This window comes from Dasypus novemcinctus, chromosome 7 (assembly GCF_030445035.2).
Source record: "Dasypus novemcinctus isolate mDasNov1 chromosome 7, mDasNov1.1.hap2, whole genome shotgun sequence".
NCBI classification, from domain to species: domain Eukaryota; kingdom Metazoa; phylum Chordata; class Mammalia; order Cingulata; family Dasypodidae; genus Dasypus; species Dasypus novemcinctus.
In genome coordinates this window covers 9,919,090-10,181,799 of record NC_080679.1, presented here as the reverse complement: position 1 = coordinate 10,181,799, position 262,710 = coordinate 9,919,090, and the positions used below count along the sequence as shown (strand labels likewise).

At 45.4% G+C, this 262,710-nt stretch overlaps 5 protein-coding genes, 1 long non-coding RNA gene, 1 other non-coding gene and 5 pseudogenes across 12 annotated transcripts; 6 read left to right on the top strand and 6 right to left on the bottom strand.

Annotated features, from left to right (window-relative positions):
* Window positions 1–2,039: 2,039 nt before the first annotated feature.
* Window positions 2,040–14,971, bottom strand: USP40 (ubiquitin specific peptidase 40). Of its 3 annotated transcripts, none has more exons than XM_058299869.2 (6): window positions 14,841–14,971; window positions 13,562–13,781; window positions 11,705–11,772; window positions 8,412–8,525; window positions 5,683–5,847; window positions 2,040–3,977 (listed from the first exon to the last, which is right to left on the bottom strand). In XM_058299869.2, exons 2-6 carry the CDS (start codon window positions 13,758–13,760, stop codon window positions 3,789–3,791), a joined length of 735 nt encoding a protein of 244 aa, XP_058155852.1. In that variant the 5' UTR covers window positions 13,761–13,781; window positions 14,841–14,971; the 3' UTR covers window positions 2,040–3,788. The 3 variants fall into 3 exon arrangements, with proteins under 3 accessions (XP_058155852.1, XP_058155851.1, XP_058155853.1); XM_058299868.2 differs by having other exon boundaries at window positions 3,774–3,977; window positions 14,766–14,874; XM_058299870.2 differs by lacking the exon at window positions 5,683–5,847 and having other exon boundaries at window positions 3,774–3,977.
* Window positions 14,972–27,406: 12,435 nt separating this feature from the next.
* Window positions 27,407–134,822, top strand: LOC101436400 (UDP-glucuronosyltransferase 1A10). 3 transcript variants are annotated; one of them, XM_012530196.4, is made up of 5 exons: window positions 27,407–28,328; window positions 127,876–128,007; window positions 128,564–128,651; window positions 131,595–131,814; window positions 133,791–134,822. In XM_012530196.4, exons 1-5 carry the CDS (start codon window positions 27,471–27,473, stop codon window positions 134,086–134,088), a joined length of 1,596 nt encoding a protein of 531 aa, XP_012385650.1. In that variant the 5' UTR covers window positions 27,407–27,470; the 3' UTR covers window positions 134,089–134,822. The 3 variants fall into 3 exon arrangements, with proteins under 3 accessions (XP_012385650.1, XP_012385649.1, XP_004471524.1); XM_012530195.4 differs by lacking the exon at window positions 27,407–28,328 and adding an exon at window positions 37,028–38,008; XM_004471467.5 differs by lacking the exon at window positions 27,407–28,328 and adding an exon at window positions 92,545–93,472.
* On the top strand, window positions 52,765–57,926 carry LOC131279101 (UDP-glucuronosyltransferase 1A3 pseudogene; annotated as a pseudogene).
* LOC131279099 (UDP-glucuronosyltransferase 1A3 pseudogene) lies at window positions 62,582–64,874 on the top strand (annotated as a pseudogene).
* LOC131279100 (UDP-glucuronosyltransferase 1A3 pseudogene) lies at window positions 71,853–74,327 on the top strand (annotated as a pseudogene).
* Window positions 84,714–86,601, top strand: LOC139439293 (UDP-glucuronosyltransferase 1A3 pseudogene; annotated as a pseudogene).
* LOC105747386 (dnaJ homolog subfamily B member 3) lies at window positions 107,888–108,955 on the bottom strand. The gene has a single exon (XM_012530197.4). The coding sequence runs from the start codon at window positions 108,830–108,832 to the stop codon at window positions 108,116–108,118; it is 717 nt and encodes a 238-aa protein (XP_012385651.3). The 5' UTR covers window positions 108,833–108,955; the 3' UTR covers window positions 107,888–108,115.
* A 4,003-nt stretch (window positions 134,823–138,825) lies between the features above and the next one.
* MROH2A (maestro heat like repeat family member 2A) lies at window positions 138,826–189,786 on the top strand. Its single transcript, XM_058299864.1, has 42 exons — window positions 138,826–138,998; window positions 139,806–139,901; window positions 140,139–140,320; window positions 142,589–142,720; window positions 142,944–143,106; window positions 150,386–150,484; window positions 151,090–151,241; window positions 151,721–151,864; window positions 152,440–152,532; window positions 152,655–152,733; window positions 152,861–152,974; window positions 155,865–155,941; window positions 156,784–156,903; window positions 157,235–157,345; window positions 158,827–158,965; window positions 160,341–160,381; window positions 160,976–161,117; window positions 161,365–161,417; window positions 161,850–161,957; window positions 166,504–166,623; window positions 166,796–166,918; window positions 168,257–168,409; window positions 168,961–169,083; window positions 169,964–170,043; window positions 170,627–170,735; window positions 171,504–171,599; window positions 173,684–173,788; window positions 175,202–175,325; window positions 175,813–175,931; window positions 176,553–176,705; window positions 177,063–177,217; window positions 180,102–180,261; window positions 180,338–180,531; window positions 180,897–181,034; window positions 181,370–181,496; window positions 184,594–184,740; window positions 184,850–185,032; window positions 185,382–185,537; window positions 186,705–186,833; window positions 187,417–187,519; window positions 187,837–187,902; window positions 188,358–189,786. Exons 2-42 carry the CDS (start codon window positions 139,820–139,822, stop codon window positions 188,477–188,479), a joined length of 5,016 nt encoding a protein of 1,671 aa, XP_058155847.1. The 5' UTR covers window positions 138,826–138,998; window positions 139,806–139,819; the 3' UTR covers window positions 188,480–189,786.
* A 1,683-nt stretch (window positions 189,787–191,469) lies between these two features.
* On the bottom strand, window positions 191,470–209,635 carry HJURP (Holliday junction recognition protein). Of its 2 annotated transcripts, none has more exons than XM_058299862.2 (8): window positions 209,450–209,635; window positions 209,179–209,245; window positions 206,887–206,942; window positions 204,073–204,130; window positions 200,028–200,092; window positions 197,158–197,236; window positions 194,729–196,272; window positions 191,470–191,661 (listed from the first exon to the last, which is right to left on the bottom strand). In XM_058299862.2, the coding sequence occupies exons 1-8, from the start codon at window positions 209,579–209,581 to the stop codon at window positions 191,620–191,622; spliced, it is 2,043 nt and encodes a 680-aa protein (XP_058155845.1). In that variant the 5' UTR covers window positions 209,582–209,635; the 3' UTR covers window positions 191,470–191,619. The 2 variants fall into 2 exon arrangements, with proteins under 2 accessions (XP_058155845.1, XP_058155844.1); XM_058299861.1 differs by lacking the exon at window positions 191,470–191,661 and adding an exon at window positions 193,557–193,717 and having other exon boundaries at window positions 209,450–209,602.
* An 11,168-nt stretch (window positions 209,636–220,803) lies between these two features.
* LOC111767353 (U1 spliceosomal RNA) lies at window positions 220,804–220,963 on the bottom strand. The gene has a single exon (XR_002799195.2). It is a non-coding gene; the product is annotated as a U1 spliceosomal RNA (small nuclear RNA).
* Window positions 220,964–235,129: 14,166 nt separating this feature from the next.
* LOC139439292 (uncharacterized) lies at window positions 235,130–237,121 on the bottom strand. The gene is made up of 2 exons (XR_011649179.1): window positions 237,032–237,121; window positions 235,130–235,587 (listed from the first exon to the last, which is right to left on the bottom strand). It is a non-coding gene; the product is annotated as an uncharacterized lncRNA (long non-coding RNA).
* A 14,823-nt stretch (window positions 237,122–251,944) lies between these two features.
* LOC101447365 (mitofusin-1 pseudogene) lies at window positions 251,945–254,691 on the bottom strand (annotated as a pseudogene).
* Between the last annotated feature and the right edge of the window lie 8,019 nt (window positions 254,692–262,710).

The window sequence follows — 262,710 nt, the reverse complement described above, 5'->3', positions numbered from 1 at the left end:
CAAGACAAGTCTGCCCACTGTCACTGTTATTCAACATTGTACTAGAAGTTCTTGCCATAGCAATTAGACAAAAAGAAAAAAAGACGCAAAACTTTCCCTATCTGCAGATAATATAACCTTATATACAGAAAATCCTAAAAAATCCCTAACGAAGCTCCTAGAACTAATAAATGAACTTAGCAAAGTGGCAGGGTATAAGATCAACATCCAAAAATTAGTAGTGTTTCCATACACAAGCAATGAACAATGAGAAGAACAGAAATAAAGAAAAAAAATTCCATTTAAAATAGCAACTAAAATAATCAAATATCTAGGAATAAATCTAACCAAGGGTGTAAAGGACTCATACATAGAAAACTATAAAACATTGCTAAAAGAAATCCAAGATGACTGACTGTAGCAGTTTGATATAGTTATGAATTCCAAAAGTAGATATTGGATTATGTTTGTAAACTGGTCTGTACCTGGGTGTGATTAAATTATGATTAGGGCTTTGATTGGGCCACATCAGGAGGGTGTTGAGTCCCAACCGTTGGTGGGTGGGGACTCACAGATAAAAGGATGATGAAGGAGGGTTTTTTTGTGTGTGTTTTTTAAAAAATTTATTTATTTATTTCTCTCCCCTTCCCCCCCACCCCCACCCCAGTTGTCTGTTCTGTGTGTCTCTTTGCTGCGTCTTCTTTGTCTGCTTCTGTTGTTGTCAGCGGCATGGGAATCTGTGTTTCTTTTTGTTGTGTCATCTTGTTGTGTCAGCTCTCCGCGTGTGCAGTGCCATTCCTGGGCAGGCGGCACTTTCTTTCGTGCTGGGTGGCTCTCCTTATGGGCACACTCCTTGCACGTGGGGCTCCCCTACGCGGGGACACCCCTACGTGGCATGGCACTCCTTGCGCGTATCAGCACTGCGCACATGCCAGCTCCACACAGGTCAAGGAGGTCCGGGGTTTGAACCGCGGGCCTCCCATGTGGTAGATGGATGCCCTAACCAGTGAGCCAAGTCCGCCACCCACGAAGGAGGGTTTTTAATGTTGAAGTTTTGATGTTGGAGTTTGATGCTGAAGTCTTAAGCTGGAGCCCCAGGAAGTAAGCACACAGAAGAAAGAGAAGCAAGCCCCCAGAAGAGAGGAACCCTGAGCCTGGAAAGAAGCAAGCTGTGGAAAGAGAGGAACCCTGAGCTCAGAGAGAAGCAAGACCTGGGACGAGAGGAACCCAAGAAGCCTGAACCATGGCAGGTGTCAGCAGCCATCTTGCTCCAACATGTGGAAACAGACTTTGGTAAGGGAAGTAACTTATGCTTTATGGCCTGGTATCTGTAAGCTCCTACTCCCAAAAAATACCCTGTATAAAAACCAACCGATTTCCAGTATTTTGCATCAGCACCCCTTTGGCTGACTAATACAATGACCTAAATAAACAGAAGGGCATTCTGTGTTTATGGAATGGAAAATTAAATATCATTAAGATGTCAATCCTACCCCCAATAATATACAGATTCAATGCAATCCCAATCAAAATTCCAATAACCTTCTTTGTAGAAATGGAGAAGTCAATCATTAAATTTATATGGAAGGGTAAGGGGACCTGAATAGCTAAAGCTACCTTGAAAAAAGCAAAATAAAATTGGATGATTCGGACTTCCTGATCTTAAAACTTATTACAAAGCCACAGTAATCCAAACAGCATGGTACTGGCACAAGGACAAATACCAGTGGAACTGAACTGAGAACTCTGAAATCAGCCTTCACATTTGTGGCCAAGTGAATTTTGACAGATCTAGTCAACTGGGAAAGAACAGTCTCTTCAACAATTGGTGCTGGGAAAACTGGATTTCCACTTTTAAAAAGGGGGAAGACCCTACCTCACAACATATATAAAAATCAACTCAAAATGGATCAAAGACCCAACCATAAGACCTAGAACTATCAAACTCCTAGAATAAAACGTAGGGAAGTATCTCTAGGACTCTGTGGAAGGCAACGGTTTCTTAGGCTTTACACCCAGAGCACAAGTAATGAAAAGAAAGAGATATATGGGACCTCATCAAAATTAAGAACTTTTATTAATCAAAGGACTTTATCAGGAAAGTAAAAAGAAAACTACAGAATGGAAATAATATTTGTAAACCACATATCCAATAAGAGTTTCACATCCAAAATATAAAAAGAAATTCTACAAGTCAACAACAAAAAGACAAACAACTCAATTAAAAAATGGGCAAAAGAGGGAAGCGGCTGTGGCTCAACAGACAGAGTATCTGCCTACCATACAGAGGGTCCAGGGTTCTATACCCAGGGCCTTCTGACCTGTGTGGTGAGGTGGCCCACGCGCAGTACTGCCGCACAAGGAGTGCGCCCCATAAGGAGAGCCGCCCCACATGAAAAAAGCACAGCCTGCCCAGGAGTGGCACCACACATATGGAAAGCTGACCCAGTAAGATGATAGCAACAAAAAAGCAACAGCTTCTCAGTCCCACATGACAAGAATGCAAACAGACACAGAAGAAGACACAGTGAATGGACATGAGCAGACAACGGTGGGGGGGGAAGGGGAGAGAGATAAAAAATTAATTTTTAAAAAAAGGGCAAAAGACATTTCTCCAAAGAAAATATACAAGTGGCCAAAAAGCAGATGAAAATCAAAACTGCAAGCAGATATCATTTCACACCTTAATAATTGCTACTATAAAAAAAAAAAACAGAAAATTATGTGTATTGGAGAGGATGTAGAGAAAAAGAAACACACACTCACTGTTGGTGGGAATGTAAAATGGTGCAGCTGCTATGGACAATAATTTGGCAGTTCCTCAGAAAGTTAATTATAGAATTACTATACGACGTGACAATCCCACTTCTAGATATATACTCAAAAGAAATGAAAATAGGGACTCAAAGAGATATTTGCACACAAATGTTCATAGCAGCATTATTCATGACTGCCAAATATGGAAGCAACCCACGTGTCCATCAATGGATGAATGGGATAAATAAAATGTAGTATATACATACAATGTAATATTATTCAGCTATAAAAAGGAGTGAAGTTCAAATACACACAACATGGATGAACCTTGAAAACAACAATGTTGGTGAAATAAGCCAGGCATAAAAGGACAAATATTGTATAACCTGACTGATAGGAAATAATTAGAATAAGCAAACTCACAGAGCCAGATTCTACAATAAAGGCTACCAGGGGCTGGACCAGGGATAGAGAATGAAGATTTAATGCTTAAATTATACAGAATTTCTACTTGGGTTAAACTCAGAGTCAGAAATTCGAATATAGGTTACCAGGGGTCAGATGAGGTAGAAAATGGGGAGTTAATGCTTAAATTAAAGTTTCTATTTGGAGCGATGGAACAGTTTTGATGATGGTGGTCACAACAGCAAAATATTGTGAACATAATTAACAGCTTTGAAATATATATTTGAATGTAGTTAAAATGGAAATTTTTAGACTGTATATCTATGTTAAAATAAATTTTTTGAAAAAACAACATAGGATTATACAATACAAACAATGAACCCTAATGTAAACCATGGACTATAGTTCATAGTACAATTATTAATATTCTTTCATCAATTGTAACAAATATATCACACAAATGAATGGTGCTAACAATAGCCAGGGTACATGGAAACTCTTTTCGGCATGCTCTTTTCCTGTAAACCTACAACTTCTCTAATTAAAAAAGAAAAAATCAAATGAAAGTACAGACACTTAAAACATAAATGTCTTTTCAATCGTCATAGTTAATCATTGTCAATGAAAGATCTTTCCGCTATGAAGTACTAGGTGAGCAGTCTGGGAAAAGGCAGAGCATTTATCTTTACCTTTACTGCTTTAACCAGTCTGTCACAAGTTCTACAGTGGTACAAGTTGTCATAGTCAAAAACTTCCTCTTCTACATACATGTTCCAGAGTGCATCTTCCAAACTAGACATATTTTTGACTGCTACTGTTAGATCTAAGAAGTCTTCCTGAAACATAAATGAAAATAATTTTGAAAAAACAAATGATTTCATGGAGTTCACAACTCATAAATGGACTAATCAGATATTTTTTTCTGTAAAACACATACATATTGGGAGATGCGGGTTTCCCAAACAGACACTGGAAAATTCTTAACACTAAATTATCCTTCTTCCTAAATCAAAAACTGTAATTTAGCTTAAGATATATCACAAGAATTCTTAAAGAAACAAGTTTAACAATTTGCTGTAAATATAATAAAACTTATCAGGAAACAAAACAGACCACTGAACACATATCTGAATTCAGAAGTGTAGATTTGCAAGGCTCATCAGTTATTATTTTGGAATGCAAGAGCAAGGGCAGGGTTGAATTTTCTAATGTAAATTCTATTTCCTCATCTTCTCAGGCTAGATGGTTTAAAATATTGAGAAACTTACAGGTAAAAAATTATTTTGAGCCAGGATAAAAAGGTATTTCTATAAAAATTAAGAGGAGGAGATTTTGTAAAAAGAGAACTTATCAGTTCTATTATAACTACATTTGTACTACAATACATTTTTAGTAATAAACACTTACTATCGACAAGTTTAAATCATATAGTTTTCTGTGTGTGCTCAGTAGCATTTATTTTAAGTTATTATGGGAACTGTAAACTAATAGGACACTAGGTAGTTCATGATGGAAATCTTAATAATAATAACATATATAGATTATAATATATATGTAAAAAGCTAATGTCTATAATTTATCATTGCTTTTATATATTTTTTGAAGTTACTTTGCAAATTATTATAGTTAAGTCAATCACACAGTAATTCATAGTAAGTCAAATCATACAGTAATTCAAAGACACATACAACATCTTAATGATTTCTAAACTATGCTGACCAAAGTCCAGGTAGTAAGGACCCAGAAGTATTTTTATTCCCAAATCTTTCTTTAAAAAAATAAAAAAGTATACACACACACATTCCAAAAAAGGAATTAATTCAACGTTTGGACAATGGCATTTAATTAATATTTTATTCATACAGTCAAAAACATAAAGTTTCTATAACTCTTGCTGTAACACAAGGAGATTTGTATTAAAGGATGGCTGCTTGGTAATAACCCTGTCTGCTGTATAAGATTCGTGGTGCAGACAGAGATTATTATATGTACATGAGCAAACTTCCAATTTCTAATTCCAATTAGATCAAATGGACAATCTATGTCATTACAAAGAATTGGAGATTATACTAGTGAAAACAGGATTATAATAGCTCACATAAGAATGCATGTACAAATGAAATTTCTGAAGGACATTTATAAACTAAATCCAATATTTAATTATAAATGTCAATTTAAACACTCCTCAGTATTCTCTACTTCTGTTACTTCCCTAATTAATTTTCTTTATAATATTCCAACCACCCAACCATGATATTGGCTTCTCTCATGAGGTCAGTCTTTTATTTGTAAACACTACCCCCATATCTTCTTCCACACATTAGATTACTGAATAAAAGATTTGTACAGATTTGAGATATTTGCTTTGGCTTATATGAATAAATACAAATTATAAACTGATGAGAAGCAGAAAGTGAGTAAAAAAATTATAAAAGTATTACTAGTAATACTTTATCCTTATGTGGTATTATTGGTTATAGATTTAATTACAAATTGTAATTTGTGATAAAATTTACTACTAAAACACCCTTACATATTCACCTGATTTTCACTGATATTCCCACATTCTTTACAAACAACCTGGTTAACAATGGTTCCATGATACAGACGATTAATGAGGTCATGGCCAGAGGTCCCAACTAAAGAAGTTTCCAAAGCACTGAATAGAATTCGAGTCAGTTCTTGCACATCATGTTGTCTCACTTCCTATAAGACAGGTAACTTTTAAATGCAGTTTCGTCCTTCCAATTTTTAAAAACAGATTAAAAAATAATGCTAAAAAAATACAAGATTTATCAAGCAATCCAAAGGTAAGCTTTGATCAGAGAGAATGACTTTTCAAAACCAGCTGAGAGCAGGTTAATACTTGAGCTCACTATTTTTATCAATACTATAAGAAAACATTACTAGTGTGTACATATAACTCATCTTACTTTAAAACAAGAAAGTGCATTTATTCTTGTGGGGAATTACACATGAGGCAGTGCCCTGGAAAGAAGAAAGGAACCCAACAAGCATAAACCTGTTTATGCGGGCAGTGTGCGCACAAAGAAACTGCACTCAGATCACACAATCAGTTAACAGTCTAAATGAGCACATTTAAAAAGAATTGGAATTTACTGCTTTGAACTGTAGACCAACTGAAAGAAGAGTAACACAGTGATACTGAGGAATATTCCTGATGGAACTTGCCTTAATCTGTTGAGTCATGTAGCTGTGTTTAAAGAGACTGAACTACTCCTTTAGAATATTTTATAAATCAAAGCCGAGAGGCATGTCAACATTGGAAGTGGAGAAGAAGAGGAAGACAAGTAAAGGAACACAAGGAAAAGGAGCTGGAGAGAACCATGGGAGTGCGAAGTCATGTGAACCACAAAGAGACAGTACTTTAGGAGGGGGTGGTGAATGCTACTGAAAGCTCATGAAGCTGAGAATAGAGAAGCATCTCCTGGACTTGGCACCACAATGTCATTAATGACTTCGACAAGAAAGGTAGAGACCAGGTAGAACAATTACAAGATGTAGAAATAAAGGCAGTGAGAAAAGACAATTTAAAAAATAAGTGCTGTATGAAGAGAAACAGATAAGGTGGATGAAAGTTGGATCAAGATGTGGGACTCAGGATCTTTTTCTTCTAGCATATGAGATGTGTCCCATTATCACTGGCTCTGACAGTATAGAAAATCTTCAGTTTTAAAGTTCTATTTCTAAACAATCCTAAATTTTGCAAAGGTGCCTCAGAGACTCTGTTGTACCATTGTAGCTCCATTCCTAGATGTTTCCTGAAATATTTTGCTTAATAAAAAAGGTTTTCACACCTTTAATATCCATGAAACCAGAAACGTACTGGAAGCTCTAATAAAAACAAAGGGAAATCCATCATCTGATGATGAATAAATAAAATATAGTCTATCCATATCATGAATATTATTCAGCCATAAGAAGGAATGAAGTTCTGATACATGCTACAACATGAATGAACCTTGAAAACATCAGCTAAGTAAAAGAAGCCAGTCGCAAAATAGCACATATTGTATGATTCCATTTACATGAAATGTCCAGAATACGCAAACCACATAAAGAGAAAGTACATTTGTGGTTTCTAGAGACTGTGAGAGGAGGGAATGGGGAGTGACTACTAAAAGGTGTGAAGTTTCCTTCTGGGGTAGAGAAAATATTCTAAAATTGATTGTGGAAATGGTTGTGCAATTCTATGAAAATACTAAAAAACACTGAATTATAGACTTTAAAGGAATGAATTTTATGATTTGTGAATTATATCTCAAAAATGCACTTATTTTAAAAAGGGGTGGGGGTGGGGTGGGCGAGAAAAGAATTAACCCTAAGCACCAGAAACTTAGCACATACTGCTTAGGGACTGTATTATCACCCCGTTCTACTTCAAGCCTGTGCCCTATCTCTTTAACCATAGGCATCCCATTGTTAAGGAGTGTTCCAGATTAGAAGACCAGAGTTCAGAGCTTATTCTTGAAGCAATACGGCTTTGCTCCCATCAATGCCTCTCTGTATTCTGTGATAGTTTCAATACCTCTGTCTTTGCAGAAATATATGTATTCCATAAAATGCAGTCTACTTGGTTTTTGTTTGGTTTTGATCACTGATATTAAAAATGAGCACCTCTACTCATTGCTGACAAATATTTATTATTTGTATAAATAGAAAATCTTTCAGGAACTCAAACAAAAAAACGAGAGAATGATCACATATTAAAGAACGTCAAGAAAAAGTCAGGGCAGGAAAAATGAAAAGTCCTGCTGAGAATGGTTTCACTGTTTTCCTTGAAGCAAATGTTCAAGTTAGAACACCCAGACTCAAACACAAAAGTACCTCACAACGGCAGACAGAATTTTTTCATTTCATTTACTTGTCATTTCATTTATTCATTGCTAGTCAAAGACTAAAAGGCTGATCAGCAGTCTGTTACATAAATGGTAAGAAATTTCCATGCAATATATGTTGTATCTCATCTAGACTACAAAGATTTTCAGGGCAAAAAATGAAAAAACGAGCTCTTATACTTTTCCTGTACCCACCACCTTTTCCCCACCCCAAAATCATAGCTACTCATAAAGTCCTGCGTACAACAAGTAGTTAAAATACATTTCTGGCTTACAATTTTTTAAAGTGAGGCAGAAACAAACAGTATCTTGAGACCCTAAGGAAAAAGTAGAGGTAATTAGATAACATATTAAATCAGTGTTTGCTCTTTATCACTAGTAGATTTTCCTTAGAGAAGCTAACCTTCGTACCTCATTGCAGGTCCACCCAAAACTGTCAGTGAGGTCTGTTGTGGATGCAGCTTCCTGATCTAACAGCAGAAGCTGAGCAAACAACCGCTGCAGCTGTAAAGGTATGATTCGCACCTGAAGGAGAAACAAATGCATTTCTAAATTAAGTCTTATAAATGTAGTTTAGAGCTTTTAAAAAAGAGCTTCACACTATTAGGTTGGTGCAAAAGGAACTGTGATTTTGGACCATATGTTTTAAATCATAAAAGTAGGCTCACAACGCGCAGTACTGATGTGTGCAAGGAGCGCTGTGCGACACAGGGGTGTCCCCTGTGTAGGGGAGCCCCACGCACAAGGAGTGCGCCCTGTAAGGAGAGCCGCCCAGCACACATGGAGAGCTGACACAGCAAGATGACGCAACAAAAAGAGACGCAGATTCCCGGTGCCGCTGACAAGAATATAATTGGACACAGAAGAACACACAGTGAATGAACACAGACAGCAAACAACTGGGTGGGGGGAAGGTGGGGAAAGGGAGAGAAATAAATAAAAAAAATACTACTACTAATAAAAAATCTTTTTAAAAAAAGTAGGCTCAAACACATCTTTATTAATCAAAATAGGAATCATTACAACAACACATTTTTGCCAGCAAGAAATAAGTTTGTTTATTCCTGAAGTATAAAAATCCATGGTTCAGGATTCAACAAACTCTTGGAAAGCATTATCTGCATCCTGCTGGTTGTGGAGTGCTTTCTCTGCAAAAAGTTGTTGAGATGTTTGAAGAAGTGGTAGTTGGTTTGTGAGAGGTCAGCTGGAGATGGTGGACGAGGCAAAACTTCATAGCCCAGTTCGTTCAACTGTTTAAACAGTTGTGCAACGTGCAGTCAGGCATTGTCGTGGGAAGAATTGGGCCTTTTCTGTTGATGAATGCCAGCGGCAGGCGTTGCAGTTTTCAGTGCATCTCACTGATTTGCTGAGCATACTTCTCAGATAAAATGGTTTTGCCAGGATTCAGAAAGCTATAGTGGATCAGACCAGCAGGAGACCACCAAACAGTGACCATGACCTTTCTTTGGTACAAGTTTGGCTTTAGGAAGTGCTTTGGAGCTTCCTCTTGGTCCAAGCACTGAACTGGTCATCGCCGGTTGTCATACAAAATCCACTTTTTATCGCACATCACAATCCAATCGAGAAATGCTTCGCTATTGTGTAGAATAAGAGAAGACAACACTTCAAAATGATGATTTTTAAAATTTTCAGTCAGCTCACCTTTCCAATTTGCTTCAAATGTCGAATGACCATAGAATGGTCAACACTGAGTTCTTCGGCAATTTCTCGTGTAGTTGTAAGATCAGCTTCAATGATTGCTCTCAACTGGTCTTTGTCAACTTCCAATGGCTAGCTACTATGCTCCTCATCTTCAAGGCTCTCATCTCCTCTGCAAAACTTCTTGAACCCACCACTGCACTGTACATTTATTTGCAGATCCTGGCCAAATGCACTGTTGATGGTGCAAGTTATCTCTGCTGTTTTATGACCCATTTTTAACTCAAATAAGAAAATCACTCGAATTTGCTTTTTGCCTAACATCATTTCCACAGTCTAAAATAAATATACATAGCAAATAAATCATTAACGAAAAAGAGAGAAATGCACATTAAAATGAGGTATAACAAAACCATATTTATTTAAGAATGCATGTCAATATCAAATGGCAAATTTCAACAATGCAAAACTGCAATTACTTTTGCACCAGCCTAACAGTCTCCTCGTATCTTCTACAATTAGTTTGAGGTCAGAATTGACTCAGTTCACTCAGGAAGAAGCTTATATAAATATCCTATTATAGAGGATGTATAAATTAAGATTCAGTTTTTCAGGGAAGTGGATGTGGCTCAAGCAATTGGGTGCCCGCCTACCACACGGGCAGTCCCAGGTTCAGTTCCCGATGCAACAAGATGTCCTCGGAGCAAGATGTTGCAATGAGGAGACACAACAAGGAAACACTATGAGAGACACAATAAGCAGGGAGTGGAGGAGGCTCAAGCAACTGGGTGCCTCTCTCCCAAATGGGAGGCCCCAGGTTCAGTTTCTGCTGCCTCCTAAAAAGAAGACAGACAGAAAGAGCAGACAGCAAGCACAAATAACTACGGAGGGGGAGAAATAAATAAATAAATAAATAGATAAAATCTTAAAAAAAAAAAAGATTTCGTTTTTCTTTGAAAATTCTAATTCAATCCAAAAAGTTTTATCTGGAATTTTTTTTTTTAACCACAGCATAGTTCAGATCAATATTAAAACTCCAGTTATCTTAATAAACCACCCAAATGATTACAGACTCACAGTAATTAAAATCTCTAAAATAGTTCATTCTTTCTCCAAATTATGTCAGATACAGATATACTCCCTAGGTAGGCATTTCCAGTCACAAATATCTCACTTTGAAGCTCTGACATTTAGTAGGCTGAATGTACCTTGCCTCACTTTCTTTCTGCTACTCCAAGCCCGTTCCTGCCTTAGAGGCTTTGGTGAGGGCCAAGGGTATAAAGCAAGATAGAAAAGTGGCATGTGGACAGACTGAACAGGGCCACTTAGGGACAGATTCAATGTGGTTCAAGAACCAGACTATGAAATAAATTCTGGAATGATGATACCCATTTAGAAACTTATGGCAATATGACCTTGCCAAGGCATTTAAAAAATATTTTACAAAAGTAATGCACCACAAAAGGTTGAAAATTAAAACACACATACACACATGCACATAAAAACTGGTCCTTTGCCACACAGGTGTTTGAGAAGCGCTGAGATGGATCATGAAAGAAGTTTTCCCAAAAACAATTAGGAACTTATGAATGATTTTTAAGCAGGAGAAGACCACAATTAGATCTTCATTTTAAATAAAATTTCACCACAGTAGCATGCAGAATAAATCAAAACCATACTCAACTTATTTCCAGAATACCAATACTAATGTCTATTTATTTTTTATTACAAGTAAGTGCATTTAATAGGTTTTATGGTAGACTAGTATGAATGAGTTATAAGTATCTCCTTCACCAGAAGAAAGAATAAACACAATGGAGAGTGAGGCATGTTTATAAAGCAGCAGTAGCATTATATTTGAAAAAGTAATTTTTTGGAAGGAAAACTCCATTGCCAATAAGGTATAGGTCAATTTGTTTTTTGAAAAGGAAAACCACATTTGATAATTTAAAAAATGATTGTTTTCTGTGAATATGGAACTTAATTCCTCCCTTGAAAAATATTTCCTCAATATTCCCAAAGCCTTCTGTAAATCAGATTAATACCTTTGCATCCTGCTTTTCCTTATCCTCCAGAGAACCAAGCTCTTCTGGACCAAGAGAAAATAAAGCTTCTAAACATAAAGGAGAATCACAGATGTAAATAACGTTATTTCATTTTAGAAAGCCAAAATAACAACAGAAGCGGACAAAGAAGACATAGCAAATAGACACAGAGAACAGACAATCAGGGTGGGGGGGGAGGGGAGAGAAATAAATAGATAAATAAATCTTTTAAAAAAAAAGCCAAAATACCATTAAATAACATCAGTTCAAGATTCAGAAATATAATTGTATCAGTACTTATACCATTAATCTACACATTTTACTTTTGTATAACATTATTTTACCCTGTACATACTCTATGTAAGGCTGCCAACCGCTCTTTGCTAGAAAGTAAAACATTCCCCAAGTTCATGCTCTTTCTCTTTTTTTCGTGTTAAAATGAAAATGTCTTTTTTGTTGAGGGTAATAGCAGACAGTAGTCAACTTACTTGGAAAAATAAAAAGTTGGCAACCCAGTAATAGTCTCAAGAAAATTTTCACCCAAGATCTAGGATTCCACCCAATGGGGCATATCTGAATCTTTTGGGAAGTTTGTTCCAAACCTAGATAGAACTCCTACTGAGAAACTTTGAGATACTTCAGGGAGAGAAGGGATGGAGTTGGTATTACCTTCTCATTGAAAACTACTGCTTTACTGAGTTACTGTTATAATGTATGTTATTTTCCTCCTGGGTGATGGAACCAGGGAGGGCAGAAATGGGAATTATAAACCACAAAGCCATACAAGGACTTTCACAATCATCTCCCCCTACTTTCAGCTACACTGTACTCAGAGTTCAATCTACTAACCCTGCCCCTTAAAATATTATTCCAGAAAGTCCCAAAATTATTTTCCTCCAGTTTTCTGTCAGTCCTTACCCCTTTCAAATTAAACCTCCCCCTCAAGCAGCATTAGGACTCATGCCAAACCTTAAGGAGGAGGGCACAAACCACACTAAGATGCTAAACCATGTGGGTGGCTGGCAATTTCCTTTGCTGAAGAGGAAAATGGCCTGTGTCTGGTTTCCTTTAGTTGGTTTCTGGGAGATTCTCCTACATTTTAAAAATAAACTCCTCTTTAATTGAGCTAATTTAAGTGGGTTTCTGTTCCTTGCATAAATCCCTTATCTATAATCCTTGGGGCTTTGGAATTCAAAATTCCAATTTTACAAAGGTATTATGAAGGATTATATATATTACATTGCATGCCCAGCAGGGTCTGCACTAGTCAGTATCCATTAATCCCACAGATTAGTATTCCTTTAATAAATGTAAGAGTATTCACCCAAATGAGATAAGGACTATAAATAGCCCCACATCAAGACAAGTTCTGAGATCAAGATTTCGAAACTGGAGATAAACAATTGTGGATCTGTATAAATAATGTGATAACTTTCCCTGCTCCAAAAAGCAGGATGTAATTGTTTGGGTAACACTGGCTTAAGTGGTTGTTACATTAGTGAAGTTTTAAAACTTAAAAATATAACTAATGGAAAAATAATAAAAGCTGGCATCAAGACAAGTATCTTGTACTTTATGTTGTACTTTATGGGAATTCTAAAAGAAATACATTGCCTTATTTTTTTGCTCTTATTACTAAATATTACTGTGCTCACACAGAATATATATAAGATCATTTAAGGAGGTTCACATTCCTCTGCAAAGAGAATTACCAAAGTTTACATTTTACATTTCTAACAATAAACACATACTGTGGTATATACCTTTAAGATATGTTGTCTAATTGCGACTTTGCATAATTAATTGCATGTAAAGATGACTACATATTACTAAGCAAACGCATATCCTATACCGTACCTCTAAATTCAGGTGTGAAATGAAGAGTCTGAAGAAGAGAATTAAGGTAACACGTTCCACCCTGATTTCTGATTCCACTTAAATTGGTGAATTCTCTAGGTGCGGGTGGCTCCAAAGATTTAGTCTTTAATTTTGTCCCTTTTCCATACTGACTATTTGACACACTGGAATAATCCTCATCAAATAGGTCCCCAAACATTGTGGAACTATAATACTATCCCTAAAAAACAAAACAAAACAATAAACATGTTATATATATGCTTTTATTTTTAAAACACATTGTCCCTAAACCTCCCTACCTTATACTTGGAATAACTATTTTAAGCTTTTCGTTAGAAGTTTGGACTTTGGACTTTTTTTTTTTTTTTTAAATCCCTGTCTGGCTCCTACTTACCTGGGCCACACGGGGGGCTTCACCTATTTTCTTGTATGTAAAACAGGATACCACTAACCACGCAAGGTCATTTCAGTTAAATGACATAATGAAAGGGTGTGACCCATAGTAAATGACAATTGACTTTTAAAAGGCATATTCGCATCACTAAAAAACGCCTCACAGCTAACCCACTGCGAGGATGGCAACCAGCACAGAATCGCCAATCCTAGATTCTGCGACTTGACAGGAGCCTTGGGTCCACCAATCGCTTCCTATAAACTCTGCTTCTCACACTCTTCAGTGCTTTTACCAGATTAGGGCAAAAAAAGATAAATGACTCTTTTTTTCAAAGAGCAGTCTAGTGTTGGAGAGCCAGGGCAAGGTCCCTGATAAGAAAGGCTTTAAAATGATAGACCTAAAAAGCCCTACAATACGTATCCGTGATCCAAGCGTCACCCTTGCGTACCTAGGTGACCTGCTCAAGGTCTCACATTGGATGTGACAATGAGTCATTCGGGGATGAGGGCTGCTAAGAGCCCAAGCCAGTGTCTAAATGACAGGAAACGCTCCGGAATGCAATGATTTTCCTTTCCCACCCTCCTCAAAAGAAAAGCAGAAATGGAATTCGGAAGTCTGGCTTTGAGCTCGCGGCCTGGATTCCTGTTCCCCCCACTCCAAGGCCGAAACCCGGGTCCTTCGTCCTTCCAAGACACCAGGAAACTGGGAGGCGCGACTACGCAGACGCCCCCGCGAGCAGGTACAGCGGACCGGCCGCCAGGGCAGCGCCGCGTCCCGGGGCAGGCCCGAGCTGCTACCCGCCTCGCTCACCTCAGACTGTGCCGCCAACGCAGTCCCTGGCCTCCCACGTCCCTCCCGCGCTTCCCTGCCGTCGGCCCCACTTACTGACTGCCTAAAGCCCAAATCCCCGCCCCGGGTCAGACTCGAAGCGAACGAACACGCCCAGGCCGAGCGCCACCACGTTGGCGAGGGCGGATCTCCCGTGGCGAGGCGCGGGCGAGATTTATAGGACGCGCGGACTAGGCCTCCCAGGATGCCCCGCGGGAGCGCCGGCCTTTCGCGCGCGGCCTTATGGGCAATGTGGTTCTTTGGCCCGGAGAGTTTGGTCGCAGGGGACGAAAGGGCAGGACTTGCCTTACCCTCCTCTGGTGGGTTCGCGAGTCGAGCTACGGTGTGGTATATAAAGAGCCCTTGTCTTTTACCACGGCCAATTCCCTAGTTGTCTATTCATGGGAGAGTTGGGTAGGGCTTCAGGGTTGCGAAGTACCCTCAACAACTCTGGAAAATGCTCCACATTCCCCTCAGCCTTTATAACCCCCTCAACGTTTATTTTGACTCCACCAACAGTAAGTAGCATACATAGAAGTACATTCAAAATATTTCAAAATTATCCCCTCCTGCCTGCTTTCCCACCTTCAGTGAACTGTTTCAATAGCCTGTTGGGGCTCAGCTTCTGGTAAATCTAGCGTCCATCCAGGAATGAATGAAAGACCCAGGGAGAAAATTGTTGACTTCAACTAAAGACTTGAGAACAGCAACAGTAATAGATACAGTTGGAAGGGCGGGAGTCAAAGTGGATGCCAACCTGAGGAATTTGTATTTGGAACATTCGCATGGAAGATTTGCATGGCTGGAATGTTCAGGAAGTGTAGATAGTGAATGGACTGGTGGTTGGACCAGCTGGGAGGCAAAAGGACTACTCTAGGAGATCATCATGGGAATAGTCTGTTCTTAGCAGCAGCCTCCTACTTTCTCACTGTCCTCCCTCATTTCCATGGTGTTCTATTCCACTGCTTCTCTTTCTGCCCTTTTGACTACTTATCTTTTGCCTGATGTGCTTCATCCACTCTGGTCCTAGGAGTGGGCATTCTGAAAGCTGCCCTTCCCTGACCAAGAATCACTCCCAGAAGGTAAGCTCGTCAAGGACACGGCTTTACCTTGTTTATAGCTGTATCCCTAGCAAGCTCAACAGTCTGGCTCATAGCAGTATCTTAATATTAATAAATACTTGTCAAATGAATGAAGGGCTTCTTAGAACCACTGTTCTTCCCCTTTTCCAGAATCAGTCTTGGAGCTATCTTTGAAACTTTGTCTTTTGTCCATGAATCCACCATGCAACTAAAAGTATTGCCTGGATAATGCTTCCTCTATTTCTCTGGCTCACTCTCTTCTCATTGGACCCTAATTGTTTCATGTGCATTAGGACGACAACCTTTTAAATGGACTCTCATTTTATCCAACCCCTCCTACAATGCTTCCAAGCTGCACTTTGAGCTCACACTTCCCTGCCAAAGAACCTTCAATGATTCTCCATGGCTATGGTAGAAACCTTCATTGTGACATTCTTACTCCACCATAATATGGTCCCAACACTCTTTTCATAATGTATTTCTCACTGCTCACCAGTTATCAAGTCAATATTTCCAAATGTGTCATATACTTTTTTGTATCTGTGATTTAGTTCATGTTGTCCCCTCTGCAAGGCATGTCTGTCCTTCCACATCCAGTCTTCAGTCCTATTAAGCATAAAAGCCCATCTCAAACTCATCCATAAAAAATAGTCCAGATCTCTCTAAAGAAGATACAATCTTTTTTTTCTTTAGGCCTTCAGGATAACATGAACATCTCTTGTAGGTAGCACATATTTCTGGCATAGTCAGATCTGATCACTTTGTTAGTATCTCCAAGTCAGGAGCTGTGCTTTATTTGCTCTTACAGCTCTCGTATTAGTTAATACTAATAAATATTTGTTATATAATCATTAATAATTCCAACATATGACTTTGTTATTAATAGTGAAATTTTAAATTCTTTATTTCATTTGTTCCACAGAAAATTAGAAGTGAACCTATAAAGCTGTCCCAGACTGAGCTCTTGATGGTTTCACCCAAGTAGTCCCACTGTCTGAGTGCTACACAAGAATGATTATTCATCTTCATTATTTAAATTAATTACATTTTTAAAATGGTTGATCTTTGTTAATTAAATCAGTCAAAAGATTGTTAATCCTTGTTAATTAAGCCAATTAATTTAATTAACACTTTAAAAACCAGTTGTAAGTATATACTGGGCTCTAAGCAGATGCAGAGGCTTTCCAAGTACTACCTTACTTAATTCTCATAACAATCCCATGAGGTGGGAACTGTTATCATTCCCATTTTGAGAGATGAAGAAACCAAAGTACTAGGAAATAGTTTTCCCTAGGTTACACAAGTGACCAAAGATCCAAACCCTGGTGGTCTGGCTTCAGGGCCTGGGCTCTTACCCCTCAATTTTATCCCACCTCTCTAAAGCCAAGCAACGGCTCAAGTGCCTGTCATCCTTCAACTCTTCTTCCTTCCCTTCCTTTTTCTTTCTCCAGATATGTTTTAGCACCTCTCACGTGTCTGGCATTGGGAACAGTAAAATAAGTGAGCCAGAGACTGTGGTAGACCCTGCTACCCACCTACCTGATCTGTGTTCTCTCTTTCCCAATCTTGCAGGGGGTAAATCTCCCTTTCAACTTGGGGTGATTAGGTGACACAGTTCTAGCCCATGGATCGTAACGATGGCTAACACATAACATCGACGGGGTGCCAGGTACTGTTGTAAGTCTTTTGACATACATGAACTCACATAATTAAAAGTCCACATCCACTGTGTGAGGTGGGTGCCATTAAAGCAGAAGCTATTGGGTGGGGCTTCTGGGAAAGTTCTTTAAAAGGAGCTGGTAGTCCTTTTGCTCTTTGTCACTCCTTCTTTTCCCCCTGAGATGAAGACATGATCACTGGATCTCTGGCAGCCTTTAGGAGAATGAGGATGCAAATCTCACCATAGAGACAGAAGAGTCCTAGATTCCTGATGACATTGTAGGACCACCATTCCAGCCCTGGAGTTCTGCCTCTCAGCTTCTTTCTGCAAAAGGAAAAGTATTCCTTAATTTATGCCACTCTTTGGCAGGGTCTTTGTTGTCTGTAGCTGAATACAATTCTTAACGGGGACACTAGCACTGCTCTTGAGAAGCTCAAAGTTGATAGAGAAAAGAGAGAGAAAACCTCAACCACTTGTTCACATTGCACCAGAGTCACAACCCATTTATGCTGTCTTTATACAGTGTGAACCAGGGGTTGCCATGGTGGGAAGGACAAGACAATATTTAGGAATGTTAGAATAAAATAAAACTTGCACTGCTATTAACTAATTAACAAAGCTTTATGGAGTTAAATTGGCATATGGTAAAGTGCCCATATGTGAAGTGTACAATATGATAGATTTTGACATATGTCAACTCCAGTGAAACCATGATCACCATGGTTTGTAGTGCCCCCATCCTGCCCTCCCCATCACATTTCCCTCCTCACCTCTGCTGCCTTCTCCCCAGGCAACCACTGATCTGTTTTTATAGATTAGTTTGCAGTTCCTGGAATTATTATCTAGATTTAAGGGGAATTATGCAGTATGGACTCTGTCTTGGTTTGCCACAGGGCTTCTGATGCAAAGTACCAGAAATAGGTTGGCTTTTATAACAGGAATTTTATTTAGGGGAAAAGCTTATGGTTCTGGGGCAGTGAAATGTCTAGATCAAAGCACCACCCGAGATGCTTTCTCACCAAAGGCAGCTACTGGTGATCCCGGCGTCCTGCCACATGGCAATCAGACATATGGCATGGCTTCTCTCATCAGCCTTTTTAAAAAAAAAATCTAACATACATTCTTTTTTTTTTTTTAAAGATTTATTTATTTATTTCTCTCCCCTGCCCCCCATTGTCTGCTCTGTGTCCTTTTGCTGTGGGTTCTTCTGTGTCCACTTGCATTGTCAGGCGCACTGGGAAACTGTGTCTCTTTTTGTTGTGTCATCTTGCTGCGTCAGCTCTCCGTGTATGCGGCACCACTCCTGGGCAGGCTGTGCTTTTCATGCGGAGCGGCTCTCCTTGCTGGGCGCACTCCTTGCACATGGGGCACACCTACATGGGGGCGCCTCTGTGTGGCATGGCACTCCTTGTGCACAGCAGCACTGCACATGGGCCAGCCCACCACACAGGTGGAACCCTGGACCCTCCATATCGTAGGTGGATACTCTTTTCAGTTGAGCCACATCCGCTTCCCTCTCTCATTAGCCTTGAGTTGCTCCATGGGCTTGGCCTCTTGGGGGCTTCCTGCTTAAGCTTTGGCTGCTAGTGATCTTCAAGTCCTCTCTCACGTGGCAGGGTCCAAAATGGCAGCTTCCTCTCCCTTTGTCTCTCTCTGTGTCTGGGTTTATATCAGACCCAGCAAGAAGGCTGAGACCCAAGCTGGCTCATGTCTCACCATGTCGTCCAATCAAAAGAGTCTCCCACCCACAGAAATGGCTTAGTTCAAAAACAATCTTTCTCTTGTGGAGATTCACCAAATTCAAACTGTCACAGACTCTTTTTGTGTCTGGCTTTTTTTTTTAAACAAGTCAATTTTTTTTTTGTGCTGGGCAGCTCTCCTTACAGGGCTCACTTCCTTGCGTGTGGGGCTCTCCTATGCAGGGGACACCCCTGTGTGGCATGGCACTCCTTGCACACATCAGCACTGCATATAGGCCAGCTCATCACATGGGTCAGGAGGCCCTGGATTTGAACCTTGGACCTCCCATGTGATAGGCAGACACCTTAACCATTGGGCCAAATCTACTTCCCCAAGTCAATTTTATTGACACATATTAATAAAGCATACACTCCATCCAAATTGTGCAATCATTGTTTTTGGTATAATCACATAGTTGTACAATTCATCATTTCAGTCATTATTACAGCATTTTCATTATTTCAATAATAATAATAAAAAACAAAAACTGGACAAAAAACAAACAAAATTCATCTCCTCTCAATCTCTCTATGCTTCCCCTGCTGAACATAGCTGCTGTTTCTGCCTATTTTTGCTTATTTATTTATTTTAAAGCAGTTTTAGTGAGATATAGTCACATGCCATACAATCTATCCAAAGTGTATAATCAGTGGCTTTCAGTATAATCACAATGTTTTGCCTTCATCACCACAAAAAAATTTAGACCAATTTCATGACTCCAAAAAGAAAAAAAATTCCACACCCCTTAGCAGTCCTTCCCCAGCCCTATATAGTCACTAAGCTAATTTCATCTTTATAAATTTATTTATATTTACATTTTATATCAATGGAAGCATACAATATGTAGTATTTTCTATTTGGTTTCTTTTTTTGTCTGGCATTAACATCTTGTATTAGCATACATTTGTTCAGTTGCAAAAAAAGATGTATGCAATTTTACCCATATTCATATTTTACATGCAGTCTTACTATGCTTTACAGTCTCATGTTATATTATTTAGCTTTCCTTTTAGTAATATACATGACCTTAGACATTCTCTCTTTTTTTGTTAAAGACTTATTTTATTTATTTATTTCTCCCCACCCCCTCATTGTTTAAGCTTGCTGTTTTGTTTGTTGTGTGCTCGTCTTCCTTTTAGGAGGCACTGGGAACTGAACCCAGGGCATCTCATGTGGGAGGGAGGTGACTAATCACTTGAGCCACCTCTGCTCCCTGATTTGTTGTGTGTCTCATTATATTTTCCTCCTTGTGTCTCTGTTGTGTCATCTTGTTGTGTCACCTTTTTGCATCATCTCACTGTGCCAGCTGTCTTGCTCATCTTCTTTGGAGGCACTGGAAATCGAACCCAGGACCTCACATGTGGTAGGCAGGAGCTCAATCGCTTGAGCCACCTTTGCTTCCCAGACTTTCCCTTTAAACTACTTTCATATCCATTTAATAGTCCTGTTAGTTACAAACATTATGTTGAGCTTTCACCTTGTCTATTCATTTCCAAAGATTAACACATATCCTTTTTACCAATTCTGTACAAGTTAACCCTCAGCTTTCCATTCTCTAACCTCATTCTATTTTCTGATGACCCATATTCAAGTTATTAACTCCATGAGATTACACAGTTTATTTAGATCATAGTAGCACAATCAAACCATATTTTTCCTTTTGTGTCTGGATTGCTTCACTCAACATAATGTCCTCCAGGCTTATACATGTTGTCATATACTTTACGACTTCATTTTTTCTTACAACTGCACAATATTCCATCATGTGACTACATGACAGTTTGTTTATCCATTCATTAGTTGATCGACACCTGGGTTGTTTCCAATTTTTGGAATCGGGAATAACACCTTTATGAGCATCAATTTGCAGATGATGTTTGTGTACTGCTCTCAGTTCTTCTGGGTATACACCCAGTAGTGGTATTGTTGGATCACATGACAAATCTATCTATATTCAACTTCTTCAGGAACTGCCAAACAGCCCTCCACAGTAGCTGTACCATTCTACACTCCCATCAACAGTGAATAAGTGTTGCTATCTCTCTGCATCCTCTTCAACACTTGTAGTCCTCTGTCTTTTTAATAGTGGTCATTCTAATAGATGTGAAATGATATTTAACTGTAGTTTTGATTTGCATTGACCTAATCACTATTGAAGTTGAATATTTTTTTCTTTTGCCATTTGTATTTCTTCTTTGGACAAATGTCTATTCCAGTGTTTGACCCATTTTTTAATTGGGTTGTTTGTCTTTTTATTGTTGAGTTGTAACATCTCTTTATATATCATGGATATTCTACTATGGAGCTATTGTGATTAGTAATGGAAGAAATTGTAGCATTGATGTGGAAAAAGTGGCCATGGTAGCTGCTGAGGGTAGGGAGAGGGTAGAAGAGATGTGATGTAGGGGCATTTTCAGGACTTGGAGTTGTCCTGGGTGGTACTGCAGGGACAGATGCTGGACATTGTATGTCCTTCCATGGCCCAGTTGTTGGACTGGGGGAGAGTGTAAACTACAATGTAAACCATTATCCATGTGGTACAGCAGTGCTCCAAAATATATTCACCAAATGCAATGAATGTGCCATAATGATGAAAGAGATTGTTGATGGAGGAGTGGGGTGAGGGGGGTAGGGAGTATATGGGGACCTCTTATATTTTTTGAATGGAGTCTTTAAAAAAAATAAAGAGAAAAAAAAACCTTTATCAGATATGTGATTCCTAAATATTTTCTCTCATTGAGTCAGCTGCCTTTTCACCCCTTTTGAGAAAGTCCTTTGAGGTGCAAAAGTATTAATTTTGAGGTTACATTTATCTATTTTGTTGTTGTTGCTCGTGCTTCGGGTATAAGGTCCAAGAAACCACTACCTCTCACAAGATCTTGAAGGTGTTTCCCTACATTTTCTTCTAGGAGTTTAATGGTCCTGACCTTTATATTTAGGTCTTTGATTAATTTGGAGTTGATTCTTGTATAGGGAGTGAGATAGGGGTCCTCTTTGTTTCTTTTTGTTATGGATATCCAGTTTTCCCAGCACCATTTGTTGAAGAGACTATTTTGTTCCCTTGACATGTCTTTGGTATGTTTGTCAAAAACCAGTTGGCTGTAGAGGTGAGAGTTTATTTCTGGGGTCTTAGTTCTAATCCACTGATTGATATGTCTATCTTCATGTCAATACCATGCTGTTTTGCCCACTGTAACTTTGTAATGTGTTTCAAGTTCAGGCAGTGCGATTCCTCCAACATCACTCATTTTTTTCAGAACGCTTTTTGGCTATTTGGCTGCACTTTCCCTTCCAGATAAATTTGGTAATTGCCTTTTCTATTTCCGTAAAGTAAGCTATTGGAATTTGATTGGTATTGCATTGAATCTATATGTCCTGTGTTGGAAACTGAGGCATAATGGTCTTTTGCAAAGGGAGATGTGCTGTTTCCATGGCTATGCTTTTAACATAGGAATGCAGCAATTAAGCCTTTTGAGTCAACGGGATGGAGCTGTCCTGGGCAGAGAGAAATACGAGCAAACACACTTTGTAGTTTGAAAGGAATACTGCATCTTTGTACTCTGAAATAAGTTCTTTAATTTATGAGTATTGTTAATGTGTATTTACACTGCTTGTTATCTCGATAGTTTGAGTATATATAATGCCACATGTAGAAAATAAAGTTGTCTGAGGAGTCATTACTCGCCGACCCCCTGATCCCAGCTCTCTCTCTTTCTTTCTCTCTTTGTTTCACTCTCTCTCTTTCTTTCATTCCTAATACCCTTTGGGTCCAAATCTCCAACAGTCCAGCTTATTTTATTCAACAAAATTGTTTTGAAACTCATCCTGTTACAACATGTGTCAATAATTTATTGCTTTTTATTGCTGAGGTGTATTCCATCAGATGGATAGACCACAATGTGTTTATCCATTCATCTGCTGATGGACATTTGGGCTGGTTCCAGATTTTTATATTACAAACAAAAATGTTATGAATATTTGTATGGAGGCATGCTTTCTTTTTCCTTGCATAAATACTTAGGTGTGGCATGGCTGGGTTACACAGCAGGTGCTTGCTGACCTTTTTAAGAAACTGCCAGACAATATCCCCAAAGTGGTGTTGCCATGGTATGGCCTCTTGGCAGCTTTTGAGAGGTCCAGCTATTCCACATGCTCTCCAGTGCTTGGGATGGGCAATCTTTTAAATTTTAGTCATTCTGATAGGAGTGTAATTTAAAGTATGGTTCAATTTGCAATTCCCAAATTAACAATGTTGAGCACCTTTTCATGTCTCTGTCACCTGTATGTCTTTTTTGGTGAAGTGCCTGTCCAAATCTTTGCCCATTTTTAATTGGGTGTTCTGCTTTCTCATATTTAGTTTTTTTAAAAAAGATACTTAGATTACATAAAATGTTACATAAAAAAATGTGAGGGATTCCCATATGCCCCACACCCCACACTTCCCACTTTTTCCCACATTAACAACTTCTTTTTTTTTTAAAGATTTATTTATTTATTTCTCTCTCCTTCTCCCCCCCGCCCCAGTTGTCTGTTCTTTGTCTGCTTCTGTTGTTGTCACCAGCACGGGAATCTGTGTTTCTTTTTGTTGCATCATCTTGCTGTGTCAGCTCTCCGTGTGGGTGGCGCCATTCTTAGGCAAGCTGTACTTTCTTTCATGCTGGGCAGCTCTCCTTACGGGGCGCACTCCTTGCGCATGGGATGGCAGCTCTCCTTATGGGGCACACTCCTTGCGCGTGGGGCTCCCCTACGCGGGGATACCCCTGAGTGGAAGGGCACTCCTTGCGCTCACCAGCACTGCGCATGGGCCAGTTCCACACGGCTCAAGGATGCCCAGGGTTTGAACTGCGGACCTCCTGTGTGGTAGACGGACGCCCTAACCACTGTGCCAAGTCCGCTTCCCACCAACTTATTTCATTAGTGTGGTACATTCATTGCAATTGATGAACACATTTTGGAGCATTGCCACTAAGCATGGATTATAGTTTACATTATAGTTCTCTCCCACTCAATTCTGTAGGTTATGGCAGAATATATAATGGCCTGTATCTGTTGTTGCGGTGTCATTCAGGACAATTCCAAGTCCTGAAAATGCCTCCATATTACACCTCTTTTTCCCTCTCCCTCACTTCAGCACCTCCAGTGCCCACTGTCTCAACATCAATGATATAATTTTTTCCATTGCTAGAATCACAGTAAGTCTATCGTAGAATACCAGTAAATCCACTCTAGTCCATATTTTATTCCCTAATCCTGAGGATTCTGGGATGGTGATGCTCACTCCACCTCTAATTGAGAGGGGGCTTCAATTCCATATGGCTGATGGATGGGACTCTCTTGCTTGCTGTTATAGATTCTCTCAGTTCCTTGTAACGGTGGTTGTCCATCCTCACCTCCTTGTTAGTTGTCCTGGGTGAGTCCAATGAACTGGACAGTAGATGTTGCAACTCTGCTGATGCTCAGGGCCCAGCTGGCACATGGACAGTCCAGAGATTCAAGTCTCTTGGACATGCACCTATGAACTCCAGCACCAACTATAGGTACAAATAAAAGGGACAGATGAAGCATGTGTAGAGAAGTCACATCCAAGTCCAACTCTGTCACACTCAGGAACACAAACTCCAAAGTAGGGCCCACTGGCAAGGCACCAAACTCCAGAGCTATCTGCCATGACCATAGGACTTGGGTGTCTCCAGAGCCCTCAGGAGCCCCACTATTTGGGGTAATATCTACTTTGGTAGTCTGTGAGATCCTGCTGAGTCATGCATAAGCATTACCTTTCTGATGACCTTCCGACTCACTTTGAAGTCTCTTAGCCATTTAATCTCATTTGTCTTTACCTTTTCCCCCTTACATTCAAGGTATTTTTCCAGTTGCATCACCAGCCGATGCTTGGTAGTAATCCCTCGTTGTCAGGGAGGCTCATCCCCAGGAGTCATGTCCCATTCTGGTAGGAAGGTAATACATTTATATTCTGAGTTTGGCTTAGAGAGAGGCCACATTTGAACAAGATGGAGGCCCTCAGGAGGTAACTTAGGCATACTACAAGACTAGGCTAAGTTGGAATTTCAAGAGAAAAAGCTCAGAAGCATAGTCATCAATATCAAGGGCTCATCAGTGGACCATCCTTCTTCACTAGTCATTGCTCCTGTATTTGGGGGATTGTTGCTGTTCCATTAGAGAATGTGGCAGAGCTCCCTGGGATGGGAATTCAATATTCTCTAAGTTATTTTGTGAATCTCTACCCACTGTGGCAATGCCCCATGAACATTTGAACATATATATGTGTGTGTCCAGGTGAACTTCCTCCCATGCATCCCCCATCACTGACACCCCACACCAAAGATCCTCCCCTGCCATAGTTGTAATCCTTCTGTGATCCAAAACTTCAAAAATGAAACCAAGAATATTGTCAAATAGGAAAATGAAATGATTGGTTTAAACGTAAGAAATAAAACATAATTCTCATATTGAGTTTTGAGAGTTCATTCTATATTCTGGATACAAAACCTTTATTTGATATAAACTTTGCAAATATTTTCTTCCAGTCCATGGCTTAAATTAAAAAAAAACAAAACTTTCTATTTTATAAGAGTTTTATATTGACAGCAAGGTTGCAAAAATAGTATGAAGAATTCCCTTACATCCCACATCTAGTTTTGCGTCATTGTTAAATTACCATGTATGGCAGTTTGAAGTTATTTTATGAATCCTCAAAAGAGAACTACTTTTTTTAAACTATTCCTGTGGGTGTGAGACAGATTTGACTGGATTATGTCAGTGGGCCCTGATTCATGTTGAGCCTTTGCCCTCTTGCTGGTTCTGATATAAAGGGAAACGGGCAATCCTTGGCTATCCTCCACCTGGCAAGACGCTTGGCAGCATCTGCTGGTCCCCGCCCCCGCCTTCTGGGTTTTGTTACTTTCAATTTCTTACTTCCATGGCTGGTTCTCTCTCTCTTTCTCCATTCCATTTATAAAGGACTCCAGTAATAGGATTGAGTTCCATCCTGAATGAGGTGGGTCACACCTTAACTGAAGTAGCCTAATCAAAAGATTCTACTTACAATGGTTGTACACTCAGGGATGGATTAGATTTGAGAACATGTTTTTCTAGGATAATTATAGCATCAAACCACCACAGGTACATTTGTCATAACTAATGAACCAATATTGCTTTTGCACCTTTGTTAAAAATCAGTTGTCGGTCTATCTGTGGATCTATTTCTCGACTTTCTAATCTGTTCCATTGACCTGCTTGTCAAGACCATACTGTCCTGATTACTGTAGCTTTATAGTAAGTATTGAAATGATGTAGTGTTAGCCCTCTAACCTTGTCTTTTTTTTCAAAGTTGTTTTGGCTAGTCTAGGTCTTTACATTTCCATATGAATTTTAGAATCATTTTGCCAAGTTCCTTAAAAAAAAAGACCTGCTGGGACTTTGGTTGGGACTGTGTTGAATCTATAACTCAATTACAGGAGAACTGACTTGTCAATATTGGGTCTTTTCATTTATGAACAGCAGAGGTCTAAACAAAGGGAGGTGGAAGCACAGAGGAGAGAGAGAGAAGCGTCTTAGCGGGTACTTTTGGCAGGCATGGGCAGATGGCCCGTCCCTTGTGTGCCCTACCTAGAGAAAGTGATTTTAAAAGATGACAGTCACATTCCACTGAATCCCTGAATGGCCCTTGAGGCTGTCAACCGTATTTTAGCATTTCAGAGGCCTCAGAGCTTTTGTAACCCAAAAGATGCTTATGAACAGCAATTCCACTGCCAGAGAGGACATCCCTGATAAGGGGCCTCAAGTCATTTCTTAGAACCTGGGAAGCCAATTCCCTTCTGCAAAAAAGTTTTTGCTTTGGGACAGATTCTAAAATTATATGCTTTATTTCAATTTACTTATCTTTTTGCATCTCGGGGTCCACTAAGATTGCCTCATTGTTCTGTTTCTAAACTCACGTTGCTGTGCCATGAATGATCTCTGTCCAAGGCAAAGATCAAAAGCTATTCTTATTTGCAAGACAAGCGATATCCTGGCAGATATGACTCGTTCATTATTTTTCTATGAGTAAATCATTAGCAATGAGTGTAATTCTTTTACGAATGTTGGATACACGCCCTCTGCCTGGGACAGGTTTTGTGCCCACATTTCTTCCAGTGAGGAGCTTAGAATCCAAGCAGCCAGATTGCTCTGGGTGACAGGTATCCGATGGCTCCTGCAGTTTGGGTCGGTCCCTTTCCCCTGTGTATGTGTCTCCTGCTGGTGTCTGGCTTTGCTGAAGCCGGCAAGTTGCTGGTCATCCCCTTCGATGGGAGCCACTGGTTCACCATGCGTTCAGTGTTGGAGAAACTCTCCCAAAGGGGACATGAGTTGGTTCTTGTCCAACCAGAGGTGAGTTGGCACCTGGAAACGTCACTCAACTATACAGTAAAGACTTACTCAACTTCCTACACGCTGGAGGATTTCAATCGTGAGTTCTTGGCTTTCTCCTACTCTCAATGGAAAACTAAGCCATTAGGTATATTTTCGCTGTTAATGAATACGCCCTCCAGCAATTCCTTTAAATACATTTTTTCACACTGTAGGAGTTTGTTTAATGACGCAAAATTGGTAGAATACTTAAAAGAGAGTTCTTTCGATGCGGTGTTTCTAGATCCTTTTGATATGTGCGGCTTCATCGTTGCCAAGTATTTTTCACTACCATCGGTGGTCTTCAGCAGGGGACTATTTTGTCATTATCTTGAAGAAGGGGCACAGAGTCCCAGTCCCACTTCTTATGTTCCCAGAAGTCTCTCAGGGCTCTCGGATGTCATGACGTTCAGAGACAGGGTATGGAACTATATCTTTCACTTGCAGGAGCATTTATTTTGCCACTATTTTATGAAAGATGCTTTAGAAATTGCCTCTGAGATTTTCCAGACTCCTGTCACAGCCTATGATCTCCACAGTGAAGCTTCAGTTTGGCTGTTACGGGCTGACTTTGTTTTTGACTATCCCAAACCGATCATGCCCAACATGATCTTCATTGGTGGCATCAACTGTCTCCCAGCGAAGCCCCTGCAGAAGGTAAGCTTACCTCTTCTTTAGCATTTTCAAAATAACTGGCTCAGACATTTAAAAAAAAAAAAAAAAGACTCCTTACCTGAACTGTGATTTGTCATTTCCACTCATCACATTTGTCATTTCCTTCTGGTTTAATGAATTATTTGGTGCCAATTCATTTAACTGTGGTTTCACAAATTTCAAAAATTGCCTTCTTTAATATGTATGTATATATAATTGATGGCTTTCTGGGTTGCTTTTTCTTAATGCTTTGATTTGAAAAGTACGGAAAAACACAGAAGTGAAATTTCTCTTTTTGCTAATCCTCTGCCAGCCCACCTCCCCCTATATGAAATAGCTCTTAATGGTTTTGCATGTATCTTTTTTAATTTTCTGAAATTATTTAATATATGTACACATACATATGATGTAAATTTCCCCCCCCTATATTCAAATAAAATCTAGAATCAAGCTGGACACATTGCTTTTTACTTTGTGCTTTCACTTGATGAGCTGAACTATAGTTGACTAATATGTAATTATGAAATAAATCATGGAAATCTTTTCATCAAAAATGTACAGAACTATTGCCTTCTTTTGAATTGTTGCATAGAATTCTTTACTTGGGACAGACCATAGTTTATTCAGCCTGTCAATGCTTATAGATATTTGGGCTTCTTCCACTTTTTTCCTCTTGTAAACAATACTGTATTAACAAATTTAAATCCTTTCTTTACATACATGTTTTTTCATATCTTGCTCTTAATTCAGTAGTCTAGAGTGCTAGATACAGGATCACTGGATCAAGTGGTATGTACCTATTATACCTCAATAAGTCAGACAAAATGCTTTCAAATCTTGAGCAACTTCACAATTTGATTAATGTATGAGAGGTCTACCTTCTCCACATCCTCTCCAGCTCTAGATAATGTCAACTGTTGGAGATTTGGATCTGAAGGTATCGGGAATGAAAGAAAAGAAAAGGGGAGAGGAAACAAAGAGAAAGAACTAACGAGCTGGGATTAGGGGGTCTGCGAGTAATGACTCCTCAGACAACTTTATTTTCTACATGTGGCATTATATATACTCAAACTATCGAGATAGCAAGCAGTGTTAACTGCACATTAACAATACTCGTAAATTAAAGAACTTATCTCAGAGTGCAAAGATTCAGTATTCCTTTCAAACTACAAAGTGTGTTTGCTCGTATTTCTCCCTGCCTGGAACAGCTCTATCCTTTTGACTCGAAAGGCTTAATTGCTGCATTCCTATGTTAAAAGCATAGCCATAGAAACAGCACGTCTCCCTTTGCGAGATCACTATGCCTCACTTTCCAACAGTCAACCTTCAATTGGGGGCAGTTTTCTGAACAAAAAAAAATTCTATGGAACTATTTCAATTTTCATTTCCTATTTTCAAAGATACATTGGCTATGTGCATTTCCTTTTTATGAATTATGTGGCCACATTAATCATTTTTTATAGAGTTGTGTGTCTTTTTACAATGAATTGGCATAAACATCGGGGGTATTAAAATTTATATGTGCTGCTAATATGTTTTTCTTGGGTGCTCTTCATTTTTTGCTATCTCTTATCACTTATACTTTTCACATCATTCTGAAGGTGCTATTGAATTGTACACTTTAAAATGGTTAAAATGGTGAATTTTGTATTACGTGCAATTTACCACAATTTAAAAAGAGAAAAAGAATGTCTTTTAACCGGTGAGACAAGCACGTTTCCCATGTTTTGTCATTTCTTCTAATCCTGTTAATCTCTAACAGTTCCCTTCCTTTATAAACATGCCCCTGACTTGTTGGAGAACTAGGTTATCTGATTGTCTGATTGTAGTGTTGTTCAACTTGTTCCTGTAAACTGGAAGTTAGCATAGGTTTGATGGTTTCAAGGTCAGCCTTTTTGATGAGAACACTTTATTGTGATCATGTTGGCTTCTTCGTGTTGCATCACACAGATGATACTCTATATTCGGCTGTTGTGCTTTCAGTGAAACTAGGATTGATCTGAATGTAGTATCATTGGCATGTGCCTTGCCTTGTCAGGCTTCCCAGAAGTCCTGATGGAATCAGGTTGAAGGTGACCACACATGGGGCATATAGGACATTTTAGACTAAGGTCTTTTTAGTATGTATTAGGGGAACCAAGAAACCCAGTTTACAAAGCTGCATGCAGCCCCTGCCTACCTCCAGCTTCATCCCTTTCCCTCTTTATGTTCCAGATACACCGCCTGGTTTCAGTTTCTCATACCATATGAGAAACCTGAGGGGCCTCCTAACTGCTGTTCCTCTCCCTGGAATCCTTTTTCTCCCGTTCACAGCTGAAATAGATTCACTTATCCTTTTAAATTTGCTCTAAATGGCAATTCCTTTGGGAAACTTTCCATGCTCCCCAGATAAGGTCACGCACGCAAGTTATAGGCTTGTCATGCCTGAAATCCAGCCCCCCCCCTTTTTTTTAGCATTATTACAACTGTAATTGCTATATTTGCTATACATTCCTGGCATGTAAACTCTATGAGACCAGGAACCATGTTTACTTTTCATTACTGTACCTCCAGCACCCAGCCTGCTGCCAGAAGCACATCTGCTAAAGGGATGGAAACATGGTTTGAGTAGTGTGGTATGCCAAAGAATTTTGGCCTCAGAAGGTTGTCTCATGAGGAACAAAATCACTGGCTTCATGCCAGTCTCCTCAGTCTACAGATTTGCACATCCCCAATATGAGCAGAAAAAGACTTGTGGGCCCAGTTGGATGGAAATGTTTGTCTATCACTGTATTTTTCACTCCCATCAGTGGTTTTCAGATTTTAGTCAAGTTGCTTCTCAAAATATTAAGCTAACGTATGTTGAATGCTTGCCATGTGCAGGTGTTATCCTGGGTGCTTTCACACAGGGAAGCACTATTATTGGCCTCATCTTGTAGATGATTAAACTGAGGCACAGAGAGGTTGGGTGTCTTGTCCCAGATCACACCCCTGGTCAGCAGAGGAGCCAGGATTTAGCCCAGGCATCCTTTTTAAAAAAATTAATATATACTTAAGATTCTATAAAATCCACCCTTTAAAAGTATACAATTCCAGGCTTTTTAGCCTATTCGCAAAGTGGTGCCACCATCCCAACTATCTAGTTCCAGAACATTTTCATCACCCCCAAAGGAAGCCCTGTACTAATCAAGCAATCACTCCCCACTTTCCCCCAGCCCCTAGCCCCCTGGCGCCACTAATCTCCTTTCTGTCTCTATGGATTCACCTCTTCCGGACATTCCATATAAACGGAATCATGTGTGGTCTTTGGAACTGGCTTCTTTCCTTTAGCATATGATATTTTCAAGGTTCATCCAATTTGTAGCATGAATCAGCCCCTCATTCCTTTCTATGACTGGAGAATATGCCACCATATGGGTAGACTACATTTTATTTATCCATTCATCAAGTGGTGGACAATTGGGCTGTTTCCACCTTTGGCCACTGTGAACAATGCCACTAATACACAATTGGCTCTTATTAAATTATTTCATCTTAGAATTCATCCATCAAATATTTGGGAGCCTTCCGTGTGCTCAGGGACATGATAGAGGCCATGGCCAGAAGCCAAGGGACACAGCTCTGCATTCCTGAGGCTTGAGTCTAATGGGGAGGCAGACATCGATCAACTACAAATAGTGATACACACTTGAAAAGAAAGTAAAGGGTGCAAAATGAGCTGACGGTAGGGACTTTGCAGGATGAGCAGGATCTTGGGAAGAGCTGGGGATGAATGTACAGAGCAGAGAAGACATCAGGAATAGCACGAATCAGAATATAACCCTCATGTTCTTTCCCCTCTCCCTTCCTCCTGAGTTTGAGGGTCTCTTTACTCTCCTAAATATGGTACATGGTAGTCCAATTTATTGGTCTTCTGAGTAGTCTGTCTGTCATTGCTCTTAAGTGGCCCCTGTTCCTCCCCATGGCTCCTGGGCTCCTGGGCCTCCCCTACATCACTGGAAGCCTTCTGGGAAGTAGTAGGTACAGGTGCCAGAGATGTGAGGCCTGGCACCCCCTTTCCCTCCACTGCTCTTTTCCTTCCATGGGCAATGCAGACTTGACCAAGCTGGGCCATTGACATGGGTCAAGACTTAGACCTAGACTTTGACTTCTGTAGCATCCCCCTTCCCACTGCCTATCAAATAGATTAAATTGCCCCCATATCCCACATCACATAAAATTTTTATTTACTTGATGAGCTGAACTATAGCTGACTAATTAATATAAAATTGTTTAATAGCTCTTTAATTAAAGTTATCAATTTGATTTTGCCGTTTTTGTATTCTGGAATTAGTCGATTTCTTTTTTTTCTAGCTTCAAACATTGTATATGTATATCTTGTAAGTACTGGCCTGGGTATTAAAGGATTGGGCTCAATTCCAGGGTGTTAGTACGGAAAAGGGGGTTTGACAGTCATTGACCAACCAGGACTTTCTCCATAGTGGATGAGGGAGGACCCAAGCAGTTCAGCTCTTCACAGGGTCAACCTTTCTAGCATCCCCCTGTTCCTAACATGAGATCACTCCCATGCACACCTTTTAGGTCTCCCCTGCCCTCAGTTGCCAGCTTTCCTCCATCACGTTTTGGGAAATCCTTTTTTTATCCATGGAGGTTGGTTTCATCCCAGGATCTCTTCCTTCACCCCACTGGTAGATGTCCCAAGCCTGAATCATTCTGTCTGCAATGGGGAGTGGGCGTGGCCTTTTCCTGGATACCCAAAGATAGCCAAGTCTTTTTATCACCCTCTGCCCTTGGGTACTGGGGGTGGCTGGACACACAACAGCCAACACTGGACAGATGAGAGTGACTGCCATTTATTAGCCACATAGATTCAGTCCAGGGAGGAGGTCATCCCATGCCATGCAGGACCACATGGGGCCACACTCAAGGACAGAGTAAGCAACCAAGAGCTCTGGGAGTCAACAGGGTGGGGTACCCCCTGGTTCCCAGGGGAGCATATGACTGGCTTGTTTGGATAATTCTGCTGGCTGGCAGGGAACTAAAACCCACTTCTCAGGGATAAGCAGACACCATGCCTGGTCCTTGTGAAAAGAAGGGGTTTGGCTGGGGGCCTTTGACTGCAGAAACAGAGGTGGGGAGGAACCTGCAGTTAGGTCATTTGAGGCCCTCCTGATTTCACCAGATGTCAAGGAACACATGATATGGGTCCTTGACTTTAGACCTCGTCCCACACTAAGGATACACCAAGTACTGCAGCAAGGTACAGGGCGGGGGGTGGTTCTCCAGGGAGGTTCCCCTTTAGTATCTCCCCATCATGTGACTGGCGGACATGCTAGGTTCTTCATCCTTTTGCCCCATGTAGAACCACATACACACACACACACACACACAGAGTCTTAGAAACAGAGTGCCTTCAAATTTCGCAAGGAGAAAGAGAAATATTTTCTTTCAATTGGCCATGTTAGGCAAAGTGGCACTGGTCCCTCTCCTTCATCTCCTGCCTCCAGTTTATGTCACTTTGGACCTGTGGGGATAAGAAGAGACCCCATGGCTAAGCCAGTTTTTTCCTGGTCTCTTGTTGGGCTACACAAAGGCCAGGGCAGGCAAAGGTCCACATCCGCATGGGGCCTGGCAGGAAGAATGGTAGGTTCATAGCACCTGTGGCTTCTCCTGCCCCCACAGGCCGGCTTGGGCTGGGCTCTCTCCTGATGCCCATCCTCAGCAGCCTGCCAGCCTCTCCTGCCCCTGAGGCTCCTCTGCGATCTTGCTGGGGTCTGGTTGCTAAGTACATGCACACCAACCAGGATGCTCTCACCATCCTGTCTCCGGTCCTTGTTAGTAGAAATCCCTGCCAGTGCCTGTCCTCCCAGGAAGGAGGCGCTGGGAAGCCGTCCCCTGCTTGGACTGAGCAGAGCCTTTGCAGGCCTTTGAACAAGGCGTTTGCATTCGGGTTGCCGTCCTGGGGCGAGCCCTGTGCTTGAATCGTCCTTTAACCCCATTCCTCAGGCTTCCTCTTCTTTTGCTGGTCCCATCATGCCTCCTGCTTGAATGCACAGGGAAGGGCCTTACGTGACAGTTGAGCTGTGCGTGACTAGCTCTGGGAAAGTCTGTTCAGAAATTCTAGGCACCACCTCTCACTTGTGCAGCCTGGCTTCCACATCCATCATCTCCTTGGACCTCCCTCAGTGAGCGATGACTGGGCAGAAAAACATTACCCTCCTGTCTGGTTGAGAAACCTGATGCTCAGGAGATGTGTCTCTCCCAGTGGCAATGAGGAGCAGGGCTGGAAGTCGAGCCTAGTGCAGGGTTCTCACCGCATGCTGGCTAGACTTGAATTTCTCAAATCTTAATTTCCTAAGGGCAACAAACACATTTACATATTAATAATATCATTGACCAGCTTCATCTCAAAAAAGAACAGGTGGCTCTTAAAATGTTCCAATTTCATGAATCATCACAACTTGAAAAAGCAATGAATAAAGGAAGAATAGGGAGGGAATAAAATGGATAGGCAAACCAAAACTTGCTTCATTCATTCAGCGGCAATTTATTGAGAGCCTACTATATACCAGGCATTGTCTAGACCCCAGGGAACCCGAGAAAACAGACCTTGTCCCTGTCCTGAAGGTGCCCCCATTCTAGTTGGGGAAGTCACATAATACACAACAATATGTCAGATGGTGGAGGAGGTGATGAATTAAAATAAGGGGCTCACATAGAGGGGCTGGGCTATGTGAGAATGTGTCAGTCGAAAAATGTCTCCTTGAGATGACACTGACCAGAACCTGGAATGACAAGAGAGAGAAGCCATGTGAACAGCTGGGGAAGGGTTGACAATTTTGGGTTTTCTAACCATCCAGGGCAGGAGTCTAAAAACTACAGCCCTTGGACCAAATCTAGCTCACTGCCTGTTTTTGTAAATAATGTTTTATTGGATCACAGCCAAGTCCATTTGCTTTGTACTGTCTCTGGTTGCTTTCCCGCTACCATGGCAGAGCTGAGTCATTGTCACAGAGACCATATGGCCTGCAAAGCCAAAAATATTTACCATCTGGGCCAACCCCTGATTAGAAGAATGATTCTCAAAGTCTGACCTAGGAACCCTGGAGATCCCTGAGTCCCTTTGGTTGGGGAGGGGGGCATGTCTGCGTAGTCTAACCATTTTCATAATAAGCCTTAGACATTATTTACCTTTTCCACTCTCATCCTATCACATGTGTACATTGGAGGTTTCCAGGGGCCACATGATGTGTGATATCACAACTAGCAGAATGTAACAGTAGAGGGAGAAGCCAGCTGCCTTCTATTAAAGCAGACATTAAAGGGACCTCCAAAAATGTAAAGTAATGTCACTCTTCTGCCTGATTATATGTTATTTATGTTAACTTGTAACATAAGTATGTTATTTATGTTAACTTGTAATGGGATTATTCTTGTTATGGTCAATCAATTAATAAGGACATATTTTTAACATGTATCAGTTTTCATTTCTAATATAGCTTGTATGGATAGACATAACCCACATATTCAAAAGCTTTTGGGGATCCTCCATCATAGTTAAGGGCATAAAGGATTCCTGAAACCAAAAAGTTTGAGAACAGCTGACCTGGAAACAACCAATTCTATTTTTCCTTCTGAAGCTACAGAAGTTACAAAAAAGTCCTTTTCTCGCCTGTAGAAGGATGAACCTGCCTGCATTCTAGGGCATTCTTCAGACTTACCCAGAGATGGGGACTGGGAGACTGGAAGTCAGAAAGCACTTGGCAGTGTCGGGCTAGTGCCATCTTCTTTTTGTTTCCACCGCTGGCTGGCCAAGTCACTACCCTCAACATCCTGCTGTTCTGCCTCCATCTATATTTCTATCATTTCTTCTCTTTTCTAGTTTTTCCACTCTTGTTTTCAGGAACTAGTTTTTGGCCACCAAGTGCCACTGGGTCCAAACTACATAGAACCTGCCTCGTCAGAGTCAGAGAGAGCCCCTGCCAAGGACCTGTCCTAGCACTCATGCCAGTGAACTCAGCGGGTTCTCATGCAACCCTGGAGGGTGGGTACTGATCCCGTTGTCTGGATGAGGAAATTCAGGCACAGAACAGTTAACTCACTCTGCTGAGAAGAGAAAGTCTGACTCCAGGATTCTTGCTCTTAACTGTCCTGAAAGTGGAAACTGTGGTCGTAGCGAGTATGTCTGCTAGGATTCGATTCACCTGCCAGTAATAGAAAACCCCCCAATAACAGTGGATGAAGAAGAGAGAAAAGTGTGGGGTGGGAGGTGGTATCCAACCCCTCCTGTGCCCGTTCTACATCCTTCAGCCCTCTATTTCATGCAACCATTGCCGAGGTGACCAGAATTCGGAAACAATGGCTGGCTCTCTTGTGTAGTTTTGAATTTTGACTGTCATCTCCCAAGTCGACTTTACCTTTCTGCTCTGAGAACGGTCAGTAGGAAAGTCTGTAAGCATGAACAACTCTTCATCCCAGACTTTGTTCATCATCAAGAATCGCCACACTCAGGAGAAGAGCTGCTACAGGTCTTCAGAGGCCTCTCCCAGCTGCCCACACACTGTCACTCTGCCTCGTTGGAGAGACAGAGGCAGCTTGCTGGCGACTAAGAGTAAACCCAGAAACTCAGGTGAAAGCTGATATAAAGTTTTGTTAGCCAAGCTTAGCTGTGTGCTTAGAGATGGTTAAATATTAATTTAAGTTCTTTCGATTACAGAGGGCAAAATTCAGAACAAGGGAGAAGTTGGTGAAGAGTACCAGTTTAGGAAAAAGATCAAGGAAGCCCATGGTTTAGGGAGTATAAACTATTTATTGGTACCATTCTTGCTTTAACTCGCTCTGGCATGGCTTGCCTTCTTCGTGCTTTGCAGAGCTTTTCTGCAGGAGTTTTCCTCTTAGCACTTGGGGACATGGTTGGAGGTGAGAAGATGCTGGTTGTTCCTCAGGATGGAAGCCACTGGCTTAGTATGAAGGAAGTGACTGAGCGTCTTGGTGAGAAGGGGCACGAGATTGTGGTGCTCGTACCCGAAGTTAATTTGCTGCTTAAAGAGTCCAAATACTATACAAGAAAAACCTACTCTGTGTCATACTCCCAGGAAGAGCTGAAGGATCGTTTCCGCTCCTTTGGAAACAGTCACTTTGCTGTGGAGTCTTTCCCTAGCACCTTTCTGACGGAGTACAAGAATACCGTGGTTATCCTGGACATGTTCTTCACCAACTGCAAGGACCTACTGAAGGACTCCAACACCCTGAGGTTCCTTAGGGAAAGCAAATTCGATGTCCTTTTCACAGACCCGGCCTTACCCTGTGGCGTAATCCTGGCCGAGTACCTCGGCCTGCCCTCCGTGTACCTCTTCAGGGGCTTCCCATGTGCCCTGGAGCATGCACTCAACAGAAGCCCCAACCCTGTATCCTACGTCCCCAGGTGCTACACTAAGTTCTCAGACCAGATGACGTTTCCCCAGCGGGTGACCAACTTCCTTGTGAATTTGTTGGAGACCACGTTATTTCAACTTCTGTACACAAAGTACCAAAACCTGGCATCGAATCTCCTCCAGAGAGATGTCCACCTACCCAACTTGTTTCGGAAGGGCTCCCTTTGGCTGCTAAGGTACGACTTTGTCCTAGAGTATCCCAGGCCATTCATGCCCAACATGGTCTTCATTGGAGGAACAAACTGCAAGGAGGCAGGAGACCTACCTCAGGTTGGTGGCTTTGGATTTTTTAATTAAAAAAATATATATTGTTCTGTGTCTGAGAAAGTGAGTAGAAATCATTCTTATATGCTCTGTCTTCCCTCACTCAATTGGCTTCACCTGCCAACTGTCACCTGGAAAGTATCCTACAGAAATATACCTTCCAGTGGAGGTGGAAAGGGCATGCCATTTTCGGGGTGAAAGGGTGTCCTAGCTCACTGGGGTTGCCATAACAAAGTATCACAAACAACAAAAATGTATTGTCTTATAGTTTTGGAGGCCAGAAGTCTAAATTAAGGTATTGGCAGGGCTGGGCTTCCTCTTAGGCTCCAGGGTTCTGGTGGTGGTTTGCTGGCAATCCATGGCATTACTTAACTTGAGGCATGTGTCTCTGTGTCTTCTCTGTTTGTCTCCTTTTGACTGTGTCTAAATTTCCTCTGCTTATAAGGACACCAGTCAAACTGGATTAGGACTCATCTTAATCCAATTTGACCTCCTCTTAACTAATAATATCTTCAAAGACCCTCTTTCCAAATAGGATCACATTCATGGGCCTGGGAGTTAGGACTTGAACATACCTTTTGGGGGACACACAATTCAACTCATAACAGGGGACTCATCTGAGATCCGAGGCTGACATGATGCAGAGGCATTTGGATGGTAATCTGGCATGTGCTGGGCCACAGCTGGAGATGTGTTTAGTGAGGTGGGGAGAGTCACAGAATCATAGACTGAGTCTTAGCAATGTTCCAGTCCAAAGCTTACACTTCCCTGTCAGGGAGTCAAGGGGTCCCAGAGCTGGGAGGACAGTCCAGGTGGAAATGCATTCTCCCACCTTTGCCCCATGGTTTCCTCCTAGACTCTAAGCCAGGGGTCAGCAAACTATAGCCGAATCTAGAGGCCTGTTCTATATGGCCCAGAGCTAAGGATGGTTTTTACATTTTTAAAGAGCTGTTAAAACAAAGAAACCAACAAAAGCAAAGAAAATGTGCTAGAAACACATGTGGTCTGCAAAGCTTACCCTTTAACCGAGTGGCCCTTGAGCTAAGGCAAGCATTTTCATATGCACTCCTGATGTAATGGAAGATGGGTCCAGATTACTCTGAAAAATAAAAATCTGTAATTTTTTTTTAACAAATAAGATCTTTGGTAGGTTTAGGTATTTTGTTTTTTGCTCTAATTTTATCTCTTTAAAAGTTCTTGTTAGATTTATTTATTTTTAAAATTATTTTTAGGCAGTACCATGGATTGAACCCTGGATCCTCAACCACTGGGCTATACCTGCTCCCTGTATTTTTTTTTTTTAAGTATTCCCACCTTTCTTTTTAAATAAAAATTTTTAAAATTTATTATTATTTTAAAATTTTTAAATTTAATTTTGTTTTATTTTGCTTTAATTTTTTAAAGAGATACTTAGATTACATAAATGTTACTTTAAAAATGTAGGGGATTCCCATATGCCCCATTCCTTACCCCTCCCACACTCGCCCGCATTAACAACTTTCTTCATTAGTGTGGTACATTTGTTACAATTGATGAGCACATACTAGAGCATTACCACTCGGTCAGTGCCACATTAGGTGTGGATTATAGTTTACCTTATAGTTTAAACTCTCTCCTGCACAATATTGTAAGTTATGACAAGATATATAATGGCCTGTATCTGTCATTGCAACATCACTCAGGACAATTCCAGTGTCCTGCACATGCCCCCATATTACACCTGTTTTACTTCCCCTTCCCCTCAGAACCTCCAGAGGCCACTGCCTCCACATCAATGATAAAAGTTCTTCTTCCTAGAATCATAATAAGTCTATAGCAGAATAATAGTAGGACTACTCTAGTCCATTGTTCACTCCCCAATCCTGGGGATTCTGGGATGGTGATGCTGTTCTGCCTCTAATTGAGAGGGGGCTTAGATCCCATGGGGCAGATGGATGGGACTATCTTGATTCCAGTTGTAGACTCTCTCTGTTCCTTGGGATAGTCGCTGTCCATCATTATTCCCTTGTCCTGGGTGAGTCCAATGAACTGGAGAGTAGGTGCTACAACTCTGTTGAGATTCAGGGCCTGACTGGCACATGGAAAGCCCAAAGATTTAAGTCTCTTGGACATAAACCTGTCGACTCTAGTACTAATCATAGGTTCAAATAGAAGGGGCAGAAGAGCCATGTATAGGGAAATCACAACTGAGTCCAACGCTGTCACACTGGGGAGCATAAATTCCAAAGTAGGGCCCACTGGCAGGGCACCAAATTCCTGAGCTGTCAGTGCTGCCTATAGTGTCTGGATGTCTCCAGAGCTCTCAGAAGCCCCACTGTTGGACACAATATTTACTGTGGCAGTCAATGGGATCCTGCAGAGATGTGCATAAATGTAACCTCTGGGATGACCTCCTTACTTACTTTGAAGTCTCTTAGCCACATAAACTAATTTGTCTTTACCCTTTCCCCCTTTTCACCAAGGTCTTTTCCCAGTTGCATTGCAAATTGGTACTTGGTTGTAATCCCTCAGTGCCAGGGAGGCTCATCCCTGGTAGTCATGTCCTATGCGGGGGGAGATAATGCATTTATATACTGCAGTTGGCTCAGAGAGAGGCCGCTTTTGAGCAACAGTGAGGCTCTCAGGAGGTAACTCTTAGGCAACATGTAATACTAGTCTAAGTTTCACTTTCAAAAGAAAAGATTCATTAGTACAGTCATCAATATCAAGGGCTCATCAATGGTCCATCCTCCTTCACTAGTCACTTCCCTTCTAATCAGGGGATTCTTGCTGTCCCATTAGAGAATATAGCAGAACTCCCCAGGATGAGAATAGGATATTTTTTTGATTATTGTGTGGATCTTCACCCACTGTGACTATGTCCAATTAACACCTGAACTCCTTCATATGCCTTATAGGTATGCCCTGGTTGAACTTCCTCCCATGCATCCCACATCACTGACACCCCACACCAATGATCCTCCCCTGCCATAACACTTCTGTGATCCAAAACTTCTTCAAAAATGAAGACAATACAATAGGCAAATACAATTAATAAGAATGGGAAATAATAATGATAGTTTTAAAAATGACGAATTACAAAAAAATTAAAAAGAATTTGAAATAATAAAAGAAATTATTAAAAAAATTTTAATTTGTCTTTTTGTCTTTCATGACTGTAAGATCTGTTGTCTTATAGGTACAAGGATATTTTCTTCCCTTTATTACCCCATTGTCTTACTTTTTTCATTTTATCTTCAAAGAAGCTTTAGGTTACATAAAAGTCACATACAGAATATAGGGGATTCCCATATACCCAACATCCTCCCCCTTTTCCCCTTTCCCCTATTAATAACATTTTACATGTGGATGGTATATTTGTATTTATTTTTAGGTGGTACCGGGAATTGAACCTGGAACTTCATACATAGGAAGCAGGTGCTGAACCACTGAGCTACACCCATTCCCTATTATTTTTAAAAAGTATTTCTACCTTTAAAAGGCTTCAGATCACTCCCTAACTCCTGTGCCAGAATTCTTTTTTTCTATGCATTTTTCATCAGAAAGATAAGTCTCAGCTACGTCCCAAGGGCCTTTCCCATCCTTCTTCAAGATCTTTTCATTTCTTTGTTAACAAGTTGGACGATTGACCATAGCTAATTGGAGAAGCAGGCCTTGCTGAGCACAACTGAACTGGTTCCAGGGAGCATAACGGCATGAAATAGAAACCTTGGATGTCAGGAGAGTTTAAAGAAATTAATATTCAGTCTCTGGGAAATACCAATATCCATTCTGTTTCTATAGATTTAGCTTTTCTGAGTATTTCATATGAATAGAAACATACAATATATGACCTTTTGTAACTGGCTTCTTTCATTTAGTATTTTTTTTTAAGATTTATTTATTTCTCCGCCCCCCCCCCCAGTTGTCTGCTCTCTATGTCCATTCGCTGTGTGTTCTTTTGTGTCTTCTTCTATTCTTGTCAGCGGCCTGGGAATATGTGTCTCTTTTTGTTGTGTCATCTTGTTGCGTCAGCTCTCTGTGTGCAGCGCCACTCCTGGGCAGGCTGGACCCTCTTTCGTGCTGGGCAGCTCTCCTTATGGGACACCCTCCCTGCACGTGGGGCTCCCCTATGTGGGGGACACCCCTGCATGGCACGGCACTCCTTGCGCACATCAGCACTGCAAATGGGCCAGCTCCACATGGTCAAGGAGATCCTGGGTTTGAACCGTGGACCTCCCATGTGGCAGGCAGATGCTCCACCCATTGAGCCAAGTCCGCTTCCCTCATTTAGTATTATGTTTTCAAAGTTTATACATGTTCTAGAATATTAAAACTAGCAAAAGTGTAATAGACAATTGACATAAGAAGAAAAAATATGGCTTTTGATAGCTTCGTACCAGCCATCTTGTTTTTGCAAAAAGTTACTTGATAATGAATGTCTTAAGAGACAAAAATCCCCGTTCTATCTTGTTAATTAAGAGAACAGGGGAGCAGGTATAGCTCAGTGGTTGAGCGCCTGCTTCACATGTACAAGGTCCTGGGTTCAATCCCTGGTACCTTCTTTAAAATATTAAAAAATTAAAAAAAGAGAACAAAGTAATCTTCAATCCCTTGTGAGATTCATCTGCCTATCTTTCTATCTATCTATCTATCTATCTGTCTATCTCTATCTTCCTATCTATCATTTATATCACTCTACATCTCTCATTCTTCTATATAAATATTTATCAATTGATCTATCTACCCATTGATCTATGAATGTAGTTAATCAGGGGTATTTAGTCATAGAAAACTAGACTACAGTGAATGTACTCTTCTTGACCTACATTTCCACCTCAACTGTCATCCCAGCATGTCACCATAGAGAGGAGTCTGTACTATGCTATGTAATCATCACATTATACTTCTAATTATTAGAAATCAAGCTTAATTGATCAAATAAACAATTGCAGCAGTTCTAAAGCAAAAACACCCACGTGCAAAGCCTTGGTGAGCCCCTCTTCTTGTGTGGGAGCCCACGGCACAATCGTGTCCCACTTAGGCTCGCCTTGGTGACTGACCATAGCCCAGCCTGCCTCCTGCCCAGGCCTGCACTTGCACCCTCCAGGGGTCCCCATTGTTCCTGGGAGCTCCTCCCACCCACAGAAGCTGGCACCAGTTCTCCCCTTCTGCCTCAGAAGTGCCTGAGAAAAGTCCCATGTCTAACAGGCTCTAGGTTTCCTCTTTGTGAACAGGGGCTGCCCCAGGTTTGAAACCACCTACCATGGCCCTAACCAGGGCCTCTTCTCCAGCCCCAGGTCTCTCACCAAACCCGGGGCCTCCTCTGCATTCCTGGCCTCCAGTTTGTCCCGGGGCCTCCTCTCCTTCACCAGAGCCTCCTCTCCACCTCAAGTCCTCTTCTCCATCACAGAGCCTCCTCTCCACCCCAAGGCCTCTTCTCCATCACAGGGCCTCCTCTCCACCCCAGGGCCTCCTCTCCCTCCCAGGGCCTTCTCTCCTTCCCGAGGACCTCCTCTCCCTCCCAGGATCTCCTCTCCACCTTGGGGCCTCCTCTCCACTCCAGGGCCTCCTCTCCCTTGCTGGGACCTCTTGTCCATCCCGGGGCTTCCTCTCCCTTCCCTGGGCCACCTCTCTTTCCCCTGAGCCTCCTCTCTCTCACCAGAGCCTTTTCTCCACCCAGGGTCTCCTCTTTACCCAGGGCCATCTCTCCCTCCCCAGGGCTTCCTCTCCCTCCCAAGACCTTCCTCTTCATTTCTGGGACCCTACCCCTCCCTGGGCTTCCTTCTATCCCAGGGCCTCTTATCCACCCCAGGGCCTCCTCTCCATCCTTGGAGCCTCCTTTCCCTCCCCAGGGTCTCCTTTACCTCCCCAGGGTCTCCTCTCCCTCCCCAGGGTCTCCTCTTTAGCCAGGGCCTCCTCTCTATCCTTGGAGCCTCCTCTCCCTCCCCACAGTCTCCTTTCCCTCCCCAGAGTCTCCTTTCCCTCCCCAGGGTCTTCTTTCTCTCCCCAGGGTCCCTCTCCCCCCTCCCCCCCCCCCCCCCGGGCTTCCATCTGTCCCAGGGCCTCCTATCCACCCCGGGGACTCCTCTCCCTCCTCGGAGCCTCCTTTCCCTCCCCAGGGTCTTCTCTCCCTCCTCAGGGTCTCTTCTCCCTCCCCAGGGCCTCCTCTCCATCCTGAGACCCTCCTCTCCATTCCTGGGCCTCTCTCCCTCCCCAGGGTCTCCTCTCCCTCCCCAGGGTCTCCTCTCCTTCCCCAGGGTCTCCTCTCCCTCCCGAGACCCTCCTCTTTATTCCTGGGACTCTCCCCCTTCCCCCCCCCCTCCGGGGTTCCATCTGTCCCAGGGCCTCCTATCCACCCCAGGGACTCCTCTCCCTCCTCGGAGCCTCCTTTCCCTCCCCAGGGTCTTCTCTCCCTCCCCAGGGTCTCTTCTCCCTCCCCAGGGCCTCCTCTCTCTTCCCAGGGTCTCCTCTCCTTCCCAAGGGCCTCCTCTCCATCCTGAGACCCTCCTCTCCATTCCTGGGCCTCTCTCCCTCCTCAGAGCCTCCTCTCCCTTCCCAGGGGCTCCTCTCCACCCATAGCCTCACACTGTCACCTGGCCCCAAGGCAGCTCTGCTAGTCCCAGGGCCTCTCCTCTCTGGTCTTCATGGCTCCAGGCCCTCAGGAAAACAGCCGTTATTATTTAGGTCCTTTCCCTCTTCCTAGCCAGGGCCTCCTGCATTAGTCCTCTTGCTTCTCAGCTGAGTCTGTCTTAGTCACCTTTTTCCTGTTGGCAGCCCCAGGTGTCAAACACTTCCACCTCAGAAGAGAGTTGAGCTTTACATTTCATTATTCACAGGGTCACTGGAGCATCATATCTTAGCACAAAGTAATTCAAGGTCAGTCGCCATCTCTCCGCCCGCAGTGCAGAGAGCTCGCCAGGGCTCTGAGAGGACAGGCTTGTGGCACTCCGGTGCCGAGGCCTGGGCGGCTCACAGCCTGTCCCTCTACCTAGCCTTCTGTGCCCGAGGGAACCGAGTCAGCGTTCAGGCCGCCCACTTCCCCTCTCCTGCTGGCCCCAGGACCCCCGCTTGCCTCCACGACGTTCTGAGAGCTAGAAGACTTGTGGCCTGGGCAAGTTGCTGGCCTCTGAGCACCCATGCCTCCCTGTGAAACCCGAGCACTCGAGCAGAGGGATCAACTCAGAACAGGGTCACGGAGGAGCTTGGAAAACTGTAAATGCGACAATGTGACACCGTTATTTCAGGGTAGAATAATGAGAGGGAGGCCCCTCAGATGTGATTTAATCCGACTCTTCCACTGAAGCGACCAAAGCGAGGCTTCTAGCAAGTTGAGGAACTGTCCAAAGCCACAGCTGCAGTCCCAGGCGGGGCAGATAAGGGCCCACGTGGGGCTCACGTGTTTGCCCTGCGTTCTCTTTCCTCATCAGGCAAGACTGGCCGACAGCAGCCATGCTGAGGGAGAGAAGGCTGAAGGAGGAGGGCACGGTGGCCCAGGCCCGGCCAGGCCTCAGGCCTCAGCCTGCTCCTCCGGAGAATGGGCTGGCACCACCACCCTGCCCACCCGCCCCTGGGGCTGTCCGAGTCTCACACCAGCCCTGGGCGGCGGGCCCAAGGGCTTTATGGCTGTTCTCCCACCCTCTCTTCCTGGGAGCCCAGCTCAAAACAGGCTGCCACTTTTCCCCTGCGAGCTGGGAGAACACCACAGTTTTCCTGCGGCATTCTTTGGGGAGCAGCTTCCTGGGAAACCAGATGGCAATTCCTCAAGAGTATCCTCTTCTCTTTCCGTTTCCTCTTCAGGTGTTCCAGAAACTTCTAGAGCCATGGTTCCCAAAAGGCACGATTTTGCCTCTCAGGGCACAATGTCCGGAGCTATCTTTGGTTTCCCAGTTGGGGGCACCACCGTTATTCTGTAGGTGGAGACCAAGTGTCTCCCAGGTCCCCCTCTTCTCAGCTGCCCCTCCCCCCACAAAGAATTATGGAGCCCAAAGGTCGAAAGTGCTTAAGTCGGAAAACGAGAAATGCTGATTTGAATAAATTCGAAATGATGCCAGTGACGGCTACCAAACAGGGCAGCCTGCTGTGTCGGGGCACCAGGGATGCTCTGCCCAGCTGCTGAGACTACCTTGTCTTCCTCCAGGGCCCTCTGATTTAGGCTGAAAGGTCAACGTTTAGTGATGGAGCTGAGGGCTGAATTGTGGGCAAGGCAGGGGAACAAACCCTCAAAATGCCAAGTCACCCTTGATAGGCACTTTTGAAAATGTGACATGAGTCAGTGTCTACAGTGTTTGCTTCTCTTTCAAAACCCTGTATTTATCTTTACGACTCGTTATCTGTGAGATTATCAGGCATTTTGGCATCAGTGTTTCTATGAATAAGTAATTATCTCAAAAGTGGCTGAATTTTAGAGAGAGTCAGTGTTTAAAAAAAAGCATTTGATATGAGTATCTAAAAATCTAGAAACTTGATTTTTAAAAAAATAATTTGGATAAACCTAGGAGAATAATCTTACGGGAAAAATTTTAAAACCAGTTTTATTGAGATTTAATTCACATACAATATGCCCTTTTAAAGTTTACAATTCACTGGTTTTTAGTATATTCATAGAGGTGTGCAACCATCATCATATCCATTTTAGGACATTTAAAATCATCCCAAAAAGAAACCCTGTCTGCATTAGTTACTCCCCATTCCCTCCTCCTTTCAGTCCCTGGCAGCACTAGTCTACTTTCTGTCTCTATGGATTTGCCTGTTCTGGACATTTCATAGAAATGTAACCATGTAATATATGCCTGGTTTTCTTCACATAGCATCATGTTTTAAAGGTTCATCCATGTTGAAGGATTACTCTTATTTTTTGAGGTAATGGGGGCCGGAGATTGAACCCAGGACCTCACATGTAGGAAGCTGGCGCTCAACCACTGAGCCACGTCAGCTCCCCTAAGTTGTTTTTTTGTCTCGCTTGTTAGTTGTTTTTTTTTTTTTTAGGTGGCACCAGGAACTGAACCTGGGACCTCCTGTGTGGGAAACAGGCACGCCACTGCTTGAGCCACATTACCTTTTATTGCTGAGTAATATCCTATTCTATGGATATATCACATTTTATGTATCTATTCATTATCTGATGGATATTTGTGTCCCCCCCCCCCCCCCACTTTTTGGCCATTATAAATAATGCTGCTATGAACTTTGGCATAAAATGTTTGTGAGGACATATGATTTCAATTCTCTTGGGTATATAACTAGGAGTGTGTTTTAGTTTCCTAGGCTGCCCAAAGCAGGTACCATGAAAGGGGTTTGGCTTAAACAATGGAAATGTCTTTGCTTATGGTTAGAGTCTGGGAAAATGTCTAAATCAAGGTGTGACCAAGGTGATGCATTCTTCCCCAAAGACTGGCTGACATGGCAAGGCACATGGTGGCATCTGCTGGGCTCTCCCTTCTTTTCTGGGTTGCTTTCAGCTTCTTTCTCCCATGGCTTTCTCTCTGCTCTGTGTATTCACTCTGTTTATAAAGGACTCAAGTAATAGGATTAAGACCCATCCTGAATGAGCTTGGTCACATTTACCTGAAGTAGCCTCATCAAAAGGTACTACTTACCATGGGTCCATACCCACAGAGATGGATTAACTTTAAGAACATGTTTTTTTCTGGGATCCATACAGCTTCTCACCAACACAGAGTGGAACTGTAGGATGTGTAATAACTATGTTTATTTTTTGAGGGACTTCTGGGCTGTTTTCCAAAGCGGCTTTACCATTTTATTTTATTATGGTAAGATACACATAATATAAAATTTACAATTTTAACCATCTTAAAGTGTGCAATTCAGTGGCATTTAGTGCATTCACCTGGTTGTGTACCATCACCATTATCTAGTTCCAGAACATGTTCTTTACCCCAAAAGGAAACCCTGTACCCTTTAGGCAGTCACTCCCCATTCCTCTTCTGCCCAGTCCCTGGCAACAAACAATCTGCTTTCTGCCTCTATGGATTTGCCTATTCTGGATATTTCATATAAATGGAATCTTACAATAGGTGGTCTTTTGTGTCTGGCTTCTTTCACTCAGCACGATGTTTTCATGGTTCATCCATATTGTAGCATGTATCAGAACGTCCTTCCTTCTTACAGCTGAATAATATTCCATTGCATGGATAGACCACATCTTGTTTTCATTCATCAGTTGATGGACATTTGGGGTGTTTCCACCTTTTAGCTATTGTGAATAGTACTGCTATGAATATTCACATATACAAGTTTGTGTTTGAATACCTGTTTTCAAGATGTGGCTTGGTACAGGGTCCAAACCATCTCATGTTGTGATTTTCATTTGCATTTCTCCAATGACCAATGATGCAGAACATCTTTTCACGTGCTTATTTGGCCATTTGTATATCTTCTTCAGAGAAATGTCTATTCAAGTCCTTTGCACACTTTAAAATTGAGTTATTTGTCATTTTGCTATTGACTTTTAGCTGTTCAGTATATATTCTGGAGAGTAATTCTTATCAGATAGATGATTAGCAATTATTTTATCCCATACTGTAGGTTGTCTTTTCACTTTCTTGATAATGTCCTTTGATGCATAAAAGCTTTTTGTTTTGATGAAATCTATTTTGTCTCATTTTTCTTTTGTTGCTCATGTTTTTGGTGTCATATCTAAGAAATCACTTTAAATCCTAGGTCATGAAGATTTCCCCCTAATTCCTAACTCCTTCTAAGAGTTTTATGGTTTTAGCTCCTGTGTTAAGATCCTTGACCATTTAGAGTTCATTTTTGTATAGGCTGTGAGGTGAGGTATCATTCTTTTGCATGTAGATACCCAGTTTTCCCGGCACCATTTGTTGAAGAGACTATTCTTTCCTCATTGATCAGCCTTGGCATTCTTGTAAAAAATCATCTGGCCATCAGTGTATGGTTTATTTCTGACTCTTAATTCTATTCCATTGATCTGTGTGTCTTTATGCCAGTATCATACTGTTTTGCTTTCTGTGTCTCTGGAATAAATTTTGTAATTGGGAAGTGTGACTTCCAACTTTGTTCTCAGAAGAAGTTGCTTTTAAGGTGGGTCATTAGAGATGAGAAAGCATTTTCCAGCAAAGAGAGGGAAACTGATGCTCAGAGAGGCTTTATGGCTTTCTTTTTTTTTTTCTTTTTCCAAATTCTACTCAATTTATTCATTTTTTAAAAAAGATATTACATTAAAAAAAAAATGAGGTCCCCATTCGCCCCCACCACCCCCACCCCACTACTCCCCCACAGTAACACTCTCCCCTTTATGGCTTTCCTTAGCTTCACATAGCCAATAAGGAGCAGAGCTCACATCCGTCCAACTTCCAAGTCCATCATCGTTCCTCTGCTTGGAGGGGGTGGGAAGTGAGTTCAGCGTGGTATCTGTGGTGCCTGGGGAACACCGGGTGACATCTAGTGGCCAGCTGAAAATACAGGTTGTTTTGTTCTTTTACTATTGCAGCTGAAACCCATTACCACACACTTAGTGCTTCGAACACCACAAATGTATTAATTTACAGTTCTGGCGTTCACAATCCAAATGACTCTCAGGAGGCTAAAAGTCGATGTGTCAATAGGACTGCTCCTTCCTGGAGGCTCAAGGGGGCATTCCGGCTTCTAGAGGTGATCTGTGAACCTTGGCTGGTGACCCCATCGCTCCAGTCTCTGTTTTGTCTTCGGACCAACTTCTCATTTCTCGCCCTGACGCTCCTGCCTCCCTCTTTTTCTTCTGAGGAACTTGTGATGACATTGGGTCCACCCAGCTAATCGAGAATGATCTCCTTATGTCAAGGTCAGCTGATGAAGCAGCCTTAATTCCCCCTGCCAAGTAAGATGACATAGTCCCTGGATTGAGGTATTAGGACATGGCATCTTTGGCTGGACAGTATTCAGCCTCCCACAGGTGTGAAGGCCAGGAGCCAGGAATGAGCTGGAAAGTTGAGGTTGGCAGCTGGGGACCACGACTCAGGGCTCCGGCTGGGGAGAGGCCTTTTTCTATCTCCGGATGTTTCTGGGGTGACCTCCCACCCCATGTCTTCCACCACCATCCTATGCCCAACAATCCCAAGTCTGTCTGTGCAGCCCAGATCCCTCCTCTACTCCAGATCCACAAAGCTGCTGCCTGGACCCCTCCTGGGGTCTCACAGGCCCCAGGAACTGTGAGTCCCCTCCGGTGGCCCCCCAGTCCTGCTTCTCCCAGGGCCCCATCTCAGGGGAGGCACCACCATCCTTGTGGGAGCTGAGCCAGAAACCTGGTTTTCTCCAGGGTCCCTGGGTCCAGACATACGTTCAAAAGTCGGATGACACCAACGTCTCAATCAAAGTGCCACTACATTAGTGAAAAAGGTGGGGGGGGGGGGGGGGAGCACTTTTAAGGTGACAAGAATCCTCCCCTGCTCTCTTCAGGCAGACTTGTAATTCCTACCCTCTGGTTTATTGCACTTATCCTGGCCAGCTAATAGGGAGGTGAAGAAGATCGACCACCACACCAGGGGGCCAAGAGTGCCCACAACTGCAAACAGGAGAATTGCATCCATCATCCATGTGGAATTTAAGTCCCCTCTTGATGTAGAGGGGGACTGGACTTAACCATCCCAGGGTCCGCAGGATGAAGGAATAGAGTATAGATTAGAGTGGACTTACTGGTGTTCTGCTGGGGAATTATTGTGATTAGTAAGGGAAGAAATTGTAATATTGATGTGGAGAAAGTGGCCACAGTAGCTGCTGAAGGTAGGAAAGGGAAGAAGAGATATGATATGGGCGCATTTTCAGGATTTGGAGTTGTCTAGGTGGTACTGCAGGGATAGGTGCTGGACATTGTGTGTCCTGCCATGGCCCACTGGATGGACTGGGGGAGAGTGTAGACTACAATGTAGACCGCTGTCCATGTGGTGCAGCAGTGCTCCAAAATATATTCACCAAATACAGTGACTGTGCCACGATGATGGAAGAGGTTGTTGATGTGGGAGGAGTGGGGTGAGGAGGGTGTGGGGTATATGGGGACCTCATATATTTTTAATGTAACATTTAAAAGAAAATAAAGAAGAAGAAAAAAAGAAAGGTTCTTGCCAGGCATAGGCATTTAAAGGGTTTGGGAGACTGCTTGAAGTGCTGAAATGTCTCCCCCAGAGCGTAGAACCCCTTTTTAGTGTCCCGTTTTCTCACAACTCCCAAATCCAGGCTGTGGTCCCCATATCTGCTCTGCAAACCTAGACACTCCCTGGGGGTGCTGGCTGTGCATGTGCGTGTTACTCCAGGGCTGTGAGCGCCCGCCTTGCAGGCACTTCTTCTTACTACCTCTCCGGGCCCTTGGGTCCCCTCCGCCTCTGGGGCTTCAATCAGGCAATCACCTCTGCACAAACGGCCTCCGAACTGGACAACCCAGTCCAGGCTGACACCCCCCAAATCATTCTCAACTCTTTAGCAAGAAGGTTACACCAGAAGTACAAACCTGCCTGTGAAACACACGCCCTAAGACCCTTGAACAGCCTTCAAGAGGAAACTGAGGCCTCACTTGGCTTCTGTTCTGGACTTGGGCCGGGAAATGACAGTGGAACAAAGCCTGAACATAAGCTCAATGTGTCAAAGGTCTGGAAGAGGAGTTCAGACCAGCGTCAGCTCCCTCCATCAGGCCGTAGATTAGTCCCTAGGGGACTTGGACAGCCTGCGCCCACAGGCTATTCTGCACATTCAGGCTTCAGAAAACTGGGACTTTTGTTCTATGGAGTGGAATATTGAATCCTCACCAAAGCCTTGTGTTGTCTTCATCAAGTCTTGAGTTCAGGATCCCTCCAGATATTACCATATTGGAAGGCGCTTGGACCACCAGGAGAGCTACTGGAGAGGATAATGACAGACCTAGAGAGGCAGCGCCCTGCCCTGCTTAGAGAAATCTGTTCCAGGAATGGCATGGTTTTCCTGGATGCTACCCATGAATGGGAAGAAGAGGGTCTTACTTTTTTATTTTATAAATAAAGGCTTGCCACTTTTATTTTCCTCTGCCACACTCCTGCCCTCCCCCCATCTACTGAATAAAAGAACTCAAGGCCAAATTCTTAAAAGTCACTCTGGTTTGAGAGGTTACTGAGAGTTCAATGGAGGCAAGTGCCCTTCAATTCCCAGAGTGCTGGATTAGTAAATTATTCGTTTTCTTTATTAAATATGTACTTGGGAGGCAGTGGGTAGAGCTCTGTGGTTGAAAGCCTGCTTCCCATGTACAAGGTCCCAGGTTGAAACCTTGGTACTGCTTAAAAACGAAATAAAATTAAAATAAAATATAAAAATAAACTAGTACTTGGATTTTTAAAAAGATCTCGTGCCTTTCTAAAACCTAAATAATTTGCACACCACTAAATCCTAAACTAGAAATTCAGTGAAGAAACTAACATTAACTTCCTAAAGAAGCTAAAGCATCAGAGTGGAAATTTAGACAAAATATTGCCAAGTACACCTAACATCTATTTCACTGCATTTGCACTTGTGTTGGTACTATTTTGGATGTCGTTATGATTCATTCAAATTCAATTCCCAGCAAGTGCAGCTGTTGGACAAAGAAAAAGGAGAATTAATACCAATAGCATTTCCTATTTTTAATGTCTCTAATTTGGTCCATTAAATTAAATTACAGATCTTCTCATTTCAGTTTATATATTCCTCTCATTTGATGTATGAGTATTATGTCATATCATCAGTAGTGACCATATATGCCATGAAAACAACTTTGTGTGTTGTACTTTCTAGTGTGGCCTGATCAACTTATAAGATGAAAATTTTACTGAGTAGACTTTTGTGGTTTTTTTGGTAAAGATTTATTTAAAAAATTTTTTTTTCTCTTCCTTCCCCCCGCCCCCAAGCTGTCTGCTTTCTGTGTCCATTCGCTGTGTGGTCTTCTGTGTCTGCTTGTATTCTTGTCAGCAGCACACGGAATCTGTGTCTTGTTTTTTGCGTCATCTTGCTGCATCAGCTCTCTGTGTGTTCGGTGCCACTCCTGGGCAGGCTGCACTTTTTTCGCGCCGGGTGGCTCTCCTTACGGGGCGCACTCCTTGCGCACGGGGCTCCCCTACGCAGGAGACACCCCTGCGTGGCAGGGCATTCCCTGCATGCATCGCACTGCGTGTGGGCCAGCTCATCACATGGGTCAGGAGGTCCTGGGTTTGAACCTCGGACCTCCCATGTGGTAGGCAGACACCCTATCCATTGGGCCAAATCCGCTTCCCCTGAGCAGGCTTTCTTAAAGCAATGTAATAGAATTTTAAGAGGCACGGAGGAAAGAGTTGCAAGAATGATGGGATGGTGTCATGGCCTGTAGAGAGTTTGTAGTTGAGGACGAGGCATCATGATCCCCTCAGAACTCAGTCACAACCTGAGAGACCATGGTTCAAGGGGGGAGTGGAGGGGAGGACATGAAATGAGTGTCCACGCTGATTGGGCAAGTGCATGAAAAATAAGAGTGGACAAGGACGTTAACAAATGAGACAGTGGACAAGGATATTATGTCATATCATATTAAAAAATAGTGGACAAGGACATTAATAAATAAGAGAGTGGACGAGGACGTGCACCCAGGAGGGTGGTGGGGCCAGGGGAGTTTCTTGAAGAGTGAAGACTGGCCTTATCCTGTGTGGAGACAGAAGGGTGCATCTCTGGGTGAAAGGGAGAAGTTTCTTCTATAATGATTAACTTAAGGAGGGTGTTCTGTCCTCCAATCACACTCCAGCTCGCTCAATGCCTCGGTGATAAGAGTAGGTGAAGAAACCAAGGTAGAGGGCACCGGTTGAGGGGAGAGCCAGCCGAGCCTGGATTCTACTGAGATGGCGACCGGCCTCCAGGTTCCCCGGTGGCTGCTCCCGGGGCTGCTGCTTTTCCTGGGCTTCGGGCCCTGGGCCCAGGGTGGGAAGGTGCTGGTGGTGCCCGTGGAGGGCAGCCACTGGCTCAGCATGCGGAAGGTCGTGCAGGAGCTCAGCGCCAGAGGCCACCAGGCCATGGTTCTCGCACCGGAGGTGAATATGCACATAAAAGGAGACGACTTTTTCACCCTGAAAACCTATGCCACGCCGTTCACCCAAGAAGAACAGGATCATATCATCATGAGCCATGGAGAGACAGCTTTTGAACAAGTACATTTTCTGAAGAAATTTTTAAAAAGTATAATATTGTTGAAAACTGGAGTTACACTCTTACAAAAGTCTTGTGCAGGGCTGCTGCAGAGCAAGGACCTTCTCAGGTCCCTGAATGCCAGCTCCTTTGATGTGGTTCTCACAGACCCCGTTTTCCCCTGTGGTTCATTGCTGGCTGAGTACCTGTCAGTTCCTGTGGTGTATTTTTTGCGCATGATTCCATGTGACTTAGATTTTGAGGGCACACAGTGTCCCAACCCGTCTTCCTATATTCCTAGGATGTTAACAATGAATTCAGACCACATGACTTTCCTGCAAAGGGTCAAGAACATGCTCTACCCTCTGGCCCTGAAATACATTTGCCATGTTTCTTTCAAGCCCTTTGCAAACCTCGCCTCTGAGCTCTTTCAGAGAGAGGTGTCTGTGGTGGAGATTTTCAGCTACGCTTCCGTGTGGCTCTTCAGAGGAGACTTTGTGCTGGACTACCCCAGGCCCATCATGCCCAACATGGTCTTCATTGGAGGCATAAACTGTGCCCACAGAAAGCCACTGTCTCAGGTGGGTATGAGTCCTTTTCCCGGTCAGGGTTCCACGGGGAACACATTTTTTTAAAAAACTTTCATTGGAGAACTTACTTCCCTTGCAATCTTTCTCACAATTTCTACTTCTCATTCTCTTGTAACAATCTTTGGGAAATACATGATTAAAGTGTCTACAGTAGTGTAGTTAAAGTTTGGCGTGGCCCCTGAGTGGAAGGAGAGGCAGGGGTGAAGGTCTGTAATTTGACTGACAAGAACAGTGTGGCTCAGTCAAGACTGTCCATTGGTAGAGGCACTGCCATCAAGGCTGTGTAGATTTCTTCTGCCCTGTGAGGGCAGCAAAACAGATCCAACTGGGGTACTGATCTCTCTGGGATTGTTGCTTGCAGGTGTTCAGTAGAAGGACAAAGGAACCAACAAATTGCATTTGTTAACAGGGTAGGGTTTGGAGGTCCTGTCTTGGAAGGTGTGGAGATGTGGTTACAAGAGGACCTCCCCAGTCCAAGGAAGAAGACGATTCAAAGAGGTTAAACAGATTAAGTGGAAGTGAGACAATCCCAAGGAGGAAGGGCTAGGGTTCATGATCTGGGAAAGCAAATGATGAAGTGCAGGTTTTCTGAGCTTTTCTGACAGGATGGTCCTTGACTGGGAGTTGGTCGGTGGAGTAGAAGGTATGACTGTTGCAGGGTTGGGATGGCATCATGAAAGTGCATGTCCAGTAGGTTTTCTACTTGGGACACTGAAATCATCAAAGGGTGGTGGTGGGGCCAGTGAGTTCAAACTAAGAACCCAGTGACGGGGGTGTTAGTGTGGATGAGTAATGATTCTAGTAGGTGAAGTGTTTTAGGATGAGCTGAGCACACCACTGAACCATACCGCACCACCCCAAGTTTCCTTGCTAGAAAGGGCTGCTTTACCAATAATTTTAGAGGCATCTTATATTAGCCCTCAGTATTTGGTTATTTGCTTGAAATAGGATTTTTAGGGACTGGATTTTGTTTCTTTTAATTTTTTTAAATTTATTTATTTCTCTCCATTCCTCCCCTCTCAGCCCCCCTCCCCCTTTGTCTTCTGTGTGTTCGTTCTTTTTGTGTTCTTCTGCATCCACTTGCATTATTTGGCGGCACAGGAAAACTGCGGTCTTTTTTGTTGCGTCATCTTGCTGTGTCAGCTCTCCGTGTGTGGCAACTCTCCTGGGTGGGCTGCTCTTTATTCACATGGGATGGCTTTCCTTGCAGGGTGCAGTCCTTGCACATGGGGCACCCCTACGCAGGGTCGCCCCTGCGTGGCACGGCACTCCTCACGCGCAGCAGACAGACTGTGCATGGGTCAGCTCACCAAACGGGTCAGGAGGCCCTGGGTATTGAACCATGGACCCTCCATATGGTAGGCGGACGCTCTATCAGTTGAGCCATGTTTGCTTCCTGGATTTGGTTTCTTAATCCACTGAGGAAACTACCACTTTTATAGGAAAATCAGCCCATGTACATCCTATTCACTGAATTTATTTTCTTATTTTTTATTTTTTATCTTGGCAAAGCAGATGTTATTGGGGCACCTGGGCCACTGACTGCTCCTGGCATGGCCAGGGGGCCGCCCCAGTCCATAGCCCGGCGCTCAGCCCGACCCTCCTTTCCTCCTCCCTGACCACCTCCCTCTGGGCTCCCAGGGCCACGCGGACCACTCATGGCTCCCAAAGTGGCAGCTGGAGTGGTGACACCTGCTCCCAAGTGTGGCCGGGGGACCCAGGTGGCAGGTTTTGTCGCAGTTGCACCATGGTGGGCAGGAACCATGTGACTCTGGGCAGCAGGAGGAGGCAGAGGTGGCAGTGGCAACAGCAGGGGCCCCGGCAGTGGTGCGCAAACTTTTTTTTTTAAAGATGTATTTATTTTATTTATACTCCTGCTTCCCCTCCTTCCACCCTGATTCACCGGGAGACCTCTGATGGGGAGAGAGGTTCCCTGTCAATTGTGTCACCTCAGTTTCTTCACTGTATTTATATAACTTTTTTTTTAAGATTTATTTTTTATTTATTCCCCCCCCCTACTGTTGTCTGCTCTCTGTGTCCATTCACTGTGTGTTCTTCTGTGACCGCTTCTATCCTTATCAGCGGCACCGGGAATCTGCGTTTCTTTTTGTTGTGTAAGATCTCCATGTGTGCGGCGCCATTCTTGGGCAGGTTGCACTTTCTTTCACACAGGGCAGCTCTTCTTACTCCTTGTGCATGGAGTTCCCCTACGCGGGGAAGACCCCTGTGTAGCAGGGCACTCCTTGCGCACATCAGCACTGCGCATGGGTCAGCTCCACATGGGTCAAGGAGGCCTGGGGTTTGAACTGCGGACCTCCCAAGTGGTAGGTGGCTGCCCTATCCATTGGGCCAAGTCTCCTTCCCATATATAACTTCTTTGATGTTAGGTCTTTTATAGTTGTGTTCTTCCTTCTTTATCTTAATGTATTATTATAAAGGACTCTAATCAGCATTCTTCTTAAAATATATTTTTATTGAAGTATATCATTCATACATGAACATACCTAAACAATAAGCATATAGGAAAGGCTGTGAACTAACAAAATAAACATGCAAAACATCATACAGGGGTCCCATACATCATCCCCTCCACGAACACATTGTGTTGTTGTGAAATATTTGTTACAAAATATGCAAGAGCATTGTCAATATGTTATTATTAGCTATAGCCCTATCTTACATTTGGTGTATTTTTTCCCCAACCTATTTTTTTAAAAGATATTTTTATTACAGAGTTTGTGAACTTAACAAAACTTTCCCCCTGCTTCTCCATATTCCCACAACCATGAAATAATGATGTATATCTGCTCTAGCTCACAGAAGGACACCCTTGCATCTGTACCATCACCCACAATTCTCATCTGTGTTATTCAGGGCCTAGATTATTCTCTAGCTTTCTTTCAATCAACACTTACTTCCCCAGACTACCCTTTTCAGTCACAATACCATTTGCAAACCAGCTGCTCTTAACTATAATGTGTGACCATTAACTCTATCCATTTCCACACTTTAACAGTCCAGTTAATTAACACTTCTACAGATATTAAGCATTAGTAGTTCTTCTCAACCCTCCTCTTTTCTCCTAATAACCATACTGCTGGGTTTAACTCCATGTGTTTATTCTTCATATTTAGGTCATGCTAATGAGAACATGCAATATTTGTCCTTTTGTGTCTGGCTTACTTAGCTTAGCATAATGTCTTCAAGATTCTTGCATGTTATATCACGTGTCCCAATTTCATTTTTTCTTACTGTAGCATAGTATTCCATCGTATGTATATACCTTGTTTTGTTTATCCATTCTTTGGTTGATGAACACTTGGTTTGTTTCCATCTTTTGGAATTATGAACAACACTGCTGTGAACATCGGTGTGCAGCTGTTTGTGTCACAGTTTTTAGTTCTTTTGAATATATTCCTTGTAGAGGAATTGCTAGATCAAATGACAGTTCTATACTTAGCTTCCTGAGGAACCACTAAGCTGTCTTCCATGGAGGATGCACCATTTTACAATCCCACCAACAGTGGGATTTCTCCACATGCTTTCCAGCACGTATTGTTGTCCTTTTATTTTTTTCTATAATAGCCATTCTATGCAGCGTTACATGATATCTCATTGTTGTTTTGATTTACATTTCCCTAAGAGCTAGTTGTATGAAACGTTATTTCCTGTGTTTTTTGGCTGTTGGTATTTCTTCTTTGGTAAAATGTCTGTTTAAATCATTTGCCCATTTTAAAATTGGATTGATTGCTCTTTTATTGTTGAGTTGCATGATCTTTTTATGTACAATGGAAATCAAACCCTTATTGGATATGTGGCTTCCAAATATTTTCTCCCATTGAGTGGGCTGCCTTTTCACCTTCTTGATGAAGTCCTATGATTCAGAGAAGTGTTAAAATTTGAGGAAGTCCCATTTATCCATTAATCTTTCATTGCTTATGCTTTCAGTATAAGGTTTAAGGATCCACCACCTATCACCAAGTCTCAAGATGTTTCTGTATATTTTCTTCTAGGAATTTTATGGTTCTTGCTTTTATATTTAGGGCTTTGATCCATTTTGAGTTAGTTTTTGTATAAGGTGTGAGATAGGAGTCTTCTTTCTTTCTTTTGGCTACAGATATCTAGCTCTCCCAACACCGTTTCTTGAATACTCTGTTCTGGACCTGCTGGGTGGGTTTGAATGGCTTGTCAAATATCCCTTGGTCATAAATGTGAGTTTCTGTTTCTGAACCATCAATTCGGTTAAAATTGGTCTACTTGCCTATCTTTATGCCAATATCCTGCTCTTTTTGCCACTGTAGCTAGGTCGTATGATTTCAAGTCTGGAAGGGAGAGTCCTCCAAACTCAGCTTTCCTTTTTAAGATGTTTTTGGCTATCGGGGGCCTCTTGCCCTTCCAGCTAAATTTGATAATTGTGTTTTCCATTTGTTTATAAATGCTGGTGAAATTTTTATTGGGATTGCATTGAATCTGTATATCAATTTGGTTAGAATTGACATTTTAATAGTATTTAGTCTTTCAATCCATGAGCATGGAATGTTCTTCCTATTATCTAGGTCCATTTTGATTTCTTTTAGCAATGCATTGTAGTTTTCTGAATGCAAGTACTTTATATCCTTGGTTGTTTATTCCTAAATATTTGATTCTTTTAGTTGCTATTGTAAATGGAATTTTTTCCCAGACTTCCTCCTCATATTGTGCATTATAATTGTATAGAAACACCACTAAATTTTGTGTATTGATCTTGTACCCTGACATTCTACTGAAATCATTTATTAGCTCTTGCTGCTTGGTTGTAGATTTTTCAGGATTTTCTAGATATAGGATCGTATCATTTTCAAATGGTGAAAGTTTTACTTCTTCCTTTCTGATTTCGATAGCTTTTATATCTTTTTCTTCCCTGATTGCTCTAGATAGAACTTTAGCACTATATTGAACATTATTGGTGACAGTGGGCATCCTTTTCTTTTCCCTAATTTCAATGGGAAAGCTTTCAGTCTTCCACCATTGAGTATAATGCTAGTTGTGGGTTTTTCTTACATGGCCTTTATCTTGTTAGAGAAAGTTTCCTTCAATTCCTATCTTTTGTAGTGTTTTAAAAAATATTTTTCTAGTATTTTTTATTAAGAAAGGATGGTGTATTTTCTTAAATGCCTTTTCTGCATCAATCAATAAGGTCATGTGATTTTTTCCTCTTTGATTTATTAATGTGATGAATTATGCTACTAATCAGTAGCTGAAGTTGGTGCCACACTATGCCTTCCACTCCCATTTTTGGGAAATAGGGTTTCCAACTCCAGGTACGGAATAACTCCTGAGGCAACTTGCCCTGCAGGCACCAGCCTCTGCATTGTGGAGTGCTCTATTCACAAATCTTCTCTGCAGATGGGCAGTTTCCTCCTTCCATACTTCTAGGGATGTTGCAAGATGCTCTTCTGGTCTCCTGGGGCACCCAAACAGTGCTTTAGATCACTCTGGGTGATTAACAGCCTAGTGGCAGGAGCTGACTCTAGGAGTGCCTTACTCTGCCACCATTTTGGCTTCCCTAATCTCCATTCTTTTTTCACCAAATCATGCAATATCTATTCTACTGGATTATTTTCCTTTATTGATGTATTTTTAAATTATAAATATATGCACCTTTTAGCTTTGTAAAAATGTTTAAAAGTAGAAAGACATTCAAAATGAATTGTTAGTCTTTTAGTTTGTTCATGTGAAAATGAGCAAACTAACTGCATTGGTTCAAATCTTCACTGCCATTTTCTTAGCTCAATGACCTTGATGCCAACCAGTACCTGATAAATAAATCACCCAATAAATATTATCAATTACCATTACCATTGCTACAGCTTAAATATTGCCCAGGTGGACAAAGTGTGTCCTCTGGAGACTTGCTGTCTGCCCCACTTAACCTTCAGGATCCATGAATCTCGTGGTCCTGTATCCATCTGGACTCATTGCAGTCTCAACAACTTAATCTCTGTAGTTATTTTCTTGTTCATCCTGGCATCCATATTTTTTGTAGACTCGTATTTATGGGTTAAGCTCTCCAAATACAAGTGTATTTATCAAAATGTCTGCATGTATTTCTGTTTTTCCTGTAGAAATGTTGGTGCCAATTTACTTGGTATATAAAATTTAATTTATTCAAAAATCTTCATAATGCTTATACATGATAGGTACAATATTTTCATCTCATTAAAATTTTTTTCAAAAAATGTTGAGATTGTCACCCGTACTCGTTTGGTTTATGCTTAGACTTCTTTTAGCAGCTTTTGTTGTTTTCTCTAAGATGAAAGATCAAAGTCTGTTTTTTCAATGTTTGCTCCAAAACATTTTTAACCTTGTATAAATTATTTCATTTATTCTTGTAAGTAGACCTTCATAATCAAAGTTGCCTTTTCACTGTGTTTTGTTAATGTGAAATTAAGTTTTGGTTATAAGCAAAAGCTGTTTTCATAGGGAACAATAATTGTACATTCGGTTTAACAGAAATAAAAGAATATTTGTCATAAAATGGAACATTGTTACATAGCTTCTTCACCATGCAAGTACATTCTAAAATTTTTTCAGATTCCAAAAGTCAAAATTACTTGTACTGTTTGAGCTTTAAGAGTGGACTGTTTAAGTGCAACATTATCAATATCAGCTCCTTAACAGAAAAAAGCAAAGTGACCTATGATGTCTCGCCTGGAAGAGGGAATTGAGACTTACACTTAACATGAAAATCATGTATTAGACTCCTGCAGGAAATTCTTCAGGATACCTTATCCAACTCTTCTTCACAGTCCTAACATATCGCTTTGAAGAGGCCTGATAAGTCTTTCTCCTTGGCAGACTCATTTTCCCAAATCATGGAAGTAGAAGTTTGCACATATGCATAACATGATGATAGAAAATAAGATCTAGTAAATTAGATTTTAAATTTCGGTTCTAAGTCTCCTCTTCGATACCAGTAGATAAGTATGCAGGCAGAAATGCTGCTCAAAGCGATGCAGAAGGCAACAAATACATTCAGTGGTTTTGGAGGTAGCTGAGGGAAACAAAAGCCCTGATCAGTGTTACCAGAAGCAGTAAAGATGATAAGCCTCCCACAACGAAATGGATGATTCGATCCTTGGCGGACGCCTCTCCGAACAGACGTCTGTCGCCCAGGCCACTGGTGCCATAGTTTCTGGCAGAAAAGCCCTCCACTTCTGGGTGTCTCCCCTCTCCCCCCGCCACTGGAAACCCAGCAACATTACCTCCCGTGGTCTCGCGCCGACAACTCCAAACGCCTCCCATTCACCGAGCACTCAGAGCCGGAACCGCAGGTCAAGTCGGGGAAGGTCCCCAGGGCGGGTGGGCGCTCAGGCGCGGGGCCGAGGCCGCTCCGCCCGAGCCCGGCTTGGTCCACGTCGGGAGCAGCCCCGCCTTCCCCGCCGCCCACGGGGGCGAGTCCTGGCCGCGCGGGCGTCCGGGCGCGCAGGGGCGCGGGCGAGAGGCGCGGGGAAGGCGGGGACCTTGGCGCGGGCGCAGGGCTGGCGTGCGGGCTGGACGCTGCGCCAAGGTCTTTCTTTCTTAAGCTAAGGGCTGACGACAGATTGAGTTATTTTATTGGTTTTCTCAAAGAAACACCTTTTGGATTTATTCCTTCTGCTCTTTTTTTTTTTTTTTTGGCTGTTTCATTAATTTCAGCTTAAAATTCAAAAATTATCTCCTCTTGCTTGGAAGCATTATCGTGTTGAAGGCTATAAATAAAACCTTTTCTATGCCCCTTAGGTTTGGGTGTGCATTTCTCTCCCTTTCATTGTTCTTAAAGAGAATTTTAATTTCAGTTTTTGATTTCCATTTTTATTCAGTGCATTGTCTAGGAGGCTGTTTCTTAATTTCCACAGAGTAGAGACTTTTGTCTTTTCCATTATTTTCCTCTAATCATTCTGGATTGCAATTAGAGAATTTTTAGGGGAGAAGTTACTGGTGTTAGACTTGTTGTGATTTTTTTTTAAGGTACCGGTGCCGAAATTGAACCTGGGACCTTGTATTTGGGAAGCCGGTGCTCAACCACTGAGCCACCGTTGGCTCCCCTGCATTCATGTTTTTGTTTTGTATGCTAGTTGCTTGTTTTTCTGTTTTTTGGTTTTTGTTTTTGTTATTTGGATGTACTGGGTACTGAACCTGGGACCTCCCGTGTGGGAAGCAGATGTTCAACTGCCTGAAGTATGAGTATTAAGTCATCTCATCAGCAATGATGACATGTGTCATCAAAACAGCTCTGTATTTTATACTTTGTAGTGTGGCCCTGATCAACTTTGAAGGGGAAAATTTTACTGAGTTGGCTTTCTTAAATCAGTGTAACAGTTTCAAGAGGCACAGAGGAAAGAGTTGTAAAGTGATGGGGTGGTGTCATGGCCAAGGGAGGGTTTGTTGTTGGAGACGAGGCATCATGATCCCCTCAGAACTCAGTCTCAACCTGAGAGACCGTGGTTCAAGGGGGGAGTGGAAGGGAGGAAATGAAATCAGTGTCCACACTGATTGGGCAAGTGGATGAAAAATAAGAGTGGACAAGGACGTTAACATATGAGACAGTGGACAAGCATGTTAGAAAATAGTGTTTAAGAATGTTTGAAAATGAGTGGACAAAAGAAAAAGGAGTGGACAAGGATGTTAACATGTAAGTAAGTGGACGAGGACGTGCGCCCGAGAGGGTGGTAGGGTCAGGGGAGTTCGTTGAAGAGGGAAGCCTGGCCTTGTACTGTGTGGAGACAGAAGGGTGTGCCCATGGGGAAAGGGAGTGTTTCTTCTATAATGATTAACTTAAGGAGAGCGTTCTGTCCTCCAATCACACTCCATCTTGCTCAATGCCTCGGTGATAAGAGTAGGTGAAGAAACCAAGGTAGAGGGCACAGGCTGAGTGGAGAGCCAGCCGAGCCCGGATTCTTCTGAGATGGCGACCGGCCTCCAGGTTCCCCGGTGGCTGCTCCCGGGGCTGCTGCTTTTCCTGGGCTTCGGGCCCTGGGCCCAGGGTGGGAAGGTGCTGGTGGTGCCCATGGATGGCAGCCACTGGCTCAGCATGCGGAAGGTCGTGCAGGAGCTCAGCGCCAGAGGCCACCAGGCCGTGGTTCTCGCACCGGAGGTGAATATGCACATAAAAGGAGACGACTTTTTCACCCTGAAAACCTATGCCACGCCGTTCACCCAAGAAGAACATGATCAACTCATCACGGTCCAGAATCAGATGATTTTTGAACGAGAACATTTTCTGAAGAGATTTTTTAAAAGTATGACAATGATGAAAAATGCAGTTACGCTCTTTCAAAGGTCTTGTGCAGCACTATTGCAGAGCAAGGACCTTCTCAGGTCCCTGAATGCCAGCTCCTTTGATGTGGTTCTCACAGACCCCGTTTTCCCCTGTGGGGCATTGCTGGCTAAGTACCTGTCAGTTCCTGTGGTGTATTTTTTGCGTGCGATTCCATGTGACTTTGATTTTGAGGGCACACAGTGTCCCAACCCGTCTTCCTATATTCCTAGGATGTTAACAATGAATTCAGACCACATGACTTTCCTGCAAAGGGTCAAGAACATGCTCTACCCTCTGGCCCTGAAATACATTTGCCATGTTTCTTTCACGCCCTTTGCAAGCCTCGTCTCTGAGCTCTTTCAGAGAGAGGTGTCCTTGGTGGAGATTTTCAGTCACGCTTCCGTGTGGCTCTTCAGAGGAGACTTTGTGCTGGACTACCCCAGGCCCATCATGCCCAACATGGTCTTCATTGGAGGCATAAACTGTGCCCACAGAAAGCCACTGTCTCAGGTGGGTATCAGCGCCTTTTCCCAGTCACGACTCCAGGGGGAACACATTTTTAAAAAACTTTCTGTCAAGACCTTACTTATCTAGCAAGCTTTCTCACGATTTCTCTTTCTCTTTGCAATAATCTTTGGGGAGATACATTAATAAAGTGTCTTCAGTAGTGTAGTTAAAGTTTGGCATGGTCCCTGAGAGGAAGGAGAGGCAGTGGTGAAGTTCTGTCATTTGACCGACAAGAACGGTGTGGCTCAGCCAAGACTGTCCATTTGCAGAGGCACTGCCATCGTGGCTGTGTAGATTTCTTCTGCCCTGTGAGAGCAGCAAAACGGATCCACTGGGGAACTGATCCCTCTGTGGAACGTTGATTTCAGGTGTTCAATAGAAGGAAGTAGGAGCCAGCAATCGCATTTGTTAACTGGGTAGGTTTTAGAGGTCCTGCCTTTGAAGGCATGGAGATGTGGTTTCAAGGCGACCTCAGCAGTCCAAGGAAGAAGATGTTTCAAAGAGGTTGAACAGGTTAGGTGGAAGTGAGATAATTCTAGACAGGAAAGACTGGGGTTCATGATCCAGGATGGCAACAATGAAGTGCAGCTTTTTTGAGCTTTTTAACAGGATTTTCCCTGACCTGGAGCTGGTGCCTGGAGTAGAACCTGGGGATGTCCCAGATCTGTGAAGGTGTAAAGAAAGTGCATGTCAAATGGGTTTTCTACTTGGGACACTGATATCATCAAAGGGTGGTGGTGGGGTCAGTGAACTCAAGTTAAGAACCCAGTGAAGAGGGTATCAGTGTGGTAGAGAAATGAGTCTAGTAAGCGAAGGGTTTTAGGAGGGGCTGAGCAAACCACCAAACTATCCCGCCCCACCCCAAGTTTCCTAGCTAGAAACGACTGCTTTATCAGTAATTTCAGAGGCATCTTTATTCGCCCTCAGTACTTGGGCTATTGGCTTGAAATAAGATAATTGGGGACTGGATTTTGTTTCTTAATCCACTGAGTAAACTACCACATTTTTAGGAAAATCAGCCCATGTACATCCTATTCACGAATTTATATAACTTCTTTGCTGTTGTCTTTTAAAGTTGTGTTCTTCCTTCTTTTTATTAAGGTGTCATTATAAAGACCTCTAATCAGCATTCTTTTTAAAATATATTTTTATTGAAGTATATCATTCATACATGAACATATGTAAACAATAAGTGTGTAGGAAAGGCTGTGAACTAACAAAATACACATGCGAAACATCATACAGGGGTACCATACATCATCCCCTCCATGAACACATTGCATTTTTGTGAAATATATCTTACAAAATATGTAAGAGCATTGTCAATATGTGCTGTATTTTTCTCCAAACCTATATTTTAAAAATATATATTTCAGAGTTTGTGAACTTACAAAACTTTCCCCCTTCTTCTCCATATTCCCACCACCACAAAATAGTGATGTATATCTGCTCTAGCTCACAGGACACCCTTGCATCTGTACCATCACCCACAATTCTCATCTGCCTCTGGGTTCACTGTGTTATTCAGGGCCTAGATTACTCTCTAGCTTTCTTTCAATCAACATTTACTTCTCCAGACTACCCTTTTCAGCCACAATACCATTTGCAAACCAGCTGCTCTTAACTGTAATGTGTTACCATTAACTATCCATTTCCACACTTTAATAGTCAAGTTAATTAAAACTTCTACAGACATTAAGCATCAGTCGTTCTTCTCAACCCTCCTCTTTTCTCCTAATAACCATACTCTAGGTTTTAACTCCATGTGTATATTATTCGTATTTAGTTCATACTAAGGACACCATGCAATATTTGTCCTTTTGTGTCTGGCTTACTTTGCTTAGCATAATGTCTTCAACTTTCATCCATGTTATTACATGTGTCCCAATTTCATTTTTTCTTACTGTAGCATAGTATTCCATTGTATGTATATACCTTGTTTTGTTTATCCATTCTTTGTTTGATGGACACTTGGGTTGTTTCCATCTTTTGGCAATTATGAACAATGTTGCTATGAACATCAGTGTGCAGCTGTCGGTGTCATAGTTTTAGTTCTTCTGGATATATTCCTAGCAGAGGAATTGCTGGATCATATGATAGTTCTGTACGTAGCTTCCTGAGGGACCGCTAAGCTGCCTTCCACGGAGGGTGCACCATTTTACAATCTAGCCAAAGTGAAGGAATGTTCCTATTTCTCCACATCCTTTCCAGCACTTATTGTTGTCTACTGTTTTTTCTTTTTCTATAATGGCCATTCTATGCAGTGTTAGATAATATCTCATTGTTGCTTTGATTTACATTTCCCTAAGAGCTAGGGATATGGGCCGTTTTTTCATGGTTTTTTTTTTTTTTTTACGTTTGTATTTCTTCTTTGGAAAAATGCGTTTAAATCTTTTGCCCATTTTTAAATTGGATTGATTGCTCTTTTATTGTTGAGTTGCATGATCTTTTTATGTACTATGGAAATCAAACCCTTATTGGCTATGTGGCTTCCAATATTTTCTCCCATTAAATGGGCTGCCTTTTCACCTTTTTGATGAAGTCCTTTGAATCAGAGAAGTGTTTAAATTTGAGGAAATCCCATTTATCCATTAATCTTTCATTGCTTGTGCTTTCAGTATAAGGTTTAAGAATCCACCACCTATCACCAAGTCTCAAAGATGTTTCCATACATTTTCTTCTAGGAGTTTTATGGTTCTTGCTTTTATATTTAGGTCTTTGTTCCATTTTGAGTTAGTTTTTGTATAAGGTGTGAGATAGGGGTCTTCCTTCCTCCCTCCCTCCCTCCCTCCCTTCCTTCCTTCCTTTCTTTCTTCTACGGATATCCAGGTCTCCCATCACCAGTTGTTGAATAGTCTGTTCTGGGTCATCTGGGTGGGTGTGATCGGCTTGTCAAATATCCCTTGGCCATAGATGTGAGGGTCTGTTTCTGAACCATCAATCTGGTTAAAATTGGTCTGTGTGTCTCTCTTTATGCCAATACCCTCCTTTTAGTCACTGTAGCTTGGTACTATGATTTCACGTCGGGAAGGGAGAGCCCTCCAACCTTACTTTTCCTTTTTAAGATGTTTTTGGCTATAGGGGGCCTCTAGCCCTTCCAGCTAAATTTGGTAATTGTTTTCCATTTGTTTATAAATGCTGGTGGAATTTTTATTGGGATTGAATTGAATCTGTATGTTAATTTGGTTAGAACTGACATCTTAATGGTATTTAGTCTTCCAATCCATGAGCATGGAATGTTCTTCCTATTATATAGGTCCATTTTGATTTCTTTTAGCAATGCATTGTAGTTTTCTGAATACAAGTGCTTAACATCCTTGGTTAAGTTTATTCCTTATTCTTTTAGTTGCTATTATGAATGAAATTTTTTTCCAGACTCCCTCCTCATATTGTGCTTTATAATTGTATAGAAACATCACTAATTTTTGCATATTGATCTTGTGTCCTGACACTCTAGTGAAATCATTTATTAGCTCTTTTTTTTTTTTTGAAAGACTTATTTATTTCTCTGCCCCCCCCCCCAGTTGTCTGTTTCCTGTATCTATTTGCTGCATCTTCTTTGTCCGCTTCTGTTGTTGTCAGCGGCACGGGAATCTGTGTTTCTTTTTGTTGCATCATCTTGGTGTGTCAGCTCTCCATGTGGGCAGCACCATTCCTGGGAAGGCTGCACTTTCTTTCGCACTGGGCGGCTCTCCTTATGGGCACACTCCTTGTGCGTGGGGCTCCCCTACACGGGGGCACCCCTGCGTGGCAGGGCACACCTTGTGTGCATCAGCACTGCGCATGGGCCAGCTTCACACGGGTCAAGGAAGCCTGGGGTTTGAACTGCGGACTGGGCCAGCTCCACAAGGGTCAAGGAGGCCCGGGGTTTGAACCACGGACCTCCCATGTGGTAGAAGGATGCCCTAACCACTGGGCCAAGTCGGCCGCCCCATTTATTAGCTCTTATAGCTTGGTTTTAGATTTTTCAGGACTTTCTAGATATAGGATCATATCATTTTCGAATTGTGAAAGTTTTACTTCTTCCTTTCTGATTTGGATGCCTTTTATTTCGTTTTCTTCCCTGATTGTTCTAGCTACAGCTTCTAGCTCTGTATTGAACATTATTGGTGACAGTGGGTATCCTTGCCTTTTCCCTAATTTCAACTGGGAAAGCTTTCAGTCTTTCACCTTTGAGTACAATGCTAATTGTGGCTTTTTCTTACAAGGGCTATATCTTAAAAGAAAGTTTCCTTCAATTCCTATCTTTTGCAGTGTTTTAAAAATATTTTTGTAGTATTTTTTATCAAGAAAGTATGTTTGTTAAATGCCATTTCTGCATCAATCAATAAGATCATGGGATTTATCCACTTTGATTTATTAACGTAGTGAATTAGGTTAATAATCAGTAGGTGAAGTCGCTGCCACACCTTGTCTTCCACTTCCGTTTTTGGAAATAGGGTTTCCAACTCCAGCGGCGGAATAACTCCTGAAGCAATTTGCCCTGCCGGCACTGGCCTCTGCGCTGTGGAGTGCTCTATTCACAGAACTTCTCTGCAGAGGGACAGTTTCCTCCTTCCATACTTCCAAGGATATTGCAGGATGCTCTTCTGGTCTCTTGCGGCACCCAAACAATGCTTTAGATAACTCTGGGTGATTGTTAACTGCACTGTAGCAGGAACAGACTCTAGGAGCGCCTTACTCTGCTGCTACCTTGGCTTCCCCTGATCTCCATTCTTTTTGACCAAGTCATGCAAATCTATTCTACTTGATCATTTTCCTTTATTCATGTATTTTAAAATTATAAATATACATGTCCCTGTTAGGTTTGTAAAAATGCTTAAAAGTAGAAAGGCATTCAGAATGAATTGCCGGTATTTTCTTTTAGTTTGGCCATGGAAAATGTTCTCTGGAGTTAACTGCATTGGTTCAAATCTTCACTGCCGTTTTCCTAGCTCCATAATCTTGATGACAATCAGTACCTGATAAATAAATCACCCAATAAATATTATCAATTACCATTATCATTAGTACAGTTTAAATATTGCCCAGTGGACAAGGTGTGTCCTCTGGAGACTTGCTGTCTGCCCCACTTAACCTTAAGGATCCATGAGCCTCGTGGTCCTGGATGCACCTGGACCCATTGCAGTCTCAACTACTCAATCTCTGCAGTTATTTTCTTGTTCATCCTGGCATCTGTTATTTCTTGTAGACTTTTATTTATAGGTTAAGCTCTTCAAATACAAGGTATTTATCAAAATGTCTGCACTTATTTCTGTTTTTCCTGTAGAAATGTTGGTGTCAATTTACTTAGTACATAAAATTTAATTTACTCAAAAACTTCATAATGAATTATACATGATAGGTACAATATTTTCATCTCATTAAAATTTTTTTCAAAAAATTTTGAGATTGTCACTGTACTCATTTGGTTTGGTTTATGCTTAGACTCCTTTCGCAGCTTTTGTTGTTCTCTCTAAGATGAAAGATGGAAGTCAGTCTTTCAATGTGTGCTCTATGTCTTTTTTTTTTTAATTTATTTATTTATTTCGCCCCACCCCCACCCCGGTTGTCTGTTCTCTGTGTCTATTTGCTGCGTCTTCTTTGTCCGCTTCTGTTGTTGTCAGTGGCACGGGAATCTGTATTTCTTTTTGTTGTGTCATCTTGTTGTGTCAGTTCTCCATGTGTGCGGCACCATTCCCGGGCAGGCTGCACTTTCTTTCGCACTGGGCGGCTCTCCTTATGGGGCGCACTCCTTGCATGTGGGGCTCCCTTACGCGGGGGACACCCCTGCGTGGCACGGCACTCCTTGTGCGCATCAGCACTGTGCATGGGCCAGCTCCACACGGGTCAAGGAGGCCCAGGGTTTGAACTGCGGACCTCCCATGTGGTAGACGGATGCCCTAACTACTGGGCCAAGTCCGCCACCTCTATGTCTTTTTTAACCTTGTATAAATTATTTCATTTACTCTTGTAATTAGACCTTCACAATCAAAGTTGTCTTTTCACTGTGTTTTGTTAGTGTGAAATAAAGTTGTAGTTATAAGCAAAAGCTGGTTGCTCAGGGAATGATAATTGTATATTGAGTTTAACAGAAATAAAAGAATATTTGTCTTAAAATGGAAGACTGTTATATAGCCTCTTCACCATGCAATTACATTGTAAAATTTTTTCAGATTTCAAAAGTCAAAATTACTTGTACTGTTTGAGCTTTAAGAGTGGACTGTTTAAGTGCAACATTATCAATATCAGCTCCTTAACAGAAAAAAGCAAAGTGACCTATGATGTCTCGCCTGGAAGAGGGAATTGAGACTTACACTTAACATGAAAATCATGTATTAGACTCCTGCAGGAAATTCTTCAGGATACCTTATCCAACTCTTCTTCACAGTCCTAACATATCGCTTTGAAGAGGCCTGATAAGTCTTTCTCCTTGGCAGACTCATTTTCCCAAATCATGGAAGTAGAAGTTTGCACATATGCATAACATGATGATAGAAAATAAGATCTAGTAAATTAGATTTTAAATTTCGGTTCTAAGTCTCCTCTTCGATACCAGTAGATAAGTATGCAGGCAGAAATGCTGCTCAAAGCGATGCAGAAGGCAACAAATACATTCAGTGGTTTTGGAGGTAGCTGAGGGAAACAAAAGCCCTGATCAGTGTTACCAGAAGCAGTAAAGATGATAAGCCTCCCACAACGAAATGGATGATTCGATCCTTGGCGGACGCCTCTCCGAACAGACGTCTGTCGCCCAGGCCACTGGTGCCATAGTTTCTGGCAGAAAAGCCCTCCACTTCTGGGTGTCTCCCCTCTCCCCCCGCCACTGGAAACCCAGCAACATTACCTCCCGTGGTCTCGCGCCGACAACTCCAAACGCCTCCCATTCACCGAGCACTCAGAGCCGGAACCGCAGGTCAAGTCGGGGAAGGTCCCCAGGGCGGGTGGGCGCTCAGGCGCGGGGCCGAGGCCGCTCCGCCCGAGCCCGGCTTGGTCCACGTCGGGAGCAGCCCCGCCTTCCCCGCCGCCCACGGGGGCGAGTCCTGGCCGCGCGGGCGTCCGGGCGCGCAGGGGCGCGGGCGAGAGGCGCGGGGAAGGCGGGGACCTTGGCGCGGGCGCAGGGCTGGCGTGCGGGCTGGACGCTGCGCCAAGGTCTTTCTTTCTTAAGCTAAGGGCTGACGACAGATTGAGTTATTTTATTGGTTTTCTCAAAGAAACACCTTTTGGATTTATTCCTTCTGCTCTTTTTTTTTTTTTTTTGGCTGTTTCATTAATTTCAGCTTAAAATTCAAAAATTATCTCCTCTTGCTTGGAAGCATTATCGTGTTGAAGGCTATAAATAAAACCTTTTCTATGCCCCTTAGGTTTGGGTGTGCATTTCTCTCCCTTTCACTATTCTTAAAGAGAATTTTAATTTCAGTTTTTGATTTCCATTTTTATTCAGTGCATTGTCTAGGAGGTATTTCTTAATATCCAGAGTAGAGACTTTTGTCTTTTCCATTATTTTCCCCTAATCATTCTGGATTGCAATTAGAGAATTTTTGGGGGAGAAGTTACTGGTGTTAGACTTGTGGTTTTTTTTTAAGGTACCGGTGCCGAAATTGAACCTGGGACCTTGTATTTGGGAAGCCGGCGCTCAGCCACTGAGCCACCGTTGGCTCCCTTGCGTTCATGTTTTTGTTTTGTTTGCTAGTTGCTTGTTTTTCTGTTTTTTGGTTTTTGTTTTTGTTATTTGGATGTACTGGGTACTGAACCTGGGACCTCCCGTGTGGCAAGCAGATGTTCAACTGCCTGAAGTATGAGTATTAAGTCATCTCATCAGCAATGATGACATGTGTCATCAAAACAGCTCTGTATTTTGTACTTTCTGGTGTGGCCCTGATCAACTTTGAAGGGGAAAATTTTACTGAGTTGGCTTTCTTAAATCAGTGTAACAGAGTTTCAAGAGGCACAGAGGAAAGAGTTGTAAAGTGATGGGGTGGTGTCATGGCCAAGGGAGGGTTTGTCATTGGAGACGAGGCATCATCATCCCCTCAGAACTCAGTCACAACCTGAGAGACCGTGGTTCAAGGGGGGAGTGGAAGGGAGGAAATGAAATCAGTGTCCACACTGATTGGGCAAGTGGATGAAAAATAAGAGTGGACAAGGACGTTAACATATGAGACAGTGGACAAGCATGTTAGAAAATAGTGTTTAAGAATGTTTGAAAATGAGTGGACAAAAGAAAAAAGAGTGGACAAGGATGTTAACATATAAGTAAGTGGATGAGGACATGCGCCCGAGAGGGTGGTAGGGTCAGGGGAGTTCGTTGAAGAGGGAAGCCTGGCCTTGTACTGTGTGGAGACAGAAGGGTGTGCCCATGGGGAAAGGGAGTGTTTCTTCTATAATGATTAACTTAAGGAGAGCGTTCTGTCCTCCAATCACACTCCATCTTGCTCAATGCCTCGGTGATAAGAGTAGGTGAAGAAACCAAGGTAGAGGGCACAGGCTGAGTGGAGAGCCAGCCGAGCCCGGATTCTTCTGAGATGGCGACCGGCCTCCAGGTTCCCCGGTGGCTGCTCCCGGGGCTGCTGCTTTTCCTGGGCTTCGGGCCCTGGGCCCAGGGTGGGAAGGTGCTGGTGGTGCCCATGGATGGCAGCCACTGGCTCAGCATGCGGAAGGTCGTGCAGGAGCTCAGCGCCAGAGGCCACCAGGCCGTGGTTCTCGCACCGGAGGTGAATATGCACATAAAAGAAGACGACTTTTTCACCCTGAAAACCTATGCCACGCCATTCACCCAGGAAGAACAGGATCATCTCATCACAGTCCAGAGTCAGTTCATTTTTGAACGAGAACATTTCCTAAAGAGAGTTTTTAAAAGTATGACAATGATGAAAAATGCAGTTAGGCTTTTTCAAAGGTCTTGTGCAGCACTACTGCAGAGCAAGGACCTTCTCAGGTCCCTGAATGCCAGCTCCTTTGATGTGGTTCTCACAGACCCCGTTTTCCCCTGTGGGGCATTGCTGGCTAAGTACCTGTCAGTTCCTGTGGTGCATTTTTTGCGCATGATTCCATGTGACTTTGATTTTGAGGGCACACAGTGTCCCAACCCGTCTTCCTATATTCCTAGGATGTTAACAATGAATTCAGACCACATGACTTTCCTGCAAAGGGTCAAGAACATGCTCTACCCTCTGGCTCTGAAATGTATTTGCCATATTACTTTCACGCCCTTTGCAAGCCTCGCCTCTGAGCTCTTTCAGAGAGAGGTGTCCTTGGTGGAGATTTTCAGCCACGCTTCCGTGTGGCTCTTCAGAGGAGACTTTGTGCTGGACTACCCCAGGCCCATCATGCCCAACATGGTCTTCATTGGAGGCATAAACTGTGCCCACAGAAAGCCACTGTCTCAGGTGGGTATCAGCGCCTTTTCCCAGTCACGACTCCAGGGGGAACACATTTTTAAAAAACTTTCTGTCAAGACCTTACTTATCTAGCAAGCTTTCTCACGATTTCTCTTTCTCTTTGCAATAATCTTTGGGGAGATACATTAATAAAGTGTCTTCAGTAGTGTAGTTAAGGTTTGGCATGGCCCCTGAGAGGAAGGAGAGGCAGTGGTGAAGTTCTGTCATTTGACCGACAAGAACGGTGTGGCTCAGCCAAGACGGTCCATTTGCAGAGGCACTGCCATCGTGGCTGTGTAGATTTCTTCTGTCCTGTGAGAGCAGCAAAACGGATCCATTGGGGAACTGATCCCTCTGTGGAACGTTGATTTCAGGTGTTCAATAGAAGGAAGTAGGAGCCAGCAATCGCATTTGTTAACTGGGTAGGTTTTAGAGGTCCTGCCTTTGAAAGCATGGAGATGTGGTTACAAGGGGACCTCGGCAGTCCAAAGGGAAGGCGTTTCAAAGAGGTTGAACATGTTAGGTGGAAGTGAGACAATTCTAGACAGGAAAGACTGGGGTTCATGATCCTGAATAGCAATAATGAAGTGCAACTTTTTTGAGCTTTTCTAACAGGGTTTTTTCCCTGACCTGGAGCTGGTGCCTGGAGTAGAACCTGGGGATGTTCCAGATCTATGAAGGCATAAAGAAAGTGCATGTCCAATAGATTTTTTTACTTGGGACACTGAAATCAGAGGGTGGTGGTGGGGTCAGTGAACTCAAGTTAAGAACCCAGTGAAGAGGGTATCAGTGTGGTAGAGAAATGAGTCTAGTAAGCGAAGGGTTTTAGGAGGGGCTGAGCAAACCACCAAACTATCCCACCCCACCCCAAGTTTCCTAGCTAGAAACGACTGCTTTATCAGTCATTTCAGAGGCATCTTTATTAGCCCTCAGTACTTGGGTTATTTGCTTGAAATAGGATTCTTGGGGACTGGATTTTGTTTCTTAATGTGCTGAATAAACTACCACTGTTATTGGAAAAGCAGCCCATTTACAACCTATTCATTGAATTTTTATTACTTTTTATGAGATTATGTCCTTCTTAGTTGTGCTTTTCCTTGTTTTTATTAATGTATTATTTTAAAGGACTCTAATCTGCATCCTTTTTAAAATACGTTTTTTTAAATTAGAAGATGTCATTCATACACAAACATGCATAAACAATAATTGTATAGTAAAAGTTGTGAACTTACAAAATAAACATGCATAACAACATACAGGGGTCCCATTTTTCACCCCACCACCACCACCTTGTGTTTTTGTGAATCATTTGTTATGAACTATACAAAAGCATTGTCAAAAAGTTACTATTAGCTATAGTCCCTAACTTACATTTGGTACATTTTCCCCCACAACGCAGCCTATTTTATAAAAATATGTCTTTATTACAGAGTTTGTGAACTTACAAAACAATTAAGCACTTGTGTCGAATTCGCATGCCACATTCCTTCATCAACACACCACACTATGGTTGAAAGTTACAGATTATGAGATAATATCATCAGACTATTACCATAAACCATGGTCCATAGGGTACATTTGGCATATTTTTTTCCATACCGTCCCCATTATCAGCATAGTACCTATTCCGCAATGATGCAAGAATATTATAGCAGTGCTGTTAAGTACAGTCCATAGGTCATACCAATTGTATTTTTCCCATGATGCTCCATATTCCCACTACCATGCAATAGTGATGTATACCCCCTCTAGCTCACAGAAGGACACTCTTGCATCTGTACCATCACCCGCAATTCTCATCCACCTCTGGGTTCACTGTGTTATTCAGTCCCTTGATTAGTCTCTTGCTTTCATTCAATTGACATTTACTTCTCCTGACTACCCTTTTCAACCATAATTCCATTTATAAACCAGCTGCTCTTAATTTTAATGTGCTACCATCAACTCTATCCATTTCCACACTTTTACAGTCAAGTTAATTAAAACTTCTACAGACATTAAGAACAAGTAGTTCTTCTTAACCCTCCTCTTATCCCCTAATAGCCATACTCTAGTTTTTAGCTCCATGTGTTTATTCTTCATATTTAGGTCATGCTAATGAGAACATGCCATATTTGTCCTTTTGTGTCTGGCTTATTTTGCTTAGCATAATGTCTTCAACTTTCATCCATGTTATCACATGCCCAATTTCCTTTTTTCTTACTGTAGCATAGTATTCCATCGTATGTATATACCTTGTTTTATTTATCCATTCTTTGGTTGATGGACACTTGGGTTGTTTCCATCTTTTGGCAATTATGAACAACACTGCTATGAACATCAGTGTGCAGCTGTCTGTTTGTGTCGTAGTTTTTAGTTCTTCTGGATATATTCCTAGTAGATGAATTGCTGGATCATATGGCAATTCTATACTCAGCTTCCTGAGGAACCACTAAGCTGCCTTCCACAGAGGCTGCACCATTTTACAGTCCCACCAACAGTGAAGGAGTGTTCCTATTTCTCCACATCCTTCCCAGCACTTATTGTTGTCTATTTTTTTTTCTTCTTTTAAATGGCCCTTCTATGCAGTGTTAGATGATAGCTCATTGTTGTTTTGATTTGCATTTCCCCAACAGCTAGTGTTATGGAACATATTTTTCATGTGCTTTTTGTCCATTTGTATTTCTTCTTTGGAGAAATGACTGTTTAAATCTTTTGCCCATTTTTAAATCGGATTGCTTGCCCTTTTATGGTCAAGTTGTATGATCTTTTATGTAGAATGGAAATCAAACCTTTATCGGGTATTGGTTTCCAAATATTTTCTCCCATTCAGTGGGCTGCCTTTTCACCTTCTTGATGAAGTCCTTTGAATCACAGAAGTGTTTAAGTTTGAGGAGGTCCCATTTATCAATGTTTTCCTTTGTTGCTTGTGCTTTTGGTATAAGGTTTAAGAAGCCACCACCTACCACCAAGTCTCAAAGATGTTTCCCTACATTTTCTTCTAGGATCTTTATGGTTCTTGCTTTTATATTTAGGCCTTTGATCCATTTTCAGTTAATTTTTGTATAAGGTATTAGATAGGGATCTTCTTTCTTTTGGCTATGGATATCCAGTTTTCCTTGTGTCATTTGTTGAATAGACTATTCTATCCCAGCTGGATGGGTTTGACCAGCTTGTCAAATATCACCTGGCCATAGGTGTGAAGGTCTATTTCTGAAACATTAATTCAGTTCCATTGATCTGTGTGTCTGTCTTTATGTCATTACCCTGCTCTTTTTTTTTTTTCCACCACTGTAAGTAGGTACTTTGATTTCAAGTCTGGAAGTGAGAGCCCTCCATCTTCACTTTTCCTTTTTAAGATGTTTTTGGCTTTGGATCCTCTTACCCTTCCAGCAATTTTGTAATTGTGTTTTCCATTTGTTTAAAAATGCTGGTGGAATTTTTATTGGGATTGCATTGAATCTGTATATAAATTTGGGTAAAATTGACATCTTAATGGTATTTAGTCTTTCAATCCTTGAGTATGAAAAGTTCTTCCAATTATTTAGGTCTTTTAAAAAGGTCTTTTAAAATTTCTTTTAGTAATGCATTATAATTTCCTGAATACTAGTGCTTTATATCCTGGGTTAAGTTTATTCCTAAATATTTGATTCTTTTAGTTGCTATTGTAAATGGAAATTTTTTTCCAGAATTCCTCTTCAGATTGTGCATTACAATCGTATAGAAACAACACTCATTTTCGCATGTAGATCTTGTATCCTGACACTACTGAAGTCTTTTATTAGCTCTAAGAGCTTGGTTGTAGATTTTTTGGGACTTTTTCGATATGGGATCATATCATCTGTGAATAGTGAAAGTGTGATTTTTCCTTTCTGATTTGGATTCCTTTTATTTCTTTTTCTTGCCCGATTGCTCTAGCTAGAGCTTCTAGCACTATATTGAACAACAGTGGTGACAGTGGGCATCCTTTTCTTTTCCCTAATTTCAGTGGGAAAGCTTTCAGTCTTTCACGATTGAGTACAATGCAAGCTGTGGGTTTTTCTTACATGGCCTTTATCATGTTAGAGAATCTTTCCTTCAATTCCTATCTTTTGGAATATTTTAAAAAATATTTTTGTAGTATTTTTTATCAAGAAAGGATGTTGTATTTTGTTAAATGCCTTTTTGCACCAGTCGATAAGATTGTGTGATTTTTCCTCTTTTATTTATTAATGTGGTAAATTATGCCGATTGATTTTTTTGTTGAAACATCCTTGCATATTTGGTATAAAAGCCACCTGATGATGATGAATAATTCTTTTAATGTGTGGGTGGATTCGATTACCAAGTATTTTATTGATGATTTTTGCACCCATGTTCACTAGGAAAATGGGTTTGTAATTTTCTTTTTTTCATAATATCTTTATCTGGTTTTGATATTCGGGTGAGATTGGCTTCAGAGAATGAGTTTGGTAGTATTCCTTGTTGTTCAAGGGTTTTTTTGAAGTGCTTGAGTAAGGTTGGTATTAAATTTTCTTTGAATACTTGGTAAAAATCACCTGCGAAGCCATCTGGTTCTGGGCTTTTCATTTTGGAGAGCTGTTTGATGACTTTTCAATCATTTACTTGTGATTGCTTTTTTGAGGCCTTCTCTTTCTTCTAGGGTCAGTGTAGTTTGTATGTACACCTATAAAAATTTTTCCATGTCATCTACATTGTCTATTTTTTTGGCGTAAAATTGTTCATTGTAGCCTCCTATGATCTCTTTTATTTCTGTGGGGCCAGTAGTAATGTTCCCGTTTTCATTTTTTATTGAATTTATTTGCATCTCCTCTCTTATTTTCTTGGTCAGTCTAGCTAATGATCTGTTGGTTTTGTTTATCTTCTCGAAGACACAACTTTTGGTTTGCTAATTCTATTTTTTTTTTGGTTGTTGTTCTAAATCTCATTTATTTCTGCTCTGATCTTTGTTATTTCATTCCTTCTACTTGCTTTGGGATTAGTTTGCTGTTCTTTCTCTAGTTCCTCCACCTATGTGGTTAGGTCATTGATTTTAGCGCTTTCATCTCTTTTAATGTAAGCACTCAGGGCTATAAATTTCCCTCTCAGCACTGCCTTTGCTGCATCCCTTAGATTCTGATATGTTTTGTCCTCATTGTCATTCATCTCAAGATATTTATTGATTTCTCTTGAAATTTCTTCTTTGACCTACTGATTATTTAAGAGTGTGTTGTTTAATCTCCATATGTAAGTGAATTTTTCCTTTCCTGCCTGTTGACTTCCAACTTTATTCTATTATGATCAGAGTAAGTGCTTTTCAACTTGTTGAATTTATTGAGATTGGCTTTGTGACCCAACATATGGTCTATTCTGGAGAAAGATCCATAAGCCCTTGAAAAAAATGTGTATCCTGATGTTTTAGGTTGCAGTGTTCTGTATATGCTTATTTGGTTTAGTCCATTTATCATATTATTCAAGCTCTCTGTTTCTTTATTGATCTGCTGCCATCCAGTGCTGAGAGTGGTATATTGAAGTGTCCAACTATTATTGTAGAGATGTCCATTTCTCCAGTTTTGCCAGTGTTTGCCTCATATATCTTGGAGCATCTTTATTAGGTGATTTACAATTATGATTGTTGTTCCTTCCTGGTGAATCATCCCTTTTATTAATATTTAATGTCCTTCCTTGTCTTTATTAAGAGTTTTGCATTTAAAGTTTATTTCATTTGATATGAGTATAGCTACCCCACTGTTTTTTTGGTTACTACATGTGTGGACATCTGTTTCCAACTTTCACTTTCAATCTTTTAGTGGTCTTGTGTCTAAGATGAGTCCTTGCAGACAGCATATAGGTGGCTCATAGCTTCTTATCCATTCATCAATCTGTGTGTTTTGATTAGGGAGTTTAATCTGTTAACAGTCAATGTTATTATTGCAAGGCAGTTCTTATTTCATCCATTCTGACCTTTGGGTTTTATCCGTCATTTTATTTTCACCACTCTTTGACACATTTAGATAGTGTTACAGATACGATCATCACTTCTAGACTTTCTTCCTAGCCTCTTTCTCCTGTCTTTTCTTTTCAGGCTGTAACACTCCCTTTAGTATTTCCTGCAAAACTTGTCTTTTTGTTATAATCTCTCTCAGTTTCTTTTTACCTGTGAATATTCTAAGCTATCCCTCACTTTTGAAAGATAACATTTCAGGATATAAAATTATTGGCTGGTAGTTTTTCTCTTGAAGTATCTTAAATAAAATATATTATACCTCTGACTTCTTGCCTCCATGGTTTCTGATGAAAAGTCAGCACTTCCTCTTATTGGGTATCCCTTATATGTTATGAGTTGCTTTTCTCTTGATGCTCTCACAAGTCTCTCTTTATCTTTGGCATTTGACATTCTGATTACTATGTGTCTTGGAGTTGGTCTATTTGGATTTATTCAGATGAGAGTATGGTGTGCTTCTTGGACATGGATATCTATGTCCTTCAATTGGGTTGGGTAATTTTCTACCATTATTTCTTCAAATATTCCTGATCCTTTTCCCTTCTCTTCTCCTTCTGGGACATCCCTGACATGTATGTTTGCACATCTCCTTCTGTCGTTTAATTCCCTGAGACCCTGTTCAATTTTTTTCCATTCTTTTCTCCATATGTTCTTTATTATGTTCACTTTCAGAGGCCATGCTTCAAACTCACCAGTCCTTTCTTCTACCTCCTAAAATCTCCTGTTATATGCCTCCAGGGTATTTTAAAATTTCATTTACTGCAACTTTTATTCCCATAAGATCTGCTATTTTTCTATGTATGCTTTCAAATTCTTCTTCGTGCTCACCCTACGTTGTCTTAATATTATTAATCTCTTGAGCCATCTCATTGGATTTATTAAGATTTGTTTGAACATCTATGATTATTTGTCTCAACTCCTTTATGTCATCTGCAGGCTTATTTTGTTCCTTTAACTGGGCCATATTTTCCTGTGTCTTGGTATGGATTGCAACTTTTTGTTGGTGTCTTTGCATCTGGCTTACTAGACATATTTTTTTCTGGGTGGAGTTTCTCCCTTTAGTTTAGGGCTTTCTTGTCTTTTCTTCCTTGCTGGTTGTGTAGTAGGAGCCAAGGATGTAATTGGTGTTGTAAACTATGGAGGCTTACTCTGCCTACATTGCCCCAGGAATTTATGAAGCTTCTACCTTTCTCCTCTGCCATGGGTAAGGAAGAGCTGCAGCAAGGTGTAATGATCCAAGCTGTGCAGGAAAAGTCTGTCTGTAATTGCCCAGAGAAACTGATGAAGCTTCACACCCCTTCCTTCCCTACCTGGGGCAGGGATGAAGATGCAGTTGTGGGTAGAAATTTATGCCATGTGGGTCCAAAATGACTACAGTTGCCCAGGTAAACTGACATAGTACCAGCTGTCTCCTGCCTACTGGGAGTGGGGATGGACCCTCTGGAGTGCCCAACAATCTAATCCGTGTGGTCAAATATGCTTGCAGTTGCCCTGAGATGTTGAGGGAGTACTATCCCTTTCACTCTTTAGGTGGTGGGAGCAGATCCACCAACACCCAACAGTTCAGTCCCTGTAGGCTAAAAGTACCCACCATTGCCTGGAGAGGCTGAGGAACACCAGCATCCTCCTATCCTATTGGGTGGTGGGGGTGGAACCATGAACACAGATTAGTTCAGTCCCTTTAGGCTGAGAGCACTTGCCATTGCCCAGAGAGGCTGAGGAAACACCAGCCTCCTTCTATCCTATTAGGGCATGGGTTTGGATCCATAGGCATCCAACAGTCTGGTCTGTGCAGGCTGAAAGTGCCTTCCATTGCCTGGAAAGTCTGAGGAAACACAAGCCCTCTCCCATATTACTGGGTGGTGGGGTGGATCCTCATGCATCCCACAATCTGGTCCATGCAGGCCGAAAGTGTCTGCCATTGCCCGGAAAGGCTATGGAAACATGAGCCCCTTCTTTCCTATTGGGGCTGGGGGTAGATCCACAAGTACCCATTAGTCCAGGCTGTGTGGGCCAAAAGCACCTGCAGTTACCCAGAGAAGCTGGGAAACACATTCCCTCTCTTGTCCTTTCGTGGGTGAGGGTGGAGCCACAAGTGTGTAACAGTCAAGTTTGTGCAGGCCAAAAGTGCCTGCAGTTGACTTGAGAGGCTGAGGGAATACTAGCCCTCTGCTTTTCTAAGGTGGGGAGGGGGCAGAGGTGGAGATGGAATTGAAGGCACTCAGCAAACCCATTTTGTGGGCTGAAAATGCCTGCAGTCACCTGGAGAGGCCGAGGAAACCCAGCTCCTCTCCTATCCTATTGGGATGCAGGGATGCAGCCCCTGTGTCCGACTATTCAGTCTGTGCTGGTCAAAAGCACCTGCAGTGGCCTGGAGAGCCTAGTGCAGGTCCCAACAGCTTCCTCTGCTGGAGGTGGTGCTGGAGCCTAGGCAGGGCAGCAGTTGGATCTTGGTGGAAAGGAGCCAGTCCCTTCATTATGATTTTCAGTCAGCCAGGCTTCCCCTCATGCCGAGGATGGAGTCAACATGGTGGCTACCGGCCTCTTTCCAACTTGGGCAGGTTCAAACTTTAGCTGTTCCTACGATTATACTTTAACCAGCCAAGTCCACTGATCGGTAGCTGAAGTTGTTGGTCAACTATCTCTTCCTTCCCTGTTTTTGGGAAATGGAGATTTCAACTCCAGCCACAGAACAGCTCCTGAGGTGGCTTGTGGCACTAAAGTAGGATGATCAGCCTCTGCTGTGTAGCTTGCAGTTTCCTAGAGAGGTGGTGCAGGTCGTCCCAGTTTCCTCCCTGCCGGAGGTAGGACTGGGGTTAGGCAAGAACTACAATCAGGTCTGGATGGAAAGAAGCTGGTCGCTACCAGCACTGTGATTTCCAATCAGCCGAGCTTCTCCTCATGCCAGGGGCGGAGCTAAAATGGCAGCTACCGGACTCTTTGTTACTTGGACAGGTTCAAACTTTAGCTGTTGTTATGATTATAGTTTAGTCTGCCAAATTTACTAATCAGTAGCTGAAGTCACTGCCATACTATGTTTTCCTCTCCCATGTTTGGTAAATGGAATTTCCACTTCCAGTCATGGAATAGCTCTCAAGGTGGCTTGTGCCACAGGCACCGGCCTCCGCAGCATGGAGTGCTCTACTCAGGAATCTTCTCTGTAGTCTCCTCCTTCTATACTTCCAAGGATGTTGCTGGATGCTCTTCTGGTCTCCTGGGGCCCACAAACAGTGCTTTAGATGGCTCTGAGTGATTACTAACTGCCCTGGAGGAGGAACTGAACTTTGGAGCTAGTTACTCTGCCATCTTGACTTTTCCTAATCTCCATTCTTTTTGATCAAATCATGCAGTATCTATTCTACTTGATTGTTTTCCTTTATTGATGTCTTTATAAATTATAAATATATATACACTTATTAGATTTGTAAAAATGTTTAAAAGTAGAAAGGCATTTAGAATAAATCATTGATATATTCTTGTAGTTTGCCCATGTGAAAATGTTGTCTGTAATTAACTGTATTGGTTCAAATCTACATTGCCTTTTTCCTAGCTTGATGACCTTGATGGCAATCAGTACCCAATAAATCACCCAATAAATATTATCAATTACCATTATTATTACTACAGTTTACATATTGCCCAGGTCAACAAGGTGTGTCCTCTGGAGACTGACTTTCTGCCCTACTTAACCGTAAGCCCCAAGAGCCTCATGGTCCTGGATCCAGCTGGACCCTTTGTAGCCTCAACAACTCAATCTTTTTTTTTTTTTTAAAGATTTATTTATTTATTATTTAATTTCCCCCCCTCCCCTGGTTGTCTGTTCTTGGTGTCTATTTGTTGCGTCTTGTTTCTTTGCCTGCTTTTGTTTCTTTGTCCGCTTCTGTTGTCGTCAGCGGCACAGGAAGTGTGGGCGGTGCCATTCCTGGGCAGGCTGCACTTTCTTTTCACGCTGGGGGCTTTCCTCACCGGCGCACTCCTTGCACGTGGGGGCTCCCCCACGCGGGGGACACCCTTGCGTGGCACGGCACTCCTTGCGCGCATCAGCACTGCGCATGGCCAGCTCCACACGGGTCGAGGAGGCCCGGGGTTTGAACCGCGGATCTCCCATATGGTAGACGGATGCCCTAACCACTAGGCCAAAGTCCGTTTCCCAACAACTCAATCTTGGTAGTTATTTTTTTGTTTATGTAGGCATCCATTTCATGTGCAGATTTATATTTGTGGGTTAAGATCTCCAAATACAAGTGTATTTATCAAAATGTTGCTATTTCTATTTTTCCTTTAGACATGTTGGTGCCAATTTACCAGGTGCATAAAAGATCATTTACTCAAAAATCTTCATAATGTATTATACATGATAGTTAAAATATTTCCATTGCATTGAAATTTAAAAAAATTTTTTGAGATTGTCACCCTTATTAATTTGGTTTGGTTATGCTTAGACTCCTATTAGTAGCTTTTGTTATTTTCTCTAAGATGAAAGATCAAAGTCTAAGTCTTTCATATCTTTGTTCCCTATCTTTCTTTCTTAATCTAAAGCTATATGAAAATTGAATTATTTTATTGGTCTTCTCAAAGAAATAACCTTTGGATTTTATTCTTTCTGCTCTTTTTTTCCTCTTTCATTAATTTTGGCTTAATTTTTGTTAATTATCTCATCTTGCATTGAAGCATTATAGTGTCAAAAGCTATAAATAAAACCTTTTCTATGCCTCTTAGCTTTTGACATACATCTCTCTCCCTTTCATCGTTCTTTAAGAGGATTTTAATTTCAGATTTTGATTTCCATTTTCATTTAAGAGGCTGTTTCTTAATTTACATAGAGTGGAGAAAAAGGGCTTTCCCTTTTTTTCTCTTAATTATTTTGGATTATAATTTGAGGTACTGAATTGAGGATTGATCCTGGGACCTCATATGTGGGAAGCTGGTGTTCAACCACTGAGCCACATTTGGCTCCCCTACTTCGTTCTTTTGTTTTGTTTGGTAGATCCTTGTGTTTGTTGTTGTTGTTGTTGTTGTTTGCATGTTTGTTCATATTCTGGATGCACTGGGGATGGGACCTGGGACCTCCCATGTGGGAAGCAGATGCTCAACTGCTTGAGCCACATCCACTCCCTGAAGTATGAGTGTTATGTCATCTCACCAATAATGATGACATGTATCATCAAAACATCTTTGCATTTTGTACTTTGTAGTGTGGCTCTGATCAAGTTTTAAGGTGAAATTCTACTCAGTAGGCTTTCTTAAATCAGTGTAATAGTGTTTTAAGAGTCACGAAGGAAAGTCCTGCAGGAGCGATGGGATGGTGTCCTGGCCCACAGAGAGTTTGTGGTTGAGGACGAATAATCATGATCCCCTCAGAACTCAGTCACAACCTTAGAGACTGTGGTTGAAGAGGGCAGTGGAGGGGAGGAAATGAAATCAGCATCCACACTGACTGGGCAAGTGGATGAAAAATAAGAGTGGACAAGAACATTAACAAATGAGACAGTGGACGAGGATGTTAAGAAATGAGAGAGTGGATGAGGATGTTAACTAATGACAGAGTGGACGAGGACATGGACCCAAGACTGTGGGGGTCAGGGAGTTTTATTGAAGAGGGAAGACTGTGTAGAGACGAAAGGGTGTGCCCATGGGGAACGGGAGTGTTTCTTCTATAATGATTAACTTAAGGAGGGCCTTCTGTCCTCCAATCACACCCCAGCTCGCTCAATGCCTCGGTGATAAGATACGTGAAGGTAGAGGGCACAGGCTGAGTGGAGAGCCAGCCGAGCCCGGATTCTGCTGAGATGGCGACCGGCCTCCAGGTTCCCCGGTGGCTGCTCCCAGGGCTGCTGCTTTTCCTGGGCTTCGGGCCCTGGGCCCAGGGTGGGAAGGTGCTGGTGGTGCCCATGGAGGGCAGCCACTGGCTCAGCATGCGGAAGGTCGTGCAGGAGCTCAGCGCCAGAGGCCACCAGGCCATCGTCCTCGCACCGGAGGTGAATATGCACATAAAAGGAGACGACTTTTTCACTCTGAAAACTTATCCCACGCCGTTCACCCAAGAAGAGTTTGATCATCTCATGAATAGCAACAGAGACACAGCTTTTGAACAAGTACATTTTCTGGAGACATTTTTTAAAAGTATAACAGTGCTGAAAAATATAGCTATACTCTTTCAAAGGTCTTGTGCAGCGCTACTGCAGAGCAGGGACCTTCTCAGGTCCCTGAATGCCAGCTCATTTGATGCGGTTCTCACAGACCCCGTTTTCCCCTGTGGGGCATTGCTGGCTGAGTACCTGTCAGTTCCTGTGGTGCATTTTTTGCGCATGATTCCATGTGACTTAGATTTTGAGGGCACACAGTGTCCCAACCCGTCTTCCTATATTCCTAGGATGTTAACAATGAATTCAGACCACATGACTTTCCTGCAAAGGGTCAAGAACATGCTCTACCCTATGGCTCTGAAATATATTTGCGATGTTTCTTTCAAGCCCTTTGCAAGCCTCGCCTCTGAGCTCTTTCAGAGAGAGGTGTCCGTGGTGGATATTTTCAGTTACGCTTCCGTGTGGCTCTTCAGAGGAGACTTTGTGCTGGACTACCCCAGGCCCATCATGCCCAACATGGTCTTCATTGGAGGCATAAACTGTGCCCACAGAAAGCCACTGTCTCAGGTGGGTATGAGTGCCTTTTCCTGGTCAGGTTTCCAGGTTGAGCACATTTTTAAAGAAATTCTCATTGAAGAGTTTACTTATCTAGCAATCTTTCTCACAATTTCTACTTCTCATTCTCTTGTAACAATCTTTGGGGAAATACATGATTAAAGTGTCTACAGTAGTGTAGTTAAGGTTTGGCGTGGTCCCTGAGTGGAAGGAGAGACCGGGGTGAGGGTCTGTAATATGACTGGCAAGAATGGTGTGGCTCACCAAGACTGTCCATTTGCGGATGCACTGTCATCATGGCTGTGTAGATTTCTTCTGCTCTGTGAGAGCAGCATAACAGATCCATCTGGGGAACTGATCTCTCTGAGGATTGTTGCTTGCAGGTGTTCAGTAGAAGGACAAAGGGAACCACCAAATTACACTTGGTAACAGGGTAGGCCTTGGAAGTCCTGTCTTGGAAGGCATGGAGATATGGTTACAAGGGGACTTCACCAGTCAAAGAAGTAGACATTTCAAAGAGGTTGAACGGGTTAGCTAGAAGGGAGACAATGGTAGAGAGGGAAGATTGGTGTTCATGATCTGGGAAAGCAATGATGACGTGCCACTTTCCTGAACTTTTTTTTTTTTTAATTAAAGTTAATAGATCACAAAGAGTGTTACATTAAAAAACATTAAAAAAACAAAAAACATAAGAAGTTCCCATATAGCCTGCTTCCCACCCCACCCCATCATTTTTGTAAATTGTATTTTTTTGAAGATATATACATCACACACAAAAAATGTTACATTAAAAGCTCCCATATACCCCCTCCCCCCCCACTCCTCCCACTCCAACAATCTCCTCCATCATTGTGGCACACTCATCGTACTCGGTGAACACATTCTGGAGCGCTGCTGCACCACATAGATAATAGTTTACCCTGTAGTTCACACTCGCCCCCAGTACATTCAGTAGGTTAAGGCAGGATATATAAAGTCCATAATCTGACATTGCAATATCATTTAGGACAACTCAAAGTCCCCAAAATGCCCCCACATCACATCTCTTCTTTCCTCTCCCTGCCCTCAGCAACTACTGTGGTCACTTTGTCCTCCTCAATGCTACAATTTCTTCTGTTACTAGTCACAGTAGTTTTACAGTAGAATATCAGTAAGTCCACTCTAACCCATATTTTATTCCTCCATTCTGTGGAGTTCTCCAAGGCATAGGGGACATAAAAATGTTTTGATATATGCTGGGTATTTTTATAGTAGTTACAGTTACAAACATCAACTGAGAGAGTACTGAGTTCCTACCCAGGGGAGCTCTGTCGTATTCCTCAATAGAACAACAATAATCCCCCAAGTGCAACGACAAAGACCAACAAGGAAGGATGGTCCAACAATGAGCCCTTGATGCTGGTGACTATGCTTATGAGCCTGTGTGCCTGAAATATGAATTAAGCCTAGAACTGCAGGGTGCCTCAGAGTTACCTCCTGAAAGTCTCTATGTTGCTCAAATGTGGCCACTCTCTAAGCCAAACTCAGCATGTAAATGCATTATCTTCCCCCCAGCGTGGGACCTGACTCCTGGGAAGAGGCTCCCTAGCGCCAAGGGATTACTACCAATCACTAAGAGTCAACTCAGGGCAGCAGAATATCTCAGCCTACATATTGGATCAAGTGTTAAAAACTGCTTTTTGTCATTGAATAAAAGGGGAAAATGGCAAAGACAAATGAGTTTATATGGCTGAGAGTCTTCCAAAAAGAGGAGGTCATCAGAGGGGCCACACTTACGCACATCTCAGCAAGACCCCAGAGAGAGCCAAAGTAGATACAACCCTAGGTGCTGGTTCTCCTGAAGCCTATGGGGATCCACAGGGTATATGGTCATAGCAGTTGGACTTGGAGTTCTGTGCCATGTCAGAGGGCCCTTTGGAATTTGTGCTCCTGAGTGTGATGAAGCTGGACTCAGACGTGACCTTCCTATACATGCCTCTTGTCACTTTTATTGAACCTGTGGTTTGTGCTAGGGAAGGTGCATACTCAGGGGACTTGAATCTCTGGACTGCCCGTGTGCCAGCTGGGTCCCGAGCCTCAGCAGAGTTGCAGCTCCTACTTTCTGGTTCACTGAACTTACCCAGGTCACCTAACAGGGAGATGAAAATGGTCAACCACCACACCAGGGAATCAAGAGTGCCAACAACTGCAAGCAGAGGAATTGCATCCATCATCCATGTGGAACCTAAGCCCCCTCCTGATCTAGAGGTAGAGTGGACAGCACCACCCCAGGGTTCTGAGCTTTTTGACAGGATGGTCCCTGACCTGGAGTTGGTCCCTGGCGTAGAACGTGGGGCTGTTCCAGAGTTGGGAAGGCATCATGAAAGTGCATGTCACATGGGTCTTCACTTGGGACACTGAAATCATCAAAGGATGGTGTTGAAGTCAGTGAGCTCAGATTAAGACCCCAGTGAAGGGGGGGTCAGTGTGGAAGAGAAATGAGTCTAGTAGGCAGAGGATCTGAGGAGGGGCTGAGCACACCACTGAACCATCCTGCCCACCCATGTTTTCTAGCTAGAAGTGACTGCTTTACCAATAATTTCAGAGGCATTTTATATTAGCCCTTACTATTGGGGCTCATCTGCTTGAAATATAGTTCTTGGGGACTGGATTTTGTTTCTTAATGCACGGAGTAAACTGTTGCCTTTATAGGGAAACCAGTCTATTTATGTCCTGTATACTGAATTTATATAACTTATATGATGTCAGGTCTTTTATAGTTGTGTTCTGCCTTCTTGTTGTTAATGCATTATTATGAACGACTCTAATCTGCATTTTTTTGGATCAGATCATGCAGTATATATATTCTATTGATTATTTTCCTTTATTTATGTATTTTTAAATTATAAATATATATGCACCTATTAGATTTATAAAAATGTTTAAAAGTAGAAAGGCATTTAAAATGAATTGTTGGTGTTTTCTTTTAGTTTGCTCATGTGAAAATGTTCTCTGGAGTTAACTGCATTTGTTCAAATCTTCACCACCTTTTTCCTAGCTCGATGTCATTGATGACAATCAGTACCTGATAAATAAATCACCCAATAAATATTATCATTATTATTACTACAGTTTAAATATTGCCCAGGTGGGCAAGGTGTGTCCTCTGGAGACTGGCTGTCTGCCCCACTTAACCTTAAGGTTCCATGAACCTTGTGATCCTGCATCTACCTAGAACCTTTGCAATCTCAACAAATCTACCTCAGCAGTTATTTTCTTGTTTATCCTGGCATCTGTATCTCTTGTAGACTTGTATTTGTGGGTTAAGCTCTCCAAATACAAGTGTATTTCTGTTTTTCCTTTAGACATGTTGGTGCCAATATACTTGGTTCATAAAAGATCATTTACTCAAAAATTTTCATAATGTATTATAGTTGATAGGTACAATATATATATTTTAAAGATTTATTTTTTATTTCTTTCTCTCCCCTTCCCCGCCCCCCCAAGTGGTCTGCTCTCTGTGTCCATTCACTGTGTGTTCTTCTGTGTCCGCTTGCATTCTTGTCAGTGGCACCGGGAATCAGTGTCTCTTTTTGTTGCATCATCTTGCTGCATCAGCTCTCTGTGTGTGTGATGCCACTCCTGGGCAGGCTACACTTTTTTCACACGGGGCGGCTCTCCATATGGGGTGCCCTCCTTGCGTGTGGGGCTCCCCTATGCGGGGGACACCCCTGTGTGGCACGCGCTCCTTGAGCACATCAGTACTGTGTGTGGGCCAGCTCACCACATAGGTCAGGAGGCCCTGTGTTTGAGCTCTGGACCTCCCATGTGGTAGGCGGATGCTCTATCCGTTGAGCCAAATCCGCTTCCCAGGTACAATTTCTTTTAAAATTATGAGATATTGCCACCTGTACTCATTTAGTTTGGTTTACGCTTAGACTCCTTTTAGTAGGTTTTGTTATTTTTCTGTAAGATGAAAGATCAAAGCCTATCATATGTTTGCTCCTTTTCTTACTATGTTAAGCTAACGACTTATGACAGACTGAATTATTTTATTGGTCTTCTCAAAGAAACAACTTTTGGAATTTATTCTTTCTGTTCTCTTTGTTTTTCCTTAATTTCAGCTTATTATTATTTTTTTTGTTAATCATCTCATCTTGCATTGAATCTTTATAGTGTTGAAGGCTATAAATAAAATTTTTTCTATGCCCCTTAGGTTTTGGTATACATTTCTCTCCCTTTCATCGTTCATAAAGAGAATTTCAATTCAGGTTTTGATTTCCATTTTTATTTAATGAGTATCTAAGGTGCTGTTTCTTAATTTACATATAGTTGAGAGTTTTGGCCTTTCCCTTTTTCCCCCCAATTATTTTGGGTTATAATTAGAGAAGTTTTTTGTGAAGTCACTGCTTTTTTGTTTGTCTGTTTGTTCTGAAGTACTGGACTGGTGATTGAACCTGGGACCTCCTATGTGGGAAGTCAGCACTCAGCCATATACCACCTCTGCTCTCCTGAGTTGGTTTTTTCATTTTGCTTGCTTGTTGCTTGTTTTTTGGTTTGTTTGTTTTTTGGATGCACGGGGAACCGAACACAGGACCATGCTTGTGGGAAGCACGCGATCAACTGCTTGAGCCTCATCTGTGCCCTGAAGTTGAATATTATATCATCTCATCAATAATGCCTTCTTGTGTCATCTTTTTTTTTAAAGACTTATTTTTATTTATTTTTAAAATTTATTTCTCTCCCTTTCCCTGTCCCCTCTCCCGCCCTCCCCCCATCTGTCTGCTCTCTGTCCATTCGCTGTGTGTTCTTCTGTGTCCGCTTGCATTCTTGTCAGCGGCACCCAAAATCCCATGTGGTAGGTGGATGCTCTATCCATTGAGCAACATCCATTTCCCAATACAATCCAAAGTACAAAGTACAAAGCTGTTTTGATGACACAAGAGGAAAGTGGATTTGGCCCAATGGGTACGGCATCCGCCTACAACATGGGAGGTCCAGGGTTCAAACCCAGGGCCTTCTGACCCATGTGGAGCTGGCCCGTGAGCAGTGCTGATACATGCAAGGAGTGCCCTGCCACACAGGAGTGTCCCCCGTGTAGGGGAGCCCCATGCACAAGGAGTGTGCCCCCTAAGGAGAGCCACTCCATGTGAAAAAATGCAGCCTTCCTAGGAGTGGCGCTGCACACACAGAGAGCTGACACAGCAAGATGACACAACAAAAAAGAGACGCAGATTCTGGGTGCCGCTGACAGAAATGCAAGCGGACACAGAGGATCACACAGTGAGTGGACACAGAGAGCAGACAACTGGGGGCAGTGGGGAGAGGGCGAGGAAGGGGAGAGAAATAAATAAAATAAATCTTTAAAAAAACCAGTTTCGTACTTTGAACTTTGTATTGTAACTCTCATCAACATTTATTTTTTATATTTTTAAGACAATTTTATTTGAAATTCTTCAAGGAAAAAACACCCACATTGTTTTCCTGGAAATAACATTAGATTACAAATTAGAAAACACCTAGTCAAATTGGCTCTGATCAACTTTTAAGGTGAAAATTTTACTGGGTAGGCTTTCTTAAATCAGTGCAATAGGTTTTTTTTTAATCTTTTTTTTTTAAGACACATGGATCACACAAAATATTACATTAAAAAATACGAGGTTCCCAGATACCCTCACTCCCCATTCCACCCCCGCTCCTCAGTGTAATAGATTTTAAGAGGTACAGAGGAAAGAGTTACAAGAGTGATAGGATGGTGTCACGGCCCACAGAGAATTCCTGGTTGGGAATGAGGCATCAGGAACTCCTCAGAACTCAGTCACAACCTGAGAGACCATGGTTCAAGAGGAGACTGGAGGGGAGGAAATGAAACCAATCCATGCAAATTGGGCAAGTAGATGAAAAATAAGAGTGGACAAGGATGTTTAAAAATACGAAAGTGGACGAGGACGTGGACCCGAGAGGGTGGAAGGCTCAGGGGAGTTTCTTAAAGAGGGAAGACTGGTCTTGTCCTTTGTGGAGAAAAAAGGGTGCATCCCTAGGTGAAAGGGAGAAGTTTCTTCTATAATGATTAACTTAAGGAGGGCGTTCTGTCCTCCAATCACACTCCATCTTGCTCAATGCCTCGGTGATAAGAGTAGGTGAAGAAACCAAGGTAGAGGGCACAGGTTGAGGGGAGAGCCAGCCGAGCCCGGATTCTACTGAGATGGCGACCGGCCTCCAGGTTCCCCGGTGGCTGCTCCCGGGGCTGCTGCTTTTCCTGGGCTTCGGGCCCTGGGCCCAGGGTGGGAAGGTGCTGGTGGTGCCCGTGGAGGGCAGCCACTGGCTCAGCATGCGGAAGGTCGTGCAGGAGCTCAGCGCCAGAGGCCACCAGGCCATCGTCCTCGCACCGGAGGTGAATATGCACATAAAAGGAGACGACTTTTTCACTCTGAAAACTTATCCCACGCCGTTCACCCAAGAAGAGTTTGATCATCTCATGAATAGCAACAGAGACACAGCTTTTGAACAAGTACATTTTCTGGAGACATTTTTTAAAAGTATAACAGTGCTGAAAAATATAGCTATACTCTTTCAAAGGTCTTGTGCAGCGCTACTGCAGAGCAGGGACCTTCTCAGGTCCCTGAATGCCAGCTCATTTGATGCGGTTCTCACAGACCCCGTTTTCCCCTGTGGGGCATTGCTGGCTGAGTACCTGTCAGTTCCTGTGGTGCATTTTTTGCGCATGATTCCATGTGACTTAGATTTTGAGGGCACACAGTGTCCCAACCCGTCTTCCTATATTCCTAGGATGTTAACAATGAATTCAGACCACATGACTTTCCTGCAAAGGGTCAAGAACATGCTCTACCCTATGGCTCTGAAATATATTTGCGATGTTTCTTTCAAGCCCTTTGCAAGCCTCGCCTCTGAGCTCTTTCAGAGAGAGGTGTCCGTGGTGGATATTTTCAGTTACGCTTCCGTGTGGCTCTTCAGAGGAGACTTTGTGCTGGACTACCCCAGGCCCATCATGCCCAACATGGTCTTCATTGGAGGCATAAACTGTGCCCACAGAAAGCCACTGTCTCAGGTGGGTATGAGTGCCTTTTCCTGGTCAGGGTTCCAGGGGGAGCACATTTTTTTTTTAAACTTTCATTGAAGAGCTTACTTATCTAGCAATCTTTCTCAAGATTTCTACCTCTCATTCCCCTTGCAACAATCTTTGGGGGAATAATGTATTAAAGTGTCTATAGTAGTGTAGTTAAGGTTTGGCATGGTCCCTGAGAGGAAGGAGAGGCAGGGGTGAAGGTCCATAATTTGACTGACACGAACGTTGTGGCTCAACCAAGACTGTCCAAAGGTAGAGGCACTGTCATCCTGGCTGCGCTGGGGGACTGATCTCTCTGGGGATTGTTGCTTGCAGGTGTTCAGTGAAGGAAAAAGGTACCAGGAAATTACACTTGTTAATAGGGTAGATTTGCAGGTCCTGCCTTGGAAGGCATGGAGATAAGGTTACCAGAGGACCTCAGCAGTCCAAGGAAGTAGATGATTCAAAGAGGTTGAACAGGTTAAAGTGGAAGTGAGATGATGCCAGAGAGGAAGGGCTGGGGTTTGTGACCTGGGAAAGCAATAATGAAGTGCAGGTTTTCTGAGGTTTCTGGCAGGTGGTCCCTGACCAGGAGGTGGTCCCTGGAGTAGAATGTGGGGCTCTTTCAGACTTGGGATGGCATTATGAAAGTACATGTCAAGTAGGTCTTCTAGTTGGGACACTGAAATCATCAAAGGATGGTGGTGGGATCAGTGAGTTCAAACTAAGAACCCAGTGAAGAGGGGGTCAGTGTGAAAGATAAATGAGTTTAGTAGGTGAAGGGTTTTTGGAGAGACTGAGCACACCACCAAACCATCCCACCCACCATCCCAAGATTTCTTGCTAGAAATGGCCGCTTTACATAATTTCTGAGTCATCTTATATTAGCCCTCAGTATTTGGGCTATTTGCTTGAAATAGGATTTTTGGGGACTGGATTTTTTTTCTTAATCCACTGAGTAAACTACCACTTTTATAGGGAAATCAGCCCATTTACATCCTACTCACTGAATTTATATATTTCTATGATGTTTGGTCTTTTATAGTTGTATTCTTCCTTCTTTTTATTAGTGTATTATTATAAAGGACCCTAATCTGCATTCTTTTTATAAATGTATTTTTATCGAACTATATTATTCATACATGAACATATATAAGCAATGTGTATAGTAAAGGTTGTGAACTTACAAAAATAAACATGCAAACATCATACAGGGGTCCCATATATCATCCCACCAACAACACCTTGAATTGGTGTGAAACATTTGTTAAAAAATACTCAAGAGCATCATCAGAATGCTGCCATTAGCTATAGTCCCTATCTTACATTTGATGTATTTTTCCCCCAACCCAACTTATTTTTTTAAAATATATTTTTATTACAGAGGTTTAGAAATTACAAAACAATCATGTGAAGAATTCCCATGCAACACTACTTCACCAACACATCACACCATAGTTGAATATCTGTTACAGATTATGAGATGATATGAGACTAATACCATCATCCATGGTCCATAAGGTATATTTGGCACACTTTTTCCATTCCTCCCCCTTGCCCCAATATCAGCATAATATCTCTTTGGTAGTGATGCAAGAATATTAATAGCATTGCTGTTAAGTACAGTCCATAGGTCATACCAGTTGTATTTTTCCCATGCTTCTCCATATTCTCACCACCCTGCAATAGTGATGTATATCTGCTCTAGCTCACAGAAGGACACTTTTGCAACTGTACCATCAACCACAATTATCCACCTCTGGGTTCACTGTGTTATTCAGTCCCTTGATTATTCTCTAGCTTTCTTTCAACTGACTTTTACGTCTCCAGACTACCCTTTTCAGCCACAATACCATTTGTAAACCAGCTGCTCTTAATTGTAATGTGTTGCCATCAACTCTATCCATTTCCACACTTTTACAGTCAAGTTAATTAAAACTTCTACAGACATTAAGCATCATTCTTCTCAACCTTCCTCTTATCTCCTAATAGCCATTCTCTAGGTTTTAACTCCATGTGTTAATTCTTTGCATTTAGTTCATACTAATGAGACCAGACAATATTTATCCTTTTGCATCTGGCTTATTTCACTTAGCATAATGTCTTCAAGATTCATCATGTTATCACATGTGTCCCAATTTCATTTTTTCTTACTGCAGCAGAGTATTTCATCATATGTATATACCTTGTTTTGTTTATCCATTCTTTGTTTGATGGACACTTGGGTTATTTCCATCTTTGGGCAATTATGATACTGCTGCTATGAATATCAGTGTGAAGCTGTTTGTGTCATAGTCTTTAGTTCTTCTGCATATATATCTAGTAGAGGAATTGCTGGATCATATGGCAATTCTATACTTAGCTTCCTGAGGAATCGCTAAACTGTCTTCCACAGAGGCTGCACTATTTTACAGTCCCACCAAAAGTGAAGGCATGTTCCTATTTCTCTACATCCTTTCCAGCACTCATTGTTGTCTGTTTTTTTAAATAATGACCATTCTATGCAGTGTAAGATGATAGCTCATTGTTGTTTTGATTTGCATTTTCCAAATAGCTAGTGTTATGGAACATTTTTTTTTCATGTTCTTTTGGGCCATTTGAATTTCTTCTTTGGAGAAACGTCTGTTTAAATATTTTTAAGTTGGATTGCTTGCCCTTTTATGATCGAGTTGTATGATCTTTTCATGTAGAATGGAAATCAAACCCTTATTGGTTATGTGGTTTCCAAATAATTCTCCCATTCAGTGGGCTGCCTTTTCACCTTCTTGGTGAAGTCCTTTGAATCACAGAAGTGTTTAAGTTTGAGGAGGTCCCATTTATCCATGTTTTCTTTTGTTGCTTGTGCTTTTGGTATAAAGTTTAAGAATCCACCACCTACTACCAAGTCTTGAAGATGTTTCCCTACATTTTCTTCTAGGATCTTTATGGTTCTTGCTTTTGTATTTTGGCTTTTGACCCATTTTGTGTTAATTTGTGTATAATGTGTGAGATAGGGGTCTTCTTTCTTTCTTTTGGCTATGAATATCCAGTACCAAGCACCATTTGTTGAATAGACTGCTCTGCCCCAGCTGGGTGAGTTTTACTGGCTTGACAAATATCACTTGGTCATAGATATGAGGGTCTGTTTCTGAACCATCAATTTGGTTCCATTGGTTTGTGTGTCTCTCTTTATGCCCTGCTGTTTTAGTCACTGTAGCTGAGTACTATGATTTCAAATCCGGGAGTGGGAGCCCTCCAACTTCACTTTACCTTTTTATGATGTTTCTGGCTATTTGGGCCCTCTTGCCCTTCTAGAAAAATTCAATTGTGTTTTCCATTTGCTTAAAAATGCTGGTGGAATTTTTATTGGGATTGCATCTCTATATAAATTTGGGTAGAATTAACATCTTTTTTTAAAAAAGATTTATTTATCTATTTATTTCTCTCCCCCCACCCCAGTTGTCTGTTCTCTGTTTCTATTTGCTGCGTCGTCTTTGTCTGCTTCTGTTGTTGTCAGAGGCACGGGAATCTGTGTTTCTTTTTGTTGCATCATCTTGTTGTGTCAGCTCTCCGTGTGTACAGTGCCATTCCTGGGCAGGCTGCACTTCCTTTCACGCTGGATAGCTCTCCTTACGGGGGCACACTCCTTGCGTGTGGGGCTCCCCTACACGGGGGACACTCCTGCATGGCAGGGCACTCCTTATGCGCATCAGCACTGCCCATGGGCCAGCTCCACACAGGTCAAAGAGGCCCCGGGGTTTGAATCGCAGACCTCCCATGTGGTAGACGGATGCCCTAACCACTGGGCCAAGTCTGCCACCTAGAATTAACATCTTAATGGTATTTCGTCTTCCAATCCATGAACATGGAATGTTCTTCCAATTATATAGGTCTTCTTAAAATTTCTTTTAGCAATGCATTGTAGTTTACTGAATACAAGTGCTCTACATCTTTGTTTAAGGTTATTTCTAAATATTTGATCCTTTTAGTTGCTATTGTCAAGGTTTTTTTTCCAGACTTCCTCCTCATATCGTGCATTATAATCATATCGAAACATCACCTAATTTTTGTGTATTGATCTTGTATCCTGACACTCTACTGAAATAGTTTATTAGCTCTTGCAGTTTGGTTATAGATTTTTCAGGACTTTCTAGATATAGGATCATATTATCTGTGAATAGTGAAAGTTTTACTTCTTCCTTTCCAATTTGGATGCCTTTATTTCTTTTTCTAGCCTGATTGCTCTAGCTAAAACCTTAACATTATATAGGACAATAGTTGTGACAGTGGGCTTCCTTGTCTTTTCCCTTATCTCAATGAGAAAGCTTTCAATCTTTCACCATTGAATACAATGCTAGCTGTGGGTTTTTTCTATATGGCCTTTATCTTGTTAGAGAAAGTTTCTTTCAGTTCTTTTCTTTTGTAGAAGTTTTTAAATATATATATTTTTTGGTAGTATTTTTATCAAGAAATAATGCTATATTTTGTCAAATGCCTTCTTTGCATCAATTGATAAGTTCATGTGATTTTTCATCTTTAATTTATTAATGTGGTGAGTTATGCTGGTTGATTTTCTTGTGTTGAACCACCCTTGCATGTGTGGTACAAAAGCCACTTGATCATGATGAATAATTCTTTTAATGTGTTGATCAGTTAGCAAGTATTTTATTGAGGTTTTTGCTTCCATATTCACAAGGAAAACAGGACTGTAATTTTCTTTTTTCATAATATCTTTATCTGGCTTTGGTATTTGGGTGCTATTGGCTTCAGAGAATGAGTTTGGTGGCATGCCTTCTTGTTCAATTTTTTTTTTTGGGAGAGCTTGAGTATGATTGTTATTAAATCTTCCTTGAATGCTTGGTAGAACCCACCTGTGAAACCATCTGGTCCTGGGTCTTTCATTTTTGGGGACTGTTTGATGACTGTTTCAATCTCTTTACTTGTGATTGGTTTGTTGAGGTCTTCTATTTTTTCTAGGCTCAGTGTAGGTTGTTTGTACATCCATAGGAATTTTTCCATTTTGTATACATTGTCTAGAGTTTTGGCATAATGTTGTTCAGAGTTATCTCTTAAGACTTCTCTCATTTCTGTAGGGTCATTAATAATGTTCCTGTTTTCATTTTTTATTTCATTTATTTTCACCTTCTCTCTTTTTTCTTAGTCTATTTCAGGATCTGTCAATTTTGGTAATCTTAAAGACACAATGTTTGCTTTTGCTAATTCTATTGGGGTTTTTTTGTTTGTTTGTTTTTTTGGTTTTGTTCTCAATTTCATTTATTCCTTCTCTGATCTTTGGTATTTCATTCTTTCTACTTGCTTTGGGATTAGCTTGTCATTCTTTTTCTAGTTCCTCCAGTTGCGTGGTTAGGCCACTGATTTTAGCTCTTCTTTTTTTAATGTAAGCATTGAGGGCTATAAATTTCTCTCTAAGCACTGCCTATGCTGCATCCCATAGTTTCTGATATGTTGTGCTCTCATTGTCATTCATCTCCAGATATTTATTGATTTCTCTTGAAATTTCTTCTTTGAGCCACCGATTATTTGAGTGTGTTGTTTAATCTCCATGTATATGTGAATTTTCCCTTTTTCTGCCACTTGTTGACTTCTAACTTCATTCCATTATGATCAGAGAAAGTAATTTGTATAATTTCAGTCTTTTTGAATTTACTGAGATCTGCTTTGTGACTCAACATATGGTCTATCCTGGAGAAAGATCCATGAGCACCTGAAAAGAATGTATACCTACATGTTTTGGGGCACAAAGTTCTGTATGAGTCTATTAGGTTTATTCCATTTATATTATTCAAACTCTGTTTCTTTATTGCTCCTCTGCCTGAATCTTCTATCCAATACTGACAGTGGTGTATTGAAATCTCCAGCCATTATTGTCAAGATGTCTATTTCTCCCTTCAGTTTTGCCAGTGTTTGCCTCATGTATCTTGGAGCATCCTGGTTAGGTGCCTTTACATTTATGATTGTTATTTCTTCCTGGTGAAGCATCCCTTTTATTAATATGTAATATCCTTCCTTGTGTCTAATAACAGTTTTGCATTTATTTTATTTTATTTTTTAAAAAGATTTATTTATTTATTTATTTATTTATTTCCCTTCCTCCCCCACCAGTTGTCTGTTCTCGGTGTCTATTTGCTGCGTCTTCTTCTTTGTCCACTTCTGTTGTTGTCAGCGGCACAGGAAACAGTTTTACATTTAAATTCTATTTCATCTGATATAAATATAGCTGCCCCAGCTTTTTTTTTTTTTTTCCTCCAACTCTTCACATTCAGTCTGTTAGTGTCCTTGTGTCTAAGATGGGTCTCTTGAAGACAGCAGATAGATGTCTCATATTTTCTCATGTATTTCACCAGTCTGTGTCTTTTGATTGGGGAGTTTAATCCATTAATAGTCAATGCTATTACTGTAAAAGCAGTTCTTATTTCATCCATTTTGACATTTGGGTTTTATTTATCATTTTCTTTTTACCACTCTTTTGACACTTTTAGTTACTGTTCCTGATACAATCACCATTTCTAGACTTTCTTCCAAACTTCTCTCTCCTGTCTTTTCTTTTCAGGTTGCAATACTCCCTTCAGTATTTCCTGCAAAGCTGGTCTTTTTGTTATACACTCTCTCAGTTTCTGTTCATCTGTGAATATTCTAAACTCGCCCTCTTTTTTGAAATATAATCTTGCAGGATCTAAAATTCTTGGCTGACCTTTTTTTTTCCTTGAAGTATTTAAATAAAATATATCATACCCCTGTCTTCTTGCCTCCATGGTTTCTGATGAGAAATCAGCACTTATTCTTTTTGGGTATCCATTATATATTATGCATTGCTTTTCTCTCACTGCACTCGGAAGTCTCTCTTTGCCTTTGTTATTTGATATTCTGATTAGTATGTGTCTAGATTGGTCTATTTAGATTTATTCAGATGGGATTATGATGTGCTTCTTGGGCATGGATATCTATGTCCTTCAATATGGTTGGGAAATATTCTACCATAATTTCTTCAAATATTCCTTCTGCCACTTTTCCTTTCTCTTCTCCTTCTGGGACACCCAGGACATGTATGTTCACACATCTCTTGCTGTCATTTATCTCCCTGAGACCCTGTTCAAATTTTTTCATTCTTTTCTCCATGTATTCTTTTGTATGTTCACTTTCAGAGGCCATGTCTTCCAGCTCAGTGATCCTTTCTTCTGCCTCCTCAAATAGCCTGTTATATGACTCCAGTGTTTTTTAAAATTTCATTTATTGCAACTTTTATTCCCATAAGATCTGCTATTTTTCTATGCATGGTTTCGAATTCTTCTTTGTGCTCACCCAGTGTCTTCTTTTTTTTTTTTTTAATATTTCTCTCCCCTTCCCCATCCCCCCCCCCCCCCCCCGGGTTGTCTGCTCTCTGTGTCCATTCACTGTGTGTACTTCTATGACCGCTTATATCCTTACCAGCGGCACTGGGAATCCGTGTTTCTTTTTGTTGCATCATCATCTTGTGTCAGCTCTCCTTGTGTGCGGCACCATTCCAGGCAGGCTGCACTTTCTTTCACACTGAGCAGCTCTCCTTATGGGACGCACTCCTTGCACGTGGGGCTCCCCTATGCGGGGGGCACCCCTGCGTGGCATGGCACTCCTTGTGTGCATCAGCACTGCGCATGGGCCAGCTCCACATGGGTCAAGGAGGTCCAGGGTTTGAACTGCGGACCTCCCATGTGGTAGGCAGACACCCTGTCCATTGGGCCACGTCCGCTTCCCCCAGTGTCTTCTTAATATCCTTAATCTCTTTAGTCATCTCACTGAATTTATTAAAGAGATTTATTTGAACACCTATGGTTAGTTGTCTCAACTCCTTTGTGTCATCTGCCGGCTTATCTTGTTGCTTTAACTGGGCCATATCTTCCTGTTTCTTGGTATGGACTGTAACATTTAGTTGGTGTCTGTGCATCTGGCTTATTAGGTGTATTTATTCTGGATGGAGTGTCTTCCTTTAGTTTAGGGTTTTCTTGTCTTTCCTTCCTTGCTGGTTGTACTGTAGGAGCCAAGGATGCAATTGGTGCTGTAAGCTATGGAGGCTGATGCTGCCCATGTTGCCCCAGGAATTGTTGAAGATTCTCCCACCTTTCTCTTCTGCCATAGGTAGGGGAAGAGTTGCAGCGGGGTGTAATAGTCCAAGTTGTCCATGAAAAGACTGTCTGAAATTGCCCAGAGAGACTGATGAAGCTTCACACCCTTATCTCCTCTACCTGGGGCAGGGATGGAGGTACAGTTGTGGGTACAAATCTATGCCATGTGGGTCCAAAATGACCACAGTTGCCCAGGAAAACTGACGTAGCACCAGTACCCCCTGCCTGCCTGCCTGCCTGGTGTGGGGATGGGCCCTCTCGAGTGCCTAACAATCTAATCTGTGTGGTCGAATATGCCTGCAGTTGTCCTGAGAGGCTGAGGGAGTACTGTACCTTCTGCCTTTTAGGCGGTAGTAACAGACCCACTAACACCCAACAGTTCAGTTCATGTAGGCTGAAAGTACCCACTATTGCCTGGAGAGGCTGAGGAAACACCAGCCCCCTGGAACACCAGCTATCCTTTTTGGTGGTGGGAGTGGATTCTTGGACACCCAATAGTTCAGTCCCTTTAGGCCAAGAGTACCTGCCAATTCCCAGAGAGGCTGGTAAAATACCAGTCATCTCCTATCCTATTAGGGCATGGGGTTAGAGCCACAGGCATCCAACAGTCCTGTCTGTGCAGGCCAAAAGTGCCTTCTGTTGCCTAGAGAGGTTGAGGAAACACAGGTCCCTTCCTATATACTGGGTGTTGGGGGTGGATCTTCAAGCCTCCTACAGTCCAGTTCATGCAGGCTGAAAGTGACTGCCAATGCCTGGAAGGCTGTGGAAATACCATCTCTCTCCTTCCCTATTGGGGGTTGAGAGTGGATCCACAATTACGTACCAGAACAGGCTGTGTGGGCCAAAAGCACCTACAGAGAGGTTGGGCAAAAACAGTCCCTCTCTTGTTCTGTTTGGGCAAGGTGGAGCCATGGTATCCAATGGTCAAGTTTTGTGCGGACCAAAAGCACCTGGAGTTGACCTGAGAGGGTGAGGGAACACTAGCCCCCTTCTATCCTATGGGGGGCAGAGGTGGAGATGCAACTGAAGGCATTCAGCAAACCAGTTTGTGTGGGCTGAAAATGCCTGCAGTTGCCTGGAGAGGCAGAAGAAAGCCAGCTCCTCTCTTCTCCTTTTGGGGTGCAGGAATGCAGCCCCAGGTTTCTGACTATTAAGTCTGTGCTGGTTGAAATCACCTGCAGTTGTCTAGAGAGCCTAGTGCAGGTCCCACCATCTTCCTCTCTGCTGGAGGTGGTGCTGGAGCCTAGGCTAGGGCTAGCACAGGCTTGGTGGAAAGAAGCCAGTCCCTAACTTCCCTGTGATTTTCAGTCAGCTAGGCTTCCCCTCATGCCAGGGATAGAGTTAAAATGGTATTGGCCTCTTTCCAACTTGGACAGGTTCAAACTTCAGCTGTTCTTAGGATTATACTTCAGCCAGTTGAATTTACTAATCCATAGCTGAAGTTGGTGCCACTCCATTTCTTCCTCCCCTGTTCTTGGGAAATTGGGTTTCCAACTCCAGCCAGAGAATAACTCCTGAGGCTGCTTGTGCTGCAGACACTGGCCTCTGTGGCATGGAGTGCTCTACTCAGAAATCTTCTATGCAGCTGGGCAGTCTCCTCCTTCCATACTTCCAAGGATGTTGCTGGATGCTCTTCTGGTCTCCTGAGGCCCACAAACAGTGCTTTAGATAGCTTGGGTGATTACTAACTGCCCCATAGGATGAGTTGACTCTTGGAGCCACTTACTCTTCACTGTCTTGGCTTCCTCTAATCTCCATTCTTTTTTATCAAATCATGCAGTATCTATTCGACTTGATTGTTTCCCTTTATTGATGTATTTTTAAATTATAAATATATATGCACCTGTTAGCTTTGTAAAAATGTTTGAAGGTAGAAAGGAATTTAAAATGAATTGTTGGTATTTTCTTTTAGTATTACCCATGTAAAAATGTTCTCTGGAGTTAACTGCATTGATTCAAATTTTCACCGCCTTTTTCGTAGTTTGATGATCTTGATGACAATCAGTACCCAATAAATAAATCACCCAATAAATATTATCTATTGCCATTATTATTACTACAGTTTAAATATTGCCCTGGTGGACAAGGTTTCTCCTCTGGAGATTTGTTGTCTGCCCCACTTACCCTTAAGGATCCACAAGCTTTGTAGTCCTGGAGCCACCTGGACCCTTTGCAGTCTCAACAACTCAATCTCAGTAGTTATTTTCCTGTTTATCTTGGCATCCTTATCTCTTGTAGACTTGTATTTGTAGGTTAAAGTCTCCAAATAAAATACTGTATATGAAAATGTCTGCATGTGTTTTTGCTTTTCCTATAGACATGTTGGTGTCAATTCACTTGGTGCATAAAAGATCATTTACTTGAAAATCTTAATTCATTTTACATGATAGTTACAGTATTTTTGTCCCATTAAACATTTTTTTTGAGATATTGTCACCCTTACTCATTTGATTTGGTTTACTGTAGACTCCTTTAAGTAGTTTTTGTTATTTTTCTCTATGATGAAAGACCTAAGTCTTCATATGTTTGGTACATATCTTTCTTTCTTAAGATAAAGACTTATGACAGATTGAATTATTTTATTGGTCTTCTCAAAGAAATAACATTTGGATTTGTTTATTCTTTCTGCTCTTTTTTTTTTCTGTTTCCTTAATTTTTTTTCTGTTGTTAATTATTATTCTTGCATTGAAACATTATAGTATTGAAGGCTATAAATAAAACATTTTCTATGCCCCTTAGGTTTTTTAAGATTTTATTTTTAAAATTTATTTCTCTTCTCTTCCCTACCCCGCCATCCCTGAGTTGTCTGCTCCCTGTGTCCATTCGCTGTGTGTTCTTCTGTGTCCGCTTGTATTCTTGTCAGCAGCACAGGAATCTGTGTCTCTTTTTGTTGCATCATCTGCTGTGTCAGTTCTCCGTGTGTGCCGCCCCACTCCTGGGCAAGCTGAACTTTTTTTCACATGGCAGCTCCTTACAGGGTGCACTCCTTGCGTATGGGGCCCCCTTATGTGTGGAATACTCCTGTATGGCACAGCACTCCTTGAGTGCATCAGCACAGTGCGTGGGCCAGCTTTACCACATGGGTCAGGAGGCCCTGGGTTTGAACCTTGGACCTCCCATGTGGTAGGCAGATGCTCTATCCGTTGAGCCAAATCCGCTTGCCTTCCCTTAGGTTTTGGCATACTTTTCTCTCTTTCATTGTTCTTAAAGAGAATTTAAATTTCATTTTTTAAATTTCCATTTTCATTTAATGGGTACCTAAGAGGGTGTTTCTTAATTTACATATAGTTGAGACTTTTGGCCTTTCCATTCTTTTTTCCTAATTATTTTGGATTATTATTAGAAAATCTTTTGAGTGTGAACTCACTGCTTTTGATAATATCTTAATTGGCCTTTTTTGTGGTCTAGTACAAAATTGTCCATGGAAATATATGCAAGCCACACATGTAATTTAAAATTTTCTAGTAGACATGTTTAAAAAAGGTAAAAAATGTTTAATAATTTTTCCAAATACATAAAATATTATCCAGACATCATATATTCAATATAAAAGTAGATATTCTACATTGTCTTTTCTTCATACTAAGTCTTCAAAATCTAGTACATATTTTACACTTACAGCATATCTCAATGTGGACTAATTCAATTGTTCAGTAGTAATATGTAGTTAGTGTCTAGAACATTGGGCACCATATGAACAACATTTGTAAATGTTCAGTGGATATATCTAAGATCTGCAATAGCACTAACCTAGGATTTATTAAAAATGAGTGCACTTGGGGAGCTAGTGTGGCTCAGTGGTTGAGTGCTGGCTTCCCATGTTCAAGGTCCTGCATTCAATCTCTGGTCCCAGTACCTCAAAAAAAAAAAAAAAAAAAAGAAAGAACGCTCTGTTAAATCTCAACTGTTATATGACTAGCCAGAGCTATTAAAGATACATGACCTGCTAGACCCTTACTGAAGCCAACTGAAGACCCTTTCCTGACCAATGAAGCTTGTGACTTATTTTAACCAACTCTATAGATGCAAATGTCCTTTATGCGTGATAATCTTCAACCCTTAATTAGCATAATCACCTACCACTTTAAAAACCCTCACACATACTCTCAACCCTGCCTGGCAAGTCAATAAACTCATATTTTAAAAGCTCTGGTAGTCTGATTTATTGTGATACTTCTAGCACAGTTAGTGCACAAAAAGCATCTGCCTAGGGAACTTAGAATCTCTTAATTTCAAGCAGTTTTAAAGGATTCCATGTGCCCCTGTAGGACAGCAGTGGCTGCATCTTTTTATGTGCCCACTGTGTATTTTTTGTGTGCCATTCCATGCAGCTTAGACTTTAAGCACACCGAAAAGGTATCCAAACCCAATCTCACATTTTTCTAGTTTGTTAACAAGGCATTTGGAGCACCTAACCTTTCTGCTAAAGAACAAGAACATGCTGCATTTGTTGTGTGTCCAGTTCCGTTGCTTGTTTTTATGTCTTAAACAAGTCTTTCCTTGGCGATGACCATGGTGGATGGGACACTTTGTCACTTAGTAGTGGATTATGCCAAGGCAGTCATACCCAAAAAGGTTTTCATTGGGGACATAAATTTTGCCAAAAGAACATTACTTTCTCAGATGTGTGTATGTTCCACTCTCAATTTTGCTGGTGAAACATATCTTAAAACACCTGGCTTTCAAATGCCAACTTAATTTGATGTGGGATACATCCCATGCATGGCAGTGGATTATCTCGTAGCCTTATGTGTTTTAGTCACACTTCCAGATTGACCCATAGTTGCAGAACTAAGTTGGGTATAGGCTAGCAATCTGATTTGCCTTAAGTTTTTGAGTCATCACCACCATTGATTTCTTACTGCTTTTAAGTCAGAACTGACTAGTCTTGAAAATGCCACTAACCAGCCATGAGGGATTCACTTAAGAATTTTGCCCCATTTTCCTCAACTCAAACAGTATTCTGGGCTAGAGCCTTGGAAGTTGCAATCAGTGGCATCAGGTGGTATAGGTCTGTGATTGTGGGTATGCGAGACCGGTAACAAATATATGAGTGCTGTCCAAGAGCCAAATCCGAAGTGAAGGGTATGCAATGATGATAGAGGGAGGTGGTTTAGAAGGTGAAACTCGGGGAAATCTGAGAGGCACTGGACGAGTCATTTTGTTGGATTATTTAACAGGGCGCCAGTACCCAAGTTTCTGACCTGAGCGGCTATTTATGAGTGCTGAGTCTGTTCAGCTGATTTTCATCTCAGCCTATATCTTAGTTTCATCCCTACTATTTCCTTTTTCAAGTTTCATACTCAAATATGTCTTTTCTAAAAATTTCTTGTTTCCTATAATATACTTCCTATTTGTAACCCCAAATCTTCAGGATGTTTATTTTCTTTTGTACTGCAGAAGTCTTCACAGGCCTTCAATGTTAATTTTTTTCTTAATGTTAGAATGTCTTTAGTCTCCATTTTCTCCTCTTTGGTATAGACTCCCAATCTCAGATTTTTCTTGAATGCACCAAATCCATGCATTTATTGCATATATTCATTTCCATGTGTTAGGCAAATGACAAAGACCCACTGTGGCAGGCTATTCCCCCCCCATCCCCCCCACCCCCACAGCCAATACCTACATCCTACTTCCTGGTATCTATAAATGCTATCTTACAGCAAAGAAGTCTTTGCAGATGTGGCTAAGGATTGAGAAACGGGGTGATTATCTTGGATTATCTGGGTGGGCCTCACTATAATCACAATTGTCCTCGTAAGAGGCAGAGATTTAACCAGAGAAGGCGGCAATGTAAAGACTAAACTAAGATGCTACATTAGTCCAGGAAGGGGGCAAGAGCCAAGGAACACAGCGCTAGAAGCTGGAAAATATAAGGGAGGCAGTGTAGCCCTGCAAATACTTTGGCTTCAACCTAATGAAATTAATTTCAAACTTGTGACTTCCAGAATTTTAAGACAATGTGTGTTGTTTTAAGTCACCAAGTTTGTGGTAATGTTACAGCAGACATAAGAAATTAATATACCCATTTTGCCAGATTTATCTTTAAAAACTCATGCTTAACATTAAACTGTCAATTTTTACTACGTTACCAATATTTGTGTGCAACTAAAAGTCGCCTTTATCTTAACCTAGAAGTATTATCACTAAGATATTCTTATTTTCACTACCAAGTACCAAAAAGTTGAACTAAAGCCATTCATCTTGGCAATATTAACTTCACAGCACATGAACTACCTGGCTTACATTTCAAACAAAATGAAAGGCAAGGTTTAGGCTGCTGTGAACATTTTGTCCTAGGAAATAATCACCAGCTGCCTCCGGATTAAGTTTAATAAACAGCAAAATGCCTACAGATATTTACAACAGTTTTAAAGATGAATAGGTCCTATTCATGTGGTCCCAACAATAACAAGAAACAGGGGCTTGCAAGAACTGTTTATAAATTCTTGAGTACACTTGTTCTGAAAGTAGAGCTCACTCCCAATCTTCAAAAAAATGTCCTGTTATTCCTCAAAATGTACCATAAACCAAATGGGAACTGGAACTACTTGGTGTCAAGGTGCAGCAATTGCTCTTGGCCATTTATTATCAGTGACTTTAATTCTCCATCTTCTTCCACTTCCACTCTTTCTTGACCATTCTCAACGACTCTCTTGGTGGTGATTTTTTTGCCATTTACTATTTCGGTGGAAGTCGACATGGATTTGAAGTTGCCCGTCCCACCGCTACCACTGGACATGGAGAAGGAAGAAAGGCCCCCATTTCCCGGGGAACCAAAGGAAGTAAATCCCGTATCAAAAGAAGAAAAACCACCCCCAAAAGCTGGAAATTCAGCGAAGGTAGAGAAAAGAGGTACGGATCCTCTACTGCTTCCTCGGGAACTTCTCCGATCCGCAAAAATGTTCTCGAGCGGGTCTCCAAAGAAGTCAAATGAAAATGCGTCCGTGCCACCGAAAAACTCCCGGAAGACCTCGGCCGGGTCACGGAAGGTGAAGACGTATTCGAAAGGGTCCTCGAAGGGCCCGCTACAGCCGCCAACATTCACTCCTGATTCACCGTATCGGTCGTAGACGTCCCGTTTCTTGGCGTCTGACAACACCTCATATGCCTCGGCCACTTGCTTGAATTTCTTCTCCGCTTCCTCCTTGTTCTCGGGATTTTTGTCGGGGTGCCACTTGAGCGCCAGCTTCCGGTACGCCTTTTTGATGGCCTCAGCAGAGGCCTGCCGGGCCACGCCCAGCACCTCGTAGTAGTCCACCATGATAGGCCTCCGGGCCAGCGCCTGGGCGCGGCAGCCCAGCGGGACCTCCTCCCGGTTCTTGCGGGACTGAGGCCACGGTCATGAAACCTAGCACAGCTGGCAGCCCCGGGTCTCGTGCCACACTGGGATGTGCGGCTAGGCCACCTTGGGAACGGCGCCCCCTGTGACGCAGCCCCATGTCATTGGCCGAGGCCATCTTCAGCCCCGCATCCCAGAATGCAGTGCTCCCAGGGCTGCTTCACGGCGCTCTGTGACGTCATTCGTTAGCGTAGGCGTGTTGGCCCCGCCCGCTTCAAGGAGCCATGGTCTTTCAAGGAGCCCAAGAACAGTTGTGGTTCCCAAATAGCCGTGGCTCTGGCTAAGTTGGAAAATGCTTTTTTAAAAAGTAGGTTTTAAGTCATGCTTTCCCCAGCAGCTTGGGGCAGGAGGAGGGTGACCGATTGTTTAAGCTGACTGAAGGAAAGGACAGTCATATCATTTGCCTGGGACAGCAGTTCTCACACGTTTCGGCGCGGGACCCGTTTGCTTTTGCTAATGTGGGTTATAGCTATCAGTACTTATCATATTAGAAAAATCATTAGTCAATTTAATAGCAATAAGACCATTACATGCTATCATAGATCATATTTTTTTCTTTTAGCAAAACCCTCTTTAGTATCTGGTTTAATAGAAGAGTTGGATTCTTATACCTGCTTCTGCATTCAATCCATTGCTGTAGTGTATGCCATGTGGCCTCAGGAAAACTGTATACTTACGAATGAGAGTGAAAAGTTCAAATAACTATTATGGAAATGTTTAGACTTCGCAAAAATTCCCCTGAAAAGTTCTTGGGAACCCCAGGGTGCCATGGGCCATACCCCGGGTCAAGCATATCAGATCATTAGAATGTACAGGCTATATTTATAGTGCTGGGACTAAACTTGGATATAGTGATTATTTCCACTGAAACTGCTACATCATTACCATGATTTTCTTTTGGCATTTCTTGGCATCTGACAAGATGGCCAGTATCTCAGCCACTTCCTCCTAATTCTGTCCTTGACACTTTATCCTTTGCTTTGATAAACTGAGACAATACCAATAAATGTTCCAAGAGGAATATGATTAACCAATGAGTTTTCTAACGTTCGTTTTAGAGGAGGAATGAGCTTAGGTGAGCTGGGGTCATTCCCCTAGAGTCCGGAAGACAGGGCTGAGGAGTCTGAACTTCATTCTAGGCCATAGGAAACTACTGACTGAGGCATCAGGGGTGGTGGTGGAATGGGGCAGGGCAGGGGGGCCACTGATGCTGTGAATTAGAAGATGGGGGTAGGTGCTGAGGTTCTGAAATAGAACCGTGGCAGCTGGGTCTGACAGGCATCTAATTTAGCACTTGCTTGGACATGAGGCCGAGAGCAAAGGAGATGGGAAGTCACACGCATGGAGAACTGATTACTGAGGGCCTGTAAGGTAAGGCAGTGGGACTGACACTTGGGTGATAAAGTGGTTCCAAAGCTGAAACCCTGCCCATAAGCTCTGCCTTACAGTCTAGGAGCAGAGAAAGTTATGCAAAGTGCTGACTAGGATACAAGATGGAATAAAATGAGGACTTGGTAAAAGTGGAAGCAAAATGCCATGGAGATTCAAGGAAGACAGCTTTGAATCCCCGCAGAGGGTCCCACAGATTAGCCAGAGGGTGAACTATGTGTCTCCTGCTGCCTTAGTTGAGTAACAAGCAGCTCCAACCTGATCCAAGGGGCTGGGGAAGTCCGGAGGGGAGGGCTATGAACTACTGGCATTGGTATGAAAAGAAAGCACTTCCCTAACTGGGTACTAGGAATGATCTCAACAACAACCTACTCTTCAGTAGCCCCAAAAGCAAAACTATGCAGTTGCCCTTCTCAGCGTTTCCTCAGCCACCTGTGCTTCCCCGGCCAGAGCACATTCCCCCTGCCTGTTTTTGAGTTTATCTCTGCTGACGAGACAGCTCCTTATAGGAGCCGTTTCTAACTTGGGTTTCTAGCTCCAGCTCCTAGCATAGTACCTGGCACACATTGAAAATTTGGCGAAAGAGGAAATTCACAGTGAATTTTAAGTGTCAGGTCTAATTAGGTCCCAGGGCAGAAGCAGGGCAGAAGCGCTATTGATTACTTAGCTCTTGGTCGTTCTTGTTGTGAGTGAATGTGGTAAACGACTTCCCTCTTCACAGGCAGAGTCCTGGGCCCAAACCTTCCAGGAGCACAGCAGCCTCCAAAAGTTCTGAGGCTCTGTGTGATGCAGGAAGGTCATAAAGTCATCCTAGTGGTGATGGGGTATGTTTACAGTCCCTTTATCCTGTGTAATCTACAGATGAACTCTTGTGACGTTGCCTTTCGAAGACTTGCCCGAGAATTTCAGAATTGCAGATAAGGGCATAACAAAGAGCAAAGGCATTGCAACATCTTTTTCGCTCACCCCAGAATCTACATCCTAGAGAATGGAGAGTGCTTGGGGGCAGGGAGGAGTTTCAGGGTGTGTGTGTGTGTGTGTGTGTGCATATGCATCCTCATATACAAGCACATACAAGGCCTGGAGGTAGGTTGCTCCAGGGAGAAGGCATTCCAAGTACCTACTCTAAGTACCAGCATGAAAAGACCCTGCTCACATGTCCCGGAGGACCACAAAGCTTTAAAGGTAGCAGTTTGTCTCGGGTCCTCCTAGCACGTCCCCAAATCTAAGTGTCCAGTCATGTCCATGGGTCAGAATGTTGGGAGCCGAGCTTTCATTCTGCAAAATCTACAGAACAGAAATGGATTCTAAAAGCAAAGAGAAATGCACAGACGTGCCTGCTGAGTAATAAGCGTATCCTACTTGGTTTCATGGTCCTGCCTTCTGCATTGTCTCCATTTGTTTTCGCTGAGTAATGACTATGGAGATTCCAACTTTACTTCTGACTTCTAACTGTGCCTACGTTTCCATCGCAGCCTCACAAACCATCATCTGGGTTCCACTAGAGTCACTGAGAAGTCGTGGTTAAGAGTAGGAGTTCCAGGGGTGGACACCAAGGGCCTGCATCTCAGCTCTGCCACTTACTATACACAGGACATGGACCAATCACTTTCCTCTCTGAGCCTGTGTCTTCATTTGTAAAATGAGAATAATAGTATCTGCCTTTACAGGGATTAAACACAATATGTTTGTAAAGTGCTCAGCACAATATCAGCAGATAGGACATGCTTAATAAATATAAATTATTAAGATTATTATTGATTCCTCCTCCCCTTTATCTTGAGCTTGGTCATCAGAATTTCCCAAAGTGTCTTTTCCCCCTGGACCTTGGATGGTTGTAATAGAATTTAACTTATTTAGTTTGCTTATCTATTTTGGTTTCTTATTTGCAAGGTGCTCACCTACTATTTCTCTGTATCAATAAGGAACCTCCAGAGAAACAGAGCCAACAGGGTATATGTATTACACTTCAGACATTTATTTTAAGGAGTTGGCACATAGCATGGTGGGGGCTGGCAAGTCCAAAATCTGTAGGGGAGGCCCAGGAGCTAGAAACTCAGAAACGAGTTGATGTTGTGGTCTTTTTATTTTTTTTTTAAGAGATGAAAAGTCTTTACTTTAGAGCTAGAAATACAAGCAATTGCAGATACAGGATCAGAAAGTTCTCTGTCACATGAGCTTAACACATGGAGTGTTAAGTCTGGGGGGTGGCCACCTGGGGACCCAGAAGCTTGGGCATGGACAACCCATAGGACAATGACGAAGCAGAGGGGCCTGGGCCAGGACTGACACTCTGTGAGGCAACACCAATAAAGGTCACTTAGTTCCAAGAGGAAAATGATTAACCCAGTGGACTTTCTAACATCCACCACAGAGGGTAGTAGATCCAAAGGTGTAGGGACGTTATCTCATCAGAACAAATGGCTGACTTTGTGTCACCTGGAGAGAAGGACAGTGAAGCCCTGGGCTTGACACTGGTAAATGCTCAATAAACCAGAGCAGGGAGTTGACCAGGAGTAGAGCCCAGTGGGAAAGTACAAAGCATGTTTGGGGAGGGGCAAGTGATCCACAATGGCTGGAGGATAAGGAGCAGTGGGAGGGAACCCAACAGAAGAGCTGGAGAGGAGGAATGAACTTGGACCAGGGAGCTGGGCTTCACTCCCTTGGAGTTCTGAAGGAGTCTGCACTTTATTCTAGGCCATAGGAAATTGTTGACTGAGGCTTCAGGGGTGGTGGTGGAATGAGGCGGGGCAGGGGGCCACTGATGCTGTGAATTAGAAGAGACAGAGGATGGGGGTAGGAGCTGAGGCTCTGAAATAGGACTGCGGCAGCTGGGTCTGGAAGTGATCTGATTTAGCTACTCCTGGCCAAGGTTTCATCAATATCCAAATGAGGAGTTGTCATTTAATACCAGAGTAAAGTTATGGTGACACCAGTACATTGTTTACAAAGGATGTTCTATATTAACTGATTGATAAATTACCCCTAAATCATTCTGTGGCATGGGTTTAGTGTTCTTTGGAGTGTTAATTATATAATTTTATACAATTATATAAATTTTTTAATTAGTGGGAGGGTGTTGTAGAAGTTGGGAGAAAGGATCATTCTGATCCTCTTCTTTTACCTCCAAATCCTTTTAAAAAAACTTTTACTTTGGAAATAATTTCAAACTTACAGGACAGCTATAAAAATAATACAAACCCCTTACAGAGAACTCCAACATACCTCCAACCCCAGACACCCAGAACTGCTAACACACACAGTTTTCTCCTTCCCTCCTGCCTCCCTGCTTCCCTCCCTGCCTCCCTCCCTTCCTTCCTTCTTTCTCTCTTTATATCTATTTATCTATTAAGATCTCTTTATCTATCTATCTATCTATCTATCTATCTATCTATCTATCTATCTATCTATCTATCTATCTATCATCTACCTACCTACCTTCTGAACTCGTGAGAGTAGGCTGCACACATCCTACTCCTTAGACACATAATATCTCTAGGCATATTTCCTCTGAACAAGGATGCCCATCTATGCAATCACTTTAAGTGCATTTAAGTCAGTTTAAGAAATTTAACATTGATATAAAGTTTAGATTCTATATTCCAATTTTTTCTTTTTCTCCTCCATTCCTAGATCCCATCTAGTGTCATGCATTGCATTTAATTGTCATTAGCTCTTTAGTTTCTTCTTTTTAATTATGAAAATATATGTACAACATATCTTCCCAGCCCAACCCTTCCCAAGCATAACATTCAGCGGGATTAATGACAGTCACAGTGTTGCAGTACGCTCACCACCATCCGTTACTGTAACTTTCCCTTCACCCCAAACAGAAACTCTGTATGTATTACATATTAATCCTCCATTGCCCCAGCCTCCTCTAGTAAACTGTACTCTACTTTCTGTCTCTATGGATTTACATGTTCTCCTTTTCTCCAACTCATCCTCCCTCCCCCACCCCCCACCCAAGATGGCTCCCTTGTCTGTTTGCTCATTGTTTTTGCTTGTTGTCTGCTTGTTTCTTTTTTAGGAGGCACCAGGAATTGAACCCAAGACCTCCCATGTTGGAGGTGGGCACTCAAACTACCAGAGCCACATCTGCTCCCCTTATTTGCTTAGAATACCAACTTAACTTCAATAGCATACATAAACTATGTTCCTTTACCTCTCTGTACTCCCACATTTAAGTAACACTTGTCACAAATTGCATATCTATACATCGTAAGTTCAAAACCATTGATTTAATATTACATTTTATGCATTTGCCTTTTTTTGACCCTATAGGAAGTAAAAAGTGGAGTTACACATCAAAAATACAATTGAACTGGTATTTATATTTACTCATGTCATTGTCATACTGGAGATCCTGATTTTTTCATGTGGTTTCAGTCCATTGTCTATTGTCATTTCAACCAGTAGAATTCCCTTTAGCATTTCTTGTAGGGCTGGTCTAGTGGTGGTGAAGTCCCTCAGCTTTTGTTTAGCTGGACATGGCTTAATCCCTCCCTCATTTTTGAAAGAGTTTTGCTGGATACAGATATTTTGGTTGGCGTTTTTTTTGCTCTCAGCCCTTTAAATATGTCTTCCCACTGCCTTCTTCCTCCATGGTTTCTGATGAGAAATTGGCATTTAATCTTATTGAGGCTCCCTTGTATGTAACATGTTGCTTTTCTCTTGTTGCTTTGAAATTCTCTATCTTTGACATACACCAGTTTGATTATAATATGGTGTGGTATGGATCTATTTGGGTTTATTCTGTTTGGAGTTTGTCCATTGTTGGAGAAAAATGGCGTTCACTGTGACACAGAGACTGATATGACCACAGACAGAGAATTTATTGAGAAGCTCTCCCAATGGAGGGGGTCTGAAGAACAGACTTCAGCTCCCCCATCACCATGGTGGAGGTCTGAAGAGAGACTTCAGCCCACTCCTGGAAGGGGGGACTTGAATTTATACAGAACTTTCCTAGGCAGGGAAATGATAGTTGGTGGGAGGGGGATGAGGGTCCGAGTGAGGGGCAGGTGCCATTTGGAAGCCCTAGAGGTGAAAATTTTCCCTGATATGGCTAGAGGGTAGTGGGTTAGGGAGTTATGGTTTCTTGGAATGCTGCAGGAAGAGATGTTTCTTTGATCTGTAGGGATTAAAGTGTTTCTTTATGTCCCTTTGATATGTAGATAGTGAAGGTTTCCCATCTCCCCCTGATATGCAAGTAGTAAAGATCTCCATCTCCCTCTGATATGTAAACAGTGAAGATCTCTATCTCCCTTTACTCTGTCTCTATGTGGTTTCTTTGTTTAACCTGTGGGAAAGTGCTATGCCCTCAGACACGGGGGTTAGCCTTTTTCCAATGCATAGCAGGGGAAACTGAGCTACAGCTTAATTGTTGCAAACCTCTAACATCCATCATCTTGGAAGTGTACATTCGTGTTTTTCTTTAAATTTGAGGAGTTTTCTACCATTATTTCTTTGAATATTCTCTCTGCTCCTTTTTCTCTTTCTTCTCCTTCTGGGACTACCACAATACATATATTGGTATGCCTGATGGTGTCCCACAGGTTCCTCAAGCTCTGTTCACTTTTCATTTGTTCTTCTTTCTGTTCCTCAGACTGGATGATTTCACTTGTCCTATTTTCAAGTTCGCTGATTCTTTCTTTTGCCATTCCAATCTGCTGAACTTCTCTAGGGGATTTTTAATTTCTGTTACTGTGGTTTTCAGCTCTGTTTTGTTCCTTTCCATATTTTCCTTTTCTCTATTGATATTCTCTTCATATTTATCTATTATTTTTCTGATTTCCTTAAGTTCTTTATCCATATTTTCCTGTAGCTCTTTGAGCACATTTAGGACCCATTTCTTAAAAAGACTTTTTCTGGAATGTCTCAGGCCTAATCTTCCTCATTGATAGTTTCTAATACTTTAATCTTCTCCTTTGCCTGGGCCGTCACTTCCTGTCTCTTTGTTTTATAATATTTTCTTGAAACTTGGGCATTTTGTGATTTCAGTGTAGTAGAGTTGGATTTTAGACTCTGATGTGCCTTGGGCTTATATACACCTAGTGTTATAACAGAGCTATGTCATATATGAGGAGCTAATAGCCAACCAACTGACCAACCAAACAAACAAACAAAAAATAGAAGAAAAAGAAAACACAATTCCCAGTCTTTGTACACTGACCTGTGTGAGTGCTCTCCTTCAGAAATTATCCACACAATAAATTTGGAGAAAAGGTTGGGGCCAAAGCATGGGAGCCTCTCTGATTTTTTTTGTGCATTCATCTTATCTTGGGCATGTGCTTATTGCCCTAGGAATCCCCCTATTTATGTGGTTCTGAATGTTCCCTTTCCCTAGGAACAGTTTTGTCATGGTCCTGAGCATTGCACTAGATGTTCTACAGCCAGCAATCCCTTGCCCTAGGTGGCAGGACTTGACTGCTCTCTCATAGCATTCTGTAGGGGAGTTCTGTGAGGTGCCTTCCGTATGCAGGGCAAGTTCTGGGTCAGGGGGTTCCTCAGGCTACTACCAGAGAGATTGAGACTGACACTCATGCTCCCAGTATGTGCATGAGGATGACCTTATGCCCTCTGGACCTGGGACCAGGGACCCTCACCAGGAGCACTGACCAGCTCAGTGCTGATGAGGGGCCAGCCAAGGTGTCATGAGATCCTACTGCTCTTAGTTTTCCTTTTTCTTGATTTGGCGCTCGCCCTGTTGCTACAGTTCTTTAGTTATTTTCTGGATCTTTTAGAAAAAGCTCATTGTTCAAAGCTTCTGTGGGAGGTTAGAGCCCTGAAACTTCTCACTCTACCATCTTGACTGGGGCCTGCTGCTGTAGTCTTGAGACACAATTTCTTCTTTTCATGGAAAACCTCAGTGTTTATTGATTGGAAGAGGCCCACCCAAATTACCAAGGGTATTCTCCTTTACCTACAGTCAGCTAATCATAGATGTTGACTACATCTACAAAATAACTTCATGCAACATCTAGTGTTTGATCAAATAGCTGGGCACTATAGTTTAGCAAAGTTGACATAAAATTAGCCATCACACTCCCAATGGATATGCATCAGTCCTCAGAGAGGCTGTTCATATCCATGTACCCAAGTGGGTTTCCTTTCCCATCAGACTGTACCCCAGTATCCCCTTGCTAGCTCTCCTGTTTATTTCCTTCCTAACAGTTATCAGAGTCTTGGATGTCTCTAGTTATCTCTTCAGTTTGTTTGTCCTTCTCTGTCTATGGATCCCAAGTTCTAGGAAAAGAGGAACCTGGTCGGTCCTGATCACTGCCATAGCCTCAAGGCCCCACAGTGTGGGCCTTTACTTAATAAGTATTTGTTGGATGAAAGATTAAAAAATCAATGCCAGTGGTAGGGCAGACTTCTGAATGAGCTCTTAAAGATTTCCATGAGCCATGTGATGGCAGTGTCGTGCTCTTTTCTTTCTAAAAGACATATTCTGCCTAGTGTTAAATTTCTGAAAAGGAAGTCTAATTTGCCACAAAATGGTCTTTTTTCTCAGGTCTCTTGGTGTATGGTAATACTAATTTAATGGATTCAAAGGTGCTGGAAATACTTTGCAATCTGTCATTCACTTAAGAATATGGTTGAAGCCTGATAAAGGAATGCCAGCCAATAAAGTGATTTTTACCTGTTAAGAAACTCAGTAAAGGCAATGACAATTAAATGCAATACATGATCTTGGATGGCTTCTACTAAGGGAGGAGAGAAGACTCAAAAGGACATTATTGGGACATAAGAGAAAATTGAAATATAGACTGTAGTTATATATCAGTGTTAAATTTCTTGAACTTACCTAATTGCCTTTAAGGTTATAGTAAGTGAATATCCTTGTTTTTAAGAAATGCACATGGCAGGATTAAGTATTCAAGGAGCACGATGTATACAACCTATATGCAACTGTTCATAAAATGGTTTGATAGATAGACCAACTGATAGATGGTTACTTAGATAGAATGATACAGAAATGTGGAAAAATGTTAAAATTGGTGGATCTGGGTATGTGAGGGGGGTTATGTTGGAGTTCTCTGCATGGAGTTTGTATTACTTTTGTAACTGTCCTGTAAGTTTGAGAGTCTTTCAAAGTAAAGAGTTAAAAGAAAAGCATGCAACAATTAACGTCACTCTATCTCTCAACGTGTAAACGTCCTGCTCTTTTTAGCCCACCAGCAGCCGTTGTCACGTGAGGCAAGCGATCATTATCTAGGTCCATAGATCCGTTCATGCAGCATGAAGTGGGAGAGGCTGAACCACTGACAGAGCAGCAGTCTCGGTAGCAAATGCTGGAACACCATAGCCCCAGGGTCGCAGAGTCCAAGTCCCCTCGTCCTGGCCCTGCTGCTGTGTGCTTTCGGACCCAGTGTGACCCAGGGAGGGAAGCTGTTGGTGGTCCCATGGACAGCAGCCAGTAGCTCAGCATGCAGGGGGTCATCCAGCAGCTGCAGCAGAGGGGACAGGAAGTCATGGTGCTAGTCCCCAACGCCTCTTTGCACATTACAGAAGGAGCCTTCTACACCTTGAAGAGATACCCTGTGCCATTCCAAAGGGAGGACTTGGAAGAGGTTTCTGTCAGTCTTGGGCATCATGTTTTCTAGAAAAATGGTTATTGGCAGCATGTGGTCAAAACACACAAGAGAGTGCAAGGGAACTCCACTCTGCTTTTTTCTGCCTGCTCCCATTTCCTGCACAACCAGGAGCTGCTGGCCTCTCTGGTGGCCAGCAACTTAGAGGCTGTGCTGATGGATGCTTTCCTCCCTGTTGCCCCTTCCTCGCCCAGTACCTGGCCCTGCCTGCATGTACTTCTTGACTGGGCTGCCATGCAGCTTGGACTTTGAGGGTACCCAGTGTCCCAAACCCTGTCCTATGAGCCCAGGCTTCTGTTGCTTAACTCAGATCACATGACCTTCCTGCAGCGGGTGAAAAACATGCTGATTGCCTTCTCAGAGTCCTTTATGTGTGGCATAGTTTATTCCTCATGTTCCTCGTTGGCCTCGGAGGTACTTCAGAGACCTGTGACTTTCCAGGACCTGATGATTTTTGCATCAGTCTGGTTGTTCAGAAGGGGCTTTGTAATGAATTACCCCAGGCCATTAATGCCCAATATGTTTTTCATTGGTGGGATCAACTGCGCGCACAGAAAACCACTATCCCAGGTGGGTATTTGAGTGGAAGCTCCGCCTACCTACATTCTTGCAAGTACTTTTGGAGATATGGGCTGAACAAGCATGCTGAGATAGTTTCAAATGCCCTATTTCGCTCATGTCTGTGTTGCAAATCTCTTACGTCTGAGCTGTAATTATTTCCTGTTTAGCATCATGCTCTGGGTTGCTCCTTTGCATTGGACTTTAGGAAACCGTACTTTGAGGGTTTTATTTCGTGTACTTTCGTGGATAGTAACCAATTCGATGCCACAGAGGACAAATGCCAGTGCAGACAGTGCTGCTTTCATAGCCCTGTGCAGAAAACAAGAACATGCGGCATGCGCCTCGCTCTGGGTCAGGCGTAGGAGAGTCCAGACTGATGAAACAGTTCTTTAATCTCTACAGACCCCAGTGGGGAAAGTGCCTCTATGCTCCGGGCTGGAACTCTGGTTTCTAGGTATCGGGATAGGAAGAGGGGTCCTGCAATCCTTCTCTTCTAATAACTGAGCAACCAGACAGTCCATTTCCAACACCAGGCAGAAGGGTCACGTATCATTCCCTGAAATGTTCATTGTTTTCCACTTGAGAATTTGAAGTGGGACTCACATGCCCCTCTGGCTCTCAATGAAGTGCTAGAGAATGGCAGGATGTGCTCTTCCCAAAGCAGGGCTAGGAAAGGACTCTAGGAGGAGGTGACATCTCGGGGACATTCACTTACCTCCTCTCAAAAGGCTGGCAGGCTAGGCACTTTCCAGGCACTGAACTGGCTCTTCCTAATGGCCTATTGTCACCCCCGGTGAGCTCTGTGTCTTAGTTTCCATCAAGGAAGGACTGTGGATGCCTCAAAGAACACCAGTGAGACACGAGTGTCAGGTTATGTGTCCACCACACTCCTGTTGACTTTCCCACCTCACCCCTCTGGGGCTCTGTGCATCCGGGAGGTTCTCAACAAATACGTGTTAAATGGATGAATGAAAACTAAAGGGTCGGGACAGAGGACCAGCCACCAGGGAGGTGGCATAATCCTAAAGTTCTTTATCCTCCCGCAGTTACATACAAACCTAGGTACACACATAGAATTCTGTGTGGTTGTTGCTTGTTTTACAAAATAGGATAATAATGTATGCTCATTGCTTTCTTCTGGCCCCATATCACTCCAGCTCTAAAGCTTTTATCTTATTGTTTTTTAGCGGCTACATAATATTCCAGGTTCTTTTTTTTCTTTTTTAAGATTTATTTTATTTATCTCTCTTCCCCCCCACCCCCCATTGTCTGCTCTCTGTGTTGATTCGCTGTGTATTCTTCTGTGTCCGCTTGTATTCTTGTCAGGCGGCACCAGGCATCTGTGTCTCTCTTTGTTGCATCATCTTGCTGCGTCAGCTCTCTGTGTGTGAGGTGCCACTCCTGGGCAGGCTGCACTTTCACGCAGGGTGGCTCTTCTTGTGGGGGAGCACTGCTTGTGTGTGGGGCTCTCCTACATGGGGGCATCCCTGCATGGCATGGCACTCCTTGCGTGTGGCAGCACTGTGTGGGCCAGCTCACCACATGGGTCAGGAGGCCCTGGGTATCAAACCCTGGACCTCCTATATGGTAGGTGGACACTCTATCACTTGAGCCTCATCCACTTCCCTCCAGGTTCTTACATACTACAAGTTACTCAGCCTGCCGTTTATCTCCTTGTGGAGGACATCCAATTTTTATTCCAGGGATTTTCTTTTTCTTCTTTTATTTGGTCCTGCAAACATTGCCTTAACTAAGATAAAATATCTTGTAGCTTTCTTCATGTTTGCGCTGCCCTTTCTTATTTATTTTTTCTTAAGTGCTCTAGTCTTTTGTTGCTTTCATTTCTTTTCTAGAAATGAAAGCCTACTTACTGTACACTCATCTCACCAAGGGATTTATGTTCCTAATTGTTTAAAACTTCTTGCAGCATTTTCATCTGTTGACAAAGGAAATTTGTTTCTTCTACCCTAAATTCCATCCCATTTATCACTTTCACTGAATTTACCAGAATCCCTAAAACCAGTTGAATAGTTTGTGCAATTGCAAGAATTCCTGCTGTTCTCCTGATTTTAATGTAAACTGATTTCATCTCACCATTTAGTGTTGTTTGCCTCCTTTTTTCCTCTTTTTTTTTTTTTAAAGAGCCCTTCCTTATTTAAGTGATAGCCTTCTTTCTCCTAGGTTGTTTAATGGGAGAGACTGCCAAGCCTTACCAACCGCTTCTCAGGCATTGATTGATGTAATCACAGGGAAATCTGTCAAAATAGAGAAGAGGACGGCTAGATTTAGTAAAGGAGGTTTTCACTCTACATGCTGGTTGATAACTTTTTTTTTGGTAAAAGTGGTTTAAGTGTGAATTTCTCCGTCAATTGTGCTGCTGGTAGCTCTCTTTTTCTTGTTTAATGTTCTAAATCCAAAATTCCATGTTTTTAATGTTAATGTCACTATTCCTGCATTATTTTTATTTACATTGTACTAGTACCCCTTTAGTATCCCTTCGCAGTCAAATGGGTTTTTCTTTCTTTTTAAAACAAGGTTGAGGTGATATTTCTAACCCAGTCAGATTGATTCCTTGGGAATTTAACCTGTTCAGACTTAATTTAAATATCAGTAGACTTGATTGTAGTTCTCCCAATTTGTTTTTTTTCTTGGTTATTTCCCCATTTCCTTATTTTTTGCCCTTTAAAAACGCTGCACTTCCATTCTTCTAGTGGTGCTTGTTTTGTTCCCAACACTCACATACACACATTTTTTTTTCCTATGATATAATACAGGATTCCTCCACCCTTAAACAAATGCCAGAGGCATAGGATGTCAGGGCTGCAAGTTCAGTTGGCTGTATTTCCAGAATCCTACCCCTTCCCCAGTAGCCCTCCCCCAAAGCAGGAAATTCTCAACATAACATTTTCCTTATAGAATTTAAAATCTCCAATAACAACCCCATACTTTTCTATATCTCAATCCAAACTTGATAAACTGTAAACTTTGCAAAGTCATCTTTCTGGAAGAATTCCCAACTGGGAATCTGGCAGCGTGAACACAGTTTCTGTGTACCTCATTCCCAACCTCCACCCCATCCCCCCATGCCAGCACATCCACACACACCTCCTCAAGACTGGAGGGTGCAGGTGAGGATCAGGTTTCCTTGAAGCAGAGCTTACAACAGAATTTCCTCCTCTCCCAAGAACAGATCCTGGGGGTCAGGGCAGAGAGCAGGGGTGAGAAACAGCTGGTTGCTCCCAGGACTACAGGGATACAAAACGTGCCTTGGTGCCTCTGCCCTGAAGCTGCCCGAGTGTGAAACGTGGCCAGCTCCAGCTGCTGAGAAGACCCACGAGCAAGAGTCTGGATGGAGACGGCCACCTGCCTTGCCTTGCCTCTGCTGAAGGTACCCCAGAATGGGTCCTGAACCCCAGAATGTGGAAGAAGAAAAAGGAAAAATAAGGGACTGCTAAGGAAACAGGAGCAAACAGATGTTGGTCAGCACGAAACACGGATTTGAGTACAGCAACAAAAAGGACTTTCTGAAATAAAAAAAAAAGCGTGCATGAGTAGATACATATGTAAATTAATTGGGGGAGAGAATGGCTTACAGTTGGGACCTGAGTTAATGGCCTAAGGAATCAAGTAGAATAAATAATCTGCAGCCTGGAACAAAAATTAAAGAGAGAAAAGGGTTAGAGAACAAAGTTCGAAGATCTAATACGTGAATAATAGGGATTTCAGAAGGGAAAAAAGGAACATATGGAGAAGAAGTGATAAATACCAATAGCAGAAAAAAATTTCCCTGAGCCGTATAAATAATTAAATCCACATATTGAAATGGCTCCCCGAATCCCAGGAAAGATCCCCCGCGCTTGACATATGTATGTTTAAACACACACACATGCAGGTATATATTTCATCTTTATACAAGATATACATACACAGCAGACAGTTTCACGACTTCACCAAACTCCTGAACGTCAAGATTAAAAAGTCCATGAAGAAAGTCCATAGAGAAAGAACAAGTCACTTACAAGGAAACCCAGTCAGCCTGGCACTGGACATCGCGTTGGCAGGCCTGAAAGCCAAAACATGGTAGAGTAATTTTGACAGAGAAGGAATGAAACTCAAGAATTCCAGGTGTCATTCCCTGCTCAGGGAGAGAGACCATCTTTGCGAATAGGTAGAATTTCAGAGATGGTGTCCACAAGTTTCATCTGAGGAAAACAGCCAGGCTACGCTGGGTGAGCAGAGTCTTCAAGAACCGGGAAAGATGGCAAGGAGAAGAAAGAGCAGTGAGCAGGGATGCTTGCAGTATTTATAGGCAACACTTAGTGAATAATGGTGAAGTGACTGGAAACTGGTCCCGTTAAATCTTAGGTTTATTGAAATACAAGACATTTGGAAGGACAAAACCCATAAAAGCTTGGGATGAAAAATGCTAACCTCTTAGCCAAATGCAGCTATGCTTTTAAAGGTCTCATCTTAGGAGGTGGGGGTAGCTCAGTGGTCGAGCGCCCGCTTCTCATGTTTGAGGTCCCAGGGTCAATCCCTTGTACTTCCAGAAAAAAAAAAAGACCTCATCTTAGGTGGGGAAATTCAAGAGTGGAGAAGAGACAGGTTTCTCTCTAGAGGTCTGTACTTTTGGGAAGTGGAGGGATTAAAGAAAATTTCAGTCAAGAAACTGCTCCACCCTTTCGGCCATTCGGGTGGAAACCTGGTGGCGATTTCGGGGCAGTGTTGCCAAGTGAGGGATCGACTCACCCTTGCTGAATCCGGCAAGGGCTGTCCCAGAGTTCGACATTGGCGTGATAACACAATCTCTGGAGTTTGACCTGCTCTGATTTGTGGATGAACCTTCGTGACATTTAAACTTTAGCTAAACCCTGCTATTGAACTTTGGACGTTTACGGACCAGTTTTTCCATGTTGTGATCATTCCGTCCTGCTGTTGTCAGAATGAATGTGGAAGGGTGTGCAAGGGGGTGAAATCAGACTTGGCCCTTTCCCAAGAAGGTGGCACTGCACGGTGGCTTTCATGAAGGAATGAAGGCCCTGGGAGATGTAAGTGCGCAGTATCCTGCTCAATAGAAAAAGTGGAAGGGAGCTTAGAGAGGGGCTGCTCTGCTGGGTAAGAACGATGGGGAAGGGGGAGGAGGGCTGGCAGGCAGAGCCTAGAGAGGGAGGCCCTCAGGATGCTCCTGCCACAGCCCAAAGCGCAGTGTGATGGGGGCAAGGACGACGCGTGCCTGCCCGGCTTCAAGGCCCCGGATGGAAAAGGCCAAGCGTCGGCGACCAGGCGCTAAAGCACTCGGTCGCGTCTCTGGGTGGCCCCCAGGGCAGGCTGGGCAGTGCGGGCCGCGCTTAGAACCCGGCCCACCTTGGTTGGAGGGTTTCCCATCCCACGTCTGGGCGACCAGCGGCCCTGTCCCGGGTTTACACCGGAAGGCCTGAGCTCTGGGAACCCCCTCGGTTTTGGGTTTCCCCTCTCGAGATAATCCGTGTCCTCAGCCCTTTGGCTGACCCTTGGGGTGGGGTGGGAGGAGCGGCCATCCTCACGCTGCCTCTGTTGCCTCCAGGCGGAATTGCCCCTCTGTGTGTGCGCACCCATGCGCGCGCGTGTGGTTCCTCCAGACGGAAGTACTCTGTGGAGTTGGCTTTGGAGGCTGAGCCAAGAGTCCTGCTGAGGGGTGACTCTAGCGGGGTCCTTACTCTCTTCTGGGGTCACACCAACCCCTCTTCCCTCCAGGTCCCCCTGTTTCAACACTGCAGCTAACACTACTGTTCCTCTGATTGGATTAGCCTTTTGTTGCCTCATTTCAGAGCTTTTGTTTGCTTGACTTACATCTCTAAAGCTTATTCCTTATTTCTTTAGCCTTTTGATAGGTTGTGATCTGTAATCCGTATTTTAATAATTGGGAATCCCTGCTATCAGTTTTGTTTTTTTAATAGTAGTAATTTCATCTTATTTTTTATTTATCTTTTTTTAAAGTGAGTAGATCACACAAAATGTTACATTGAAAAGCATAAGAGGTTCCTTACATGCCACTCCCCAACCCCCAACCCCATCACTTTTTTAATTGTATTTTTTTGAAGATTCCTAGATCACAAAAAGTGTTACATTAAAAAACTATGAGGTTCCCATATACCACCCAACCCCCTCACCTCACTCCTCCCACATCAGCCACCTCTTTCATCATTGTGGCACATTCATTGCATTTGGTGAATACGTTTTGGAGCACTGCTGCACCACGTGGGTTATAGTTTAAATTGTAGTTTACACCTGCTATCAGTTTTTCACCCCCTAACATGCAAAATCCCATCTTTCTGCTTCACCCAAGGGAACCACAATTTGCTCATATTCTGGTCCTTATAACCTTCATTATTAACTAGAAAATCAATCATAGCTTACAGTTCAAATATACCAAAGCTCACTTTATGAAAACAATCACTCTTTGATTAAAAAAAAAAAAAGACTTAAGGGCAGTTGTCATTGGCAATAAGAATGGCTTTGACCCAATTCTGCAGACCGTTCCCCCGTCTCCTGCCAGCGAAGCTGTTTAGACGCAGCAGGCGAACAGGTGTAATCTGCAGAGGTGTTACCACACACTGCTCTTCATTCCTTGTTCCCTGGGTCATCTGGCCCAGAAGGTTCTTCAGAAAGAAGCCCGCATGGCCTCATCTCCAGCTTCCTCCTTACACAGCCAAGGCTGTGATGCCCGCAGGTGGTCTTGCTGGAGGAATCCCGAGATTCCGTAAGGTTGACGTTCTTCCTTGCATGACGGCTGGGGCCATGTAGCTGTAAGGAGTGATCTTCTAGAACAAGACCGGAGCCTCTGTGTGAGGATCATGTGCGGAGTGGGTTGGGATTCAGTCCTGGTCAGATCACAGGGGCACCCTTGGAAAGAATTTCTCTCCCCTGTTTTGTATCATTCTCACTTAGGGAGGGATATTTCACTATTTATTGTACATCATGGAGCCTGCGAAGAAAGCTTCAAATATATTTCAATAAATTCTTGCTAAAGCAGAAACGCTGCTTCACCACACTTTAACAAAATCTTCAACAGGAAAGGTTAAACAATTCAAGGTTGATTGGTTACATTTCTGCATTGAGTTAACATGAATATTATTTTTAACCAACCAAAATTTATTGTCTGCCATGTAAATAGAAGACCCTGCTACAGGTTGCAGGGGAAAAGGAGTTGGTAAAGGTTGCCTTTGCTATTTGAGGTTTGAACTTCATTGTAAGCCCAATATTTAACATTCTCTGTTCTTTTTAACATAAAAGGAATGGCTTTACTTACAATAATAGCTGTGCTATTTGTCTAGTACCCTTTACACCAGATTAGAAGTGACATCTTGGAATCAAAAGCCTTGAAAAGTAATACAGATATTTACTGTAGATTTTTTTAAAAGGGGGCAGTGCAGGAGTTTTACAGAATGCTTCCCACAGATCTTCCTTAAAGTCCTCTTCCCCAATTTTTCCTCTCCCAGAAACTGTTAAAAATTCTTGTCCTCCTTCCATGATCTCCTTTACCTTCATGTGCTCCCTCCTTGTGCTTCCCTCACGTGCTCCCTCCTTTTACTTCCCTCCATTTGCTTCCTCTTTGCTCATTGTCTTCTCTCCCTCCTTCAGTCTCCTTTCTGAAAGTCTGCTTTCTCCTCAGGATCTTCCCAGATGCTTGTAGCACTGGGGAAGTGGATCTTAACTTGCCTTGGATTGCTTGCCTCTTAGAAAATTAGCCCTTTATCTGGATTCTGCATCTCTAAGGAGAACCGAAGGGATAACCCTATAGATAAGAAACCTCTGGGGAAACGGACTTTGGCCCAGTGGTTAGGGCATCCGTCTACCACATGGGAGGTCCGCGGTTCAAGCCCCGGGCCTCCTTGACCCGTGTGGAGCTGGCCCATGCGCAGTGCTGATGCACGCAAGGAGTGCCGTACTACACAGGGGTGTCCCCCGCGTAGGGGAGCCCCACGCGCAAGGAGTGCACCCATGAGGAGAGCCGCCCAGCGCGAAGGAGGGAGCAGCCTGCCGAGGACTGGCTCCGCCCACACTTCCCGTGCCGCTGAGGACAACAGAAGCGGACAAAGAAACAAGACGCAGCAAAAAGACACAGAAAACAGACAACCGGGGGAGGGGAGGGGAATTAAATAAATTAAAAAAATAAATCTTTAAAAAAAAAAAAAGAAAAAAAGAAACCTCTGTACTTAGGAAGGGAGGAAGGAAGAAGGAAATGCCATAAACAAAAAAATTGTTACCTATAAAATATTTATTATATACTAATATATAATAGAATAAAGTTATTAATTTATATACAGGTAGTACCTTTAAGCACATTTTTAAGAGGAAGGAGGTATCTGATGTATAGCTTAATGTATGTAATCACCAAAGAAAATGAGAAAAAGTTAATGGGAATATCTCTTCTGGTTCTAGGAATTCGAAGCCTATGTTAACGCTTCTGGAGAACATGGAATCGTGGTTTTCTCTTTGGGATCAATGGTCTCAGAGATTCCAGAGAAAAAAGCGATGGAAATTGCCGATGCTTTGGGCAAAATACCTCAGACAGTAAGAAGATTCTATACAACTCCTTTATACCTATCTTTCATAAAAGTTCTAACCCCAGACTTCAGTTTTTACAATAATTCTATTAGTTGGAGCTTTAGTGTTGGGTTTTCCCTGCCACTTCCCAATTCTTCATCCAAAATTCTTTTTTGTAACTCATCTTCCAACCACTCTGAGATTAAGCAATGATCCATTTTACTAGAAAGCCTCATTTCCTCTAAGAGATTCAAATAAAACTAAAGAGAATTTATTTAAAAAATAAACTGAAAAGGGATACTATCCCTTCATTTTACTTATTAAGTAAACTTTTCCTTGAAGTGCAGAAAAGTGCAAAAATCCTAAATTGCGTAGCTTGATGAATTTTCACCAAGTGCAACCAAGCCTCCAGAATGGGAAACAGGAAGTGAGCACCCAGAAGTTCCTAGTCACTGCATCTCCCACCCCTGCAAAGTCTAGCTTCATTCAGAGGATCCCACTTTCTAGCTACTCCAGTGGATTCTGTTTATTAAATCATAATACGTTCTTTCTTTAAATTCTATTATTTTGGTCCTTGCTATAGGTCCTCTGGCGGTATACGGGAAGTCAACCATCTAATCTTGGGAAGAACACTAAACTTGTCAAGTGGCTACCCCAAAATGATCTGCTTGGTGAGTTTGGGAGGATTTGATGTGTAGGTCAATCTCTGGTATGGAAATAAACAAAAGCCACCCAAATGAGAACAAAAGTTATTCATTCAGAGCTTGCTACAAGGGAGTTGGGCAGCATCACTTGCTTTTGGCAGAGATACAATGGCAGGCAGAGGAGTGGGAAAGCTTTACAGTAAAACAAAGGGAAGGTTTTGGGTGTTTCCTGATCAGAGGCTATTCCATGGGGAGGCTGGAGGTGGGCTAAGGAGAAGTGGAGCATCCTCTGCTATTGGTGAGGAGCATATTTAGCTTTCTCCAGTTGGCCCTACCTTGGAAGTAGGGGCAAACATTAGGGAAGCTGTCAGTTATTGATCAAGTCTTGGGTATTTTTAGTTGATTGTTGCAGGGATTGTGGTCTAGCTTCTGGGACTGATTGTTGTAGACAGTGGCTAGCTTTGTGGACCATTGTTGCAGGTAGTGGGTGAGAATTTCCTGGCCTGGTTACTGCTATGAGTGGGTCAGAGATTCATGGTTATTATCTATTTGTATACTCAGTGTCTCAGCTCCCAATTCAGAAAGCCTCTCCACAGAGGCAGAAGAGAAAAAATAATTTTAGTATTGAATAAGCATGAACCCAAAATGCAATGCATCACAGACAATCCACTGAAGAATTTGTAAAGAAAGAAATCCTACTCTTTTTAAAGGTTTATTTTATTTATTTCTCCCCCCTTTCCCCCCCATTGTCTGCTCTCTGTGTCCAGTTGCTGTGTTCTTATGCATCTGCTTGCATTATCAGGTGGCACCAGGAAACTGTGTCTCTTGTTTGTTGTGTCATCTTGCTGCATCAGCTCACCATGTGTGCGGCGCCACTCCTGGGTGGGCTGCGCTTTTTTCACGCGTGCGGCTCTCCTTGCAGGGCACACTCCTTGCGTGTGGGGCACCCCTAAACGGGGGCACCCCTGAGTGGCATGGTATTTGTTTCATGTGGCAGCACTGTGCATGAGCCAGCTTACCACACGGGTCAGGAGGCCCTGGGTATCGAACCCTGGACTCTCCATATAGTAGGTGGATGCTCTATCATTTGAGCCATGTCCGCTTCCCAATCTTATTCTTTTTTAATAGATAAGTAGATTTAACCTATTGCATTCAGATTTTCCAAATAAAATTGTTAATTTTCTCATATCTTTATGATGGAGCTAGGTTTTACAATTTGGAGTCAGGTTGTTTTAGTTTCCTAGGCTGCTCAAGCAAATACCATGAAATGGGCCAGGTCAAACAATGGGAATTTTTTGATCACGGTTTTAAAAAAAATTTTTTTAAAGATTTGTTTTTATTTATTCCCCCCCCCCTTCCACTCATTCCCCCCAATCCCTGCTCTCTGTGTCCATTCACTGTGTGTTCCTGTTCCTTTGTGTCTGCTTGTATTCTCATTAGGCAGCTCTGGGAACGCATCCTGGGACCTTTAGGAGTGGGAGAGAGGTGATTATTCTCTTGCATCACCTCAACTCCCTGTTCTGCTACCTCTTCTTATTTTCTCTCCTCTGTGCCTCTTGTTGCGTCATCTTACTGTGCCAGCTTTCCATGTCAGCCAGCACTTCTGTGTGGGGTGGTTTTCCCGTGCTGGCCAGCATTCTCCTGCAGGGTGGCACTCCTGCGTCGGGCAACATTCCTGCATGGGCCAGCACTCCATGTGGGCCAGCTCTCCATGTGGGCAAGCTTGTCCTCACCAGGAGGCCCTGGGCATTGAACCCTGGACCTCCTATATGGTAGACAGGAGCCCAATTGGTTGAACCACATCTGTTTCCCATGTTCACGATTTTGAGGCCAGAAAAATATCCAAATCAAGGCATCAGTAAGGCAATGCTTTCTTCTTGAGGCTATGGTGTTCCTGGGCGGGCTGCTGCTGATCTTTGGTCCTTCGCTTGTCACATGGCAAGGCACATGGTAGGGTCTCCTGGTTTCTCCTTTCTCTTCCAGATTCCGCTGATTTCAGCTTATTGCTTCCTGTGACTTTCTCGCTCATGTCTGAATTCATTCCATTTATAAAGGACTCTAGTAATAGGATTAAGACCCGTTCTGGGAAATGGATGTGGCTCAGGGGACTGAGCTCCCTCCTACCATATGGGAGTCCGTGGTTGGGTTCCTTGTGCCTCCTAAAGAAGATAATGAGTGAGCATGACGGGCAGGCATGGCAGGCTGACACAATGAGATGACACAACAAGAGACACAAGAAGAAAAACATAATGAGAGACACAGTGAAAAGAAGCAGGGAGCAGAGGTTCCTGGTGCCTCCTAAAGAAAAAACAAAAACCGAAAGCAAGCAAGACAGTGAGCTGATGTGACTGGCAGGTATGGCAAGCTGACACAAGATGATGCAACAAGAGACATAAGAAGAAAAACAATGAGAGTGACAGCCAAGCAGGGAATGGAGGCGGCTGAAGTGATTAGGCATCTCCCTCCCACATCAGAGGTCCCAGGTTCAGGTCCTGGTGCCTCCTAGAGTGAAAACAACGAGGGGGTGGGGAGAAATAAATAAATAAAATAAATCTTTAAAAAAAAAGAAAAGAAAAAAGACCTGTCCTGATCGAGGTGGGTCATACCTTAACTGAAGTAACCTCATCGAAATGTTCTACTTACAATGAATTCACACCCACAGGAATGGATTAAATTTAAGAACATGTTTGTCTGGGGGACACACGGTGTCACACCACTACATAGGTGATAGCTGAAATAAGATCCATTTTCTCCCAGAAAACTGGGAGATAAGGTATTATCTTCCTTGATGATTACATTTCAAAGAGATTGCTCTTAGGTCCTGAGCTGTGGGACTGGCAAGAAGCTTAGTGAGCAGAAGCTTGCTTAGCATTTCACCTTCTGGTCTAGATCGCTTTCAGACTTAGAGGACGTCAGACCGTGCAACTCAGTGAGCTGACCGCAGGCATCCCTCTCTTCTTTGCTTCTCAGGTCACCCGAAGACGCGTGCCTTTATCACACACGCTGGCTCTCACGGTATTTATGAAGGGATATGCAACGGCGTTCCAATGGTGATGATGCCCTTGTTTGGTGACCAGATGGACAATGCAAAGCGCATGGAGTCCCGGGGAGCTGGTGTGACCCTGAATGTCCTTGAAATGACCTCTGAAGATTTAGAAAATGCTCTAAACACGGTCATCAATGACAAAAGGTAAGAAAATACAAAAATAAATACATAAATGAATAAATAAATAATAAGTGGAGAGATGTTACAGAGGAATATACTACCTGTCTATTGGCCATAGCATTCACTATATTTATGTAAAAAGAAACACATAAACTACCAGACTTATAAATAAGATAATTTGGGAGTGATCATTACTATTATTCACTTTATAAAATAATTATTTAATTCCTATAGAATGTAATAGACAAATTATTTCAAAATTTGTTTTCCCTGCAAGATTTAAAACTTCAGTTTATAAAAAATGTAAAATAATGTTACCATAATAGACATATGATTTATAAGTTCCTGTACGTTTCTGTAAATGGGTTGCAGATTCTGCATAAAAGGATCCTAGTGGCCAAAGCAAAGAGAGAAATATTCAAATTCAAGAAGCATAGCATCCATAAGATAAGAACAAACCAGTTGTTTATAAGTACAGTTTGCCTAGCACTGAAATGTATGAGAAATTTTGTACGTGGGGCTGTATAAATGCTATCACAGATAAAGTCTTTTAATAAAATCAAAGGTGAATTTGTTCAAATGTAGCCCTGAAAACTATTCTCCAAAAGACAAAAGCTAGCAGATCAAATTAGGAAGGAAATTTAGCATATTGCTGTCCAACTTACTGGTAACAGGCTGATCAAAACCTAAGGGAGAGAAGTGAAGGCCCGTGGGGGCAGTTTATCCTACAATAAATCCTAAGTGTGCATGTGTGTGTGCACACACCTGTGCACGTGTGTATGCAGACGTGTGTGCGTGCATGTGTGTATGCACGTGTGTGTGTGCCTGCACGTGTGTGCGTCAATGAGGGACTATCAGGAGCCTTCCCCATAGTTGCTTCCTTTTCAAAAAGACATTAGGAATTCAGATGTGAAAAACCCAGCGGGTCACACCAAGCATGTGCAAGGGAAACCAGGGCCGCCGTTTGTGTGTGTGTGTGTGTGTGTGTGTGATGACTGACCTCAAGCCTTTGAGGTGCTGCTGTGCAGAAGAGGCTTTGGCTTTGCGCTGAGTGGAGGCCATGCCCAAACAGGAAACATCCCCATGCCCTCAGCACTAGCCAGCGTTCTCCTCCCTGGGCCACCCCTGGCCTCTTCTGGCAGCTCAAGGTGACAAAATTAAAACCTGACTTCTCTCCCTGCACTGACAAAACTCGTTTCTGAGGTCCACTCCATGTAAATAATTAGTAGTAATAATAATGCTGATTATTTTAGGATTTTCGAGCTTTTGCTCCATGGTAGAGAAAATTACTTGCACCCTAAAAATGTAACCTATAATAATATATCAAAATAAAATTAGGGACTTAAGGTCAGCAATGATCATAATTATTACTGAATACAAATGTCTTTTTATTTCCGTCTCCTTCTCCACTCCTTTCTTCTCCTTCTGCTAGTGCGGACTCACTAAGATTTGATGCATCTAACCCATTTTTGATTCGGATGTTCTGATTCAGCTGTCTATACAGTCCAAAATAAACAGGAATCCATTTTACTTTATCAGGCTGTGTAGACCCAGCCTCAGGGCTGAACTTAGCACTCGGATGGATTGATGTTTTCAGGTTGAGTTGCGGGTGCGTCACCACCTCGAAGTAAAAAATGGCTTTTACTTTTTGACCTGGTGTGATTATTCACAATTCCGATTGGAAGATAATTCATAATTTCTAAGAGGAGCTTCTTTATATATATTTTTTACTCTCAAGAAAACATAAGCCGATTTCTTACGAAAATATTACCAAAGTAGGAAGTCAGGGTCAAATATTTTTAAATGGGTTTCCTGTTTTCATTTTTTGGGGGGTGGGTTGGGGGTGGGGAGTAGAGAACGTTTATTCCGTGTGTGTTTCTTTCCTGATGAGAATAGAAACACGCTTCCGTTGCCCGATTCGGAAAGCCTGGTAGCGTTCCTGCCTGAGCCAGTGGCCGGGGCAGGCAGGGCCCAGCACTCACCGCCTTTTCTGCGTTTAGCTACAAGGAAAACATCCTGCACCTCTCCAGCCTGCACAAGGACCGCCCGGTGGAGCCGCTTGACCTGGCCGTGTTCTGGGTGGAGTTCGTCATGCGCCACAAGGGCGCGCCGCACCTGCGGCCCGCGGCCCACGACCTCACCTGGTACCAGTACCACTCCTTGGACGTGATCGGCTTCCTCCTCGCCATCGTGCTGGCCGTCGTCTTCGTCACCTTTAAGTGCTGTGTCTTCGGCTACCGCAAGTGCTTCGGGAAAAAAGCGCGGGTTAAGAAAGGCCCCAAGTCCAAGGCGCATTGACAGGCGGGTGGGAACCGAGGGGACGTTGGCATCCCTTCCCTGGTCGGTGCCACCCGGCCAGCAGAGTCCGTGTTTAATTCAGGACATTCTTATCGAACAAATACTTTGCCGTAAATTAGAAACCCCCAGAGGGTTTGTTTTTTTTTTAAATGAAAATAATCTAATCGCTGGTCAACCTAGAGGTAAGGGTCCTTGAATCTGTGTATTACGGCTGCCCCCACCTCCGGTAGCCCCTTTAATCTGGACTGATTTGTCATCTTTCACATGAGCTGTGGAGAGGGCGGCCCCTTCATTCTGCATTCCTGTTTTCTTGCTGAAAAACGGGGTTTCAGAGGTGGTTCTGGCTGCAGCGGCTCGACAATTTTAACATCATCGTCTGGCTGCTCTAGCTGTTCTGACATATTCCACCACCAGTACCACTTGATCCTAATTCCTACTCAGGCTCCACAGATGATGCACTGTGTATTTAAGGAAGGAAAGGTTTATTCCTTTAGGGGCAAGCTGGGTACTTGAAATAACTGGCATAGGTTTCATTGAGAACAGTGCAGGATTTGGGGGAAAAGAATGATGCTATTTAAAAAAATGGATGTGTGGTGTTTTTGAGAGGATAATCACTATTTATGCTAAAGGGATCCCATTTCAATAAAACTCAAAGGATAATGGCTGGCAAGTTTATTTTTTATAAAGTTGCTTGCAACTAAAAATGTATCAATAAATCCATGTAAATTCCGCTCCTTCAGTGTTCTTCTCTTCATTGACCGTTGCATTTATTTACTTATTGTTAAGTTACAGTTTTTAAATACAAAAGTAACACATGATCATGAAAGAAATTTGAAAAATATAGACACGTACACATGTACACAAGCATACACGCAGATACTCGCACACAGGAAAATAAAAATTGCTGGTGATCCTATCGCCCAGATATAAACACTGTTCCTCTTTTGGCAAGTAAGTCTACTTATAAGAAATTGCAGATATACCAAATACATCTAGTATTTGCAGTTTGCTAAACTGCTTTCTTCACTTCTATCACAAATATTTCCCCATGTTTTCATAAAACATTTAAGCTACTTTTCGTGGTCAAGGAGTATTCGGTTGCACAGACGTAGCTGGATTTACTTAACCACGACTCCTCAGTGGTTTACCTCTTCCTTTCTTTTACCCACAAGGCCTTTCGGTCTATCCCAATCGCTATGCCTTTGCACAGGCTCATGGTTATTGCCTCGGGACCACACATGCCCACGGACGTGGCTGGTTGGCTCTCTCTGGGCTCCCCTAGAAGTGGACCGTGGGACGAGAGTTCCAGGGCCGGTCGTTTGTTTGGGAGGCAGAGGAGACCCTGGCAGGGCTGGGTGGGTGAGCTAGGGAGGGAAGCCCACTGTGGGGTGGCCACTGGAGCTCAGTCCTGCTGGGGAACTCTGGGAGCCGGGGGCGGGGGACACACCCCAGACATTCCCTGCAGAGCAGCCTGTTGGGTGTGTGAGCACACACTGTGGGTCCAGGACCCGGGATTGCGCGCCCAGGTGGAAGAGGTTTCTGCCCACGTCATTCTGCCCCAGGTAGGCTCAAGGGGCAGCAGGAGCCTGAGAAAGCCTGCAGGGAAAGGAACACACGTGCAGCCGCAGGTTCCTTGTGCAGGAGGAGGGAAGAGCAGGGGCTTCGGGCTCTCCTGGCATTGCCACCTGGAGCCGATGGTTTGAGATACCCCCAAACCTGCCTCCAGGCAGGCCCTGCCAGTGAGAGAGAGAGCCCACAGTTCCCCGCCCGCTCCTCTGTATGTCGCACTGTCTGCAAAACTCAGTCCACCAGCTTGATAGGTGGAAAGTGGGCTCTTATTTTAAATGTGCTTTTATAGTTATTATTAGAGGTCGAGTCCATTTTTCTTTTTCTTATTTATTTTTGGAGAATTGCTTGTTTCTATGCTTTACCTGTTTTTCTACTGGGGTGTATTACCCTGATGCTTGGTTCAGGATGCTTACTATATTAACGAGAGTAGGCTTTTGCCAAGTATTGTAAATATTTTCTCCACTTATTTTTTTCCCCTTTAATTTTGCTCACACTTTTTGTGGTTCTAAGTTCATAGGCGTCAACTGGAGCTGGGGTCAGGTAGCTAGAATTCTCCAGGGTCCTTGACTCTGGCCCCCGTTCGCTCCTTCCCCCGACAGTGCTGGAATGCAATCTCTTCACACCAGGGCTGTCCCCATATCTTTGTGGCTCTGCATGGACTCTTGGACTCTGTCCGCCCTCCTCAAGGCCCTTCCCAGGCTGCCCAGGGGCTGTCTCCAGCCCTCACTGTCCACGGCTCCCTAACACCCCACCTTTCTCGGAGATTCCCAAGCTGCCGTGGCTGCCTACCTGCTCAAGTTCCTTTACACTGTGGCATTTAGACCCTCTTGTCTGGGCATCCTGGCTCCCTAACTACATGAGGCTCACAGCCACACCCCCGGGGGGGCTGGCGCTGGAGGGGGGTGGGAATCTCCTTTCATCTGCTCTCTCTGCTCTCTCTGGGTGCCAGCCTGCTCTTCTCTCACCATATGGCCTTCTCTGCACCCCAGCTTCCAGGCACACTAAGTGCCTGGCTTCTCTCTCATCCTCAGTTCCAAATACCTGGGAGGAAGAACCTGATGGGCCCAGGTAGATCAGGTGTTCACTCCTTGGCCAATCAGGAACATTAAGGGATTACAGAATAAAAAGCCGTAACTGTGACCGCATGGGTCAGAGGAGAGAGCATTGTGCTTTGGGCAGATGGCCACATACAGGTGGAAATAAATACATTATTTCCAACTTTCCCACTTTTTTCTTTGACCGTGCCTGCCTGTAAGCTCACAGGTTTCAGTAGAGTGGGTTTTTTAATTTTTTAAATTAAAATGAAAGTTGTTTTTTTTTAGCTTACCTCCTTTAGAAGCAGAGGTGGGAAGCTCAGTAGAGTATTTGCACACAAAGGCGATGCTTTTATGAATGGGTTGCTTGTAAGTCACGTATTTTTGTTATAATGGGGGAGAAATGGGTTTTTATCTGGGAGCACCACACAGTCCTCTCCGGTCCCCTTGATCTCACAGTCTTGGCGTCGTACTGGACAACCCGTCTCAGGGCGGCTCACTTACTGCCATGGCTTCCCCGTACCCTGGGTGTGCAACCAACACATGGACCCTCCCCTACAGCCCCGGTACCCGTGCCCTTCCCAGTGTGACCTTGCGGTTCTTCCCATCCAGGTGCTCAGGCGATTTCCTCCCTTTTTGAGCCAGGCCTGGCCTTGCGACCTGCCTGGGCTGAGGGACGGTGGCAGAGGTGATGGGCGCCAGGCCCGAGGGACCTGTATGTTTTTGCTTGCTTTCTGGGAACCCTGCCCAGCTGCCATGAGAACAAGCCTGGGCTAGCCCTGCTGCGCGACGAGAGACACGTGCTCCAGTCACCCTGTTCCCTTCAGCCAGTAGCCGGACGTGTGTGTGAGACCCTCCTAGAGCAGGTAGCCTTCAGCTGCCCCACCAGCTGACCGCAGATGCAGGAGTGAGTCTCATTAAACTTAGCCAGACATGGCCTGGATCGGCAGAACTACCCAGCTGACCGTAGACTCGTGAACAATAATACATGGTTGTTTTAAGTCACCACAATTTGGGGTGATTTGTTACACAGCAATTGCTAACTGTTACATTCACCTCTGGTTCTAAATCCATGGTCTTTCACGTGTTGCATCTGAAGACCTTCAGAGAACAAAGATGTGTTCTACCACCTCTGTATCCACTGCCACATGGAGTACCATGATTAACTGCACACAGTAGGCACAGCGTTAAGGTATGTGGAATGAAATTGCAACCTCATCACTTGAGTAATCTTTGAAAGAGACTGTAAGACCCAAAGGGGAGTGGGGAAGGTAAGGGAAAGGGGCTGTGAAGGAGGGATTTGTGAACAGTCTTCCCAAGTCTGTTCCTGATTGTCCAGTGTGGCTCCAAAGGGCATAACAAGGAAAAAGACGGGCCTTTTATGGGGAAGACATTTTCAGCATTACACAGGAAACTCATTTTCTAACTATCTGGATTCAGCGAAGTAGAAATGGGCTAACACCAAAGACAGTGAGCTCCCGGGCATTGAGCACCATCCGAGCAAAGCTGAAGAACTCTGGGAGAGAGGTGGATTTTGAAGTAGTGTTTTAACCGAGCAGTCTTGGCTCTGGACGTCTCTGAGTCTTCCTCTGTTGCCCTTCAACAGACAGAAATGTTCCCAAAGGCCAGGATTTCATTTCCTAACTATTGGTCTGTCTCAGTTACAAGTAACACAGAACTTCTTCGGGCCCCACTGCTGGTTCGGGGAAGCAGGCTCCTGCCCTCCTCCCTGTCTTAGGGGTCCTGGGGTCTCCTAAGGGTTCTGCTGGCGGGAGCCCACTTCCCACGCGCCAGGTCATCCGGCCCTCGGGGAGGTCCACTACCCAGGACCTCTCTGACGGCCCCTCCACTCCTCCCCAGCTGCCCCGGCCACCTCCTGCCCCATCCGGGGCTCACATGCCTGTGTCCCCAGGGGACTCCCATGCCCACCATCGCCCTTTCCCAAACAGGCCACTGTACTCACACACCTGTGGGTAACAGAAATGTCTAAGGACAATAAGGTGCGGCATTTTCATGCCAGGGCCCCGGGCACCCTTCAAAGCGCTGGGTCGATAGCGACTCGGGGAGGCAGTTGGAGCTCAGAGTTCCACGGGTCTGGGACCTAACGGTGATGATTCTGAAGACCCCTCACCCTGTCAGGAGGACTGTTCCTCAACAGGGCCATGACTGGGGGACCCAAGTGTCTCATTTCGTGGACAGCTGCCCCCCCACCTGTCCACAAGACCCCTGACGTGTATTAGGTTAAGGACAGAGCTTTTTTTTGTGTGGTATTTTTTTGTTCCACTCAGAAGAGGACTTGCAGAGAAGGTTGGTATTTAGATCCCAGAACAGCTCTTTGAAGGATTCCCAGGATGAAAGCTGAGGACCTTGAGGATGGAGTGGAGGAGCCAGGGCAGGGGGTGAAGCACCTATGAACTTTTAATCCCCCATCTTGACACCCACTTTGGTGTCGGTCAACCCTTTAGGAGCTGATGATGCTCAGAGAGCGCTTGAAAGGGACAGTGAGGGTTGCTGAGGTGGATTTCTCATTAGTCATTAATTTCCCATTTCTAGAAAGGAGGGATTGAGGGCTTTTCTTAACCAAGTGTATCAGTTATCTATTGCTGTATAACAAATTACTGCAAACGTAGGGGCTTAAAACAGCGCACACTATCTCACAGTTGCTGTGGGTTAGAAGTCTGGGCTTTGGTTTAGCTGGGTCTTCTGCTCAGGGTCTCCAAAGGCTGGTGACAGCCGAGCTGTGTTCCTTTCTGGAGCTTGGGGTCACATGGTAATTGGCAGAATTCAGGTGCTTGGGGTTGTAGGACCGAGGCGCCCAGCTTTGAGAGACCACCCACAGTTCCCTACCACGGGGCCCCCTCCATGCTTGATCAGGGCTGTTGACTTTGCAGAGTGAGCAGGGGAAGCCCTCTCCAGTCTGCTAAGAGGGAGTCCTCTGTTACGTGACTTGAGCCCTGGGTGACATCCATCACCCTTTGCCATATTCCAGTTTAGAAGCAAGTCATGTGTTCTGCCCACACTCAAGGCAAGGGGATTATACAAAGGAGGGAATCACAGAGGTCACCATTGGGGGTGGCCACCATACCACTTTGCAAACCTTGTTTATCTTAAAAGAGCTTGGGGAAGAGATGGCAGAAGCAAAGACAGGCTCAAATGAGGACGTGTCAGAGGAAACAGAGGGCCCGGAGCCCCAAGAACCAGACGACAGAGGTAGGGAAGGTGCCCGCCTCCCGTATTCCTGCCCCCACTCCGTGGGGGTGGATCCCGGCCCAGGCCTCGATTTCTCCACCTGTGCTGAGGAGAAGAAGAGCCCTGCGTGGTCATAAATGTGGAAGCCCTTGGCAACAGGTGTGGGTAGAGCTGTGCGGGTGCAGGCTGGGCCAGGGCACCAGGACTTTCTCCCGGGCTGGTCATCTCAGCACTGCACCTGTGGCATCTTGGTCTCAGGTACTTTCCAACAAGTGATGAACCTTCTGAATATCATGGACAGTGAGTCGGTGAAGACAGACGTGGCCGGCGTGGGCCTGGACATGCGCAAAACCCTGGCCTCGGTGATCATCACCGAGAAGGGCAGCACGGAGCCCTCGGTGGTGACGAACGCTCTCATCCGCTGCCTGCAGGTGCCGAAGGTAGGCCCGCCCCAGGCGCCAGCCCAAGTCCCTGTGTCTGTCCACTGCTGGGATGCAGAAACAGGCAAGACATGAGGTTCTCACTCCTCGAAGATCAATTAGGAGGTGGAGCCGTGGGCGATCCTGATTTTTAAGAGTCCCCCATCTTCTGAACAGTGGGTCAGTGGCCGTCATCCTAGGGCTCCCGGGCTGAGTTTCAAAGAGGTTAAGCGGGAGCTAAGCAGGCACATGGCCCGAGTCCAGGCAGGATGCTCAGCCGGAGGAGGGATTGATAGGCCGGGAGAGGGGCTGGAGCAGAGGGTGCAGAAGGGAGTGATGGAAAAGGCAGCCGAGGTGCGGTGGCCCTGGTGTGCTGGGGTACGTTTGGACCAGTGGTCCTCAGAATCTCCTGGAGGGCTTGTTAACGCGTCCACTGCCGGACCCCATCCCGGGAATTTCTGATTCAGAAGGTCTGGGTGGGGTCTGAGAAGCAGCATCGCTCACAAATTCCCAGGTGATGCAGATGTTGCTAAAAACAGCTGGAATTTCAACTGTCCTTTCGCCTTTGGGGGGCAGCAGAGGAGTGCTGTAAGTGGGGGAGCTTCTTGTTAGGAAGCTTTATCTTAGAAAAAGATGCATGCCAGCCTGTGAGGTGTGTGGGCTGGAGTGGAGGGGTATGTGCAAGAAGTTTTCCATAACTGGCCTTCATCGGCTATCAATGCAACAAATCGATGATAGGCAAGTAGATAAATTTTTAAAAATTATCATGTGTTAAGGATTTTATTTAGCGCATTAGTTAATGAGGAAACTAGGCAGATGTTCAAATGAGAATTTCACTTATAGAGGTTAATATTCATTACCAGGCAAAATTCATTCACGTTGCTGTGGACAGGAAACATTTGCATCGTCATCTGTTTTCTGCAGTCCTAACTTGTAATCTCTGCAGAGCTGTAAGATCACCTGATCAACCAAAGACATCCTATTTAAAGAATCAGATAATCCCTAGAGGGTCTGGCAAACCCCAGGCCCTCCACCAGCAAGGCAGACACCAAGAATCGCCGTGACCAGTTTCCACAGTCTTTGACAGTTTCTCTCGTGACCATAAATATTCTCCAAAGACAATCTTGATTGGCCTGGCTGTTTATAGTAAGAGTTCTAATTAAGCATACAGGCCTTCTCAAGTTCGCTCTGGAAAGCTGCACCATACTTTCATACCCAAGGGGGTCAAAATTGGTTCTTTGGGGGCATGAAAGAAATCCTACTTTTTAATGTAGAAAGCACATATCTATGTATGTGTATGTGCTTGTATGTACACCTCAAAAATAGGTATATAGTGTACTGTGGTATTAAATTTTTTTCTGCAGGAAAAAAAACCTGAAAATTCTCCTTGAAGGGCAATTTAATGCAAACACTTGCCTTGAACCTGCAGTACTGAGAAGCTACTAGGACCACACAGTTAACATGTGTCCTGGAGTTGCCATAAGGAGTCTCTGATTGGAATTTTAAAGCTTCTATATTTGCTGTCTTAAGACTAGGAAACCAAGGCCAAACCTCTCTCTACCAGGTTTCACCTGTAGATCCTATAGATCTGGGTGAAGTCCTCTCTTCTTGAGGTTCCCAAATTTGTGAAGGTTGCTGGACCTCCAAGAAGGGGCCTTTCTCATCCCTTTTAGTAGCACACCCTCTTCCCACATATAAAGTCAACCCTTGCTCCTTACAGATGGCTTCTCATGCCCAATTAAATGAGACTCATTCTCAAATATGACTCTCCTGGGGTGGCCTTGGTTGCACAATTGAGTTGTCCAATCATACCCTAAACCATGTCATTTTCAATGCGCCACAGGCTGGTGGGAAGAAAAACAGAGTGAGAGGCAAGCTTCCTGGTCACAGTGTGCCTTACAAGAGCCAAGGTGTTCAAGATGGCCGATGCCAAGTTTGTGGAGGACCCTGTGTGGGGACCATTTGACACCTGCCTTGCTGCATATGTCAGGCTGAAAACAGGGAAGGGAGAATGAATTTCAAGCCCATATTGACAGGACCAGTGCACTGAGCAGGATGGGAGGAGGGAAGGAGAAGGACCTGGCAAAGTTAAGATCTGGGACTTGGGTGCTTTTTTTGATTTTCGCCAAGACAGGGTTATACAGAAGCAGGATCCGGTGGGAGGGAGAAGATTGTGAACTCGTGGCAACTTGGACTTGGGGGCAATTTGTCCTGGGGGCAGGTTGGGTGCGTGCCCTGGCCCTAGTGCCAAGTCCAGGCATATTTCCACCCACCACACTTGTTTCCCAGATTTCCACCCAGCGCAAAGTCAACATTTACAACATCCTTCAAGAAATCATCCAGCAGGAAGGAGAGCTGGAAGAGCAGTGTGTCCAGAAGCTGGTTGCCATCGCCTCCAAGGAGATGAGGGAGACCCCGGAGGTATCAGAGCTCTGGGTTCCGTGGTGCCCTCCCTGCCTCCCATCCCAGAGCTGGGCCATTGGTGGGCATGGCCAGGGATGCTCAAGGCCCTCTCCAGCTACCTACTGGGGCAAGATCAGGCTGCACCATGCATAGCCAAACAGGGGTGGAACAGCCTCGGGGTAAGAAGGTTGAAGGTCCTCAGCCACTGGTGGTGCCACACACCCCCTCTGTCCCCGTGCAGGTGGATGGCTACCTGATGGCAGAGGTAGCCAGTGACACCCTGGTGGCTCTGTCCCGAAACCACTTCAGCTTGGTCATGTATGAGCTGCAGCACCACCTCAAGCCCCTCAACCTCACCGATGAGTTTGTCATCATCACCTTGGCCAAGCTGGCCAATGGCAATGGTAGGGGCTCTTGGGTCCTTGACCCTGAGTTTTGTGCTTTCAGGCCTGCCCAGCCCCCCACTGGTCTCTGCCTCCCTCTATCCCTGTCTTTTTCTCAGCCCCTCCCTCTCCGTCTTTCTCTCCTTACCTTCTTTCCATCTCCATATGTCTCTTTGACTCTCTCAGCTGATAAGATTCTCTGTGCTTCTGTCCCTCATTCTTACCTCTATTCCTCTGTGATTTCATCTCCTTTCCCAAATCTTCTTCTCTCTCCCCCTTCCTTTCTCTGTCCTCCCTGTTTCCTTCTCTCTCCCATCTCCTTCTCTGCTCTTACATCCTCTCAGTTCCTCCCTCCCTCTCCTTTCATCCCACAAACATGCATCAGGTTCCTCCTGATCTATGCCAGGCAATGTGTGTGGGGGTGCTGGGCTACAGTAATGAACAAAACATGCATGGTCCTTGCTCTCCTAAGGAACCTAAAACAAGTAAATAGATGAGTGAGATATGAGATGATGCACATGAAGAAATAGCTAGGTGGCTCATTGGACCAAGATGGGGGTGGGGCTCCTTCTCTGTAGGGTCCTCAGTGAGGTAGTAATACAGCGGCTGAGAGCCAAAGGATGAGAGGAAGCGATTGGGGTTAAGAGCAGGGTGGGGTTCATGCCTTACCGGGAGAATAGCATGTACAAAGGCCCTGAGGCAGGAACAAGTTTGGTTTCTCTGAAGAACTGGGAGGTCGCTGAGGCTGGAGTTAGAGAGAGAGGGGGAAATAAGCTTAAAATGAGGTTGGAGAGTTAGGCTGAGCCACATGGACACAGTACAGAGTCTGGATTTTATTTAAGGGAATAAGATGCTATTGAGGGGAGCAGATGTGGCTCAAGAGCTTGAGCTCCCACCTCCGACATGGGAGGTCCTGGGTTTGGTGCCTGGTGCCTCCTGAAAAAACTAAAACAAACAACAAGCAAAACAAATGAAAAAACCAACTCAGGGAAGCTGATGTGGTTCAGTGGTTGAGGTCCAGCTTCCCATATTTGAGGTCCCGGGTTCAATTCCCAGCACCTGGGTACCTCAAAAAAAAAAAAAAAAAGATGCCATTGAAGGAGTGTAAGCTGCAGAATCGCCTAAGGAGATTTTGGTTCTGGAAAGATATCTTATCTGCTCTGTGCATGGAGAACAGGTTGTAGACACGTGGTACAGACGGAGCTTAATTTGGCAGGACTTGCTGATGAAGTCTACAAGGGAGGCAAAGGAAGAGGACAACTAAGAACGACTCTTGGGTTTCGGGTTGACACTGGGTGTGTGGTTTGTTTCCTGATGGGAAACCTAGGGGTTGGGGATGTGAAGAATTTGGTGTGTGTGTCTTAGATTTGCGTCACTTGGGGGTTCTCCAGGGGGGCAGTTGCTGTTGGTTGTTCTGGATGCGGGTTCAGGGGTCCAGCCTCAGTACGGTGACCTCAGCTCAGGCCCAGTGCGGTCAACACCATCAATGCCGAGGGAGTGGAAGTAGAGAAGGGAAGGGACCCAGGGCCAGCCCTGAGGAGCAGTGATTCCAGAAGGCTAGGGAGGTCCTCAGCGAGCCGGGGGGCAGATGAAGGCCGTGGCGTCCTGGTGCCTGAGAGCAGAGGGGTTCAGCAAGGAGCGAGTGGCCAGCTGCGTCCAGGCCTGCCCGGGGCCCAGCGAGACGAGGCGAGGGAGTCAGTTGGCAGAGGATGCTGCAGCAAAGCCAGGAGTTCTGAATGACAGAGAAACCCTACATGACACTCAGGAGAAGTGGAGGAACAGATTTATTTCATGCGGGCTCAGAGAAGAGTTAATCTCCACATTCTGAGCCCCATTTTTCAGTTTTCATAGGTTTATATAGGATTTTATGTGGGATCAGTATGGCTTTTGCTCATTGCTAGGCGTTGCTAGGCGAAATCTTGCAAGTGGGGTTACAGAAGCAGAAGGCAGGTGCAAGGTTGTGGGCTGATTTACAGAAGGAGGGCAGGGGCTGGAGTGGTTTGTTAGATTACAGAAGCGGGGGTCAGGGGCTGGAGTGGTTTGTTAGATTACAGAAGCGGGGGTCAGGAGTTGTTCATTTGATATTTTCCCGCAAGGTCATGTTTTCACGTGCTGATTCACAGAAACGGGGGCAGGAATGACCCATTAGATATTTTTCTACAAGTTTATGCTTTTATTTCTCAACAATCCCTCGTGAAGCCCTTGAAATTTTTATAGGGCATCACTCGTGCTAAGTGGAAAAACAATTTAAGGTAGTAAGGCATTTTATAAAATACAAGTTATGAAGATTAGTATTTTTTAACTAAAGTCCAGTTTCTGGGAGCTGTAGTTGTTAGTTCAGTCCTAAACAGTAAGCCAAGCAGTTTGAAGAAGAGTAGAAATCACAGGGAACAGGAGTTCATCTAGTCAGGTGATGGCGATTTTCAGTGGCTCCGGGCAATTTGGACTTTCAAGGGACAGTGAGGTACAGGGTGCCTTGTCCAGTTGTCTTGTTTTTTTGTTGGATTGTGTCCTTTTAACTCTAGTATGATGAATCCAAGGGGCAATATCTGAAACTTTGAGAGCAGTGGGGGCTACAAGGGTATGTGGGCCTGTCCAAGTGGGGCTGGAGGGGCTCCTTTTTCCAGTTTTTTACTCAAACTAGGTTTCCGGGCAAGTGTGGGTATACTGGGTGGCTTAATGGGATGAGATCTTGAGATAGGACAGTTTTGTGTATTTGGGCTAGGGTTTCTTAACTGCTGGAGGGTAGAATCCTGGCCAGTTTTTCCTAGGAGCTTGAGATTTCCCTTGAAGGTTTGAATATTTGGGGGGGGGGCGGTTGTTTAAACAGAATTTTAAAAGGTGACTAGCCTGAGGGTTTGGGGGTGGGTCTGACTTTAAGGAGGGCTAATGGAAGTAGATTTACTCACAGGGAGGCCAGTTTTGTTTTTTTTTTTAACAGAACTTGGCTAGGGTGATTTTGAGGGTTTGATTTATGCATTTTACTTTCCCTGAGCTCTGGGGTTTATATGTTGTAAGGAGCTTTCACTTAATTCCTAACATTTTGCTAGCTCTTGGACGATGGCCTCCACGAAAGCAGGGCCCTTGTTGCTGATGATGGATAAAGGTATCCCCTGCTGGGGAACTATTTCTCCGAGCAAAGCTTTAGTTACTTTTCTTGCTTTTTGGTGTGGATGGGGAAGGCCTTGACCCAGCCCAAGGAGGTGCACATTATTACTAATAAGTACTTACACTTTTGACTTGGTTTTATTTCTGTAGAGTTTGTTAAGTCTTCAAAAGGGGCAGTTCCTGTGTGTTGGATGCCGGCTGGGGCCTGGGGACCTGGGGAGGGGTTGCTTTTAGCGCAGGTTTGGCATCGGCTGTTAACGGCGGTGCAGAGCGAGGCCATCCGGGCAATGTAGTGCTATTTTCTGAGCAGGGCTTTTAAAGCAGTCTTTTCCAAGTGGGTGAGCTGGTGGTGGTGTCGACCAAGGGTGTCGGCGGCCCCCTCTGGGATGAAGACTTGCTTATCCGGGAGTAGCCAGTTTCCCTCTGGGGTCTGGTGCCCTCCTTTTCTCTTTGCCCACTCCTGGTCTTCCAGGGTATAATAAGTTTTTTAATGTGTTGTTCTAAAAGGGACAGGTGAGGCACTGGCAGCGGGGCTTGCAGTTTGAGGGCTTTATTTATTTTTCGGTTGCCTGTCGAGCCATTTCATTGGCTAGTGTATTTTTTAGTAACTACCTCTGTTTGCTCCTGAGGTCTTTGACAGTGGATGACCGTGATTTTGCTTGCTTCCGGACTGCTTCTAGTAGTTGAAGAACTTTCTCTTTATAATTTTTTTCTTTTTCCCCTGCAGTTAGGAATCTCCTTTCCTTGTAAATTGCTCTATGGATATGCACAGTAGCAAATGCATATTTAAAATTAGTGTAAATTTTACCCTTTGCCCGGTGGCCAGTTATAGGGCTCGAATTAGCACCCAGAGTTCTTCAGGTAGGGGAGCTGCTTCTACTGCTTGTTCACCTTGGTCCCTGCGCATCCAGCAAGCCTCTCTCCGTCTCTGATAAAACTGCTGCCGTCTGTGACTGGGGTTTGGTCTGGGCAAGGAAGGGGCCTGTCCTGGAGGTCGTGGCGACTGGCCTACGCTGCTTCTGTTACTTCTGCGCAGTCGTGTTCAGGAGTTCCTCTTTTGGTCAGCAGGAAAGTGGCAGGATTTAGGAAAAGAGGTAGGGGAGTTTTTTGAAGCTCTTTGGGATCTGAGTCCAAGTTAATTGAGTCTTTTTTTTTTTTTTTTTTTTTGAGTCCTGGGATTCTCGCATTTAAAAGCAAATAGAGACTGGCTCTGGGGAGCTCCTAGCAGGCAGGGAAAAAGCATCCTTTAAATCTAGACACGTAAACCAGGCGGCCCCAGGTGGCACTGGCAGCAGCGGAGAGTTCAAGTATGAAGTATTCCCCCCTTTTTGGGGTGGCCTTTCTTGATTGGTTGGGTCTGGATTTTTAAGGCTGCTGCTAACAGGGAGACCTGCTGTGTCATTTGCTCTTTGCTTCCCCCTCAGCAGTTTTGTTCCCATTGACGAATACTTCGTTTGCGACTCTGAGGAGCTGGGAGATGTTTATCTCCGTGAACCCATTTAGCTTCTGAAGTTTTTGTTTGATGTCCAGTGCCGCCTGGACGGCGAAAGCTGCATGGACCCTTCTCTGGCTTTCCGGAGCTGCTGGCTTGAAGGGGGTGTAAATCTTGAAGGCTTTGCAGAGTCGCTCATGGGAATTTCCCAGAGTATTTTTTTCAGGCTTTTCAGTGACGGAGGCCGTTTTGGACTGTCTGTGGGCCGCCTTGCTCCTCCTGTACCCCCTGAAGAGGGCTTCTTGATACCGCTGAAGGGCAGTCCGTCCCTGATCTGTGTTGAAGTCCCAGGCCGGTTGAGCTTTTGGTGCCGCTTCTCGGGCCCATTCCTCTGGCTCCAAGACACCTGCGGGATCTGTTCTTGCACCCACTTTCTGGCGTCCGTGAGGATACAGCATCTCTCCTCCATATTGACCTGGGTTAGGAGGAGCTGGCGACAATCATCCCGAGTGGGCGCTGGGTTTGGAAAATGGGCTCCCTGAGGTCGATAAGAGCCTGAGGCTTTTCTGAATGTGAAGGGGTGTGGTGCTTCCAGATTAAAGATCTGCGGTTGTGAAAGGCTGATAAAGCAGGGTTGGCCTCTGCGGCTGGATAGCCCCTGGCACTGATCTGGGGTGAAAGGCTGGATAGCCCCTGGCACTGATCTGGGCTGGACTCTGTTTCACCGAGAGGATGTGAAGTGCAGGCTATGCGGACTGAAGTCTTCTCGCCAAAGGGGTCTCAGGATCCCCCTCCGTGGGGGCTGGTGGGCCCGGGGAGACTGAAGGTGGAGGAGTCTCTGGGAGATCTGCCTGTGGAGGCTCCAGGGCAGGGAGATGTCCTGGAATGGCTGGAACACACAGCGGGGGTAGTGGGTTTTCTTCCGGGGATTTTTGTACAATAATTGGTTTTTGAGGTCCGGCTGTCTGAGTTACAAGGTCCGGCTCTGACCCTTCCTTTCAGCAGAGAATCAAACCTCAGGGGGACAGGGTTTGCGCAATTTTTAACCAGGAAATGATGTAGGGAAACTGATCAGCGTGGCCGGGAGTCCTAGTGACTGCCTGCCAAACCTCGCGAACCTTGGCTACCTCTAGGGTTCTCTCTGAGGGCTAGTTAACATCAAAGGTGGGCTACTCTACTTTGCACAGAGTCCAGAGAGTTCTGGGGGACATACGGGCACTATAATCCCCAGAAAAGCCCTTTCTGAAAAATTTTAACATATACTCTAAGACTGTGAGTTTGGCTTGTGATGATCCCATCCCTGAACCGGTGTCGCAGGACCAACAAAGGAGGGGAGCCTCTCACGAGGCCACTCAGATGCCTGCCTGTCCGCGTCTCTCGCGAGAACTTAGGCTTGTCTTAGCTAAGGCGTCTGTGTAGAGTCTGGATTAGCCGTTATGCCGTATGATGTAGCTGCAGAGCGCAGGTTGGGGCCCACTCGGACTCCGTAGCACAGGCTGTGGAGCCACAGACTGGATCAGCAGGGGCAAACCTCTGCAGGCCCCATTCAAGCACTCGATCACTCAGAGGTTACACAGTCCCACACAAGGGCCGCCCTACCCTGGAATCCGGAATCTCGAGATTTGTGGAGGTGACCAGTCTCCCCTTCTGTCCTGGCACTCAGAATCTTGGGGCTTTACCTTTCCAACATTTCCTGAGTTGTTCAATCCACCTCTCTACCAAGTCAGCCTGGGTGGAGGACGCGGCCCGCAGGGATCCCTTCCCTGAAGGAGGCCCCATCAAGGGGACAGGTGGCGCCGCCTCGTTCGTGTGTGGAGAGTTCTGCTGGCTGCACCCGCCAGTCCCAAACCAGAGGCTCAACGGGCCCAGTGCAGTTGGGTTTCCTGGTCAGGGAAACAAATGTTAACAGCAAAACCAGGAGTTCTGAACCACAGAGAAACCCACCACAACACTCAGAAGTGGAGGAAGAGATTTATTACGGGTGGGCTCAGAAGAGAGTCAATCTCCAATTCTGAGCCCCGTTTGTCAGGTTTCATAGGTTTATACAGGATTTTATGTGGGAGCAGTACGCTTTTGCTCACTGGCTAACGCGCTGCTAGGTGAAATTTCGCAAGCGGAGTTACAGAGGCAGAAGGCAGGTGCAAGGTTGCGGGCTGATTTGCAGACGTGAGGGGCAGGGGGGCTGGAGTGGTTGGTTAGATTACAGAATTGGGGGCAGGAGTTGTTCATTTGATATTTTCCCGCAAGGTCATGTTTTCACTGGGCTTGACTTACAGAAGCGGCGGCAGGAATGCCCCGTTAGATATTTTTCTCCAAGGTTATGCTTTTATTTCTCAACAAGGAGAGACTCCTGGCTCGCTGAGGATGGAGCCTGGACGGGGAGAGATGGGACAGGGGGAGGAGAAGGCAGCAGGGAGAAGGGGGACGGCCGCCGGAGGACTGCGGGCAGGGCAGGGGCAAGGCCTGTCCGGAGAGCAAAGACCCAGAGGGAGGGAGCCAAGTCCAAGGGGGAGGTTTGGGGGTGCGTGGGCGGGCCCCCTTCCCATCGCCACAAACCCGTTCTTTCTCGTTCCTTCTGCCTGCCCATTGCTTGCGCTCCCCCTCTCACCGGCTGGCCCCCACCCCCGTTTCTTTTTACCCTTTCATCGACCCTCCCCACCCCCAGCCAGGCCAGAGGGCTTGTCAGGGCCGGGGGAGCTTGGGCCCCTGCTCCTCGCTGCCTTCTCCCTGCCGAGCCCGCTCCCTGCGCCCGCCCTGCAGTGTTCGAGTTCATTCCGTACATGGGCATCACCCTGGCCACCATCCTGACCATGCTGAGGCTCGCCCATGAGGACAAGATGCGGCAGGCCATCTGCGGGGGTGCGTGTCCCGCAGCGGCCGGTGGGCCCGGCCCGGCGCAGGGTCCCGGAGGGGAGAGGGGGCAGGAAGCCGGTGGGAGGGCTGGAGAACAAGGGGTGCGCCGAGCACGCATTGGCGTCTCCAGTGCAGCCGAGTCCTCGGATGCTTGCCGACCCCCTGCTCCGCGTGGCCTCCGCCGGGCCCCCCTCTAGAGGGAGGCTGGTGGCCAGACACGGAGACTGGAGCGCAGGGGAGGGCGCAGCTCTGCGGTTGTGTTTCGGGAACAGACCAGAGAAGGGCGAGGAGAGCCCCAGGAGAGGGCACAGGCTTGGTCCCCTCGCCCCAGGTGTCCGTCACTTAGCATCTGTGCTGCCCCGGCAGAGTGGGATAAAGTGTGCTGGGCGCCTGCTGCCTCGGAATCTTGGGGGGTGGGTAAGGGTGGGTGCTCCAGGCCCAGCCCTGCACGCGACACCCGCGTGCCTCCTACTCCGTGGGTGCGTGTCTTACCCCCACCCTCGGGGGCATGGGGGCCGCCTGGGGAGGGTCGCGCGTGGGCCTCGGGGAGGAGGCGCTGGTAAGGCTCTGTTCTCCCTCCGGCCCCGTGGGCCCGCCGCCCGCGCCCGCAGCCACGGAGACCTTCTGCGAGGCCGTGCAGTTCTACCTGAAGCACCTGGAGGACAGCGTGTACCCCGTGATGACCGAAGAGCAGTTTGCCCTGAAGCTCTTCCCGATGTACCGCTACTTTGTGACCGTGTGGCTGAGAAACGAGAACCCCGAGGTGAGGCGTGGGCCCCGCCGCGCCCGCTTTCCAGCCTGGGTGGGGAGGAGACACCCAGAGGCCCCGCCACCTTCCCACTGCTAGTGGGACACGGAACCCCCCCAGGGAGGAGGAAGCTGAAGGACGATGGCAGAGTGGGGGCTGGTGGGTGCAGAGCCGCCCGGGAGCGGGGTCTCCTCGGGGCGCCATTTGGGCGCAGGTGCCCAGGGCCCCCGACGCTTCTGAGAGCTGCGGGCCCCTCTTGGGAGTGTTACCCTCGGTGAGACTGGAGGCTGAGTACTTGCCCAGGTCGCCTGGCCCGGAAGGGGCAGAGCTGGGACCCGAGTGGGCCCCCGGGCCTCCCCATGGGAGCTCCAAGCAGGCCTGACGCTCCTTCCAAGTCCCCTGCGGCCACCCTGGCCGCGGGGACGGGGCTGAGAGGGGTGCGCCTTGCTGGGGGCCGCGGGGGGCCGTCTCCAAGGCCCCGCTTCCTGTGGCAGGTCAAGCTGGGGGTCGTCAGGTCGCTGCGGCCCATGCTGGCCCTCCTCCTGCCCAGCGACGACGTGCGGGAGCAGGTCTACGACTACATCCCGCTGCTGCTGGCGGAGTACCAGGGCGGCCTGGAGGCCCTCTTCATCACGCAGGTGGCGGCGCGGGGCCCTCCGGCTGGCGCAGGGGCTTCATGGGGCCCCCAAGTGGGTGATCACGGGCTTTGGGGGGGAAACGAACGTTGCCCTTCCGTACGGAGGCCGCGGTGAGGTGGCGGCCTTGACCTGCACGACGGTTCGGAGCCGAGGGCAGACCTGAGCTGATGTTCGCCGGAAGGGGTCCCTCGTCTACAAGTACAGGGCCTGGCCCTCAGCCTGAAGCCAGGAACAAGACAGCATGTGTCCACTTAGGAGCATGTGTCCACTTAGGAGCATGTGTCCCCTTAGGAGCGGTCTGTAAGTGGGTCTGGCTCAAGGATGGGACTCGTCGCGAGAGAACGCTGGAAAAGGCCCCGCTTGGCGGTGGTTCTGTCCTGGGAAGCGCCTGGGGCTTGTTGAAACGCAGCCCTTATCCTGCAGGTGCAGGGAGGGCCCGAGGTTCTGCATTTCTCATTGGCCCCCCGGGCGAGGCCGGCGCTGCCCGCCCACAGCCCACGCTGAGCCGCGTGGGCCTAGGTTTTGACCCTGAGCAGGTGCGAGTTTGCCTGCCGGCTCGGGCCTGTCTGTTGCAGGTCTTGAGGCAGATCCTGGAAGCATCGGTGGCCACCAGCACTCCCATCCCCCAAATGCAGCTGCACACCATTTTCACGGAGCTGCACCTCCAGGTGCGGCCGGCGAGCTCGGCGGGGCGGGCCGGCGGGCGGCACGAGGGGGCACGGCCAGGCTGCCCGCCCCGCCCCTGCACCCTTGTCCCCACTGTGACCTCCCCCCTCCCCAACGCCCCCAGGTGTGCTCCAAGGCCCCGGCCCAGCAGCAGTACAGCGGCCAGAACCTGACGGAGATCGTGCACTGCTTCATCGCCCTGGGTGAGGTGCCGGGAGAGGGGCACATTGGGGGGTCCAGGAACCACCCCCCCGCCCGGGCCCAGGGCCCAGGCTGCCTTCTTGGGCTCGTCCTGGGCTCAGGGATGAAAACGGCCCTCCCGCCCCGCAGCCCGCTCCTACCCCAAGGAGCTGATGAAGTTCTTCCTGAGCCAGATGGAGACGAGCAAGGAGGCCATCCGCGTGAGCACCCTGAGCCTGATTAGGGCCGTGGTGGGTGCAGACGGTGAGCCAAGGCAGAGGAGGCGGGTGCCGGGCCGTCGGGGGAGGGCGGTTTCTCCTGGATCGGGGTCCCATCATTTCCTCCTTCAGAGATGCTCCTGGGTGGCCCAGGGGAGCCAAAGGTTCTTGGTGGCTTCACATTTTCTACCCTTGGGCCTAGCCAGCACCGTGACCCCCTCCGCACCCAACCCTCTCCTTAAGCCGGGAATCCTGGCTTCCATCTGAGTCCGACTGTCAAACTCTAAACTTGAATCCCAGTACTGACCCCCAGGCAAAACCAAAAGCTGAGTATGAGGCCTAACTGTGTAACATGTAGGCAGAACCCTAAGGTCCCATTGTCCCAAGACCTAGCCTTCGGGTAAATCCCCATCCTAAATCCATCATGTAAGCTCCAGCTCTAAACCTGCGTTGACATCAGACGGAAAGCCCTGCCCCTAACCTAGCACTAGCTCCTGCAGCTCCTGTGGGTGAATTTTGAGCAAGGCGGCTCCTCTGGGCAATAACAATGTGCGTACATGACAGCGACCCATTCAGCTCTTCAGCAGGTGCTTTGTACAGTGCACAGACTGAGCAACTGTCTATAAAGGACCTTCCTCTGGCATTAAACCCCTCTATTAAAGAAATGCAAATTTAAGGAATGCAATGAGAGCCTTTCTATCTGTTCAACAGGGCAGAGATAATAAAGGTCATGGCCAGAGGTAGCCTAGGGCAAGGGATGGAAAACTTTTTTCTGAAACAAAGCCAGATAGGAAAAATAATTCTGCCTCTGCAAGTCTTACAGCCTCTTACACGTATTCAGCTCTGCCATTGTAGAGCAAAAGCAGCCATAGACAAGACATGAATAAATGGGTGTGGCCGTATTCCAAGAAAACTGTTTTTACCAAGGCAGGCTTTCCGCTGGATTTAGGCCGCCCACATACTTTACTGACCCCAGATGAGGAAAACTTGAAACCGGCCTCTTATACATCATTTATGGGGGTGATGATTGAGAAACTGGGTGTTCTATTAAATAGGCACAAAACTTGGGCTCAACAATCCAACTTTTGGCCAACCGTCCGAAAGAAATAATTGGACAGTTGCCCAAAGATGTTCATTATAACATTGTGTGTAAGAGCGAAAATGAGAAACCACCTAAATGTTTTTCTATAGGGAATTTGCAGAATAAATGCTAATATATCTACATAAGGGATTATTCTGTAATCATTAAGAAAGGTGTAGTCAATCTATCCTTTCTCATGGAAAAGGTGCCCTCTGTATGTTAAGTGTAACAATATGGTTTGGAACATTAGATATAAAGATCTCAGTTAAGTGAAAGAAATCTGTATTTTTTAATGCATAACTTAGTTCAGAAGGACACACTGAAGCTGTTAATAGTGATTATCTTTTATTTTAGTTTTTAATGAACACATATGATCATTACAATCAGAAAAAAAATTCCACTTTTGGTGATAAAATCTCTAATTTGTGACATTTTCCCGTAATGCCTGATAACCTGCCCCCTTCTTCCTGTCCTCTTTTCCTTGGATTCCTACCCAGTGTCTTGAGCACAGCATCGACCTGCACACCTAACTCTAATTCCGTCTCACTGGACCTCTCCCGCACCTTCTCATGGCTCTTTCCCACCTTCCTTCCTCTTCCTCCTCCGTTCATCACAGCTGCCGTCACCAGCCCTATGAGGAGCTGTGTTAGTCAGCCAAAGGGGTGCTTTTGGCTTTTATAAAGGGTATTTATTTGGGGTAGAAGCTTCCAGTTACCAGGCCATAAAGCTTATGTTACTTCCCTCACCAAACTCTGTTGCCATGCATTAGGGTAAGATGGCTGCTGATGTCTGTGAGGGCTCAGGCTTCCTGGGTTCCTCTCTTCCTGGGGCTTTTTTCTCTCTGGGCTTGGCTGTCCCGCTCTCTCCACAAGATCATCTGTAGACTGTCAGGTGACTGGCTCTGTCTCTCTCCCCAGGGCTCTATTCTCCCTGGGCTCAGCTGCTCTGCTCCTCTGTGTGCTTACTTCCCGGCTCCAGCTCAAAACTCCCGACTCTTGTCCTTTGCCTTGTCTTTTCTCTGTGAGTTCCCACCCAACAAGGGGGCTGGGATGCAACGTCCTCCTGACAGGCCCAATCAAAGCCTTAATCATTATTTAAAAAGGGAAACCTCTGAATCCAATGCAATCTAATATGCCTGGAGGGACAGACCAGTTTACAAGCATAATCCAGTGTCTATTTTTGGAATTCATGAACAATATCATACTGCCACCAGTAGCCAACACTCGAGCAGCACTTATCATGTGCCAGGCATCGTGTTAGCACATTTAATCCTCACAACAGCTCTATGAGGGAGGTACTGTGATTATTCACATCTTACAGTGGAGGAAACCGAGGCACGGAGAAGGCTGGCTAATTCACCCAGGTCACCGGTTGGGATGTGGTGGAGCCAGGATTTGAACCCAGGCAGCCTGGCACCAGAGTCCCTGCTCCTCACAGCTGCACTTTGCAGCCTCAGGGGGCCCACTGTGTACCCAGAACTGTGTTCCCACATGCCGGGGGACAAAAGAGTTCCCAGGTGGAGGCCCTGCCCTTAAGGAGAAAACAGTCGCTTCAGAGAAGACCCGCACACAGCAGCGGCCTGGCCGTCAGGACATGGCCCCGCTGGGCCAACAAGCAGGGAGCTGTGGGTGCCCTGAGGAGAGGCAGGTGGGGAGGGGGAGCCTGGCCAGGGAGGCTCCTGAGGGAAGAGCCCCCAATCCTGTGGGAGGCCATGCCGACTTGGCCCTGTGGAGGACGGTGGGCGAGGCCGGCCGAGGCCCGCACGGCCTGCTGCTCTGCGCGGCGCTGCGCCCGGGCTCTTGCCTCAGAGCCGGCCCTGACGCTGGCCACCTCCGGGTCTGTTTTCCTCTTTCAGAGCCCAGGATGAACATCCGGGCCATCTACCTGGCCATCAGGGTGGTCAAGAACACACTCTCCGATACCCGGTCGAAGGTAACTGGGCAGTGACGGGGAAGCGACAGCGCTCAGGGGACGCGCTGCTCTGTCAGGTGGCTTCTCTGAGGGCCGGAGGCCCCAGCGGCCCCCTTGATGGGAGGCCACTGAGGACCTGTGATTCCCACCCTTGAGACCTCACTCCCACCCAGGACCTTCAAATCGGGCGCCCCTTTGGACCAGGAGGGGCTGAGCAAATCCAGCCTCAGGGAGCGGGGCTCGGCCGCAGGGTCTTTCATGAGATCTTTATTTTAAAAAATCTCAGAGGGATACATACTCCTGCCCCGGTTGAAAGGTCCACAGCCGCAGCCTCAGCTCCTCGGTGGCCATACCCGGGGCAGAGGGCAGTTCTGGGTCTGGGCCTCGGCTCTGAGGGCTGCTGTGGAGACACAGCTTGGCTGGGGGAAGGGGAGGCATTTGAGGAAGAAGCTGAGGGAATGGGGAATTTGGCCCGGAGATTTAGGCAGCGAGGTCTTCGGTACCTGGAGGGCTGTAAGGAAAGAGGCTCGTTCCGTGTTGCGCCCGCGCGGTAAGCCTCACGCAGCAAGCGCAGTTATGGAACGGGGTTGTCCCCACCAGGGCTGCCCACTGCAGCAGGGAGTGAGTCCCAGGTCTCTGATGGGCTCAGATGAGGCTGGGGGTGGGATGCTGCTGGGGCTCCCTGGGTGAGTCAGGATAGGGTGGGCTGTAGCCATGTAGCCAGGGGCTCCCTGAGTCCCTTTCCAGACCAGACCACTCCCCAGGTCCTGGTTGTCCCAAGTCACAGGATTGGGTGGAGAATGCTGAACCTCCTGGGCCTGCAGCTGCCCCAACCCCCAGCATGCCCACTGCCCTGTCCCCAGGTGAGAATGGCCATTCTCCGCATTATCGGCCAGTTGGCTCTTTCTGGCTATCAGGACAGGATCAAAGGCTGGGGCCTCAAGTACGTGTCCGTGCAGCTGACTTTATCTACCTACAAACTGGTGAGTGGCCTGCACCATGCAGCGGCTAGGCTTTGGAAGTGGTTTCTGAAAACATCAAGGAAAGAATTCCACTTTCAGTGGGCCTGAGCTTGAACCTATGTGTGTGCATGCTCTTGACACACGTGCACTGTCACAGCAAACCTGCAGGTAAAAGTGCATGCAGTCACACTGGCAGGAACCTGGAGACGACGTGACAAACACGCAGAGCTCTGAGCATCTTGGAAGCCCACTCTCTGGGCCCCGAGCCCCAAGGGGAGTGAGGAGACCACACCCAAGACGATGGCCAGCCCTGCCCGCTTATAGGCAGGAGCCCCTTGGGTCTGTCTTCCAGACAAATCGCCGAGACAGCTTTTATCAGAGAGACTTGGAGGAGAAGATGGTTCACAAAGTCACTATGGACACTGTGAGAATCATTACCTCCTCGGTCAGTGAGATGACCAACGTGAGTAAGCCCCTTCCCCCTGCCCCACTAGAAACTGGGGTGTCGTGTACGTTGCATCAGGCTCTGGGAGGGTGTGTATGTCTCCGGGCTGTGGCTTCTCTCATTCCCACTGCCAGGATTGCCTAGGACACCTTCCTGAGCTCTCGCCTTTCAAGACCAGTTCCAGAGCCCCCTTGGTGGGAACTTGCTCTTCATCTTGGCATCCTCAGATGCTAGGGCTGTGCCTGACACTCAGCAGGCCACAATAAGTATCTGTTGACTTATTGCCTGAAATGTGCCCATTACCTTAAAGCACCTTCTGTCCAGGCAGGTGAGGGCTGGTGTAAAGAAATGATTTTAGATACTTAATTCCAGAAACATTCAGTGAGTTCCTAATGTGCACAGGCCAAGAAGGCATACGCTGCAGTGATTCAGAAATAATACACTCCAGAGAGGTCACAGGCTATAGGGGAAACAAGTGTTTCAGCTTTTAATTGCAATAACATGTGACATAGCAATAAGATAAGGAAAAATTCACAAGCATAGCATCGAGACGGAAATATGTTTGTTAAGTGAGGCCACAGGCCAGATGCACCCTGCCCAGCAGCAGCTTTTCTTAATTGCAGAAATAATAAGAATAATAATGATAGCTATAGTTCACTGAGCACCTACATATAGCAGGCACTGTATTAGGTGTGCAACATGTAGAATCTCATTTGATTATCCCAACAACCTTCTAGGTAGGCTCTCTTATTATTACTTGGATTTTATAGATAAGAAGACTAAGGCTCAGAGGGACATTGATTTTCTAAAGGCCTCATGGTTGGTAAATGGTTTAGCCAGGATTAAAATGTTCTTTCCAATTCTCCATGCTGCCTCCCTAGGAGAACCTAGAAGCTGGGGTATTCTAGTCCTGGGGCTGGGACAGGTCAAATGAATGTACTTGTTAGCTGGTAGCACAGGAGCCTCACCCCAAACTCCTAAGCATGGGAGTGGGGGGGGGGATCAGGAGTAGCTGGGGGTGGTATTCAAAGGCCATCCAAGGAGAGCTATTGGGAGGGTGGGGAGGGTGGGGGAGATGACATGATTGAAGGTGAAGGGCTAGAGACACTGCTCCAAGGTCACCAGCAAGCATGGCTGGGTCATCTGCCCAGTGTGTGCCTGGAGAGGACTTGGAGTCTCAGGGAGGGCCCTGGAAACAGGAGGACCCAATGAATGTGAGGTTGGTATGAGGGCAGCAGGGGCTGGGCAGAGTGCATACCAGGCATGATGGACTGGCAGAAGCTGTCTCATGACATATGAGGGTCAGTGCCACTTAATGCCCCCGACAAAGACCAGAGTTGACAGTAGGGCCAGTTCAGGGCTAAGGCTACCACTGGGCCAATGGACAGTTCAGGAGAAGTGGGGGTGGGGCAGATACTGGGTGGGGCTTGATGGCTCTCTTTGGATGGTCATGGGATGCCCCCAGCTAATCCCAGTCCCTCCCTCTATTTCCATCCCAGGAATTTTGGGTGAGACTCCTGTGCTACATCATGGAGACAGACTTCACAGAGGCCTTGACGCCCATCTGCATCAGCCTGACCAACCTGGCAGAGCGCCAGCTCCAAGGCAATGATGGGGGGTCCAGCCTGACTGGCAAGAGTAAGCATGGTGGGCAAACCCTCTGTGCCAGAATGTGGGCAGACAGGTGGACGGGCTCCATCTCTCGGGGTGTTTCCTGCTGCTCTCACCTCTATCTCCCCTTTACCAGAAAGTATCCCTGAGTCCCAGTAGCCAGGCAGAAAGAACACCTTTGCCGTATCTGTTAACATCTTGCAAACTTACTCCTGGCAGCTCAGCTCTTGGTCTCTATACCCGCAGCCCAGATCCCCAGCCCTCATCCCACCCTGGAGAGGTCTTGGATCAGCCTCTGATGAGGCATGACCTCTGATTCAGCTAAAAGAACCACAGGCCTCCTATCAAGACCACGGACCTCCTACCAAGACCACAGACCTTTCATCCAAGAGTACAGACCTTCCATCCAAGACCACACATGGACCACAGGACTCCCATAAAAACCACAGACCTCCCACCGAGACCACAGGCTTGCCATCCAAGACCACAGAGCTCCCATCCTAGATCACAGGCCTAACTAGGACCACAGACCTCCCATTCAGGACCACAAGGGACCACAGGTCTCCTATTCAAGACCACATAGGGTCCACAGACCTATCCAGGACCACGGACCTCCCATCCTAGGCCACAGACCTCCTATCCAAGGTCACAGACCTCCTACTCAGTACCACAAGGGACGACAGACTTCCCATCCAGGACCACAGACCTCCTCACCTCCACTGCAGTAATATGATTGGAGCTCCATTAACATCACACGTGTGGGGTGATGTTGCTGTTCTCCCTGCCCCCTACCTGTGGTTCCAAGGAGGCCACTCTCATGGGCTTTTCTTAGATGGGTGTGGCTGGTGATAGGGGCAATTTAGGGAGCTACTTAGGATCAAGGAATAGCAAAGGGCTGAGCTTGCTTTCCAAGTTTTGGCCTGAGCCAGCCAGCCAGGCCATCCCTGGATCCTCCTCACATCCCGCTACTCCAAGGGTGAGTCCTTACATGCGGCCCTTCCCCGCTACAACATCTCAGCTGACATGGCTTCTCCTCTACCTGTTCCTCCCAAGGCATAGGGTTTCTTTTCAGGGACTTATTGATTCCCAAAGACCATGAGGGAGGCAGGAGAATGGGGAGGATTTCCAAATTACTCAAACCAGCTCAAAACAGTGTCACAGCAGGTTGTGGGTCCACCACCAAGTTGTCAACCCATTAGTTTGACTTTCCACTCCTTCCAGAATAAGTGAAGTATAATGATATTGGTCACAGAGAATACCCTGTGCAGACTCATTCTCCATTCTGATGGGCAGTGGGGTCATGGTGGGGAAGTGCCTTTCAGGGTAAAGCCCCCTTGGAGCCAAGGGGACATGGTCTGGACAGGGTAGCCTCAGCTGTGATTGTATCTCCTCCTTTCCTCAGTGGACCTGCCTGCGCCACAGAAGCTACTGGCCCGTCTCCTGGTGAGTGACCCACACTAGGCAGTGCCCTAGTGTGCCGCTGCCAAGGCCATGCCCTGTGGTACCTCTCCCTGGAGTAACTAATTTCCCAGGGTTTCCAGAGGGAGGAAGGAGATAGGGTCTTCTGGACTCTTGGCAGGGCAAAGGTTTCTGGGCCCAGGTCTGAACTCTTGGAAAGATTTGGCAGGGAAAATGCACTTAGGGATGCCAGGCATCTGGCAGGGACCTGCTCCCAGACCTGTTGAGCAGCCCTAAAGCATCCCTGGATACCTCCAGTAGCCTGCTCCTGGGGGGTGGGGTTCAGTCCTTGACCCACATGTTCTAACACTTACGTGGACACTAATCCCTGCTTTACCAGAGCTTGGCGTTGGGGGGAGCCCAGGGTCTTTCCCCTCATCCCTCTTTGTTCCATGTAGTGTCCTCTGTGGGGGCAGCTCTCTGACCCTGGAGATCCTTGGGTCTTTGTTTGAAAACTACCCACGTTGTCCAACTCTTCCCTTTACAAGGGAGAACAATGAGGCTTCAAGATGGGGATCTAGATGCCCATGGCTGCCTAGCCTGGGGTGGGTCCCCACATCAGTCCTAGTGCCTTCGCAGGTGCTGATGTCATCCCCCTACAAAGGAGAGGGCCGCGGGATAGCCATGCTCAATCTCCTGAGGACCCTGAGCCAGAGCATCGCGCCCTCCATGGCTGACATGTGGGAGCTGGAGATCCCACTACTGGTCCAGTACCTGGAAGGTGAGGGGCCCTGGGGTGCACAGACTGAATAACTCCTATCTTATGTATGTGAACAGGAGCTGAGGCCCAGGGGTACACCTGCAGAGCCTATTTGGGTCCTAGGACTTGGCCAAGCAGGTTGGAAAGGTGGGGAGGAAATGCAGTGTAAGCTGGGCCCATCTGCGGAGAGCCTTGAGTGCCAGGCCAAGGAGATGGCCTCAAGGGGAGCAGCAGAAGAAAGCAGCATGAGTGATGCTTCTTTCTGCAGAACACACTGAGTTTACTTGGAATCAGAAGACCTGGGAGGACAAGCTGATTCAGGTAAAGAAGTGATCCCACCTGCTGAGACTGGGGCTGGGGAGAAAAAGAAAGAGAAAAATGGGGAACAAGTGAGAAGACGTTAGTCAGGGATGAGATGTGGAGTGTTTGGGAGCCCCTAAAAGTCATACTTTCTTTCTTTCAGAGAAGACTCAGGGAGTACCAAGCATGTGCATAGCTATATCTCTCAGCAGGGAGGAGTGAGAGCATCTTCCAACAGAGGGGGCACGCCCTCCCACTAGCCCCCAAAGATGCAGCCCCCCATTCCCCAGACTCTCAGACCCACAGAACATTAGCTCTGGATCAGGATCTTATGGATCGAATTATCCAGAGTTTGGGGAAAGGGCACAGGGAGGGACCTAAAGCCTACCCAGACCCAGTGAGGCAGGACTTGAGACTCTTGACCCCACCCACCCACATTTGCTGCCTCCCCAGTTTCTGAGAAACTCCCTCAAGAAGACCCGGGGGTCCAGCTGGAGTCTGCGCCTGAGCAAAGAGCTGAACAACCAGCTTGAGAGCTTCGACAGCCCCTCCCTGGAGAAGGTGCATCCCCACAGCCACAGGGGAGTTCTGCTGGGCTGGGAACTCCAGGGAGGGGTGGAGCAGGGAGGATTGTGTGAGACCATCTGGGACTCTCTGGCTGTCTCTAGGGTCCTGGAGGAGAGAGAGGTGGGGTTGCCTAGACCAGAGGTTTTTTGTTTTGTTTTGTTTTTCTTCAAGAACCCTGCTCCACCACTGAACTGTGGATCTCCCTCCAGTCACCAGTCATTCCTCTTTTCCACCCCACCTCCCACCTGAGGGGGTCCCAGAGCAGAGTCCAGGAGGCCAGGACTGAGATGGGCTTGATAAATAGTGTAAAGTATGATGATGACGTTGAACCACAGAAGGTTTAAAGAGATTGCAGGTTCCAGCTCAAGTGAAGAAGAAAAGGCTTATAGGAAAAAAAAAAGAGATTTCTCCCCAAAACGTAGTGGGCAGGTTCGGATCCCCAGCTGGGCTCCCAACTTCTAGAGCAGGTTGCTTCCTACCAGATAGTGCTGTACACCTGCCCCCTCACCAGATAGATCGCTGGATAGAGTCATTTGTTCCTGACTTGACCAGATCCTGGTTTGTGACTACATATGTATATTTGGTTATAAAAAGGTTTTTGCAAAGCTATTAAATATTATTGGAAAACATTAGAGAAGATATAAATATATAGAGAGACATCCCATGTTCATGGATTAGAAGACAATATAGTAAAGATGACAATACTCTCCATTGATTCACAGACTCAATATCATCCTTATCATAATCCCACCTGCAATTTTGCAAAAACTGTCAGGCTGATTCTAAAATCCACATGGAAATTCAAGGGACCAAGGATAGTCCAAACAATCTTGAAAGAAGAAGAACAAATTTGAAGTTCTCACACTTCCCAGTTTTCAAGACCTATTACACAGCTGCAGTAAGCAAAACAGTGTGGTACTGGCATAAGGATAGACCAGAGGAATGGAACTGAGAGTCCAGAAATAAACCCTCACATTTATGATCAATTGATTTTCAAAAAGAGTTCCAAGGCAATTCAATGAAGAAAATAATGCAGTCTTCTCAATATGTGGTGCTGGGACAACTGGATATCAGCCTGCAAAAATACGAGGTTGGACCCTTCCTTATATCCTGTGCAAAAATTAACTTGAAGTGGGTCATAGACCACATACCTAAAACTACAAAACACTTAGAAAAAAACGATAGGATTTGACAATGTTTTTTTTAGATTTGACACCAAAAGGACAAGCAACAAAATTAAACATAGATAAACTGGACTGCATCAAAATTAAAAACTTCTGTGCTGTATATAATATAATTAAGAAAGTAAAATATTTCTTAATTTCTCTCACAGAATAGGAGAAAATATTTTCAAATCATCTGTGATAGATGGAGACTTACATTTAGATACATAAAGTACTCTTAAAACTCAATAAAAAAGACAAATATCCCAATTAAAAATGGACTGAAGATCTTAATAGGCATTTGTATTAGTCAGCTAAAGGGGTGCTGATGCAAAATACCAGCAATTGGTTGGTTTTTATAAAGGGTATTTATTTGGGGTAGGAGCTTACAGATACCAGGCCATAAAGCATAAGTTACTTCCCTTACCAAAGTCTATTTCCATGTCTTGGAGCAAGATGACTGCTGACATCTGTGAGGGTTCAGGCTTCCTGGGTTCCTGCCTTCCTCAGGCTTTTTTTTCCTGGGCTCAGGGTCTCTCTCTTCCCAGGGCTTGCTTCTGCTTCCTCTGCGAGCTTACTTCCTGGGGCTCCAGCTTAAGGCTTCAGCATCAAACTCCAACATCAAAACTCCAACATCAAAAACCCTCCAACTCTGTCCTTTGCCCTACTGGCACAAGAGGTTTACATGATTACTTAAATCAAGTAGACCTCTGAATCCAATAGAATCTAATATGCCCAGAGGAAAGGATCAGTTTATAAACATATTCCAATATTTCTTTTTGGAATTCATCAATAATATCAAACTGCTACCATGTTCTTTCAAGGAGACTCAAAACCAGCTGGAACGGTTTGGTATTGTTTATGAATTGCGTAAGTAGATATTGGATTATGTTTGTAAACTGGTCTCTTCCTCTGGGCATATTAGATTGTATTAAATACAGAGGTTTCACTTTTACTCAATTAAATTATGATTAGGGCTTTGATTTGTCCAGTAAGATGTTGAGTCTCCACTCCCTTGGTGGGTGGGACTCACAGAGAAAACAACACAGCAGAAGAGAGAGTTGGAGTTTTGATGCTGGAACCCCAGGATGTAAACACACAGAAGAAGAACAAAGGAATAGAGATGACTCCATGGACATGGCAGAGGCCCCAGGAAGAGAGAGAGCCTGAGAGTCTGCAGCTGACCTTGTGGAGAGTCCAGCAGCTGAGCCTGGAGAGAAATGAGCCCTGGGAGAGAGATAAGACTTATACCAGCCTATAGCTGAGACTGGAAGGCACTGGGACCACAGAGCCTCAGAAGGAAGAGGAAGGCTGACCCATCACAGAGACCAGCAGCCATTTTGTTCCAACACGTGGCAGCAGACTTTGGTGAAGGAAATAACTTATGCTTTATGGCCTTGTGACTGTAAACTTCTACCCCAAATAAATACCCTTTATAAAAGCCAACCCATTTCTGGTATTTTGCATCAGCACCCCTTTGGCTGACTAATACACTAGCCAATAGGTAAATAAAAATGCTCAACATCATTAGCCATTAGGTTAAATGCAAATCAAAACCACAATGAGATACTACATCAAATGCACAAGGATGGCTATAATAAATAATAAAATGATAAAGACAGATAATTAGAAATGTTAGCAAGGATATGGAGGATTTGGAGCCCTCACATATTGCTGGGAATAATGTAAAATGGTACAGCTGCTTTGGAAAATAGTTTGGCAGTTCCTCAAAATGTTAAATACAATCCATATTTAATATGATCCAACAAAAATGAAAACCTATGTCCACACAAAAGCTTGGACCTGAATGTTCATAGCAGCATTATTCACAAAAGCCTAAAGTGGGAAACCACCCAAATGTCATCACTTGATGAATGGATACACAAAATGTAGTATATCCATTCAGTGAATATTATTCAGCCATAAAAAGGAATGAAGTCCTGTGATAGGTGCTGTGATGTGGATCAGCCTTAAAAGCATTATGTTAAGTGAAACAAGTTAGTCACAAGAGACCACATATTGTGAGATTCCTTTTGTATGAGATGCCCAGAGTAGATAGGTCTATAGGAACATAGAGTAGATTAGTGGTTGCCCAGGGTGACTGTGTGTGCTGGAGGATGAGGCGGGGCATGGGGAATTACCGCCTGTGGGTACAGGGTTTCTTTACGTTCCAAACTTAGACTGTGATGATGGTTGCACAACTCTGAATATATTAAAACCATAGAATTGCTTACTTTAAATGGGTAAATTTTAGAGTACGTGGATTATATCTCAAAAAGGAGGTCGAAGATTTTTACAGGTGTGCACTAAAAATTGTGTTTGTGCAATTATATTTTATAGGTGAATACATTAAAAAATAGCAAGGTATATCTTACAGCTATTTCCCATAGCTAAAAGCTATGAACTTGCAGGTATAACATTTTATCAGATATCAATTTGTTTCTAGATGCCCACTTGAAAGAAAACTGTGTAACCTCCTTATGCCTTAGTTCTCTCACCTCTAAATACAATAATAGCATTTATTTGTAGAGTTGCTGTGAGGATTAAATGAGATTATATATATTTGTTGTTGTTACATTTCTGAATATACAAAGAATTCTTAACAAACGAAAGAGGAGAAATAACCCAACAGAAAAAGGGGAGAGAATAGAGCCAGAAATCTAAAGAATGAAACTGAATCTTGAAAATTTGAAAAGATGATCAATATAGTAATAGCTAATAAATTAGGAGACACAAATTAAAATGTGAGTGCTCTACCTCATATTAACAAGACCCCATCCTGGAGAGGATGTGGGAAAATAAGTGCTCTTGGCTTTGTAGGTGGGAAGCTAAATTGGTTCAATTTATATAGGGGAGAAATTAGGCCCCATTATTAAAATGGATAATATGTGTGTCCAAACCTCAGAGGAAACTGAGCATTTATTTTAAAGAACATACCAAATGCAAAGATAGCTGTGCAATTAAAAGAAAATCTGGGGATAGCAGATGTGGCTCAAGCGGTTGAGTGCCCACCTCCCACATGGGAGGTCCTGGGTTTGATTCCGGGTGCCTCCTAAAGAAAAGCAGACAACGGGCAAAAACAATGAGCGGACAATGAGCAGAAAAGATCAAAAACAATGAGAGAAAACGTATGAGCAGACAAGCACAACAACGAGCAAACAAAGAGCAAACTGATGAGGAAGCCAGCTCAGGCGAGCCAATGTGTCCCCGTGGTTGAGCGCTGACCTCCCGCACGTGAGGTCCTGGGTTCAATCCCGAGTCCTGGCACCTCAAAAAAAAAAATCTGCACGAATATGTAGCAAATTTCCCATGGTCACAACACCTGGAGGGCAGGAGGGTGGAGGCCTGAAGCGCCCTTCCTCCCGCTGCCTCTCCAGGGCTTTCTGTACCGGGCCTTGGGCTTCACCTTGGCCATGGGTCTGGAGGCCGACAAGGTGGAGGTGCTGCTGCTGGAGCTGCTGTACAAGACAGACTACAGCAACGACTTTGACCGGGAGGTGAGGGCAGCGTGTGTGCACGTGTGTGCATATGCTACGACTGCAGGTGTGTGCACACGTGCGCTGGAGTGCAAGTACGTGTGTTCGTGTGTGCATGTGTGCGTGTGTGCAAGGGGGTGGGCGGGCGCTCCTCCGGCCCTCGGCCCTCACCCTCCGGCCGGGTCTGCCGCAGGGCGTGATTCTGTGCTTCGGCCTGTGCGCCCGGGGCCAGGTGAAGACGGTGCTGAACGTGCTCCAGGACTTTGAGGAGGGGATTCAGGAGTCGGAGCAGTCCTGGCAGATGGGCGCTTGGCGGGTGAGGCCCCCTCGCTCCCCAGGCAGGTCTGGGGGGCCTCCTAGTACACTATCCTCCGAACCAAAGCTCTCACTAGATCTCAGTAAGGAACTCCCCGTCTGAGCTTCGGGTCACCCAGATCCCTGGCCTGGTGCTTGTGCTCTCGGGTCACCGAAAGACAGGGGGGTGGGAGGAGTGGGGGGTGGGCAGTGGGGTATGTGGGAACCTCTTATGTTTTTTAATGTAACATTTTTTGTGATTTATGTATCTTTAAAAAAAAGGGAGACAATTTATTATTAAAAAGAAAAAGCAACATAAAAATAAGTAAGTAAGTAAATAAATAAGTGACAGGTGGGCTTTCCAGGTCCCAGAGACCAGGAGCTCCTAGTCCAGTGGTGTGGGTGTCCCTGGGCACTGGCTAGGAATGCAGAATCCTAGGCCCCACCAGCCCCACTGGGTCAGCCCCTCAGAGCTGGAGTCGCCGCCTGGGTAACACCCAGCAGGTGCTGCCCGTGTATTGGGGGTGCCGCCTCCTCGGGTCAGAGGTGTTGGGCCCGAGGGCTGGGGAGCCCACCGCTTTGCAGATGAGAAGCCTGAAGCTTGGGCACAGGCCCGCGGTCAGTTGGACTGAGGCTTTTGGGACCACGGGCCGCCTCTGGGGGTGGTCCCTCAGGCTGAGCCCCCGGTGGGAAGCCATCTAGAGTTGGGTACCTCAGGCTTTGGCCTTGACCTCAGGCCCTGACCTTGGGGTCCAGCAGTTTGGAAGGAGGGACTCGAGAACGTCCCGGCTTCGGGACCTGCTTCCCTGGAAGGCAGGACCTGAGACCTGGATTTCTCACTGAGGCCTGATACGCTCTTGGCGTCCCCGTCCCTCATCCAGGGGGACTGGTGACCTCCAACACTGCCTCCCACCCGGGACTGTTCAGTGGGTGTGGGTGCCGGAAAAGCTGGGCTCAGGCCATCTGTCCCCACTGGATCCCCTGCGCGGTGAGGGCACATGGCCCAGAGCGGGCACCGGCAGGTGAAGGTATGAAAGTGTCGACATGAGTGGTCCACGCACAGCTACTGGGGGTCCCGGGGTCTACCGTCAGGCTGTAGGAGGAGGTCTGGGTATGTTGTGTTCCCACCATTGCCCAGCACTGGTGTATAGTAAATGCTCAAAAAAGATATGTGGAATGAATGAATGGGTGAGTGGGTGAATGAATGAGTGAGTGAGCATTTCCGGCACCTGGGAAGCCGTCTGTTGAAGCACCTTCAGCTGATGGGCAGCCCCTTAGGTTGGGTGACCAGAGTCTGTCCAGGGTGTGGCTGAGGGTGCCCCCTCCCCAGCGGCGCATCCCCGTCTCGTTGGCCTCGCAGCAGGACCATCCCTGGAGGCGGGAGGCAGTGAAGAGCGCCCTCATGGCGATGTACAGCCGCGTGGCCTCCTGCTGCCACCCCCAGACGCTCCTCCCCCACGTGGACAGCCCCATCACCTCCAAGATCATCCACCACTACTCCAGCAGCTGCCAGGTAGCCCCGGGGAGCCCCGGACCATGACCACTGCTTTGGTGTCATGCTGGGGAGGTGGGGCCCCCCAGGCAGGGGAAGGGGGCTGGGTGATGAGTGGGGGTCCCCAGGAGTCGAAGGCCAAGCTCCACCTCTCTCAGCCTGGGGGGAGCCTCCCTCTCTACCCCTCTGCCCTGGCCTCTGGCCTTCCCTGATCCCTGACTTTTTCTAAGGGACAGGAAGTGGGGTTGTCCAAGAGCTGCCCAGGGCCTGGCTAGTTGGTTGGGATGGAGAGGAGGATAAGGTAAACGCTACTTTGTCCCCACATGCTGCTGCACCTCTGGGGTGGCATCCCGGGCACAGAGCCCCTGTCCCTGTCCCTGGAAGTTCTCAGGCACCCTCGCGGCGGCCCTTGGGCCCAGGCTCGGGGAGGCTTGGGGAGGGGTGTCCTCCACCTGGCAGATGCCCAGTGGGCGCTGCGCTGGACCCGCGGAGGGAGGCGCCCTCTGCCGTGACGGAAGGCCCCCTCGCCCATGTGCTCCCGCCTCTCTCGCCCGCTTCTGGGCGGGCCTCAGGACGTCTGCCTGAAGATGGCTTTCATGACGAGCGTTGCGCAGGTCACCGACGCCATAAGCAAGGCCGCGGGTCTGCAGAACTTCCAGTTTGCCCAAAAGACGACCCTGACGGGCATCGTCACGGTGAGCCGGGGGGCTGCCCGCGGTGCGGTGGTCGGCCTTCCTGAGGGACCCTGGGCGAGGCCGTGGAGGTCCTTCCTCTCCCTGTTCTGCTTCACTCTGAGTGCCAAGCTGGTATCTGAGAAAGGGTTTCACAGCCAGAAAGGGTTTGGAAACCGAGGCCCTCTTGGGCCGTGCGCTGCCTTGGGGTGCTGGCTCAGGGGTGGGAGGCATGGGGCCACCAGGCCGGCGCAGCTGTGGCTCCAGTGTCTCTCCTCAGGAGGGACCTAGGGACAGCATCTGCTGGAAGCAGGGGCTAAGGCCACGTTCGCATAATGCCTGGGTAAGATCTAGAAAACATCAGCTGCCCGAAGGCAAGAACTGGTGACAGGGGCTGATGGAGTTTGTGGGGTGGCCAAAGTCCTCTCCCCAACCATGTCACTGCCCATACCTTAGGCCCTCTGGAAACTGCTGGAGCTGCGTTAGAAACGGTCCTTGAGGGGAGCAAGCAGTGTGAGAAGCAGGAGGCGCCAAGAAGAAAACCAACCTTTATTGGCTCCCATGCTGTGCCCACTAGCCTTGCACAACCCTGTGAAAAATAGGCCACTGGGTCCCCATTTTATGGGCGGGGCGGGGGGCTCAGGCATGAAGCCCAGGTCTGTCTTGGGTCCCACTCTTTCCACCACAACTGACGGCTGGTAGCTCCTGGTAGCAGAGGCCAAGCGATCATAAGAAGATTAAGAGCTAAGTGATGCTGGAGGACTTTGATATCAGGTCTTCCTCATCCTGACACTGGGGAGTCCTGCCACCACGATGGACACGGCCAGCCAAAGGCCACCTTTCTTTTCTTGGCCTGGGACATGTGGGCAGCCAAAGAGCTCACTGCCCTGCTTGTGTTGGGCAGGGGATCATCAAGGCAGAACCCACAGACTCCCTGGTTTCTCCCGTGCGGACGATGGCGATGGATACCCTCTCGCACCTCAGGTGAGCCCCAGGAGTCTTCTCAGGGTGGGGACCATGTTGGAGGTGCTCCGCAAGAGTTTACGTCTACTCTGCCCTCCCCACCTCTGTAGCGGAGGGCTTAGACCGCAATTCCCAGGGATAAAGTTCCAGCTAAGAAGATGGGGGTCTGTTTCATGCAGCTCTTCTAGATAATTCTCAGCCATATTTCAAGTTGAGTGCCTCTCTCTGGATTGGGAGATGGAAGGCTGGTGGATGGAGCTGTTCCTTGATAAAATAGGGAATGTTTTGAGCAAGAAATCACAGCAGGGGTAATGAAAAGCACCCTGGTAGATGGCATCTTTCAAGTTGGGTTGAGCTCAGCTCATCAAGCAGTATTTATTGTTGGGGTTCATACAAAGTAATATAATGCAAGTAGGAGAGGTGGCTGTGGACCCCTGAGCCTTCTCCTTCATCAGCGACGCAGTTCTTGCTATGCTGGTGGCTGGACTTGAATGCAGCCAGGGAAGCTGACCTCTCCCTCCCTCCATGCCCTGGACTGGGCAGTGGGGCAGCAGGGGCTCAACCCTCCGTAGATCACTCCTCTTCCCACTGCTTCTCTCCCCAGCAAACTGAAGCCTTTCTACTCCATGGAGGAAAGCAGTGAGCTGATGGATATCAGTGTACATTCTGTCATTTCTCTTCAACCTCCAGGAGAGGACAATGAGTCCATTAAGGTAGATCTCTCTGGGCCACCTCATTTTCTGGGTCAGGACCTGCAAGTTTTCTAAAGAGTGAATCACCAATGAGTGACTAGAGGCAACAAAGTGAAGGGGGCTTTATCTGTAAGTGTAAGGTAATGCTAGCTGCTGTAACAGATAAACCCTGTACCCTCAGTGGTTTAACAAAACAAAAATTTATTTCCCACTCAAGTAAATTCCAGTTGGCAATGGGGGCGAGCTGTCTCTCGCAGTTATTTTGGAATCCAGGCTGACAGAGGCTCCACCATTCTAAGTGCAGGGCTCCTCAGGTTGCTGAGGGTGTTGGTATCCGGCCTGGAGACTAGAGGAGAGAAAAAAGTATAGAATATTTATGAGTCCCTTTGCTCACCTTCCATTGGCCACAACTTAGTTACATGATCCCACCCAGATGCAAGGGGTGCTGGGAAATATAGTGCCTCACAAGATGGCTACTTCCCAACAACACTGTGAAAGAGGAAGAAAAATCTTTTGTGGACAACCAGCCATGTTTGCCTCAAAGTCCCGACACTGGATAAAGAATGAGGAAAACTGGACACTATGAGTTCAGTTTCCCACTTTGTAAAATGGTTCCTCTGAAAAGATGGTCTGGTACTTCATGTGAGGAGATGGGTGTGTGGACTCAGCTCTGAGCAGAAGTTAATGGGTTATTATTGGACCACCTCACACGGCAGGAGCCCGTTGTGATCTGCGCTGAGTCCTGGTGGTGGACGTGCCCCCGTCCTTGCCCCCCTCTCTTGGCTGTAGATCCTGTATGCGAATGCTCTCAACACCCTGGCGCAGCTGATGGAGGGGCTCATGCAGAGGCAGCTGGACCCCAAGGGGCTGCAGGAGATGGTGCACGTGAGTTGCCTCACAGAGGACCAGGAGCCAGGGATGGCCGTCCCTCCCAGGAACCTGGTCTCAGGGCCAAACTCTGTGTGGGAAACAGAGGGGTATGCTTTCCGAAAAAATTTCAGTAACTTTTTATTTTGATAAAATTTCAAATTTGCTGAAAAGTTACACGATTAGTACAAAGTGCTCCTGTATACCCTTCACCCAGATTCACCAACTTTTAATATTTTGCCCCATTTCCTTTCTCTTGCTTTCCCTCTTTCTCCCTCCACAAACTTACGTTTCTTGAAATCATTCAGAGTTAGCTGCAGGCTCCAGGAACAAGGGCATTCATTCTCCTATATAACAACAGTACAATGATCAAAATCAGGAAATATAATACTGATACGACAGTATTTTCTAATCTATGCCAATATTAAAATTTAACAAATCTTCTCGATAATGACCTTTATAGCAATTTCCCCCTGACCCAGGATCCAATCTGGATTCTATGTTGCATTTGGTTGTCATGTCTCTTTTATCTGCTTTAATCTGGAATAGTCCCTCAGTCTATTTTTGTCTTTCACTATCTTGGCATTTTTGAAGAGTACTGGGCCAGTCATTTTTTTTTTTTGAACTGGTTTGTTTGTTTTCTTATTATTTTGTTGTCAGAGGTTTTATATAGTGTGGATATAAGTCCTTTATCAGATATGTGATTTACAAATATTTTCTCCCAGACTATGGCTTGTCTTATCATTGATTGCTTTTGAAGGGCAGAAGTTTTTTTATTTTGATTATGTTTAAGGTTTTTTTTCTTTTATGGATCATGCTATAGATGTCATATCTAAGAAGTCTTTATGTAACCCAAGGTCACAAAGACTTTCTCCCATGTCTTCTTTAGAAGTTTTGTAGTTTCAGGTTATACAATCAGGTGTATGATATATTTTGAGTTAATTTTTATACATGGTGCAAGTTGTGGATTGAAGTTGATTTTTTTTCGCATGGCCCAATTGTTTCAGCACCATATTTTGAAAAGACCGTCCTTTCTTTACTGAATCACCTTTGCACCTTTGTCAAAGATCAATTTATCATGAGTGTGTTGGTCTATTTCTGGACTTTTCTGCTCTAATGAGATATTTGTCTATCTTTATAGCAATAACACACTGTCATGAGGACTATAATGTTATAACAAGTCTTGAAATCAGGTAGTGTTAAGTCTACCAACCTTTTTTTTCTGCACCCCACAAATTCTGGCATGTTGTGCATAATTTTCTTGTAGTTCGAGATACATTTACATTTTCCTTTTGATTTCTTCCTTGGCCTATGGGTCACTTAGAAGTTTCTGAATATTACGGGCTTTACAGAAATCTGTTTTTGGATTCTGATTTAACTTCATTGTGGTCTAAGAACATACTTTGTATAATTCAAATCCTTTTACATTTATTGAGACTTATTTTGTTGCCCAGAGATTGCCTATCTTGGTAAATGTTCAGTGTGGCCTTGACAAGGATTCTGTTACTGTTGGGTGGAGTGTTTCTAAATGTCCGTTTGGTCAAGCTAGTTAATAGTGTTCAGGTTTTCTATATCCTTACTGATTTGTTGTCTTCTTGATCTATCAATGGCTGAGAGGGTTTTGAAATCTGTGACTATAATTGTGGATTTGTTTATTTCTCCTTTCAGTTCTATTTGCTTTTGCTTAGTGTGTTACGAGCTCTATTAGGTGCATAAAAATTTAGTGTCGTTACGTCTTCTTGATGAAGCGACCCTCCATCCTGATGACATGGCCCTCTTTATCCTCGGTGATATCCTTTGCTCTGAAAAGACCTTTGTCTGCTGTTAGCGTGGCCCCTCAGCGGTCTGTAGGCCGACATTTAGAGCAGAACCCAACACAGCAGCCACATGCCTCTTGGTCAGGACGCTGGGGACACTCTCTGCCTACAGCCTCTGCTCTCGTAGGGGCTGGGGTCTGAGAAGAAACCAGAAGTGTCTAGAACTATACAGAACATTGAAAGTCAGATGCTGAGTGCGAGGGGTGAGGCGGGCAACGGCTGGCCAGGGAAGGGCTGGTACCAGGCTTTTAACGCCCCCTTCTGCGTCCTGGGCTCCACACACAGCTCCTGGAAAAGTGGATCTTGTCGGAGAAAGAGTGGGAGCGGGAGAAGGCCATGAACCTGCACCTTCGGCTCATGCAGGTCTACGTCCAAAGCGTTGGCGTCTGTGTGAGTCCGGGAGCCTTCGTCCCCCCAGCCTGCCCCCCGGCACCCACAGAGAAGTGTCCATCTCCATCGGCAAGAAGAGGGGACACTTCTGAAACCAAGTTCTGCCCCTGGAAGGTCCCTGGGCCTTGACGAGGCCGCCTCTTTTGGGGATGGCAAAGGAGGTCCTGGGATGGGCTAGCTCCTGGGTGGGGCGAGGGTTGGGGGAGGAAGGGGCCTGAGCTCGCCTTGGCGGGGACCCCAGGTGTGGATCTGCATCTTCTAGTGTGGAGAGGACCCTCTTTAAGGAAAAGGACACACGATCGGGCAGGCAGCACTGATTAGGAAAGTGACTATTTCCTCAGAATGAGAAAATAAATCACTAAGAAATACATTTTAAAAAGTTTGCCAAGTACCACAAACACAACAGAATTTGGGAGAGCCCTGGAGTGTTTTTACTGGCACGTAGCCCGGCACAGCCTAAGGATGCCTCCCTCCCTGCATCCGCTGGCTCCATCCTCTTTGACTGCCGTGTCCTCGGGGACTGCCATCGGCAGGGAGAAGACCCCTGTCACGGGGCTGGAGATGCAGGGTGGGCGTCAGGCTTTGGCTTGGCGAATGGTGAGAGCAAGGTGGGTGCATCAGCGTCCTGGGGCGGCAGTAACAAATGACCACAAACTGGGCGTCTCCAGACAAGAGGAACCTGTTGGCTCACGGGTGCGGAGGCCGGAAGTCCCACATCAGGGCGTCAGCAGGGCTCCCTCTGCTGGTGCTGGGAGAGGAGGCCCTCTGGCGCCTGCGGGCGCCGCCTGCGGGCGCATCACTCGGGCCCAGCCTCTGTCTGTGTCCCGGGATCTTTTCTTAGAAGGACACCAGGCCTTGGACCCCTACTCCAGTGTGGCCACAAAGACCCTATTTCCAAATGAGGTCACATTCTGCTGTTCCAGGTGGGCGTGAATCTGGGGGAGTCACCATTCACCCCACCACACTGGGGTAGGACCCCAGCTCTGGAGCAAAAGCCACATGAGGCAGGGGCCAGTTCCAGTGCTGAGCGACTCTGAGGCCAGACACTGCGCGGGGTTCAGGTGTCTGGACATCCCTGAAAGAGGAGGTGCCACTCTTGGGTCCACTTTACAGACGAGGCAGGAAGGGACTGGGCAGGTGGGGACCTGGCTGAGGTCACCTGGCTCGTGAGCAGGGGTGAAGGCGGGGCTCGGTCCAGGAACAAGGCACGTGCCTGCAGGTGGAATCTGGGCCCGGGACCTAAGGGATGAGCACAGGCTGCCCCGGCCAGGCTGCCCCAGGGCTCCCCGGATACAAACCCAGCAAGGGCCCATCCGGGCGGGGGGTTTTCAGGGCGGCGTTCACCCTCTCTTGTGGCTCCTCCGCTGGCGAGAGGACAGAGGACACGAGCCTGGCATTGTCCTGTGCCCTCAGATCCCCCTGAAGCTGGGGCAGTTTGGTACCCTGGTCGGCCTCGTCGCTCCGTGCACCTGTGACCCCCACAGAAGAACCCGCCTGCTCTCCATCGACGTCCTGTCCAGCCTGCTGGACCTGCACGGTATGGAAAAGGTGGGACCCCCAGGCCCAGGGTGGAGAGGCTGGCACCAAGGAAGCTGCAGGCGGGCATGCTGACACACCAGGGTGGCCGGCAGAGAGAGGAGAGGAGGCGGCGCGCGGACTGGGCTGGGAAGGACGGCGGGGCCTTGTTGGCGCCGTGTGACTCCCGGAGGGGCTATGAGGGCAACGAGGGCCCCCCCCCCGGGCTGAGGTCTGCACAAGGGTACCAAGGACGCCCCAGATCTGGCCCTTGAGGGTGCCAGGGAGAAGGCAGCATGATGACCTTCAGAGGAGAGCTGCTGAGGCGACAAGGGAGGGAGCGGGGGCAGCGCATCAGCAGGGCTTGGCCGAGAGCACACAGACGGGGCGCTGGGATGAGCGCCATGCGGGGGAAGGAGCCGGGGTGCCAGGGCCACCTGGCTGGGGTTGGCATGCGGTGGTGAGGCCCTCGGTCTTTGCGGTCCTCCCTGGAACCTCCCTCCCAACAGCCAGCCAGACCTGCTCCCCGTGGGGCGCCTCCAAGGAGCAGGAGCTCGCCAGGGGTAAGGAGGACCTGGAGGGCTCCGACCCGGACAGGATTTTCTGCGCGTCCTCCAGGATCGCCAAGGTGCGTGTGGGGGGTATGGGCCGCGCGGCGGGCGGGTGCATGCCCTTGGCCCCCTGGGAGGGCTGCCCTGTCCTGCCTCCTCCATGGGTCGCAGTTTCCGCGGCCTTGCGGTCAACTCAAGGTCATTGAGACCTATCAGGGCCCTCCAGCCACCCCACGGGCCTGCTGCACGTGCACATGGGGGCACAGGGCAGGCCCCTAGCTGGCGGGTGCGCCACAGCCCTGGGCACGTCTGCCTGGGGGGCTTGTGACTTGGCAGGACTGGTGGGGGGCCGTGGAGCTGCCTGAGAGGAGGGCAGGTGGGAGGGCTTGGGGTGAAGCTTCCTGCGTAGAGACGAGTGAAGTGTGGGGGTGTCACACCCCGAGGCCTTGAATGTCCCTACCTTGGGGGCCCTTGGGGGGGCTTTGATGGAGAGGAGTGATGTCTTGAGCGGAGGGGGGTTTAGGGAGCCAGAGGCGGGGCGGGAGCCCAGGGAGGGGCTGAGGCCCCGAGGCACTGGTGAGAGGGGGGACGGGCAGCCTGGGTGGCGGGCTGAGGCTGAAGGGTGCGCCCCGCAGGCCGGGCAGGGCAGGCGGCCTGGGGCGTTGGCTTCTGAGCCCCACTGGCCTGCTCTGCTCCAGGCGGCTTGCACGGCGTTCAGCTGCGATGAGGTGGTCTCTCTCATCCAGAAGCTCTGCGAGGACCTCGGGGCCGTGGACCTCCAGCACGACAAGGCCTCCGTCACCTGGATAGGCGCTTTCCTCCAGCTGAGGGTCAAGGAGCTGGAGGACAAGGTGGCAGGGCTGCAGCGGTGAGGCCAGGGCAGGCGGGGTCCCCGGGCCCGAGTGAGTGAGAGCGGGGGAGGAGCCAGAGTTCCAGAACCAGAAGGAACGGAGTCAGGTGGCCTGGTGGGGGCGCGGTCGGTGGACTGGAGGCCCACGTGTGCTGTCCCAGAGCGCGTCGGCCCCACCCAGACCCCAATAACTTGAGTTCCAGGAAGAGGCCCAAAGGTGCGTGAGAGAATGTGCTGGCGTGGGTTTGGGCTCCCCAGTGCCTGATGGGGCCAGAGTCCCCGAGGGGGTGCGTGAGATGGGGTGAGCAGGTGGCCGCCAGAGCCCGGGCTGGCCCCTGTGACCCCGCGCCCTCCCCAGGTGGCGGAGATCCTGGGCGCCATCCTGGCGCACCTGCCGGTGCTGGAGAACCTGGAGGTGCGGCGTCTCCTCGTCGAGGGCGTCCTCCTGCTCGCGCACTACCACCAGGAGACGGTCCTCACGGCGCTGCTGAGGCAGCCCCTGCCCATGGAGAGGTGGGCGTCCCCGCAGGGGTGGCACGGCCCCCCGCGGGCTCCACGCCGTGCCAAACCTGCCCCCGACGTGCCCCGGAAGGCCGGGCCCTTGGGAAAGGCCCCGTGCGCCCTGAGCGGGCCACGACCTCCCTGCCTCTCTCCTCTGGGGACCCCCAGCCTCCAGGGAGACCGACTCCTTCGTGTGGTGCTGACATCTGGATCCCGTGGGGCCCCAAGTCGTCCTGGCTGTCCCCTCCGGGAGGGCCCCTGGGCAGCCACTCTCCCCACGGCAGCCCTTCTCTTCCCCGTGGAGAGCAGAGCTCCTCTGAGTTTGGGCTGCTGCAGGCCGCACGGCCCCTTGTTTCTCACGGGACGTGGCTTCCAAGGTCCGAGCACTCCCTGGGGAACCTCCAGTCTGTCCCTGTTCCTTTCAGAACGTGTCTCTCAGAGGGAAAGTGACTTGTCCACGTCCCCAACTGACACGATGGCAAAACCCGCAGCCTGCCGGGCAGCCCCGAGAATCCCCTCCCCCCTTCAGGGCATGACCGGTACAAATAGCGCCCGCTCCTTTAGCACCCCGCAGCCAGCGGGGCGGGGCCTCACCCACTTGGGGAGTATGTTTGAGAAGTCACCCGGAATTCATCTGGGGGAGGGCTGAGACAGAGGTGGGCAGTGCTCCCCCAGAGCAGCCACGACCCAGGAGCAGTGGGAAGGTTTGTGACAGATGTGGAGAGAAATGTGGCCGAGGTCATGTTAAGAGGCTGTACAGGAGAGGGGGTGTAGCTCGGTGGTTGGGTGCCTGCCTCCCACAAGTGAGGTCCCAGCTTCAGTCCCCAGTACCTCTTAAAAAAAAAATAAAAAATAAAAAAGCTGGAGGCAGAGAAAACAGGGTTTTCAAACATGGGCCTCAGACAAAGAGCCACGGAGCTGACCTGTGCAAATGGCAGGCCTGGCCCTGTGACGGAGCTGCTTCCCAGGAGGGCAGCTCTGCAGTGGGTCCAAGTGGGGCACCAATGCAGATTATTTGACTCAACGAGGGTCAGGGGCCCTCGGCACAGCTCTGCGGAGGCCAGCAGGTAGGGTGGCCCTGAGCCTGCCGCCGTGCCAGTGCTAGCGTCCTCAGGGCTGTGGCTCCCTGCCTTACACTTAGTTCACCCGTATCTGTGTTAGTTACCTATGCCGTGTAACAGATCACACGAGCCTAATGGTGCAGAGCAGCACCTTCTCACCATCGTGTGGTTTCCAGGGATCAGGAGGGTGGCACTGCTGAGCTGGTCGCCTGCACGGGGTCTCATGAGGCCAGGATCCTGCTGTCTGCTGGGCCGTGTTCTACCTGGAACTCAGGGACCTCTTTCATTTCTTTTTGCCCCCTTTTTCTTTCATTAGAGAAGTTGTGGGTTTACAGAAGAGTCGTGTGTAAAACAGGGTTCCCTCATGCCACCCCACTACCAACACCTTGCGTTGGTGGGAAACGTTTGTTGCAATTGATAGCAGCACATTTTTACAATTGGGCTATTAGCAAGTCCATGGTTTAACTTGGGGTTTGCTGTGTAGTGTAGTTCATGGATCTTAAGGTATTTTTATTCAGTTACATACACGTGGTCTAACATTTCCCCTTTCAACTGCACTCGTCGTGGTCCTCCAGACTCACGTGGCTGCTGGCAGAATTCAGGTGCTTGTGCTCGTGCGACCCAGGTCCTCTTTCCTGTTCCTTTTTTTTTTTAAAGATTTTGTTTATCTATCTATCTATCTATCTATCTATCTATCTATCTATCTATCTATCTATCTATCTATCTATCTATCTATCTATTTCTCTCCCCTCCACCCCGGTTGTCTGTTCTCTGTGTCTATTTGCTGTATGTTCTTTGTCCGCTTCTGTTGTTGTCAGCAGCACGGGAATCTGTGTTTCTTTTTGCTGCATCATCTTGTTGTGTCAGCTCTCCGTGTGTGCGGCGCCATTCCTGGGCAGGCTGCACTTTGTTTCGCGCTGGGCGGCTCTCCTTACGGGGCGCACTCCTTGCACGTGGGACTCCCCTACGCGGGGGACACCCCTGCGTGGCAGGGCACTCCTTGTGCGCATCAGCACTGCCCATGGGCCAGCTCCACACGGGTCAAGGAGGCCTGGGGTTTGAACCGCGGACCTCCCATGTGGTAGGCGGACGCGCTAACCAGTGGGCCAAGTCCGCCGCCTCTTTCTTGTTCCTTACACCCCTCTGACTTCTTGGCACACTGCACCCACCTCCCCACTGGAGTCCTATCGCAAGAACCCCTGCCACCCTCCGCCCCCAGACTCACCTCCCCACCTTTCCATTTGATTCTGTCAGGCTTGGCCTTTAGCCCTTTGGAACTTAGGGCTGCGCTCAAAACCCGGAGCACATCACGGCACTCTTGGCGCCTTCTGTCCTGATTCCCACCCCGAAGAAGCTTGGACTTGGGAACCTGGGAGCCATTTCAAAGTGTAGCATGGCAGATTCCCTAACCTCTGCCACCCTTAGTTTCCTCTTCTGTAGAATGAGAAGATACAAATATCTTCTTCAAAAATGCGTTGGGGGGACTAAGAGATAGACGCCAGCTGTCGCCTGCCGGGCCTCAGAACGGGGCTGGAGCTGGACGTACCTGTGGGGTCATCAGGGGCAGGTCTGGTGGGCACCTTGGCTTTCCCCATGGTGCCCAGGGCTGGGGGCAGAGTCAGGCCAGAGCCCAGGTCTCCTGGGCCACATGGCACAAGCCAGGCGGCTGAGGGTGGCGTCCTGGGCTCTCGCCACGCAGTCCCTGGGGTCACCCCACTTTCCTGAGAGCCTCAGGGTTCGGCCCTTGCTCGGGGGGACACAGAGAGGTCGAAAGGGCTGCCACTGGCCGGAGCCCATGGCAAGGGGCCCACGTGCGTCCACCCTGTTTTGGTTAGCCACCTGACCGAGGTGTGGTTGGCCGTGGCCGAGAACCTGCCCTTCGCCCGGACGATGCTCCACGGCCTGATGGGCCGGCTGCAGGCGCGCTTCACCCCCAGGCTCAGCGCCGCCTCCAAAGCGGACATCTGGCGCCTGGCCGCGGTGGACCCTCTGATGGTGAGTCTCGGGAGGGCCCCGGGGCTCCCCAGGGTCGTCGGCTGGCAGCCCCGACGGCTGGCCCTTCTCTCTGCAGACCCTGTGCACCATCTGCCTTCTCGTCGAGAAGATGGACAAGGACGACAAGCTGCCCGACCTCCTGCCTGACCTCATCTACACCCTCCTTCTGCAGCTCAGCAGCAGCCACGGGCCCAAGGCCGCCTCTCCCGTCCTGAAGACGTGGAGACTCGTGCACGTGGGGACCCTGCCCGAGGAGATCAACCTGCAGAGGTGCTCCTGAGGGTGGGTGGGCGGCAGGAGGGGCTGCAGGCAGCAGGTCGTCGGCCCGGGCTGGACATGGTCTTGGTGGCCTCTTAGAAGCCACTGGACTCTGCGAGGGGCCCCTCCCCTGCACAGGTGTGGCCCTTCCTTCCTGGGGGGAAGATGAGTATCTGGGAGCTGCGCCTACTCACGCCCCGCCCCTCCAGCATGGCGTGGTTTTCAGGCTTTGCGGTCACCCCTGCGCCCCTTGAGCTGGGCCCAGCAGGCATTGGGACTCCCTTGCTCAGAGGAGAGAACGGAGGCCCAGAGCGCGGCGGCAGCACCGCACCCCGCTCCACGGCCCAGCCGCCTCACCCGGCCCACCTTCTTCCCAGGACCACGATCAAGTCCATGCAACTCTTGTTCAGGAGAGTCAACAGCGAGAGACTGGTGTGCGCCCTGGAGGAGCAGGGGGTGTGGGTCCTCTTGGAGAACAGCTCGTCCTTCCTGGAAGGAGTGGGCCTGCTCGCCAGGTGGGTGGTCCCCGCGCCTCCCACCAAGGGGGTGGGGCTGGCCGGGGGGGGGGGGGGGGGGGGGGGAGGGGCCTTCTGCCAGTTCAGGGGAGATTGCCAGGTTGCCGCTGTTGCAGGCACAGGCCTGGCACGGATGTGCTCGCCCCTAAGCAGCCTTCCCTCTAGTCCTCTTATGAAAGGGAGAGGGAAGCTGGTGCTTCAGCGACAGCCCCAGCCAGCTCCCTGAGCAGGGAGAGGGAGGCCCGGAGCTATGCAGCCCTCTGCCCCTGTCACCCTGCAAGGCAGGAGGAGCCCAGCAGCCCCCGCCACCCCCCGGCCGTGTCTCTCCTCCCCAGGCTGTGCATGCAGAACGTGGCGGGCTACAGGCAGAGGCTGGCGGAGCTGGTGCTCAGGAGCATGGCCTCCGACGTCCTCAGCTGCCGCCTCAGCAGCACGGCCGTCTGCGTGGAAGTGAGGCGCCGGGTAGGGGCGTGTGGGGTGGGGCGCGGGCGGGGCGCGGGAGCTGGACATGTCCATGGCTCTTCCGGGGATGGCTCGTCTCGGGGGACCGTGATGGCACCTGAACCGACAGGGCAGGCGAGCTCCCCTCTTTTGTCTGTTCACTCATTCGTTCCTTCCTTCATTCATTTAACCTATGAGTCATTAATGGCTGACACTATGTGAATGGGGGGGTGGGCGCTGAGACACAGCCTGGGCCCTGAAGTCCAGCAGTGACGATGTGTGATGTCGTAAGGGTCCCCAACACCCGGAGGAGGCCCCCGGAGTCCCTCGGACCCTCTCTGGGAGCAGGGCACTGGGGCCGGCCTCGCTCAGGAGGGCTGTGAGCTGCCGACCGCAGCTTGGCAAGCCGGAAGGCCGGGGAGGCTGGCAGGACGCCGGGGAGGCTGGCAGGACGCCGGGGCCAGCTCCTTTCCTGCAGCTGGATCCCCAGGGCTCCTAAGGGGCCTGGCCACGCACTGCTCAGAACAAGTTTTACTGGCTGCACAATGCCCAGCCCGCCAAGGAACCAGACAACGGCCCGCACAGAGGTCAGCAGGCTTGTCCTGCGGCGGAGCGGGCCCGAGGGTGAAGGTGTTCAACTGCTCTGGCCGCGCGGTCTCCGGCGCAGCGGCCACAGACCATTTGTGACACCCCGGGTGTGGCTGTGGCCCAGTGAACCCTTCGTGGTGGACACCGGCGCTGAAATTTCACGCACTTCTAAAGTGTCACAAAATAGGACTCTTCTCTGGATTTCCCCCCGAACATACAGAAATGTGTGACCAGCCCTTGGCTCGAAGGCAGCAAGGAAACAAGCAGCAGATTGTTGTCTGCCCGCCTGGGCATGGTGCCCGGCCCACCTGGGCGGCTTTGCACACTCTTTCAGGCCAGCCCACTGCCAGGGCACAACTCTGCCGACCGGGCCTCCTGGGCAACCCTCGGACTCCCTGTTCTGTCGCGCAGGAACACGTCGCCTCCGCCGTGTCCGGATCGACAGCTCTGCTGAGTGGTTGAGGTGCAGGGCGTGGAGGCCAAGACCCAGGGGCTGGGACTCGAGGGCCCGGATGGGACCCCAGCTCTTCCACTCGGCAGCTGAGCAGCTGCGGCAGGCTCTTTCAACTCTCTGGGCTGTGGTTCCTGCACCTGCTGCATGGGGGCAGCAGCTCTTAGTCTGCTAGGTGTTTGCGCAAGTACATGCGCTGGTGTCTGCCAAGGTACCCGTCGCGGTACGCACTCACTGAGTGGTGGCTAAGTAACACTTTTTGAAAATTCGAGTTTCAGCTTCTAAGAAAGAAGTCACTGACATGCTTCAAAAGGAGACAGGGTCAGATTAGAAATTATTCTAAGTACATGCTAAGAAGTTTGGACTTTATCCGGATAGGATGCAAACGGTTTTGTGCACGGCTAGGCCTGGCTCTGAACAGATTCTCGGTAGGTGTTTAAATGAATGAAAGGGCTGTGGGAAGCTCAAGCTGACACTGGTGTTGGTGATGGCCTGGGCGAGAGGGAGGCGAAGCAGAGACAGCGCTTGGGAGATTAGAGCGGGTCCCTGGTGGGATGGAGGGAATGCTCGGGAGGGGTGCTTCTTTCTTTCCTTCTGTCCCTGGAGTCCTCAGTATGGTGTATATTTTTCTGTAGGTCTGTCCTTCTTTCCAGGCTGCTAAGACAAACGCCACACAATGGGTTGGCCTAGCCACAGGAATTTGTTGGCTTGTGGTTTCGGAGGCTGGAAGGCTGGTGTCTTGGGTGTGGGTGCATTCTGGCGCTGTCCTCTTCTCTCTCTTCCTGGCTCCTGCTGACTTCCGGCTTCTGGCTCCTCCCCGTGGCTTTCTCTTTCTAAGTCTCAAGTAATAGGATGAAGACCCATCCTGGGAAGCGGATGTGGCTCAAGTGACAGGGCTTCCTACTACCATGTGGGAGGACCCACATGGTTCAATCCTTGGGGCCTCCTGGTGAAAGAGAAGAAGAGAAAGCGTGCCTGCGTGGAGAGCCAGCGCCCACACGGCAAGCCACGTGCCGCATGGAGAGCCAAGTGTCTATGTGGGTGTCCGCATGGTGAGCCAGTGCCCACGTGGCAAGCCAAGGACCCACGTGGTGAGCCAAGTGCCCACGTGGTGAGCCAGTGCCTGTGCAGTGAGCCGGTGCCCTTGTGGTGAGCCGAGTGCCCACACGGTGAGCCAGTGCCCGCTCAAGTGACTCACGCAGCAAGACGATGACCCAACAAAAGAGAGACAAGGGGAGAGTCAAGAAGAAGCCCAGCAGAGACCAGGAACTGAGGTGGTGCAATTGACAGGGAACCTCTCTCTACATCGGAGGTCCCCAGGATCGAATCCCAGTGAATCCTAGAGGAGAAAGACGAGAAGAGAAGACAAAAAGAGAAATAGATACAGAAGATCACACAGTGAATGGACACAGACAGCAAAAAACAGCAGGGAGGGGGGAGGGGAAGAAAAAAAAAGACCCATCCTGATGCAGTTGGCCACATCTTAACAAAACCGAGCATCTTCAAAAGGTCCTATTCCAGGAGCTTCACACCCACGGGAATGTGGATCAAGACCAAGAACAGGTCTAAACTGGGGACCGTAATTCAGCCCACCACAAGCCCCACTTAGGCACGCGGGACAAGGAGGCATCAAGAGCCCTCGGCTGACAGTGGTTCTCTGTGTTCCAGATGAACGAGAGCCCTGCTTCTGCAGTTCTGCAAGCCTCTTGTGCACTGAGCATCTCAGTCCTGCTCACTGAAGGAAAGAGTGATGAATGAAAGTGTATCTATGTAGCTCACTCTGACCTAGATTGCTCCCATATTTACTTAGTAAATACAACCACCCTGTGAGGTAGGTGCTGCTGTCACTCCCCTAGATGAGGAAATGGAGGCACAGAGAGGTTAAGTGACTTGCTAGGGTCACCCAGCTGGTAGGCGAAGGCGCCGAGAGCTGGCCCCCAGGAGGGTGGGCGCTGGGGCTGCGCTGGGAGCCCCTCTCCCTGCTCAGAGAGCCCGGTCCCCGCCCTGGTGTACACGCGGCCCGTCCCGCTGCTGCGCAGGGCCCCCTCTTGGGGGCTGATTTTCAGTTCTCCTTTCTAGTTGATGAGCGACCCGATTCTGTACCGGGAGAAGCTGCTGAAGCCGGCGGTGCTCCTGCTGGGGAAGGGCGCCGACCAGGAGGACGAGGCCCTGCGGGTGCTGTCCCTGCGCGCCCTGGGCAACATGGCCCTGGGCGCCCCCAAGAAGGTGGCCCCGCCGGCCCCGGGCACGCGTCCCCCGGCAGGGCGGGGCCCCGGGGCTGCGGAGCCGGGGGGCGTGGGGGGGGGCAGGCTGACGGCGCCGGGGGCCCCCCCAGGTGAAGCGGTACCGGAAGCTCCTGCTGGAGAAGTGCCTGTGCCCGCTGCGGGAGGCGGCCAGCGCCAGCGTCGCCTCGGAGGCCATGGCGGCGCTCACCAAGCTCCTGGCCGAGCTCCGCGAGGGGGACGTGGGCGCCGCCTTCGCCTCCATCTCGGAGCAGTGCAGGGCCTTCTTCGACAGTGTGAGTGCGGCCCGCGGGTGAGTGGGCGCTGCATGGCCCCTAGAGAGAGGTGTCCTCCGGGGCAGAGAGAGTCACTGCCTGGCCTTGGTCCACGTCCCCGAGAATCAGGGGCGGGGGGTCCTGAGCCGGGGGCTCCTGCCTTCCCCCCTTGCCCCGTGCAGCCCCCCAGTGCCCGGGCACCCTCCGCGGTGCCAGTGGTCCCCGTCCCAGCAGCGCCCCCTTTCCCTCGAGGGTTCCGGGCACCCCGCAGTGGGTCGGGCTGGCCACTGGGGCAGGGGCCCCGGGGCGGTGAGGGCGGCCTGGCTTGCGGCCGCCTGACCTCGGGCTCCTCTGCGCGCCCCGGGCGCAGGAGAGTGAGCTGCTGCGCACCAAAGCCTTCGTGCTCTTTGGGACACTGGCGAAGGTGGTGTGGATCGCCAAGAAGCACTTCTTCCAGGCGGAAGTGAGGAAGGCCTGGGTGGCCCTCCTGCTGCACTGCCAGGACCCCTGCTCCGACACAGCCAGCGTAAGACCCCTGCTCGTCGGTGTCCCCGCTGTCCCGAGAGGAAAACGCATTTTGGGTCTGTGGCTCCACTAGCAGCCTCAATTAGGGCTTGCCCTGCGTGGCTCAGGCACCCGGGAGCCCAGACGCCACCATCTGCCCACACGCCGTCCCTCCAGGCTGGGACAGGGCCATTCCAGAGGAAGGACCGCAGACCAGCTGGCCAGGCGGGCGGGCGCGGGGCCCTCTGCGCTCCCTCCAGCCGCGGTCAGCGGAGGCCTCTGCCCCACACCCCTCCTGCACCCGCAGGTTCAACTCGGAGGCCACTCTGGGGCTTTATGACTCAGTGTGGATTTAAACCCGCTTGCACTCTCCCCTGCCATTCTTCTAGAAGGGCAGGCTTGGGCTGGGGGCTGCTAGGAGAGGCTGAGCGCTGCGCGCCCGGCTAGGGGGGGTGGTGTGTGAGGGAACCCCTCTCCCCAAGCCCCCTACTCTCTTCAATGCCGATGACCCTCCCCGCCCTCTTCCCTCCACGGACTGGAAAGGTGGCTGGGATTTAGGGGCGGTTCTGTCCCCTCTTGGTAAGCCTTGGGGATGCCCCAGAGGGGTACGCTGTGGCCCATTTACAACTAGTGCCTTAGTTCCCAGTTCCAGGGTCACCGGGCAAGTCCACTTGTTACCATCGCTGTGAGGCTGAAGCCTTCCCTGGGTTGTCTGACGTGGGACTGCCTCCCCTGCCCCCTACGCCCCACCTGCCGCCCCTGGAGCGGGGTCCCTTCCTCACCAGCACAGTCCTCGACACGCTGGCAGCTCAGTGCTCGTTCACGTTCTGTCCGTGCTGCCCTGCGTGGAGGGCTGGATGCGGGGCCACAGGAGCACATGGGGAGTGCAGGGGGCAGCAGGCGCTGCTCCCGCCAGCCCTGCCGCTCTCCCCGGGCCGCGGCCCTCAAGGCGGGAGAAGCTGGGGGGGAGGTTGGGAAGACGGGGACGCTGCCACCCCCCCCCCCCAGGGGCCTCTTGTACCCCCATTCGTGGGCACTGTCGGCCTGCGCTCTGGTCCTGGGCCCTCACAGCCACCAGTGCTGCCCTCTGCCTCGGGCTTCCCGACGTGGTGCCCACCCTGCCAGCCCCCCTCTGTGGGAACCACCGCCGTCAGCGGCAGAGGCCCCCTCTTGCTGCTGTTCCTCCCAGGCGTGCACGGCCACCATGTTTCAGTGTTTGCACTTCTGGGGCTGGAAGGCCCTCGAGGGCTCCTGCAGGCCAAGCGTGGCCAGCGCCGAGGAGATGACAGCTTTCCAGACCGCCATGTGCTCCGTCCTGGTGAGGAAGCGGCGTGGCACAGCGGCCTCGGGCTCAGGGTCACCAGGGCAGCCTGTAGCCGGCTGACCTTCTAGACATGAAATGTCAGGCAGCGCCTTCCACACTACATACCTATTTTTAAGTTGTCTAGTAGCCACATTAAGTGAAAACGGGTGAAACAAGTTCTGAAATTTTATTTAACCCAAAATCTAGAACATATTCAATGTGCAATCCATACAAAAAATTTACTGTGACCTTTTTACATTTTGGAGGTACCCTTTTCATTTACACTTAATTTAGACCAGTCCAGTTCAAGTGCCCGAGCCACATGTGGCCAGTGGCTGTTGTAGTGGACAGTGCAAATCTGGACAAATGTAATCTCCTATCTATGGTCAGACGACAATGTGTGGGGAGGCCATTTTTTCCTTCCGTTGCCCAGCTGCTCTCCTGTGATGCTGGGAGAGGCCCTTCCCTCTCCGGGCCCTGAGCTGGGCAAAGTGTCTTGCTTTCAGGAACAGATGCATTAGACAGAGGGGAAGCTGACAAGCAGCCAGTCGCCAGGACCTCACCCTCCAAGGCTGTGTGGGTCATTTGCTTTTTGCAGACTCAGAAAAAGCCTGCTGTCCTCCATAGCTTCTTGCTGGAAACGGTCACCTATGTGCAAAGTAACCTGTCAAGGATCAGAATTGCCGCCTGTAACTTGGCAGGTGAGTGGACAGCCTTCTGATTCCAGACAGACTTTGAAGGCCACCTGGCCAAACCCAAGTCGTTTACTTCCACGAGGGAACCAGGTCTGGAGGGTGGAGGGCTAGGGTGGCAGTGGGAGGGGGTCCCGGGGCTTCCTCTGCCTCAAGAGCTCCTGTTCTCCTGGCTCAGAGCGGCCCGGTTTGTGCCCAGCTTCCCCCTGACAAGACCCCTAACAATTCCTCTATGGGGAAACCAAGTCTCCCGTGGGAGGCATGGAGAACGGTTTGCCGCTCTCCCAGTCCTTGCTGGAGGCGCGTGTCTCTGGCTGTCACTTTAGGAATCATCATGAAGCAGATGTCTGCATGTTATCTGAAGAAGCTGGACTTGCCAGCCTTACAGAATTGTAAGCAGTGGAGACTTGGCGACACTCCTCCAAGAGCCAGCTGAGCCTTTGTTGTGGCGGGGGAGGGGTGGGGAGGCAGGGAGGGCGCAGAGCTGGGTGGGCCTCACAGAGGGCTTTACTGGATGGGGTAGAGTCCATTCCATTCCCTGGGGCTTCTACGCCCCATCCACACATATTTACGAAATGCCTCCGCCCTGATGACCTGAGCAGATCCACACAGCAGCCAGGCATGGTGGGCGGTTTCTGTCCCTCGGAGCAGCCAACACAAGCTCCCAGAGATGTGACATACACTTGAGGACCATGTCCCCACACTCCCCTGCTCTCAAGCCCAGGGGATCCCAACTCGGCATTCCCTCTGGCCCCTTCCTGCCTGTCAGGACTTCCTGGGCACATGCTGAGGGGCATGTGGGCTTGACCTTCCTGGGGTCCTGACTCTACCTCTCTGTCACTCTCAGCTCTCCAGGAGCTACAGCTGGACTCGGATCCTGGGGTCCGGAGAGCAGCCCTGGAGACTCTCAAAGTCTTGGATAACTGTAGCCAGCACTCACTTTTGGCTTCACCTGCAGGAATTTCCTAGGGGTCGAAATGTAAAATGTAAACTGCCCTCTGAAAGCATCAAATCCTACTGCAGCAATGCAAACTACTATTATTAAGTTTTAAGAAAAGTGTTATTCTAAAACCATCAGTATACTTTTCTTTCCTTCAGTGGATCTCCATCGCTGTTTGGAGTTCAGACTCCACTGTAAGGTGATGACATCCCAGAACCAAGACAACCAGGGGCAAAGTCCTGTCCCCACAGGGGGACTTCCTTCCTGCTTTTCCCCAAAGTGAGTCTGCACCCCCCAGCCCCTTAGTCCACAGATCTGGGAGACACCTGTGTCTTCACCTGCAATTCAGTCCCACACCTGTGGAGCAGGCGTCCGCTGCCAAGCCCTGTGCCAAGAGGGAAGTCTGAGCCCCCTCTGCCCCCAGGGCCTTCACCCCCAAGGGCAGGCAGACTCATACCCAACCAATCCCAGCGCGCCTCAGAGCGGGAGGTCACAGGCAGGGCAGAAGGGCCGTAGCAAGAGGGGGCTTCCCTCGGCTGGGAGAAAATTCAGTCTCACGCGAGGTGGCATTTATGCCAAGACTACCTTCACCATTGAGGCCCCAGGTTATAAAGTCACATTTGGACTGCTGGAATGGGAACCCAGTGAGGCCTGGGACAAAAGCTGGCTGAGGGTCAAAAGGAGAAATTAGCCTCATGCCAAGGAAACATGCCGGGGGGACCTGGGAAGGGAGCAGGGAAAGCCTGCTTACACGCGGGCCATCTGCACAACGGCGTCGCTACCTGCTCCGAGGAGAACACGGGACTTCCATGCTGTGCCCACTACAACCACTGAAGGCCGTGCCACACTGGACAACACCTACGGGAGACAGCTGCTCAGCAGTCCACTCAAGGAAGTAGCCCCTCGCTGAGGGCGCCTCTAGAAGAGTGGTGTTCACAATCTTGTCCCTCCCAGGATCAGATAACGAAGTTCTTTTCTGCCAGGTGATGAAGAGTCTTGCTGCTGAAAGAGCCTATATATTACCGATGCAGCCAGCAACGGCTCTGCCGTTCGAGACACACACCGGAAGAGGCACACGTGGGAAATGTGGGCTCTGCCTCCCATCACACCCATGCACATTACCAGAGCAGCCAGAGGCCTAAACTGGAAAAGCAAATGTTTAAGAAAATAAGAGTATTTTTGATCCTGAGGGTAGGGGAGGTTTTCTTTAACAGCAAAAGCCAGGAAAAAACAGGATTTGGAGATCTGACCATGTTAAAAATGTAACTTCTGTACACTAAAACACCATGAAGTTAAATGACAAATCGTGGATGGGAGAAGTTATTTATGGTTAATTTATTTAAGACTGGATTGTTCATGTAACTGGGTCGATATCCTGGATATACCTCAAACAATAGGAAACAAGCAAATAAACAGGCGAAGGCGAGCCAGTGGTCATTTGCGGAGGCGCCTCGAGAGGACAGGGCATGCAGAAGTCAGGCTCAACTTGGCGTCCTGGGCACAAAGCAAGCACACTACTCAGGCCTGGGAGGGTGACGGCGCCGCCTGCGGGCAGAATGTGGGGAAACAGGCAACTCTTCTATTGCTGGAGGGCGTGCAAACTGGAACAGGCATTTGGGTAAAGCAATTTGGCAGTAACTAGGGAAGATGTCCCCATCCCACACCCAACTCATCTCTGGGTGAGGGCCTGAGTACTCTCACACAGTACGCAGGAGGACACGATGTGCTCTGAGCAGCTTGGCTACAACTGCAAAACCTGGGTAGGCCAAAGTGTCAACTGTCCACCTCGAGAATCCCACATGCATCAGCTTGCGTCAAATGTGAACAATGCTTGTGAAACAAAGTTGCAGAACACACTCCATTATTTACAAGTTAAAGACCAGTACCCTAAGTGGTTCAGGGGGTCCTTTATTGGCAGATCTTATAAGCTGATGGACACCCATTCCTAACCTCCTTCCAGCTTGCCTTCCTCTACGAGAAGACGGGAAATTAAACACTTGGTGTTCCATCTTTGCCTGGCCTGGCCAGAGGACCCAGCGCAGGTCTGCTGGGCATGAGGTGGTGGAGGCATAAGCACTGTGGGGCAGGGAGGGTGGCTCTCCTGATGGAGGGGAAAGGTGGATTGTCTTCTTCTTAGGAAGCTGCAGGCATGAGGGAAAGGTCTTGAGGACTCACAGCAGCCACGCCACGCCTGGCTGGGCCTGAGCCAGCAGCCCACTGGCAGCCAGCTATTGAGGAGAAGGAAGCCTCCTGTGAGGCCGAGAGCTCTGGCCCAGGTCTTTAGTTAAGAGCCACGTATGCCTGCCTTGCTGATGATTCACAGCTAAGGGGGGCCCAGTGTAGCCACCTGGTGGGAAAGAAAACTGACACCAGGAGGGCAGCTCGAAGGAGAAACATGCAATCTTATCTCTAACCTTTTATTCCTCCTCCTCCAAAAACAAGGAAAGAAAAAGCTTCTTAACAAATATGGGTAATATACTATTTACTCTAAGATGGCCAGGCTTTGTCACTGTCTTCTGCTTATCCGAAATACTTCCATAAAAAAAAAAGGCCACCGTGATTTCCTATTACAAACACCTCCAATAAAAACCACAGGACACCACGCAGTACATGAAGTGTGGCTGCAGGGACAGCTAGGGACCATCACAGGACTGTTTATACATGTTTTCATCTGAAAACTAAAAAATGTTAGGATGTACTATTTATGGGCAAGTTTCAGTTTTTATCTTCAATTAAGGAAAATATCAAGTCTCCAGGGGATTCTAATGTAAAAGATTACGCAGCCATATTTTCCTTCAAGGATATTCCTAAGTGGGTCTTAAACTTAGGTTTCATAAGCAAATAATGTTCTCTAACAAAATAGAAAATGGATGGGAGAATTCTTTGAACTGCCTAAATTTAAAAAAATGAGAGAAATAGGCTTAAAAGAGTAACATTAAAATTCTAAGGGAGCCACTTATATAAATTATTTGTCTTGAAGAAGTCAAATAACTTCTATACCAAGAATTTGAGAGTCCTCTCTGATAAAACCAATTTCATTGAAATTTTCTTTGAATTTTCTGGAGGGAACAAAAACCAAAACAAAACAAAAAAGGCAAAATGGAAGAGGAACAATGCTCCAAAATAAGCTGATTATAGATGTTTGGCTTTGAAATTTTCTAATCCAAAATCATTTCTCTCTTCCATCTTCAAGGAGGGGCTCTTCTTTCCTCTGAAAAAAAGGCAAAGAAAATGATTTCATTAAAATTCCTCTAGAACTCCTGATACCAGTTACCAAAAGCCTGTTTTCTATTTTACTGCATATGCACAAACTTTTGTGTGCCTGTGGTGGGAATGCCACCACCTAAATAAACATCCTAGGAATGTAAGTGAGAAAAAGGAGCAGTCAACAACCAAGCAAGTAGCATAGCCTGGTGGCAAAGCCTCAAGAGCTCTTAAGCCCTGGCCCCAGTCTCTGCATTTCCTCATTTATAAAAGGTAGAGAAGAACCCGCCCATCCACAGAACCTTTCTCATCAAAAGTTCCTGTGGGGACTCAGAGCAGGCATGGAAAGGTTTAGCCTGTTGCCTGGCACTCAAATGTGGCCATTCAAGCTCCTTATGGAGTCAGAGCTCATTACGGATTTAGTCCCCTTCCTCAAGAAATTTACCATTTACGTAGGGAAAAAAGAAAACTATGAAAGTTGCACACATTTATGTTCCGGTTTAAGACAAAGTCACAGGAGGCCCCTGTGGTGCCCACATGACTTGTTAAGCTCCATAGGGCCGGGAGGGGCCCTGCTGGGCAGTCAAGGGGCCAAGTTCTTGCTACAGTCCTGCCCTCCCAGGGGCTGTGACATTGCTCAGGACATGTGACTTTGCTGGAACTTGGGGTCTACATGGCTGAGCCACGAGAAGGAAAAAGCTCTTTAGGCTGAGCAGGCAAAAAAGGTGACAAAGGAAAATTCAGGAGGCCTCACTGGTCTGAGGAGGGTGGGGTTGGTGGGAACAAGGCCAAGAGGGAGGCCAGGGTGGCATGACCTACACTCCAGGGGCACAGCACCAAAACCACCCAGCTGGAGAAGGTGAGGAAATTAAGGGGAGCCAGGTGGGAGACAATACGAAAAACAACACTTGGGACTGGGCGGTGGCAGAAGGAACACAACGGGGGTGCTATGTGAGAAAAGAAGTTTGGGTTCAGACCAGTAGGGACAGGGGAACCAAGGGGCTCATGTGTCTCAGGAGTCAGGTGAAACAGAACGGACCAGTTCGCCCTCAGGGCCATCTTCACTCAAGTGTGTGCCAGTCTCCCGAGGCCAACTCAAAGTGCAGCTGAAGGTTGCCATGCCAGCTGTCTGGTGCCCGTGGGTGAAAGCATGTGGACACAGAGGAAGGAAGGGCCAATGGCTTTTGCTGCTAGAAGTGTGCTGTCAGGGCACGTGGCCCCGAGTCCAGCAGGCAGAGGCTCCTGTCCACACCACTGTCCCTCTGGGGGTGGGAGGGCTCCCTGCGTCCTGGAGAGCCTTTGGGACCTACCCTGCCTGCCTCAGCTCTGCCTCCAGGGGCGCCATGTTCAGTCTCACAGGAGGCCGTGGCACTAGGAGGGGCTCTGGAAGGCAAACACCTCCCCGAGACCGGAATACTCAACTCAATCCTCACCTGGAAAGACAAATTACTACCCAGGTTTAGTGACTGTGCTTCCAGTTCACGAACATAACCTGACTTTATACATAGAAATAAATTTAAAAGGCAAAGCACAAATGGGAGGGTTTCCAGAACTGAGCCAAGTGGGTCCTGCAGACCAAGGCCGAGAGAACGGGGCTCACTGCATGGAGGTGGCAGCTTGAGAAGGAGAGGGGCCGAAGAGCTAGGGGAGGAGGTTAAGGGAAACAAAATAAGTAACTAGTGTGCGCACACAGGAAATGCCAGTGAAAATTCATCGGGCAAAAAATGGAAGAGCTGCCTGAGAGGTAGAACCCGGACACAGTCCCAGGGAAGCCAAAGGGGACTGGGGGTGAGGATGACGGTGATGAAAGACTGAGTATGGTTAAAACCCAGGGCTCGGCCATCAGGAGGTGGCTGGTGGTTGGGGACATGGTTCAGATGCACACAGCCAGGTGAGGGGCCAGAAGACAGAGCAGCAGGAAGGCAATGGAGGCAGAAGCTTGCTCCCCGCGCTCACCCGGCTCTCCTAGCACCTGGTCCCATTTCTAGCCAAGGCACCATCAGGCTTTTTTGAAAGGTCGTCCACGTTGGCCTGAAAGCTGAGGAGGAGCTACTGGGAAAAGCCTGGGGAAGGTACAGCTGTGGTGTGAGTCAAGATAAAGTAAGTTTTGGGGACTGACTGCAGGGGAAAGGAAATACACCTTCCCCTGAAAAAGGGTCATGGGCAAACAGGTGGAGGTGGTACATGACGGAAATGGGATATTTTGGCCAGACAGGTTTGTCTAGATGACATCTGAGGAGAGGCTGACCATCTGGTTGACATACATCCTCACATGGTCACACTACAACATTAAAAACATTAATTCTTTTGAACATTAAAAAATTCAAAAGAAACTGGCCAAAGACCCAACTCCCAATCCAAAAGCCAATGGATAAGGGCCATACACTCAGTTAAAACAGCTACGTCAGCTGAATCCTGGCTTGTTGATGACACTGAAATGCTAAGTTGGAACATCTGGCACCTTTGAAAAAGGTAACTCATTTACTTGTCCCACCTCACCATCTTCTTGAGAGAAAATAAAACAGCACAGGCAGATGAAAGCCTTAGTTTAAGGGATGGACTTTAGAGCCAAGAGCACTAGAGATTATCAGCGAAGTGTGATGGCTCCTTTCCTGCATGAGAAGCTACATTTGCAGCTCCGCTGGCAGGGCAGGCCGGCTCTACTGTCCCTACTAGGATGTCCAGGAGTAACAGTTTTAACTTTCAGATCATTTTGCTGCCTTACAGGAGCTATTTTCAAGTATAAGATGAAGAGGTTGGAAAAAACTCAGTTGTACAAAGATGGATAGAGTGCACTATAAGTGCATTCCTTAAATGTATTGCAGTTAGAAACGAGGTGCAGCTTTTCCTGTAGGAAAGAACATTTTCAACTTTACCATAATGCACAAAAATATTACTGCTATAAATGCAGATTTTAGAGGAAAGAAATGAATTTGGGAGAAAGCTTGGAAAACTAACACATAAGAATCCTGTTGGGATTTATCAGATGTACAAGTGACATGGAGTTTGCAAACAAAAAACTTCTACTCATACAGCAGCCACTCAAAACATGTATGTTCAGCACAGATACGCACCTTCTCTTCAAAGTCCAGCTGTAAAGGGCAGACCGCCTCCTCCTGTGGTCTCGGAATGGCTCTGCTCACCACACTGGAGGGATTCCAGCAATCGGCCCACTGCCCGCACAACTGAGGGTCCGACAACCTGCGTCTTTTCGCAGGTGCCAGGTGGTCCCTCCTGGAAGCCTGGGCAATGCATGTAGATGGAAGAACCTTAACTGGAGTTGAGCCCCACGGACTTTTCATGCTGCACTGGGGTGATGACAACTTCTGAAGCCCCTGGAGGCAAGGATCTGGATTGAATTTTCCTAAGTCACCTTTTTTATACTGAACTAATGTACTGGCTTTATTTGGAGAATGCCTGATACATAAAGTCTCCTTTGTCTGCTGAGGCAATTTCTGGCAATACTTCTGATGAAGCTTGTTGAATTTTTCTTTAATCTCATCATAATGATTCCTTCCACCACCTAGAGCTTGTAACCCTGGTTTTGGCATAGCTTTGCTGGGTGAGAATAACATTCTGAATACTCCAGGATGGCCTCCTTGAAAAAGACTGTTGCACGTCAGTTCAAAGTGGCTGGTGCTATGCGCTGCATCTGTCTTTGAAAGTGAACTATCAGAATTGCTCTTTAGCAGGTACCTACCACCTTCAAGAGATCTTTCTCCTTGGTTTTCAAAAGACTCACTTAGCCTCTTCGGGAAAGTTATACTTAGCCTCTGGGTTTCTGAGCCCTTGGGGCTACCTCTGTACACATCCATACCCCAGGAGCTGGGGAGGTAAGTCAGAGAGGGCTGTTTCCCAGGATTCGGACAATATTCCTGATGAAGCTTTTCAAAGTTGATTTCAATCTCCCTGTAACGATTCCCTCTGTGGCCCTGTCGTGTTCCTAGGTTGGAAACTGTTTTCACTGGAGAAATCAACCATTTCAATGCCATTAATCTATTTTCCTGATCATCATTATGCCTTAAATAAGTCAGTGAAGAATGCTTCTGGGGTGTCAGTCTAAGTTCCTTTCGACTGGGATCTGATTTACGGATTTGCGGTTTGTTTACTTCAAGAAATACTTTTCCCAGTTTTGAACCTGTCTGATGACAAGAAGCATTTAGTAAGTTCTTGGCATCTCGCAGCACTTCCACCTTCTTCCCCGGCTCATAGCTGGGGAAAGCTCTCTTCTTGGAGCTCCTCTGAGAGGGCCTGCCTCCTCTGCAGTACGTTTTGTTCATTCTGTTCTTCCCCCTGAGCCTCCTCCTAGAGTTCCAGTTCTGGACGATGAGCGTTTTGGTGGAGATGGTGCATGACGGCTTTGCGCTCAACAGCTGGCTCATTGAGTGCAGCATACCTGTATACAAGTCACTGATTGTCACATCACATGTGTCCTCAGCCTCAAAGGACTGGCTGTTTAAGAAGCTGCCATCACGGGTCCCTGGTAGCCAGAGGCTGTCGTTTCTGGGTACCAATGCCATGTCTGCTGAGCGAGGACGTGAAGGGCCACACTCTCCGTGAGATGAAGCTGAATCAATTGGGTGACCAAGGTTCTTTGCATAGACATCACTATAGTGTCCTGGGAGGAAAAAACACCACCAAGTTAAGGTGTGCTGCCGTTCAAAAGCTACCACACGCCAAGCTAGGAGGTGCTGCCACTCAAAAGCTGTCCATATGCCAAGACCACGGAGCTTAGGACTGAATAATGACCATACCAGTTCTTTTAAAACAACACAAAAACCAAAACCAAAACAAAGACAACTCCATGAACACTTGAGAATATCCTCTTCACAGAGATTTCTTTTTAGTTATCAAAATTAAATTTCTACTTTCCACCCTCTCTTCCCAGAAGGAATCTTTCTTCCTTGTTATCATGTAGAGGACAGTTACTTTTTCAAAAATTAGAAACCAGAAAATACTGAAATTGCTTATCTATACGGATGGATAGAGAAAGGAATAAGACTGTGAACATGCCATCTCTTTATATAGCTTTGATTTTATACCAAGTTAAATGTTTTACATATTAAAAAAAAAATTAACCAAGGATGGGAACAGAAAAAATCCTAAAATTAAATAAGACAGAAACAAACGGTATCAAATTGGTAACAAAAAAAGAAAAAAGAATCCAAATAACTTTGAACTCAACACTCTTTGAGTGTGGGATATTCTCTAAGGATAAAAAGAGCTGTTGGGGAAATCTTGAACATTATCTAGCAAATTGATCAGGGTGGTAACAGGTATGACAGTTCTGAAGTTACCCTGTCCTGGACAAATGAGAATACATTATTGGTGTTGTAACAACCAGGAGAAGATGCAAATATGGAACAGGGAAGGAGATGACGTGATCAAAACCGGCCTGGTGACTGGCGGCGTACGCATGGGAGCAGTGCTGTGCCGAGGGGCAGCGGCTGCTCCAGCAAAAGCACACAGAACATAGTTCATGGAGTTTCTGTGTCACACTCACCAAGGGCTGTCTTGGCAGGCGAGGCCAGGGAAGGGCTCAGGGTCAGACGTGTGTCCCTTCCACCTCCGTTTTCTGTACACTGAAACCAAAGCCAATGATTAAACAAGGTACTGTCCTGATCTGAGACTCTGGTGCCCACTTACACTGGGTTCTCCCTCCACACTGGATGTTCCACCGCGTGGAAGGAGCTGCTTTCCTCCACACTGACAAGTGTGCAATGGCAATGGCAGCGGCTGGCTTGGGCTTCCAGCAGCAGTGGGGCAAAATGGGACTTGAGGAGACCCAGGAATTCTGTCCGTGGGGCCTCTGGGCTGACTTCTGGCCACAATGGTCACCTTCCTGCCAGTACTCCCTTGTGAGGTCTGCTTGCTTTTTTTTGCCCAGCATTACTGAACAAGAACACCACGGGTCAGGAGATGGTGGGCAAAGAAAAACCGGCATTGTGGTGAGAGCCGCTTGTAACTCCAGTCTCTTGCTCTGACCGACACGACAGCAATCGAGAGGAAAGTCTGAGGGTGAAGGACAAAAGCATGTGGAGGACCCTGACGAAGTCAATGATTTGCAGACATAGGGTTTGCGCTGGTGGGCAGCACATCAAGGGAATATACAGACCCTTTTGCTGTCTTTTCTTGAGATGTACCATGTACTAAGTCCTAGATATTTGGTATTAAAATGCCCTTTATTTTATGAAAAGATATTGACAGAACTTGGAAAACTAAAGAGCTGGCATTCTTATGTGAAACTTCCATGGTTTTTCCAGCAAAGCCTGGCTCCTGTGGAAGAGGTAAGGCACCAGCCTGGGAGAGGTAGCTGACTTCGGTTGCAGCCACCATCACGCCTTCCCCAACAAGACTGACTGTGGTGCCAAGGGACGGCCAATCCCTCCCTGTCACCCCAGGGAAGGTGGGGGCTGTCGCTTCCCAAATCACAAAGTGGCCTGCTAGTCCAGAGCCCCACATCCGACCCTGCAGACTTCTGCGAGCTGCCCTGGATGCAGCAGGTGACAGGAGTGCCCCAACGACAGCTCTGGACCACGCTGCCCTAGGGGGCTGGGGAGTTTACTCCAAGTGCCAAGTCTGTGAGCCTCTGAATAAAATGGCTTGGAAAGAACCACTAGAAATGCTCTCTACAGAACCTGTATGGAGAGTAAACCGAAGTACGGTTACACTGTTCTTTCCTAAGTCTCTAGTTCAGGATTCTTAACCTTTTTTGTTCCACGAACCACTTTGTCAGTCAGGTGAAAACCACAGACCCCTTACTAAGCCCACTCTACTGTGCATTATTTAATATATCACACCTGCACTGACACACCACCACAAGGATGTTTTTTTGAATTTTCAATTCAAGCTCATGGACCTCCCAAAATCTTTCCACAGACCCCATATGGGTCTGTGGTGCTATGGTTAAGAACTCCTGCATCTAGTTAAGATTTAATTATATACAAAAGCCACCAAGAAGCAACAAACCTCTAGACAGCTCTCATCTCCTCGTGACATATCCACCTCACTTCTCAAAGGACTTAGCACTGTAGGCTGACCAAAAAAGAGAAGTCAATACCTTAACAGCTTTGGGTACAGCGGATCCTTGAATTCTGGAACTAACTGGCACTGTGCATTAATGTACAGATCATGAACTCACTCAAAGGCACACTTTCACTGACTGCCCAGTAATTACAACTTACCCGGTGGTTACAACCCAAAGGAAAGTAAAAGACAAACAGTAGAAGCCTGGAGAAGTTTATGGTGGCACTGCCAGAACAGAAAAAAAAATTTACTGTTCTGAACATTTTTAAGTGAGTTCAGGAATCAGCTAATAGTATTAACCCCCACCAGTGCTTCTTCAAGAAAATAAATTCAGTGTCCAACATAGGAGGCCAGAACTGTCCGTCTCTCCTCTCCCCTCCCCCATCAAACACTGGAAATAGGGTGTCTCAACTTCCACTCTCTGAACCTGAGTGGAGGTGAGTAAGGGATTCAGGATGGCAGATGAGGGGGAAGGGGGTGTTTCCATGAATGCACATTGTTGGGGAAGGGCCAACACCTCCATTCTTAACTATTGGGGTCACCTACCTTTTCTTCACCACCTAATACTTCAGAAAGTAGTCTCTTCCCCTCCCCAGGGCCACTCCTTTTATTTTTATTCCATTTAGACACTAAAAGGACATGCAAAGTCACACGGGGGAGTATGCACAAGCATCTGTGCAGAAAGAGCAGTTTCAGAGGGAACTGTGTGAGCTGTTCTAGCACCTGTTGGCGAAGCTGGGTGAGATGCTCTAGGGGATGCAGCTTTCTGTGTTCTCATCTGTCCCAATGGAGAGGGCAGGTGGGAACCAAATCCGACAAACCCAACAAGGAGGCAGTTGGTTTCTGGGGTCACTGGGGACAGTTTGGGGAGCACACACTTAAATGGCACATACTGCTTAAGCTGGCAAGTGCCGACCAATTATGTGACCTCCTCACTAAACGGGCTTTCAAGGGCTGACAGGAAATGGAACCCTCCCTTAGGACGTTGTGTTTCTATGCGGAAAAGACTGACTTAGAATCCTAATACTGCAGGCTCCAGTAAGGCATACGACCTGCTGCTGAACCACAACTCTGTGATAGCTCTATTTGCCAGGGTGAAAATAATGCAACATTTGCTTAAGTTCAGTAAATCAGGATTGAACTGGGCGTAGTCATGCAGCCAAGCACTACAATGTCTACTGCTTTAATGGGTCTGTGAAGAAGGCAGTGAAAGATTTGAGGGGTGGTAAAGGACAAAGTGAGCTCAGAAGAGGACTTCAAGGAGGGTGCAAGGTCTCAGCCAGCTGCGGATGGGCACTTGCACCCCAAGTCTGGCCTCTATCCAGCCAGCACAAAGGCAGTTCTTACCCTGACGACTCCGGCCACTGGATCTTCCAGGTCTAAAGTTGCATCAAAATCATTGCTTCTCAAATCTAAAAGCCAAAAAACAATCGCGATCAGAATTTTAAAGAACACTTGCATTTTTCTCTCAAGAATAGGTTTTTTTATTTTAATTAATTTATTTTTACGAATTACATTAAAAAAATACGAGGTCCCTATCAACCCCACCGCCCCCACCCCCCACTCCCCCCACAGCAACACTCTCTCCCATCATTGTGAGACATCCATTGCACCCAGTAAGTACATCTCTGAACATCACTGCACCCCGTAGTCAATGGTCCACATCATAGCCCACACTCTCCCCCGTTCCATCCAGTGGGCTCTGGGGGGGTCTACAATGTCCTGTAATTGTCCGTGAAGCACCACCCAGGACAACTCCACGTCCCGAAAACGCCTCCACATCTCAACTCTTCCTCCCATTCCCCAAACCCAGCAGCCACCATGCCTACCCTTCCCACACCCATTCCACATTTTCTCTGTGGACATTGGATTAGGTTGTGTCCATTCCACATCTATGTCAAGTGGGGGCTTAGATTCCACATGGGTACTGGATGCACTCCTCCTGCTTTCAGTTGTAGGCACTCTAGGCTCCATGGTGTGGTGGTTGACCTTCTTCAACTCCATGTTAGCTGAGTGGGGTCAGTCCAATAAATCAAAGTGTAGGAGCTGAAGTCTGTTGAGGCTCTGGGCCTGGGTGTTTTACTATCAGTCCAGAGATTCAAATCCCCTAAATATATCTTAAACCCCAGCACCAACTACAATTCCAATAAAGTAGCATGCAAGTCTTGTGGGAAGAGATCCCCTCCAAGTTCAATTCCATCATGTAGAAACACCAGCTCCAAAGAAGGGCCATCTGCCATGGCAGTGAACCCCATCTGCCATGACCATAGAACCCGTGGGTCTCTTTATCCCTCAGAAGAATCAATACCTGGGGTTGTATCTACTTTATCTGTCTCTTAGACTCTGCTCAGTTGTGCATAAGGGCATTCCTTCTGACAACCTCCAGACTCTTTTTTAGAGACTCATAGCCTTATAATCTCATTTCTCCTTTCCATTTCCCCCTTATATTAGGTCAAACAGCATTTTGAAGTCATGTTATTATATGTAGACAGGGATATTCTGCTGATCCGTATTGAACCTTTAATTCAAGGTCATTTTCTAGTTGCATCTTCAGCTGGTATGTGGTAGTGATCCCTCGGTGCCAGGGAGGCTCATCCCCGGGTGTCATGTCCCACGTTGGGGGGAATGCACTGCATCTACATGCTGAGTTTGGCTGTGAGAGTGGCCACATTTGAGTAACATGAAGGCTGTCAGGAGGAAACTCCCAGGCACAGTGCTACTCTAGGCCTTGTTCTTATTGCAGATGTATAGGCTCAAAAGCATAGCCATTAGTATCAGGAACCCACTGTTGGGCCCTCCTTCCTTCCTGGTTCTTGCCGTTGTCCCTGGCTAGATATACTCATAGTGGAAACAATTAAAAACAACAGCTGGGGCGGGTACTGGGCGCCTGGCCGGGGGTTCATGGTCATGGACCCTGGGGAGCAGCGGCAGTCCACCAAGAATAGCTTTTGAATCAATTGAGTGTGTTAACAATAAAAATCCCCCTTGCTTAAAACATATTACCCTTAATAAGAACACAGACCACTAATCACCATTAGGGATTATTAGCAACCCAGAGAATCTAGAAGAGCAGGAATATGCCAGGGGAGGTAAGGTAAGGCAGACTTTATGTCACCTCTAGCTCTTTTAATAATGACTTCTCATCCTTGAAGCGGAAAGACACTCTAGCCCAGCACTGTCCAACAGAACTTTCTGTGATGTGGCAGCCAAGAATCAAATGTGGCTACTGAACACCTCTAATGTGGCTACTGTGACTTAGGAACTGAAGTTCACATTTTATTTAACTTTTAATTACCTTAAATAGCTACGCATGGCTAGGGACAACTATATTGATACATGCAGCTCTAGATTTAAGCATCTGGTAAATTCCTTAAGATCTTTCTAATTCTACTTTGAAAGACCATCAGTTTCCCTTTATTGACTCAACAAATATTGACACCAGGGGCAGGCAAGGTGCCAAGGAAGGGGCTGGGCAAAGAAATGATGAGAGTGCAAAGGCCAGGGGCCCACAACAGAGATGGGTGTTTAAAGACCAGTCCCAAAACCACTGTTTGCTACAAGGAGAACCCGGCATGCAGAACATGGACAGCTCAACAGTGGAGGCCTGTTCAGGTCAGTTCAGGGGAGGCTTCCTGGGGCCGCGAGGAGGCCATGGGCACATTTTGGGCTTTGGCCTTTGTATCCCAAGAACAATGGGAAGCCATGATAGTACTACCAATAGAGAAGTGGTATGATCAGACGTGTAAGTCTGAGGCTGCTCTGGCAGCATTGTGTGAAATGAGGTGGGAGGGAGCCCAGGTGGAGACAGTGGGATGGTCATGGGGTCAAGGTGGACTTCAGTGTACTCAAGAGTTCAAAGCAACAGGTCAGTGATGTCTTAGTTAGGACTTGTGGAGGCGCTGAGACAGAGGACTGTGGCTTTCTGGCTTACATACTGGCAGGCCCTCCCTCTACTGCAGTATGGAATAGAAGATGAAGCAGAGGTTTGTTGGTAAGACTCTGAAAGAGTGTAGATATATGCTGAGTGCAATTCAAGCAGAGAGGCCTGCTAGGCAGTAAAACACACCCAGAGAGCCTGGGCTGGAGGGAAGAGTCAGCACACACTGGAGCAATGGTCCCACCAGAGTGAGGGACACGTGCCTCAGACCAGCTCTTGATAAGGGGGTCACTGAATGGTGGGAGAGGAGCCCGTGAGAGAAGAGCCCACGAGAATGATGGAGAGGAAGGAGGGAAACCCCAAGAGCACTGTGCTCTGAGGGCAAGACCAGAGTGTCAAGAAGTTCCCAGTGCTTGAGTGGGCAAAGAAGGAATAAAAACCGAAGGATGCCAGCTGGGCTCAGCAACACGGTCATGGGGAACCTCACCAAGAGCTGCACTTTGGAGACAGGGTCGAAGCTAGAGGGCTGAGGAGAACAATCGGGGGAAAACCCGAGGCAGTAAATAATGAGTAACTTTTGGAAAAACTGGTTGAGAAGAGGGGGTTGAGGGAAGCAGATGTGGCTCAAGCAATTGAGCTCCCGCCTACCACACGGGAGGTCCCTGGTTTAGTTCCTGGTGCCTCCTAAAGAAGACAGAGAGCTGGCGCGATGGGGCAGGCGCAGCAAGCTGATGCAACAAGAGACACAAAAAGAAAGACATAATGAGAGACTCAACAAAGTGAGGAACGGAGGTGGCTCAAGTGATTAGGTGCCTCCTTCCCACACTGGAGGTCCCAGGTTCAGTTCCTGGGGCCTCCTAAATAAACAAGGAAGACGAACAGACACAAGTGCAAATAACGAGGGGGTGGGGAGAAATAAATAAATCTTAAAAAAAAAAAAAAAAAAAAAAAGGGGCTGAACCAAGGGAGGCAGCTACAAAGGGCATGGGAGAGAGAGAAGTTCTTAAACTATTCCTTGTGCATTTATGGAGAGACCGGGGCATGCCTAGGTGCTGATGGGGTGTATGCAGCGTAGTGAGAGAGGGTGAAGATGGAAGAAGGGGAATGGACTGGTTCCTGAGAACACTGGCAGGAAAGGGCCTGCAACAAAACTGGCCTGAGAGAGGAAAAGGGGAGGATGGCAGCGGCCAAAGGCTTTCCTTAGAAGGTGGTGGTTCGTGATACCACCCTTGAAGGGCAGTTCTTGAGTCTTACTAGTTTCTTGACATTAATATTTTTTTTAACCAAAATTAAACAAGGGGCATGTTCTTTATTCAAGAAATATCTGAGTATTGTTCATGTGTCAAGCACCGGAGATGCAACTGTGAGCAGGACATGGTTCTCTATCCTCCAGGGAGCGTAAAAACAGTGCAAGTCTAAAAATACATGTTAGAAAAAATGAAGAATGATAACAGTGTTACAAAGCTGTAACTGAGACTCGTGCCTGCACCGTGCGAGGGACACTCACTGACCTACCTTTGCCTGCGGCTTGCACAGGGCCATTTATTCCATTGACCAGCTCCACAAAGGATTCCTGAAACAGGAAAATGAAGACATGCTTGTTTTCAGTAATAACACATTTTGAAGTCACTGAAGAGTAATAAACCTGCAATCCTTTCATTAACATATGAGAACAGAAGGTTCCACCAGGCTTCTCTTCTCAAACGTTCCATTGTAAAAGGCCTCAACAAAACCCCTATCACGTATTTGAGGTTCCTTGAAAAGAAACAGCTTTCTTCGTAAGGGAATAGGGCAAGTGAGAAGCAAAGGCTCACATGTCAGAGCCTCTCAGCCCTCACAAGCCTGACGCTGCCCTGCATGTGGCTCAACAAGGAATGCAGCAAGCAAAAAGCCAAATGAAATGGAACGAAACGGTTACTAGGTCATTAGGCAGCATCTAGAAACACTCCCTGGCCTTCCGTGCCACCGTTCTCAGCAGTGCAGAGCCACATGTGCCGTGATGCCTGAGGTGCCCTTCACAGTGCCCGGCACAGGCAGGTGGGACCCGCGTGTTGGGGAGGTGGTGCTGCCCACGCGCCCCCTTGAGGGGTCTGCTGTTTTGATGAGCAGCCCACACGGCAGGGGGTTGGCTGACCACATTCAAGGCCAGGCTTCTGCTATACCAGAGGCCTCCCTGGTTACCTATGAACATTATGAATGGGTGTCAGATTGGCGACAGTACTTTAGGTACAATCCAACTCTTGCAGCAAGTGGGAGAGTGAGCGGTAGTGTGGCCTGTCCCTTTAGGCATGGCCCTGAGGCTTCCCCTATCAGGGTCCTGGGCTGGGCAGCCCAGAGATTTCTGGCTGTCCCACCAGCACTACCTGGAAGCCAGATCCTGCCTTGGGAACAGTGTCACTTTGACTTTGCCTTGAGTGGAACTCACGTAAGTGGGGCTAGACCACCTACGATGAGGGACAGGTGGGGCTTAACTGGGTTTACAGAACAGGGCGCAGAGACTTTGTGGCTGCCTGGGCCTGAATGTGTGGCAGAGCTGGGTCTGAATTAGGATGAAGCAGTCAATCCTCACCGACCTGCACAGAGAACCCGGGAACGGTTAGGACCAAGTCGGCCTACAGCACTACTGGCCCGCTGCGTTCCTGTCTCCCAGCCTCAAGGGTAGCAGCTCCAGGGGCAGCATTAGGATTTGTTTGGGAAAAGATGAAGGCAGATTTGGGCAGTTACTAATGATAATTTCGGTGAGGTTGTCGATGTTCAAACTGTAATCCAAGACTGTGCCCAGTTTTCGAACCCCAAGAAAGGGTCTTGAAACTTTTTAGACCCCAGGAAGGGGTCCACCCGTGCTTTAAACAAAAACCTTAAATAAACCTCCAGTTGAAAATGTTTTGCCACCAGGACCATCCAAACACAGTCTGATTAGTGGGCATTACTACAATGTTAAAGAGTGCATATCCTCTGACCTAATAACCCTGTTTCTTGACCTTAATTGGAAAAGGGTGATGTGAATTCTGGGAAGAGACAAGGACCATGATGTTTCTCCAAGGACTATTTATGACAGGGGTTTGTTAATAAAGTTTTAGTGGAATGCAGCCATGTCCATTCGTGTGCACACTGTCCATGGCTGCTTTCCCTTGCAATGGCAGAGTTGAGTAGTTGTGACAGACTGTGGAGCATTACAAAGCCTGAAATATTTACTACCTGACTCTTCACAGGAAAAGCTTGCCAACCCCTGGTTTATTATGAAGGAAGGTGGCAAACAGTTAAATGCCTATCAATAGGAAAGCAGTTAAGGAAAATGGTGGTTGAATTATACAGCAGATGAAGTGTGCACAGCAGATATTAAGTGGAAAAAATGGTAACAAAAATACAATTTATAAAAATGTGCATTAGAAACAGAATCACATCACACTAAAATATCATTAGTGACTACCTCTGTGTAATAGAAGTCAGGTTAATTTTAAGTAGTTAATCTGTATTTGTAACATTTCTATGCCTGGATATATTATGTGATTATATGTGTTGCTAAAATAATTACTTAAAAATAAAATTTGATTTCAGATCTGCTGTTAAGTGCCACGGAACCTTGGCTGTGATGTTTTTATTCTTGGGTCCAGGTTCCCCACCTGTGGAGAGATGAACAGCCATGTGGTGTCTGAGAAGCAGTGACTCACAGACCACACATCCTTGCAAGTTACTATCCCCAAAGCCTCGCTGAGCTCACAAGAGGAATGCAAATGGTATCAGCATATTCCTTTAAAATAAAAGATGGCATATCTGCAATGTTCTTAGATAAATTTGGGTAAAAAAGAAAATCTAGGTCTTTGGAAAGGTAGAAACGCAGAAGAAAAAAATAGTGAGATTCTGTACATTGCACCTTCTCCCTAATCTGTCTCCTACCCCCTTTCAGAACCTCTGAAAGGTATTTTCCTTTCTGAGAAGGAACTGGATTTGGTCTTTTCTGTAAGGACCCAACAAAGTAAACCCCGTGGCTAAAACACGGGATGGGGAGAGGGTTATCCAGCTAGAATCCCCACCTTTCCAAGTGTAACTTGATTAATCCAACCACGAGGCTGATGGCAGAGGAAGCAAAAGTTACCCAAAGGCCTTTAAAACCATGATGCAAGCAAGAGAAGAAATGCTTTTCAGCAAATCCTCGAAAACAAAGAAACAGGGTAATTTTACAGCGAGGAAACCACGAAACCATCTGGGAGATGGCAACAAACGGCTCAAAGATCTTCATGTGCAGGGAGAGGCTCAGCCCATCCACCCCAACACATCCATGGCCCTCCACAGGAAGACATTTTGGCAGTAAGAGTTGACATTAAATACCTGGATTTGTTCTGTGTTCATTTCCTTTATCAGTCCTCCACCCCAAATTCTCAAGCCTTAAGAAAAAAATAGAAATGACCACTTTAGTTATCCTGAAGGCTGAATTCCTACTAAACCTGCATTCAAGGAAAACCAGACCGACAGGTAAAAGCAAGCTAGAAGACTAAAACCAAGCCAGATCTCTGATATTCTGTTGTTCATCCTGAGGCTGAAGGGCTTTTTGTTTTTTAACTCAAGATTAGACAAACATTTGTCATTAACAGAAATCTCTTACCTGGTAGATACATATATGAGGACAAGGTTATACTATGTAGAGGACGTGAAGGGCTTTTGAGGACAACTGCAACACCTGCCACGGAGCAAGTGCTTTCTGAGGACAAATCCACTGTTTGCACATAATGAACACAGGTCCTGCAGATCCTGGGCCAAATACTTCACCTCACCTTAAACCTTCACTTGTTCCCAAGTAAATGCCAGCTAATAAGAAGGGATCACTGGGCTGAGAGGCTCAAGGTCGTTGTGAATGAGAATACTAGCAGCAGAGGTCACCTGGTACTTCTTAGGTGGCAGTCTGTTTATATTCATGTCAAACCAGTGATAGGTCTAACTCATTTAGCACCCCTAAGATCCTATGTGATAGGCACTTACCACATTCACCGTACAGGTGGAGACACAAGAGACAGGGAGAAAGCATAACAGGCCCAGGTAACCTGCCACGTGGTGGAGCCAGGTGAACACGGGGAGTGTGACTCTCCTGCTCCTGACCAATGTTTGGGCATCTGGTCTTTCTAGAACAACGATGCTTGAGCACATGGGCTCTGAATCAAACTGAGGCTTTGCCACTTTGACTTGTGACTAGGGCAAGTTACTTAACCTTTCTCTCTGCTGTATGATGATATTAAATGGTCATGATTCTAAGAAGCACCTTGTAGGGTTGCTGAGAATCAAAAATATGAACCTTCAGAAGTAGTTAGGCACATGGTAAACTGTCACTACATGGGAACAATGATTACCTTCCTGCTGTTCTCACTGTAATTGGTGGGGTTCAGTCTAGACTCCACAGTATTGCCTTAATCAGGAATTCACACACGGACATTTGATGGGCAGCTAGCATTTCATCAGAAAGGCCATTCCCCTAACTAAGCATCCCTCCACATGTGGTCGGGGGACGGACGAGCTTGTTAGAATTCATGGGTTCTCCCAGGGCTCAGCATTGCTGCTGGTGGGGCCTACGAATCTGTTTAACAAGCAATATGGGTGACTTCTTCCATGCTGAAGTATGAGAAGCACCTTTCAGGCGCTTCAACTATTCAAAACGGAGTCTGAAATGAGTTTTCATTGGAAAAAATCAGTGGTCCTCGAGACTGGCCAGAGAATTCTAGACACTGCCCCTCCCGGCATGAACACAGTCCAGCCTGTCACCTGCACCCTTAGGAGTGGCACTGCACGACTGAGTCCTACACCACCATGTCCCACCCCCACACTGGATTTCTGATGGCCTGATACAGACGGGAGAGTAAAGAAACCTCTCTGCCTCATGTAAACTTCATGCACGTGTGGCAGAGGTAAGGCTTCATTTAATTTAAGGGACAGGTCTGATGAACAGTTTTTTATTTTGTAAAATTTTTGCCTGTTTAATGCCCAGCAGAATTTGAGCTGGGATTTGCTTTCATTATAATTCGTAATGAGGGTGTCATTAAACTGTATGGGAGGAAGTAATCTCACCCATGGCAAACTTTCTCTAGCTATTTACCAAGAAGAATCCATATTAGCAAGTGACCGAACTGATTTGGGTCAATTAGCAACACTAACGATTAAATATTCCCCTATATTCAGACTAAGTCAAGTACATAGAACCTCAAGAACTTTAGTTAACACTCCAAGTCAAACAGGGCAATCTGCAGTTGATGAGAGTTTACTAGCCCCAGGTACTGTTCTAAAAGATTCTCAAGCATGCTCATGTAACTTAAACCACCACACAAGTTTGATAGTCATGATTCTTCTCATTTTACAGATGAGACAGAGCCAGCTAAGCAACTGGCACAAGCTGACAAGCCCTGTGAGGGGGGTGGGCAAGGATGCCAGCCCAGACAGGGACTTTCTTACCCACCATGCGTCTAGGTGTCCTCAGGAATTGTTTCAATTGTAAGTAATTTTGTTGGAAATACCTAATTTACTTGCTTTAGCTCCTATTAAGAGAACACGGTTTGCTCTTATGAGGGCATTCAGACTTCCTGCGGGCGCCATTTGCACTTTTTAACTGTAAATACTCAAAGTGGCAGAGACTTGTACCCTGGGGTGTCTCGTAGGTCAGCGTGGTCATCTGCACCAGCGGGGCGTCCTCGAAGGGTTGGTTGTACTGCGGGGAAGGAAGGCGCATCGGGTCAAGTTCCGCGAGGAGCCCCGACTCCGGCTGGGCAGGCGCCAGCTCAAGGATGAAGTCTGGGGTCCCCCAGCCCAACTCCCTTCCCCCCTCACCAGCCCCCAGCCCCGCCTTCCCGCCCGCCAGCCCCGCAGCCGGGCCTCCCCCTAAGGTCCCACGGTTCCCCGCGGCGGGCCGCACCTTCTCTATCAGCTGCTGCATGCGCCTCTGGAAGCGGCAGCGGCTGTCCTGCAGCTTCCTCACCAGCGCGGCCTTCTCGAGAGACTCGCTCTCCATGGCACACACCGACTCCATCCCCGACTCCGATGCCATCCCGGGCGGAGCGTCCCTCCCCGCGCCGGCAACTCAAATGAGCCCCTCCCGCCCTCTGCCTGCCCTTCGGGCTTCCTATTGGCTAACGCTGTGACGCGAGACGTTGATTGAGTCTTTCAAATCTGCGTACACCGCTTTCTCCCAGCCAATCCACGCCGGGTTTCCAGGCCCCGCCCAGCGCGAGGCGCGCGTGGGGTGACGGGCAGAGTCCGAGTTCCGCTGACCGCTCGCTGCTCCCGGGCCTGCTCATGATGGGTTCTGCGCGAGACTCCTGTGGAGTACCTGTCATTTCCCCCAAGGGACGCGGGAAGAAACCGCGGCCTGGAGGTGTTTGACGGGCCCACCATGGCCCCTCGCCCCCCGTCGCCCACAACCCTTTCCTCCTGCCCCCGCCTCGGGCCCTGATACAGCCGGAGGTGGAGGGGGCTTAAGAAAGACGCACCAAATTGCGAACGTAAAAGGCGGCAGGAAAGTGAAGATTCATTTAGAATGAGGAAACGAATCCCAGTTCCTTGGAAGTTTAAAGACGACGAATGCCACAGACGTCACAGAATCCTGAAAAAGTATCTTTATTAAGTGCCTGGCACGCCTTTTTTTTTACTACTTTTTTTTTTTTGGATTGCAGACTGTCTCTTCATGTGATATTAAAAATATCGTATATTAGAAATACCAACATTAAAACTCTGATAACATTTTATCAAAAGAGACTATAGAGATAATTCAGTCTATACTACGGTTGTTGGAAATTTAATTTTTATGATTGGTATTTTAGAAAACTTTTATTCAACTTCATAATTTATTGGTAATGACAGGTAAATTTTTAGGCCTGTTCTCAAATGTGGAAAAGCCTCTATCAATTTTCACTCATATTTGTAGGTTAAGATTTCTGGACAGTTCCAGTTATCTTCTGCAGTGAGGTAAACTTTTAAATTGGTGCCATTGAATAACTTATAGTGGAAGGCAGAATTTTTGTGGCAGTCAATTCTACATAGGCTCAGCTGGCAATAACAATAGTAACTACATGCAGAAATGACTTAAATCATATAAACATATCCCACCATGCCCAATTATATGTATTCCCAAGTTGACTTCTTATCTGGATGGCAAAAACTGCTCTCAGCTACTCCACCTCCACCCATCTGGAAGGAAATATGACAGGGAGGAGGGGAAAGAGACAGAGGTCCTGACTGTGGTTAAAATATCTTCCTTTTGCAAATTTAATGGAAGCTAGTGAGTGTGCACCCAGCTTCAGGGGCTGTGCAGGGAGGGACCCGGGGCTAGGGCTCATTAGCCCCATGATAAATCTGCTCTGCCTGGCCTCACCTCTGCTTTCCCGTCTCTGCTATGTCTTTCTGTGCTTCCAGAATCATCTTTTTCATTCTTTCTCTTTAAAATGGAAATGTTTTGGTTATTCTTTTCTGAGAATATATATCCAGTGTAGAGAATTTCAAACAATACAGGGAAAGTAAAAATCCACAATACCCCCCTCTAAGTCTCATGCCTGAGACATCATTTTGTTAAGATTGGGTCTACATTGTACTTCGCCTATATAAACACATCTTGATTTTATATATAATATTTGTATATGTAGATAAATATAGATATGTGGCTATATAAAAATAGAAGTGTTTACATTCTGATACGTAAATAGCTATATATCATCAGCATATTTCAGATATCAATACATATAGGTCTAAGTTATCTATGTTATTCCACTGTATGGCTGTGCCATGATTTATTTAACTCATCCTCTTTAATGGCCATTCAGAATGGACCCATTTTCACTATGATAAATAAGGCAGGAAAGACCATGACTTAAATCCTCCCCAAGGCCCAGCACCTGCGTGGAGGCTCACCTGGCCCGATACTAGGCACCAGCCCAGAGACCTCGTCCTCTTTTAGGACACCCATAGATACCGAACCTTTTGGCTCTGACTCTCTGCTGTGGGTTCTCCCCCTGCCCTCTTACTGCCCCCCTGGGGCCTGGGAGGAAAGGAATTTCAGTTACTAATGTCCTGGAAGCTTGTTTAGTGCCTACAGATGAGTTCCTGGGGTTATTAGGTTATTGGTGCTGCTGGACTGAGGAGCCCAGCAGCAGGAGGGAGAACAGGGTGGGGTAGATCTGGACTCTCCCTCTGTTCAGAATGAGACAATAAGCAGCATAAAGCACACAGTCACTACAAAGGAAGAATGAGAAAGGGGGAGAAGAGGAGGAGAGGCATATGTCATGCAAAGGCCAATGAAGATTACACCTCGGAAGCATAGTTCTATGAAACAAGGTCTTTTTAGACAAAAGTTTTGTATTCTAGAAACAGGTCAAAACAGAACACCAGCGCTCAAAGCAGAACTAATAAGATGCCAGAATGATATAAATAAATTGCAAGACCTGAGGATAGAAAGGGGGTGGAAGAATAGAAATGAAACTCACATTTGGAGCAGTAGATTTATTAGTGCTGAAAACGGATTCAGGAATTGGGGGAGAGGATTGAGAAAATCATAGAGAATCACAGTGGGAAAGAACAAAGATAAAAAGTGAAAAGAAAAAAGTAATCAACATGAAAGGTAGTTGGTGTTCCTGAAGAAAAAACAAACAAATGAAAACTAAATATTTTAAAAATGAGAGAAAAAAATACACCTGAAATAGAGGAAGCCTTTAATCTGGACATCCAAAAGGTTTACTGGACCAGGAAAATCAGTAGTGAACAATCAAGACCAAGATACAGAATCAACCTTAAGGTTTACTTTAAAAAACAACAACAACAAAAAACCCTAGAAGGATCTAGGTAAAGAAAGTACATCTCCTATATGAAAAAAAAATAGCTAGTTTTTTATTTGTCAAGAAAACCTAAATGCAGATGTCAACAGATGGATATCAATAGAGTTGTGAGAGAAAAAGAATGTGACCTGAGAATTTTTTTACCCATGTAGGATGTCATCACATAGAAAAGCAACAGGAAAAAAAAAAAAAAAAAAAAAAAAAAAAAATATATATATATATATATATATATATATATATATATAAATTCAGGAATTACAGCACTCAGAAACCTTTCTTGAAAAATCTTCTTGTAGACAGAATCCATAGAGCTGGATCAAAATTAGTAGCTAAAAATATAAAAATTGTGGGCTGAAAAGATGGTCAGTTAACATTGGATGTACCCAAACATAAGACTTGAGCATTAATAACTTAAACTTTGGCTGTAGAACAGAATAATGCTGCTATAATTCTCAAAAGAAATGCTACAAAATAATTTTAAAAATCCATTCACAGTGGACTGAAACAACAACAAAAGTCCTGCACAGTGTTAACCAAATTGTGGTGGTGGATGAGTAAAGGAGGAAAGGGTTCTGATTTCTTCGTGGTGAGAGTTAACTGACACTTCTGAAGTTAATCGTTAAAATTTTAAAGTAGAATGATATGGTTTAATGATGTAGAGGAAACAACTGGAATTGGAAGCTGAAACTGAGGCCTCTGCTGAGATTCCTCTCCTAGAGAGAAGGTGGGTCCTATGGTAGAAGATGTGCCGAGTGGTTTATTTTGATTTTTGGAGGGCCTGTGGAATGTGTCTTGCAGTTAATGCCTCCCAGCATTCACCCTGCTCCATGCCTCTGTAAGTGTGCGTGTGTGTGTGTGTGTATGTTTAAGGCTCAACCTTATCTGATAATAGTTGACCAATAAAAGTGACTCCTTATGACTACGCCTGTTCAAAGATAAATTCTGTCCTCAGCAAAGGGGAGATACAAGAAGTTTCACCTTCTTGCTGTGGGAGAGGGAATATGACCCGAGTTTCTAAGTTGTGTTAGCTTGTGGAGGTGGTGCCAGGATTTGTGAGTTACAGATAAATTTGATCTCCCTGTGGGAGCCTCCAGGGAGAAATTCTTGGGCAGCTCATGGGCAGCCTCAAGGGGGAGATTTCTCAAGCTCAACATAGATCCCCTTCAAAGTCTCAGACCCCAAGGAAGAGAAGAGACTAGCGTTGGGGATTTTGGGAAGAAACCGACAAAGCTCTATACGGGCCAGAAGACTTGTTTCTGTGGTTCTAGCTTCTATCTTAAATAACTACCTGCGACAGAAATGACTTGATCCTCCATAGCTTTGCTAATGAGAGCCAAAGAGCCCTCCGTAGTCTTTTCTAGCATAGAAGGGGTTGGGATGGTGTGGAGGGCACTCCTATATCTGGGACGTTTTAGTCAGGATAGACTGGGCCATGCTGCAGTAACATCCAAAAATTATGGCTTAAAAGAGCAAAGGTTTATTTCTTGCTCATGTAAAACCCAGTGGAAGACCAGATGATTCTTTAGGGTGTCTTTTCCTCCCATCTCAGTGCTGTGACTTTCTGGTGGCATGGAAAGAAAGCACAGAAAATTGTCCTCTGGCTCTTAGAGGCTTCCATAGGGAAGTGATATATGTCACTCCTGCTTCTATTTCATTGACCTGTACAAGTTATTTGGATGTGCTTATCTTTAAGGGGGCAGGGAAGCCTAATCCTATGGGTTCCCAGAAGTGGAGAGGAACTAATTATTGTTGAACCAGATAATGGTCATATTTACTACTTGGAAAAAAGCAGGCAGGTTGGTGGAGATGGCTTTCTTTCTTCAGGGCCACAGTGAAAGGGGCAGAGGGCCACTTGTTCTCAGGGCAGTTTGGAGCAGGGAGAACTGCAAAGGACCAGCACGTAAAGAGAGAGGGGACACAAGGGATGCAGGGTGCCCCTTGCCCTTGCTATTCCTCTGTCTTTAAATCTTTTGACCTCTTTGAGTTTAGCAAATCAGGCCTCTGTCAGCCATACTTGTGTGCTTGTGCATAGTGATTATCATAGTTATGTGATTAAAAAAATAAAAGCATAACTTTGAGAACCAGCATGACTTAGCTCTCTTCCTCCCCTCTTCGCCTGTACCCCAACACTATCATACTATTGCACAGAAACCTGAGGGAAGAAGAGAGGCACCTCAGGTCCCATGTAGTGTAAGCAACTATGAGACATGTTGAGAGGGAAAAGAGATGGGCCACCCCAGAGCCTCTCCAGGTGCCTCAGCTGCTTGAGGCACTGTCAGCAGATGCCTTCTGCTGCATTCTCTTCAGAGATGGCTTCACGTACAGAGAGACACCACACCCAGGCCAATGACTGACTAAGGTGGGAATGTGAAGGCTGGGACATTCAGGCCCAGTGGGGGAGAACCCTGATGGGTCATTCTAGCTCCAGAGCTCTCCATGGAACCAGCCCAGACAGTTGTTTGACCTCATCTGTCTAGTCCTCTTTCTATTCCATCCCTTCTCCAGGTGTGGAACTGAAGGTGAGTCCTTCCTAAACATCCTATACATAAAACTCTGTCTTGGAGAACTGGCTTTCTGAGGAATCCAAACCATATTAAAGAGCTGCTGCACACATTCAATTTGTAGCATTTCCAATGTTTACAAATATGCTGAGGTTTCTTCCTCCTTCCTCTTTAGGAGGGTTCAGAAATTCAACATGTGGTTCCTTCCAACTCTGTTTCCACATGTGGCTCAGTTTCCATACATTTAACCTGTCCCATTTGGAGACTTGAGACCTCAGATAAGGCTTTCCTTTTCTTCTCTTCTCAGTCCTGTTCTGTGACCCTTTACAAGGGTGATAGGGCCACATTTTAAAAGTGGCCTTTCTTCGGGCTTGTCCTTCACTCCTAGGAAACCACTCGTGGGCTTTGGCTCTAGGGTGTCCGTCGCTGGCTTCACTGACTGAAAAATCTGCCTCTATCCCAGAGGTTCACGGGCAGCTTGGAATAAGAGCTGTCTCAAGCTCAAGTTCTTCTTTCAAGTCTTTAAGTGACATCCCGCTTTGGCCAATCCCCTCCTGGGTCAGCCACAGCCGCATACTGGCCCTCGTGTCCAGCTGCTTGCTCCTGTCTCAGGTCACCAAGTGGCGGCCTGGTAAGGAAGGAAGAGCTTGCACAATACTCCTTCAAATCCCCACCCATTCTCAGCAGCCTAAACGTGGGCCCTCAGGAACCCAGACCTGCTATGCAAACAGGGAAGTGTCTCCAGTCTGGTTCTGCCCCCCGCAGGGGAAGCCGCTGGCCCTGCTGCACAGCGCCCTCTGCTGGCATATAGGAATTTTCAACCCTTACTGCGCTGCGGGAAATGATGTGCGTAGGAAATAATGGCTACTCTCATGACAGGTGCCTGAATTTTGCTTCAAATAAAACAGATGGGGATTTATTCTGCACAGAGTTGCCAGGTAAATAATTTTGTGTTGGAAAGCTGTGGAAATGTCACCGTCAGTCTGTATTGGGAGAAGCAGAGCTTTTGGCTGGTCCCAGCGTTTACATAGAAATAGTGAAAGTATCTGAGATGAATTCTCAACCACGAACAGCAAGCCCCACCCATTGGGATGTCCCGTAAAGTTTTCACCCTCTTCTTTTGTGCTGGGCTGATTCAAACTGTGAAATCCTTGGCAAGAAGTTAACTTTCCACGAGGTGTCAGTCAAAGCCCACAATAGAAGAACTGATTGAAATTTGTTTTTCTTTTTCCCTCAATGACTTCTCAAATACAGATCATCCTATTTTTTGAACCATCCAGTTGCTTCTGGGTGATTGTTCATTGACAAGACTAGTGACTTCCGTGGATACTCTTTCTTCATTATAAGAGTTGTCACCTGTTGTGCGGGATCCCGTGGTGATGGATGAGGTATTCCCCAAGTCCACAAAGAGTGGAGCTGGAGAAGTGCTCTGGGCAGGGCAGGTAAACCTGTACCCAGTACATGAGTCTACACCTGTGATGACAAATCCCTGCCCTCTTCACTAGGGAAGGAATCCAGCAGGGTGAACCTTCAACCACGTGGCCAGGTAGTTCCACAGGGAATGCTGCCACATCAGGAGCTCAGCATTGGCCTTTGCTGGTCCGTGTTGTTAGCTCTTGAGTAGCCTCCTCCTGTCACCCTGGCCACTGTGAACCTGGCCCTCCTGATGAGCACAAGGTAGCTGCAGAAAGAGGCTGACACCCCACTCCTGTGGGTGTAAACCCATTGTAAGCAGGGCTTTTTGATGAGGCAGCTTCAGTTAAGGTGCGACCCAATTCAATCAGGATGGACCTTAATCCTATTACTGGAGTCTTTTATAAGTAAAATGAAATTCAGGCACAGATAGAAAAAGTCCCAAAGGGAACAGCCAGAAGCTGAAAGTCAATGCAACGCGGAAGTGAAGGGAGAGGCCAGGAGAGGCCACCATGTGCATTGCCATGTGACAGAAAAGCCAAGACAGGGCTCTCTGGTGGCCAGCCCCAGATTACCAGTCTTTGGGGAAAAAGCATTGCCATGATGACACTTTGATTTTGGATTTTTCCTAGCTTCAAAACCAGGAGCCAATAAGTTCCCATTTTTCAATCCAAACCCATTGCATGGTATTTGCTTGAGCAGCCAAGGAAACTAAAACACTAATCTTCTAATATTGCTCTTTCCAATTACCTGGTCATCTAGCTAACCCATTAGCATTACGGGTTTTGATCACCAGGAAGACTTCCCTTTACCACCTGAGTAGGGCCAGGACTGCCTTAGAATGATGTTCCATCTGAAAGCGAGGCCTGAGCTTTTCCCTTCTCTGTAACTGGCCATCGGGACCACCCCATGAGGTCATAGATGGGAGTTTAGGGGAAGGTGGTGAAGCACTGGGCAGGTGCCATGGGTATCTGAGCCTCCTGCTCATGTACTCTATTGTGCCTTCTGTACAGAACTTGCATATGCCATTTCCTTTTTGTAATGGAATGCTGCATTCCACATCCATTTCAAGATTTGATGATCAAATAGCAGCTAGATCATGGTGACAGGATGGCTGAAAAGGTTTTCTACGTCTCCAGTCTCTGAGTCTTTGAACTCCTTCCTCTCTAGTATGCCAGAGAAGGTCTGGCCCTTCAAGTTCACTGACTGTAGGTCACTGTATTAGTGTCCCACTGCTCCTGTAACAAATCACTACAAAATTAGTGGCAAAGATCACATGAATTTATTATCTTATGGTTCTGGAGGTCAGAGATCTGCAGTTAGTTTCCCTGGGCTAAAATCAAGGTGTTGTCAGGGCTACATTTCTCTTGGAGACCCTAGAGGAGTGTCTTTGCCTTTTCCAGCTTCTCAAGGCCACTTGCCATCCTTGGCTCATGGCCCTACATCACTCAGCCTTTTCTCCCTCTGCAGCTCTGGTCCTCTGGCCTCCTTCTTAAATGATCCTTGTGATTATATTGCCCTCTTCATCCACTGTCCACTATCTAGGACGATATCTTTCTCTCAAAATCCCTCATTTATTTACATCTGTGAAGACTTTTTTGCCATACAGGGTGGCACCATTCACAGGTTCTGGGGCCTAGAGTGTGGACAACTTTGGGGGACATTGTTCAGCCACCATTAAACCCAGGCTCCTGATAGCCAGCCCAGTTCAGTGTCAGCCATTTTTGTTCTCACAACAACAGGAGATGAAGGACTCCTCCTAAGCAGCCATTGAGGCTTTCTGATTTTCCACTCGAGCCCTGAGATGATTCAGGGCCTTCAATTTCTCCTCTCCCTGTGCTCTCTAAGGCCCTTGGAACCACCTGGTAGCCCCAAATTGGAATCAGTTTTGCTGCCAGAGTAAGTGCCACTGGCAGTTGATCGCCCAATGCCTTGCCCTTCACCTGTATCCCATCCCACAATTAGGGCCGTTGTGGTGCCACCACAAGCCATCAATGACCAAGGTCTCATTTTCCTCTGGGGAGAAGGTCATGCCTGCTATTGGAGGTTGAATTGTGCCCCCACAAAAGACATGTTCAAGTCTTACTCTATGTTCCTGTGGCTGTGAACCCATTTGAAAATAGGACTTTTGAAGATGTTATTATTAGTTAAAACGTGAACCCATTTGTGAATAGACTCTTCGGCGATCCTATTTAGATGAGGCTAACTTGAATCCAGGCCAGCCATAAGTTGTAAGACTGGAGACCTTATAATGAGAGGAAATCTAGACAGATACACAGACGACTGAGCAAGAGAAGTAGAAGCCAGAAGGAGAAGCCATGTGAGGGGGTAGAGATGCGAGCCAAGAAGCCCCAGGGCTGTGGTGAGCCAGTCCAGAAGGCTGCAGACCCTGGGAGAAAGCATGGCTTGCCGAGACTTTGCTTTTGGACTTTCAGCCTTCAAATCCATGAGACAATCAATTCCCACTCTTTAAGCCAACCCACTGTGTGATATTTGTCATCAAAGCCTTGGCAAACTAAGACACCTGCCTTCCTCAATGATGGAGCAACCCAGTTTCAGAATCCCATTTGAGCATGTTTTGATATCAATTTATTTATCTGTCATGGTCCCAACTGTGACACTAAATGGAAACTTTGCCAAGAGTTTAATTGAGTGCACCCCGTAAGGAGAGCCGCCCAGCACGAAAGAAAGTGCAGCCTGCCCAAGAATGGTGCCTCACACACGGAGAGCTGATGCAGCAAGATGACGCAACAAGAGAGACACAGATTCCCGGTGCCACTGATAAGGATAGAAGCGGTCACAGAAGAACACACAGCGAATGGACACAGAGAGCAGACAACTTGGGGGGGGAGGGGGAAGAGAGGGGAAGAGGGGAAGAGGGGAAGGGGAGAGAAATAAAAAAAAAACAAGTGGGGGAGAGCATATGTAGCTTGAGTGGTTGAGCACCTGCTTCCCATGTGCAAGGTCCTGGGTTCGGTCCCTGATACCTTCTAAAAAAACCCAAACAAACAAACAAATGAAAAAATGAACTGTCATTGGGGAGCAGATGTAGCTCAGTGGTTCCCATGTATGTGACCTTGCCTCTAATCCCCATTACCTCCTTGAAACAAACAACACCATCAAAAATTCCCCCAAACCAGGTGGGATGTATTCGGGGCAATGACAAAGAATGCTGCAGGACCCCAGGGGCAGCAGCAGTGGGAAACTGTCATCACCCTATGCTTGAGGGGCCAGGGGGAAAGGCTCTGGGAGCATGGGCCAGTGTCTGCATAGAGGGGTGCTCGGCAATGACTGTGGTCTTTGGGGTGGGGAACACAGCCAACACACACTGACCCTGCAGGGAAGAAGCCAGGGGAGAAACACCCCAACTTCACTTCCCCCACTGGTGCCAGTGCCTCCCACTGGCTGAGGTCAACTGGCAGTGAGCAGATAAGGAGCCCACAGATGAGGTTCTTCTAAGGTCATCCTCCCAGGGCTGCAGAGGAGCGGAGAGTGGACGTGGAGGTGGAAAGAAAACTGCCCAGCCCTGAATGTGCACAAAGTGCTCAGGAGTGGAGCAGGCATGTCGTGCTTAGTAAGTCCTCGCTGTGATCTCCATGTCCCCCAGCACTTCTACGCCTGCCATGTGGAGCTGTGTCTGGGGAGCCGAGCACTAGGGAGGTTGAGCTGATTGGTCACCCTGGGTTAGAGAGAACACTGCCTGCCCAGGGAAGCGTCAACCCCAAGATGTGCCCCAGCGACTGAAAGAAAACACCCCTTCATTGACACCAAACTACAGGCGCAGAAAAGATCTACAGAGAACATTCTGTTCTGCCTGTGAGATCGGCCTTATCCTCTTGAAAAATGTCTCCTATGTTTTCTTCTAAAGTTTTTATGGTTTTACATTTTATATTTAAGTTAATTTTGGTAGGAAAGGTGAGATTTTTATTGCAGAAGGTGTGAGGTCGAGGTTCTTTTTCTCTTGCTTTTTTGCCTATGGATGTGCAATCACTCTGGCCTAGTTTGTTGAAAAGGCTGTTCATTGGATTGCTTTTGCAGCTCTGTAAAGAGCAGTTGAGCGTGTTTTTGCAGCTCTGTTTCGGGATTCTCTATTATGTCCCATTGATCTATATGTCTATCTCTTTGCCAGTACTGCACAATCTTAATTACTATAGTAAGCCAAAATGTATTTATTCTTTGATTAATGAATCTACTTTTTGAAATCAATCCTAAGTAATTAGGGATGTTGGCAAGGATTTAGTTGTAGGATCTTTAATGAAGCACTGTTTGTGAAGTCCAATACCAGAGGGGTGGTTGAGTAAATTGTGATAGATATGTATCTGTTTCCATTAACAATTTAGAAGAGCTTTTCTTATTGGCATCTAAAATGCGTATGGTATTTTTTGAGTATGAAAGATTAAAAACGTATGTACTGTATATCTGCATTTTAAAAATACACATTAAATGCTTGGAAAATTTGAGTATGTATCTATCAAAAACGTTTCTCAGGTTATCTCTGGATGATGATATCATGGGATTTTTTTTCCCTCTTAGGGGAGAGTGCAAATGCAGTCCCCCACTAACAAATTATGCAGCTGAGTGTCCCACATTTGGGGAAATCACAGGGGTCGGCACACCCGAAGAGCAACGGATCAGCTTCACCCTGGGAAAATCACCTTCGTGATCACGGCATCTCCCCTGCCAGGTAAGTATGGATTCTTTTTGATAATGGTTTCACTTAGCTACATTTTCTAGAATGAATATGTGTTATGCAATTATGAACATATATTAAGTATTTAAAAACAGCAAAAACAATCATATGTTTTATCCTTGGCTCTATAAAATTAGAGATCATTTATCCCAGTAAGACACACATAACTCCAAACATTCGAAAACTGCTGTCATACAGCTGGATAAGGTTTTATCACAATGATAACCTCAGCTCCCAGCACTTACCCAGAAGTGTTTTTCTTGGGAAAATTAGGGCTACAGCTCTCTTAGGTGATGGTCTCGCCTAGGCTTCATGTGGTGGAAATTGCTTTTTATTCTTCACCTTAGGCTTTTTTTTTTGCAGTACAAATACACTTTTAAGGTCATGATTAATGTGTTTTAATGGGCTACCCATTTTAAAAATCAATGAAAATAATTTACATTAAAAATAGAAGGCAATTAGATTGATTTGGATGACCTATTTTTAATCAACCCCATTATTTATGGATCTGAAAACTCTCAGGTCTTTTTTTCTCTGGAGCATTCAAGGGCCTGCTCTTCGGTTATTATGTGTGAATAATTTTAAAACATGAGGCATCAGGTTAATTGAAAATTTGCTAGATCCTTTTTTTTTTTTTTTTAATTATTCACCTTAGAAATGTCCCACGATTGACAATCCTTTTCTTTGGGGTAAGTTTAAACCATACAGAAGACATTCTGTTCTGATTTTTTGAAAAATTCTTGTGTATCTTGACCTTATTTAAAATTACCTTTTAAATTATTAGTGTTACGGTTTTTCAACTATCTTTGTCTTTTGATGCTCAGATGCTTTCATCATTGCTTCTAATATGCTGATTTTGTTCAGGAATCTTCTCTCTCATGCATTACAATTATTTCTTAAAATGGTAATAAAATGCTCTTTAGGATTTCTCACTTATTTTCTCATGTCTATATTTTAAATGTCCTGCTTATATTCCAAGTATTTGTCTATTGTTGATGGCATATATTTTTATTTTTTATTTTTTATTTTTTTACTTCTTTTTGTCTTTATTCATTTTTTAAATATTACATTAAAAAAATATGAGGTCCTCATATACCCCACACCCCCCTCACCCCACTACTCCCCCCATAGCAACATTCTCCTCCATCATCATGAGACATTCATTGCATTTGGTGAATACATCTCTGAGCATCGCTGCACCTCATGGTCAGTGGTCCACATCATAGCCCACTCTCTCCCACGTTCCATCCAGTGGGCCATGGGAGGACCTACAATGTCTGGTAATTGTCCCTGCAGCACCACCCAGGACAACTCCAAGTCCCAAAAATGTCTCCACATCTCATCTCTTCCTCCCATTCTCCACACCCAGCAGCCACCATGGCCACTTTCTCCACACCAATGCCACATTTTCTTCGATTACTAATCACAATAGTTCATGAATAGAATATCAGTAAGTCCACTCTAATCCATATTCTATTCCTCCATCCTGTGGACCTTGGATTGGTTGTGTCCATTCCACATCTATGTCAAGAGGGGGCTTAGATTCCACATGGATGCTGGATGCAATCCTCCTGCTTTCAGTTGTAGGCACTCTTGGCTCCGTGGTGTGGTGGTTGACCTTCTTCAACTCCGTGTTAGCTGAGTGGGGTAAGTCCAAAAAACCAGAGTATAGGAGCTGAAGTCTGTTGAGGTTCAGGGCCTGGCTATCATATGGTCAGTCCAGAGATGGGATATATTTTTTAACCTCTTCATACATCTTTTTTAATAGAAAAAAGTAATAATATTCATTTCAATGCCAATTCCTTCCTCTAGTCTTTAAGTTGTATTTTTAATACCTACCTGAATTTATTATGAAAATGCTAGGTTTTGCATTTGCAATTGTTCCTCTGAAATTAATAAGAAAGATTGCTAATGTTCTGATGAGGAGAATTGACAGAAACCAATGAAAATGCCTCATTTACCCGGTACGGTTGGGAGAAGGCTTCTCTGAGTGCCATTAAGCCCGAGAGTCTCTGATGGGACTTTGCATTCCTTCTCCTGGAGTTTAAGCTAGTGTGCTTAAGAATATGTACATGCGAACTAAAATCAAGCCGATGTCAGTCACTAAAGCGGCGATGGCCGTAGCCTTCCACTCTGGTGGGCCAGTGAGTGACTACTGCAGGCGGGGCAGCATGTGCGCTACATCCCTTCAGCTCTTCAACTCTCTGCTATTATTCCCGTGTTACAGATTGAAAACTGAGGCTCAGGGTGGGGGAGGGGTGCTGTAACTTGTCCTGGATCACTGAATAACCATGGCAACTGGACTTTGAACTAAGTAGATGGACTTTAGGATGCACGCACCAGTAGCTGAAAGAACTCCCCCATGTATCAGGGCTCTGTGTTCCTCTCCCTTCAGTGTGGATGTGCGTAGACAAAGATTTCATGGAGTTCTTGCATTCCATTTCTGTGCTCTCCTACAGCCAACGCAGGGCTAAGAGAGACTGGGGAAGGGCATCCTGTTTGATGGGTGATCCATCAACGGGTTTACTTTTTTTAAAAATTTCTGTTCTATATGCTTTTTAAAAAAAAGATTTATTACTTATTTATTTCTCTCCCCTTCCCCCCTCCCCCCGTTGTCTGCTCTCTGTGTCCATTCACTGTGTATTCTTCTGTGTCCGCCTGCACTGTTGTCAGTGGAACCGGGAATCTGTGTCTCTTTTTGTTGCATCATCTTGCTGCATTAGCTCTCTGTATGTGTGGCACTACTCCTGGGCAGGCTGTGCTTTTTTTTGTGCGGGGCGGCTCTTCTTGAGGGGCGCACTCCTTGTGCGTGAGGCTACCCTATGCGGGGGACACCCCTGTGTGGCACAGCACTCCTTGCCTGCATCAGCACTGCATGTGGGCCAGCTCAGCACATGAGTCAGGAGGCCCGGGCCTCCCATATGGTAGGCAGATGCTCTATCAGTTGAGCCAAATCTGCTTCCCCCATATGCTTTCAATTGAGAGTCAGGTATTGCCTGTCCTGGTTTCTCGGCTCTGCCTGTAAGGAGAATTTCATTTGTTGCAAAGGTTGGAACAGTGGCTGCTCCCCTTAGGTTGGAGGACAAAGGGAGCTTTGTCCATTGTCTCCAATACCTATGAAGACATCATCTGCTCATTTCTTCCAGGGTGGTAGAGACCTACAACTTGTTCTTTTTTTTTTTTAAATTAAATAATTTATTTTTAAGGTTACATTACAACTTCTTTTTCCATCTTTCCTTGAATCTTTTTGTTGATAAAATGCACTTCTAAAGAACCAAAGGGAAAAGTATGTCACAGATTACCAACCCTAAACACAAACCAAGTATAAAAGTTATCTCCAATGCTGGGAAATTTAATCATGAAACTATGGCTATCTACCAAAATGGCTTGAACGTTTTATTTTTTGTCTACCCTCAAGAACTACCTAGCTGGGACCCCCGTGCTGCAGGCATTGTCTCCCCCTGATGTGCTCCCTGGGTGGCTCAGAGGCCACTTGGCAGCCACCGCAGCTCCTCATCTTCAGCATCCTGCTTCCTTTGGGTTGGTACAGCTCGGTCCTTAAACTTGATCCTTCCTGGGATACATCCTTCTTAGTCACTTTAAAAAAGAACTAAAGTCCAAACTTTATTCACATTTCTTTATTTACCCAATGTCCTTTTATTTTTGTCTAGGAGCCCATTCAGGATGCCATAATACATTTAGTTGTCCCCTCAGATTTCTCTTGGTTGTCACAGTTTCTCACACTTTCCTTGTTTCTGATGACCTTGATTGTCTCCCTTCCCTTCCCTTCCCTTCCCTTCCCTTCCCTTCCCTTCCCTTCCCTTCCCTTCCCTTCCCTTCCCTTCCCTTCTCTTCCCTTCCCTTCCCTTCCCTTCCCTTCCCTTCCCTTCCCTTCCCTTCCCTTCCCTTCCCTTCATCAGGGATTGAACCCAGGGCCTCATACATGGGAAGCAGGTGCTCAACCACTGAGCTAGAACTGGTTCCGACAATTTTGCTTTTTTTTTTTTAAGATCCAGATGTTTTTACAAGTGCCTATAATAACAAAACTTTATACTGCTTTACATCTGTTTTAATGTGAATAAAAGAGGGAGTAAAAAGAGCATATTTATTAGTGGTTTACATACCTGCCATTACAGCAAAAGTGATGGTAGCTTGCATAAATTACACACTCAGGAACATTCCACACCCTGCTTGGGGGTGAGAGCAGTGCAATTAATAAAACAAAACAATAAAAAAGTGACTATTTTCATTTAAGTAGACATCAAAAACTAGTTTTGACAAAGAAGATGAAAGGTGCATCTTCTAAGTTCCAACTCTGCCAGGAAGCAGAGTTTTTCAGAATCTGAAACAAAGCAGGCCCTAATTGAGAGCTGAAGGCCCTACCCTTCAGGGGTCCTGTATTTGGTTCTGTGGCTTTTAAGTAATTCATTATTTTAACACATCAAATAATTTGACCTTGTCTTTATATGAAATGAAAACTAAGGACATCAACACATCATAACACTCTTCAGAAAGGCAAACGCCCTGAGACAGATCATTATCAGCCTCCATACAAGAATTTCCTATTTAGGTACAATTAGTAGAATTTCATGTTTGAAGTTATTTTATAAAGTTACAACTGTCCCAATCTTCCAAGCCCCATTTCTTCCTGTGCAATTCACCAAAGCAGCCTGTCTTGTTCCAATTTTCATTGCTTTAGCGTAGAAACTGCTTAGTAAAATTCTCCAGCTCATTTTCAAGTTAAATAACTTTATTTCTTTCTTTCTCATTTAAAAAATTTTATTGAAGTGTATCACTCATACATGAACATACATAAACAGTAAGTGTATGGTAAAATTTGTGAACTTACAAAACAAACCCTCATATCATCATATACGGCTCCCATATATCTCCCTACCCCCAACATCTTGCATTGTTGTGAAACATTTGTTACAAACTAAGAAAAAGCATTGTCAAAATATTATTACTGACTATAGTCCATATCTTACATTTGGTGTATTTCCCCTCAACCCATCTGAATATTAATATCCTGTATTAATATTATTTATTTGTTATAGCAATAGTTCATGAGAGAATGTTCTCATATTTGTTCTTAACCACAGTCCATCTTCTACCACTGGATTCCCTGTGTTATACAGCCCCATGTTTTGTACAGTCCACTCAAAGTGTACACTCAGTGGCTCTCATTTTCATCACAGAGTTGTTCTGTCATCATTTCAGTCAATTTTAGAACATTTCCATTACCCCAAAAGGAAAAATCCCATACCCCTTTATACCTCCCTATTTTTGTCCCTTAGAATTGATATATCTTCTTTGCCAAATGCTGCAAAAATATTACAGCATTACTGTTAGCTATCATCCATAAGTTACATTAGTTGTAATTCTTCCATGTATCACCACATTCTTAACACTTTCTAAAAGAAGAACATTCTTATATTTATACTATTAACCATAATCTTCATCCACCACCAAAACCATTATGTTATATAGTCCCTAGATTATTCTCTAGTTTCCTTTCAATGACATTTACATCAACAGATGTTGCAGTTTGATATGGTTATGAATTCCAAAAATAAATACTGGATTATGTTTGTAATCTGATCTGTACCTGGGCATGATTGAGCTATGATTAGGGTGTGGCAAAGGACAGAGTCGAGGACTTTTAATGTTGGAGTTTTGATGTTGGATTTTGATGCAGAACCTGGAGCCCCAGGGAGAGAAACAGAGCCATTCACCTGATAGTCTACAGCTGACCTTGTGGAGAGAAGCAAAGCCTAGAGAACCTCATAGTCTATAGCTGACCTTGTGGAAGAAACAGAGGAGCTGAGCCCAGAAAAACCCAGAAAGCCTGAACCCTCGCAGATATTGGCAGCCATCTTGCTCCAACATGTAAAAACAGACTTTGGTGAGGGAAGTAACTTACGCTTTATGGCCTGGTATCTGTAAGCTCCTACCCCAAATAAATACCCTTTTAAAAAACTAGCCAATTTCTGGTATTTTGCATCAGCACCCGTTTGGCTGATTAATAAAACAGACTACACCTTTCAGGCACAATCACATTTATATTTGGTAGTAGGGTGATGTTGACTTCATAGAATGAGTTTGGTAGCATTCCTTCGTGTTAAATATTTTGGAAGAGCTTGAGCAAGATTGGTATTAGATTACCTTTCAGTGATTGGTAGAATTCACCTATGAAACCATTTGTTCCTGGGCTTTCCATTTTTGGGAGGTTTTGATGACTATTTCAGTCTCTTTGCTCATGACTGGGTTGTTGAGGGTCACTATGGTTTGTTTGTGTGTTTCCAGGAATTTGTCCAATTTGCTTACACTGCCTTGTTTGCTGGTGTACATTCGCTCATAGTATCCTCTTATGATCTCTCTTATTTCTACAGGGTCAGTGGTAATGTACCCCCTCTCATTTTTTATTTTATGTATTTGCATCTTCTCTCTTTTTTTCCTTTGTGAGTCTAGCTAAGGGTTTGCCAATTTTGTTGATTTTTTTAAAAAATTTTATTTTATTTATTCATTTAAAAAATATTACATTAAAAAAATATGAGGTCCCCATTCACCCCCACCGCCCCCACTCCACCACTCCCCCCACAGTAACACTCTCCCCCATCATCATGACACATCCATTGCATCTGGTGAGTACATCTCTGGGCATTGCTGCACCCCATGTCCTGGTCCACACTATAGCCCACACCCTCCCATGTTCCATCCAGTCGGCCATCGGAGGACATACAATGTCTAGCAATTGTCCCTGCAGCACCACTCAGGACAACTCCAAGTCCTGAAAATGCCTCCACATCTCATCTCTTCCTCCCATTCCCCACACCCAGCAGCCACCATGGTCATTTTTTCCACACCAATGCCCCATTTTCTCGATTATTAACAATAGTTCATGAATAGAATATCATTAAGTCCACTCTAATCCTTACTGTATTCCTCCTTCCTGTGGACCTTGGCTTGGTTGTGTCCATTCCACATCTATGTCAAGAGGAGGCTTAGATTCCACATGGATACTGGCTGCAATCCTCCTGCTTTTAGTTGTAGGCACTCTAGGCTCCGTGGTGTGGTGGTTGACATTCTTCAACTCCATGTTAGCTGAGTGGGGTAAGTCCAATAAATCAGAGTGTAGGAGCTGAAGTCTGTTGAGGTTCAGGGCCTGGCTATCATATTGTCAGTCCAGAGACTCAAATCCCCTAGATATATCTTAAACCCCAGCACCAACTACAATTCCAGTAAAGTAGCATGAAAGCCTTGTGAAAAGAGATCACATCTGAGTCCAGCTCTACCACGCAGAAACACCAGTTCCAAAGAAGGGCCAACTGACATGGCAGTGAACTCCATCTGCCATGACCATAGAACCTGTGGGTCTCTTTAGCCCTCAAAAGAACCAGTACCTGGGATTGTATCTACTTCATCTGTCTTTGAGACTCTGCTCAGGTGTGCATAAGGGCAATTCTTCTGACAACCTCCAGACTCTTTTTTAGAGACTCATAGCCAAATAAACTCATTTGTCCTTTCCATTTCCCCCTTACTTTAGGTCAAACAGCATTTTTAGCTCCTGTTATTATATGTAGACAGGGATATTCTGTTGGTCCGCGGTGAACCTTTAATTCAAGGTCATTTTCTAGTTATGTCATCAGCTGGTACTTGGTAGTGATCCCTCGGTTCCAGGGAGGCTCATCCCCGGGTGTCATGTCCCACGCTGGGGGGAAGGCATTGCATTTACATGCTGAGTTTGGCTTTGAGACTGGCCACACTTGAGTAACATGGAGGCTGTCAGGAGGGAACTCTTAGGCACAGTGCTGCTCTAGGCCTTGTTCTTATTTCAGGTGTATAGGCTCACAAGCATAGTCATTAGTATCAGGGGGTCACTGTTGGACCCTCATTCCTTCCTGGTCCTTGCCGTTGCACCTGGGGGACTGCCACTGCTCCCCTAGGGACCATGACAGAGCCCTCCCCCACCCCGGCCAGGAACCCAGTACCCCCCCAGCTGTTGTTTTTAATTGTTTCCACTATGAGTATATCCAAACATTTCCATGCACCCTAGATACATGCCCTGTATAACTCCCTGTCAACCATATGTCCCCTGTCAATAACATCCCATACCAGTATTCCTCCACTGCCATTGTTGAACCACTCTGTGATCCAAAACTTCCTGAAAAGTGAAGCCCAATATAATGTCAGGTTCCCTTAATAGTAAAATGGAATATAGCGATGAGTTTAAAGGTTAGATATAGAATGCATATTGATTTGGAAAAATTCTACATCCTATCTTTTTCTTTTCTTTTTTCCCTAATTATTGAGCTTCTCTTCACAAGAGCCTTAGATCGCAGTAATTCATATATACAATATACAGTACTCCCGCATATTCATTATAAAACCTTTTCCCTTCCACAGCGATAATCTTTTAACTTATTCGTATCATATTTACTGAAACTGATGTACAGATATTGAGACAATAGCTTTCAAACAAGGTAACATTTGTGTTTACATTGTGGTTTATACTTTAGGCTATACAGTTTTCTAAATTTTTTAGTTATCCTATGTTTTACATTATGGTTTACATTATTAGTCTGTCGTCCCCTATATGTTTTTGGTGCAATATTACATGTTTTATATCCATCCTTGTGTACTCTTGTGAAACACTTCTTTTGCCCTCACATTTACTTTGGTTCCATCTATTCAATATCTATTTCCCCCTCCCCTTGGGGCCCACAGTGACAGTCAGTCTTCATTTCTTGAGGAGCCATGTTCAGAGATACTTGCAACAGTGTTGAGGGCTTGACTTGCTCAACTGCCCTAGTGCCCTGGGAGCCACCTTTTCTCTTGAGAGATACAGTTCCCTCTATTTGATGGCATTAGTCCCCCCCAGGTTGTGGGTCTACCTTCACTCTCATTATATGGGTCTCCACCCAATGGTATAACCCACTCTGGCAAAATGAGCATTCACATATTCCCTAGGAGTCTGTCCTGCATCAGGTTATCTCCTTTGAGTATCTTAAACAGGTAACTTTCTGCGGCGGGGGCGGCTTGCACCCCGATGCTGACGGGGGGGTTTGGAGGGGTCAGACTAGACCGCAGTGGCGTCTGATGCTACGGCAGACAGCATCAGAGGGGTCTCAGGCATGGAGGACGCACGGCGAGGGGAGGAAGAATGCCGCGGAGACCAGGTCTGTATGCAAGTCCGGTTTATTGTGGAAGGGGACACAGCTTTATAGGGTTAGGGACTGCGTGGAGGGATTTGATAGGTGCGGGCGGGTACTGCTTCCTGATAGGTGATTGTAAGCGGTTGCTAGGCAGAGGGCTGGCTGAGAGGTTTGGAATAGGGGAGGGGAAAGGGGGAGTGAGAGCTGGCCGGATGTTGGGCTAGGCGGAAGATAGAAAGGGGGAGGGCAGCGCTGGCCAGCCGTTAGCAGCAAAGGCCTAGTCAGGCGTAGTCACCTTATCTAGGCCCAGTGGGCAGAGGCGGTATCACCTCTTGCCGCACTGTTTGCTACTATGGCAAGCCGGGCACCCTTCCTCCCACATTTCCCCCTTTGTTTTTATTAAGCTCTTCCAAAAAGCTTGATTTGAGGAGGGAGGGGGACTGTGCCTGTCTTAGGTCGGGATTGCGCCCAGCCAGGCAATGCCCGTGCCACACAGGTGGCCAGTCTTACCTGTCATGGGGAAGCGCGGCAGCAAAAGGCCGTGTCCCTGCCTTAGGTTGACTGGCGGGCCGATCCCGTTGCCCGTCATTGGCTAACCAGTCCAGCGCCTCGATGGAATGTTGGCGGCCTTAGATAAACTGGGCGGGGGAGGGGAAAGGGTAAGGGTAAGGGGTTAGGATGGGCGGTGAGAAGGGGTAGGGGCAGGGGAGCTGGGGCTCGGGTGCGTTGAGAGGCGGCTGGCCATTTGGGGAGGACGGCAATTAATGGAGACTCCTGGTGCGTCTTCGTCAGTGGTGCGGATTCGCTGGTACCAGACCTGGATGGGCTTACTAAGGACAGAGTTAACTTGATTTTTGACAAGCCGGACAATTCGCCTGATGATCCAGGGTCCTAGGGCTAATAGGAGGACAAGGGTGAGGAGCAGGCCTAGAAAGGGGAGAAAGTAAGAAAGGATTCCATTGGGCAGCCCCCAAGAGAAAGACCATCCGGCTTCACGTTCCTGCTTTCTCTTGCGGAGGCCCTCCCTAACTTGTGCGAGGTTATCTCGAATGAGGCCAGAGTGGTTAGCATAGAAGCAGCATTCTTCTTCTAATGCTGTGCAGAGCCCCCCTTCTTTTAGGAGGAGGAGGTTTAGGCCCCTGTGGTTTTGGAGAACGACTTTAGACAGGGAGTTGAGAGATGTTTCAAGGTGGGCCATGGAAGTCTTAAGGCGGGCGATGTCTGCATCGACAGCTTGCCTAAGGGTTGAAAAGGAGTTATCTTGGAGGCTGAGAGCTGCAGCTCCAGTGGCTGCGCCGGCAAGACCTAGAAGGGTGGCAATTGTGATGGCGGTGAAGACTTCCTGTTTCTGCTCGTGCTGCGGTGAGCTGAAGTGCTGCCAGGAGTCAAAGAATTGGTTATCAGTATAAAAGAGAACACGGGGGGCAATGAGTATGAGCACACAGGTGTCGCTGGTGGAGTTAAGGGTTTGAACATTGAGACATGGAGTGAGGCCGGAGGAAGAACATAGCCATTTGGTATTATTAAGGGGAATTAGGAACTTAGCGGCTGCATTAGGGGTGTGAGTTAGGCTGCAGAGAGACTGCATGGAGGGGAGAACTTTGCCGCCGATTTTTACTATACAGAGTCCAGTCTGGGAAACTGATCGGAGGGTGAGTCCTCTTTTTGTTTGTTTCCAATTGCAAGAGGTACCAGTGGAGTCTGGGGAGGCGCGATAGGCGCCGTTGGTAGCTATGGCTTCATAGAAGGGAGCCGCGGCGGAGAAGCAGAGCCAGCAACGTTGGGTAAGGTTGGGCTGGGATAAGTTTAAGGAGATAAATGATGTGTTGAGGAGGGCTACAAGAGGGTTGGGGGGTGGCAGAGTTTGGCGGTGGGGAGGATACCTAGTGATGGAAGGATATAAGGTGGTAGCGGGAGGAGAAGGAGAAACAGAGGGAGGAGGGGGAGGCCGTGTGTGGGGAGGATTGAGAACTTGATTTGGGCCCACGGCGGCGGATTGTGTGCGGATTGAATTTTTCTTTATAATGAAAAAGGCACCGTAATCATAGTTGCTCATGTAAAGTCGGGCTCCCCAGGTGTGGCCCTGTAGCCAGCCTGCATTTTTAGGGTTTTTGACAGTGAGCGTAATGCTGCTCCAGTAGGGCTTAATGCTGCTCCTGTGACTTTTATCCTTAAAAGAAAGGGAGAGGTAGGGGTCCCTATTGGGAGCTCCCGACCATCTGTGGGCCATGGTTTTGCACCCCCAGGAGGGGCAGTAATAGTGTGCTGGGTCATGGCAGCCTCTGGCCGTGGAAGGACAAATATAGAAGCCTGAGACTTCATGATTATAGGGGCCATCAAGGCCTGTAAGTGAGCTGTATCAACACCGGTGAGTATTGTGTGTAACGTCTACGAGGGAACTGATGACAGGAAGGTTGGCAAGATTACATATGTGCACTGTGAAGGAGGGAGCACCCGCAGTAATGTTATTAGCGAGGAGCTTTTCCTGCTGCTAAAGAGAGAGTGTCCAGTTAAAGGGCCGATGGCTTATACTAGCCTGGTCCGTAGTGGAGGGGAGCAGAGCTAACATGAAAAGCAGGAGAGAGTGTAGATTTTTAGGTTTTTTGTTTGAAGCTAAGGCGCGGACAGCAAGCTGTACTAGCTGTCCAAGGAGGAGGGTGTTATGAGCTAGATCTGCGGCCATATTTAGCCTCTCCATCCAATGGGCGAGTGCTCTCATCATCGGTTGTTGGAACCTGCTGCTGGCCGGTGGCGGGTTTGACGTTTTTTTTGGGGATCCAGAGCGGCTGGGAGGCATTTTCTGGAAAGACACAAGCAAACCCTCTGCCTTGGGTGAGAAGGGGACTGGGTCCCTGCCAATTGTTTGTTTCTGGGTCCTTCCAAAACACCATCGGGGCAACTGTTGGTGCGTAGGAGGGGCCCCAATGCTTATGGAGGGGGGAAAGACCGTTTTTATCAAAGGAGAGGAGGTTGATATGAATGAGGCAGGCAGTGATAATGTTGCCTGGTTGACTATGTGGGCGTAGATCCTTCTCTTATTGAATTTGCACTTTGAGCTGGCAGTGGATGCGTTCTACTATAGCCTGCCCCTGGGGGTTGTATGGAATGCCGAAGTGGTGAGTAATGTTGTAGAGCTGGAGAAATGCAGCGAATGAGGAGCTGCGATACCTAGGCCTATTATCGGTTTTTAAATCCCATGGGACTCCCATGAATAAGATGGCTTGCCGCAATGCTTTAATGCAATGCTTGGCTGTTTCTCCCGGTAAGGGGACAGCGTAGCAAAGGTGAGAAAAGGTGTCGACTGTGACATGGACATACTTGAGGCGCCCAAATGATGGCACATGGGTGACGTCTATTTGCCATCGGGAATTTGGCTTGAGGCCGCGGGGGTTGACCCCTTGTGGCTGCAACGGTCCAAGCGGCAAGAAGGGGGCGCATGTTTTACAGGCACGCACCAAATGCTTGCACGTTTCCTTGAGGAGGCCTGGCAAAAGACGTTGAAGTGAGGCTGCTGAAAAGTGGAACTTAGAATGGAGAAGTTTGGCTTGATTGACCAAGTCTCCGACAGTGGCTATTGTATGGGTGGAGACGGTTTGGTCGGCAGCAGAATTACCCGTGGCTAGAGGCCCGGGCAGCCCTGAATGGCTGCGAATATGAGAAATGTACTATGGCTGTGTGCGGAGCTTGAGCTCTCGCTGCAAGGCATGGAGTGCTTCATCAATGGGCGTGTCACGTGGAAAGAAAACAGCGTGGGCAATAACTGAACAAACTTGCAGGGCGTACTATCAGTGAAGATGTTGACAGGCTCATTGCCGTGGTGTTGGAAGGCAGTGAGGATGGCTAGTAGCTCGCCCACCTGAACCGATCCGGGATGGGTTTGGCAGTAAACGGTTGGCAAGTCACGGCTGGGAGAGTAGGCAATATAAGCAAACTTGGTCTTAGAGGCGTCCGTGAAGACAGTAGTGGAGTTGGAGAGAGGCTTGGAGCCAGGGAAAGGGTGGTATAGTGGGGAGAGGGGGAGCCTTGTGAGGCCCTGGAGCAACTTGTGTGTGGGGGGGTAATGGCAGTTAAAGGTCCCGTGGAAGATTTCTAGAAGAATTTGAGCACGGGGGTTTTCGGAGAAAAGGGCAGTGGTGTGCTTATCAGTAAGGCATACATATTCAGAATCAGAGACAATATTCAAGGACTCTTAAAACATTTGTAAAACTTTAATGATGGCTCAAAGCTCTGTGCATTGAGCAGATGAATAAGGAGTTGGCTAAACCTGTTCTTTTTGGAAAGTAACACATGCTGTTTTTTTTTTTATGCTGCTTTTTCATTACTATTACTATTAGTAAATACTGTACAAGATGGTTGGGCTATGCACATAGCCTTGAAAAGCACTGCAAAAGTTTATTGTTGGGTTCTTTACAGATAAAGGAATGCAGTTGGCTTGATTTGTGTAAGACACTAAAGAGAGTCTCAGCAAGTTTTAAAACAAAGTGATAGCAATACAGCTGGACTTTAACTTTTTGTAACAAACTAGCAGTATTTGGGATTGCTGCATACTAGTGTTGTTACTTTAATCTATGGTAAGGGGTTGTTTTTGTGACATATACTCTTTTATAATAATTAAAACTATAATTAACCATATTGTACTTTTCTTTAATATTATGCTGAAATATTGGTAACTTTATACACTTTTAAGCATTCATAGAAACTTTTTATCCATACGACTTTAATTAATAGAGGGTTTAAGGGAAGAAAAAGTTGTTAATTTTATAACACTGTAAAACACCTTTATTTAGCTTATAACATATTAAATGAACTTAATTATTACTTTAATTTTTCTTTCAAGGTAAAAGAACAAATCTCTTATAATTAGTTTGGAACAAAAGGCCACTGTTCAGGATTAGGTCTTGAGAAAGCAGTTTTGAACGTTATGTTCCTTTAAGAGATAAAGCTTTCTTTCTTGGAACACCGAGGAAACGATAAGCACAAGAAACATAAGACAGACTCTCTTTGTATACTGACTGAGGATAAGAACTTTTACTAAAACAGATTAATGGTGAGAGGCCTTGAGAAAGAACAAAAATTTTCAACTTTGCATCAGCATACTACCCGACACCAAAGCTTGTAAAATTTTATAGATAGACCCATTAAATTTTATTTAACTTTAACTGTAAAAATTCTTTGTCCATTAATCTTCTGCAGTTTTAGCATTCACTCAGGTTTCGTCCTATACTCTACTTTTTCCAATAGTCAATTATTTTATTTCAGGACAAAATTATTTTCTGTTTCCTTAATAATAAAAACACATTCCATATAGCCTACATCAAAGTTATCAAGCAAACCTCTTATAACAATACTGTGAACATTAAACAAGCTTGTTAAAATAATGAACTTTTCTTTAAATACTTAGTAGCATGCAATATTAGAAACAGTTTTCTAGAAGCAAGTTGGCAGGGGAGGCTGGTTGCTGCCAATCTTTCCTGTTATAAAATTACTTTTTATTATTATCATCATCAATTCAGTTTTATATATATTTAAGAATGACCTTTTGGAATTAGCCATTTAATACTTTAATGTAAACAATGCTTTATTAAACCTTTTATTTATGACCATATAGACTATTGAAGACAAATTTTATGTTTATAGAACACATTCCCTTACTTAAAGTTATCACAATACCTTTTACAGCTTGCCATCTGCAAATTAAGTTTCAAGAGTTCATGAAAAATTAGCTATTTTACTTTAGGACAAAATACGCCTTTTTGCAAAACTTATTACATTTCAGTTAGCATTTTTACAAACTTTTAACCTTTTTTAATATTCATTTAAGCTTTACATTCTTTATATTATCCTGTGAAGAAAAATAAGTTATTCATTTTAATCTGGGCAAGAACAACCTTTTATGAAGACGTACAGTTAATCTTGTCAATCAAGACTTATGATTTCTATTATTGTAGATATTTTATTAACATTTAAGCTCATGTATTGATATAATAAACTTAAGTATTAATATAAGCGCTTATTTAATTTTTGGCCATTTGGATAGAGCTCTTTTATAAATTTTTATTAATTTATATTTACCATCCGGAGGTATTAAAATATACATTGACATTGAACGAACAGACAAACACAGAACAATCACAACACAGTAACAGAAACATACAGTTTACAATTAATTCATAATTCTTACTTTCTTGGTATAGCTGCTTTTAAGTTCTTATTAAGATTTCCTCTGGAATCCATGTTGCCTGTAACATGCAAGCTTGTGCTCGGAAACATTCCTATCAGTTATCAGCAATCAGCTAAAATAACTTGAGCAGCAGTTAGGCAGACCATTAGCACACATTTTTGGATAATTACTGTAAGACTATAGTGAGACTTGAAGTTCAGGAGTAAACTATTGATTTAAAACTGAAAATTTCTTTTTAAACCTTGATAAAATTTTTGTACTCATTTTATTATCTTGGTTAAATAAGCCCAATCAGAATTAGCATGGAAATAAAACAAAACACAAATGTTGCCACGTTTTTCTCTCATACCAGTGGATTAATTATATCAGCCTTCACTAGCCCAGAGATACATTGTCATGTAGATAGTAGGGAGCCCAAAGAGTTGTGAAAGGGGGTGGGCGTTTGCTGGAACAGAGTTGATTGCCTTATAAGCGTGTGTGGATTTTCGGGCTTGTGGCTGGCCTTGTTGATAGGCGGGGCCAATTTCAGATAGGTATCAGGGTCCGAGAGATTGGCAGTAGAAAGCCAGGGGTTGAAGGGGACCAGTAGATCCCAGTAAGCCTGGAGTTGCCTGCCCGAAACTTCACATTGGTGGCAGGCTAGGAGGCCAGCAAGCGCTCTGACTTGCGGCGCTTGGCGGGAAGATAGACGCCCGCCCATTTTTCTGCCGGGGGCCGATAACGGGGGTCCTTACCTTGAGAGCGCGGCGAAGGGGTGGGAGCGAGGTCCCACGGGGGTGAGGCAGCGGTCACGTCGGACCGGCCCCGGTCCCTGTTCGGGCACCAGTTGCGGCTGGGGTGGCTTGCACCCCGATGCTGACGGGGGGGTTTGGAGGGGTCAGACTAGACCGCAGTGGCATCTGATGCTACGGCAGACAGCATCAGAGGGGCTCTCAGGCGTGGAGGACGCACGGCAAGGGGAGGAAGAATGCCGCGGAGACCAGGTCTGTACGCAAGTCCGGTTTATTGCGGAAGGGGACACAGCTTTATAGGGTTAGGGACTGCGTGGAGGGATTTGATAGGTGCGGGCGGGTACTGCTTCCTGATAGGTGATTGTAAGCGGTTGCTAGGCAGAGGGCTGGCTGAGAGGTTTGGAATAGGGGAGGGGAAAGGGGGAGTGAGAGCTGGCCGGATGTTGGGCTAGGCGGGAGATAGAAAGGGGGAGGGCAGCGCTGGCCAGCCGTTAGCAGCAAAGGCCTAGTCAGGCTTGTTCACCTTATCTAGGCCCAGTGGGCAGAGGCGGTATCACCTCTTGCCGCACTGTTTGCTACTGTGGCAAGCCGGGCACCCTTCCTCCCACAACTTTCCTAATTATATTTTGAAAAGGTTTTCTCAGCATTATACTCTCAACCAACACCTGACAATCTCCTATGTTCGTGTGTTGCCCCACCCTCCCCCCAATTTCTTGGGCAGTATTACCCATCCACCCATCCCTAGCCCCCCTCAACCCCCCAAAGCCTCACCCAAAGGTAACCCTATGCCCCCATTTTATCCCTTCCTTGTACACATACTTACCTCCAGCTTATCATAGATTTCACCCATGTAGATGTCAGCTTACATCCTTCCTCTACCCCCCGATTTCCTGTAAGCCTATCTTCCAGTCTCTAGCTCTCTGAGGCAGCTTGCTTATTTCATATCACTGAGGTCATGTAGTATTTGTCTTTCAATGCCTGGGTTGCTTCACTCAACATAAGGTTCTCAAGATTCATCCATGTTACACCCGGGGATGAGCCTCCCTGGCACCGAGGGATCACTACCAAGTACCAACTGATGATGCAACTAGAAAATGTCCTTGAATTAAAGGTTCAACACAGACCAGCAGAATATCCCTGTCTACATATAATAACAGGAGTTAAAAATGCCATTTGACCTAAATTAAGGGGGAAATGGAAAGGACAAATGAGTTTATATGGCTATGAGTCTCTAAAAAAGAGTCTGGAGGATGTAAGAAGGATTGCCCTTATGCACACCTGAGCAGAGTCTCAGAGACAGATGAAGTAGATACAACCCCAGGTACTGGTTCTTTTGAGGGCTAAAGAGACCCACAGGTTCTATGGTCATGGCAGATGGAGTTCACTGCCATGTCAGTTGGCCCTTCTTTGGAACTGGTGTGTCTGCGTGATGGAGCTGGACACAGATGGGATCTCTTTTCACAAGGCTTTCATGCTACTTTACTGGAATTGTAGTTGGTGCTGGGATTTAAGATATATCTAGGGGATTTGAATCTCTGGACTGACAATATGATAGCCAGGCCCTGAGCCTCAACAGACTTCAACTCCTACACTCTGATTTATTGGACTTACCCCACTCAGCTAACATGGAGTTGAAGAATGTCAACCACCACACCATGGAGCCTAGAGTACCTACAACTGAAAGCAGGAGGATTGCATCCAGTATCCATGTAGAATCTAAGCCTCCTCTTGACATAGATGTGCAATGGACACAACCAATCGAAGGTCCACAGAGAAAATGTGGCATTGGTGTGGGAAAAGTGGCCATGGTGGCTGCTGGTTGCAGGGTATGGGAGGAAGAGATGAGATGTGGAGGCATTTTTGGGACTTGGAGTTGTCCTGGGTGGTGCTTCAGGGACAATTACTGGACATTGTAGATCCTCCCAGGGCTCACTGAATGGAATGTGGGAGAGTATGGGCTATGACGTGGACCATTGACCATGAGGTGCAGTGATGCCCAGAGATATACTTACCAAATGCAATGGATATGTCATGATGATGGGGGAGAGTGTTGCTGGGGCGGGGAGTGGTGGGGTGGGGGTGGTGGGGTTGAATGGGACCTCATATTTTTTGAATGTATTGTTTTTACAAAATGAATAAAAAAAATTAAAAAAAAAGATTCATCCATGTTATCACATATGTTTGTAGTGTATTTGTTCTCAAAGCTGAGTAGTATTCCATTGTATGTATATACCACATTTTATTGATCCACTCATCTGTTGATGGGCATTTGGGTCGATTCCAACTTTTGGCGATAGTGAACAATGCTGCTATGAACATTGGTGTGCATATATCGGTTTGTGTCTCTGCCTTCAGTTCTGCTGGGTATATACCCAGCAATGGAATTGCTGGATCATATGGCAAATCTATGGTTAGTTTTTTGAAAAACCGCTAAACTGTGCTCCAGAATGGTTGGATTCTTCTGCATTCCCACCAGCAGTGGATGAGTGTTCTCATTTCTTCACATCCTCTCCAGCATTTGTATTCTTCTGTTTTTTTCATAGCTGCCAATCTTATGGGAGTAAGATGGTATCTCATTGTAGTTTTGATTTGCATTTCCCTGATAGCTAAAGATTTGGAGCATTTTTTCATGCGCTTTTTAGCCATTTATATTTCTTCTTTGGAGAAGTGTCTGTTTAAATCTTTTTCCCATTATTTAAATGGGTTGTTTATCTTTTTATTTTCAAGATATAGGAGTTCTTTATATATGCAAGTTGTAAGTCTCTTATCGGATATATGGTTGCCAAATATTTTCTCCCATTGTGTAGGCTCCCTTTTTACTTTCTTGACAAACTCCTTTGATGTGCAGAAGGCTTTAATTTTGAGGAAGTCCCATTTATCTATTTGTTCTTTTGCTGCTCGTGCTTATGGTGTGATGTTCATGAAGCCATTTCCTATTACAAGGTCTTGTAGATGTTTCCCTACACTGTTTTCCAAGGTCTTTATGGTCTTGGTTCTTATATTTAGGTCTTTGATCCATCTTGAGTTGATCTTTGTATAAGGTGTGCGATGGTAATCCTCTTTCATTCTTCTACATATGGATATCCAGTTCTCCAGGCACCATTTGTTGGATAGGCCATTCTCTCCCAGTTGAGAGGGTTTGGTGGCTTTATCGAATATTATATGGCTATATATATGAGGTTCTATATCAGAACTTTCAATTCGATTCCATTGGTCTGTGTGTCTCTCCTTATGCCAATACCATGCTGTTTTCACTACTGTAGCTTTGTAGTATGTTTTGAAGTCAGGTAGTGTGATTCCTCCAATTTCGTTTTTCTTTTTCAATATGTCTTTGGCTGTTTGGGGCCTCTTTCTTTCCAAATAAATTTCATAGTTAGTTTTTCTAGTTCCTTAAAGAAGGCTGTGTTGATTTTTATTGGGATTGCATTGAATGTGTAGATCAGTTTTGGTAGGATAGACATCTTAATAATATTTAGTCTTCCTATCCATGAACAGGGAATATTCTTCCATTTATTTAGGTCTTCTTTGATTTCCTTGAACAGTCTTGTATAGTTCTTGGTGTATACGTTTTTTACATCTTTAGTTAAATTTATTCCTAAATATTTGATTTTTTTATTTACTATTGTGAATGGTATTTGTTTCTTGATTTCCTCCTGATCTTGCTCATTATTGTTGTACAGAAATGTTTACTAAACTCATTTATGAGTTCTAGAAGCTTTGTTGTAGACCTCCCAGGGTTTTCTATGTATAGGATCATGTCATCTGCAAATAATGAAAATTTGACTTCTCCCTTTCCAATTTGAATGCCTTTTATATCTGGTTCTTGCCTCAGTGCTCAAGCAAGTACTTCTAAGACAACGTTAAATAGAAGGGGAGACAGTGGGCATCCTTGTCTTGTTCCTGACTTTAGAGGGAAAGATTTTAGGGTTTCTCCATTGTAAATGATGTTGGCTGTGGGTTTTTCATATATACTCTTTTTTTTTTTTTCCTTCTGTCTCCTCTTTTTTTTTTATTTTTTTTATTTTTTTAATTGACTTTGTAATAATATTACATTAAAAATATATATATATGAGGTCCCATTCAACCCCACCACCCCCACCCCTCCTCTCCCCCCCCCCCCCCCCCAGCAACTCTCCTTCCCATCATCATGACACATCCATTGCATTTGGCAAGTACATCTTTGGGCACCTCTGCACCTCATGGTCAATGGTCCACTCATATATACTCTTAATCATGTTCAAAAAATGTCCTTGTATTCCGATCTTTTGGAGTGTTTTTATCAAGAAAGTGTGCTGTATTTTGTCAAATGCTTTTTCTGTATCTATAGATATAATCATGTGATTTTTTTCCTTCAATCTATTTATATGGTGTATTACATTGATAGATTTTCTTATGTTGAACCATCCTTGCATACCTGGAATGAATCCCACTTGGTCGTGGTGTATAATTCATTTAATGTGTTGTTGAACACGATTAGCAAGTATTTTGTTAAGTATTTTTGCGTCTAGGTTCATTAGAGAAATTGGTCTGTAGTTTTCCTTTCTTGTGGTGTCTTTGTTTGACTTTGGTACTAGGGTAATGTTGGCATCATAGAATGAGTTAGGCAATGTTCCTTCTGTTTCGATTTTTTGGAAGAGTTTCAGCAGGATTGGTGTTAGTTCTTTCTGGAATGTTTTGTGGAATTCACCTGTGAAGCCATCTGGCCCTGGGCTCTTCTTAGTTGGGAGGTTTTTAATGACTGATTCTATCTCTTTACTTGTGATTGGTTTGTTGAGATCTTCAATTTCTTCTTTCGTCAATATAGGCTGCTTATGTGTTTCTAGGAATTTGTCCATTTCCTCTGAATTGTCATTTTTGTTGGAATATAGTTTTTCAAAGTATCCTCTTATGATAGTCTTTATTTCTGTGGGGTCAGTGGTGATATCGCCTTTCTCATTTCTTATTTTGTGTATTTGCATTTTCTCTCTTTTTTTCTTTGTTAGTCTCGCTAAAGGTTTGTCAATTTTATTGATCTCAAAAAACCAGCTCTTGGTCTTGTTTATCTTTTCAAGTGCTTTCTTATTTTCTATTTCATTTAGTTCTGCTCTTATCTTTGTTATTTCCTTCCTTCTTCCTATGGGATTACTTTGTTGTTTTTTTTCTAATTCCTCCAAATGTGCAGTTAGTTCTTCAATTTTTGCTCTTTCTTCTTTTTTGATGTATGAATTTATGGCTATAAATTTCCCTCTCAGTACTGCTTTTGCTGCATATCATAAATTTTGGTATGTTGTGTTATCATTATCATTTGTTTAAATGTAGTCATTGATTTTGTTTGAGATTTCCTCTTTGACCCACTGTTTTTCTAAGAGTGTGCTGTTTAATTTCCATATCTTGGTGTGAAATCTGGGCCTCTGGCCCTTGCAGATTTCCAGCTTCACTCCACTGTGGTCAGAGATATTTTGTATGATTTTGATCTTTCTGAATTCATTAAGCCTTTCTTTGTGGCCAGCATATGGTCTATCTTGGAGAATGATCCATGTGCACTTGAGAAAAATGTATATCCTGCTGTATTCGGGTGTAATGATCTGTATATGTCTATTAGATCCAGCTCCTCTAATATACTGTTCAAATATTTTGTTTCTTTAGTGATTCTCTTTTGAGATGTTCTGTCCAGAGTTGATAGTGGTGTATTAAAATCCCCCACTATAATTGTAGATGCATCTATTTTTTCACTTAGTTTTTCCAGCATTTGCCTCACGTATTTAGAGGCGCCCTTGTTAGGAGCATAAATATTTAAGATTGTTCATTCTTCTTGAGAGATTGTCCCTTTCCCTAATATGTAGTATCCTTCTTTATCTCTCACAATTGTTTCGCATTTAAAGTCTATTTTGTCTGATATTAAAATAGCTACTCCTGCCTTTTTTTGGTTATTGTTTGCTTGTAAGATTGTTTTCCAACCATTCACTTTCAGCCTCCATGAGTCTCTGGGTCTAAGATGTGTCTCTTGTAGACAGCATATAGATGGGTCGTATTTCCTTATCCAATGTCCCAGTCTGAATCTTTTGATAGGTGAGTTTAATCTGTTGACATTCAGTGTTATTACTTTCAAGGAATTATTTATGTTAGCCATATTTTGATTGGATTTGTGTTTGTCATATTTTGTTTGTTTGGTTTTTTTTTTCCTTCTCTTTTTGTCTTTTTTTTGCTCTTATACTCTCCTCCAACTTTGCCTGTCCTGTTTTTTCCTTTCTTCCTGCAGAACTCCCTTTAGAATTTCTTGAAGGGGAGGTTTCTTGTTGGCATACTCTTTCAATTTCTGTTTATCTGTGAATATTTTGAACTCTCCATCATTTTTGAATGCTAGTTTAGCTGGATAGAGTATTCTTGGTTGGAAATTTTTTTCTTTTAGTACCTTGACTATATCATACCACTGCCTTCTTGCCTCCATGGTTTCAGATGAGAAATCAGCACTTAATCTTATGGAGCTTCCCTTGTATGTGATGGTTTTCTTTTCTCTTGCTGCTTTTAGAATTTTCTCTTTGTCTTGAGCATTGGATAATTTGACAAGTATATGTCTTGGGGTGGGCCTGTTGGGGTTTATGATATTTGGGGTACGTTGTGCTTCTTGGATATGTACATCTGTCTCTTTCAGTAGATTTGGGAAGTTTTCAGCCATTATTTCCTGCAACACTCCTTCTGATCCCTTTCCCTTCTCTTCTCCTTCTGGGATGCCTATAATATGTATGTTTGTGCGTTTTGCATTGTCATTCAGGTCCCTAAGTCCTAGCTGGATTTTTTCTATCTTTTTATCCATCAATTCTACTATCTGTTTGATTTCCGATGTACTGTCTTCCACATCGCTAATTCTCTGCTCTGCCTCTTCTAATCTGCTGCTATTTGCTGTGAGTGTATTTTTGATTTCTTGAACTGTGGTGTTCATTTCCATGATATCTGTTATCTTTTTGCGTATGTCTGCAATTTCCCCTCCAAGTTTTGTCTTCATATTGTTAACCTCTTTCTTTATTTCATTAAATTTGTCTGTGATATATGTTCTGAGATCTTTAATTACTTGTGCGAAGTTCTGCTCCCCTTCCTGGTTTTTAGTTTGTTCATTGGATTCAGTCATGTTTTCCTGATTACTGGTTTGGTTTGTAGATTTTTGTTGCTGTCTGGTCATGATTTTATCTTGATGGGTTTAATCATTTCCTTAGCTTCTTTGTCTAGTCTTGGGGATTAATTAGCTGTTGTTTTTGTGTAAGTGTTATATCTTCTCTTTGTCACTCTGTTCTTCTTATTCTAATTTCTTATTGCTGGCTGAGTTCACTTTGAAGGAAAGTATTAGGGCCAGGCAATTGTGTAAGAAAGGAAAACGTGTAAAGTAGTATTGGTAATAAATGTTAACAGAGCAACAGTATGAGATCTGGGAGGATGGATATTAGATTCATATAAGTTGTGTAGAGTTATAGCAGTAAGTAGAGTACCTATAATGAGGTAGTCGACTGAATATGGGAGGAATATGGTATGAATTAAAAAGCTAGTGTTTTCGTGAGAGAGGGAAAGAGAAAAGAAAGGCAATAGTTTCAAGAGTGGATAAAAGACAGAAAACAAAACAAAGGTATTAAAAATTAAGAGTTAGACAATTTGGGGATCAAAGAAAGGGAGGTGGAATATAGGAGAGACAGTAGATGATGGAGGATATCAAGATGTGAGGGAAAGGGGATAGTGTAGGTAGCCAAAATCAATTCACACAGATATGAGGCAATGGAGGATGAGGAAACCCAGCAAATGTGAGGTGTTCCCTGCAGCACCTATTGTATAATTAAGATAAAATAAAATAAGAAGAAAATGAGGGACAAGAGAAAAGAGAGGAAAAAAAAAAAGAGAGAAGAAAGAAAGAAAAAGGGGGGGGGTGGGTAAAGAAAAGGGAGGGGAACAAGTAAGGAAAAGAAAAGAATATATAGAACACCTACAACAGGAACAACAAAAAACCCCTAAATAAATGAAAAAAAAAAAAAAGACCTTGGGGGATACAATGGGAGAAAAAACTAGGAAATAATGCAATATTAGCAACCAGGACAATAAAAAATAAAAGATAAAAAATTAAAATAAAAATTAAAAAAAATGCAAACGTTGAGGGCTAGGACAATCAAGGACCTCAGATGGGCCTCAGGGCGTGGTGGATTCAGGGATGGAAAGTCTGTGATATTGCAGGCTCAAGAGGTGTGAGTCTCTGGGGTGTAGGCCACCAGGGTTTAGGGGACACAGACCTGGCAACCTCAAATCCAGTTAACAGACAGCCTGGGAGCACTGCAGTGCAACACAACCTTCAGGGATCCCCGCAGCTGGGTTCCAGCCCTATGGGAGACGTCACATCCACAAACTCTGACCTATGTGTCTGAAACCCACAATTCCCTCTCTCTCTAGGGTCTCCTCTGTGGCTGTATCACCAATTCAACTTCAGGACACCTCCCACCCTGCAGGCCCCCAAAACAGCCAGTTGGGGGCACCTCTATATTGCAGCCAATTTAAGAATGCTGCAGATCTGCAGCCAGGCCTAGGGGGCGGGGCTCTAGCCAGAAGCACTGTATCAGTGTCCAAAACCAAAAATCCCACGCCTCACAAAAGATTCCCCTAATTGGCTTCCAGATGCCTCCCACCTTGCAGTCCCCCGAAACAGCCTCCGGCCATGTCTCCTTACTGTGAGCAATCCAAGGCCGCTGCAGATCAGCAGCCGGCCTTGGGGGCAGGGCTCCAGCCAGAAGTGCTATTATTTGTGTCAGAAATCAAAAATTTCCCCACCTCGCAAAAAACTCCCAACCATCTCCCCAAATCGGTTTGTGAAGGCCTCCTGCCCTGTCAGCCCCCCAATAGCCTGCTCAGGGCTCACAAACTCCCCAGTACTGCAGAGCCTCCAGGAATCTCCGCCGCAGCGCTGGTGCCGCGGCTCCGCCCACCCCAGGGGGGAGTGTCCCCTGTGCAGCCCCCAACTCCGTGTAAGAGAGCCCCAATTTTATCCTCCACTCGAATTTTCTCTGTTACCTTCCCATGAAATCGATGTCCAGACACCTCCTGCCCTGCAAAATCCCAAAACAGCCTGGTCCTGAAAAATCTCCAACGCTGCCCAGCCGCTTCTCTGCAGGAGAGACCACCAGGTGCACTCACTCAACCACCATCTTGCCCCGCCCTCCAATTTTGTTGATCTTGAAGAACCAACTTTTGGTTTTGTGGATTCTTATTCTCAGTTTCATTTATTTCTGCTCTGATCTTTATTATTTCTTCTATTTGGTTTGGGATTAGTTTACTATTCTTTTTCTAGTTCCTGAAGATATTCAGATAGGTCTTAGGTTTTAGCTCTTTCTTTTTCTTTAATGTAAGCATTGAGGGCTATGAATTTCCCTCTCCGCACTGCCTTTGCTATAACCCATAGGTTTTGATATATTGTGTTCTTGTTTTCATTTGTCTTGAGATATTATTTATTTCTCTTGCAATTTCTTTTTTGACCCCCTCATTATTTGAGTGTGATGTTTACTCTCCATATATTTGTGAATTTTCCCTTTTTCTATCTGTTATTGATTTCCAGATGCATCCCATATTATCAGAGAAAGTAATTTGTATAATTTCAATCTTTTTAAACTTGTTGAAACCTGTTTTGTGACTAACTATATGAATGTAATGCTCTATAAATGTCTGATCAGTCTAGTTCATTTATCATATTCAAACTCTCTGTTTCCTTATTTAGCCTCTGTTCAGATGTTCTATCCAATGCTTAGAATGGTGTATTGAAATCTCCAACTGTAATTGTTGTTATGTTTATTTCTCCCTTCAGTTTTGCCAGTGTGTGCCTCATGTATCTTGAGGCACTCAGGATAGGTGCATAAATATTTATCATAGCTGTTTTTTTCTTGGTGAATTGTCTGTTTTATTAATACACAGTGACCTTCTTATCTCTTATAATAGTTTTGAATTTAAAATCTACTTTGTCTGATAATTGTATTACTATTCCAGATTTTTCTTGGTTACTATTTGTGTGGTATATCTTTTTCCAACCTTTTACTTTCAAGCTCATTGTTTTCCTTACATCTGAGGTGAGCCTCTTGTATATGGCATATACATGGCTTATATATTTTTTATCCATTCTATCATTCTATGTCTTTTGATTGGTGTAGCAGTTTGGAATTGTTTATGAATTCCAAAAATAGATATTGGATTTTGTTTTTAAACTGGTCTGTTCCTCTGGGCATGATTAAATTATGATTAGGGCTTTGATTGGGCCATATCAGTAAGACATTGAGTCCCTGCCCCCTTGGTGGGTAAGGACTCAGAGAGAAAACCACACAACAGAGAAGAAAGTTCAAATTTTTGAGCTGGAGCCTGGGAAGTGAACACACAGGAGAAGAACAAAGAGGAATAGAGATGACTCCTTAGACAAGGCAGAAGCCCTGTGAAGAGAGACAGAGCCGTTTGCCTGATAGTCTATAGCTGGCCTTACCCAAGAAGCATGGACTCTTGGCAGACATTGGCAGCCATCTTGCCCCAACATGTGGCAATAGACTTTGGTGAAGAAAGTAACTTATGCTTTATGGCCTGGTAACTGTAAACATCTACCCCAAATAAAGACACTTTCTAAAAGCCAACAGATATCTGGTATTTTGCATCAGCACCCCTTTGGCTGATTAATACAATTGGGGAGTTCAATCTATTAACATTCAGTGTTATTACTGTAAAGGCATTACTTATATCATTCATTTTATCATTTGACTTTCCATTGTCATATCTTACTATTTTCTGTCTTTTTACCCTTTAAGTTACCCTTACTAATATTCCTCATTTTCTACACTCTTCTCCAAGTCTCTTTTCCTTTTAGACTGTCACACTCTATTTAGAATCTCTTATAAATCCAGTCTTTTGGTAGCATACTCGCTCAGTTTTTGTTTGTCTGTGAAGAGTTTAAACTCACCCTCATTTTTGAAGGACAGTTTTACTGGATAAAGAATTCTTGGCTGGCAGTTTTTCTCTTTCAGTACCTTGAATACATCATACCATTTTCTTCTTGCCTCCATGGTTTCTGATGAGAGATCTGCATTTAGTGTTATTGGGGTTCCCTTGTATGTGATGCTTTGCTTTTCTCTTGCTGCTTTCAGAATCCTCTGTTTATCTCTGGTATTTGTATACTATTCTGTATAGTAGGTGTCTCAGAGTAGGTTTATTTGGATTTATTCTGTTTGGGGTGTGTGGTGGTTAGGCTAATATGTCAACTGCGCCAGGTGATGGTGCAGTTGCTTGGTCAAGCAAGCACTGGGCTAACTGTAAGACAAGCACACTTCACTGGCTTTAGTCCTCTGTGAGTTGATTGCATAGATAGCTGACTACAACTACAATCAAGCAAGGGGATTGCTGTCAGCAGTGAGTGATGTCTTATCCTAACATTTGAAGGCCTTAAAAGGGGAAATGATTTCACCATTCAGAGAGAAAATTTCCAGCTCTACTTCGGACAGCCAACATCTCCTAAGAATTCATCATGGTCATTTATCAGAACTCTTGGTTTGCAGCCTGCCCTGAGGAATTTGGACTTGTACATCCCCATGCTTGCATGAGAGAATTTTATAAAATCTCATACTACTTGCAGGTATCTGTTTCCCTAAAGAACCCTGATTAATACAACTTGGTATCGGGATTGGTTCTTGAGAAACAAAATCCTAAAAATGGGAATTCTGAATTGGTTCTGGGATTTTTGCAAGTGTGTCTCCGCTTTGATTAGATTCAAGGGCACTAATGACTCCCTTTCCAATAATCAAGAGGTCACTTGCAATCCTTGGTGAGAGTTGGCAATAGAGATACCAAAAATATCACACTGGATATGATTACTTCCATGCTTATAAGAGGCAAGATTCTTTGTTTTTGTTTTTTTTAGATTTATGTATTTATTTAATCCCCCCCCCCCCCCCCCCGCTGTTGTCTGTTCTCTGTGTCTATTTGCTGCGTCTTGTTTCTTTGTCCGCTTCTGCTGTCATCAGCGGCATGGGAAGTGTGGGTGGTGCCATTCCTGGGCAGGCTGCACTTTCTTTCGCACTGGGTGGCTCTTCTTACGGGGCGCACTCCTTGCGCATGGGGCTCCCCTACGCGGGGGACACCCCTGCGTGGCAGGGCACTCCTTGCGTGCCTCAACACTGCGCATGGGCCAGCTCCACACGGGTCAAGGAGGCCCGGGGTTTGAACCGCGGACCTCCCATGTGGTAGACGGACGCCCTAACCACTGGGCCAAGTCCGTTAACCAGCAAGATTCTTTGTGAGAGTGCTTTTAACACCTTACAGAGTTTTGTGAGGTTAAAAGGTATAGTGATATTTGCCGGCTGTTCCTAAATACCTGGTGGGTAAGAAGAAGGATTAGAAATGTCTTGCAATCTACTGACCACGGCATTCCTTTGCATATGTATCTGGTGAGACAGGATTAATCTCTTCAGGCGAGCTTGGATGGCAGACTCCTCAGGGCAGACTGGAGGCTGGGCAGTGCATGCTGGAGTTCGGCTGATACCTGCCTCAGGGCCGGGAGGAGTTTTGGTCTGCCTGCGGCTGGCTGGATGCTAGGTGATGCAAGCTTGACATTGTGTGGTCTCCAAAGGGCAGACCATTACAGGTTTATCTGGCAAAGTCTCAGCAGAATTTAGGGTTTCAGGGTCCCCACTGATATCATCATCAACCCCTATGTCTCCATCCCAATCCTCAGGGTTCCACTCCTTTCCAATCAGTTCCTTCACTTTAACAGCTGACACCCCCTAGGTTGAGATTTTAGTTTCCATTATAATCTGCTACTCATACAAGGAGAATCTAATAAGTCTGCTTTTCAGAGCTCTCAAGTCTGTGGCTGCATGAAACAAAATTTTCTTTCAAAGCACACACAGAAACTCTCACATCATTCATGCAACATTTAAGTTGTAAATTTGAAGACTTTAGCTAGTCTCTTGTAACTGTATCCAGAGTACTTAGGAACAACAAGGTTGACTGTGGAGTCAAACTTTTGACTCTACAAACCTCTGTTTAGGTGTTGAAAACACTCTCACCCAGATCCTTGCCTCTTATAATCATGGAAGTAGTCAAATCCAGTGGTGATATTTTGCCTATCTCCATTGCCAATTCATGTCATGGACTGTCAGTGGCCTCTTGATTATTGGAATGGAGTCATTAGTGCCCTTGAATTCAATCAGAGTAGAAAGCCAATTGCAAAATGACCCAGAACCACTTCAGAAATCCCATTTTTAAGATTCTGATTCCTGTTACCAAACTGTATTAGTCAGAGATTAAGTGCATTGCCCTTCTTAGACATTGATATTTATGTCTTTCATAAGGGTTGGGAAAATTTTGATCAAATATTCTTTCTGCCCCTTTTCCATTCTCTTCTCCTTCTGGGACACCAATAGCACATACGTTTGTGCATTTCTTGCTGTCATTCAATTTTCTGAAACCCTGTTCCATTTTTTCCCATTATTTTCTCTGTTCAGATACTCAGTTCTCCAGCTCACTAAGTCTGTCCTTTACTAATCCAAATCTGCTGTTATATGCCTCTAATGTATTTTTCAAAAAGATTTATTTATTTATTTATTATTTATTTATTTCTCTCCCCTTCCACCCCCCACCCCAGTTGTCTGTTCTCTGCGTCTATTTGCTGCATGTTTTTCTTTGTCCGCTTCTGTTGTCAGCGGCACGGGAATCTGTCTTTCTTTTTGTTGTGTCTTCTTGTTGTGTCAGCTCTCCATGTGTGTGGCGCCATTCCTGGGCAGGCTGAACTTCCTTTCATGCTGGGCGGCTCTCCTTACAGGGTGCACTCCTTGTGCATGGGGTTCCCCTATGCGAGGGACACCCCTGCGTGGCACGGCACTCTGCGCGCATCAGCTCTGTGTGTGGGCCAGCTCCACACAGGCTGAGGAGTCTCGGGGTTTGAACCACGAATCTCCCGTGTGGTAGACAGACGCCCTATCCACTGGGCCAAGTCCGCTTCCCTCTAATGTATGTTTAATATCATCTATTGTGTCTTTCATTCCATAAGCTCTCTTACATTTCTTTGAAGGCTTTCAGATTGTTCTTTATGCTCACCCAGTGTCTTCTTAATATTCTTTATCTCTTTAGCCATGTTTTCCTTCAACTTCTTGAATTGTTTTAGATCTGTGTGATTATCATTGATTAGTTATCTTAAATCCTGTGTCTCATCAGCATGTTTGGTTTGTTCATTTGGCTTGGCCGTCTCTTCCTGTTTCTTATTATGGCTTGAGATTTTTTGCTGATGTGTAGGCATCTGAACATGTTGGTGAATTTACGCTGCCAGTTAATTTCTCTTTTGCCTAGTAGTTTTGTTTCACAGCTCTTCTTTGATTTTTGGTCTAATTTACTCTAAGTCTTTAAAATTTCCCAGTTTAAGTTATTAAACTAAGGCCAGGGACTGACTAATGGGATGCAGATCCAATCCAAGGGGTCTGTGACAAGATGCCAAAAAGCGTTTTTTCCCCCTTCTCCCCTTGCAGTTACCCAGCCGGCCAGCAGATGGTGCTTGTCAGCGGATCTCTCCACGGAATTGTCTCTTTCAACTTCCACTTGTCTGTGATTCTGGTCTGGACAGAGCTGAGATTCAAAGTGGGCTCTGCGGGCCAAAGTCACTGAACAGAAAACACTCTCCACCCTCCGCTGCATCCTGCCTCTTCCCGGGGAGGAAAGGACCTGTTCCTCTCTCAGCTGGCTGTAGTGAGCCATGGGCTTTGCTTACAATCTCCGTGACCTGGGAGATGCGTGCCCTTCTGGCTGTCGGGTTAGTAACTCATGGCTTTTGTCTTGACTTCATCTCTCTGTCCTTTACCCAGGTCTGCAGCTCCCTGAAGCAGCACCCCCCCCGCCCCCGACAACATTTTTCCCTTCTCCCACTGTTTTTGTGGAGTGCTGATCCCTGTCTATCTACTCCGACACCATCTTCCTGGAGTCAACTTTATTTCTTAAGAGCTTTGCATTGTTTTGTATTTTCTCCAAGTGATCTATTTCTTTGGATAATCTAGCAATTTATTTTTTCAGATATCTTAGAGTAATATCAACTTGTTGGCATGGGTGAGCGAAAGTGGTAACCATCTCTTGTACTCAATGGCTGCAGTTTGTGTGACACTAACAATCATCCACAGTTTTTCTTTTTTTTTCTTTAAATATTTTTTTTCTCTTCCTCCCCCTCCCCTGCCCTGCTGTTTTTGCTGTTTGTGTCCATTCGCTGTGTGGTCTTCGTTTCTATTTTCTCTTTTTGTCTTCTCTTCTCATCTTTCTCCCCTAGGATTCACTAGGATTTGATCCTGGAGACCTCTGATGTAGAGAGGTTCCCTGCCAATTGCACCACCTCCTTTCCTGGTCTCTGCTGCACTTCACCTTGACTCTCCTCTTCGTCTCTCTTTTGTTGCATCATCATCTTGCTGAAGACTCACTTGTGCAGCCTGGGCTCTCCTCACAGGCACTCACGTGGGGAACTCGGCTCACCATGCAGGCACTCGCGTGGGCACTCAGCTCACTGCGCGGGCACTCAGCTCACCACACGGGCACTCAGCTTGCCACACGGGCAGTAGTGTGGGCACTCGGCTCACTGTGCGGGCACTCAGTTTGCCATGTGGGCATTGGCTTTCCATGTAGCCGTGCTTTCTTGTCTTATTTTTCACCAGGAGGCCCCAGGGATTGAACCTGGGTCTTCCCATATGGTAGGCGGAAGCCCTATCACTTGAGCCACATCCTCTTCCCCATCTGCAGTTTTTCAGTTGCATTGTTCACAAACTGCTGTTTAAAGACTCTCTCCCTTAGCATGTGTGATTCAGGACAATCATTCATAAAGATAGAAAGCTCCATACATACTTAAAGAAACAGATATGTGTTTCCTGTCTGCAGTTTTCCAAAGCACTCACCCAACAATGATGTCCAAAGAAGTTCTAAATGTCAGAGAAGCTAATCTTGTTACTAAGGTAACCATGAGCTCGTCCAGGCATTGCTGGATTGCTCGGAGCAGTGGGAGTAGGAGCTAAAGAGCTAGGAAGCTAAAAGACAGGCTCTGATAATCCTAGGGGCACCCTCTGAGCATTATTAGGGTTTGAGGAATGATGGTTCAGGAAAGACCAACCCAGGGAAAAAATGAAATACAGCATCTTCTTGAAAACCTGAGCATATGGCAATTTAGGTCACAACTGAGATCAATTTTCTTGTAAGGAATCAGTGTGTGTAGTTTATTCTGTGTATCAGCTGGAAGTAATGGCTTCAAATTTTCAATAATTTCTTGCTGGGACTGAAGCATTGAGGCATGGACTTCACTGGTGGACTGATCAGTCAAAATTCTTCCCGTACCATTTTCTATGTGCTTATTTAGCTCATTATTATACCCTTTCAATACCCTTGGAGTAGGATGAAACTCACATCGAAATTCATCAACCAAAACAGAATTGACAAATTTCATCTGCCATCGCACTTGAAACCTTGTTTGCTACCTCATTGTTTTTTACTTAACATCCAGTGTTAAAAGATTCATCTGATTTTGAATAAAGTCCCATCTATCAATTTAATCTCCTCTCTCTTTCAATGAATAGACCCTTTTCTCTACGCTGCCCCATGTATTGAATCCATTATTTGTTCACAGTATCTAGTATCTGTTTAGCTCTGATAATGTGCTGTTCAAACTTTGTTTTCACATCTCACTGTAAAATATACACCTCAAATATTTGTTCAAAATGCTGAAACTCCTATAACCTTGCCTGAAATCCTTCAGCAAGTGCCCCACTTCCTTCTGGCATCCCAGGTGCCTTGTGCTTTCCAGCACTAAGAACTTCCTTTGCTGAAACAAAGAGGACAAGAGTTTGATCTTCTAGAGGATTAATAACTTTGAACTCCTCCACTAAGAAATTCAAGCATCTTACCATATGCTTCCCATGTACATTTTCCATATATTCTGGCTCTGAAGCAGAAGCATCACAACGATTCTTCAGAATGAAAATATTGGGTTTGGAGAGTTGCTCATTTACCTTGTGAAAAAAACCCTGTTTTTCCATGCTCATTAATGCTGATTTGGAGTTTGCAACCAAAACAAAGACATCAGCATCTAAACAAAACTTATCGATCCAGCTCTCCAGCTCTACAGTGACATCTGTGCTGGACTGTGGTCTAAAACCAGGTCATCTCTCATGAGTGCACATTTTGCTTTTGGCCAAAACACATGTACAAGACAGTTAGTTTTGAAGTCATTGTCCACATGAAGGGCATGGGTCAGCTGATTGCTTTCACATGCTTTTTTTCATCTGATCCTTCTGTCATAAGACAGGCTTTGTCTCCATCAGTTCCTTCAGCACTCAGGAAGCAGTTGGCTGAATGGCCAGTCCCATGAGGAGAACTTTATCTCACAAAAATGCATTGGTAATAGAGCTCTTCCCAGTACTCGTCCTGCTAAAAAACGCCACCTTCGTATGTCTCCAAGACAGCACCTTGCCAGTGATGCAAAGTTTTTTTTTTTTAATCCATGTTATTTCTAGCAGATCATCCTCAGCGGATATTTGATCAAGTTCTGGATTCTTGTATATTGCTTCAACAAAATGTGATCCGTCAGTAACAAACTCCAGTAACTGATCAAAGATGGCAGTAATTGCTTTCTTAGCTAACATGAAGTACTTCAGTGGAGAAGCCGTTTCTGCCATTATGTAAACTTTCCTGGGTTAGGGCTCCAACTGTCACCCAGCAACTGCAGCTTGGTCACTGCCCTGAGGCCACCTCATCCTCTGAATAATGCCAGGGATGCAGAGAGGAGTGGAAACGGGGCATCTGCTTCCGGTCTCTTGCCCATCCACCCTTGACAGTTTGGAGAGGCACTGGTCAGGTGTTTTGAGATTTGTCTGAAGTTTTCCTCAGGGCTAGACTTGGGGTTATAGGTTTTGGGGGGAAGTCCACAGAGGTCAAGTGCCATTTTCATTACATCATATCAAGGGGACGTATTGTCAACACAACTGCGGTTGTGTTGGTCAGGTTTCTTCACTGTGACGCTTTCTCTTTGGAAGGGAGTCACTGTGCCCAGCTCACACTTAAGGAGTGGGGAGCTATCCTACTCCTCCTTTAGGGTAGAGTGCCTGCATCAATCATTTGGAATCTTCTCCCCTTCATTTATTTATTTAATCATTTATTTATATCAGCTTGGATTCATGTATATTATTTTATACTTTGGGTTATAATCCAAAGCTATTTTGCTGATTTTATTCCTCAAATTGTTCCAGCTTTGGCCATAGGAAGCTCTTTCAGTAGGCTCCTCTGTCACTTTGACATACCCCCTTCGTTTTGGGGGGGAGTACTTCTTTACTTTCTGATGTTGCAAGATGCTCCAGACTTATCTTGTGTATTTCCTTCCCTAGTCCTAGAATCAGCTATTTCTCCAAGAGCCCTGGTTTCTTTTGTTGGAAAACAGTATTAGCAACCAAGATACAGGCACAGGGTATGCTTGTTGCCACTGCTTCTAGACCCTCTTAACTGACAGAACAAGAAGTGATTGCTATACACACATATTCCTATAAATGTCTAACCCATAATATATAAATACTCCTGTGTATAATCATATGTTATCTATATCAAGCTAAACATGAATTCATACTATGCCTTTCCCTCTAGTCCATCACCCTAAGGATCGTTCTAGTCTCCTGCCTTTGCTTATCTGTGATTTCCCACTCCAGCTGTGAGAAACACGGTTCCATCATTCACCATCAATTAACTTAATTGTTTAAATCCAGTATACAGCTATAGCGGTTTCTGAATTGTTAACCTGCATCGCCATGGGGAACAACGTTGTCACCTAAATCACAGCGCTTATATACAGTTCCTTTTGCCTTTAGTTATATAAACTCCATTTATTTACAGAATTACCTTAATTTCCCATCACCTTTAGTGAGATGGTTTCATATATTTCTTTTTTTTTTTTTAAGATTTATTTATTTATTTATTTCTCTCCCCTTCCCCCCTGCCCTGGTTGTCTGTTCTCTGTGTCTATTTGCTGCGTCTTCTTCTTTGTCTGCTTCTGTTGTTGTCAGTGGCACCGGGAATCTGTGTTTCTTTTTGTTGCAACATCTTGTGTCAGCTCTCCGTGTGGGTGGCGCCATTCTTGGGCAGGCTGCACTTTCTTTCGTGCTGGGCAGCTCTCCTTACGGGGCGCACTCCTTGCATGTGGGGCTCCCCTATGCGGGGACACCCCTGCATGGCAGGGCACTCCTTGCGCGCATCAGCACTGCATGTGGGCCAGCTCCACACGGGTCAAGAAGGCCCGGGGTTTGAACCATGGACCTCCCATGTGGTAGATGGATGCCCTAACCACTGGGCCAAGTTCGTTTCCCCATATATTTCTAATAGTAAATAAATTATTTAACAATTGCTAAGGCTGCCATTGCATGCATGTTTCATCCTTTATTTATAACTCCCTACCAGGAGATACACAGTTCTCATCTTCAATCTCTGACAATGGAAAACAATAGTGTCCTGAATTTCCTTGTACACACAAGGTGAGCAGAATAAACCCATAGATGGAAAATTGCTGGGTTGAAGAGTATGGGATGGAGAGTGGACCCACTTTTGGGCAGCCATGATCAAATGAGGGAAAGCAGTAATACTATCCATTGAGCAGAGAGACCTTGCGAAGCAGCCGGCATTCATTGTATCAGTCAGCTCAGCAAAGAAGGGGACCCAGGCTTGGAGGCTTTGAGCCATTTGTCTCATTATGCAGCTAGTTAGCAGTGGCCCCAGGATTCAAATTAAGGCAGCTTAACTCCAGATTGCACGCTCCTGGCAGAGTACTCCTGAAGGGAAAGGAGATTTGCCCTGGTTGCTCTGCAGAATGAGGTCTTTTGACGGAGAGAGGAGAGTGGGAGTCAGGCGTCAGGGGCAGTCGGGGGAGCAGTCACTCTGAGTGTGAGGAGAGAAGGTATTTTCTATAGACAATTGTGGGAGGAGCTGGGTGGGTCTGGAAGGTGGATTGTCATAGGGCCAGTGTGAGGAGCCACCCCTGTGCAGCTGCTGACTTGGGCCTGGGAGGAGGGGCTCACAGGAAGAGGTTGTGGGTCGAGGTGTGTCCTCTAAAAAGGCATGCTGAAGTCTTTACCCCTGAGCCTGTGAACGGGGCCTCACTGGAAACAGGGTCTTTGCAGATGTAACTATTATTAGTAAAGACAAGGTCATCCTGAATTCAGTGGGTCCTGAATCCAATGCCGGGTGTCCTTCTAAGAGGAGAAGAGACACTCAGAGATGGACACACAGGGAAGAAGGTCATGTGAAGACGGAGGTGGGGAGTGGAGTGGTGCTCCTGCAACCCAAGAGCGCCAGTGGCGGCGGGCCACCATCAGAAGTTGGAAGAGGCAGGGAAGGAGCCTCCCTAGAGCCTTTGGAGGGAGTGTGGCCCTGCTGATAACTTGACGTCAGACTCCTAGCCTTTGGAAGTAGGGAGAATAAGTTTCTGTTGCTTTAAGTCACCTACTTCATGGCACTTTGTTATGGCAGCCCCGGAGACCAATAAGGAGTCTCCAGGGGACAAGGCCTGAGCGCCTATAGTCTTCGTGGATCTGTGGCCAAGTGGCTGGCGATGGAGCTGGAGCCACCCAAGAAGCATGGTGCTGCTTCTCTCCCGTCTTCCAAATTCAGCACAAACATCTCTTTTTGGCCGACTCTAATCTGGGCCTGCAATTCTCAGTGTAACCAAGCTGACCCCGCCCAAGCCTCCCAATAGGGGAGCAGGTTAGGATCTCAGATTGTGCAGGTGCTCATTCTTGGGACTTGGAAAAGTCCCTTCAGTGGTTACAACTTTTGTTCCCCTGAACTGTAATTCCCCTTTAAATCACTCCAAACCTATAGTAAAAAAATAAAAAAATTGTGTTAAAACAAAAACAATTCTCCCCCCAAAACAGTGCACCCAAATAGCTCTCGAGTGTGGTCTGAGAGAGCAGGTTGTGATTGTGCTGGGAAAGGAGGAGGAGTTGCTGTCTCTTTGTACCGTACCTCTTGGGTTCCAGTGGTGACCAGTAATGCAGTGATGACAAGCTGGAGTTGTCCTGGAGGCAGAAACACAGGCCTCTGGTGAGCAGCAACCTGAGACCAGAGACAGAACTTCCGTCTTCCTAGAAAACAGTACACAAAGCAGGTCTGGAAGGGAGGAAGGGCTCTTTTGGATTTGATTTCTAAAGAAAAACATTGATTTTGTGTTGACACTAGTGGGCTGCTTTAACTTCTGCTCCAGGCCTCTTGGGCACTCTGAAGTATCAGCTTCAGCACCAGAAGACCTGCACTGAAATCCCAATTCTGCAGTTTTTCACCAAGTTCACCTTGGGCAATTTATATGAGCCTCAGTTATGTCACCTACAACCTGGGAATAGTAACTACGCTGTAGAGCTATGGAGACTGAGTTTTAAAAGGCAGGTGAGAGCACCTATCTTTATGCACATGCTTGGCACAAAGTATAGTGGTTGCTAAGGGACATTAATTTCCCAGCCTTTCAGGTCTGTGGCTGCAGAGCAGGTGGCAGAGGGGCTGCTTCTGATTCACATGCCAATGATGTGAGTAGTTGTGGAAGGAATATGTCTGTCCAGGGTATACAGATAAGAGAGGAAGCTGGTGGAGGGGCCATTTGTCAGTTAGCATCCCAAAGCTCATGGCTTTTCTGAGTCCTGGGAAGAACTACTAATTTATTTTAGAGAATAACTTATGGACATATCTTTACAGTTTGGAAAAACCAAGTTGAAAACAATTAGTATTGATGCTGGTATGAGGGCAGAGATTTGAAAATGGCTGGGAAAAGGGGCTTTAGCTAATTTACTTTCCTTCTCTGCTTTTTTATGGGCAATTATTTTGTACTTTTCAGGTGGCAGTTTTGTGCTCTCTTTCTTGGCTTTTACAGGACAGCCAGTATGAAGCAGAGGGAGCATAGTGGACCATTTTGCCCCAAGAGGGGTCTGACAGCACCGCGCTGCTTTGCAGTTTGGAAATGGCTGTGAGCAGGGGATGTTGCCTCTAAGGCGGTGGCTTTCCCCTTTGCCCAAGTGTGAGGCTTTTACTAACCTTTGTGAGACCTTTGAGGATTCTAGCAAGGGCATTTCTAAATCACTGTGTTTGTTTGATTTGAATCTCCTTAAGTTGCTCATCTATGTGAGAATTGAGGGTTAGCGCAGAGTCCCATTTACTTTAGGGATTATACATCCATTTTGATGACTACTTGTTCTGTAATTGAGCAGCACGTCGTAACAAGAGAATGTCTACTAATGCCAATGTTCCATTATAGGAATTCTTTGTATCTTCTGGATATTAAGGCCTTACCAGATATAGGACTTGCAACTATTTTCTCCCATTCTGTGAACTATGAATTTTACTTTTTTGATAATGTTCTTCGATGCACAAAACTTTCCAATTTTGGTAATTTGAATATTTTTCCTTTTCTTGCTTATACTTTTGGTTTCATAGCTAAGAATCCATTGCCTAATTCAAGGTCATGAAGATTTTCCCTATGTTTTGTGGCAGTTTGGGATTATTTTATGAATTCCCAAAAGAGATTATGTTTGTAAACTAATCTCTTCCTCTGGGTGTGATATCCTTTGACTGCATTAAATTCAGTGTGGGGCCTTTGATTAGAATACCTGTTAAGATTGCTGTAGGACTTTTTATTGGACTACTTCAGTGAGGCATGACTGTAGTTGAGTCCCTGCCCCATGCTGGGTCTGATATAAATGGACTCACACAGAAAGACTGGCACAGGAAGAGGGAGCGTTGCCATTTTTTGATCCTGCCATGTGTTGAGGCCTTGGGGAGAGACAAGCTGTTTGCCAGCTGAGACTGGGAAGAGAGTAGAACAGCCGAGACTGATATAGGAGGCTAGAAAGAAACAAGCCTATGCTAGGAGAGAGAGGACTACAGGATCATTTAAGCATGAAGCTCTAAGAAATTGGGCCCATGGAGCTCGTGAGGAGAAGGTGAGCCTGGAGGGGAAGGCTGAAACCTGGGCAGAGATTGGTGGCCCTCTTGTTATACCTGGTGACAGCTGATTTTGGTGAGAAAGCACCTCTGATGCTTTCAACTTTTCATGGCCTTGGACTGTAAGCTTTTACCCCTTTATAAAAACCAACAGATTTCTGGTAATTTGCATTGGCAACACCTTGGCAAACTAATACCGAAATCTAGAGTTTTATGATTTTGTTTTTATAATTAAGTCCTTAATCCATTTTTAGTTAATTCTGGTACGTGGTGTGAGGTAGGGGTTCAACTTCATTCTTTTGTATGTGGAAACCTAGTTTTCCCACTATTCTTTGTAGAGGAGGCTATTCTTTCCCCATTGCATGCTCTTGACACTCTATTTGAAAATCAATTGGTTGTAGATGTATGGGTTTATTTCAGGGCACTCAATTCTATTCCACTCATCTATTTATCTACCTATGACAGTACAATATTGTTTTGGTTACTATGGATATGTAATAAGTTTGAATCTGGGAAGTGTGAGTTTCCAACTTTGTTCTTCTTTTTCAAAATAGTTTTGGCTATCCAGGGCCCCTTGCAATTGCATGAATTTGAGAATTGGCGTTTCCATTTCTGCAAAGAAGGCTGCTGGAATTTTGATAGGGATTGCATTGAATCCAAAGATTGCTTTGAGTAGTATTGACTTCTAAACAATATCATGTCTTCCAATCCATGGACATGAGATATCTTCCCGTTTATTTCAGTATTCCTTAATTTCTTTCAGTGGTGTTTTGTAATTTTCATGTGGAAGTCTTTTACCTCCTTGGTTAAGCCTATTTCTAGATATTTTATTCTTTTAGATGCAACTGTAAATGGCTTCTTTTATTTATTCATTGCTAGTATATAGAAACATAATTCATTCTGTGTGTTGATCTCATACCTGCAACTTTGCTAAATTCATATATTAACCCCAGTTTCTCTCATGTGGATTCCTTGGGGTTTTCTACATAGAATCATATTATCTGCAATAGAAAGAATTTTACTTCTTCCTTCCACTTTTGATGACTTGTGTTTCTTTTTCTTGCCTAATTGCTCTGACTAGATATCAGTGGCTCCCCACACTGATTTTTGTATGTTGAACCACCCTTGCATTCCTGGGGTAAATCCCACTTTGTCATGGAATATAATATTTTTAATGTGCTGTTGGATTTGGTTTGCTAGTATTTTGTTGGGGAGCTTTGCATGTACATTCATAAGGAAAACAGGGCTTTAATTTTCTTCTTGTGCTGTCTTTATCTGTCTTTGATATTGGGTAATGCTGGCTTTGATATTGGGCAAGAGGAAGTTTTCCCTTCTCTTATATATTATGGAAGAGTTTGAGAAAGATTGGTGTTAATTCATCTTTAAATGTTTGGTAGAATTCACCAGTGAAGCCATCTAGTCCTGGACTTTTCTTTTTTTAGGAGATTTTAAAATTCTTGATTCAATCTCTTTAGTAGTTATTGGTCTGTTGGGATATTTCTATTTCTTCATAATTCAGTGCAGGTAGTTTATGTGTTTCTAGGAATTTGTTCATTTATTCTAGGTTATCTAATTTGTTGGTGTACAACTTTGTTCATAGTATACTTTTATAATCATTTTCATTTTTGTGGGGTTGGTGGTAATGGTTCCCCTTTCATTTCTGATTTTAGTTATTTGTGCCTTCTTTCTCTTTTTCTTTGCCAGGCTAGCTAAAGGTTTGCCAATTTTGTTGATTTTTTCAAAGAACCAACTTTTAGTTTTTCTGATTCTCTCAAATGTTTTTTGTTTTCTTTATTTCAGTGATCTCCACTTTCATCTCAGTTATTTTCTTCCTTCTGCTCATTTTGGGTTTAGTTTGCTTTTCTTTTTCTAGTTCCTCAAGATGTAAAGTTAGGTTATTGACTGGAGAGCTTTATTTTTTCTAAATAGGTATTTATTGCTATACCTTTCCTTTCTGAAGCAGTGTCTTCACTGTATCTCATAAGTTTTGGTATATTGTGTTTTCATTTTCATAAGTATTTACTAATTTCCCTTGTGATTTCTTCTGTAACCCAATGGTTGCTTAAGAATGTGTTGCTGAATTTCCACTTATTTATAAATTTTTATGCTCCTTTATTCATCCACTTCTCTGCTCAGGTGTCACCTCACCTGTCACCCCAGTTAAAATATCAACCTCTTCCTTGCCCTGAATAATTTTTCCTTATAGCCCTTGACACTGTCCAACATATTATATATTTATTTATCAGCTTATTGTCCTGCTTCTCCATTCGGAAGGGATTGCATGGATTTTTATTTATTTATTAAAAAAGATTTATTTATTTATTTATTTCTCTCCCCGCCCCATCCCGGTTGTCTGTTCTCTGTGTCTATTTGTTGCGTCTTCTTTGTCTGCTTCTGTTGTTGTCAGCGGCATGGCACGGGAATCTGTGTTTCTTTTTGTTGTGTCATCTTGTTGTGTCAGCTCTTCGTGTGTGCGGCGCCATTCCTGGGCAGGCTGCACTTTCTTTTGCGCTGGGCAGCTCTCCTTATGGGGCACATTCCTTGTGCGTAGGGCTCCCCTACGCGGGGGACACCCCTGGGTGGCATGGCACTCCATGTGCACATCAGCACTGCACAAGGGCCAGCTCCACACGGGTCACGGAGGCCTGGGGTTTGAACTGCAGACCTCCCATGTGGTAGATGGATGCCCTAACCACTGGGCCAAGTCCGCCGCGCATGGATTTTTATTACTC

Coding starts and splice junctions, on each gene's coding strand:
- USP40 (XM_058299869.2), bottom strand. CDS start 13,760: ATGTTTGGGGACCTATTTGATGAGGATTATTCCAGTGTGTCAAATAGT. Junction 11,773..13,561: donor TTTCACACCTGAATTTAGAG/GTACGGTATAGG, acceptor CTTTATGTTTAG/AAGCTTTATTTTCTCTTGGT. Junction 8,526..11,704: donor AGGAAAAGCAGGATGCAAAG/GTATTAATCTGA, acceptor TTTCTCCTTCAG/GTGCGAATCATACCTTTACA.
- LOC101436400 (XM_004471467.5), top strand. CDS start 92,609: ATGGCGACCGGCCTCCAGGTTCCCCGGTGGCTGCTCCCGGGGCTGCTG. Junction 128,652..131,594: donor ACCCCAAAATGATCTGCTTG/GTGAGTTTGGGA, acceptor TTTGCTTCTCAG/GTCACCCGAAGACGCGTGCC. Junction 131,815..133,790: donor ACGGTCATCAATGACAAAAG/GTAAGAAAATAC, acceptor TTCTGCGTTTAG/CTACAAGGAAAACATCCTGC.
- LOC105747386 (XM_012530197.4), bottom strand. CDS start 108,832: ATGGTGGACTACTACGAGGTGCTGGGCGTGGCCCGGCAGGCCTCTGCT.
- MROH2A (XM_058299864.1), top strand. CDS start 139,820: ATGGCAGAAGCAAAGACAGGCTCAAATGAGGACGTGTCAGAGGAAACA. Junction 151,242..151,720: donor TGAGAAACGAGAACCCCGAG/GTGAGGCGTGGG, acceptor TTCCTGTGGCAG/GTCAAGCTGGGGGTCGTCAG. Junction 187,520..187,836: donor TGCCGCCTGTAACTTGGCAG/GTGAGTGGACAG, acceptor CTGTCACTTTAG/GAATCATCATGAAGCAGATG.
- HJURP (XM_058299861.1), bottom strand. CDS start 209,581: ATGGCATCGGAGTCGGGGATGGAGTCGGTGTGTGCCATGGAGAGCGAG. Junction 200,093..204,072: donor TGTGCAAGCCGCAGGCAAAG/GTAGGTCAGTGA, acceptor TTTGGCTTTTAG/ATTTGAGAAGCAATGATTTT. Junction 196,273..197,157: donor GCCTGCCAAGACAGCCCTTG/GTGAGTGTGACA, acceptor TTTTCCTCCCAG/GACACTATAGTGATGTCTAT.